This window comes from Oryctolagus cuniculus, chromosome 20 (genome assembly GCF_051225735.1).
Source record: "Oryctolagus cuniculus isolate XC-2025 breed Fujian yellow rabbit chromosome 20, ASM5122573v1, whole genome shotgun sequence".
In the NCBI taxonomy this organism is placed as follows: Eukaryota; Metazoa; Chordata; class Mammalia; order Lagomorpha; family Leporidae; genus Oryctolagus; species Oryctolagus cuniculus.
The window spans coordinates 19,270,540-19,490,339 of record NC_142886.1 but is presented as its reverse complement, the minus strand read 5'-3'; the positions used below and the strand labels follow the sequence as shown (position 1 = coordinate 19,490,339).

The 219,800-nt window shown below is 47.7% G+C and overlaps 3 protein-coding genes across 17 annotated transcripts; 1 reads left to right on the top strand and 2 right to left on the bottom strand.

Annotated features, from left to right (window-relative positions):
- Positions 1 to 16,540: 16,540 nt before the first annotated feature.
- On the bottom strand, positions 16,541 to 67,339 carry EXD2 (exonuclease 3'-5' domain containing 2). 5 transcript variants are annotated; one of them, XM_008271822.5, is made up of 10 exons: positions 67,193 to 67,331; positions 50,744 to 50,869; positions 48,584 to 49,032; positions 36,465 to 36,721; positions 30,188 to 30,314; positions 26,436 to 26,767; positions 25,036 to 25,142; positions 24,708 to 24,843; positions 23,158 to 23,514; positions 16,541 to 18,000 (listed from the first exon to the last, which is right to left on the bottom strand). In XM_008271822.5, exons 3-10 carry the CDS (start codon positions 48,986 to 48,988, stop codon positions 17,784 to 17,786), a joined length of 1,938 nt encoding a protein of 645 aa, XP_008270044.4. In that variant the 5' UTR covers positions 48,989 to 49,032; positions 50,744 to 50,869; positions 67,193 to 67,331; the 3' UTR covers positions 16,541 to 17,783. The 5 variants fall into 5 exon arrangements, with proteins under 5 accessions (XP_008270044.4, XP_051682290.3, XP_002719587.4 ...); XM_051826330.3 differs by lacking the exon at positions 67,193 to 67,331 and adding an exon at positions 66,826 to 66,951; XM_002719541.6 differs by lacking the exon at positions 50,744 to 50,869 and having other exon boundaries at positions 67,193 to 67,304.
- Positions 67,340 to 70,575: 3,236 nt separating this feature from the next.
- Positions 70,576 to 92,614, bottom strand: LOC149120080 (uncharacterized). Of its 4 annotated transcripts, none has more exons than XR_016226520.1 (4): positions 91,998 to 92,614; positions 89,735 to 89,834; positions 78,946 to 79,033; positions 70,576 to 70,680 (listed from the first exon to the last, which is right to left on the bottom strand). XR_016226520.1 is itself a non-coding variant. In XM_089322175.1 (3 exons), the coding sequence occupies exons 1-2, from the start codon at positions 92,612 to 92,614 to the stop codon at positions 89,768 to 89,770; spliced, it is 684 nt and encodes a 227-aa protein (XP_089178301.1). In that variant the 3' UTR covers positions 76,057 to 76,836; positions 89,735 to 89,767. The 4 variants fall into 4 exon arrangements, 2 of the variants coding, with proteins under 2 accessions (XP_089178301.1, XP_089178300.1); XR_016226519.1 differs by lacking the exon at positions 70,576 to 70,680 and adding an exon at positions 77,850 to 78,095; XM_089322175.1 differs by lacking the exons at positions 70,576 to 70,680; positions 78,946 to 79,033 and adding an exon at positions 76,057 to 76,836.
- Positions 92,485 to 199,231, top strand: DCAF5 (DDB1 and CUL4 associated factor 5). 8 transcript variants are annotated; one of them, XM_070065145.2, is made up of 9 exons: positions 92,485 to 92,617; positions 125,595 to 125,738; positions 128,227 to 128,263; positions 129,187 to 129,323; positions 130,332 to 130,461; positions 153,498 to 153,711; positions 172,364 to 172,430; positions 187,283 to 187,410; positions 195,509 to 199,231. In XM_070065145.2, exons 2-9 carry the CDS (start codon positions 125,627 to 125,629, stop codon positions 197,273 to 197,275), a joined length of 2,592 nt encoding a protein of 863 aa, XP_069921246.1. In that variant the 5' UTR covers positions 92,485 to 92,617; positions 125,595 to 125,626; the 3' UTR covers positions 197,276 to 199,231. The 8 variants fall into 8 exon arrangements, with proteins under 8 accessions (XP_069921246.1, XP_051682282.1, XP_089178297.1 ...); XM_051826322.3 differs by having other exon boundaries at positions 129,184 to 129,323; XM_008271824.5 differs by having other exon boundaries at positions 92,583 to 92,796.
- The last annotated feature ends 20,569 nt before the right edge of the window (positions 199,232 to 219,800 follow it).

The following is a 219,800-nucleotide window of genomic DNA, read 5'->3' as shown; positions in this document are numbered from 1 at the left end:
GAGCAACAGATGTGAAATAAGCAGGAAGTCGGCGGGGTGGGGGGAGAATATTGCAAGGTGGTCTTTTGGGAGGCTTCTCAGAGAAAGTGGATAAATCCTTTGACTAGATCCCCAAGGGGCAGGGAAGGGGGAGGGGAGGGGTTAGGGTGCGGGCTGCAGCAGTCATGGGAGCAGAGGTCCAGGACTTGGAACTGCTGGATGAGCTCTGAGGGAGGGCTGTCCGGCACTGCACGGGAGCCAGGATGCTGGAAGGGTTTGGTGGGAGTTGGCATTGGCTGTTGGGGGCCCCTCTGGACTCAGGAGGGCCTTGAATGCCAGGGGCAGAGGTGGCAGCAGAGTTGCTTCCTGCTCGGACTGGTGGACACTGCGTCTGAAGACACAGATAGGGTCCCGTCTCCACATGAAGCCACTTTGGGCACTGATTCCCTCTCCCTCCCCCGCCCCCATCCTTACACTAGGGGCACACAAGTGAAATCAGACAGTGTTTTCCGTTTTTTTCAGCACCAGGACTGAGCATGCCTGTAATGGATGTTCCCTGTACATTTCAGGTGAAGGGAAGAAAACTCTACTTGGCATTTTGATGCCAGAAGCCCGGGTCACAGCTGCAACTATGATTCCCCTCTCATCACAAGGGTGCCTAAGTGCATCCGAAGTGGCCCAGCCAGCAATGTGAACCTCCAAAGAGAGGATGTGGAATAGGGGGTCCTGCAGAGGGTCTAGCAAGGCAGCTGAGGGCCAGCATCGTGACAACATATCCTGTGACCATGTAGCGTCCCCTTTCCACAGATGGTGAGACCGATGCCTGTGGGGGTCCCCGGCCATCCAGGAGAGCATCTGCACCAGAGGTTCGTTTGGCTCATGGTTCTGGAGGCCGGGACACCTCAGAGCATGGCGCCTACATGGCACCTACATCTTCATGCCTTCTGGTGAGGGTGGTTTTTTTTTTTTTTTCTTTTTTTTAAAGATTTGTTATTTGAAAGACTTCCACAGAGAGATCTTCTATCCACTGGTTCACTCCCCAGATGGCCGTAATGGCTGGGGCTGGGCCAGGCCGAAGCCAAGAGCTTCATCCAGGACTCCCACATGGGTGTCAGGGGCCATCCTCCCCTGCTTTCCCAGGCCATAGCAGGGAGCTGGATGGGAAGTAGGGCAGCTGGAACTTGAACCAGCACCCATATGGGATGCCACCATCGCAGGCAGTGGCTTTATCCGCTACACCACAGCGCCGGCCCCAAGGGCCCTCTTGCTGCATTGTAGCCTGGCAGAGGCAGGGCAGGTGCACTAGCTCAGGTCTCTTCCTCTTCGTATAAAGTCACTGATGCCATCATGCCCCCCACCCTCCCTGTCCTCATCTAATCCCAACCACCTCCACATACCATTAACTTAGGACTTTGAGGGACAGGAACAAAATTCTAATGCATGAACTTTGGGGACACATTCAGAGCCTCGCGTCGGGGCTGCCCATGGAGAGAGGACGAGAAAGGAGGGAAGGAATGACCCCGATTCTGGTGAGCAACTGCAGGAGCCACCGTGTTACACGGATTGTGCAACAGGCCAGCTGCTGCACTTGGGGAAGGGAGGACCGCAGGGGCTGTGAGCTACTGAGCGAGGTGTCCGATACTTGCACTAGGAACAAGGAATTCATGCATAGGAGAAAGGCAGAAAGCTGCGGACCAGCAAGAGCAGTCCCAGAGGCAGAGCTCTAAGGCCTCCCCATTCCCACAGCCTCTGCAGAGGTCGTCAGAGCAGACCAGATGGCCCACCAAGACGCCAGGCCCGGGCCTGCCACGTGCCTGTCAGAGGGAATGAATGAATGGATGGCTGTGCAGGGTGGCAGGCTGCTGCCGCTCCCCATTCTGTCCCATGAAAATGCCACGCGGCAAGTCCAGTGCCTGTTTGCCCATTGGCTGGGTATTTCCGGGCCCTTCTTTGTCCTTCCTTCTTGGACACTTACCACACCAGGCGCTCCTAGGTCCTAGGGGTACAAAATGAACAGGATCTGGCCCCAGCTTCTGAGGAGCCCAGTAGTTGACAACAGGGAAATAAACATAAAAACAGGATGATGTGATAGGGGTCTACAGAGAGAGCACCTTCACAGACCAGAAGTCACTTGAGAGCTGATCCTTAAGGTGTTAAAGAGTGGGCTCCCTGGGAAGAGGGGCAAACAAAACCTGCTCCGACGTGTACCTGGACACCCTAACATAGGTGTGAGAGGGGCAGGCACTGTGGCCAAGCAGGTTAAGCCACTGCTGCATCCCGGATCAGAGATGGCTGGAGCCCCAGCTGCTCCACTTCTGATCTGGTTCTCTGCTAATTCACGTGGGAAGCAGGAGATGATGGCTCAAGAACTTGAGTCCCTACAATCCTCTTGCAAGATGTGGATGGGCTCCTGGCTCCAGGCTTCAACCTGGCCCAGCCCTGGCTGTTGCAGGCATTTGGGGAATGAACAAGTGAATGGAAGATCTCTTGCTTTCTCCTCCTGGCTTTCAAATATTTTTAGAAGTGTGTATGGGAGCATAGGCCATGGTGAGTGGTTTGGTGTCCATGCTGTAGGGGATGGAGATGGTAATAAGGCTACAGGGGTAGACACGGGCCAGTTAACAGATACCTTGTATGCCTTTCTAAGGAATCTGGACTTGTTCTGGTAAGCCAGGGAGAACCATCCACAATTATAAAACAGAGAGTGAGTGCCATGGTCAGTTATGAATCAGTGAGAAGGCTCAAGTCTAGCAGTGGGGCATCCCAGTGATACGGCAAATGTCCAAGCAGCCAATCTTGTGGCCTGATTGGAGCAGTAACGTGGGAGCAGGAGAGAAAAGGTGGACTCAAAGGATTTGCTGATCAGTGGGAGGTGGACATGAGAGGGGGGGCTTGAGAAGAACATGAATACCTCTTGTTTAGGAGACAAGTGCTTGGTGTATGGGAACCACTCACTGAAACAGGATGCAGGAGATTTGGGAGGTGTGTTCAACTGAACTTGGGCTCTAGGGGGTCAGCCCGAGAGGGCAGCAACGGATCCAGGACAGGACTCAGGAAGAGGAGTGCATGGGGCTGCTCGGGCAAAAATGAGAAATCAGAACCACAGTGGGACAACCAGGTTGCTGGAAGGCTCCCGTGTGCCCTGCACTGAGGTATCGGGGAGAGGCCATGTGCACCTGTAGAGAGGGCTTCTGGGTCCCTGTGTGAAGTCGGAGAGACAGAGAGCTGGCATTGCTTTATCTGCCTCCGTCAGCTGCCCAGACTCAAGCCCCTGGAGCCAGGCCCTTAGGAACTTTTTTTTTTTTTTTTTTTAATCGAGGACCTCATCATCTGCTCCCTATCAGAATGGGCTCCTAGGCCTAGGCCTGAACAAACTCTGGCTCAGTCTCAAGGCGGTCAGGCAACAAGACCAGAGAGAACTCGAATGGAAGAGACCCGTGACCCTGGTCCCGCGTTTCTTTCAGACCAACAGCATCTATCATTGATGCCTCCGTTTTCCTTGTGAAACCGGGCCGCAGAAATGGAGGGAATGCTTCCAGGACTGGTATGTATTTTGAAACTCTCAGCCGGACTGAAAGTGCCCATCGATATATTTTGGAGTGCAATGTCTACTCCCTTACCAGTCAAAATAATTGAACAGTAAGAAGCAGCTGTTAATGCAGGAGGCGTATAACGGGAGACCCACAGCGCTTGGGAATTTACAATTTCATAGCAATTGAGGGTTTTTACAGCCAGCGTTGACAGTCAACCGTGCCCCCACAGCCCCCAACCACCCTCTGGAGCCATCAAGAGGCCCATCAACCCAGTGTGGGACACTGTGAATGTCCACTGTGTCTGGAGCTGGTGTCACAGCAATTTTAAAAAATCATCCTGCCATGTTATCAGCACAGCAATATTGCAGTTTCCTCTTGGTGGGTGGTGGTAATGGGCAAGGGGGGAGGGGCTGTCTGCCAGGGAGCCAGAGCTGCAGGGTGGCATGGGGCTGGCACCCCTCCCCCTGGGCACCCCCACCCCGCGTCCATGCACTTGTCCTCTTAGTCTGGTCTGACACTTCTCCCTCCTGCCCAACAACAAAAATGCCTGCCCCTGTCTCCTGCCCAGGGACAGCAGGTCCTGAGCAGAGGTGGTGCTGTGCTGCCTCTCACAGTCCCTGAATCTCAGCCTGGACTCCAGCAGCACAGTAGATTCTGTCAACTATCAGCTTCTGTCATCGGCCAGTGCCTGTGTGCACAGGTGTGCGTGTGGCGGGGAGGGGAGTGTGCATGCACTCTCATATTTTTCTTAAGACGTATTTTGTTTATTTGAAAGGCAGAGTTACAGCGAGAGAGAGGGAGAGAGAGAAAGAGATCTTCCATCTGTTGGTTCACTCCTTGAATGGTTGCAACAGCTGGGGCTGGGCAAGGTTGAAGTCAGAAGCTTCTTCCGGGTCTCCCATGTGGCTGCAGGGGGCCCCAAGACCAGGATCACCCTTCGCTGCTTTCCCAGGTGCATTTGCAGATCAGAAGTGGAGCAGCCGGGACTTGAACCAGCGCCCATATGGGATGCCGGCATCACAGCTAGCCTCACCCACTACCTCGCAATGTCGGCCCCTCCACTTTTCAGTTGGAATTTGATTTTAAGGTTTTCCTGGAATAACTGATGTCCTTCCCAACATTTGTGTCCACTGGAAGAAATTTCTGAACCCATGCCTAATCATTTGTCTTCCTCCCTGTGCTAAATCGAGTATCTTTACAAAGACCTCTACCCAAAAACAGAACACGTGGTGTGTTTATGGGAAAGTGGGCTGATTGAGAGGTGGGAATCCTAGCCTGGGTTGTTTTTTTTTTTTTTTAATTTTATTTTAAAGTTTTTTCTTTTATTTTTATTATTTTTTTTTGAAAGGCAGAGTGGACAGTGAGAGAGAGAGAGACAGAGAGAAAGGTCTTCCTTTTGCTGTTGGTTCACCCTCCAATGGCCGGCGCGCTGCGGCTGGCGCACCGTGCTGATCCGAAGGCAGGAGCCAGGTGCTTCTCCTGATCTCCCATGGGGTGCAGGGCCCAAGCACTTGGGCCATCCTCCACTGCACTGCAGAAAGCTGGCCTGGAAGAGGGGCAACCAGGACAGAACCCGGTGTGCCGGCACCGCAAGGCGGAGGATTAGCCTAGTGAGCCACGGCGCCGGCCCGAGCCTGGGTTTTAATACCACAGGTGCCATCACCCAGCCTGGTGACCCTGGAAAAGTCATCTACCTGGGCCTCTTTTGCATGTTTACAATCAGGGCCCCTGGAGGGGCCTTTCTGATGGTAGCATTTTAGGGCTCTGTTTACTCAAGTTTATATGATAAACCCTTATCTGCCCTCATGAAAATTAGTGGCAAAAAACCTGAGGTGTCATTTAACCCCCCCACACGTACACGAACACATTACATACACACATATACACCCACACAGTGTAAAAGACTCCCTTTGACCAAGAGTCTGAAAACCTGTGGACTGCCGGAGACGTACAAAGGAGCACTGGGAGGGACGTACCGGGAACAGGTGCACCCGGGAGAAGAGCGTGGGGAAAGCCTGCATTTACTGCGCACCCTGCTGCACCTTCTCAATTTGTTGCCTTGACTTCCTCTTCACCCCAACACTGCTTTAAGTAAGAGCAAAGTTCTCCTTTCTCCTTCTCCTCCCGTGGGCCTCTGTGCGGCTCGCTCCCTAGGGAAGCTGAGCCCAGTGATGGCACTGGAAGCCGCCCTTCAGGCCTGGGCCTGCTCTCCGGCTGCCCCACGAGCCAGCAGGCATCCTGTGGGGCACAGCCCTTGCTGGCTATCTGGGCCCCGGCACTCTTCTGGGCCATCAGGCAGTGCAGGGACTCCACTCAGGGTGTTCCAGGAAGGACCGGGCTCTCCCAGCTCCAGCAACCAGAGGAGCAAAGAGGCTTGTTACCAGCAAGAGGGACACACGGCCAGCCTAAAGTCCCTTTCAAGGACAGACTGCCACCTTGTTTGCTGCTGTGACCGTAACAAGAGCACAGGGACGCTGAAGAAGAAAAGGACTTGAATGAATGGGGGGAGGCTCTCCCAGGATGCCTTTTTTCCTGGCCTCACCCCACACTGCTCGCCCCACTCGGCACAGCTGGGCTGCCTCGCTTCCTCCGCCCTGGCTTTCTCCCCTCTGCTGGCTCCTCATCAGCCTTCCCTTACAACATCTCAACTCCACCTGCCTTCCTTTTCTGGCTCTCTGAAACCTTGGATGGGTGCAGGCCCATCGCTCCCCTCCACCCTCCTCTGGTTCCACTCATCCCCCAACCTGTGGCTGACCTGCTGCTGGGCCACACTGCCAAGACACAGCCACCATCCGTGAGGTCTGCTGCCCAGTCTGGAGCCGTCACCTGCCCGCAGCTGAGGCTGCTCAAGGCAGGCTCCCCCCATCCCCTCTCCACACCCTACTTCTTTCCTGGATCAACACAGCCAATTTCCCGTTAGCAAATGAAAAATAGCAGCTCATTCCCTTTGCATCATCTCTTGCTAGGAACTAAAGATCCTAGTAACCATATGCTTATGATTACTTTTTTTTTTTTTTTTTTTTTGACAGGCAGAGTGGACAGTGAGAGAGAGAGACAGACAGAAAGGTCTTCCTTTGCCGTTGGTTCACCCTCCAATGGCCGCCGCGGCTGGTGCGCTGCGGCTGGCGCACCGTGCTGATCCGATGGCAGGAGCCAGGTGCTTCTCCTGGTCTCCCATGGGGTGCAGGGCCCAAGCACTTGGGCCATCCTCCACTGCACTCCCTGGCCACAGCAGAGAGCTGGCCTGGAAGAGGGGCAACCGGGACAGAATCCGGCGCCCCGACCGGGACTAGAACCCAGTGTGCCAGTGCCGCAAGGCGGAGGATTAGCCTAGTGAGCCGCGGCGCCGGCTTTATGATTACTCTTAAGTCTCATAGATGGTCTCCATGGCTGGGGTGGAGAGAGGCCATGCTGGGTCTCTGCACTTCTGAGGTCTTCTCTGTGAACACGCCCGTGCTCAGCCCGGGGCAGTCCGACGAGGCCCGGCACCGACTGCCACCTCAGATTGCTGGCCCCAGGGTCCAGCTTCTCCTGCCCCCCCAAGCTGCACACCCAGCAGAGTCTGGTGGGAAGCAGAGTGGACACTCACAGACCTCAGGAGATAAAGAGATACAGAGCACAAAAAAAAGTCGGCTTTGGAAAAAGAAAACGCAGAGAGTGAAAAACCAATAAAAGTGTTGAGTAAATGCTAAAACCAGAAAGGCCTAAAGAGAACCCATCCAGAGAGCAGCGGTTTGGGGTCAGAGAGGAGGCGGCAGGGGGCTGGGTGGTCAACAGCCAAACGGCTGGAGGCTGGAGGCAAGAGGACTGGCGCGACATTAATCTCCCAGGAAGGGTCACTCACCTTCCAAGCTGTCGGGCTCACTGGCTGCAGCAGGCAGAATCTATTTAAAACACACCAGGCATTTCGCCTCGTGTTTCCCTGCCCAGAAAAGGCTGGAGCCAGAGGCTGAAGAAACCAATTCCAGCAGGAGGACCCGACACAGACCACAGGCTGGGACCCTGAAGATCCCTGACCCGTCTGGAGTGAGCCCCCCTTCCATCCTCCCCTCCACCAGCAGCCAGGCCTCCGGGCAAAACTGAACGGAGTCCCAAACCTGCCTGTGGTATCCACCTGTACAGGGACAGACTCTGTGGCTTTCTTCATCTTGTCTTCAAGCATGTCAGAGAGCAGATGCTGCTCCAATGTGACAGCTGCTCCCAGGCCGTGCTCCAAGGGAGCTCCCTGGCCCGTGATAACTCGGTAATGATGGCCGAGAGGTACTGGGTGATGCAGTCGGAGCAAGACAGAGAGAGCAAGAAAGGGCATCAGAGATGACACAGCCCCAGGGAAACCACAGGGGACCTGAACCGGAAACACCAAGAGCTGCACTCCGTTCTCTGTACTGCATATCTCTGGGAAGCACCACCCTGAAGCTGACTGCTGTCCACCTGCCAGAGAGAGTACAAAGTGAGGCTGGGAGCTTGAAGTCACCAAGGAAAGCCATCCACGAAGCTTTGCTTCCTCTCCTACTCAAAGGGTTGGGAATGAGCAGTCTCTCCTTCCCTAGCTCTGAAGCCAATGAGCAAAATACTGTCCAGTAAGACTGATTATATTAAGGATCTTCAAAAAATTCATGGAGGGGCCAGTGCTGTGGCATAGCAGGTAAAGCTGCTGCCTGCAGTGCTGGCATCCCATATGGGCATAGGCTCGAGTCCCAGCTGCTCTACTTCCAATCCAGCTCTCTGCTATGGCCTGGGAAATCAGTAGAAGATGGCCCAAGTCTTGGGCCCCTGCACCTGCATGGGAGAATACATATTCTAGAAAGACTACCCACAGATTTCAAAAATACTTTTGCACAAAAATAAACATCTTTTAATTCTTTTCACTAACTTTTTGAAGTACCCTCTTACTCTTAATTAAAACTGTATCAGTGCTGCATTACTTTAACTAAAATACTTTTTTAAAAAGATTATTTTATTTGGAAGTCAGAGTTAGAGAGACAGAGAGGGGGGAGAGAGGGAGGAGTGGCCAGGGATGGGCCAGGCCAAAACCAGGAGCCAGGAGTTTCTGCTGGGTCTCCGAGGTGGGTGCAGGAGCCCAAATATTTGGATCATCTTCTACTGCTTTTCCCAGGCCATTAGCAGGGAGCTGAATCGAAAGTGGAGTAGCCGGGATTCGAACCGGCTCCTGTATGGGATGCTGGTGCTGCAAGCAATGGTTTTATACCTTCTATGCCACAACGCTGGCCCCTAACTCAGACACTTGAGAGGAGCCACTTAGACTGGAAGAAGGTTACTCTGGCTTAGAGTTCGGAGGCTCACAGTCCAAGATCAGGTGGCCCCACTAGTCTGGAACCCAGTGGGGGCTGGCAATGGTGGAGCCAGTGCAGAGGAACAGTCACAAGGCAGAGACAGATACAAGACATGCTTTTCCTTTACTTTCTCTGTGGTCTCCCCTGACAAAGCTATCACGATTTGATCATGTGGCCTACTACAGCAATCTAATCCAATCAAATCACTTCCCAAAGGCCCCGCCTTCAGATGTCATAAATGGATCAAGCCTCCACCCTAATCCATCAACCATCAGCGTGACTCCATTAATTATTTTTTATTTTATTTATTTTTTTATTTATTTTTTGACAGGCAGAGTCGACAGTGAGAGAGAGAGAGAAAGGTCTTCCTTTGTCGTTGGTTCACCCTCCAATGGCCGCCGCAGCCGGCGCGCTGCGGCCGGCACACCACACTGATCCGATGGCAGGAGCCAGGAGCCAGGTGCTTTTCCTGGTCTCCCATGGGGTGCAGGGCCCAAGCACCTGGGCCATCCTCCACTGCACTCCCTGGCCACAGCAGAGAGCTGGCCTGGGAGAGGGGCAACCGGGACAGAATCCGGCGCCCCAACCGGGACTAGAACCCGGTGTGCCGGCGCCGCTAGGCGGAGGATTAGCCTAGTGAGCCGCGGCGCCGGCCATCCATTAATTGTTAATACAGGATTGGGGTGTTCAAGTGTCTGCATGAGTTTGGGGAGCCAAGTCCTGTCCAATCTATAAGAACAACCAAATAAGAAATGTGGGCTTTAAAAACAAAGCCACACACATACAATCTCTCTAAAGGATGTACAATACACAAGTAGTAACCTGGGGCCAGTGTGTGGCACAGAGGGGTAAGCCACCATTTGGGACACCAGCATCCTATATCAGAGTGCCAGTTCAAGTCCAGGCTACTCTGCTTCCAATCCAGCCCTGTTAATGTGCCTAGAAATGTAACAGAAGGTGGCCCCAAGTACTTGCATCCCTACCACCCATGTGGGAGACCAGGAGTTCCTGGATCCTGGCTTCATCTTGGCTCAACTCTGCCTGTTGTGGCCATGTGGGGCATGAAGTGCGTATCGATCTCTCTCTCTCTCTGTCACTCTGCCTTTTTTTTTTTTTTTAAGATTTATTTATTTATTTGAAAGTCAGAGTTACACAGAGAGAGGAGAGGCAGAGGGGGCGGGGGGGAAGGAGGGAGGTCTTCCATCTGATGGTTCACTCCCCAGATGGCCGCAACAGCCGGAACTGCACCGATCTGAAGCCAGGAGCCAGGAGCTTCTTCCAGGTCTCCCACACGGGTGCAGGGGCCCAAGGACTTGGGCCTTCTTCTACTGCTTTCCCAGGCCATAGCAGAGAGCTGGATAGGAAGTGGAGCAGCTGGGACTTGAACTGGCGCCCATGTGGGATGCCAGTGCTCAGGCCAGGGTGTTAACCCGCTGTACCACTGCACCAGCCCCATTCTCTGCCTTTCGAATAAGTAAATCTTTAAATAAAACCCAACCAAAAACAAGTAATAGCAATACCAGTTACCTTCCAGGAGGGAAAGGAGTGGGGAGATCTCCTTTTCATTGTATATTTTAAAACATTTTTGTACTATGTGCCCATATTACATATTTTAAAAGTTAACATATTAAAAATAAACATCATGTAGCTTTACAGTAACCAAGTCCGCCAGATGTGACACAAGGGCAAACTGCCTAGACCCAAGACGACTGAATCTTTAATCATATCTGTGCCCTGGATTTATTATTTTAGAGTCATTTGCTCAGCTAGATGGATGGCCAACCTTTCAATCCCAGGCTGTCCATCATCAGAATAGGTGTTTCCTGCAATGTTAAAAACCTTGGGCCGGCGCCACAGCTCAATAGGCTAATCCTCTGCCTTGCGACACTGGCACACCAGGTTCTAGTCCCGGTCGGGGCACCAGATTCTGTCCCGGTTGCCCCTCTTCCAGGCCAGCTCTCTGCTGTGGCCTGGGAAGGCAGTGGAGGATGGCCCAAGTGCTTGGGCCCTGCACCCGCATGGGAGACCAGGAGAAGCACCTGGCTCCTGCCTTCGGATCAGTGCGGTGCGCCAGCCGCAGCGCGCCAGCTGCGGTGGCCATTGGAGGGTGAACCAATGGCAAAGGAAGACCTTTCTCTCTGTCTCTCTCTCTCACTGTCCACTCTGCCTGTCAAAAAACAAACAAACAAACAAACAAACAAAAAAAACAAAAAACACTTTGGCCCTTGACAGTGATATGTGTGTACGTATTTGTCAGAACTCATCAAGCTGCACTCTCAAGATCTGTGCACTCTGCTGGAGAATCACTGTGCTGCTGCTAGATAAAGTATTGTTAACAACAAAATCCCAGCCCTTGTGGAAAAAATAAGCCGCAAAGTCACTACATAGAGGCTTTTGGGGTTGGTGGTTCAGAGAAAGCTGTTGTTTTGAGAAAACAACTCCGTGTGGACTTTTTCCCAAAACTTGCTGTTTGGAAGCCACCAGCACAAGCATGTGCTTTTGGTTAAGCATTCCTCGGCTGAGACGCAACTCAGTGCTGAAATGCCGAGAAGATGAGGCAAAAGCTTGGCCAAGGTCAACTCTGCTGATGGTTTGAGAGGAGGACAGCGGCCAACTGCTCTGTACTTGTATAGCACTTAAAAAGAAAAACTAGCCCAAGTCATCTTATGCTTCTTGTCGGAGCCAACTTTAGCCCTGTTTGTTGCATCCAAGAGCTTGGAAGAAGCCATGTGTGCTGTAACTCATGCCTACCAAGCCTACAGGGCCAAACATGCAGATCTTGATTAAAAATAAACCAAATCAGCTGACTGGGGCTTTAGCTGGCTCTGTGGGATAATAGCAAAGAACGTCAGAATTTTAGATAAATTAGGGTTCACCTAGGGGAAGTCAGAGAAATGTACTTGAGCTTCTTCTTCTTCTTCTTTTTTTTTTTTTTTTTTGGTTATCTGGTTACTATTTCTCAAATACCACCAAAAAATGACCCCAAGTTGGCAGAAAGTGGGGGTTCACGTGTACATCTAGGTGATGGCTATAACAGCGATCCAAGTGGAGCATACTTTGTACAAACTGGTATTAAAGAAAAGCCAACACACTTTCTCTGGGACTGAGAGCAAGCACAAAGATGGACTAGAAAAGGTATTTTCTGCCAGTTCACAGGAAACGGATATACACACAGCTGTCTTATGAAATACAAACTGCATATTTCTCACACATCCAGCAGGCTGATGCTCAGGCCAAGGCAAAGGTAATGAGGGCAAAGTCCACGGAAGCCAGGGTTACAGACACAGCGTCCACAGGCCGCCTCCTATGGCCCTTTGATTCGGCCATGTCTCAGGACTCACAGCTGGATGACACTGTGCTAAGATATTCTCAGGCAGTCACGACAGCATTAAAGAAAAGAGAGATTTTTACACATCGGTTTAATGTTTTCCTTTGAAGTGCCCAACTTTATTCAGTTCTCTATCAATGATATATTCTTAATTTCTCTTAACCTGAAAAACCTTAAAATTTCTTTCCCATGACTGTCCTCCTAACCACAGCACTCGACACACTTGTTTCATTTCCACTCCACACGCATCTCTTATGAAACCTACAGCACCGGCAGTGTGGTAGAAGATACAGATGTCCCTTCCCTCCTGATGGAGTGGAACTGGAAGCCCCCGGGAGCCACCACAGTGCTCTGGTGAGAAGGGTATTTTGTTCCCAGGCGGTGCCCCAGATGGAGGGAGCAGGCTTCTCCTTAGTCAGTGAGGCCAGGGGGACGTGGCGTTGGCATCCCGTTTCCCTCATTACCCTCCAGAGTTTCCATCTGCAGGGCTGGGGGCAGGATGAGAGAGTGCAGCCAAGCAAAGGTACACGGCACACAAGGGAAGTGCCACACACGGGCTAGCAAGATCCATCGCAGGAGGCAACGGCTCAGAGGGCCCTTCAGCACTTCTAATTCAAGCCTCGGATTTTATAGGTACGAAAGCAGCCAGGACAAGTTAAGTGATGAGTCCAAAGACACACAGTGGGTGGCCGGAACCAGAGCCAATGCCACCAGCCTACTCCTCTCTGATCCTCCGACACATGACAGAACTGGTACAGGAACAAGCAAAACACAAAGCTGAGTCCAGAAACAAGCCCCCTTTCCCGGCCCCCTCCATCGACCAAAGCAACATACTTCTTTTAAAACTACCCAAGCTTCAGTCTCCTATTTCTGGCAGCGCCTTTAGCTTCCTGAGCTCAGATTTCTCTCTCTCTCTTTTTTTTCATTTGAAAGTCAGAGTTACACAGAGAGAGGAGAGGCAGAGAGAGAGAGAGGCCTTCCATCTGATGGTTCACTCCCCAGATGGCCGCAACGGTTGGAGCTGCGCCGATCTGAAACCAGGAGCCAGGAGCTTCTTCCGGGTCTCCCACGCGGGTGCAGGGGCCCAAGGGCTTGGGCCATCTTCTCCTGCTTTCCCAGGCCATAGCAGAGAGCTGGATCGGAAGTGGAGCAGCCGGGTCTCGAGTGCGAGCACCCATATGGGATGCCGGTGCTTCAGGCCAGGGCGTTAACCCTCTATGCCACAGCCCCGGCCCCAGATTTCTCATTCTTATACAAGACTTCAGAGAGACCCTGGTGACCTGAGTGGTCAGAATCCCAACTGTAGACTTTGCTACAGTCTGAGAAAGAGACCTTTGGGGGCAGCAGTAGTCGACCAGTAGCCACCTCCAACTTGGGAACATTCTGGACCACACATTGTGCTTATAATAATGCTGACTCTGAACTCAGCAGCTTTGGAAGGTTATGCTGACGGAAAGGCTACAACTACCCATGCAGTGATTACTTCAAGAGTTCAGAACAAGGAAGAAGGCTGGGAGGAGAGCGAGTATTTTGGGTTCCGTCCAGAGGATGTAAGATTCACTACGTCACATCCACCCAGAGCAGAGAACGACTCTGACCTTAACGGCAGCGTGCACAGTATTAGAAGAGGGCCAAACCAGGCTGTATGAACGAGGCTCTCTGACATCCCCTATTCCTACGCCAAGGGAATCAGTTCTCGATTAGCTCCAAAGTGACCACCCCTTTGGTCCAGTCACCTGCACTGTGACTTCAACAGAGCTGACCACAAATCTGAGTAGACGGAACCAACAGTCTACCTTCTCAAATAAACAACGCTCAGGCATTAAAGCAAAGGGCGTGACTGACGCAGCTCCCAGCAGGCTGCTGGAACAGGACCTCTCATCACATGCAACACCTGCCTGTCAGCCCTGCTCCTCCACCTGAAGAAAAACTGCTCCAGGACTGGGACAGGCAGAAAGCACCGAGCTCGGGGCCGGCACTGCAGGAGATGGCCCAAGTCCTCGGGCCCCTGCACCCACATGGGAGACCCAGAAGCAGCTCCTGGCTCCTGGCTTCAGATCAGCTCAGTTCTGGCCATTGCCGCCATTGGGAAGTAAACCAAAAAAGAGCAGAAGGAAGACTTTTCTCTCTGTCTCTCCCTCTCTCTGTCTGTAACTCTACCTCTCAAATAAATTTTAGAAATCTTAAAAAAAAAAAAAAAAAAAGAGATAGAGGAAGGAAAGTACTGCGCTCCAGCACAAGTACGCAGCACAGTGAATGCCCGAAAGGTACAGCTGAATCCAAAATCAAGGCATCTGGAGGACATGGAATTATTATTCCTCAAGAAAAGGCTGATTTATTTATTTGAAAGGCAGGGTTACAGAGAGAGAGAGAGAGAGAGGTCGTCCATCCTCTGCTGGTTCACTTCCCAGATGGCTGTAATGGCCGGAGCTGTGCCAATCGGAAGCCAGGAGCTTCTTCTGGGTCTCCCCGACGGGTGCAGGGGCCCAAGCACTTGGGCCACCTTCCACTGCTTTCCCAGGCCATAGCAGAGAGCTGGATTGGAGTAGAGCAGCCAGGTCTCAAACAGGCGCCATATGGGATGCCAGCGCTTCAGCCCGGGCTGCCACCACAGCCCTGGCCACAATGTTTCTACTTCCCTGACTCCACAGGGAGATAAAGCAATGAAGGCTGAGGGGCAGAGAAGCCACAGAGAAGAGCCTCAGGGAGCCCCAGAGAGGCCTTGGCCACGCACGACCCTGAGCTCTCCCCGCTACTCACGCGTGAGCTTGCTGAGTGCACTGGGACATGGGGAGCCGAAGGGTCAGAGACGCCTTTCCTTGCTGACCACTCCCAACGCTGGTATCAGTTTGTACCCACTCCAGCAACCTGAGCCCCCTCTTCACATTCCAATTTCTAGGGTTCAGCCCTAAGGAAATTGCCAAAGATGGAGTCAAAGAGGAATACCCTAGAAAGCTCACCAGAGCAGTCACTGATAAGAACAAAGGACCTGAAACAACCAAAATTCTCAACTCTGTAGGGTGAGAAAGCTCGAGTAAGCAGAACCACTAGAACTGTGTTCCCGAAGTCCTAAGGATGCAGGAAATTCCTAGACACCAGGTTTAGCCAGTGGGGGAATGAGGACACCGGCCTGTACCAATGCAGATCCCTGGTTTGGCTTAAATGTTACACATTACATGTTTAAATGCTGACGGGAAATTCACAATCCCGGCAGGCTTGGGGCTGTTCTACGTGGAAGGGAGATGGATGAGTTGGATTCTTTCTTCAGACTCGTGAGAGCACGTGCTACTTTTATATCAGAGGAAAAAAACACAATAAATATTTGTTTTACAATACGTCTACCCTAAAATCTCTCATTTCACACGGCAATCGGCGGTCCCAGGGAGGGGCTGCTGAAGCTGGCGGCAAACTCAGAGAGTTGGGAAGAGCCCGGGGGCACAGCAAACCTCTTCTGGGTGGGACGAGAAACCCGGCGCGCCACGGCCTGGCTGCTGCTCTGCCCTGCTGCCGGCCCTGTGTCCCCTGGGCCTGGCCAGAAGCTCTCCTGGAGAACCCATGAGCTCGCCACAGCAGCCACCGCACCCCGCAGGAGCTCTCACCTCTCAGCATGAGGATCCCTGGAGCAGAGCAAGTAAAGGCCCTACTTGCCTCTCCCAGAGGAGGAAGGTTTCCTTGTAAAGTTTACAGAAGTGACTCAAAACCAGCTACGCAGATTGCGAAACACGAGTTACATTCCATGACTGTATAGAAGTCGAATGCATTTAAAAGCAAATCTCTGAGTGCCATCTTGTGGCAAGCCTGGCTCCAAACACAACCAAGTACGGGCTGTTTTCCCCATTCTTCTCCATCCTCCCCCACCCCCACCCCCCCCCACCCCCCGCAGCCCCACACAACTTGGCCAGGAGGCACTGCCCCGTAAGAACCCACCACACTGGACAAACACTCCTCAAAGTGCCTGGCACTATCCACTTTTAGGCATTTCTAGTTTAGACCCCAGGAGTGCCTGTTTGAGGGTGCATGAGAACAAAGAGGTGTACCGCAGGAGTGGGGACCTCTGTTCTGCCCAGGGCCGTTTACATATTTATAACACCACCTAGGGGCCACACACAACTGTCAACTTAAATCAGCCCACCAGAGACTTACTGGATTCCAAGTCCCGCCTGGGGAAGCCTAGGCAGGGCCAGACCAAGTGATACTGTAGGCAGGCCGGTCCCCACCCTGAGGCCATGCATGTGGGTTTGTGGGCTGCTCTGCGGTGCACCGTGTGTGTGTGTGTGTGTGTGTGTGTGTGTGTGAGGGCCGGCTGCCACGCGGCAGGCACCGCTAGGATAAGTGTCTCCTCCACTAAGGACAGTCACCATTTTAGAAAGTTATACAGAAAAGGGTAACATTGACAGCTCAGTGAGTCTTGTGCTTAGAGGTTTTATTGATCAAGGTTAGAACAATCATCACCAACTTGGGCACAATTCCAAAATAGAGCTCTTGTTGAATTCAGATCTTAAAAGTCCTTTTTAAGCTTGTTAAGAACTTGTGAAATACGAAAGTTTCCCTAGTAGTTTAGAAAAGGTACAATCACTAATAAGTTAATTTCACACTCAATGAGGAGACAGATGTTTTGAGAGACGAAACATCACCCTTGCAAACATCTACTCTATTCACTGATCTCGGGGCCCCAGGCTTCAGGGGGGACCAGGACGTCCTCCATGAACTGCGACCTGACTGAAAGCCTCTGGAGTGAGTATGGGTTTAAAAGAAGTCAGTGTTGCAAAGCTGAGGGAGGCCGGAGCGTGGAGGAGCTGACATGGATCCTGGTTAAATACAATCTTCCCCACAGGAAGGGACTGAGCTAAAATCCTGGCAGTTTTGGGCAGGAAGCGTGCAAGAAGCAGGCAACACACGGCACAAAGGGAGGAGCTGAGCCAAGAACCACGCTCTGCTGGGCAGCGGCCTGCAGGCCCGTCCACCTCGCGGGGAGGGGGGAGGCTTATCCCAGAAGGGGGCTTCCTCAAGGGGAGGGCGGAGCTCACAGCAGGAAGCTGCCCTGTGGTCCCCACGTGGGAAGGGAGCACAGTCACCATGGGAAATCAACAGAAGCACCGTACTCCGGGCGGGTCCCAGCCAGGTGAGTCGCTGGCGAGCACTCAGCCAGAGATGATCCTCAGGAGGCTGAGCTGGGAGCACGGGTCAGACCCTTGGTCCCCTCTCCAGCCTCCGGAAGCACAGTCTCCCTTCCCGCCTGACGGGACTGACACGCTGGGCAGCTCCTGTCCGAGGTCAATCAACGCACTGGACAGGGAAGCAAGGAGCTAAAAACATTTTCTGAGAGTCCCAGCAAGTCGCTTCGGGGAGAATTTGTCGGTTTCCCTCTGCGCAGGAAAGGCAGAGGGAGCAGAGAGCAAATAAAGGTCAAGGTCTCCTTTCTCGTTCACAAAAACAAACCAAGAGAGGAGACGGACCTTGCTCAGTTACAGATGAAAACCACGGCTTTCCTTAAAACGGCAGCCTGCTGCCTCAGAAGCACCTGAGTCCAGCACGGGTTCATATACTGACTGCGCGGCTCCGGCTTTGACAATTAACGACCACGACTCCGTTGCCTTCACTGCAGCACCCCCCCACCCCCGCCCCACCCTGCCCTGGAGGGAGCCGCGCTCACGACAGCTTGACCGCGAGGTCTTCTCCGTACTTCCGGAGCAGCTTCTGATGGTTGTGATCCACGGACCACTGCTGCGGCAGGTGTGTGGGCTGCATGGAGTCCAGGAAGTGCTGGCGCCAGCGGCTCTCGAGCTGCATGAGGGAGCGCAGGCCACCCTGGGTGTGGCACTGCACCACCTTCAGCCCGTGAGGGACGTAGTTTTCATTAGAAATCCTGCGGAGACACAAGAGAAAAGGGCGTGAGGGGAGCAGGCATGGGACGGTGGCACAAACAGCTTCAACGGCTGCTGGCCTGGGGTCTACGGGAGGCGGTCAGACAGGATAAAGGGTTGCAAGTAAGGCCTTTTGATGGGTTTTGTCCCTGTCATAACTGAATGTCAAATGATTGTCAAGTTTTTTTTTTTAATTGTGCTTAAAAACCCCAATGCCACAGGCTTCTGCAGGTTTTTCCTCCATTGGAGCCCCCCTCCATGCTGCTCTGGCTGGAATTCTTTGACTCTAATAAAACCTCAAAAAAATAAAGAAATGTTCTGGGGCCAGCGCTGTGGCGCAGTAGGTTAAAGCCCTGCCATGCCGTGCCAGCATCCCATATTGGCGCCAATTTGCGGCCCGGCTACTCCACTGCTGATCTAGCTCCCTGCTAATGCGGCTGGGAGAGCAGTGGAGGATGGCCTAAGTGCTTGGGCCCCCGCACCCATGTGGGAGACTCATGTGGGAAGAAGTTCCTGGCTCCTGGCTTCAGATTGGCTCAGCTCTGGCTGTTGTAGCCGTCTAGGGAGTGAACCAGAAGATGGAAGCCCCCCCCTCTGTAACTGTGTCTTTCAAGTAAATAAAATAAATCTTTAAGAAAAAAAAGAAATGTTCTGTTACCAGCATCTGCTGGTAGAAATATAAAGGCTAGGGGCTGGCACTGTGGCATAGCAGGTTAAGTTGCTGCCTGTGATCCTGTATGGGAGCTGGTTGGGATCCCAGCTGCTCCACTTCCAATCCTGCTCCCTGCTAATGGCCTGGGAAAAGCAGCAGAAGGTGGCCCAAGTGTTTAGGCCCCTGCCACCCACGTGAGAGACTCAGAAGAAGCTGTTGGCTCCTGGCTTCAGCCTGGCCCAGCCCTGGCCTTTGCAGCCATCTTGGGAATGAACCATGGAATGGAAGATCTGTCTCTCCCTCTCTTTCTCTAACTCAGTCTTTCAGATAAATATATAAATCTTAAAAAAAAAAAAAAAAAATATAAAGGGTACGTTAAATTAGTTCAGTTATTTCTTCTTCCTATTTTGGTACTTCTCACACCAGATCCTTATGTTACCAAGTAGAAGGCAAAATATCATTGAAATAAAGGTTTTTCTATAAAAAAAAAAAAAAAAAAAGACACAGCTGCCTCCCTACTCCTCCTATGAATGCTGTCAGTTCTGCTATTACTAGGCAGCTGGCGACCCCTAGCAGTAACCACAAAATAGATGTCACATTTACTGAAATCTCAAGTAGCATGCTAGGAAAACGGGGGACCAATACAAAATGACGTAAAGGAAGCCACAACTCAGCAAGAAGCATTAACAGGATGATCAACACTCCTCAGGGACTAGGAAGCCCTTAGCCAGGAAGCATACCTGTGCCTTTGGAGAAAAGAAAAGTTGGGCTATACTTGAATTAAAATTCTGTTGTTCAATCCTGTTTTCCTTAGAACACAATAAATTTGGATAACATCAGTTACTCCTCTTGTTTTAGTCATCAAGGAAGAAAACAACTTTCCCTTTTTTTTTTTTTTGACAGGCAGAGTGGACAGTGAGAGAGAGAGAGACAGAGAGAAAGGTCTTCCTTTTGCCGTTGGTTCACCCTCCAATGGCCGCCACGGCCGGCGTGCTGCGGCCGGCACACCGCACTGATCCGAAGCCAGGAGCCAGGTGCTTCTCCTGGTCTCCCATGGGGTGCAGGGCCCAAGCACTTGGGCCATCCTCCACTGCACTCCCTGGCCACAGCAGAGAGCTGGCCTGGAAGAGGGGCAACCGGGACAGAATCCGGCGCCCCGACCAGGACTAGAACCCGGTGTGCCGGCGCCGCTAGGCGGAGGATTAGCCTAGTGAGCCACAGCGCCGGCCACAACTTTCCTTTCTCTTTTACTTTAACCCACTTTCTAGGTAGTCTTTATCTTTACAGACCTATTTGTAGCTTTACTTAGTTCTTTGGTTTTATGCTAATATGCATTTGCTTCAGGAACGCTTTTAGCATTCCTTTCTTTTCAGATGTGACTTTTATATTGGAAACTTTATGTTTCTGAGTTTGTAGCTAACTAGAGGCCCTGCCTATCTATCATCTCCCTCCTACCCATACATACATACACACATACATAACTACATAATAATTTTATAACTGTTTATGTCTCCTTGATAATTAAAAAAATTGTCCTTTTATTTGAAGGGCAGAGAGACAGAGATATCTTCCATCCTGCCACAGCCAGGGCTGGGCCAGGCCAAAGCCAGGATCCTGAAATCCAATCCAGGTCTCTCACATGGGTGACACTGACCCAACCACTTAAGCCATCATTTGTTCCTCCCAAGGTACACACCAGCAGGAACCTGGATTGGAAGTCAAAAGTCAGGACTCAAACCAGGCACTCAGATCTGGGATGTGGGTATCCCAAGTGGCAATGAACTCTGCACAAAATGCATAATTTTTAGTTCTCTGAAAATATCAGCAAGTTTCATATTTCTTGAATATTTTTAAATTAAATCTTCTTTAAGGAGTTGACTGTTCTCAGTCTTAAGCCCAGCATCCACTTATCCAATTCAGTAAGATCTATGTGAAGTGTGAGAGGGGGAGGTAGTTTGATACTGTTTTAGGAAATACATTTGGGAATTAATCAAAGGAGTCAGTCTCACTAATGTGTCATACGATGTCAATAACCTCAAAGAAACTTAGAAAATAATATATATTCAACTTCACACAATAGCTGTAGGGATAAAGATCAATAATAGTTTTTTTAAAAAAACTTCGAAAGATTTTTAAAATGCAAGATGGAATATTAGCAGTTACCAGTAAGAAATCTAAACCCCATCTTAGGGGCCAGCACTGTGGCATAGTGGGTGGGGCCGCAGCCTGCAGTGCTGGCATGCCATATGGGCGTCAGTTTGAGTCCAAGCTGCTCCACTTCTGATCCAGCTCTCTGCTATGGCCTGGGAAAGCAGTAGAAGATGGCCCAAGTCCTTGGGCCCCTGCACCCACGTGGGAGACCCGGAAGAAGCTCCTGGCTCCTCACTTCAGATCAGTGCAGCTCCGGCAGTTGTAGCCAACTGGGGAGTGAACCATTAGATGGGAGACCTCTCTCTCTCTCTCTGCCTCTCCTTCTCTCTGTGTAACTCTGACTTTCAAATAAATAAATAAATCTTTAAAAAAAATAAGTAAAACCCATCTTAGCAGGTTGCACTAAGAAATAATAATGGTAGTGAAGTAGGTAAAGCCGCTGCCTGTAATGCCAGCATTCCATATGGTTCCGGTTTGTGTTCCAGCTGCTCCACTTCCAACCCAGCTCCCTGCTAATGGCCTGGGAAAAGCAGCGAAAGACAACCCAAGTGCTTGGGCGCCTGTTACCCATGCAGGAGACCTACAGTAGCTCCTGGCTCCTGGCTTCAGCCTGGCTCAGCTTTGGCTGTTGCAACCATCTGGGGAGTGAACCAGTGTATGAAAGACCTCTGTCTCTCCCTCTCCCTCTGTAAGTCTGACTTTCAAATAATCTTTTAAAAAAAGAAATAACCATGGCCACTTAATGAAAGTTTATTATCTTGGTTCTACAAGATACAAGGTATCTCTATATGTCTGTTCAATGGATATTTGCAGTATCTGTGATGGATCAGCAGCCTGGGTGAAATAACCATTTCTAAAAAATAAATAAATCCCCTAAATAAAGGCCTCATTCTCCTGCGCATTTCTCTCAATGAATAAAAAGCTTCAAAACTTAAAATAAATAAATATTGTGATTATGATCATAGTTTTAATCAATTCCTTTTTAAGGAAAGTCTTTTCAGCTTTTCTTTATTTTCATGTTATTGGAAGGCAGGCAGTCAGACAGCAAGAGATCTTCCATCTGCTAGTTTATTCCCCAAATACCTGGAAAAGCCAGGGATAGGCAAGGCCAAAGCCAGGAGCCCTGAACCCCATTCAGGTGTCTCCCATGGAAGTCAGGGATTCAAGCACCTATGGCCTCCCAGGGTACACATTAGTAGGGAGATGGATGATCGGAAACACAGAAAGTCAGGACTTGAACCAGGCACTCCAATACGGGATACAGGCATCCAATTGCCTGCCCCTTATTTATTTATTATTTGATAATGGAAACACTAAGCACTTGCTATCAGGATTTTGTGAACTTACTGGCTCAATTATTTCATCCCCTAGTACTGTGGAAAAAAGTGAGAGTTTGGAAGCAGAACTACACCCAGCAGCCCAAAGGTCTTGTCGTCTGAGCCATGTAGCTATTCATTTTTCAGGACCATAAACATCTCGCTTAGGGACACTGAGTTATATCCTATGAATTCGCCTATGCACACACAGGGAAGGTGGGAGAGAGCAAGGGAGGAGGGAAACAAGAGGAAAGTCACTTAAACAGGGACAGCAATTCTGCGCAATATTCCACTCAGTAGGCCGGAACCCGGCAGAGCAGGTGAGACGGGAAATGTGAACCCATGGTTCTCACACCCCTGGGTGAAGGCAGGGATGTAAAATCACCTAGACGGTCCTTCATGCGCAACTTCAGAGATTTCGGGGTATCACTGGACTATCATTTCGTCCTGCGTGCTGACTTCAGGATTTAGCTTTGCACAGAATGTGTAAGACAACTCCCTTGCATCTACACTCTCACACTAACCATGAAAATGACTGGACATTATATGGCATTAAAGAGTCAAGGACAGGGGCTGGCGCTGTGGCGCAGCGGGTTGACGCCCTGGCCTGAAGCGCCAGCATCCCATATGTGCACCAGTTCTAGTCCTGGCTGCTCCACTTCTGAACCAGCTCTCTGCTGTGGCCTGGGAAAGCAGAAGATGGCCCAAGTCCTTGGGCCCCTGCACCCACGTGGGAGACCCGGAGGAAGCTCCTGGTTCCTGGCTCTGGATCGGTGCAGCTCCGGCCATTGCAGCCAACTGGGGAGTGAACCAGTGGATGGAAGACCTCTCTGTGTAACTCTGCCTTTCAAATAAATAAATAAATCTTAAAAAAAAAAAAAAAAAAAGAGTCGGAGATTGTCCTAAGCCCATTCCCACGGTGTCTTAAACCACTAGAGTCAGCTGGATGCCTGGCACTGCACGCAGGCCGTCGAGGCCCCCTCCCCAGCAAACAGGTTCACGGAGCAGGGAGGCCGACGTCCCTGGTTCTTAGGTCGTACCTTGTCTCCAGGTTGGCGGCCTCCTGCAGCATCTCCTCTGTGATGGTGTCTGTGTTATAAAACTCCCTCAGCGCTCGCAGCAGCTCCTCCTTGCGATGGGCAGGCAGGCTCTCCGCGTTGAGCAGGGCCCTGGCCCCGGAACGCACCTGCCGGCGCTCGGGGTCTTCCAGCAGGCGCAAGCCCTCCTCGGAGCCGATGGGCGCCTGGAACTCCCTGGCCAGCTGCTGCTTCAGGTGGTTGTCGTAGTAGTTGGAGATGGCGTGGCAGGAGGTGCAGAGCAGCAGCACGTCGTGGGAGTTGTGGTCCTTCATCTCAATGGGGAAGTGCTTGCGGTACTCGTGCGGAATCACGTTCTTCCTGGAACGGGGCCACGAGAGAGCAGGGCTCATCAGCGTAGGACACCGAGCACACGCAAAGCGAGCAGCTGGCCACCGGGATTCCAGCCTGAGCCTGAACACGACGAGAGGCCTTGAGCACCACACCCAACAGCCTACCTCAAGGCAACTCGCCTACTCCACTCTACCCTACAGGGGTCTTAGGTTCCTGGTTGCCTGCCTCACCCACCCACCTGTTCCTCAGGTCTCTCTCTCCTCGAAGCCAATACCGATCACTTACCATGAGGCTACAGGGGCAGGCAGAGGTTAACAGCCCACCTTTGAGCAGGCCATGCTTCTCGAAGGAGGGGTCTTGGGGAAATGAAAAGATATTCTTGGGGCTGGTGCTGTGGTGCAGTAGGTAAAGCTGTCGCCTGCAGCACCAACATCCCATATGGACACCAGTTCAAGTCCCGGCTGCTCCACTTCTGATCCAGGCTCTCTACTGTGGCCTGGGAAAGCAGTGGAAGATGGTCCAAGTGCTTGGGCCCCTGCACCGGTGTGGCAGACCCGAAAGAAGCTCCTGGCAAGCCCAGCTCTGGCCATTACGGCCATTTGGGGAGTGAATCAGTGGATGAAGACCCCTCTCTCTGTCTGTAGCTCTGCTTCTCAAGTAAATAAATAAATCTTTTTTTTTTTTTTTTTTTTAAGTTTCTTCTCATGGCCCCTGATATCCAGAAAACAACTCTCTATGAAGCCCGGTGACATGAGAAGGCCAGCGTCCTTCATCTGAGGAATCCCCGGCTCTGACATGGCTTCCCGGGTTCAGCAGGGCCCACCTCGGCTTTTGGCAGCAGCAACAGTACAGGGGGAAGAGAAGAGAAGGGAGTCAGCGCACCAAGGCCGCGGAGACAGCCAAGTGTCCAGACACGTGGGCCTTGACACAAAAAGAATCACAGGCCAGAGCAGCCTTCGGGTCTGGACATTGTGTGAACAGCACCAGGGCTCAGGGAGTCCATGAGCCACTCAGGGAGGACGCAGGGACCCAGCCCCTGAAGGAGGCGGTCCGGGGTCCGCCCTGCACAAAGGCAGCGCACTGCTATGGGGTTACCGCGAAGCGGCTCAGAGCCCGGCTGCGCGTGCGCGCTGGGACAGCCAGCCCTCGGCCAGGCTCCGGCAGGCTGCACAGCCCCATCCCCGTGGCGCGGACGTCAGGGCGCCCACGACCGCACTCACCGGATGTAGGAGTCCCGCTTGCCGCACACCACACACAGGTTCTCTTTGACCATCAGGTAGTAGTCTCCCGGGGATTCAGGTCTGCCCGCAGGCTCAAACCGGAGCTTCACCACAAAGGGCTCTTCGCTCACCAGCTCTTGGAGGGGAGAAGGAGGTCAGCGCTGCCTGCGCGCGCCCGCCCGGGGAAGGTGCCCGGCCGTGTCTCTGTGTTGTGGCTACCCAGTCCACGTGTGTCTCCAGGTCTCTCCCTCACATCCCACTGCCCACTCCCGCCACCACCCCCCACCCCCGCCCTAAACAGAGAAGCGAGGACGGCTGAGTGTCCCACCTCCAATGCCCTTGTGCAGGTACCACTGGGCTTTCCTCCGGTCACAGGTGCAGAGGGGCTGTCCATCAGGAGCGTGGAGAAAGCAGTTATCATACAGAGGCGACTTTCTGCGGGGAAGGGAGAGAAACCTCAGACTCAGTGTTTGTCAAGCACTCGGTCGGCTTCCCACGCTCTTCTGAGTCAAACTACTCTCAACACTAGGATCACAATACAAATTATGGAAGAAACAAATAGGGCAAGAAACCACAGTGAACCCCCCATCTGCACTGGGCAAGGAAACAAATTCGTTTATGCCTCTTGATTTTTACTTAATTGACTAGGAGGTTAGGGGGTGAACTGGGTGGTGTTTACATTGCTCTGCTATGAACACAAACAGCACCAGAGCTACAAGAAAACTGTCAAATCACTGCAAATTACATATTTTAAAGTTCAAGCTAAAATAATGAGGACCATGTCAACTTATTTCTAGCTCACATGTAAAATTTCCTCCTATTTAATCATACATTTCCTAAAGGCACGTTGCTACAGGGACCAAACTTCTGTTCCAAAGTACTTAGGAGTCATCGTCCGACAACAAAGGGGTCAGTTGTACTGGAAAGTTCTAGCTGGTGGGAGAACAACACTGGTTCAGAGCTGGGTCCCAGCTAAGTAATCAACCACCAGACGGGTAAGAAATCAGCTGATGTGTTTCTCCTGACGAGATGAAGCCCTTCACGTTACTCATTTTCACAGCCATCCTGAAGCAAACAAGAGCTAATAACTAATCCCCCTTTTAAGGTTGGACAGGCACTGTGGCGTCATTGCAGGTAAAGCCAACGTCTGAAGTGCCGGCATCCCATATGGGCGCCAGTTCAAGTCCCGGCTGCTCCACTTCCGATCCAGCTCTCCGCTATGGCCTGGGAAAGCAGTAGAAGATGACCCAAGTCCTTGGGGCCCTGCACCCACGTGGGAGACCCAGAAAAAGCTCCTGGCTCCTGGATTCAGATCAGCCCAGCTCCAGCTGTTGTGGCTATTTGGGGAGTGAACCAGTGTAGATAGAAGACCTCTCTCTCTGCCTCTCCTCTGTGCAACTCTTCCAAATAAATAAATAAGTAAATCTTAAAAAAAAAAAGTTGGAGAAGTTACAGGCCTAATGTCACATCGGGGCTCAGTGACAAAGTCAGGCTGAAGCCTCATTTCTACTCCAATTGTCCAAAGGTTGAAAAATATAAACGAGGAAAAAAATACACAAACAAAACAAAGGACAGTCCAAATGTCTCTGAAAACAAGGGAAAAGGAAAACACACCCTGGACAGCCTCCTCTGCCTCACCACAGGCCTCGCCCCAGGCCCCTGGCACGGCGTCACATCCCCTGCTGGAGGCTGGGCCCTCGCTCCAGGAGCCAGAGAACTGTCAGTTACCTGGCAGAGTAGCCCACCCCCAGGGGCTTTCTCTTGTGTCTCCTGGGGTCCCGGCCTTGCTGGCTGCCGGGCACCGCTCCATCGCTCTCAGACTTCTTCTTTCTCGGCTTCTGCTGAGACTCAGAGGCTTCCCCAGCAACCTCCTCTCCCAGTCTGCTAACTGCTTTGCTTCGGAATGGGATGTCCACCATATCCCGGCATTTCTCCAAGACTTTCCTCCAGCCAGCGCGGTCATCGCTCTCTGGCACAGCTGACTGCCTAGAGAAAGGGTATCCAAGGAGATGGAGAAAGAGAGCCACTGAAACCTGCGCATCCCTGGCGGCGTAAGTTACCTGGAGAGAAAAGTCAGCCATCAGTGCAATCTCAAAGGCACACCAGACAAAGCAACCTCGCGGGCACCGCAGAGATACGGACAAACCTGAGGATCCTAATTCAAAATGGCCAGTAACCTAGGCACCATGGACTTCCTGAAAACCTTCAAACTGTACAACAGTGAGTTGAACAGCATAAGAATTCTCATGTTCTCTATTTCTTCACTATAATCGCTAAAATAATGACTTTCTCTAACTCCTGGAAAATCCTGATCTACATGAACCAGTGAGGTTTCTTCCTGTCTGCTACCATTCCACTGCACAGCTGTTTCTCAAGTTTAGGGGCCAGTGCCGCGGCTCAATAGGCTAATCCTCCGCCTGCGGCACCGGCACACTGGGTTCTAGTCCCAGTCAGGGCACTGGATTCTGTCCTGGTTGCCCCTCTTCCAGGCCAGCTCTCTGCTGTGGCCCAGGAGTGCAGTGGAGGATGGCCCAAGTGCTTGGGCCCTGCACCCCATGGGAGACCAGGAGGAAGCACCTGGCTTCTGGCTTCGGATCAGCGCGGTGCGCCGGCCGCAGCGGACATTGAGGGGTGAACCAACAGAAAAGGAAGACCTTTCTCTCTGTCTCTCTCTCTCACTGTCCACTCTGCCTGTCAAAAAAAAAAAAAAAAAAAAAAGTTTAGGGAGAGGCCTGACAATCAGCACACGAAATCCACTTTGGGGCAGTCACCCTTCAGAATGGCTGAAATTATTACTAAGAGGGCTGTGTGAATATCAATCAGAAAAGGCCCACCATCTTATTAATAACATGTTGAAAACAAGGGAAACAAATGGGTTTCATGGCCAGCGCTGTGGCTCACTTGGTTAATCCTCTGCCTGCGGTGCCGGCACCCCGGGTTCTAGTCCTGGTTGCTCCTCTTCCAGTCCAGCTCTCTGCTGTGGCCCAGGAGGGCAGTGGAGGATGGCCCAAGTACTTGGGTCCCTGCACCCACAAGGCAGACCAGGAGGAAGTACCCGGCTCCTGGCTTTGAACTGGCACAGTGCTGGCCATAGCGGCCATTAGGGGAGTGAACCAATGGAAGGAAGACCTTTCTCTCTGTCTCTCTCTCACTGTCTATAAATTCTCTCTCTGTCTCTCTCTCTCTCTCTCACTGTCTAACTCTGCCTGTCCAAAAAAAAAAAAAAAAATTGGTTTCATACATGGGCCTCAAGTCAAAATTTTGCCCTGGCATGTTTTTGTTTAATTGTGCTAAGTCATCCTTGTGGGGCCGGCACTGTGCTACAACCAGCGAAGCCACCGTCTGCAGTGCTGCCATCCCACATGGGCAGCAGATCAGGTCCCAGCTACTCCACCTCCCATCCACATTCCTGCTCATTTGCCTGGGCAAGCAGTAGAAGATGGCCCAAGTGCCTGGGCCCTGCACCCACATGGGTGACCCAGAGGAAGCTCCTGGCTCCTGGTCCCTGTTCAACCTAGTCCAGCTCTGGCTACTGTGGCCATTTGGGGAGTGAACCAGAAGATGGAAGATGGAAGATCTTTTTATATGTCTCTTTCTCATTCTGTAATTCTGCTTTTCAAATAAATAAATTAATAAATCTTAAAAAAAACTTATTCTCCCAAGCAACTAGTGAAAGAAAGGCAAGCTAGTCACTCACAAAAGTAGTCAAAATGAAAACTGATAGGTTTTCCCAACAAAGGGTATAAGAATCTCAAAAGCCTTCTAACAACCAAGCCAGATAAATTATTCTATTAGTAAGGATTTTTTTGACACCTTTAGAATAAAACAAGTTCAGTGGAATTTTCCACCCAGATATAACAATCTACATATTTATCAGCAAATTTTTCTCCCAGAGAAAAGAGGTGTGCTTGAATGTGGGAAGAGTGCTTTTTAACATATGGTTTCCAAATAAGCAGAAACAAAGGCTTTTTTTGTTTTTTTTTTTTTTTTTGACAGGCAGAGTGGACAGTGAGAGAGAGAGACAGGGAGAAAGGTCTTCCTTTTGCTATTGGTTCACCCTCCAATGGCTGCCGCGGCTGGCACGCTGCGGCCGGCACACCGTGCTGATCCGATGGCCCGAGCCAGGTACTTATCCTGGTCTCCCATGGGGTGCAGGGCCCAAGCACTTGGGCCATCCTCCACTGCACTCCCTGGCCACAGCAGAGAGCTGGCCTGGAAGAGGGGCAACCAGGACAGAATCAGGCGCCCCGACCGGGACTAGAACCTGGTGTGCCGGCACCGCAAGGCGGAGGATTAGCCTAGTGAGCCGCGGCGCCGGCCAAACAAAGGCATTTTTAACAAATGGTGCTGAGACAAGGGGATACCCCATGTGAAAGATGAATTTGAAACCTTCTCTCAAACATATACAAAAATCAACTCAAAATGGATCACAGACCGAAGTGCAAAAGCTAAACTTAAAAGAAAATGTAGGAGTAACCCTTCAGGACTTTGCATTAGGGGACACTTTATTGGATATGATAGCAAAAGAATAAGCAGTAAAAGAAAACATAGACAACTGAGCACATCAAACTTAAACTTTTGTGTTTGATCCCATCAAGAAGGTGAAAAGATAATTTGTACAATGGGAAAACATATTTTAAAATAACGTATCTGGGGACTGGCACTGTAGCGTAGTGGGTGAAACTGCTGCCTGCAGTGTTGGCATCCCATATGGGTGCCGGTTCGAGTCCCGGCTGCTCCACTTCCGATCTGAAAGCAGAAGGCCCAAGTCCTTGGGCCCTTGCATCCATGTGGGAGATCTGGAAGAGCTCCAGGTTCCTGGCTTCAGATTGGCCCAGCTCCAGCCATTGTGGCCATTTGGGGAGTGAACCAGCGGATGGAAGACCCCTCTCTCTCGCTCTCTGCCTCTCTGTAACTCTGCCTTCAAATAAATAAACAAATCTAAAAAATTTATACATTTGTACTCATGGAAAAAATTACATTTTCTGAACGGCCTGGCATACAGTGAGTGTCCAGGGTGTAACTGGGATTCTTACTCTATTATTTAGGTGGCATATACATTGTAGTCCAGTCTATCCAGTACTTTTATGGTATTATGAGGATTAGAATATTTAAAAAATTACTCTTTGGAGGCAACAACTGCTATGCTCTCCAGCTGCTGTGATAAGAACACTTGGTCCTGGGGCAGGTGTTTGGTCGAGTGGTTAGGAAGCCCATGTCCCACCCTGGAGTGCTGGGGCTCAGTACTCAGCTCCAGCCCCTGACCGCAGGTTTCTGCTGATGCAGATCCCCGGAGACGGTGAGGCCAGCTCAGGTAGCTGGTTTTCTGCGGCCCACACGGGAGACCTGGATTGAGTTCCTAGCTCCTGGCTTCAGCCTGACCCAGTCCTGGCTGTTGTGGGCATTTGGGGAATGAGCCAGTCGATGGGATCACTCTCTCTAAAGTAAATAAACAATAACAAATTGTTTTAAAAGAATACCTGGTCCTCTGTAAGATTCTCAGCATCCCAGTTGCTGCAACGAAGTTGAAGGGACTTGTCAAGGGGGAAGTTCAACACAGTCTCAGCGAGCGATTTCAGGCTAAGACCATTACGGAGCAAATTGTTTCTAAAAGAAATAAATAAAATCATGTATCAAAAGTGGGTAACGGATATGAACAGGAACATAAAAAAGATGAATAAATGGCAATGAGCATCTAGATAACTGATACCCTCCCTAATCATAAAAAAAAAAAAAAAGACAAATTGGAGCCCGCGCTGTGGAATAACATAGCAGATAAAGCCACCACCTGCATTGCAGGCATGCCATATGGATGCCGGTTCAAGTCCTGGCTGCTCCTCTTCCAATCCAGGCTTATGGCCTGGGAATGCAGTGGAGGATGGCTAAAGTACTTGCGCCCCTGAACCCACATGGGAGACCAGGAAGAAGTTCCTGGCTCCTGGTTTTAGATCGGCCCAGCTCTAGCTGTTGCGGCCATTGGGGAGTAAACCAGCAGATGGAAGATCTCAGATCTCTCTCTCTTTGAGTTTGACTCTGCCACTCTAACTCTGCCTTTCAAATAAATAAATAAATCTTTAATAAATAAATGAAAAATGGACATAATTTTTTCTATCAGATTGCAAAGATTTTTTATTTTTATTTTAAAAAAAGATTGTATTTATTTATTTGAGAGGCAGAGTTACAAAGAGAGGGTGAGACAGAGAGAAAGATCTTCCATCCGCTGGTTCATTCCCCAAAAGGCTGCAATGGCAGGAACTGGGCTGATCCGAAGCCACAGCCAGGAACTTGTTCTGGGTCTCCCACATGGGTGTGGGAACCCAAGCACTTGGGCCATCTTCCACTGCCTTCCAGGCCATAAGCAGAGAGCTAGATTGGAAGAGGAGCAGCCAGGGCAGAGGCTTAGCCTACTACATCACAGTGCTGGTTCCAGCAAAGATTTTTAAAATTAACTATACCTAGTATCTATCAACAGAACATGAAGAAACAGGAAATTTCATCTAAAATTCTTAAACATTTTTACATCTTTATTAGAACAGTTTAATAAATAAATATCAAACTTTTGAATATGATGTCCCACATTGGAGGTCCTGGCTTCAATTCCTGGCTCTGACTCCTGACTCCAGCTTCTTAGCAACGCAGATCCTGGAAGGCATCAGTTAGATGGCTAAAGTAACTGGATTCCTGCCACCTACATGGGAGACCAGGACTGGATTCAGCTTCAGTTCTAGTCATTGCAGTCATTTGGGGAGTGGGCTGGCTGGTGGAGGCTCGCTCATTCTCTCTGTCTCAGTGTCTGTATCTCTCTCTCTGCTTCTCAAATAATATTCTGAAATTTGAAATTTATTCTAAGCATAAATATACTTAGTAGGATTCTCATTGTAGCATTAGTGATAGTAGGAAAGAACTGTAGACAACCTAGTCGTCCATTAATAATGTTCGTGTATTACTTCTCACATTTGAAAAAGAAATAAGGCTGTTTTTAGTGAGGAGGTGACAATACAATAAAACCATTAATAATAACCTGCTCTCTCTGCTCTTCAAACAACTTCTGTTTAAAATCATGATCAGGGGAGAGGCAACAAGTGTTGTGGCATGGCGGATTAAGCTGTTAGTTGGAATGCCCTCAAACCATATTCAAGTGTTGGTTCCAGCTACCCTCTGCTTCCAATCCCGCTTCCTGCTAATGCATCTGCAGGGCAGCAGATGATGGCTAAAGTGGTGCAGACCCTGCCATCCACATGGGAGACCTGGATGGAGTTCCTGGCTCCTGCAGTCACTTGGGAAATAAACCAGCAGATGGAAGACCTCTCCCGGACCCCTTGTCATTTTGCCTCTCAAATAAAATAAATCAATCTTAAGACTAAAAACAAGCCAGCGCTGCGGCTCACTAGGCTAATCCTCCGCCCTGCGGCGCCAGCACACCGGGTTCTAGTCCCGGTTGGAGTGCTGGATTCTGTCCCAGTTGCCCCTCTTCCAGGCCAGCTCTCTGCTGTGGCCCGGGAGTGCAGTGGAGGATGGCCCAAGTGCTTGGGCCCTGCACCCCATGGGAGACCAGGAGAAGTACCTGGCTCCTGTCATTGGATCAGCGCGGTGCGCTGGCCGCAGTGCGCTGGCCGCAGCGGCCATTGGAGGGTGAACCAACGGTAAAGGAAGACCTTTCTCTCTGTCTCTCTCTCTCACTGTCCACTCTGCCTGTCAAAAAAAAAAAAAAAAAAGACTAAAAACAAGGAGTGGGCTTTGTGGCTCAGCAAGTTAAGTTGCTTGGGACACCAATATCTCATACTGGAGGGCCAGTGCGATCCATAGCCGGCCACTCTGCACTTCTGATCCAGCTTCCTGCTAACGCACCTGGAAGGCAGCAGATAATGACTCAAGTACTTGGGCCCTGCCAGCCAATGTGGGAAACCAGATGACGTTCCAGACTCCTGGCTTCTGCCTGGCCTAGCCCTGGCTGTTCGGTCATTCGGGGAGTCAATCACAGGATGGAAGATCTTTCTCTGTCTCTCCTTCTCTGTTTTTCTCTCTTTCTTTCTTTCTTTCTTTCTTTCTTTCTTTCTTTCTTTCTTTCTTTCTTTCTTTCTTTCTTTCTTTCTTTCTCTTTCTCTCTTTCTCTCTTTCTCTTTCTCTCTCTCTCTCTCTCTCTCTCCCCTTCCTTCCTTCCTTCCTTTCTTTTTCTTTCTCTTTCTCTCTCTCCTTCCTTCCTTCCTTCCTTCCTTCCTTCCTTCCTTCCTTCCTTCCTTCCTTCCTTCCTTCCTTCCTTCCTTCCTTCCTTCCTTTCTTTCTTTCTTTCTAGATTTATTTTATTTATTAAGAGTTACAGAGAGAGGTAGAGACAGAGAGAGAGGTCTTCCATCCACTGGTTCACTCCCCAGATGGTCACAACGGCTGGAACTGAGCTGATCCGAAGCCAGGAGCCAGGAGTTTCTTCTGGGTCTCCCACGTGGAAGCAGGGGCCTAAGGACTTGGGCCATCTTTCACTGCTTTCCCAGGCTATTGCAGAGTGCTGGATTGGAAGAAGAGCAGCCGGGACTAGAACCAGGGCCCATATAGGATGCCGGCACTTCAGGCCAGGGCTTTAACCTGCTGCACCATAGCGCTGGCCCCTACTATGCCTTTCAAATAAAATAAATAAATCTTTTTTAAAAATATGGGGCCAGCGGCTGGCGCCGCGGCTCAATAGGCTAATCCTCCACCTTGCAGCGCTGGCACACCGGGTTCTAGTCCCAGTTGCCCCTCTTCCAGGCCAGCCCTCTGCTGTGGCCCAGGAGTGCAGTGGAGGATGGCCCAAGTGCTTGGGCCCTGCACCCATGGGAGACCAGGATAAGTACCTGGCTCCTGCCTTTGGATCAGTGCAGCGCGCCGGCCACAATGGCCATTGGAGGGTGAACCAATGGCAAAAGGAAGACCTTTCTCTCTGTCTCTCTCTCTGTCCACTCTGCCTCTCAAAAAAAAAAAAAAAAAAAAAAAAAAAAAAAAAAAATATATATATATATATATATATATATATATATATATATATGGGGCAAGCACTGTGGTGTAGCGAGTGGGGCCACCATCTATGATGGGAAGGCAGCTCAGGAGGATGGCCCAAGTGTTTGTGCCCCTGCACATACATGGGAGACCTGGAAGAGGTTCCTGGCTCCTGGCTTCAGCTAGGTACAGCCCCAGCTGTTGTGGCCATCTGGAGAGTGAACCCGTGGTTGGAGGACTTCTCTCTTTATCTCTTCCTCTCTGTAACTCTGCCTTTCAAAAAATAAACAAATAGGCAGGCGCCGTGGCTCAATAGGCTAATCCTCCACCTAGCAGCGCTGGCACACTGGGTTCTACTCCCGGTCGGGGTGCCAGATTCTGTCCCGGTTCCCCTCTTCCAAGCCAGCTCTCTGCTGTGGCCCGGGAAGGCAGTGGAGGATGGCCCAAGTGCTTGGGCCCTGCACCCCATGGGAGACCAGGAGAAGCACCTGGCTCCTGCCTTTGGATCAGCACGGTGCGCTGGCCGCAGCGCGCCAGCCGTGGTGGCCATTGGAGAGTGAACCAATGGCAAAGGGAAGACCTTTCTCTCTGTCTCTCTCTCTCTCACTATCCACTCTGCCTGTCAATAAATAAATAAATAAATAAATAAATAAATAAAACTACTGCAGAGAAGTATCTGATACAGGATGTAGGCATCCCAAATGTGTCTAAACCGTTAGATCTACCTCTGCTTTTGTAGACTGAGGGGTTCTTGATTTCACATTTATCTGTTAGTTGGAGTCTCCGGTCCTTGGACAAATTTTTTTTCTTTTTTACTTCTCTGCAGTAAGTGCATAAAAAAAGATCTGGAAGGACAAAGCAATCAGATGATGGCACTGAAGGTGGCAGAGAGGCTATGATGATGATGATGACATTAATAGTCAAGTTGAAAAAACACTGGCTATATGTCAATACAGCTCAATATGCCTGGACTCATTTAATCTTCACACTAACCCTGTGAGGTCGGAACATCATCTCTACTGTACAAAGAAACTGAGAGACAGAAAGGCTTTGTGCCTTGCAAAGGTCACACGGCTGGCCAGTGGCTGCGCAGGGACTGCCACCCACACAGCCTGCTCCCATCAGCTTTCAGCCTCTGCACACGCAGCCATAACAGCACAGAGTGACGGTGGGCATCAGGGAAGGCAGTGCTGTGGGAAGGAGGGGTGCTAGTCCAATGCTTCTATAGTGTTCATTTTTTAAAGCAGTGTATGTTTTAAAGACTTATTCATTTATTTATTTGAAAAGAAGAGTGACAAAGAGAGAGGGAGAGATAGAAATCTTCCATCCTCTGGTTGAGTCCCCAGATGCCTGCAACAACAGACAGGGCTGGACCAGGCCACAGCCAGGAGCCAGGAACTCCATCCAGGTCTCCAACACTGGTGGCAGGAGCCCAAGTATTTAGGCCATCATCTGCTGCCTCCCAGGTACGCCAGCAGGAAGCCCTACTGGAAGCAGAGGCCAGACTCCATCCCACACACTCCAATATCAGATGTGTGCATCTGAGGCAGTAGTGCAACCTGTGCTGTGCCACAATGCCCACCCCGTAAAGCGATATTTTAAGTATCATTTAAAATATTTTTTATGTATAAGTGAGATTAACTTCAACTTTTTTTTTCCTGAGAGCAAGACAGAGAGATTTCCTATCTACTGGTTCATTCCTCAAACGCCCACAACAGCTAGGGCTAGGATAGACTGAAACCGGGAGCCTGGAACTCCAGCAGGGTCTCCCGTGTCGTCGGCAGGAACCCAACCTGAGCCGCCACCTGCTGCCTCCCAGGGTGCACATTAGCAGGAAGCTGGAACTGGGACTTGAAACCAGGAGCTCTGATTTGGGTTACAAGCGTCTCAGACAGAATCTTAATCAGCAAACAAAATGCCTGTCTCCAAAAAGTCTATACTTCACTTATAAGAGCCTTATTTATATTGGTGAAACTAACAAACTAAATTTCATTTTCTACTAAAATATTGTGATAGGCACAGATGTCATTCAGGCCTCCTCTTAGCTTATCAGATTCTAGGGTCTGTCATCTGATGCAGGTGACAGGCTGTGTTAGTCTATACTGCTAGCAATGAGGAGCTGCACATATACATGAAGATGTAATCGAGACTCTCTTTTTAAAAGTTGAAGTAGAATTTCCATAGGGATGGGATTCTAAAGAAAAGAGAAATCTCTTTTCCCCCCAGACAAGGCCTAGGTCTACAATCACTTCTGGCCGAAAGCAAGGTTGGCAAACTTAAATGCTTATCAGGATGAGTCAGGGTTACAAGAGGGGGCGGTGAGGACTCTGGCAAACTGAATAGAGTATGTTCATCTAAAAGGGATAGCCACTACCCAGCCATCTGGAACTATGGACCTGGTATAATTAGATCCTCTACATTTTCAACAGAAGCCAGAAATACAGATTTTTTTTACATTAAATATTCTGAACTTAAAAATTTAAAAAACAAGTCACCATGTGAGGGAAATAAAACTAAAGGACATCTGTAGCCCTAATTTAGCTAGTGGGGCCATCTGTTTACAACCTGTAGCTTACAGAGATAACTTATTAATGATTCATCTAAAAAGACTGTAGGTAACTAAAGTTTTCTCAGCAGTTGCAACATGTCCTCATAAATTAAACGGTCATCTCAGAAGCCTCCAGTTGGTGAAGACCCAAATGTTCCATTACAGATCCCCAGTAATCTACAGATCTTGCTCGGAGAGTTGCCCGCCACGACAGGGTCCAGCACACATACAAACCGCACCTCTGGCGCACAGCCAGGTACCGGAGGTCCAGACAGCCCCTGACAGCGAGGCCATAGTCCTGCAGAAGCTTGCTGGCATCTTCCGAACAGCCCACGCCAACTTTTAAAATGGTGCCATCTGCCAAGATGTCCAGTAACGTTCTTGGTAGCACTCTCCCTCCGTAGGTCAGCTTGGGCAAGCGAATCAAGACACAAAAGCCACTTGTAGAGGCCATTTGTAGGAGTGACAGAGGGCTGGCTTTGCCTTCACAATTCACCTGCAACACAAGAAGAAGAACCAGGTGTACATCCCAGGGCCACTGTAAGCATACCCTGAAACTGTCACAGAAAGGCCTACGAGGCACAACTAACTTCCCAAAGGCAGCACCTGGCCGATTTGGGGCTAAATCTAATGAAATTCCCCTACTAACAAGTGCAATCGACTTTGTAAGGAGAAGCCTAGGCCAAGGTTCCAGAGGGCACAGACTCCAGCGCCTGAAATAGGAGCACTGCACAAATAGTGACCAGCTGACACAGAGGAGCATAGAGACACACCGGCAGTTACACAAAACATACTGGATTTAAAAGACTAAGAAAAAAAAAAAGGGTAAGTAGTGTGCCCAATGATAATGATACATGACTCTTCATTACGCAGACTGTGATGCACATGCCTCCAGAGCCAATTTTGAAAAACAGGTAGGAGAGGCTGGTGCTGTTGTGTAGCAGGTAAAGTAGCTGCCTACAGTGCTGGCATTCCAAAGGGGCACCAGTTTGACTCCTGGTTGCTCCACTTCCGATCCAGCTCCCTGCTAATGTGCCTGGGAAAGCAGAGGAGGATGGCTCGAGTACTTGGGCTCCTGAAGCTACGTGGGAGGCCCAGAAGAAGCTCCTGTCTCTTGGCTTTGGCCTGGCCCAGCCCAAGCCATTGTGGCCACTTGGGGAGTGAACCAGCAGATGGAAGATCTCTCTCTCTCTAACTCTGCCTTTCAAAAATATAAATAAATCTAAAAAAAAAAAAAAAAAAGGGAAAAGAAAAACAGATAGGAAATACAATATTGTAAATAAGTGGAATCTGACAATATAATAAATCTTGGTACAATAAAGTGCTTTCTTAACATTTTCTAGCTCCAAATGGTTCTTATGAAAACAATGTATATTAAGCCTACATTAGGACCTTTATATCTTATGAGACAAAAACAGCTTTATATATTAACCATTCATTTAGACCAAGGTTCGATCTTTTGGGGGTCGTAGGTAAGTCTGAGAAAATGCTGAAAGCTAAAGAGGTTATCACTAGAAAAATTTACATACCAAATTCACACACACACGTTCAAGGGATTAAAGAGCCCACAAAGATATCCACAGAACCTAGGTTAAGCAACCAATAAACTCCAATCCTTCTCTGTTTTCAGGAGAGGAAACTTGAGGTCTGTAGGTGAAGCAGTTTGACCAAACAAAGTGAGAAACCCAGGACTTACATTCAGGTCCCAGTGTCTAAAATACATTAAATAAATACCTAGATGTATGCATACATGGATGGATGGATGGAGGGAGGGATGACAGACAGGCAGAGTTGTCTTTTTTTTTTTTTAATAGTTAAGCCACTTAGAAGGGCTTTTTCTTTTTTTTTTTTTTTTTTAAGATTTATTTATTTATTTGAAAATCAGAGTTACAAAGAGAGAGGAGAGGCAGAGACAAAGAGAGGTCTTCCATCCGATGGTTCACTCCCCAATAGGCCGCAACAGCCGGAGCTGTGCCGATCCGAAGCCAGGAGCCAAGAGCTTCTTCCAGGTCTCCCAAGTGGGTGCAGGGGCCCAAGGACTTGGGCCATCTTCTACTGCTTTCCCAGGCCTCAGCAGAGAGCTGGGTGGGAAGTGGAGCAGCTAGGACTCGAACTGGCGCCTATGTGGGATGCCGGCACTGCAAGCAAGGGCATTAACCCGCTGCACCACAGCGCTGGCCAGAGTTGTCTTTTTAATAGTGTTTTTGGACCGTGCTTAAGATCTACCATATTCGGGCCGGTGTTTGGCGCAGCAATTAATCACAGCTTGGGGAGCCCACATCCCACACGGGAGTACCTGGCTTGAGTCTCGGCTTTTCCATTTCTGATCCAGCTTCCTGACAATGTGTACCTTTGGAGACAGCAGATGATGGCTCAAGCACTTGGGTCTCTGCCACCCATATGGGAGACCCAGCTTCAGTCCTGGGACTTAGCCTAGTCCAGCCCTAGCTTTTGCAGGCATCTGGGGAGTGACAGTGGATGAAAGATTGCTGTCTCTGTTTCTCCTTCTCTCTCTGTCTCTACCTTTCTAATAAAATGAAAATAAAAATAAAAAAATAAGTAAAATAACAAGTAAAATTTTAAAAAAGGTCCAGAATATTATAATCACGGTTTTTTCACTAGGAATCCATTGGAAGAATAATATTCCAACCACACTGAATGTGTGCTATGCAACCATTTCAGAATGTTATAGAAGCTCTAAGGTAAAAATTAACCTGCAACTTGCATATTTGAGGTTTCACTGGAATTAGAAATTAGCCTTCATTTACAAATTTTATTGTATTAGTTCAAATGAACTGGATTAGAAATATGCACAGAACAGCATTAAACCTAAAATTTTCAATACATGCTAGTGAGTGGAGAACTGTGTATTAGGATAACCTGGGACCTCATTTTCAAAGTTTGACTTAGGGGCTGCCACTGTGGCATACTAGGTTAACTTCTGCCTGCAACACCAGCATCCCCTATGGGCACTGGTTTGAGTCCCAGCTGCTCCAATTCTGTTCCAGCTCCATGCTGACAGCCTGGGGAAGAAGTGGAAGATGACCCAAGTGGTTGGGCCCCTGCACCCACTTGGGAGACCCAGAAGAAACTCCTGGATCCTGGCTTCAGATTGGCTCAGCTCTGTTCACTGCAGCCATTTGGGGAGTGAGCCAGCAGATGAAAAACCTCTCTCTCTCTCTGTAAATCTGCCTGTCAAATAAATAAATCTTTAAAAAAAAAATAACATGCCTAGGAGAGTCAATTTGGCTTAAAAAATTAGATGTCATCTTATTTCTCATCATTTCGTTTTCTTACATCTTTTGCCTTGACATCATTTAATATTCATAGAAAACAATGGAACCTCTCACTGTTTTATTTACTAGGATAAAATGACACATTTTAATTTCATTAGCATTATTTAATACTGGTATCTAATTTTTTTAAGGCAAGTGTTCTTAAAAATTTTTAAATATAATTATTTTCCTTTTAAATACAAGGTTTTTTTACATTTTATTTATTTTTTTAAGATTTATTTACTTATTTGAAAGAGTTACAGCAAGAGAGGGAGAGACAGAGCGAGAGATCTTCCATCTGCTGCTTTACTCCCCTTCGGCTACAACAGCCAGGACTGGGCAAGGCCACAGTCAGGAGCTAGGAGTTTCATCCAGCTCTTTACACGGGTAGCAGAGGCCCAATCACTTGGGCCATCCTCTGCTGTCCATCCAGCCCATTAGCAGGGAGCTGGATCAAAAGTGTAGCAGTCAGAACACGAACTGGTGCCCTTTTGGGAAGCCAGCATCACAGACAGCAGCTCGACCTGCTACACCACAATGCCAGCCCCTTTTTTCCCATTTTACTTGAGAGAACAGAGACAAAGATCTTCAATTCGATGGTTCACTCCTCAAATGCCTACAACAGCGAGGGTTGGGTCAGATCAGCCAGAATTCAATCCGTGTCTCCCGTGTGGGTGGCAGGAAACCAAGTATTTAAGCCACCTGCCGCCTCCCAGAGTGCACATGAGCAGAAGCTGGGCTTCGCCAGGGCCAGGACTTGACCCCAAGCCTTCAACACACGACACAGGACTCTAAGCTGCATCTTAACTACTGCGTCCCTTTCTGGTTGGTTGTGTTTTTTTGTTTTTATTAATTAACCCATATAAAAATGTTTGAGACATATACAATATATAGTCATGTGTAAACATTTCAGTCATTGGTGGTCCCAAAAGACTATAGTGGAGCTGAAAACTTCCTGTTGCCTGCTGATATCATAGGATTGTGCTACCACAGCACAGTTGTAGAGTACACACAACACAAGAAAGACAACTGAGGTGATGGATATGCCACTTATGTTGACCTAATCATTACAAACTGTCCTCTAGTACTAAAATACCACACTGCATCCCATAAATAAGTACAATTATGTGGAATTTTAAAATAAACATAGAGGGGCCAACACTATGCCACAGCAAGTCAAGCCACTGCCTGTGATGCCAGCATTCTGCATCACAGCACCTTTGTAAGTCCTGGCTGCTCCTCTTCTGGCCCAGCTCCCTACTAATGTGTCTGGAAAAGCAGTGGGAGATGGCCCAGGTATCTGGGCCCCTGCCGCTCATGCAGTAGACCTGTATAGAGTTCTAGGCTCCTGGCTTTGTTCTGGACCACCCTGGCTATTGCAGCCATTTGGGGACTGAACCAAGATAGAAGAGATTTTCCTCTCTCTCTTCTCTGCTTGTCAAATAAACAAATAAATCTTTAAAAAAAATTTAAAGTATAACAATACAATTACATACGGTACATAATGACAGTAAATTACTACATTACTGGCTTACGTATTTACTAGACTTTTATCACTATTTAGAGTGTAATCCTTCTCCTTATAGAAAGTGTTTGCTGTGGATCAGTGTGTCGTGTTTTGCCAGCGGCAGCCTCACACAGCTCTTGTTTACCTCATCTCTTGACTGATCGAGAAGCCATGTCACGTGACTGAGCGATACCATCGAGGTGTATGTAAATATACCTTAGGACATGTGCACAATGCCAAAACTCCCTGTGCATGTCTCAGATCGTAACCCTGTTAAGTGATGCATAACTGCACGCGTATGTTCATTTAGAAATTCCATGTGTGCCGTGCTGTACCAACATGTTTACATTATTAAGTATTTAAGAAAGTACGGTTTTAAATGAATGATACCATAAATCATTCTAGATAAATTTCCCAACACTCTCTTCCATGTTCACTTAAGGAACATTTTGGTAAGAGACCCTCCTTCCTGCAGGCCAGTGGTATTTTTTGTTTTTGTTTTTTTATTTGAAAGGCACAGGCAGAAAGAGGTATTTTCAATCCATTGGTTCACTCCCCAGCTGACCACAACAGCTAGGGATGGGCCAAGCCGAAGACAGGGGCCAGGAGCTTTTTCTAGGTCTCCCATGCTGGTGCAAGGACCCAAGCACTTGGGCCGTCCTGCCCAGGCCGGCCCTTTGGTATTCTTAAAATTCAGAGCTGCTAAGTTTCTGGGAAGGCCTATGGTTTTCCAAATGACCCCACGATGGCAGCAGAGAGTAAAGAATGATGTGGGAGCATCTTCTGGGCTGGAACAGGTTAATTAATGAGCAACCCTAGTTTGGGGAGTTTATGTATCAGTTAAATTTAAACCATAGTTTTGAGACAAGAATGAGTTTGCCCTGTATAAGTGACAGAATGAAGGCCCAGTGCGACTGTTGAGTGAAAAAAGCAGGACAGGAAGAGAGTAGGAGTCAAAATCATAGATGCAGAGAAAGGCCAGAGCATCTAACTAGGGGCTGGCCTTGTGGCACAGTGGGTTAAGCCATCTGTGAAGTGGGCATCTCATATGGGTGCCAGTTCAAGTCCAGGCAGCTCTACCTCTGGTCCAGTTCCCTAATGCACCTGGGAAAGCAATGAAAGATGGCCCAAGTGCTTGGGCTCTTCCACCCATGTGAGAAACCCAGATGCAGTTCCAGGCTCCTGGCTTCAGCCTGGCCCAGTCCCAGCCATTGTGGCCATTTTGGGAGTGAATCAACAAATGGAAGATCTCTCTCTGGGTCTCCCTCTCTCTGTGAACTCTGTCTTTCAAATAAAGACCTCTTTAAAAGAGAGCATGTAATTAAAACATCTGCATTTTTTTCTAAGCAATGGAAGGGTGTTAAGCAAAGGACTGATATGATCTGATTTGCATTTTTTTTTTTTATTTGAGAGGTAGAGTTACAGTGAAAGGGAGAGAGAGAAAGGTCTCCCATCTTCTGGTTCACTCTGGCTGTAATGGCCGGAGCTAAGCCAATCCGAAGCCAGGAGCCAGGAGCTTCTTCTGGGTCTCCCACGTGAGTGCAGGGGCCCAAGGACTTGGGTCATCTTCTACTGCCTTCCCAGGCCATAGCAGAGGGCTGGATCGGAAGAAGAGCAGCCAGGACTAGAACTGGCACCCATATGGGATGCCGGTGCTGCAGGCAGAGGATTAACCTGCTGTGCCACAGTGCTAGCCCCCTGATTTGCATTTTTAAGAGATCACTTTTTTCACAGCATGGAAAAGTCAAAGCAGGGAGGCCATCCAGAGGCAATTACAGCAGTACAGGTAAGAGACACTGTGAAGCTTGAGCTAAGGAGAAAGCAGAGGAGACACACAGAAGTAGCTTAATTCAAATCTACTTTGGAGCTAGCACCAGTAATAATTCCTAATGGGAAGGGTTACGGCACTGCTTGGGACGCCCACATCCATACTGGACTGCCTGGTTCACGTTCTGGCTGCTCCACTCTGATCCAACTGGGGGCAGCAGATGACGGTCCAAGTACTCGGGCCCCTGGCATCCATCTTTGAGACGTGGATGGAGCTCCTCACTCCTGGCTCACCCCAGGCTGTTGCGGACATGAACCAGAAGATGGAAGATCTCACTCTTGCCTGTCTCTCCCTCTCCCTCTGTCATTCTGTCTTTCAAATAAATGAATAAATCTTTCTTTAAAAATGGGAAGGGAAGGGATAACAATGGAGACAAAAGAGTGCACGTCAGGCAGGCCTGAAGCCCGAGCCTGCAGAATGCCCCTGGAGAACGCAGCGTGACCCTGCTCAGTCTTCACTGTACCAGTCCCTTGCACCTGTGAGGCAGGGACATGTGCAGCCACTCTCCAGAAAAGATCAGGCAGGAGGTAGGGGGCCTGAAAGCTACTGAACCTCTCCACCCAACCTCCTCAGGAGGAAGCAGTACCATCTCTGAAACACGGCCGAGCCCTCATCTTACCAGGCGGCTTGCCCTCAGAGGTACATCACCTTGGGAAACTCAGGAAGACATGGAACCTGCACCTCCATCAGGAGCATGCGGAGTTACCTCCTGCTCTATGTAATCACTTCTTGGAATTTCCTACAGTATGGCACTGAAGAAACGACCTTCAATCATATCACTGTGGGGCCAGACAGCCTTTAGGGAAGAGGCTAGATCCCTGATTTCAATCTTAAAGGTGGGGAAGCTAAGGCTAACACAGGTTTGGGAAGAAGAATCGAGAGTTCTCTTAGGAACAATGTTAAGTCTGAGATGAATGTCAGGCATTCCAGGGGAGATGTCAAGTAAGCAGGTGGATAGAAAAGGCTGGCATTCTAATTTTGAAAGTTGTCAGCACAGCAATGATATTTAAAGCTATACAAGTAGATGAGCTCACAGGGAAAGAATGGAGATTAGAAGACATAAATTAGTGGCCCACGGGCCCATCTGTTGACCCATAGATATGTTTTTGTTATATTTAAAAACTTGTGCCAGAATTTTTAATTAGTAGAATTCACATTTTTTAAAAGCTATATTCCAAGTTCCTCTTTAAAGAGCTAGATAATTTGGCAACACTTGGCTTTAACTGTATAGCAGCTTCCTCATTTGTATGAGGCATGAATTCTGATTCACCCTAATGCCTTTTCAACACCAAGGCCAACTGTCATCTTCCACTTATCGCCTATTTGTACACTGGTATTTTTTCCAATACAAAGAAATATTTCTGAGGATCCACAAAACAAGGGAAATGAAAGACAAATCCTGGGTACTTCGTTTGTTCAAAGAAAAAATGAGATGGAACATATTTCTTTATGAATTATAGAATATTTTTATGCATCCAAAAATACACTCCCTTTACATCATTTACATTACCCGTCTGGAGTTTGCAGTTCCAGGGATGGCTACAGCAGAGACCACACCTAAGCAACGTCCATATTTAGATGTCAGTTAGAAAGGGGCTCAGAAATGGAAGAAGAGAAAAAGACAGTAACACAGGAGATGGGAGAGGGTGAGGACATGAAAGAGAAGAGACTGCTCCGTGCAGGAACTGTGCAAATGCTTTCGAGAGCTGGAATAATAAGCTGAAATGAGTGTCCATGGGGTTAGAAAACAAGAAAACTCTTGGGGGCCAGCGCTGTGGCATAGCAGGTAGGGCCTGCAGTGCCGGCATCCCATATGGGTGCTGGTTCAAGTCCCGGCTGCTCCACTTCCCATCCAGCTCTCTGCTATGGCCTGGGAAGGCAGCAGAAGATGGCCCGAGTCCTTGGGCCCCTGCATAGTGTGGGGGACCTGGAGGAAACTCCAGGCTCCTGGCTTCGGATTGGCGCAGCTCTGGCCATTGCCTCCAATTGTGGAGTGAACCACCGGATGGAAGACCTCTCTCTTTCTGCCTCTCCTTCCCTCTCTGTGTAACTCTGCCTTTCAAATAAATAAATATATCTTTTTTTTTTTTTTTGACAGGCAGAGTACACAGTGAGAGAGAGAGAGACAGAGAGAAAGGTCTTCCTTTTGCCATTGGTTCACCCTCCAATGGACACCGTGGCTGGCGCACTGCGGCCGGCGCACCGCACCGATCCGATGGCAGGAGCCAGGTACTTATCCTGGTCTCCCATGGGGTGCAGGGCCCAAGGACTTGGGCCATCCTCCACTGCACTCCCTGGCCACAGCAGAGAGCTGGCCTGGAAGAGGGGCAACCGGGACAGAATCCGGCACCCCGACCAGGACTAGAACCCGGTGTGCCTGCGCCGCAAGGCGGAGGATTAGCCTAGTGAGCCACGGCGCCGGCCTTAAATAAATATATCTTTAAAAAAAAAAAAAAGAAAAGGAAAGGAAAGAAAACCCTTGGGCAGGCATTTGGTACAGTGTTGTTTTTATTTATTTATTTACTTATTTATTTATTTTTTGACAGGCAGAGTGGATAGTGAGAGAGAGAGACAGAGGGAAAGGTCTTCCTTTTGCCATTGGTTCACCCTCCAATGGCCACCGCGGCTGGTGTGCTGCAGCCTGTGCACCCCGCTGATCCGATGGCAGGAGCCAGGTACTTATCCTGGTCTACCATGGGGTGCAGGGCCCAAGCACTTGGGCCATCCTCCACTGCACTCCTGGGCCATAGCAGAGAGCTGGCCTGGAAGAGGGGCAACCTGGATAGAATCTGGCGCCCCGACCGGGACTAGAACCCAGTGTGCCGGCGCCATAAGGCGGAGGATTAACCTATTGAGCTGCGGCACCGGCTTCTGGTGCAGTGTTTAGACTGCTGCTGAGAACACTCACACCCCGTATCAGAGTGCCTGGGTCTGAGTCTCAGCTCTGCTGCAGATTCCAAATTCGTCCAATGCACTCTCCTGCCGCCCATGTGGGAGCCCCGGACTGAATTCTGGGCTTCTGGCTTCGACCGAGCCCAACCCTAGCTGTTATGGGCATTGGGAGTGAAGCAACAGATGGATGATCTCTGTCTCTCTCTCACGGTAGGATAATCAAGAAAGAGAAAAACACAAGTAAGCCAAGTCAGGAATGAAACAGGAATCATCCCTATACACCTATCAAATAAGAAAAAAAAATGACACAGGAGATCATAAATACATTTATGTCAATAATTTTAAAATCTGGATGAAGGTTTGGGTAAAAAATATAATTTATCAAAATAGAAACACAGGGGCTGGTATTGTGGCACAAAAGGTTAACTGTGGTGCAACAGGTTAAGCCACCACTTGTGATACCAATACTCCACACTGAAGGGCCAGTTTGGGTCCTGAATGCTCTACTTCCAATCCAGCCCCCTGCTAATGCATCTGGGAAGATAGCAGAAGATGGCCCAAGAGTTGGGCCCCTGCCACCCATGTGGGAGCTCCTGGATGGAGTTCCAGGTTCCTGGCTTTGGCCTGACCTGGAGGACGGAAGAACTCTCTCTATGTCTACGTCTATGTCTATATCTGCCCCCCTCTCTCTGTTGCTTTGTCTTTCAAAAATTAAGAAAAAAAAATTGAGACATGAAGAAATAGAGAATATGAACAGTCCCATAACTATTAAAGAAATCATATTCATAATTCAAAACTTCCCTTAAAAGAAAACTCCAGATGGTTTCACCTGTAGATTCTAACCAAACATTTAAAGGAAAAGGAATGACAATGCTTTCACAAATTCTTCCAGAGAACATAAAAATGGAGAACACTTTGAACTTCTTATCTGAAGCTAGCATAACTTTTTAATCAAAATCTGACAAGGCCATTTCAAAAAAGGAAAATTACAAATACAGATTTTTTTTTTTTAAATCCTCTAGAGAAATGATCAAGATGAATTTAGCGGGGCCAGCTGTGCCACAGCATGCAAGGCTGCCTCCTGTGATGCTGGCATCCCATATGGGTACCAGTAGAGTCCTGGCTGCTCCACCCCTGATCTAGCTCCCTACCAATGTGCCTGGGAAAGTAGCAGAGGATGCCCAAGTCCCTGGGCCCCATGCCACCCACACGGGAGACCCAGGAGAAACCCCTAGCTCCTGGGTTCAGACCAGCAGAGCTCTGGCCATTGCGGCCATCTGGGGAGTGAACCAGCAGATAGAAGACCTCTCTTTCTCTCTCTCTGCAACTCTGCCTTTCAAAGAAATAAATATTTTTTAAAAGTATGTCGTATAAATAATTCTAAAATATATACATATTCCTATAATAACTTCTTATATAGAATGGGCTACAGCACCCAATCCTTTCTCGATGGTCCAAGGTCATTTAAGCAACTACTACTATTGCTGATAGAAAAGACACCCTCAGTAGCTGGGGTGTCTTCTTGGTCACCATGTGTCGGCATCTGGAGACTTCTCTACTAACCTGTGAATTGGCCTTGTGGCACCCGTTCTGGATTACGCTTCCTGGATCCTGGCTATATTTAGATAGCTAGGAGACACATGCTCAGAGCCTTGGCAAGGTGCTATGCTGAATTAATAAGAGCAGATAACTGAGAATTACTTATATTTTTGTAATAGTATTATATTTCAAAGAGATTAAAGTTCATTCTGTGAATCAGAATAATGGAAGAGTAGGTTTACTAGGCTATCACTCCTCACAGCAACAGCTATTAGAAAAACTAACTGGATAGTTTAGAAAGACCTGGGTTCAAACGCGGGTTCATAGCCTGGGAAAATAACTAAACCTTTTAGAACCTTGATTTCCTAAAGCAATAGTCTCTTCCTACCTAGGATTATTATGAAAATTAAATGAAATAATACAAGCAAAACAGCATAGTATATGTTTTAGGGTAGACAGTGTTTCAATGTTAACTGTTCTCTCTTTAAATCCTAATTTAAGCAATAATTCTCATTTAAACAGACCTCTTTAACTACCTTCTCTATTTTCCTATGAAAATGCTATTAAAAATATTAACAGTAGCTAACATTTAATGAGCACTTACTATATGTTAAACCTGTGCTGAAGCTTTTATGGGGATTCTCTACTTGAATCCTAAGAAAAGCCATTGGATGGGGCTGGCGCTGTGGCGCAGCATGTGAAAGCCCCAGCCTGCAGCACCAGCAACCCATATGTGCACTGGTTCGAGTCTCGGCTGCTCTGTTTTGAGCCTGGAAGGCTGTGGGATATGGCCCAAGTGCTTGGGTCCCTGCACCCACATGGGAAACCCAAAAGAAGTTCCTGGCTCCTGGCTTAGGATTGGCTCAACTCCAGCCATTGCAGCCATTTGGGGAGTGAACCAGCAGATGGAACACCTCTCTCTCTCTCTCTCTCTCTGTCTACCTCTCTGTAACTCTGTCAAATAAATCTTTAAAATAAAAAAATAAATCTTAAAAAAAAAAAAAAGAAAGAGAAGCCATTGGAGTAAGTACCATTACATACCCACCATAAACTGAAAAGCTAAGTAGTTTTCCATGTTCACAGACTTTGAAGCGGGGAAAATGGAACCCGTATGGCCTATCGGAGTCCAGAACCCACGACGGTAAGCACCTCCTAACCTGAGTACAGCAGCTTCCCCTCGGCCAAAATCCGCGGTGAGCAAGCTGAGAACAAGCGAATTCTCCTTCACCTGATCCTCTACTGGGCCTTCCAAGGCCCCAGTCAGAAACGCACAACAGATTTCTTTTTTCGTTTTTTTTCTTTTGCTTTTTAACTTACCCACTCACAGTCGATTCCAAGAACTGGAAAATCTTCTAACTCACTCCTAAGCAAAGGCTCGATTTGGTCCCACTCTGCCTCCTGCGACACCATCACCACCTTTCCGTGGAGGATTCTTTCCTCCCATGAGGCGCTGGGGGAGCTGGAGTGCAGCTGGTCCTCCGGCGGAGCGGGCGGCTCTGGACGGCCGGGCACTTGCTGCTGCGGCTGCGGCTGCGGCTGCGGCTGCTGCTGCTGCTCCTCCTCCTCCTCCTCTTGCTGCTGCTGCTGCCGCCGCGGTGTCGGCGGCCTCACAGGGCTTGCCTTACTCCTTCGGTGCTGGATACCTTTCCACAGGACAAATCCCCCCACAGCCACACCCAGAAGGGTGGTGACTGTCAAAGCCACTAAGTTCTGCCTAGACATCTTCAGCTCCGCTGTTCATGAAAGCATATCACTAATCCCACACTCTGCAAAACAAAGCGCAAAACGTATTCACATTTCTTTTTTTTTTTTTTTTTTTTTTTTTTTGACAGGCAGAGTGGACAGTGAGAGAGAGAGACAGAGAGAGAAAGGTCTTCCTTTGCCGCTGGTTCACCCTCCAATGGCCGCCGCTGCAGCCGGCGCACCGCGCTGATCCTGGCAGGAGCCAGGAGCCAGGTGCTTTTCCTGGTCTCCCATGGGGTGCAGGGCCCAAGCACCTGGGCCATCCTCCACTGCACTCCCTGGCCATAGCAGAGAGCTGGCCTGGAAGAGGGGCAACCGGGACAGAATCCGGCGCCCCAACCGGGACTAGAACCCGGTGTGCCGGCGCCGCAAGGTGGAGGATTAGCCTATTGAGCCACGGCGCCGGCCCCGTATTCACATTTCTATGCAGAATATAAACAAGATTTCCCCGAGAGGTGTCCCACTTATAATTCCTGTGCCATAAGCCAAACAACTGCTCTAAACTCTTATGTGAACAATGTGCTAATCATTTCATTTGTTAATATCTGTACTCCATCTCTGTCTCCATCCTCACCCAAGAAATACCTACCCTCTGCCCTCCACAATCTGATAGCTGCCCAGAACTCTTTAAAAAAAAAAGACTTATTTATTTATTTAAAAGTCAGAGTTACACAGAGAAAGGAGAGGCAGAGAGAGAGAGAGAGAGAGAGAGAGAGAGAGAGAGAGGTGTCTTCCTTCTGCCAGTTCACTCCCCAATTGACCTCAATGGCCGGAGCGTGCACACTGATCCAAAGCCAGGAGCTTCTTCTGGGTCTCCCACATGGGTGCAGGGGCCCAAGGGCTTGGGCCATCCTCTACTGCTTTCCCAGGCCACAGCAGAGAGCTGGATTGGAAGTGGAGCTGCCGGGACTAGAACCAGCACCCATATGGGATGCTGGCACTGCAGGTGGCAGCTCCACCTGCTATAGCAGAGTGCCTGGTTCAAGTCTTGGGTACTCTGCTTTCAATCCAACTTCCTGCTAATGGGCAACCTAGGAGGTAGCAAATGGTGGCTTAAGTAACTTGGTCCCTGCTACCCCTGTGGAAGACCTGAACTGAACTGTGGGTTCCTGGGTTTAGCTTGCTCCATCCCTGGCTAGCGTAGGCAACTGCAGATGATGAAAGCTCTCCGTCTGTCTCTCTGTCTCTCTGTTTCTCTACCTTTCAAATAAAAATGAAACAAATTTAAATTTTTTTTGACAGGCAGAGTGGACAGTGAGAGAGAGAGAGAGAGAGAGAGAGAAAGGTCTTCCTTCCATTGGTTCACCCCCCCAGTGGCCGCTGCAGCCGGCGCACCGCGCTGATCCGAAGGCAGGAGCCAGGTGCTTCTCCTGGTCTCCCATGCGGGTGCAGGGCCCAAGGACTTGGGCCATCCTCCACTGCACTCCCGGGCCACAGCAGAGAGTTGGACTGGGTGAGGAGCAACCAGGACAGAATCCGGTGCCCCGACCGGGACTAGAACCTGGTGTGCCAGCGCCGCAGGTGGAGGATTAGCCTATTGAGCCGCGGTGCCAGCCATAAATTTAAATTAAGCAAAATCATATCAAAACAGAATAATCTAGATCCTCACTTCCAAATGCCAATTTATTAGTAACTGATTTTTTAGTAAATGGATCTTCTTCAAAAAGTTTTCATTTTATCTATTTTAATTTTTTTGTTCAAGAGAGATAGACAGAGTTCCCTCCCCTGGCTTACTTTCCAAATGCCTCCAAGGTCTAGGGCTGGGGTAGGTTGAAGCTGGGAACAAGGAACTCAATCCAGGTCTCTCTCATAGACAGCAGGAACCCAATTACTGGAGTCATCACCACGGCTTTCCAGGATCTGCATTCATAAGAAGATGTAGTTAGCTGGGACCCAAACCCACTACTCCAATTAGGGACACAGGTGTCTTTCTTTAAGATTTATTTATTTATTTGAAAGTCAGAGTTACATAGAGAGAAAAGGAGAAGCAGAGAGAGAGAGGTCTTCCATCTGCTGGTTCACTCCCCAGTTAGCCACAATGGCCAAAGCTGTGCTGATCCAAAGCCAGGAGCCAGGAGCTTTCTCAGGGTCTCCCACATGGGTGCAAGGGCCAAAGCATTTGAGCCATCTTCCACCACTTTCCCAGGTACATTAGCAGGGAGCTGGACTGAAAGTAGAGCAGCCAGGTATCGAATCAGCGCCCACATGGGCTGCTGCCATTGCAGGTGGAGTCTTAACCTGCTACACCACAATGCTGGTCCCTGGTCTTTACACTTTAAACCTTTAATTTCCTAACAGTTAAATGAAAGCTTTTGCTTCTCATTTAAAAAAAAAAAAGTCTTAGTCATCAGCAAGTTGGCAGATTTATTTATTTATTTTGCTTTTCTGGCAGGTGTGGGAGTGCAGCGACGGGCTTGGGTAAACCTTTCTTGTTGCTCCAGATGTCGTGTAGTTCTCTACAGAAACTGACACGGCAGCACAAAAGGGAGGAAGGGGCCAGGAAAGAAAAAGAAGCTGGAACTGAGAGAGACAGCCAAGAGGCGCCGAAGGTTTGTCCCTTTTCCGTTGTGCGTAGAACATGGCTTCCTCCCTGTGTCTTCTGCTTTCCCATTCTTGAGAGAGATGAGTGTTCACAGTAGTAATCCTCTGAACTGAAACCCACAGTGGAGAAGGAGTGACAAGGAACGCGCGGTGGCTCCTGGGGCCTGGATGGGAATCTGGAATGTTGAACGTCCACCACAAGCCCACGTGCTGAAGGCCTGCTCCCCAGCGGGGCACTCCTGGAACCTTTAGGAAGCGGGGCCTAGGGCAGGTCCTTAGGTCACCGGGTGTGGGCATGCAGATGGGAATTCTCACCAGAGGGTTGTTACAAGAGCCTGGATTTGGGGCCAACCTCTCTCTTCCTAACTCACCACATGACCATTCCTTTGCATGTTCCACCCCCTTCACCAGATGCCAAACCAACGGGGGCCAATGTTGGACTTGAACCTCCAAAACTGTGAGCTACATAAATACTGTTCCTTTATAGAGTTAGTTGTCTCGGGGCTTTTGTCGTAGTAACCAAAAGCTGACTGATAGGGTGACAGGGAGGAAACGCTGGGCAGCGTGACTGTGCCGGGCTCATGTTCCCATGCAGGAAGAAGGCCTGGGGTGGCCGGACACCAGGCTTATCCAAGAGAAGTCAGGGATCTGGATTCTTCAAAAAGTGTCTCACTTTTCAATGTTAACAATAATCTCACAGTTTTCAAAAATATTGTGCCAGCCAAACAAAAACACTCTGGGTGCTGGGATACCCATCTGTGGGCTCTCTCCTAACATGCAAAGCACCCAAAGATAGAACAATCTGCTGCACCCACCTACGCTTCTCTATAGCTGAGGGTGGCCCATTGAATGTGTATTGTTGTTTATCACTTTTCAAAGTTTCCACAAAGTTTTAAAAATAATTTCATATATACAATAACCCTGGATTATAATCATGCCTGTACTCATAAAGATATTTGCCTACTAGAGGAAAAGTGGAATGATAACAATTATTTTTAAAATTTTATTTAAGTCACACAAGTTTCATGTATTTCAAACATACAAATTTAGGAACATAGGGCACCCCCCTACCCTCCTGATAATGATTATTACAGTAACAATGAAAAATGATAGTAGCTATGCTATTTTAAAATATCTACTTTATTCCAGAAACTGTGCCTAGTGCTTTATAGGTACTTCCCCCAGGACTTTCACTGAAGAGAAAACTGAGGCTTATTGAGACTGAATAATTTATACAGACAGACTTCTGTTCAAACCAGCTGAGAAGACACAAAAATCCTTTCCTTTCCCACTCGAAGTAAATGCTGGAAAAAATAACAAAAAGATTTGTTGGGGTCCATGCTGTGGCATAGCGAGTAAGCCACCACCTGCAGTGCCAACATCCCATATGGACGCTGGTTCATGTCCTGGAGGCTCCACTTCCGATCCAGCTCTCTGCTGTGGCCTGGGAAAGCAGTAGAAGATGGCCCAAGTCCTTGGGTCCCTGCACCTGTGTGGGAGACAGGAAGAAGCTCCTGGCTCCTGGCTTCAGATCTATGCAGCTCTGGTAGTTGCGGCCATTTGGGGAGTGAACCAGCAATTGAAAGACTTCTCTCTCTCTCTCTGCCTCTGCCTCTCTGTAACTCTGCCTTTCAAATAAATCCATCAATCTTAAAAAAAAAAAACAAAGTTTGTTAAAAAGTGGGGTGGGTACTATGGTGCAATGGGTTAAGTCACAGCTAGGGATGCTTGCAACCCCTAACAGAGTACTGGATCAAGTCCCAAAACATCCACTTCCAAAACAGCTTCCTATTGAGGCCTCCTGGGAGTAGTAGAGGATGCTTGGGACTTGCCACCCACATGGGAGACCTGGATGGAGTTCCTGGTTCCTGGCTTTGTCCTGGCCTGGCCCTGGTGACTGTAAGCATTTGGGAAGGGAACTTGCTTTTCTCTAACTCTCTGGCTCTCTCTCCCCGCTTCTCCTCTCCCCCGCCCCGTCATTCTGCCATACATGTTGTCTATGCCACTTCATTTAAAAATTAATACAGAGTCAGGTTTGAAAAGAAGAAAGGGAAATCATCAGGTGCCAGAACTGGAAGAGGGAACCCACAATGGGTAGAGATGAAGTTGGGCAGAACCCAGAGCCCACAGCTGCTCCAGCACGGGGCTACCTCACTAGCCCAGGGTCAGAAGTGTAGGCTAACCAGCCAAGGGCAGACCTAGGACCTGGGAGCAAACTGCCTTATCCACCGACAGGGACCTGAAAGCACCCACTCACCGCGGCCCAGGCTGAGAGCATGAACAGAGTCCCTCATGAGATGAGACTCCCAAGCCTGCACTTTTAACAGGTACAGGGCCCAGGTTCAGTTATCTTCACAAAAAGGAACCCCGGGCCAAGAAAGTAAATTAAAATTGGTTCAGAATCGGTAAACTCCGTTGGAACGAGGCAGAGTCAATCATAAAAATGCTATGTGTATTTCTCAATTACATAGTAAATAGGGAAGACAGACCTAGAGGAAGGCTCACAAATGAATCAAAATAAAACAAGGAGCAGGCCTTTGTCCTGTCAGGACCCCAGTTGAGACAACCACATCCCATACTGGAACGCCTCTGTTCAAGACCCAGCTCCACTCCCAATTCCAGCTTCCACCGATGCACACGCCGGGAGGCAGCAGGAGAGGGTTCCACAGACATGGGAGACCCGAGTCAGGTTCCCGGCCTCAGATTCAGCTGAGCCCTAGTCCAGCAGTTGCAGGCATTTGGGAAATGAACCAGCAGAGGGGAGATCTCTCCCTCTCTCTCGCTCATCCCTATCTTTCACATAAATAAAATCAATTTAAAAAAATTTAGAGAGTATCTTATACAGAATTTTTTGAAATGTTACACTGTACCCCACAAATATATACAACTACTATATCTCAACTAAAAGTAAAAATATGCTAAATTTTTTAACTCAATATCTAATAGGAAAGTTAAACAGTAAATCAGACACACACAGGGAGAATTAATAAATTGAAGATAAATCCAAGGAAATACCCAGAATGGGGCTCAGAGAGGCGAAGAGGTGGAAGACACAGCTGAGCCAACACGACGAGAACATACTGAGAAATTCCATTTTCTTTTTTTTTCCCAAGATTCATTTACTTATTTGAAAGGCAGAGTTACAGAGAGGCAGAGGCAGAGAGACACAGAGAGAGATGTCTTCCATTCACTGGTTCACTCCCCAAGTGGCAACAACGGCCAGAGCTGGGCCTATCTGAAGCCAGGAGCCAGGAGCTTCCTCTGGGTCTCCCACGCAGGTGCAGGGGCCCAAGTATTTGGGCCATCCTCTACTGTTTTCCCAGGCCATAGCAGAGAGCTGGATTGGAAGAGGAGCATCCAGGACTCAAATTGACACCCATATGGGATGCCAGCACTGCAGGCGGTGACTTTGCCCACTATGCCACAGTGCTGGCCCCTGAAAAATTCCATTTTCTACACAATGAAGATCTGGTTCAGTTCTCTGAGTCTCAAGCTGGGCAAATTAGATCTTTTTTTTAAAAAAGATTTATTTATTTATTTGAAAGTTAGAGTTACTGAGAGAGAAGAGAGGCAGAGAGAAAGAAGTCTTCCATCCGATGGTTCACTCCCTAGCTGGCCACAACGGCCAGAACTGTAAGAAGCCAGATACAAAAGAGATACCATATGCTTCTATTTTTATAAAGTTCTAGACAGCTAAAACTTTCCTGTGGTAGAAAACAATTATCCCCAGTAGTTGCTGGGGCCAGTGCTGTGGCGCAGTGGGTTAAAGCCCTGGCCTGAAGTGCCAGTGTCCCATATGGGCGCCAGTTCGAGTCCTGGCTGCTCCTCTTCTGATCCAGCTCTCTGCTATGGCCTGGGGTAGCAGTAGAAGACGGCCCAAGTCCTTGGGCACCTGCACCCACATGGGAGACCTGAAGGAAGATCCTGACTCCTGGCTTCGGATCAGCGCAGCTCTGTCCATTGCAGCCATCTGGGGAGTGAACTAGCAGATGGAAGACCTCTCTCTCTCTCTCTACCTCTCTCTGTAACTCTGTCTTTCAAATAAATAAAATAAATCTTTAAAAAAAAAAAACAGTAGTTGCTGCTGGAGAGGGAAGGTGAGGGAAGAGACATTTAAACTGAGTTCTGGGGGTCAGCACTGTGGTGTAGCGAATAAAGCTGCTGCTTGCAGCGTCAGCATCCCATAAGGGCGCCAGTTCGAGCCTCAGCTGCTCCGCTTCTGATCCCCTCTGCTGGCCGGCGCTGTGGCTCACTTGATTAATCCTCCACCTACGGCATACCATATGGGTACTGGGTTCTGGTCCTAGTTGCTCCTCTTCCAGTCCAGCTCTCTGCTGTGGCCCGGGAGTGCAGTGGAGGATGGCCCAAGTGCTTGGGCCCTGCACCCGCATGGGAGACCAGGAGAAGCACCTGGCTCCTGGCTTCGGATCAGTGCAGTGCGCCAGCTGTAGCAGCCATTTGGGGAGTGAACCAACGGAAGGAAGATCTTTCTTTCTGTCTCTCTCTCTCACTGTCTATAACTCTACCTGTTAAAAAAAAAAAAAAAAAAGACTCTCCTCTGCTATGGACTGGGAAGGCAGTAGAAGATGGCCCAAGTCTTTGGGCCCCTGCACCTGCGTGGGAGACCCAGAAGAAGCTCCTGCCTCCTGGCTTTGGATCAGCCCTGCTCCAGTCATTGCAGCCATTGAACCAGCAGATGGACTACCTTCCTCTCTGTTACTCTGCCTTTCAAATAAATAAATAAATATCTTAAAAAAATAAATTAAAATAAAAAAATAAACTGAGTTCTGAACAACAAAAATGACCCAATCATGCCAAATCTTAGCAAAGAACATTTCAAGGAGGAGGGAATTTTCTGGAATGGTGGTAAAGTTCCACATCTTGATAGGGTCCTGGATTATACAACTGTATGTATTTATCAAAACTCAGGGGTATTTCCAAGTTTTCTCCTGCTGGCCTGCTCGTCTGTCTTCCCCACTAGAATGTAAACCCCATGAGAACCCCAGACACCTAAACGGACTTCTTCCCCACCATATCCCAGGGACTAGTACAGAGCTTATAACACTCAGTAAGTATTTATTAAATGAATGAAACTCAATTCAAGGTGTCACATGCTAACTTTTAGGATAAATGTCTCTAATCCAGTCTCATATTGAAACATTCTGTTAGTCCCATGAAAAAAATTATTTCCTCTTATTGAACCTTAATGCTATAAAGATGCAATATGATTCAATACTGGGCTTGGAGTGAGAAAACTGAAACCTTGCTAACGGATCACTTTGGGATCCAAACTTTCCAATGCCCCGCCATCTCCCCTGACTGAAATGATCTACCATTCTCTTTATTGTTTTTTAAAGATTTATTTTATTTATTTGAAAGACAGAGGTACAGAGACAGGTAGAGACATCCACTGGTTCACTCCCCAAATGGCCGCAACGGACAGAGCTGTGCTGATCCAAAGCCAGGAGCTTCTTCCGGGTCTCCCACGTGGGTGCAGGGGTCCAAGGACTTGGGCCATCTTCTACTGCTACCCCAGGCCATAGCAGAGAGCTAGATTGGAAGAGGAGCAGCCGGGACTCGAACTGGCGCCCATATGGGACACTGGCACTTCAGGCCAGGGCATTAACCTGCTGCCCCACAGCGCCGACCCCGTTCTGCCGTTCTTATTAAATATTTTGCATGAAATAATTCAACATCCAACTATTAGCAGTGGTTATGTAAGGTTAGTAGGATTACGAACAATTTTTGCTATGCAAGCACCACACCGGTATATATACCTTCATAATTAGAAAAATACAAGATTTTTTTAAAACAGCACTCTCTAAAGATAGACCAAGTAAATGCTTCACTTGACAAGACAAATAATCACATTTTTCATGAATTAAATGATTATGTTTAAAGTGTTCAGAGAGGAGTATAAGGCACACAATAACGACATGGGCCCTCGATGCAAATGGCCTGGGTTTATACAGAGCCCTGCCACTAGCTCGTTACACAAAGTTAAGCTGTTTACTGGATTTCTCTGTGCCTCAATAGAAAAAGGGAAAGTTGGTACTTATCATGTAAGATTATTGTGAGGCTCTAGTAAGAGTAATATCATTCACTTGGCATATTGGCTAGCATATCAGGGCTCAATAAATGTTAGCTGTTACTACTACTGTGATTCTAAAAACCACTGAACTCTTTATTAAAGGAAATCAGAGAATCAAGGTTACAACTTAGGACCCAAATGCAACCCTCACCTAATTCAGAAATCCTTTCCATGGCAATCCTGACAGATCATAACTTGGTCAGAGTTCATCACCTTAAGGGGCAGTTTTGTTGGAAAGCCCTTATATTTTGTAAAAGTGGCCTACAAAGAAACTGCTCTTGCTAATACTCAATCGGCCTCTGAAATGACAGAAGTGCTTATTCCCTCCTGCGAGTGTGTCAGATGTGTGAAGACAGATCTCGCCACTCCACTAACAGTCCTCCAGCAACCTAACCCACATTGTCCTCACCTCCCTGGCCAGGGCCGTGCACAGCTTCCCATCTGTCAATGCATCTGTCAAACCTGTGGCACTGGGTCTGTGTTCAATACTCCAGACATGCTCTAACTGACACCAACTACAGTGACACTATCACTCGCCATGATCCACACCCTGTATTTATTAATGCTGTGTGAAATAACACATTTTTTAGTAATAGAATTGCATTACTGGGGCCGGCGCCTCGGCTCAATAGGCTAATCCTCCACCTAGTGGTGCCGGCACACTGCGTTCTAGTCCCTGTTGGGGCACCGGATTCTTGCCCGGTTGCCCCTCTTCCAGGCCAGCTCTCTGCTGTGGTCCAGGAGTGCAGTGGAGGATGGCCCAAGTGCTTGGGCCCTGCACCCGCATGGGAGACCAGGGGAAGCACCTGGCTCCTGCCTTCGGATCAGCGCAGTATGCCGGCCATTGGAGGGTGAACCAATGGCAAAAAGGAAGACCTTTCTCTCTGTCTCTCTCTCTCACTATCCACTCTGCCTGTCAAAAAAAAAAAAAAAAAAAAAAAAAAAGAATTGCATTGCTGGATCACAAAAAGCTTGTGGTCAATTAAAATTCATATAAACCAAATAGAGCTCTGCATGTGATACATCTGTCGTGTACATGTTTTACTTAAATGCGAAGCTTTGCTTCTTGCTTATAAATTTCATGCTGTTTCAGCCAAATATTTCAAACAGTAAGACCAATTTGCATCTTGATAGTGACCTTAAACATAAGTTAATATACAAAATGGAATCCTTCGTTTCAAAGAAAACACTGTCTCCTTTCAAGTGCTTTTATTCACTCATTTCTATACAGAGAGGTTTCATGACATTCTTTCCAGCCAAAGGAGTCTTTCAGCAAACATGTATACTGCACCTTTAGGAAGCATTGTGTCAGGCTTTCAGTAAAAACAGTGAAAAGGCACAAACCGCCTCAAAAAATTCAGGTTTTAGCAAAAGAAAAATACAAGAAAAGTTCATGGAAAATGGCATTAAAAGGTAAGTTTATTTTGGTGCAAAACATTTTTGAAATCCACAGTTTTTTCCTAGTGGGCATTTCCCACAAACGTTTTTGAAGACCTCTCATGCATGGATTTTGAACTTTTTTTTGTATCAAAATAAGATATTCCATGAACTTTATGAAGCACCCTTGTACAAGCAGTGCACAAGCTGCAATATAGGGAGGCGACCCCAGCAACTGAGGCATGGCCAAGTGTGGGACAGGCAAAGAGGAGAGTGCTGAGTGAGACGCTGTCAGATCCATACTAGAAAATGAGCACAAGTCCTTCAAGTGTACAAGGCAGACAGGAGCAGGGAACCGCGTGTGTGTGCAGGGCTGTGAAGGGCAGAAAGCAGCACATGTGGGAACAGCGCTGTGGCCTACTGGGTAAAGCCACCACCTTCAATGCTGGCACCCAATATGGGCCCAGTTTGAATATTGGCTGCTCCACTTCCAATCCGGCTCCCTGCTAATGCGCCTGGAAAAGCAGTAGAAGATGGCCCAAGTGCTCAGGCCCCTACACCTGCGTGGGAGACCCAGAAGAAGCTCCTGGCTCCTGGCTTCAGATCAGCCCAGTTCTGTCCATTGCAGCCATTTGGAGAGTGAACCAGTGGATGGAAGACCTCTCTCTCTCTCTCTCTCTGTGCATCTGTAACTCTGCCTTTCAAATATATAAATAAATCTTTTTTTTAAAAAAAAGGCAGCACATAAAAGACACAAAATTTAGATGCACTGCAACTATAACACATACAGCAAATGCTGAAGACTTACTGTAAAAAGATGGTAAAAATATTGATAATTTACATATTGATTTTAAGATGACTTTGTTTTGCTATGGTAAAATATGTTAAATAACATTTACCATTTTAGCTATTTTTAAGTGTCCAATTCAATGGCTTTAGCACATTCACAATGTTTTGCACCATCACCATCACCATCACCCACAACCAGAACCTCTTCATCATCTCATACAGAAACTCTGTAATTCAGCCGAAACTCCCCAAACCCCCCTCCTTCTAGGAACTCCAGGTCACCTCTATCACACTTTCTGTCTCTATGAACCCCAAACCAACTTTTTATATTTATGTTGAAGTAATGTTCTGAATATACTGGGTTAAATATAGCATATTATTAAAGTTAAGTTCACCTTGTTTCTTTACCTATTTTTTTAAGTGTCTACTAGAATATTTTAATTTGGGACTTCCATGACATGGGGATACTTCAAAAAGTTCATGTAAAAATAGAATCAAAGGATGAAATTTATTCTGAGGCAGAGGCATTTAAAATCCATGTTCAGTTTTCTCATAACCTGCATTTCTTATGAGCTTTTTGAAGTCCCCTCATCTTTCTAATGGTCAGTGTGATGCAAGAGCATCATGTGCAAGTGGGGAACGGGAGAGCGCTGGGGCTGGAATGAGCACACCTGGGACACGTCATGAGGTGTACATTTCCCCAACAGGATAAAGCCTTTTCGGTCACGGGCAGCCAGTGCAGACCTGTGAGGGCAGTGGCAGGATCAGACCAGTGTGTCTAGGAAGACCATGGTGGCAGATGGGTGCTAGGCTGCAGGAGAGCAAGGCTGCAGGCAGAAAAGGCCCATTAGAAGAGTCACAATGGTAGAGCCAGGTGGGGAACAAGACCCGAACTGGGACAGAATGGAAAGGAAACACAGCACCTACACACAATGCTTGTCTCCTAGCACCAGGATAAATAATAAACACAAGTCATCAACCAATCTTTGGAATTTTATTTATAAAGTTTGATGAATATAAAATCAAAAATTTCTGAAGAAAGAAACCCCACTCATAACAGCAATATACACTATTTTAAAACTACCCAAAACAGCAACCATATGCACACATACATTAGCCTAGGTATGAAATCAACCAGAAATGCACAAGATTGGCTGTCAAGAAACAGAAAACTTCACTGCAGATCTAGAAGACCAGAAGAGGAGAGACGTGTCACAGCAGCTGTCACTTACGGAACACACATCACACGCCAAGCACTTGCACATACAAGCTCAGGCATGCAGTTCTCATTAAATGCTTCAACAACCTCTCTGTGAGAGGTATTGTAACTATTCTGTTTTTTAAGAAGGAAATCAGCTATCTTACAGAAATACTCAAGATAATATATAAATCCAATGCAAAGCTATTTTTAAAATCTTTTTTTTTAAAAGATTTACTTATTTATCTGAAAGGCAGAGTTACAGAGAGAGAGAGAGAGACAGAGAGAGAGAGAGAGAGAGAGAGAGACAGAGATAGAGATATCTTCCATCCATTTGTTCACTCCCCAAATGGCTGCATTGGCAGGGGCTGGGCCAGGCCAAAGTCAAGAGCCAGGAGCTTCTTCCAGGGTTCCTACAAGGGTGCTGGGGTCCAAGCACTTGGGCCATCTTCTGCTGTTTTCTCAGGCACATTAGCTGGGAGCTGGATCAGAAGTGGAGCATCCAGGAGTCGAACCAGCACTCATACGGGATGCTGGCATTGCAGGCAGCAACTTTACCTGCTATGCCACAATGCCAACCCCTTTAAAAAGAACTTTTTTAAAAGTGAGACAACCCAAAGAATGAGAGAAAATATCCCCAAGTCATAAATCTGATAAGGGCATGTATCTAGTACTCTTACGACTCAATAATAAAAAGATAAATAAACCCACTTAAAACTAGGCAAAGGCTCTGAATAAACCTTTCTTGAAAAAAGATATACAAATTGGGGCACAGCAGGCTAAGCTATGGCTTGGGACACCTGCATCCCATATTGGAGTGCTGGCTTGAGTTCTGGCTACTCTGTTTCCAATTCAGCTTCTTGTAAATGCATCCTGGGCGGCAGCAGATGATGGTTCAAGTGATAGTGCCCCTGCCATCCATGTAGGAGACCCAGATGGAATTCCAGGACCATGGCTTTGGCTTGGACTAGCCCTGGCTGTTGAACCTGCAGATGGAATATTTGGAAGATCCTTCCTTCGATCCTTCCTTCCTTCCTTCCTTCCTTCCTTCCTTCCTTCCTTCCTTCCTTCCTTCCTTCCTCCTCCTCTTCCCTCCTTCCCTCCTTCCCTCCTTCCTTCCTCCCCTCCTTCCCTCCTTCCCTCCTTCCTTCCTCCCCTCCTTCCCTCCTTCCCTCCTTCTCTCTCTCTCTCTCTCCTCTGCCTTTTAAGTAGACAAAAATAAATAAGCATAAAAAGAAAAAAATATATGCCAATGGTCAAGAAGCAAATGAAACCATGTTCGACACCACTGGCTATCAGGGAAATGCACATCAAAACCATGAGACTCCACTTAACACCCACTAGGATAATAAGTGTTGGCAATAGTGTAGAGAAATTAGAACTCTCATTGGTGGATATGCCAAATGGCACACCTGCTTTGGAAAACAGTCTAGCAGTTCCTCAAACAGTTAAACACTAAGTTACTGTATGACTCCCTGATTCCATACCGAGGTATATATTCAGGAATCTGAAGGAAGTAAGAACATGCCCACACAAAAGTTCATAGCAGCATTATTCATAACAGCTAGCCAGAAAAATGAAACCATCCAAATGTGCATTAGCTGATAAGCAGATAAATAAAAGGGAGAATGTCCATGTGTGATGGGCTGAACTTTGTCCCCAGGTAAGAGACACTAAAGTTCTAATTCCCAGTAGCTGTGACCGTGTCCTTGTTTGGAAAGAAGGTCTTAGAAGACATAATCAAGTTAAAATGAAGTCACACTGGAATAGGGAAAGCCCGTATTCCAGTATGACTGGGGTCCCTATAGGAAGAGACACAGAGGCAGACTTTCACCGAGAAAGCCCAATGTGAAGACAGATGCCCGAGGAAGGTGGCCATGTGGAGACAAAGTCAGAGCCTGGAGTTCTGCAACTGCCAACCAAGGAATGCCAAGGACTGCTGCCAACTGCCAGCGGCTAGGACAAGGCAGCCTTCAGAGAGCGTACAGCCTGCCGACACCTTGACTTTGGACTTCCAGCCTCTGGAACTCTGAGAGAAGAAATTTATGTTGTTGTAAACCACTCAGTTTGCATTACTTTGTAACTGCAGCCACAGGAAACAAATATACCATAGGTTGAAATTCTACTCAACAATGAAAAAGGGATGGAAGGGCCGGTGCTGTGGCATAGCTGGTGAAGCCACTGCCTGCAGTGCCAGTATCCCATATGGGCGCCAGTTCAAGTCCCGGCTACTCCACTTCCAATCCAGCTCTCTGCCATGGCCTGGGAAAGCATGAGAAGATGGCTCAAGTGCTTGGGCCCCTGCACCTGCGTGAGACCTGGAGGAAGCTCCTGGCTCCTGGCTTTGGATCGGCACAGCTCAGGCCATTGCAGCCAACTGGGGAGAACTAGCAGATGGAAGACCTCTCTGCCTCTCCTCTCTCTGTGTAACTCTTTCAAATAAATAAATAAATCTTAAAAGGGGGGGGGGTATGTGGAATACTGACACATTCTACAGCATTACATTAAGTCAAAGAAGCCCATCACAAGAGACCAAATAGTTTACGTCGAAATCCCCAAATCTATAAAGACAGATTAGTGGCTGCCCTTGGCTGAGGCATTATGGGAGTTGGGGATGGGAAGTGAATGCAAATGGGTATGGGAATCTTTGGAAGGTGATGAAAATGTCCTAAAATTGGACTGTGGTGATGCTGCCCAACTCTATGAATAAAAATCATCGAATAATACACTTTAAATAATGAATTATATGGTGTGTGAATTACATACTAATAAAGCCATTAAAGCCATTTTGACAAGTTGATTCTAAAATTAATCTGGAAGAGAAACTAAGAATAGTCCAAAATATTTTTTATAATAAAGTATATGACTTCAAATAAAATGATTGTGAGAGAGTACTGAAACTATTAGATATCAAAGTCCAACAGTTCATTTTTTTTTTCTTTTGACAGGCAGAGTTAGACAGTGAGAGAGAGAAAGACAGAGAGGAAGGTCTTCCTTCCATTGGTTCACCCCCCCAAATGGTCGCTACGGCCGGCGTGCTGTGCCGATCCGAAGCCAGGAGCCAGGTGCTTCTCCTGGTCTCCCATGCGGGTGCAGGGGCCCAAGGACCTGGGCCATCCTCCACTGCCCTCCCGGGCCACAGCAGAGAGCTGGCCTGGAAGAGGAGCAACCGGGACAGAATCCGGCTCCCCAATTGGGACTAGAACCCGGGGTGCTGGCGCCGCAGGTGGAGGATTAGCCTAGTGAGCCGCGGCGCCGGCCAACAGTTCATTTTTCAAGTTTTTTTTATTTGAAAGGCAGAGAACAAAGAGGAATCTTCCATTTGTTGGTTCACTTCCCAAACGCCCCAACAGACAGTGCCAGGCCAGGTTAGAGACAGAAACCAAGAACTCAATCCAAGTCCCTGTGTGGGTGGCAGGGACCCAGCTACTTGAGTTACTACCTACGACCTCCCAGGTTCCACATGAGCTGGAAGCCGGAATCAACAGCAGAGCCAGGCTCAAACCCAGGTACTGTGATAGCGGATGCAAGCATCTCAGGTGGTGTTTTAACCATTTTACCAAACATCTGCCCCAACATAGAGTTTAATATAGGATGTTGTGACATTTGTTGGGGCGGGAGGGGTTGGAATAGGTCACAGAATAGAAGAGAATCCAGAGATAGACTCTGCGTGTGAGACATTACTGCATGATAGATTTGGTATTTCAGATTAACGGCTCAAGAATGACTGAATTACCAAAATGATGTTGTTTGGAGAAAAATAATTACACAGTTGCAGAGGAATGAAAAACTCTAACATGTGAGAATTTATAGGAGAAAAATCTAGGTATAGGATAAACTCCACCCCAGTAGAGGGATTTTTCCAGCCTTTGCATAACGGACATTTTAGGCTGTAAAATTTTGGGGGTGAAGGGGAGACCTTCCTATGCAAAGAGGGACATTCAGCAGCATTGCTGGCTGCTGCTAGCACTTCAGAGTGAACCAGTAGATGGAATCTCTCTCTCTCTCTCCCTTTCTCTTTCTCCCCACCTCTCTCTCTGTCATTCTGCCTTTCAAGTAAATACATAAACCTTTTTTAAAAAAATTTTCAAATTTTGTTTCAACAAGAATGCCATCTGGTTAAAAGACAAGCAACAAAATTTTACAAGCACTAAGTTGGAATTAAATATTTAAAACATATATTCACAACAAAATATTAAAACCAGAACATGTAAAACAAGACTCTACATGAGTAATGAAAAGAGAATCCAATAAGAGACATTTCTCAGAAGAGGAAATACAAAATAACCACCAATCATGAAAAGATGCTCAACCAGAGCCGGCAGTTAAGCCTCCACCTGTGACGCCAACATCCCACATGGGCTCCAGTTTGAGATCCAGCTGTTCCACTTCCGATCCAGTTCCTTGCTAATGCACCTGGAAAGCAGTGGAGGATGGCCCAAGTGCTTGGGCCCCTGCAACCCACGTGGGAGACCCAGAGGAAACTCCAGGCTCCTAGCTTCAGCCTGACCCAGTCCTGCCATTGTGGCCATTTGGGGAGTGAACCATCAGATGTCTCTCTGTGTCTCTCCCTCTAACTCTGTCTTCCAAATGAATAAATATTTAAAAAAAGAAAGGAAGAAAAGATGTTCAACTACACTAGGCGGATATAAATTAAAACACCAAGGATAAATTATTTTCTGGCCAACAGATTAGCAAAAATAAAAGACTGATGCTATCAAATGTTTAAAGAGCCTGGGAAAAATGGATATTATTACACACTGGCATGTAGAGGTAACTGCTACACTGTATCTGACAATGAAAAACTGGAAACAATCTATGGCTTCTCACACACTGTACAATGGTGACATGTTATGCAACTTATCCCAGGAGTCTAAAATCATGAAAATGCACATGACAAAAAACTACCCATGGATTCCAAATTTTTTGTACCAAGAGAAACTTATCTTTTAATTAAAATTTTCCATGAACCTTTTGAAATACCTTCATAGAGCAAGCAAAAAAGAGAAGTATGTGTTGACAGAGAAAGAATGGCAAGACCCATTTTTAAGCATAAAATCACAAGTTGCAGAGTATGTATAATATGCCATATTTGCAAAAATGGGCATTTGTACAAGCTTAACACAAAATCTTATCAACATGTACCTTATATGTGCACACCTGTCCATAAATGTAAAGAAAGAGAAATAGAAAAATACACTCCAATGGATAACAGTTCTCGCTTTGAGGGACGGAATTGGTAAAGAAGATGGAGACGGAAGAAAAAATAGATTAAAAGGGATCTGTCTTGTTCCAAAATTGTATACGAATTTTTTATAAGACTGAATCATGGACCATACTTAAACAAATACAAAAAGTGAATGCATTTTTCAAACAAGCACAGCTTAACCATATATATTTTTTCTTTTTTCTTTCACTTAACCATACTTAATCATCCTTTTCCCCTACTAAACTCTCGTCTCCCGCAATTCCTTATCCGGATAATTAATAAAAATCTGTCGGTGCAATTCTTGCCATCCTTGTAATACAACTAAGAAAGTACAAATTCCCATAATTTCGTGTTTTCAAGGGGGAGTTTATAAGGGAGTTTGAGCCTTGCGGTCTTAAAAAAAGCTTAGAAAGGCTGGGGTTGCCTGTATTTTAATGAACAGGTGTCAGTCTCATAATAATGATTAAGGTCCTCGTTGGTGACCTAGGTCGGGGATGTGAAAGGAGAGACAGGTGGCTCCCATCAAGGCCCAGCGCAGCAGGTGTGGGCTGAGCGCAACGAGGTCCCAGGAACCCAGGGAGGTCTCGGAGGCTGCGCGGCCCGGCACTCACCTGCCGCTGCGAGCGGGGCCTCCCTCCCGGCTGAGGGGTCAGGACGCCCCGACAGTTTGCTAGATGCTCCTGAGGCGGCACGGAGGGGCGACCGAGAAGGGCGTGGGGGTGGGGCGGGAGGCGGGCGCGGACCGCAGTGACAGCCCTTTTCGCGCACCTGGGTACCGATCCGCCCCTGCCGCGGGTGAGGGGGCCGACGAGCGAGGAGAGGGACGAGACCCCCAGGCTCAGGGCTCGGCGGGGTCTCCGCAGCCAGGCGCCCCCGCACGCGCGGACATCCCTTGCTCCACGACCCCTCTCGACCCGCCCCCTCCTCCGCGCGTACAGTCCCGGTGAGAGGACCCGCCGGCCTCTGGGCTACACTTACCTGCGGCCTCGCACCCGGCCCGAACACCTGCGGCACCTCACCCTGCGGAGATGGAACCTCCGTGGCCGCCTGCGCGCTCCCACCCGGATCCACTAGGCTCGCAACCACTTCCGGCCCGGTGGCCGGCCGGGCGGATGGGCCCCCAGCGGCGTGTGCGGAAGGGCGATGCCATCTTGTACGGATGCTGCGGGGGCAGCGCTGGGTTCTCGGGTGCGGAACAAAGGGTTTGTTTAGCTTGCAGAGGCTTTATGAATCTTCCGAAGAGTGGTTCTTAGGTTTCTGGGGGTGATACTTTGGACTTGCGGTTTAGGTTTTGAAAAGAGACTCGTCTAGAACACTGAACAAATGCAGTTCGGGACATCTGATTTTCATTATCCTGGGTAGTGTTTCTGCCCTACATTAATTTTCTCAACTGTTAGATGACGGTAAGTAGGAGGAGACACACTGTTTAAGTGATGTAGGTCTTGTTAGCTGTAGCCACTGTGATCATTTATGCCGTCTTCATAACAATAACCACAGGGCCTTCTGTCTGTATATTAAGTCCGCAAATTCCCAATAGCCTCTATTAGCAACTGTTATACGTGAGGCAACTAATGTATGCCTACAGTGTTCCGTTGTCGTGGAGTGTGGAAAACAGGAGAAATGGGATGTGCGTAAATAACCAGTATAAAGTATACCAGCTGACATTTGCTAACTGTGCTCACAGGATGCTAGAAAGTTCGTAACGCGTTTTATCTCATTTAATAAGAAACATACTGCCCTCATATAATTTTGTCTCTAATGCAAAGAAAAAGGATCTAAGTTCTGTTAGGTAAGTACCGATAAGCGGAGAATTTCCAGCAAATACAGAGAGTTAACCTACCCCCCCCCCGGCATTTTTGGTTATACCTTCTTGAAAAACCAACAAACAATACAGAGGAATGCAAATTATAACCACAGTGAGATTTGTAACCACCAGAATGGCTAAATGAAAGACAGAAAATACCAAGATCGTGGTGTTACGTTGTGAAGGGCATGAAATGGGAAGAGCGTTAACACCAGTGCTGGGGATGGGGATGTTGGGCTGACTCAAAGTTAAGATCTGACAATGCCCAGATCTCTAAACCTCCAGTGTCACCGGAAGCTGCCCTCCTACCCTCCCTAAAGGCCCAGCAGTAGCATCATTTGAAGGATGCCTTTTCCTCGGTTCTCTCCAACAAGCATTGTTACTTGTAGAACAGGGTTTCTCAACATGCTAGGCTGGGTAATTCATTTTTTAAAAAATATTTTATTTACTTATTTTTGAGAGGTAGAGTTATAGACAGTGAAAGGGAGAGAGAGAGAAAGGTCTTCCATCTGCTGGTTCACTCCTCAGTGGCCAAAGCTGAGCTGATCCGAAGCCAGGAGCCAGGAGCTTCTTCCGGGTCTCTCACGTGGGTGCAGGGGCCTAAGTGCTTGGGCCATCTTCTACTGCTTTCCCAGGCCACAGCAGAGAGCTGGATAGTGCCCATATGGGATACTGGCACCACAGGCAGAGGATTAACCTACCGCGTCACAGTGCCAGCCCCGGGTAATTCTGGTTAAGGAGATGTCCTGTGTGTTGTAGGATCCTTAGCAGCCTTCCTGACCTCTACACACTAGATCCAGCAGCACGTTTCCCTAAAAGCTATGACGGATCACAAATGTCTCCAGGCATTTCAAGTGTCCATTCAAGAAATCCCCCCAGTTGAGAACCACTGCTCTAGATCCATAACCAGGATTACATTTCAGCATGTTCCTAAGTCTGGGGAGAAATAACTTAAACTTTTTTTTTTTTTTTTGAAATATTTATTTAGGGGCCGGCATTGTGGAGCCATTGGTTAAGCTGCCACCCAGAATGCCAGCATTCCATATGAGAGCTGGTTTGAGTGCCAGCTGCTCCACTTCCAGCTCCCTGCTGATGCACCTGTGAAGGCAGTGGAAGTTGGCCCGAATGCTTGGTCTCCTGCCACCCGTGGGAGACCTGGACCAGCAGATGGGAATTCATTCTCTCTCTAACCCTTCCTCCCCGCCCCACCCCTCTGCCTCATTCTCTCCATCTTGCAGACAAATGGTTCACTCCCCGAATGGCCTCAACAGCTGGAACTTTGCGAGCCTGAAGTCAGGATCCAGGAACTCCATCCAGGTTTCCCACGTCGGGGCCAGGAACTCAAGTACTTAATCCATCATCCTCTGCTTCCCAGGCACATTAGCAGGTAGCTGGATTGGAAGCAGAGCAGCCAGGACTCAAACTGACACTCTGGTGTGGGACAGACAGCAGCTTAAACCACTGCACTACAGCACCAGCTCTCTACACTTACTATTTGTAATATTTTACTAATTTATCTGCAAAGTGTGAAGAAAATGTGAAAGACTGGGTTGTTTTCTTCTCACAGAGGAAATAAGACTAGGAAGATAGAACACTCTGCTTCCAATCCTGCTTCCTGCTAATGTGCACCATGGGAGGCTCAGGTGATGACTCAAGTACTTGGGTCCCTGCCATCCACGTGCCTCAGGACATGTGCACTTACAGTTTCCTCTGCTTAGACTGCTCCTCCCCAGATACACACAAGGACTTCACTTCTTTCAGATCTTCATTCACATGTGATCTGTCTCAGCGACACATCCTTGACCACCCTATTTAAACTCCATGGTATTTATCATCATCTAACATGTATTTTACTTGTTTACCTTAGTTATCTTCTGTGCCTCCCAGCTCCTTTAGAACAGAAGCTCCTTGAGGGCAAGGAGTGTGACCTGTTTTGCTCACTGCTGGATCTCCAGTACATTGAATAGTCTGGACACTCAAGGAATACTTGCTGAGAGTGGACATTTATCCAAGTGAGTTAGATGAGCATGCTTGCCAGCTCGGGGGAAAGAGCTGGTAGGTGGTGGAGTGGATTAACACCCAGGAGTGGGGCTGGTGCTGTGCAACAGTGGGCCAAACCACCGCCTGTGACTCTGGCATCTCGTATGAGCACTGGTTGGAGTCCAAACTGTTCCCCTTCCAATCTAGCTCGCTGCTAATGCACCTGGGAAAGCAGTGGAAGGTGGCCTGAGTGCTAGGGACACCCAGATGGAGTTCCAGGCTCCTGGCTTTGGTCTGGCCCAGACCTGGCCACTGTGGCCCTTTGTGGGGTAAACCAGTGAATAGAAGATAGATCTGTCTCTCCCTGTCTTTCTGTAACTCTGCCTTTCAAATGGATAACTGTGCAGGAAGGAGAGCAGGTAACTGACAGAATGTGGCCCCTGGGGAGACAAAATCAGATGATGCTGGAATCAGTCTTCTGGTGGGGAGACCCGGATGCCTCTGCGATCCCTGTGAAGTGGCTAGGAGGGCGAGCTGAAGTCAAATGCCTAGGGCGTATGCTTGTTGGTGGGAGTTTAGGAAAGGTGTTAGGGCCTTACCAACAAAACGCTTTTATCTGCTCCGCACTCGTCCCCTGAGGTGTTGTTATCTCCACTTCCCCATGTGATGCCACTTTACAGATCTGGAAACCAAACCACAGTGATTCCATGATTTGCACAGCTGATGAATGATGGAGCCGTTTTAGGAAATTCTAACCCGGGCCTCTCTGGCTTCAGTGCACTGGCTCTGTCTAGGCCTCCTGTTCCTCTGCATTGACAGGGAAGTTGCCCGAGCTACCCCCATCTAACACATTGGGCCTGTGGAGGCATCCAGGTGTGCACAGTGATCCACTGGGGGGTTAGAAGATGATGTTGGATTCCTGTTTACAGTTGTTAAGCCTAAAAAGAAACTCAGCTTTGCTAATAAACAGATAGATGTTGGCATCCTTATTTGGTCCACATGCCAGCTGGTTGTGAGTCATTCTGATATCTTTTTTTTCTTAACTTATATATTTATTTGAAAGGCAGAGAGAGAGAGAGATAGAGAGAGACAGAGAGAGACCTTCCATCTACTGGTTCACTCCCCATATGCCTGCAATAGCCAAGGCTGGGCCAGGCAGAAGCCAGAAGCCAGGAACTCCTTCTGGGTCTTTCACATGGGTAGCAAGGACTCAAGTATTTGAGCTATCATCTGTGGCTTCCCAGGTGCATAAGTGGGGAGCTGGATCTGAAGCAGAGTAGCCAGGACTTGAACTGGCACAGAGATACGGGGTGTAGGGGTCCCGTGTGGTGGCTTAGCCCTCTGCCAATGCTACAGCCCCCGTTCTGATATCAGGAGAGACATTGGGGTCCTGCAGTGTCGATGGAATGATAATGATGCTCTCCTATATGGCGTTTTTTTGTGCATAAGGGCTGATATCAATGTGTTAGTTTTTGTAGAAATGAGACTTTTCCACAGCAGAGTCTTTCTAATACAGTAATTTGTGAGAAATGGTGATTGATGATGAAAATATTTGGCTTGACTCAGAGTTTTGCTAAGTCTTTCTGCTAGAGTATTAAAATAGTTGTCAGAATCTATAAATAACTCGTACTTTTCTTTTGCAAAAAGACAAGCATTTGAACTTTGCTGGCTTTTTTTGATGATAATAAGGCAGCTGTCAGCATTCTGCTATTTTACGAGTACCAAGAAACAATATTTTAAAGCTTCCTTCAAGGTAGAGTTTACATTTTGATAAGTGATAAAACAACTGCTTTTTGAGAGCCATTGTGAAGGAATATTTTAAAAAATGATATTTGGAAGTGTTTCCATCTCAGCATAATTTTTTACCAAAAATATCTGTCACATAAAAACACTGGCAACAGTTTGCTACTGCATTTAAGAATCTTCAAACAAAAAAGAGATCATTGGATTTTAAGTATTTGCATTTGTTTAAAACATAAAAATATATTATTTTCTCATCAGCTGCTAACACAGCTGATTGATCTCATAGAATATAAAAAAATAGCTAAATTTCCATAAAAACCTTCACAAAATTGATGAGACTGAAAATTAATTTCATTATTAAGTAAGCCCAGTCAATGGTTCTCCATTTGGATCCTTTATATTTTTGTCAGGTTTATTCCCATTAACACCAAGTCATGTATGTGTGTGGGGGGACAGCACTGCAGTGCAGAGGGTTAAGTTGCAGGTTGGAGTCCTGGCTGCGCTGCATCTAATCTGGCTCCTTGCCAATGTGCCTGGGAAAGCAATGGAAGATGACCCAGTACTTGGGACCCTGCCACCCCTGTGCAAGACCACAGTGGAGCTCTTGGCTCCTGGCATTGGTGTGGCCCAGATCTGACTATTTCAGCCACTTGGGAGCTCACCAGCAGACAGAAGAAGATCGACTTCTCTCTCTCTCTTTTTCTCTCTCCTTCTTTCTCTTTCTCTCATTCTGCCTTTCAAATAAATAAATAAACCTTAAAAAAAAAAAAGATGAATAATGTAGATGGGCATTTGGCACAGAAGTTAGAATGCCACTTGGGGCATCCACATCCCAAACTGGAATACCTGGGTTGCCACTTCAATTCCAGCTTCTGGCTAAGGGGCACCCTGTGAGGCAGCAGGTGATGGTACACGTGTTTGGATCCCTGCCACCATGTGAGAGATCTGGATTGGTTTCTGGGCTCCCAGCTACAGGCTGGTACAGTCCCAGCTATTGCATGTATTTTGGGGGGGGTGAACTAGAAGATAGAAGAGCTCTCTCTGTCTCTCTATAAATTAATTAATTTTTAAAAAAGTAATGAAGGGGTTTGGCATTGTTGTAAGGCAGGTAAAGCTGCTGCCTATGACACTGGTATCCCAAATAGGTCCCTGCTCATGTCCTGGCTGCTCCACTTGCAATCCAGTTCCCTGCTAATGGTCTGGGAAAATAGCCGAAGATGACCCAAATGCTTGTGCCCCTATACCCACATGGGAGACCTGGATGGGGTTGCTGGCTCCTGGCTTCAGCCTGTCCCAGCCCTGGCCGTTGTGGCCACTTGGAGAGTGAACCAGCAGATGGAAGATCTCTTTCTGTCTTTCCTTCCCTCTCTGTAACTCTGACTTTCCAATAAAAAAAAAAATTAATGAGGTAAGGAGATCTTGGGAACAAGTCTTTGAAATCATAATATTATAGTGTTTTTTTTTTCTTTTTTAAGATGTATTTATTTATTTGAAAGGCAGTGTTACACACAGACAGAGAGGGAGAGACCAAGAGAGAGGTCTTCCATCTGCTGGTTTACTCCTCAAATGGCCACAATTGCTGGAGCTGGGCTGATCCGAAGCCAGGAGCCAGGAGCTTCTTCCAGATCTCCCCCATGGGTGCAGGGGCCTAAGCACTTGGGCCATCTTCCGATGTTTTTCCAGGCACATTAGCAGGGAACTAGACTGGAAGTGGAACAGGCGGGACTTGAACTGGTGCCTGTATATTTCTCCAATTTCAAAAACAAAACATTAATTGCTGTTTTAAAAAAGTGGGAGCAAGGGGCCAGTGCTGTGGCGCAGTGGGTTAATGCCCTGGTCTGAAGCGCTGGCATCCCATATGGGTGCTGGTTCGAGACAGGGCTGCTCCACTTCCAATCCAGCTCTCTGCTATGGCCTGGGAAAGCAGTAGAAGATGGCCCAAGTCCTTGGGCCCCTGCACCTGTGTGGGAGAACCGGAAGAAGCTCCTGGTTCCTGGCTTTGGTTCGGCGCAGCTCCAGCCATTGCGGCCATCTGAGGAGTGAACCAACGGAACTAAGACCTTTCTTTCTGTTTCCCCCTCTCACTATCTGTAACTCTACCTTTCTTTTTTTTTTTTTTTTTTTTTTTTTTTTTTTTTAGGGTGCAGGGCCCAAGCACTTGGGCCATCCTCCACTGCACTCCCTGGCCACAGCAGAGAGCTGGCCTGGAAGAGGGGCAACCAGGACAGAATCCGGTGCCCTGACCGGGACAAGAACCCGGTGTGCCGGCGCCGCTAGGCGGAGGATTAGCCTAGTGAGCCGTGGCGCCGGCCCTGTAACTCTACCTTTCAAATAAATAAAAAATCTTAAGGAAGGAGGGAGGGAGGAAGGGAGGAAAAGAGAGAGAGAAATAGAGTAGACACAGTAGGTTAATCCTCTGCCTGCGGCACCGTCATCCCATATGGGTGCTGGGCTGGACCAGTCCCACCTGCTTCTCTTCTGATGCAGCTCTCTGCCACGTGGGAGACCTGGAAGAAGCTCCTGGCTCCTGGCTTTGGATTGACCCAGCTCCAGCCGTTGTGGCTATTTGGGGAGTGAACCAGTGGATGGAAGACCTCTCACCTTTCCCTCTCACTTTACCTCTCAAATAAATAAATACAATTAAAAAATAAAAGAGCAGCTAGGTCTTGAACTGACACCTACAAGCGATGCCGGTGTTGCAGGCGCAGGCTTAACATACTACAGCACAGTGCCAGCCCCCATTCTTTAATTTTAAAACATTTTTGTGATTTTAAAAGTGTACATAATAAAGTAGGACTTATATGAACATAATGTACAAATAATATGGGATGTATGTTTAAAAATGTTTCAAGAAGGGCTTCTGATAAAATGACCTAAAGAGTATTGACCAAACAGAAGTTCTTCAACTTGAACACCATTTACGCGTTGGGAGGCACAGGGCTTTGTTGCAGAGCTGTTGGGCAGCATCCCAGGCCTCAGCCGCTAGATGCCAAAGCAGGGCCCTGCCCTTCCACACAGTGTGACAATCAAAAAACCTCCACGGGCGGGCATTTGGCCCAACTGCATCCCGTATCAGAGTGCCTGGGTTTGTGTACTGGCTCTGCTTATGTTTCCAGCTTCCTCCAAATGTGCACCCTGGGAGGCAGCAGGTAAGGATTAAATTTCTGGACCTGTACCACCCACATGGGAGACCTGGATTGAGTTCCTGGCTCCTGGCTTTGGCCTGGTCCAACTCTGGCTGTTGCAGGTATTTGGGGAGTGAACCAGCAGATGGGAGTTATCTGTTTTTTAAAATTAAAAAAAAAAAAAAAAGAAAATAAAGGCTTTGGTAGAAAAATCCTTTTCAGTTTATAGTTCATTCTATATGTGAATGATTCGTGAATTTACCTTTAAGACTCTTTCCTTTAAGAGTAGAGTTTGTTACTTCACCTTCCACTGCTGTTTCGGACTGTTTTCTTTGACTTGTACTAAAAAGAGGGGAGGTTGAGCCTACAGCTAAGCTGCTGATTAAGATGCCCGCCTCCCACATCGGAGCGCCTGGTGAGTCCCAACTCCAGCTCCTGACTCCAGACCCTTAGGAGGCAGCAGGTGATGGCAAAAGTGATTGGGCCTCTGTCACGCCTGTGGAGGACCTGGACTGCCTTCCCAAGCCCCCAGCTTTGGCCCAGCTCCATCTGTTGTGGGCATTTAGGGAGTGAGCCAGTTGATGGGATCTCTTCCTCTCTTCCTCAAGTAAATAATGATAGAAAAGACAGAGAAGGGAAAGAGTAAGAAAAAGCCATGTTCTTTGTGATCCATGCCACTTACTCACCCTGCTCTTTTGCTCATCTCATCTGTATCTGTCACGTCATGTATATCACTTCTGTCACCCGCCCTGTTCAGTCCATTACTCCTCTCCACGAAAGTCCTGCCATCATCCTGGGTAAGAGTGACAGTGAAAAGATGACCCATGCATGAGTGGCCTCAGGGCTCATTTCCCTGACCCCCTAGACCCCTCTCCCTAACTCAATCTAAGGAGTCCACCCCTAGGCACCCCCTCTCCCTAAGCCCATCTAAGCAGTCCACCCCTAGGCACCCCCTCTCCCTAACCCCATCTAAGCAGTCCACCCCAGCACTCCTTGGGCCCTGGCATCACCTGTAACTACCACCTCTAGAACCTCTCATCCATTTTTTTTTTTGGGGGGGGGGGCTGCAAACTTCTCTCCTTCCAACTTGCTTGTGATGGCGTCTGGGAGGCTCTACCCCAAAATGTAGCACCTCTGGGTGTTGAATATAGTCAACGGAAGGAATTTGAGAGGATGACAAATCAGGGAGGTCACTTTAAAAAAAAGATTTATTTATTTGAAAGGCATAGTTGTTACAGAGAGGCAGGCAGAGAGAGAGAGAAAAGAGATGTCTTCTATCTGCTGGTTCGCTCCCCAGATGGCTACAATGGCTGGAGCCGCACTGATCTGAAGCCGGAAGCCAGGAGCTTCTTCCGGGTCTCCCATGTGGGTGCAGGGGCCCAAGGATGTGGGCCATCTTCTGCTGCTTTCCCAGGCCATAGCAGAGAGCTGGATCAGAAGTGGAGCAGCCAGGACTTGAACGGGCACCCATATTGGATGGTGTGCCGGCACTGCAGGTGGTGGCTTTTACCCACTACGCCACAGCACCAGCCCGCAGGAGGTCACTCTTAACTTTCTCCTGCTCTCTCCCCCAAGGCAAGTCCTTAAACCTAGAAAAGATTTCCTAACCTTCCCCTGAAGCAGGTCACCAGACCCTTATTAGAGAGGTGCCCTCCCCAATCCCAAGGAAATAAGCACCCTCAACTCTGAAGACCAAGGACACAGAGAGGAACCTGGATACACAGGTCTGGCTAAGCACCCTCTGGCCTTTTTTTATTTTAAAGATTTATTTTATTTTACTTTATTTGAAAGACAGAATTACAGAGAGAGAGGTCTTCCATCCACTGGTTCACTCCCCAGATGGCCGCAACAACCGGAGCTGAGCTGATCAGAAGCCAGGAGCCAGGAGCTTCTTCTGGGTCTCCCACATGGGTGCAGGGGCCCAAGGATTTGGGCCATCCTCCACTGCTTTCCCAAGCCATAGCAGAGAGCTGGATCAGAAGAGGAGCAGCCGGGACTAGAACCAGCGCCCATATGGGATGCTGGCACTGCAGGCCAGGGCTTTAACCCACTGCGCCACAGTGCCACCATACCACTCCTCCCCCCGCCCCCCAGGCCTTGTGACTGTAAGATCACACTGCTTTTCCCGTTCGATGTGTCCACTACTATCCACTATTCACCAAACACAAAAGTAATCCAGTTTTATTGTGTCTTTGGGTCTTCATTTCCCTGTGTGTGCTTTTCTCTAATTAACCTGTTTTTTGTTGTGGGCTTCAGCTTTGAACCAGGTAGTGGTGAGGAAAAGACATTTTTCCTCCCCTACATCCGTGACTTCCCTGGCCTCATCAGGACTGTCCTGCACTGACGCTCAGCAGCTTTCTCTCACTTCCTTTCTGATTTTCCTTCCGGATCTACTGAGACTGCATGGGCTAGGAGTTCACTATTTTGCCCACACCCTAAACTTCATTGTTGCTCAGAAGTTTTTTTTTTCCAACTTTATTCACCTAGAAACCTTCCAAACTAATGAACCTAATTATCTGTGTGACCCTGGTTATGGGTAGCTTGTGTACTGTTCTAGAAAGCCACACAATAGGGCAGATTGGTTTCAAAGAAATTCCAAATGAACCCTGGCATCACCCACGTCAGATTATCCCGCATTCCTGGTTTTCACTGTTACTCAAATCTTCCTGCTTTCGTCAGCTCCCCCGCCCCAATCCCCACCTCCCATTTGCATCACACCCTAAGTTGGATGAACTTGCTCTCAGTCTTAACAGAGGAAATAGGAGCAACCACAGCATGTGCCCCATGCTCTCATCACCAGACATGCCACCTCCTCTCCTCCTGCACCCGCCCGTCCTCCTTCACTCCTGCTTCAGTAGAGGGGCCATGCTCCCTCCAAAGCAGTGCCGTTGGATCCCGTCAGCCTGGCTTCTCAGAACTCCTCCCTGCAGATGCTAAGGTCTGCTCTCCTCTCCACTGTTTCAACTCTCTCCGCTGAATGCGGTTCCTTCTCACAGATTTTTGTTTATTTATTTCTTTATTTGGCGTAAATACAGAGAGAGAGATAGAGAGAGAGGAATAGACAAAGAGGTCTTCCACCCACAGATTTACTCCCCAGATGACCATAACAACCAGGGCTGGGCCAGCTGAAGCCAGGAGCCAGGACCTTCTTCCAAGTTTCCCAAGTAGGTGCAGGGGCTCATGCACTTGGTCCGTCCTCCACTGCTTTCCCAGGTGCATGAGCAGGGAGCTGAATCGGAAGAGGAGCAGCGGGGACTCAAACTGGTGCCCACAGGGGATGCCAGTGCTGCGGTCAGCTGCTTGACCCACTGCACCACAGCACCGGCTCCTTTCAGTTTTTTCCTTTCACCCCCCCCCCCCCCCAGGCATCCTGTGCCTCTCCTCATTTGACTATCTGCGTTTCCTTCCATTCACTGTGCAATGGATTCCTCTCTGGGGTCCTTTGAGGAGCCTTGATTGAGCTCACCGATGCCTCATGGTGAGATTTTGGTGTCAACAAACACTTTGTTTGCTTATCTATTGGCGGAGGGGGGGGGCATCCTACCCACTGTCCCACTCCCTAAGTGTCCACAGTGACCGGGGCTAGACCAGGCTGAAACCAGGAGCCAGGTAGAGCCAGGAGCTGGGAACTCAATCGGGGTCTCCCATGGGAGTGGCAGGACCCACATCCTTGGGCCATCATTTTTCTCCAGGGTTGCATTAGCAGGAAGCTGGAGTCAGAGAGCCAGAGCTGGGAATCTAACTCATGCACTCCCCATGTGAGACGAGGGCATCCCAACCATCACCTGAATAGGTGGGCTAACTGCCCCTAAATCCAACACGTTTCAGTCATCATATTGACACTTCAGTCACAGTGGACACAACTGACCACTTCCTCGTGGAAGTACCCGTTTGCCTCAGCTTCCAGGACACAGCACTCTCTTGATTTTTTTCTTGAACTTTTGGCCACTCCTGATGTCTTAGTGAGTGTATCCTCTTCTACAGACACTAGCCCTAGAGTACCCCCCAGAGCTCAGTCCTGGGCTTTCTGCTCACTTGGTCCTTGCCCTGAATAGCCACATTCACGCCTGAGACCTCACCGACCACCTCCACATCCAAGACTCCAGCCTTGATCACGCATCTGCACTCAGGCTCCCTGGTAACTCTTCCCGGGCACAGCAGAGGCACCTGAAATTCAGCAGTATGTACAAAATGAGGCTTTTCCAAGAGTCCCAGTTTAGTGCAAATCAAAAACAGGCATTGCCCTGACGTCTTGTTGTCTTGTCCCTCATCATCCACCCTCTCTAATCGATCACAAAATCTTCTTTTTTTTTTTTCCCCCATCTTAATTCCATCTGCTCTCCTACTCAACTGCTAGTCTTATCTAAGCTACTTCTCCCTGTGTTGCCACGAAAGCTTCCTGGTCACCTGCTCAAATCCACTCTTAGCGCTCTCCAATTCTGTCTTCTCAGTAGCCAAAATCATCCCATAAAATGTTTATCTGATCAAATAAGCTCCCCGTTAGAAACCTTTCACCGAATCCTAAGACTAAAATCCTTAACACAGCCAGACCCCTGCAGAATCGAGCAGTTCTCTGTGTTCTCATCTGATGTCATGCGCCTGGTGGCTTTCTGTTAGCTTTCTTCCCCCAACAGGGCCTTTGCATGTGCTACTCCCTTTGAGAGCTGCATACCCTCCCCCTCCTCTCTCCATGCACTTTTCCTTGTTCATGCCTACTACTCTTTCAGATCACAACACCTTAATGTATCTAACAGGATTCTGTCTCTTTAATTTCTCATCATCACAGCTAATACTCAAGTCTAAGAGATAACTTTAAAAAGGACATGAAAAAATGGAATTAAAAATATTAGCTTGGGGATGGTGCTGTGGCAAAGCAGCTAAATCTGCCTCCTGCAGTGCCGGCATCTCATATGGGTGCCAGTTTGAGTCCTGGCTGCTCCACTTCTAATCTAGCTCTCTGTTATGGCCTGGGAAAGCAGTAGAAGATGGCCAAAGTCCTTGGGCCCCTGCACCCACGTGGGAGACCCAGAAGAAGCTCCTGGCTCCTGGCTTTGGATTGGCCCAGCTCTGGCCATTACAGCCATTTGGGAAGTGAACCGTAGATAGAAGACCTCTCTCTCTCTACCTCAGCCTCTCTGTAACTCTGCCTTTCAAATAAATTAATAAATCTTTAAAAAATATTAGCTTGACTTTATGCAAAATTGTTTTTCATAATACATGGAAATTATGCATTATGAAAAAACAGAACATTTAAAATTTTTAAAAAGATTTATTTGTTATTTATTTGAAAGGCAAAGTGACAGAGAGAAAAGGAGAGGTCTTCTATCCACTGATTCACTCCCGAAATGCCTACAACAGTCAGGGCTGGGCCAGGCAGAAACCGGGAGCCAGGAACTCCAACCAGGACTCCCCTGGGGGTGGCAGGTACACAAGTTCTTGGGCTGTCTTCTGCTGTGCATAGCCAGGATACAAATCAGCACTTTATGGGTTGTGAGCATCCCAAGTGGCAGCTTTGCACACTGTGCCACGGTGCTTGCCCCTCAAAATTTTTTTGCACCAAAATAAACTCACAATTTAACTCCATTTTCTATGAACTTTTTAAAGGACACTCATACAAGCCAGGCATGGATCTAAGGGTTCTACCAAAAAGAATCACCTATTGGGCTGGTGCTGAGGGTTAAGCTGTAACACTGGCATCCCCTATCAGAGTGCAGGTTCAAGTCCTAGGTGTTCCACTTCCAAACCAGCTCCCTGCTAATGGCCTGGACAAAGCAGTGGAAGGTGGCCCAAGTGTTTGGATCCCTGCCACCTGCGTGAGAGACCTGGATAAAGCTCCTGGCTCCTGGCTTTGGCCTAGCTCAGCCCTGGGCATTGCTGCCACTTGGGGAGTACATCAGAGAGTGGAAGATTCTCTCTCTCTCTCTCTCTCTCTCTCTCTCTCTTTGTGTGTGTGTTGGTGTGTGTGTCTCCCTCTCTTTCTGTAACTCTGCCTTTTAAATAAATAAATAAATCTTTAAAAAATTTCATTTATTTGTGTCTGGCCTTTGTTCCAGTAGTTAAGATGCTGCCTGGGGTATCCGCATCTTCTGTCAGAGTGTCTAGTTCGAGTCCTGGTTCTGTGCCCGATTCCAGCTTCCTGCCAAAGTGCACTCAGGGAGGCTCAAGTGCTTGGGTCCCCGGCATCCACCTGGGAGATCCAGATGGAATTCCCAATTCCCAGCTCCACTGGCTACTGCGGGCATTTGGGGAGCTTCCAGCATTTGAAAACTTTCTGTCTACCTCTCATAATAAATAAATAAGCGTGTAAGTACATTTTTAGAAAAGCATTCATCTTGGCAATCTTATTTAATGCAAAAACTGAAGCATCATGTATTTTTCTGTACCGCAACTGTTATTTTCCTTATCTGCAAAGTGGGATAATAACACTTTTTAGTTTTTTCATAGACAATACCTGTAAAGGACTTGGAATAGTGCCAGCCACATAATAAGTGTTCCATGAATGTGAGCCATTGTATTATTGTGATCTGATATTTACTTATCTGACTCCTTTGATTAAAATCTGTCTCTGTCACTGTCCTATAATACCAAGAACACTGAGTAAAGTCTTTTTTTGCTCACTATTATGGCCTGTTGTCTCTCTTGCATAATTGCACATAGTATGTGTTTAGTAAACATTTCTTGTGGCCAGCGTTATTGTATAGTGGGTTAAGCACCATATGGGCACTAGTTCGAGTCCTGGCTGCTCCACTTCTGATTCAGCTCCCTGCTAATACACCTAGGAAAGCAGCAGAAGATGGCCTAAGTACTTGGACCCCTGGTTTTGCTGGCTGCTGGCTTTGCCTCGCCCAGGCCTGGTCATTATGGTCATTTGGGGAGTGAACCAGTGGATGGAAGAGCTCTCTCTCTCTCTCTCTCTCTCGCTCTCTCTCTCTCTCTCTCTCTAACTCTTTTTTTCAAATAAATTTAAAACAATCAACACTTATTGAATGAATAAATGATAATTCATGTCTGCAGTATAATATGACATCTATTTGGTCTTTGTCTCTGGTTGCTAGCACTGAGCTCCTAAAGCCTTTACAAATTCTTTTTTTTTTTTTAATATTTCTTTATTTGAACAGCAGAGTTACAGAGAGAGGGAGAGAGAAAAGAGAGGGATCTTCCATCTGCCAATTCACTCCACCAATGGTCAAAATGGCTGGAGCCGGGCTAGCAGAAGCCAAGAACCTGGAGCTCCATTCTGGTCTCCCAAGTGGGTGCAGAGGCCCAAGAACTTGAGCCATTTTCAGCTGCTTTCCCAGGCCATTACTAGGGAGCTGGTTCAGAAGTGGAGCAGGGGTTGGCATTGCGGTGTAATGGGTAAAGCTGCTGCCTGCGGTGCTGGAACCCATATGGGTGCTGGTTTGAGTCCAGCTGCTTTTTTTAAAGATTTATTTATTTGAGAGGCAAAGTTGCAGACAGAGAGAGGGAGAGACAGAGAGAGAGGTCCTCAATTCACTGGTTCACTCCTCAAAAGGCCACAAGGGCTATAGCTGGGCCTATCTGGAGCCAGGAGCCAGGAGCCAGGAACTTCTTCCAGGTCTCCCACACAGGTGCAGAGGCCTAAACATTTGGGCCATCTTCCACTGCTTTCCCAGGCCATTAGCAGGGGGCTGGATCAGAAGTAGAGCAGCAGGGACTTGAACCGGTACCCATATGAGATGCCAGCACCACAGGCGGAGGCTTAATCTACTGTGCCACAGCACTGGCCCGAAAAAATAAGTCTTTAAACAAAAAAAGTGGTGCTTATGACCTGGAACAGCACCCTATATGGAGTGCCAGTGTCATAGGCAATGCTTAACCTACTGTGGCACAATGCTAGCCCCAACATTTACAAATTACTGATTACTAAGTGTGTCCTCTGGCAGGGGCTGGGCCAGGCCAAAGCCAGAAGCGGGGAAGTCGGTTCAGGTCTCCCAGGTGGGTGGAAGGAACTCAATTATTTGACTCCATAACCTGTTGCCTCCCATAGGGTCTGCATTAGCAGGAAGTTGGATTCAGGAGCTGGAGCTGGGACTCGCACCCAGCAGTGCAGAATGGGACACAGGCATCCTAACCAGCACCTTAACTGTTAGGCCAAACCCCTGCCCAGGAACATTAGCATTTTTAGTGATCAAGTATGGTGCTAGCTGTAAGCACAGCAGGGTTTTCAGGAAAGGAAAGCTAATATGGCCTAGGTTTACTGGAGAAGGGGTTCACAAAGAGGAGGTCCTCAAAGGACGTGTAGGATTTGGATAGGTGAAGAGAAGGTGAAGACGGTGACGAGCAGGGTAAGCACAGAAGTACAGGGGGAAGACTGGGCCACCACCCCTCTTGGTGGGTGCATGGTGAAGAGTCAGGGGAAAGTTAATTCTAGGCAGACTTGAGCAAGGGTATTTCAGGAAGACTCATTCGCTCGGCAGCTAGAACCCAGTCACCTAACAACTGGAGCCACATAACGTGTGCCAGGAACTCTGCTTGATGCCCCAGGTTCAGTTGAGATCAAAACAGGTCATGAATGGTGAGCGGATATGACCAGCTGGTTTCTGAGATCCCGTGGGCTTTCCCACTTTGTGATTTAAATAATGATTAGCTCCTAGCAAGCTCACAGAGAGCCAGGTACACCCACTTAAGGGGCATCTGTAGTCAAGCATGCTGCTTCTATTTCCATTGGGAGCTCAGCACTGCACTCACAACCACATTTACAAATATATGCTGTGGTCAGTTCATACTTCAGGAGCTTCTCTTTGGTCATCACTGACCTATAAAAATAGTAGAAATTTACCTGTGTATTATAGAATATTTTTTATTTTCCTGGTGTGGCATCACCCATTTTTATTTTTTGAATGGTGTGTAGGATACTGAAGAGGGTCTATAAACGTTGTATATCTGGGGATTATCACTGGAAAGGAAATCTGCTTAAAGGACCTCATAACTGGTGCACTAAGTGCCCCTTCCTTCCTCCCTTCCTCCCTCCCTCCCTCTGTCCTCTTTCTCTCCTTTTATTTCTTCCTTTCCTTTCTCTTTTCCTTCCTTCCTTTTTTTCTTTTTAAAGATTTATTTATTTGAAAGTCCGAGTTACACAGAGAGAAGGAGAGGCAGAGAGAGAGAGAGAGAGAGAGTCTTCCATCCACCTGTTCACTCCCCAGTTGGCCACAATGGCCAGAGCTGCGAAGGCAAAAGCCCGCTGTGCCACAGTGCCGGCCCCCTTCCTTTTTTTCTTTCTCTCTCTCTCTCTCGTCTTCCCTCCCTCCTCCCTCTTTCTTTTTCCCTCACTCACTCTTTCTCTTTCTTTCTTCCTTTCTCTTTCTTTTCTTTATCTCTCGCTTCCTCCCTCCCTCCCTCTCTTCCTTCCTCCCTCCCTTCCTTTTCTATGGCAGAAAACCAGAGAGAGACACGGAGATACCTCCCATCTGTTGATTCACTCCCCAAAGGTCTGCAAGAGCCAGGACTGGGCCAGGCCAAAGTGGGCGTTGCGAATTCAATCAGATCTCCCACATGAGTGGTAGGGACCCAACTGCTTGAGGCATTACCTGCTGTATATTAGTAAGAAGCTGGAATAGGGAGCCACTCTGGGACTCAAATCCAGGAACACTGATAAGGGATGCAGGTATTCCAAGTGGTGTCTTAACTACTGTGCCAAATGCATGCCCCACTAACTCTTTTCAGTAGTTCCTTGTGGGGCTGGTGTTGTGGCCTAGTGGTAAGGCAGCCACGTTTGAGGCCAGCATCCCATGTGGGAACTGGTTGGGGTCCCTGCTGCTCCACTTCTGATGTAGCTCCCTGTTAATGTGCCTGGGAAAGAGGATGCCCCAAGTATTTGGGCCCCTGCACCCACATGGGAGACCCAGAAGATCCTGGCTCCTGACTTCAGATCGGCTCAGCTCCAACTGTTGTGGCCATTTGGGGAGGGAACAAGCAGATGGAAGGTATCTATCCCTGTCCCTCTCACTCTACAACTCTGCTTTCAAACAAATAATTTTAAAAAAAGATTTATTTATTTATTTGAAAGGCAGATTTACAGAGAGGCAGAGGCAGAGGTAGAGAGAGAGGGAGATCTTCTATCTGTTGGTTCACTTCCCAGATGGCTGCAATGGCTGGAGCTGCATCAATCCGAAGCCAGGAGCCAGGAGCTTCTTCCTGGTCTCCCATGCAGGTGCAGGGGCCCAAGGATCTGGGCCACATTCTACTGCTTTCCCAGGCCATAGTACAGAGCTGGATCGGAGGTGGAGCAGCTGGGACTCAAACTGGCACCCATATAGAATGCCGGCACTGCAGACGGTGGCTTTGTCCAATACGCCATGGCACCGGTCCCACAAATAAGTAAATCTTAAAAAAAAAAAATAGCAATGACTAAATATCTAAAAGCTTTCCCTCTGATATTAGGAATAAGGCAAAATGCCTACTCTTACCACTTCCACTTGACCTTGTACTAGAGGTTCTAGCCAAGGCTTTAGGCAGAAAAAGAAATAGAAGGCATCCAGATTGAAAAAGGTAGAAGCAAAATTATTCCTATTAGTATGTGACATGATCTTGTTGGAGTATACAGAACATTTCAGGAATCCATAAAAAAAGATTAAGACTCGGCTCACTAGGCAAATCCTCCACCTGCGGCACTGGCACCCCGGGTTCTAATCCCAGTTGGGGCGCCGGATTCTGTCCTGGTTGCCCCTCTTCCAGGCCAGCTCTCTGCTGTGGCCAGGGAGTGCAGTGGAGGATGGCCCAGGTGCTTGGGCCCTGCACCCCATGGGAGACCAGGAGAAGCACCTGGCTCCTGCCATCAGATTGGCTCAGTGCACCGGCCTCAACACGCTGGCCGTAGCAGCCACTTGAGGAGTGAACCAACGGAAAAAGGAAGACCTTTCTCTCTGTCTCTCTCTCTCTCACTAACTCTGCCTGTCCAAAAAAAAAAAAAAAAAAAAAAACAACAAACAAACAAAAAAAACTAATAAATGGGTTAAGCAGTTTTGTATGACGCAAGGTTAATATACAAAAAATATTGTATTTCTGGGGCTGACACTGTGGCGTAGGGGCTAAAGCCGCCATCTGCAGTGCTGGCATCCCACATGGGTGCTGGTTTGAGTCCCAGCTGCTCCACTTCTGATCCAGCTCTCTGCTATGGCCTGGGAAAGCAGCAGAAGATGGCCCAGGTCCTTGGACCCTTGCACCTGCATGGGAGACCCAAAGAGGCTCCTTGGCTCCTAGCTTTGGATCAGCACAGCACTAGCGATTGTAGTCATTTGAGGAGTAAACCAGTGGATGGAAGCCCTCTCTCTCTCTGCCTCTCTGTAACTCTGACTTTTAAATCTATCTATCTATCTATCTATCTATCTATCTATCTATCTATCTATCTATCTATCTATTGTATTTCTAAACTAGCAATTCAGTGGAGGAAAGAATCAGACTTTAAACAAATACTGTTGGGACAACTGGATGTCTGTGTACAAGAGTGAAACTGGACTTCCTACCTCACACTGTATGCAAAGATTAGCTCAAAATGGATCACAGACCTAAATGTAAGAGCTAAAATTAGGAATTGCTTAGGAATAAATCTTTGTGACCTTGGATTAGGCAGTGGTTTCTTAGATATGACCCCAAAAGCACAAGTGACAAAAGCAAAAAAATAGATAACTGGAGCTCATAAAAAATTAACAATACTTGGCCGGCGCCGCGGCTCACTAGGCTAATCCTCCGCCTTGCAGCGCCGGCACACCGGGTTCTAGTCCCGGTTGGGGCGCCGGATTCTGTCCCTGTTGCCCCTCTTCCAGGCCAGCTCTCTGCTATGGCCAGGGAGTGCAGTGGAGGATGGCCCAAGTACCTGGGCCCTGCACCCCATGGGAGACCAGGATAAGTACCTGGCTCCTGCCATCAGATCAGCGTGGTGCGCTGGCCGCAGCGCGCCGGCCGTGGCGGCCATTGGAGGGTGAACCAACGGAAAAGGAAGACCTTTCTCTCTGTCTCTCTCTCTCTCTCTCTCACTGTCCACTCTGCCTATCAAAAAATAATAAAAAAAAATTAACAATACTTGTGCTTCAAAGACTGTAAACAAGAAAGTAAAAAGACAACCTACAGAATGAAGAAAAATATTTACGAATCATACTTCTGGTAATGAACTTGTATCTAGAATATGTCAAGAACTCTTACAACTCAGCAACAGAAAGACAAACAGCTCAATTCAAAATAGGCAAAGCATCTGGATAGACATTTTTCCAAATAAGAGATACAAATGGCTGGCAAGTGCAGGTAAAGATACTCAATACCACCAGCCACCAGGGAATTGCAAATCAAAACCATGATGAGAAACCACTTCCCCTACTAGTATGGCTATAATCAAAAGATGGAAAATAATAAGCATCAGTGTAGAAAAACTGGAACTCTCTTACATTGTCCATGGGAAAATAAAATGGCTAACTCCTATAAGAAACAGTTTGGCACTTTCTGGCAAAGTCAAACATGGAGTTACCATCTTACCCAGAAATCACCGTACTAAGAATATACCCAAGAGAAATAAAAACTTATGTCAGCACCAACACTTGTATACAAACGTCAACAGTGGGATTATTCACAGTAGCCAAAAAGTACAGACATCCCCAATGTTCATTGACTAATGAACAGATATACAAAATGTGATACATTCATAAAATGGTATATTACTTGTCTTAAAAAATGGAGTGCAGAGACATGTTGCATCATAGATGAACCTCAAAAACATTATGCTAAATGAAAGAAGCCATATACAAAGGACAGGTATTATATGATTCCATTCACATGAAATATCCAAATAAACAAGACTTTGGGCAAATTAATATTCACATGGAGCTCTTAATATACTAAAATTTAGTAAATGTTTGAGAAGGGGTTTCAGATTTTGAAAAAAATGACATTTCTAATGTTTGTGTATTTCCTCCGCATCTGGTCAGCTTTCAGAGACTTTTTACCCTGGAGCCAGCAGGGCACAGCAGGTTAAGTCGCTATTTGCAATGCCAGCATCCCATAGTAGGGCATGGGTCCTGCTCTGCTTCCCAAACAGCTCCCTGCTAATGCACCTGGGAAGCAGTGGAAGATGGCTTAAGTACTTGGGCCCCTGCTACCCAGGTGGGAGACCAGGTTGGAGTTCCTGGCTCCTGGCTTCATCCTGGTCCAGGCCTGGTTGTTGCAGCCATTAGGGAAGGTGAACCAACAGATAGAGGATCTCTCTTGTCTCTCCCTCCGACTTTCAAATAAATAAATAAATCTGTAAAAAATGCAAAGCTCATATTATCATTGAAGTTGATTAAATATTTGTGTTACACAGGCCTGCACAATATTAGCTTTTTGTTTCTATCATAAAATACCCAAGTCAGGCTAACTTTATTTAAAAAAAAAAAGTGGTTTATTTTGGCTTCTGGTTCTGGATTGCAATGTGCAAGGTCTAGAGGCCACACTGGACCGCGGTCTTCATGCTGGCAGGGTCCCAAGGCAGTGCAGAGCACCACACGGCAGGAGACAGAGTTCGTGTTAGCCTGCACCTCTGCAGTCTCCCCTCCCCTCCCTATACAGCCGCCAGGATTCAGTCATGGGGGGCTCCACCCTAATGACCCAATCTAACCATTCTCCAAAGGCCCCACTTCTGACACCATAGTCAGCTCATACCACTCACATAAGGCTGTGAGGTTTCAACTCCTGCCTGAGTTCAAGGGAACAAATCCTATTGCAACCACTGCAAATGTTCGTTCGCAAAAAACCACACATGGAAACTGCACTAAATTCTTAATAAAGGCAAATAGACTCCACAGGACCTGATCTTCTCAAGTAAGTTACCTTGTAGGCAGGGCTGCCAGACTCAGCAAGCAAAAATACAGAATGCTCAGTTCAATCTGAATTTCAGATAAACAACGGATATTTTAGTATAAGTATATCCCAAATACTACATAGAAACACTATACTAAAACACAGTTCATTGTTTATCTACGATTCACACGGAACTGGTGTGCTGTCTTTTTATCTGACAACTCTAATTACAAGAAAAGGTAGAGGCCGGCACCATGGCTCACTAGGCTAATCCTCAGCCTGCGGCGCCGGCACCCCAGGTTCTAGTCCCAGTTGGGGCGCCGGATTCTGTCCCAGTTGCTCCTCTTCCAGTCCAGCTCTCTGCTGTGGCCTGGGAGTGCAGTGGAGGATGGCCCAAGTGCTTGGGCCCTGCACACACATGGGAGACCAGGAGAAGCACCTGGCTCCTGGTTTCATATCGGCGCAGTGCGCCAGCCATAACGGCCATTTGGGAGGTGAACCAACGGAAAAGGAAGATCTCTCTGTCTCTCTCTCTAACTCTGTCAAAAAAAAAAAAAAAAAAAAAAAAAAAAAAAAAGAATAGGTAGAGAGAGATTTTATTAATATCCCCCTACCCATTTAGGAAAAGCTGTCCAGACTAGGCGTAGGATACAAACAGGCCTGGTGGTCCCTATTTCTGCCCTGGTTGGTCACTGAACAGTTAAGGAAGTTCCCAGCAAAGCTGGCACATGACCAGATGTTGTCTATTTTTAGGCTGAGGTAAATGGGACAGTTTTTCCAGGGACTGGGGAAAAAAAGAGTCATATCTGAGGTTGTGGAGAGGTGTGCGTTTAAAAGGGGTGAAAAAGGCGTGTCCTGTATTTCGCGTGGTAACGGCCACTTCCAACATGTCATTACTGTGCTCATCTTCAACATCACAAGCAAATAAAGGTGGCTCTTCACTGGAAGGAGGCAGAGGGTCCCCTGTTCTTGAGTGTGTGGGTTGTGTATGCCAAGCGAAGGGACAGTGAGATGGGAGGCTGGGCGCACTGGAAGGAAGCAGAGATACTTCAATCTCAACACATCCAAAACTCAAATCCTTACCTTTGCCTCCAAATTCCTCCTCATTTCCCAAGGTCACTCCTGTATGCAGCAAGCAGTAAAGACACCACTAAGTGCCAGCACGCGCCATCTCTGGATACACCTGTGAGCAGAAGTGACATGGTCTCTGATCTCAGCAGAGTGGGGTCATCAAAATGATTATGTATTACGATATTGATGTTTGGTGCTATACATCTCTAATTAAACTGGCATACTACTGATTGTTATGGGGAGATTGCAATGAAAAAACATGACAAATTATTATTATTATAAAGTATCTATAGAATAAAAGTTTTTTTAAGAAAACAGTACACTTTTCTCTTACTTAGGAGAACAATATTCTGCTAAAACTCAATTTCTGGAGTTTGGTGAATTTTAAAGTTTAGCAATAGTTGTTACAACTCACATTTTCAAATTAAACATTTGAATACTTGTTAAGATTCATCTTATTAGGCCGGCGCCGCGGCTCACTAGGCTAATCCTCCGCCTAGCGGCGCCGGCACACCGGGTTCTAGTCCCGGTCGGGGCGCCGGATTCTGTCCCGGTTGCCCCTCTTCCAGGCCAGCCCTCTGCTGTGGCCCGGGAGTGCAGTGGAGGATGGCCCAGGTGCTTGGGCCCTGCATCCCATGGGAGACCAGGAAAAGCACCTGGCTCCTGGCTCCTGCCATCGGATCAGCGCGGTGCGCCGGCCGCAGCGCGCCGGCCGCGGCGGCCATTGGAGGGTGAACCAACGGCAAAGGAAGACCTTTCTCTCTGTCTCTCTCTCTCTCACTGTCCACTCTGCCTGTCAAAAAAAAAAAAAAAAAAAAAAAAAAAAAAAAAAAAGATTATTTAAAAAAAAAAAAAAGATTCATCTTATTGCTGGCGCTGTGGTATAGCCTGCAGTGCCAGCATCCCATATGGGCGCCGGTTCGAGTCCCAGTTGCTCCACTTCTGATCCAGCTCTCTGCCATGGCCTGAGAAAGCAGTAGATGGCCCAAGTCCTTGGGCCCCTGCACCCACGTGGGAGACCCAGAAGCTCCTGGCTGCTGGCTTCAGATTGGCCCAGCTCTGGCTGTTGTGGCCATCTGAGGAGTGAACCAGCAGATGGAAGACCTCTTTGTCTCTGACTCTCCTTCTCTCTCTGTGTAACTTTTTCAAATAAATAAATAATTTTTTAAAAAGTTTATATAAAAAAAATCATCTTATTACTGTTGTTTTACAAAAAAAAAAAAAAAAAAAAACCACAGCTGATCATTCTGCTTGACAGGTGACCCTCTTCCACGTGCAGCCCATCTCTCAGTGGTGGTTGTGCCCAGCTTGCTCCTGTGCGGCTCTGATCCATAGGGGACAGACTTCCTGCCACCCTGAATGGGCCAGACTGACCACCTGCCTGTTTCAGCAGCTTACTGCTATTTAATGACAGGCGACAGCGTCTCGAAAAAGTACTACCACGTATTAGGGCGCTTTCAACTGTGTCTGGTAGAATTCCAAAGCACCCGACACCCAGCTTCCTCAGCGGCATCAACTCTGTGACCCCCATCCTATGGGGGTGCAGCCACCTTGGGCCCCGGAAGCACTCATTGCTCCAACAGCCGGCGGCGCATTCAAGCCCTCTAGGCGCCTCCCGCCCTCGGGTTCACTCCACACATGCCCACAACAGCCCGCCATTTGGACCAGGCCAAAGCCAGCAGTTGAACCCCGACTAGGAGTCTCCCACGTGGCTGGCGGGGAGCCAACGACGGGAGCCGCCCCACTGCCGCCTCAGCTGTGAAGCCCTGGACGAAGCCCAGTCGGACCTCGCACCCAAGCCCAGGCCCTCGCTGCGGGGTGCGGCTGCACGAGTCTCTAGGCCGGAGCCTGCTTCATCGTTATCTCCCAGTGACGCGTCTTGGGTTACAAACGCGTCTGGAAGTACTTTCCGCTTCTCAGCACTTTCCTAACTCGGTTTTGGCACTTTTTTTGGTCACCTACGAATCCTCTCTTTCCCTCTTGTACTGCTCTGTTGTCACCCTAATAGTTTAGCCGCCCCCACCCCTATTTTTTTTTTTTTTTTTTTACGTGAAGGGACAATTAGAGAACTGAATTGGGGGGAAGAGGCGGGTGGCGCTAACAAGATTCCCAGGCCACGTCCCTCCGAGTGTCCAGTCCGAGGTCCGGGTTCTCGTTCCAGGGTGGCCTCCGGGGTGGGGGGCTTGGCTGAAGGAGGCGGCCCGGGCGCCCAGTGCCCGCAGCCCTGCCTCCACCCCCGTCCGCCCGGGCGCCGGGCCCGCAGGCAGCTCCTCACCCGCCGGCCGCGTGAGGGAGGGGAGCGGGCCCCGCAGCCCGGCGGCCACTCTGATTGTTACGCGCGAGCAACTTCCCGGAGCGCGGGGGCTGCGGGTGCCGCGGGGCCTCCGCCCAGCGCCACTCAGGTCCCGGCGCGGGAAGCAGCTGCGAAGGGACAGGCACAGCCGCCGCCCGCGGTCTCCAAGCAGCCGCCCGCGTTCTTCCGGCCGGCCCTCCGCCGCGGGGGCGGGGCCGCCGCCCGCCGCCCGCCGCCCGCCGCCCGCGTTCTCCGGGTCCCCGCCGCCGGCGCCAGGGCCGCGCAGCGCACAAGCGCGACCGCAGCTGAGGATCAGCTGCTGGAGGAGGCGGGGAAGCGGAGGGAGGAGCTTCGGCGGGAAGGGGAGGGAGGCAGGCCGGCGGCTGTGAGGAAGCCGCGAACGCCACCGAGTGTCTGCACACCTCGCTCGGGCTGCCATGGCTGGTTAAAGAACCATCCGGATCGCAGCGCGGGGGGAGGGCCGGGCGGGGGGAGAGCGGCGGCCGCGCGGGAGGCCGAGGGAGGGGCGGCGGCGCGAGCGGCGGCGGCGGCGGCGGCGGTTCCAGCATGAAGAGGAGAGCTGGCCTGGGGGGCAGCATGAGGTCAGTGGTGGGCTTCTTGTCCCAGCGGGGCTTGCATGGGGACCCCCTGCTCACTCAGGACTTTCAGAGGAGACGCCTGCGGGGCTGCAGAAACCTCTACAAGAAGGACCTCCTGGGCCACTTCGGCTGTGTCAATGCCATTGAATTCTCCAACAATGGAGGCCAGTGGCTGGTCTCAGGTAAATCAACCCCCTTCCCCTCCCCGCGCCTCCCGGCCCCCTCCCAACCTTCCCCCCTCCGCCCTCCCTCGCCACCCCCCTCCTGCCCTCCGCCCCCAGCCCCTCCCTTGTCAACCCCCACCCCTTCTGCGGTGGGGAGGTTTGGTGTCAAATTAAGACCATTGCAGGGGGAGGGCGGGCGGGCGGGAGGGGAAGGAGAGGATGTCTTCTATAAAAAAAGACCTAAAATGGTTGACAGGTCCCTAATTCGCTGCATCCCAAGTGCAAAGTGCTCTCTCCCGAGCCCTGCCCCCGAAAGTGTGGGTCGGGGAGGGGGCGAGGTTACCGCTCCACAAAGTTTGATGGCAAACTCTTCCTCCGCGTACTCGGAAAGGTGTGGAGGACACATTTTTGGGATCCGGAGCGGGAGGAGGCCGAGGCACGCCTGAGGCAAGCGCGGAGCTGGAGTCTCCGCCGCCGGTGTCAGGGAGAAGGGGGCTGCGGGGCCGGGCGGTGACAGGGCCGGACGCCGAGCGGCCGGGGGGCTGCGACCCCGGGGCTGGCGGGGTCGGCGGAGGGGAGGGAGGGGGCCGGCCGGCGGGTCGCTGGCTAGCCGCCCCCCTCGGCGCTGTTAGGGGCCCAGCTCCTTCCGTACTGGTGTGGCCTCTTCCGCGTCTTGTTTTTATTTTGGGTTCGGGAGTGGCGAGGGCTTGGAGGCTGGCGTCTGCCAGCGTGAACTTGAATGCGCAACTTGCGAGGCAGGGGGTAGGTGGGCGACCCCCGGGGGACTTCGTGGCTGGAGCTCGGCGCCCGCACCCGTTTCCCCTGCGGCTGCCGTTGCAGGTGGTCTCCGCGTCTCCCCCCTCCCGCCCAGCCGGGTCTGCTTGCCCCCGGGCTTCCCCTCCGGTGTGGGGAAAGTGGCGAAATCGAGGCCGGGGCTCCGGCCGGGCGGTGTAGGCCTCGCTCTCCCGGGGCTCCTAGCGACAGGCCGCTGAATCGATAGCCTATTGCTCCCGGGGAGGCCCCGGCCGGGCGGCGGCGACAGCTGCCCCGGGGGAGGTGCTCCTGCTGCGGGGGGGAGCGCTCGGCGCCGGCCCCCTGCTCCCTGGGGTCGCGGACCTGAGGCAAAGGGCAGGGGCGGCGGCTCCCCGAAACCCGGCCCGGGGGCGGAGGGCGAAGGCGGGTGGTCTGGCGTTCCCGCTCGCGGTGTGGCCTCCTCGGTCCCTCCCCCCAAATTGGGAGGGCTGGAGCGGGGGAGCCCGGGGCTGGACGTGGCGCCTGGCTTCACCCAGGTCGGCCCTCGGATGGCTTTCTAATTTGCGTCAGTGGGCAGCTGGCCAGAAACTTCTGGGATCATGGCATAGCATCCGTCTTCTTGGCGAGTTACAGTCGGAAGTGACACGGGGTGTACGGTCCAGTTTGGGGGTAGCAGAGACAGGCTCTGTGTGATCATTTCGTGATAAAGCTCCCGGGGTTTCTTCAGAACTGACCTGAGGGATTCCACCCTGGGCCGTTTTCTCTTCGGTTAGGTAGATTTTGGCCCTAGAAGGTCATCATTCCCTGGAGGGAATACCCGGCTTCAAGGCGGATCCCAAACAAAAGCTTCCTCCCCCGCGGTGCCACCGCAGGAAGTTTTTTATCCAATGAATTTCAAGGGCAGAAGTGGGAGAAGACCTCTTTAAAGAGTTCGCAGTTTTTCCCCTTAATACTTCTTGTGTACTCAGAATACTCCTGACTTCCTCCCGGAAGGATGGATTCCAAGAGAGGTGTTCCCAGACACAGGTAAAACCCACTGTTGGGAGGCAGGGAATGTGAGGGCCCCTACAGACAGCGGAACATCGTAAATAACCTACACATCGCCCAGTTTCACACACTTTAAAAACAGCTTTATTGAGATAAGATTTCCGTACCATAGGACTCGCCTCCTTAAAGTGAATACATGTTTGGAAAGCACTTAAAAAGCTCCCTCCACTCTCTACCAGTTACTGCTTCCTTGTGCAGGACCTACCCCATACCTTCAGTCAACTCCATTTTCCCTTGGTCTGGGTCGGTGGTCGGTTTCCTTGTGGAGAGGAGGGTCCTTCCCACAGGGCCGGTTCTGGCCAGCCTCCTCCCCTCCCAGGCCTGAGTTGCCCATCTCCATCAGTACTTCCTGGGTTTCAGCCTTTTTTGCCCCTTGCTCCTCCTCCCTGCCCCCACACTCCCAGTTCAGTTCTTCCTGTTTCCTTTTTATCTACTCCTGGCCTTGTTCTGAGCTCTCCAGGTTGGCTCACACAGACCTACTTGTTCTGGTTCCCTTCGCACTGAGTTTTGGGTAGAAGCCTTCCATTGTGAGTACAGCCTGCGTTAAGGGAAAGTTCCTCCTGTTTGCTTCAGATAAGGAAGCCTGCTTTGGGAGTCATAATACACCTTAACTTGTTAAGGTTAATTAATTTTTTTCTGGGAAATACTTCAATAATCTTATCTGTCATTGTCCCTCATTAGCATTACATCTGAGGGAGGGGCACATTCGTGTTTTGAGGCTAATGCTGTCTGTCCTTAATAATTCACAGTAATCTCCTCAGACTCTGGCATGGTGGTGAGATTCCTTCCAGGCATTTGGTGTTGTTTTTGTGTCTTGTCTGGATTGGTTAAAGCCCTCAGAGAGCGGTGATTTAAATGATAGATTGTTCATAGTTTATTCATTACTTTCATTTCATAATTGTTCGGGCAGGCTCACATTTCTTGTAACTGACACATACCATTTGATAAAATTAACTTAGACCCAGGGTGCAAGTAATATTTCCATAACTCCTATGGCTGTATTACTTTAACCTTTTTCCAGAGCGCAGCGAGCCAGTCCATGTTAAGGGTAAACCAGAGAAAATCAGGCAGGAGAAAAGGCACTCTGCTGAGATTATGACAGCAACAAGTGGGACAAAGGTTGCTTGCCATTTTAAACCACTGAAATATTTTTACCTGAAAGGCGCTTTCCTTAGGCCTCACTGTGTTGTACAAGTGTGACCTTAGTCAAGTTAGGAAGCCTCGTGGGTTCTTGAGGAGCGCGTTGGGAATCTCACTGCCCACCTGAAGGGCTGTTGTGAGAAGTGCTTTAGGGAAAGTATAGGTTGGGTGCTGAACAGAGTAGGAGGCCTCTCTGAGAAAATGCTGACTTTGTGGTTTTCTTTCCCTTTTGTACATCCGACACCTGGTGTCATTAATAGCTGACATTTGTTCCTGCAGTTTGGGGAATGGGCTGTGCCAGTTGGGAAGAGGAGGCTCACTGGGTGTGGAAGGCCCGGGTACAGGGCCTTGACTTCACTGGAGCTGGAGGCTGCACCAGTCACAGGCTGTAGAATTTGGGTAAATCTCATCATTCATCTGTGAAATGAGCAGAACAGATTGCCCGACTTGCCTAACAGGGTGGCTGATGAGATGGTGTATGTGAGAGTGCTTTATAAACCACGTGGCTCTGAGTGGTCATTACATACAAGGAGCAGCCCAGGCTTAGTGATGATGGACTTATTGAAGGATATTCCAGTGTGTGACTCCTCCGGGGTAAAGAGAAGCGGCACTGGCTGTTGAAGTGCTGTTTGTGAGAGACCCTAACAGCAGCAAGAAGCCTATGTTACTGCACGCGTTTCTGGATTGTCTGGGTTTACCGTGGAGGTCTTTGGTTGCATCTAGTACTTTATATTATCTTCACCACCTCCTCTTCTACTTTCCCTTTTCCCTTGAATGGGGTCCTTTCTGTGTGTGCTATTTTCTTTGGGAAGAAGGTGAACATCTCTATGGGATCTGACTGGAAGACCAATCACAGCATGGTTCTCTGTGTATCTGCCTTGGATTATAACTCTGCCTTTAGCTTGTAAAGGGTTTGTGCAACCAGAATCTTAGCAGTAAACAACAGGAAAGATTCAGCTCTTTGGAGATGAGAGTTGCTATAATATTATTTGTCCTGAATTGAGATTTAAAGTATTGGACCCTTCGAACTGGCCGACTGGCAGCTTATAAGTATGAAGTTTTGAATTACAGAAAGATTATCATCTCTTTTTTGTGCCTATGACTAAATATAGGGAAAAAAACCCTGATTATATTTTCAAAGAGTTAATTAAGTAGGTGCTGTACAATGGGGAGAGGCATTTAAATGCTTGGTCATGATATTTGTATTTGGGGGATTAACTGTTCAGCTTATTTCTGTTCCACTTGGACTTCTGACCTTATTGATCATTAGGAGGGTCCATAGTTACAGAGAGGGAGATTATGGGTATGAACCCTGGAGTCAGACAGCCAGAGCTTGTCCCATCAGCTACTCAATAACTGACTTACCTTTGACAAATCACTTACCCTTTCTCTCTGTCTCTTTTTTTTAAAGACTTATTTGTTTATTTTAAAGAGTTACAGAGAGGGAGTGGCAGAGGCAGAGAAAGTCTTCCATCCAGTGGTTCATTCCCCAAATGGTCACATGGCCAGGGCTGGGACAGGCCAAAGCCTGGAGCCAGGAGCTTCTTCTGTGTCTCCTACGTGGTTGCAGGGTCCCAAGGACTGCAGCTGGGACTCCAGCTGGTGCCATATGGGAAACCGGCTTGCTGAAGGCTGTGGCTCTACCCACTATACCACCGTGTTGGCTGACTCTCAGCCTCTTTTTTTTTTTTTTTTTTTTTTTAATTAATTTATATGAAAGGCAGAGTTACAGAGAGGCAGAGATAGAGAGCGCGAGAGATCTTCCATATGTTGATTCACTCCCCAGTTGGCCACAGTGGCTGGAGTGGTTCCGATCCGAAGCCAGGAGCCAGGAGCTTCCTTCAGGTCTCCCATGCAGGTGCAAGGGCCCAAGGACCTGAGCCGTCCTCCACTGCTTTCCCCAGCCATAGCAGAGAGCTGGATCGGAAGTGGAGCAGCTGGGACTGGTGCCCATATGGAATGCTGGCACTGCAGGTGGTGGTCCCACTCACCATGCCACAGGGCCGGCCCAGCGTTTCTGTCTGAGGACAGTAATACCTCACCGAGTTGTATTGAGGACTAAGTGAAATAGCACTTGGAAGGGTCTTAGCACAGGGCCTGGCTCAGCCTGTAGCTCTGGTTGCTGCTGCTGCTATAACCGTAATTGTTGTGTCACCGAACGTCAGGATAAACTTTTGGAGCTTGAGACCTTCAACATACAACATTTATTGTCTGTGGCACAGTACAATGGTGACAATCAAGAAGGTGAGCTGTAACATCAACCACAGTATTGTCATCATAGCATATTTTTAAGCATCAAGTAATAGCAATGATTATAACTATGCTTAATTTGTTAGTGGTCAGTTCCTGTTGCCTGGTCATTACTTACACCACATTTTACAGATTCAGTTTTTTGTAAATGAAATTAGTCTATAAGCACATTATCTACAGGTAAGGTGTTTGGCTTTAGCCAGTTAAAGTTTGACTTTATTAAAACTATTTAGATGGATTTCTTGGTGCAGTGGTTATCACATGAAATGTGGCCAGTGGTAAGGCAGATTTCTGTGACAAATTTTCTCAAAATACACATTTTGTCAAGGTGATCAGGGAATTGACTCCTGAATTTTTTTCCGGGATTTAAAAATAAGAAAGTACTGATAATCTGTTGCTGGGAAGGCACTAACGTTTATTCTTTGGTTTGTTAGTTCAACTAATAGTTGGGTGTATACTATTTATAAGTCAACAGCTATGAGAAGAATAGGGGTGATGAATCAGACATAAGTTATACTCCCAAGAAACTGACATTTTGGGAGTATTTGGTCTCACATGTAACAATGCCTGGTCCTTTAAAATTTTTTCTTTATGCTTTATGACACTTTAATAGACATTTGATTTTTTTCTGGTTTGCAGTATTTATTTATTTATTTAAAAGATTTATTTATTTATTGGAAAGGCAGAGTTACAGAGAGGCACAGGCAGAGAAAGGTCTTCCATCCACTGGTTCACTCCCCAGATGGTCACAACGGCCTGAGCTGCGCCGATCTGAAGCCAGGAGCCAGGAGTATAAGAGGTCTGTGGGTAAAGAAAGGAGGCCCATAGAGATGGTTTTGGGGGATTATGATAAATTATGGGGATTATGCCAGAAGGATAAAGTAGTGTGGATATTTATAGGTGTACATTATTTGTCCCACTTGTTCTTTAGTTAGCTAATTGATACCCATCAAAGTTTGGCAGATTTAGAATTATGCTGAAGTTTGTCACTTCTGCTTTAAAATAATCTAGTGAGGTTTAACTGATGGCCATCAGTCGCATCAGATATTGTTAACCCATCAAAAAGTTGTCTTGTGTTCATCAGTGGATTTGATTATAAAGTATGATTGGAATGATTTAGATCAGGGAGACTTTATTGACCAGTAAAACTTGGCTCAAATGGATACTGCCCTTGATATTCTAAGTTAAGAAGTGGGTACATTTGTCTTCCCATGTTGTGAATGAGGCAAAGAGAGCATGTTTATAAGAGTAGTAGTTGGGGCTGGGCTGTGGCATAGCAGGTAAAGCTGCTGTCTGCAGTGCCAGCATCCTATATGGGTGCTGGTTCGAGTCTTGGCTGTTCCTCTTCTGACCTAGCTCTCTGCAATGGCCTGAGAAAGTAGTGGAAGGTTGCCCAAGTCCTTGGGCCCCTGCTCTCATGTGTGAGACCCAGAAGAAGCTCCTGGCTCCTGGCTTCAACTCAGGCTATTACAGCCAATTGGGGAGTGAACCAGTGGATGGAAGACTCTCTCTCTCTGCCTCTCCTCTCTTTGTGTAACTCTTTCAAATACATAAATAAATAAACCTTTTTTAAAAAATTAAGAGCAACACTTTTTTTAAAAAAGATTTATTTATTTGAAATAATTAGAGAGAGGGAGAGAGATTGATCTTCAATCTGCTGGTTCACTTACCAGATGGCTGCAAGCTAGGAGTTAAGAGCTTCATCTGTGTCTCCTTTGTGAGTGGCAGGGATCCAAGCACTTGGGTCTTCTTCCACTGCTTTTCCTAGGCCATGAGCAGGGAGCTGGATCAGAAGTGGAGCAGCTGAGATATGAACTGGTGCCCATATGGTATGGTAGTGCTGTAGGCCACAGCTTTACCTACTGTGTCACCGTGCCAGCCCCTATAAGAGGACTTTCATTGCTAATAAAACATGGTGCTTAATTTTAGTGTTTTTATTTTTTTGGTGATTTTTAAGAAAGGAGAAAATAATTGATTTTCTTATTATTTTAGTCTGAATTTAGTTACTCAAGGGTGGAATTAAAGTCTTTTACAGTTAAAGGAACTAAAACCCTAATGCAGATGAGGGTTATGTAGGTTAAGAAGGAATCAATTGTTTTAAATTTTTGCTGCCTCACATAATTTTAAAAGTATTGGTTTTTTCTTTCTAATATAATAACTGAATATTAACCTTTTAGGATTAACCCTTAGATTATTGTGAGAAGATGAAATTCCATTTCTTTTCCACACAGTACTCTGACCTTTAAAATTTTTTAAGTTTTAATAATGAGGTTGCTGTTTGCTAAAGTTTGTGTATATATGCTGAATCTTTGTATTTAAATTTGATCTTTGAAAGAGAATTTAAATTTTTAAAGTTAATATTATTTTTATACATATTAGAAAAACTAACTAATGTGAATAAAAGTTTTGATGTATTTACTATATAAGGTGAGATTAAATTTAAAAAGGTAATTTGAAGATTTTTTTATTTTTTTTGAAAGAGAGAGAGGTATCCATTTGCAGTTTCACTCTCCAGATAGGCGCAACTGCCAGGGCTGGCCAGGCGTCGGGAACTCCATCCAGGTCTCAGATGGTTGGCAGGGGCTGAAGTACTTGGGCCATCTTCCACTGCTTCCCCAGGCACATTAACAGGAAGCTGGGTTGGAAGTAAGGCATCTGGGACTCGAACCAGTGCTCATATGGGGTGCTGGCGTCCCCCTAAAAAGGCAATTTAAAGAAAAATAATGGTAACGGTATTGTGCGGATGTGGCAGGAAATCAGGACTGATGGAAGCTGGGGGGCTATTGCATTAGGTAGCCCTTTGATATCTTCTTTCTTCCTCATGGAATCTGAGGGTGGAAGGATCTTCATTTTATGGAAAAGAGAACAGAGACCTTAAAAGGTGGCTTGCCCAGAGCTGCCTGCTTAGCCTGTGGCAGTCAAGGGTACTAAGTAGGGCTCGTTGCTCCCAGTCCAGTGCTGTTTAAAATTGCCTCTTTGTGTTTCTCTTTCTTTTTCTTTCTTAATGGGCAGGCCACCTTTTCTGGACTGCTTTTAAAGAATTGAAAGCTGAATATTAGCAATTTTTCAAAGACACGTATACCTCTAGTTGCTCCTCTTAAGTGATAAGTCGTATCTGTTTTTTGCTGTAAATAAAGTTAATGTGTTCTACTTAAGTATGTTTATTCAGTAAAAATATTTGTTGAATACACTTTATCTTTATGTGTCTCTCTTTACTCTTAATAATAACCATGAGAATTGCGCTTTCACATTTATTCAGCTTGTAGTGCATGCCAGGCCTTCTGCTGAGTGCTATGTCTGTCTGACTGTCACTTGGAACACAGTCCGTGTTCCCTGTAGTCTAGAAAGGCAAGGGGACTTGAAGACTGCTGGTTGTCATAACTGAGTGCTGAAGAATCGAGACAGGACATTGATAAATGATCATTGAGGGATCTGTGGCACAGAGACTGGCAAGGCATTTGTGGTAAATAGACGTTAGAATTCATTTTTGGTGGTGAGAAGGAAGTGAAATAGAATTCTAGGAATGAAAAAAAGATTTATATTAGCTTAGTCTTTTACCTTAGTCTTTGTAGAAAATTTGGTTCCAGTAAATGCTTCCCAAGTATTTGTTCTTTTCAGCTTTAATAATTGTTAGTCACCACTGCCACTATGATATAAGCTTCTCAAGACTTAACTCTAATTATCTCACATCCTCTGCCAATCCCTCAAAAATCTACAGTATTCTCCAGTGCCGATTGAATTGAGTAGTAGTTTCTCCCAGTGGCTCACCCATGTTTAGCTGAGGTATTGCTGTTTATAAGAATAACTGTAACAACATAAATAGCTCATATCTGAGCATGACATTCACTTATTGGTTAATATCTGTGGTGTTTGATGGGCCAGACACGTGTACGTATATGATCACATCAAATGCTTACAAGAATATTTTCCAAGGTAGGAATAGAACTATTACCATTTATGCTTTAATACTGTTGTCTTTATATCGCATATGAGGAAACAGGCTCAGAGACAGGTGACTTGGGGAGACCTCCCGTGGTTTGTGGTGGAGCTGGGCTTCCAGGCTGAGTCTGCATTGCTCAGAGAATCTCAGCTAACTGCTCCACTGTATTTGCTTACAACATCTTCTCCTTTCATTCTCATCACTTGCTGCTATCATTCTGATACTTTGCTAATGACTTTCTCCCCCCTTTATGTGGGAATGGAGAGGGGATGGGGTTGAGGAGATGGAGCCAAGGGCTGGGTGCCGGTAAGCAGGGTCATGGTCACCACACTCACCCTCCGCACGACCTCCTTGGGTGCTAGAGATGGCCTCTCCTGGGTTTGGTCTTTGTAGTCTTCCAAAATCTTCTTCCTCACACTTTGTGTGTTCTCTCACTGCTTACATAAACCACGTTCCTCTCGTTCAACTCACATACCACAGTGTAGTTAGGAGCAGGCACACTCTGCCTACCAAGTTGATTCTGCTTATCTATTAGCCCAACTAAATGTACAGGCAAGGTATTAAGTATTTACCAGCCTGTAATTTGAGTTTGATATTTGCTGAAAGCATGCTGATTGAGTATAATTTGGCTGAAATTTGGTCAACAGAAATAGGTATCCTTCCTCATATAAATATACACGTGGAGGAAATACCTGTGCTTGGGGCATGGAGGAATAAAGCGCTTTGTGGAAGGAGGTGTGGACGTATAACTCAGGCTGAGTGCGCAGAGAGCACGGATAGAGTCATTTGGAAGCACTTTTCCCGAGACACGGTATCATAAAGGGCAGGGAGTGGGGAGGGCTCCTAGAACGGATGATAAACCCACCTAATCCTTGATATCTTGAATCACAGTGTTCTTGCAAGAAAAATTACTTCTGCACCAGCAACTTCACTTTGTTTCTGTGGAACAAAAGGGCATTTCATTTCCAGGATTGTTCACTGAGTGGATGAACAATTTGGGTGATATGTGGGTTTTGGTCCTGGACTTAGATAGATTGTTCTTCATCAGTTTTTTTTTTAATTTAATATTTATTTTTCTTTATTTGAGAAGCAGAGAAAGAGAGGAAGGGAGGGAGGGAGGGAGAGTGAGGGAGAATGGGCGATTGAGCTCCTGTTCATTGATTCACTCCCAAAATATCCTCAATGACCAGGGCTGGGCCTAGCTGGAGCTAGGAGCTGGAAATGCAATGCAGGTCTCCCCCATGGGTGGCAAGAACCCAGTTACTTGAGCCATCACCCCCGTCCCAAGGGTCTGCATTAGCAGGAAGCTGGAGTCAGGAGCCAGAGCTGGGTGTAGAAACCATGCTCTTCATTTTGAGAAAACTGGTCTCTTAATGGCTAGACTAGATGCCCATTTCTTGGGCCGGCACTGTGGCATCAGCATCCCATAAGGGTATAGATTTGCATCTTGGCTGCTCCACTTTCAATTCATCTGGGAAAGCAGTGGAGGATGTACCAAGTCGCTGGGCCCCTGTTCCACTGGGAGACCCAGAGGAAGCTACTGGGTCCTGGCTTCGGGTTGGCCCAGGTCTGGCTGTTGTGGATTTTGGGGAGTGAACCAGTGGATGGAAGATCTCTTGCTCTCTCTCACTCTCTCTCTGTCTCCCTCTTTTTGTCTCCCTTTCTTTCTCTCGCTTGCTCGCTTGCTCTCTCTCTGTCTCTGTCTCTAACTCTGCCTTTCAAATAAATAAAAATAAATAACTAAATGAATGCCCATTCCTGCATCAGTTTTCTTTTTTGAGAGAGAGACAGAGAGAGACAGAGAGAAAGGTCTTCCTTCCGTTGGTTCACTCCCCAAATGGCTGCTATGGCCGGCACGCTGCGCTGATCTGAAGCCAGGAGCCAGGTGCTTCCTCCTGGTCTCCCATGCGGGTGCAGGGACCAAGGACTTGGGCCATCCTCCACTGCACTCCCGGGCCACAGCAGAGAGCTGTACTGGAAGAGGAGCAACCAGGACAGAACTGGCGCCCAAACTGGGACTAGAACCCGATGTGCTGGCGCCGCAGACGGAGGATTAGCCTAGAGAGCTGTGGTGCCGGCCAACATCAGTTTTCCTAAGTCAAGAATTTAGGGAAAGATTTGAGAGTAGTAGTTTGTCACTTTGGTTATCTTCATGTTCATAATTTCCTTGCCTTTGTAGTGTTTGTCAGTAACTCCTTTACTCTTTGCAGTGTTGCGTATCAGATTCTATCCTGTGCCTGTCAGGTGCAGAGCTGGTATTTGTTGGAGATCAAGTCCGTGTAGTACTGTTTTACCTCTCAGGGCCAATTTCAAGCTGGAAGTTATATTTCTTCGGACTGAGGTGTGTAGGAAGCAATAAGAGAATGGCATCTCAGGAAATGGACAGGGTTGTGATAGGTCCAGGTAGTGGAGAGGATGTAGGCAGAAAGGCTGATACCCATCCTCCCTTCTGCCTCTGCTGGGGTTCCTGCTGACTGATGATGTGAGATAAGATTTCTTTATAAGGTTCACAAGGTAACTTGAGGTTCTCTGCCTGCTGGAGTTTTTTATATATGTAGGTGATGGTATATTCTGGTATACTTGAGACTATCTAAAATTGCCCATTGATGAAATTGGAAAGTATTCCTTTCCTTCTTAAAAGAGTTTGTGGGGCCAGCATTGTGGCACTGTGGCTTATAGCCACCATTTGGGATACTGGCATCCCATATCAGATTGCCTCTTCAAATCCCTTATGCAGCTTCCTGCTAATGCCTCTGGAAAGACAGTGGAAGATGGCCCAAGTGCCTGGGTCATCCATGTGGGAGACCAAATAGAGTTAACTCCTAGTTTTGGCCTGGCCCAGCCCCAGTGGTTGTGGGCATTTGGGGAGTGAACCAGCCAATGAAAGCTCACTTTATCTCTTTTGCTCTTCCTTTCAAGTAAATAAATAAATAAATCTTTTTTTAAAAAAAAGTTTGGATGATATATAGATTTATTTATTTATTTGAAAGGTAGAGTTACAGAGATTTTCCATCTGCTGGTTCACTTGCCAAATGGCTGCAATGGCCGGAGCTGGGCCAATATGAAGTCAGGAGCCAGGAGTTCCATCTGGGTCTCCCACGTTGGCAGGGGCCCAAACACTTGGGCTACCTTCTGCTGCTTTCCCAGGCACATTAGCAGGGAGCTGGATCGCAGCTGGGGCTTGAACCGGTGCTCATATGGGATGCCTGCGCTGCATGTAGTGGCTTTGCCCGCTATGCCATAGCGCCGTCCCCTTGATAATATATTTTGTGGTCATGTACCTGTAATCATCTGATTTGTCTGGTACTCAAGTAAAACCAAAATCTTAATCTCTTAACTCCTCATAGTAACATCAAATGCCTCTGATGGAAAAGCCTTCATGCTTCCCTTCTCTCAACTTCGATATCAAAGCTGCCACCTCTGAGGTACCAGATAGAGCCAGAGAGGCAGAGTGGTTGACCGTTGTCCTCTTCTTGTCTTTTCATTAGGAAGGGGGGAGGGGGGAGGCTAAGACCGTTAAGAAAATGCCAGGTCCAGAAGTGATTAAATTACCCCTTTTCTGTATACATTCTTTTATAGTTTTGTTCTATTGTTCACTTGTTGTACTGTGTTATTTATTCACTTATTTATTTATTTGAAAGCAGAGCTGGGGCCAGTGATGTAGCCTAGCTGGTAAAGCTGCTGCCTGCAGTGCCGGCATCCCATATGGGCAACAGTTCAAGTCCCGGCTGCTCCACTTCCAATCCAGCTCTCTGCTACGGCCTGGAAAAGCAGTAGAAGATGGCCCAAGTGCTTGGGCCCCTGCACCCAGGTGGGAGACCTGGAAGAAGCCTCTGGGCCCTGGCCTTGGATTGGCGCAGCTCCAGCCGTTGCGGCTATCTGGGGAGTGAACCAGCGGATAGAAGACCTCTCTCTCTGCCTCTCCTCTCTCTGTGTAACTCTGACTTTCAAATAAATAATAAAATAAATCTAAAAAAAAAAAAGAGAGAGAGAGAGAGAGGGAGAGAGAGAGATTTTCCACCTGCTGGTTCACTACCCAAATGTCCACAATGGCCAGGGCTGGGTCAGGTCGAAGCCAGGAACCAGGAGCATCATCAGGTCTCCCACATGAATGCAGGGCCCAAGTATTTGGGCCATCTTCCACTGCTTTCCCAGGTGCACTAGCAGAGAGCTGGATCAGAAGTGGAGCAGCTGGAACCAGTGCCCTTGAGGGATGCCTGGCACTGCAGACGGCAGCAGACTCTGGGCCACGCCCCCATTGTTAATTTATAAGTTTTCCTGTGAGGGTCTAGCACTGAGGCACAGCGCGTTAATTCCATATGGGTGCCAGTTCAAATCCTGACTGCTCCACTTCCGATCCAGCTACCTGCTAATGTGCCTGGGAAAACAGTGGAGGATGGCCCTTGCTCCCATGTGGGAGACCTGGAAGAAGCTCCTGGCTTTTGGCTTCGACCTGGCCCCAGCCCTGGCCTTTGCCACATTTTGGGGATAAACCAGTAGAGGGAAGATCTTTCTGGCTCTCCTTTCTCTCTGTAATTCTGCCTTTGAAATGAATAAACAAATCTTAACAAGTCTTCCTGTGAATTGTTGCTCTAAGAGTTGGTTTTGAGGGAAGGCATTTTGAGGAATGATTCTCTATTCATTGACATTTTTCCCGCCTGAGGAGTTTTTAACCCAAAATAATAGGATAATTATGTATTACTACAGGCTTACTTTTGTGGTATGCCCATCCAACACCAGTAAATCTTGGTTCTCAAGTGTATACATGAGCACTGAGATTTCAGGAATTGTAGTTTTTTAGGTGGGTGACCTATTTCCTGTAGAATATCTTTCATGTTGTGGGATATCGTGCTTAAAGAAGTTTAAGAGATCTTGGTGTAGTTCTGATTTTACCATTCTTATGATTTTATGCTTCTGAAATTCTGCCTCTTTAGAATTACAGAATGTTATTTCTGGAAAGAGCTAATAATCATCTATTTGAAGTCTTTCATTTTTTTTTTTTTTAATTTGACAGGTAGAGTTATAGACAGTGAGAGAGAGACACACACAGAGAGAAAGGTCTTCCTTCCGTTGGTTCACTCCCCAAATGGCCACCATGGCCGGCGCTGTGCCGGAGGATTAGCCAAGTTAGCCATGGCACCGGCCCTGAAGTCTTTCATTTTATATACAGGTTGAGCATCCCTTATCCCTAGATCCAAAATCCGTGACGCTTTAAAATCAGAAACTTTTTTGAGTGCTGACATGATGCCACAAATGGAAAATTCCATGCCCGACTTCCACAATGGATCACACTGAAAGTATTTTATAAATTACCTTGAGGGTTGAGTGTTACGGTGCAGTGGCATGTAAGAGTGCCTGGTTTGAATCTCAGCTGCTCTGATTCTGATTAACTTCTGGGTAGTGTACATCCTGGGTGTTGGCTCAAGTCCCTGCCACCCACATGGGAGACCTGGATGGAGCTGCAGGCTCCTGGCTTTGGCCTGGCCCAGCCCTGGCTATTGCAGGCATTTGGAGAGTGAAATAGCAGATGGAAGATCTTTCTCTCTTTCTATATATATATCTCTATCTCTTGCTCTGCCTTTCAATAAATACATCTATTTTTTTTTTTTTTTGTAAAGATGTATTTATTTGAAAGGCGGAGTTACAGAGAGGCAGAGGTAGAGATTGAGAGAGGTCTTCCATTCCTTGGTTCACTCCCCAGATGGATACAGTGGCCGGAGCTGTACAGATCAGGAGCCAGGAGCTTCTTCCCTGTCTCCCACATGGGTGCAGGGGCCCAAGGACTTGAGCCATCTTCCACAGCTTTCCTAGGCAATAGCAGAGAGCTGAATCGGAAGTGGAGCAGTGGGGATTCAAACTGGCGCCCATGTGGGATGCCAGCACTGCAGGTGGTGCTCTACTCTCCACGCCACAGCGCCACCCCCTCAAATAAATACATCTTAAACAACAACAACAACAAAAAACAACAACCAAATATTCCAGAATCCAAAAATTTTAAAAAATGGAGTCCTAAACACTTTGGGTCCCAGGGATTTTGGATAAAAGCTACTCAACTTGTATAAGGAAACAAAGGAACAAAGAGGGATTTGCCCAGGGACTCACTGGTAAGTAGTCTAACCAGGATTAAAATCTCTGTCTTTTGAACTGTTCCTTTAACAGGGAGTCATAATAGGTTCTGCGTTTTAAAGGACTTTACTCAAATAAAAGTGTTCAACTATTTAAATGACTTGCTTTGCCCAGAACATTCTGTCTGTAGTTTCATTGTCCCTGAATCTGATTGTTTTGGTTAAATTCGTGGCGCCCATTATTTTACAGAAGAGCAAGTAGGAGGCAGACTGTCGCTCTGTCTCCAGTTTTGATCGTTAGCCTCTGAGCTACATATACTTCCTTACTTGGAAAGCCTTTGTTTTTTTCTAAGAACATTACTCAGGGTTTCTTTGTAAATCCTGACGCCTGTCAAAATCTTGGTGTATAACTTCCCCCATTCCAAATTTTCCTTCAAGTCTTCTAGTACGTAAATTCTAGTTGTGTCTCTTGTGATGTTACTTGGGGTCACGTGACTGATTAGCACTCAGAGGATTGTGGTATATCTTTTTGTATAACTGGCTTGGCCGTGTTTGATGGCCTGGTGCAGATCAGCTGCTGTAGGTTGCTGCAGCCTGTACTCTGCCTTAGACACGCTGGCAAGAAACCACTGAATTGTCGGTGTTTAAGCAGTGTTTAATTTAGTGTCAGTAAACATCTCTGTTTATACCTGCTTATGGGTAGGTGGTATAGAAGACCTGCCTAAAAGGACTGTGGAAGTACTGGGGCCTGCATTGACTTAGTCTTTTCAGAATTGCCCAAGAAGAGAAAACAAAGCAGTGTTGTAGTTGGTTGTTAATTATGCCTTTTTTTTTTTTTTAAAGATTTATTTTTTGAAAGACTAAGTTACAGAAAGGCAGAGGCAGAGGGAGAGAGAGGTCTTCCATTCGATGGTTCACTCCCCAGATGGCCGCAACGGCTGGAGCTGCGCCGATCCGGAGCTAGGAGCCAGGAGCTTCTTCTGGGTCTGCCATGTGGGTGCAGTGGCCCAAGGACTTGGGCCATCTTCCACTGCTTTCCCAGGCCACAGCAGAGAGCTGGATCGGAAGTGGAGCAGCCAGGATTCAAACTAGCACCCATAGGGGATGTTAAATTGCTGCTTGTGATGCTTGCATCCCATATGGGAATGCCGCTTTGAGTCCTGGCTGCTCCACTTCAATCCAGCTTCCTGGTAATGTTCTTGGAATGGTAGCAGAAGATTGTCCAAGTGTCTGGACCCCTGCCACCCATGTGGGAGACCCAGATGGAGTTCCTGACTCCTGACTTTGACCTGGCCCAGTTCTGGTAGTTATGACCATTTAGTGAGTGTATCAGTGGATGGAAGACTTCTCTTTTTCTCTCTCTCTGTCACTCTGCCTTTCAAATGCATAAATAAATAAATATTTATTTATTTGAAAGGCAGAGTGATAGATATCTTCCATCTACTGGTTCACTTCCCAGATAGCCACAATGGTCAGTGCTGGGCCAGGCTGAAGTCAGGAGCCAGAAGCTTCATCTGGGTCTCCCACATGGGTGGCAGGGGTCCAAACGCTTGGGCCATATTCTGTTGCTTTTCCCAGGCCATTAGCTGGTAGCTAAATTGGAAGTGAGGCAGCCAGGACACAAACTGGCGCCAGTATTGCACCAATATGGGATGCCAGTGTTGCAATCTCTTGCTTTACCTGCTACTCCACAATGCCAGGCTCTAAATCTTAACAACAATGATAGTCACAGGGATGGGTGTTGTGGTGCAGCAGGTTGATTAAACGCTTGTGACTCTCGCAGTGAAGGTTTGAGTCCTGGCTGCTCTGCTTTCCTTCTAGCTCCCTGCTGATCACCCGGGAAGGCAGGAGACGGCTCAGGTACTTGGGCCCCTGCCACCCACGTGGGAGATCTGGATGGAGTTCCAGGCTCCTGGCTTCGGCCTGGTCCTGGCCATTGTGACCATTTGGGGAGTGAATCAGCGCAAGGAAGATCTGTCTCTCTCTCTCTGTTTCTCCCTTCCTTTGTTAACCTGCCTTTCTAATAAATAAATACATCTTTTTTAAAAAGACTACATCATGACTATTGCCAAGCATTATTTTTTCAGTTCAGTCAGTATGTGATAATGGTATTACTGTAGAAGTTTCTTATCCTCGTAGCTGATTCATGGTGGCTTTACCGTGAGGCTGAATGTTTTCTGCTGTGTATGGCCATTTGGTAGTTTTCCTTTCAGCTGATTGCCGTGGGCTGATTAGGTTGCAGCTTTCTTTGTTAAAATGGTCACATTCTCCTAATACCTTCTGAGATTATTACCTAGTAACGCTGTTTGCCTTTGAGTGTGCGTCAAATCTTGGCCCCAGATTAGAGACCTTCTCTCTTAAGGAGGTAGTAAAGATGCCTGGTCACCTGTTCTCCAAAATTTTAGCAATTTCAGCCCATTGTTTTGACCTCTGTTGTATATAAGGGCTTTCACTTAACTGTCACTTAACACTTGTTTCTAAGTTGACTCCCCTGAAAACAGTATTTGGAAGGAAGCTATATTACTAAAACATATATGTCATGGTTTTTTTATGCTGCATTTTTCCCCCTAATACACTTTATTTATTTTTTAAGATTTATTTATTTGAAAAACAGTTACAGAGAGAGGTAGAGACAGAGAGGAGGTCTTCCATCTGCTGGTTCACTCCCCAATTGGCCTCAACAGGTGGAGCTGCACCGATCCAAAGCCAGGAAACTGGAGCTTCTTTGGGGTCTCCCATGCGAGTGCATGGGCCCAAGCAATTGGGCCGTCTTCTACTGCTTTCCCAGGCTGCAGTAGAGAGCTGAATCGGAATTGGAGCATCCGGGACTCAAACTGGCACCCATATGGGATGCTGACACTGCAGGTGGTGGTAGCTTTACCTGCTATGCCACAGTGCCAGTTCTGTTGCTTTTCTTTTTTTTAATGTTTCACATATTTATTATTGAACCAACCTGTTAGTGTAGGGCATAGAAATAAAGAGACAGTCACATCCCCAATTAAAATTGTCCAGCTATCCAGACAACTGTGAGGTTTTCAGCTTGATACAGTTAAGATGGTAGTGGCCTTGATACACAATAAGTATGTGTGCCGTCTCAAGCGCATTTCCTCATAGACCCAGCTTGGTTTTTCTTCAGTGTCTCGTCTTGGAGTTGGGCCTGTTTTTACCACCAGTTTTCTTTGAAATCCATTGGGAAATTAGGCAATTTTGTTTTTGATCTGGAATCTCTTGATTCTTACAGTATTGTGAAAAGACATGGTGAAGAAGAGAGGCAGGCACGGTCACCACGGGGCTTTGGTGTTCTCTGTTTCAGTTGTGGAGAACATCTGACCCTGGGCCGCTGCAGAAGGCCTGCAAAATCATTTGGTCTGGTCCTGCTGAGGCATCCGCAGCTGGGACTCAAAATTCAACAGACCTATAGCTGGTGAATTTTTAAGTTGATAATTGTGTGTGGCCTGAAATGATGTTAATAATATCCAAATGGTCCTTGGCAGAAAAAAGGTTCCCCACCACTATTCATGTAATGTATCCAAGCTAGGAGCCCAGGCAAGTCAGTAACTTCTGGCATCTTTAAAATGGCGATAATGTTTCTGGCCTAGTTACCTAATGGGAAATACGAAAGAATGATAAGAAGGGTGGTGGGTAAAGACAGGGTGTCAGCAGAAGTGAATGCTTGGGATCCCTCTCACCTCTCCTCATCTCTCCACCTCCCTGCACATGCATCCCCCCTCCTGTGGCTTAGGAAGTGCCATTAGACAGCAGCCTTACTTACCCATGGGCCAAATGCAGCCTGCCTTAAGCCTGCAAAAATCAGGTTGCTGGCTTCTCTTGAAAGATTCAGTCCTGGCAACGTTGAAACTGCATGCCTCAATGGCAGTGACGACTAGAGCTGAGTAGTGGCTTGTTCTTTTAAAAAAGGCTGCTTATTCTCCAGTCTGCCCTTAATCTGGCTTCATTGCCTGGCCCCTGTTATATTTAAGACGCTGGATTGCATTGTGGTAGAGCATGGTCTCTGCAACCAGATCACTTGAATTTGGATCCAAACTCCCACTTAGAGTAGCTATGCGTCTTCATATTCTGTAGCTTTTTTGTGGTTTCATCTGGATAATAAGGGTAACAATACCTACTTCATGGGGTTGTTAAGAGGATTAGAAGGGCCACTGCATGTAAAACCCTCAGGATAGTCCTTGGCTCAGAGTAAGTTTAGCTGGCGTTAACTATTGTTGTTTGAGTTCAAATAGTGTAATAATTAGCTAACATTTATCTAGCTCTTAATGTGTCTCAGGCAGTGGGCCAGGTTTTTTAGATCTGTCTCATTAATTCCAACAATAATACAATGAAATAGGTAGATTTTCTCAGTTTTACAAATGGGAAGACTGCAATTTAGAGAGGTTAAGTAACATGCCCAAAGGTAGTTATTTCAAGTGCTAGCAACACTGAGTGTTGAACTGTGTGCCTGTGTGCTAAGCTGGTTGAATTCTGTGCTGTGCTGCCCCATATCCACTAAGGTGGATCAAATTGCAGAGATGGCAGGCCTGGGTAGATAGATTAGTGTCTGTAAGTGATTTGAGGAGAGAAGGCGTATAAGAAAGAGCTCCCCAGGTTATATATGCTGTTAGTTCTTCAGGTGGTCACATGCCCAGTTAGTGGGGATGATCTGCAGATCATTTTGAGTGGAGTGACAGCAGAACAGCAATAATTGAGTTCCAGAGTAGGTAAATATAAAGTAACACATGAAGAAAAATAACTCGATTTGCTTCTAGAATTAGGAGAGCCCTTATTGAATATAGTTCTTACTTAGTTGATGGTTAAGAAGGCCAGCAAACAGTTGGCACCTATTAGGATGACTATATCAAAAAACCAGAAAGCAACAATGAGAATATGGAGAGATTGGAACTCTTGTGCTTTGCTGATGGGAATATAAAACAGTACAACCACTGTGGAAAACGACAGTATGGCAGTTTCTCAAAAAACTAAATAGAATTACCAATAATTTCACTGATCCAATAATTTCACTTCTGTATATGTACTCATAGTAATTGAAAGAAAGAGGCCAGCGCCATGGCTCACTAGGCTAATCTTCCGCCTTGCGGCGCCAGCACACCGGGTTCTAGTCCCGGTCGGGGTGCCGGATTCTGTCCCGGTTGCCCCTCTTCCAGGCCAGCTCTCTGCTTCCAGGCCTGGGAGTGCAGTGGAGGATGGCCCAAGTGCTTGGGCCCTGCACCCCACGGGAGACCAGGATAAGTACCTGGCTTCTGCCTTCGGATCAGCGCGGTGCGCCGGCCGCAGCGCGCTGGCCGCGGCGTCCATTGGAGGGTGAACCAATGGCAAAGGAAGACCTTTCTCTCTGTCTCTCTCTCTCTCACTGTCCACTCTGCCTGTCAAAAAAAAAATTAAAAAAAAAAAAAAAAACTTACACAGATATTTGTACTCATGTTCCAAACAGTGTTATTCACAGTAGCCAAAAGGTGGAAGCAAATCAAGTATCCATCAGTGGATGAATGCAAAAACAAAATGTCATCCTGTATATACAGTAGAATATTATTCAGCTTCTAAGAGGAGTGCAATTCTGACACATGCTATGACATAGATGAACCTTGAAGATACTGTGCTACGTGTAATAAGCCAGTCACAAGAAGACAAATATTGCATATGATTTCACTTACTTGGAGCCTATGAGGTACCTTGAGTAGTGAAATGTGGAGAAACAGATGGTGTTTATAAAGGAAGAATGGTGATTGTCAGGGTTATGGGGAATGAATACTGGGTATAGAATTTGTGTTTGGAGAGATGAAAACATGCACAACAATGTGGAAATGTTTTTAAGATTTTATTTGAGAGTTAGAGTTACAGACAGTGAGAGGGAGAGACAGAAAGGTCTTCTGTCTGCTGCTTCACTCCCCAAATGGCCATATTGGCCAGAGCTGCACAGATTTGAAGCCAGGAGCCAAGAGCTTCTTCCGGGCCTCCCACGTGGGTGCAGGGGTCCAAGGACTTGGGCCATCTTCTACTGCTACCCCAGGCCATAGCAGAGAGCTAGATTGGAAGAGGGGCAGCCAGGACTACATATGGGAATGCCAGCGCCGCAGGTAGAAGATTAACCTACTGTGCCATGGGGCCGGCTCCTTGAAAATTTTTTTAAAAATATTTTTTTAAAGCCAGTCATTAAATGGGGACAAAAATGCAAAATACTTTTCTTCCCAGTATACAAATATAAAAATCCTTAGGAATTGTGGGTGGTGTTCTGGCCTCTGGGTGTTGGTAGAATGGGTACAGCTTATTTTTAGTCTCTGGGCCCAGCCCCTTGGACCGTCAGCAAGTCAGTTTGTCTTTGTGATCCTTTTCTAGAAAAGCAGTCTGCATAATTCTTAACTCACAAATGAGGATTAAATGAGATGTGTGTGTATGAAATGAACTTCAATACAAATGTCAATGATTTCTAGACTCAGCCTGCATGTCTCAGAAGATATGTCTCACATATCTTGTTTTTATTTTTATTGATTTATTTTTAAAAGATTTATTTATTTATTTGAAAGTCAGTTATACAGAGAGAGGCAGAGAGAAAGGTCTTCCATCCACTGGTTCACTCCCCAATTGGCCACAACAGCCGGAGCTGCACTGATCCAAAGCCAGGAGCCAGGAGCATCTTCTAGGTCTCCCACGTGGGTGCAGTGGCCCAAGGACTTGGGCCATCTTCCACTGCTTTACCAGGCCAAAGCAGAGAGCTGGATCGGAAGAGGGATTAGAACTGGTACCCATATGGGATGCTGGCACTTCAGGCCAGGACATTAACCCGCTGTGCCACAGCTTCAGCCCTTATTTATTTATTTATTTATTAAGATTTTATTTGTTTACTTGAGAGTCAGAGTTGCAGAGGCAGAGAGAGAGGTCTTCTATCTGCTGTTTCACTCCCTAGATGGCTGCACCAGCAGAAGCTGTGCCAATCTGAAGCCAGGAGCCAGGAGCTTCTTGGGCCATCCTCTACTGCCTTCCCAGGTCATAGTAGAGAACTGGATTAGAAGTGGAGTAGCCAGGACATGAATTGGCGTCCATATGGGATGCTGGCACTGCAGGTGGCGTCTTTACCCTCTACGCCACAGTGCTGGCCAATTTTTTTTTTTTTTTTTTTTTTAAGATTTATTTATTTGAAAGGTAGGGAAAAAAAAAAAAAAAAAAGAAAGGTAGAGTTACAAAGAGAGAGAGATCTTCCATCTGCTGGTTCACTCCCCAGATGGCCACGACGTCCAGAGCTGGGCCTATCAGGATCCAGGAGCTTCTTCTGGGTCTCCCATGTGGGTGCTTGGGCCATCTTCAGCCGCTTTCCCAGTGCATTAGCAGGGAGCTGGATTGGAAGTGGAGCAGCCGGGACTCAAAAACTGATACCCATATGGGATGCTGGTGCTGCAGACGGCGCTTTACGTGCTACACCACAGCACCTGTCCCTGATCATATTATTTTTAATTTGACAAATTAGTGATATTTAAAAAAAAAAAACTATTTATTTGAAAGGCAAAGTTAGAGAAAGGCACAGAGAGAGAGAGAGGGAGAGAGAGAGTGATCTGCTATCTTCTGGTTCACTCCCCAAATGACTCCAGTTGGGCACCATGCCAAACCTAGGACCCTGGGAATCCATCCAAGTCTCTCACATGGGTGCAGGGCTCAAGGACTTCAGCTGTCCTCTGCTACTTTCCCAGGCATAATAGCAGGTACCTGGCTCGAAGTGGAGCATCTGGGACTCGAACCCACAGTCATGTGGGATGCTGACATTACAGGCGGCGGGCTTAACTCACTGCTCCACAATGCCAGACCTGAATTAGTGATTTTAGTGCAAAATGAAATTATCCCTTCATAATCAGAATTGCAGTAGCTATATTCTCTTGGATTCTCAGATGAGTTGAATTTAAGCAATAATTTGTGAGGAAACTAGGTACAGAAGGCTTGGTCTCTGCTTGTGCCTTGGGTGGCACTGGCACCAAGCAGAAAGGCCACCTTCCTGAGAGCTCTCTGTGCTCTTCTTCAAATGCCCTCAGAGGCCAGAGCTGGTCTCCTCTTCTGAGGCTGACCCTGGATGCACTTAACTGCCAGCCTCACAGAACTGGGACTGTTTGCAAGTCAGCAGTCTCTCTGTGTGCAAATACACAATTGACCTCTGCCTTGTTTTAATTGACGAGGTGATTCAAAGAGACAGGAGAACCGTGGAACTTTCACCCACCCCTTGCTTCCCCAGCCTGCCTTTGCTTTGTGGGATCAGAGGTCTGGGCTCAGCTGTTCTGCTCCCTCTGCTGGCTTTAGAGCAGCCCAGCAGTTCAGATTACACTTCAGTTTGTGCCCATTGAGATTTTTACCAACACCGGATCTTTGCACAGGCCTCTCAGTACCTTCCCTAAGGAAATGGGAGGGAGAGCATGAGGGAAAGGGAGAACCCTGCCACAGTAGTAATTATTGCCTCAGCGATTCTTGGGCTCTTACATTGTGATAGGTACCAAGCACACATCATTTGAATGATCTGGAGGCACTCAACAACATAGCCATGCATTTTGAATTCCTAAGCATTTGACAAAGTTAAATCAACCTATAAATGCCTAGAATGATAATGCTGTCTGAGTAACTGGGGAAGACCTTAGACCAAGAATGGTTATAACATTGAGTACAAAGGTACAGATACCCTGTTTTTAATAGAACTTTTCCCCCTCCTTGCTCCTCTAATTTAAGTGAGATTGTGCTGCCTGGCATGGGTCTGTGAATAAACATAGAGGTGCCCTCAGTTATATTTCTTTGCCATGACTATCCCAGTCCTTCATAAAGTCTTTTTTTTTTTTTTTTTTTTTTGACAGGAAGAGTGGACAGTGAGAGAGAGAGACAGAGAGAAAGGTCTTCCTTTGCCGTTGGTTCACCCTCCAATGGCCACCGCGGCCGGCGCACCGCGCTGATCCGATGGCAGGAGCCAGGTACTTCTCCTGGTCTCCCGTGGGGTGCAGGGCCCAAGCACTTGGGCCATCCTCCACTGCACTCCCAGGCCTGGAAGCAGAGAGCTGGCCTGGAAGAGGGGCAACCGGGACAGAATCCGGCACCCCGACCGGGACTAGAACCCGGTGTGCCGGTGCCGCAAGGCGGAGGATTAGCCTAGTGAGCCGCGGCGCCGGCTTCTTCATAAAGTCTTATTTTCTTAAATTTTTTTTCCTATCATGAACAGTTTTTACAAGTCCAAAATTTTTATTATGGAAATGTTCATGCATAGAACAGTAAGGTATACACAGGAACGGCAATTGTCCAATCTTAAAAATCAACTATTCCCCTACCATCTTTTTCTCCCAGGAATTTTTAAAGGAAATTCTAACATAGACCATTTCACCTACCTCAGTATGCATCCCTTCCTGTTAAAGACTTTCTTCTTTTTTGACAAAACCACAGTGTGACTATTTATACCTGAGACATAAAATGAAATATTTGAACATAAAGTAGAGAGATACCAATTGGATTTGACAGAATGTTGATAATTTGGTAAATTTACATCCCATTTATTACTTTTTTAGTTTTTGTCTTTAGAGCAGGTTTAGTTTGTCAACATAATTTAGAGGAAGTACAGAGATGTCCCCACACCTACGTAGTCCCCACACCTACGTAGCCTTCCCCACTATCAGCATCCTCCACCTGGATGATATTTTTGTCACAATGATGAGAATATATTGACACACCATAATCACCTAGAGTCCATGGTTTACATGAGGGCCTATTCATGGTCTTGTATAATCCATCGAATTTGGACAAATGTATAATGATATGTATATATCATTTATGTTGTTTGGAGGATTTTTACTGCTCTAAAAACCCATTGTGCTGTGCCTCTTCAATCTCCCAAAACCTTGACAACAACTGAACTTTCTATGGTCTCTGAAGTTTTCCTCAAAAATAATGTTATATTGTTAGAATCATATAAAATGTATGAAAGCCTTTTTTTTTTTTTTTTTTTTGACAGGCAGAGTGGACAGTGAGAGAGAAAGACATAGAGAAAGGTCTTCCTTTGCAGTTGGTTCACCCTCCAATGGCCACCGCAGCCGGTGCGCTGCGGCCTGCGCACTGCGCTGATTCGATGGCAGGAGCCAGATACTTATCCTGGTCTCCCATGGGGTGCAGGGCCCAAGCACTTGGGCCATCCTCCACTGCACTCCCTGGCCACAGCAGAGAGCTGGCCTGGAAGAGGGGCAACTGGGACAGAATCCGGCGCCCCGACCGGGACTAGAACCCGGTGTGCCGGTGCCGCAAGGCGGAGGATTAGCCTAGTGAGCCGTGGCACCGGAGAAAGCCTTTTTGAATTGACTTTTTTTTTTCACTTAGTAATATACATTTAAAGTTCGCCATGTCTCATGCCTTGAGAGTTGCTTTTTTTTTTTTTAAAGCACTGAGCAATACTATTTCTGAAGGACATCCTGATGTTTCCAAGTTTTGGCAATTATGAATAAAGCTACTATAAACATCCACCTGCAAATCTTTATATGGAAATGAGTTTTCAACTATTTTGGGTAAATACTAAGGAGCATGATTGGTGGATCAAATAGTAAGAGTATGTTTAGTTTTGTAAGAAACTGCCAAACTTTCAGATTGGCTGTACTGTCTTGCACTCTCATGGGAGTGCTTGTTGTTCTACATCTTTGTCATCATCTGATGTCTTTGTTCCAGATTTTGGCCATCTTAATACATGTGTGGTGATTGTGTGTGTGTGTGTGTGTGTGTGTGTGTTTTAAGATTTTATTAATTTATTTGAGAGGCAGAGTTACAGACAGAGAGAGGGAGAGACAGAGAGGAAGTTACAGACAGAGAGGGAGAGACAGAGAGGAAGGTCTTCTATCCGCTGGTTCACTCCCCAAGGGGCTGCAGCGGCCAGAGCTGAACCCATCAGGAGCCAGGAGCTTCTTCTGGATCTCCTACGTGGGTGCAGAGGCCCAAACACTTGGGCCATCTTCTGCTGCTTTCCCAGGCTGTAAGCAGAAAGCTGGATCAGAAGAGGAGAGCCAGGGATTGAACTGGCACCCACATGGGTTGCCGGCACCACAGGCGAAGGCTTAGCCTACTATGTATGCCACAGCACCAGCCCCAATATCTTGTTTTAATTTGTGTATTCCTGATGACATATGATGTGGTACATCTTTACATATCCTTGTTTGCCATCTTTATATCTTCTTTGGTATAAGGTATTTAAAAGTTGTTTTTGTTTCTCTCTCTCTCACTCTGTTCTTCCCTCCCTCTATGCCTTTTTTCCTTTGCCTCCATCCATCCCTTTCTTTCTTCCCTTTTTTTTTTTTTTTTTTTTTTTTTTTTTTTTTGACAGGCAGAGTGGACAGTGAGAGAGAGAGACAGAGAGAAAGGTCTTCCTTTGCCGTTGGTTCACCCTCCAATGGCCGCCGCGGCCGGCGCGCTGCGGCCGGCGCACCGCACCGATCCGATGGCAGGAGCCAGGTGCTTCTCCTGGTCTCCCATGCAGGTGCAGGGACCAAGTACTTGGGCCATCCTCCACTGCACTCCCTGGCCTGGAAGCAGAGAGCTGGCCTGGAAGAGGGGCAACCGGGACAGAATCCGGCGCCCCGACCGGGACTAGAACCCGGTGTGCCGGCGCCGCAAGGTGGAGGATTAGCCTAGTGAGCCGCGGCGCTGGCCCTCTTTTATAAATGTGTATTCATAAATAATATAGATAATATATAGTAATGTTTTATATATTTTAAAATGTAATTAGGTGTTATGTAAATTTTATCCCTTTCATTTACTTCTGAAACTTACTTTTATTACTTACCACTAGATTTTCAAGATTTTTTTCGTGTTGGAACATATCTCTGATTTAACTACCTTGTGATGTTCTATTATGTTTAGATTTTGTTTGTATTTGTATGACAAAGGGATTTACCTATTCCTAAATTGATAGATATTTATGTTGCTTACAGTTTTCTTTTGACATTTTTTGTTTTTAAAAGATTCATTTATTTATTTGAAAGGCAGAGTTACAGAGAGGGAAAGGCAGAGAGAAAGAGAAGTCTTCCAACTGCTGATTCACTCCCCAGGTGCCTGCAATGGCTGGGGCTGGGCCAGACCAAAGCAAGGAGGCAGGAGCTTCTGGGTCTCCCACCTTGGTGCAGGGGCCCAAGCACTTGGGCCCTCTTCCACTGCTTTCCCAAGAGCATTAGCAAGGAGCTGGATTGGAAGTGGAGCAACCGGGACATGAACCGGCACCCATATAGGATGCTAGCACTGCAGGTAGTGGCCAACCCATTACACCACAGTGCCAGCCCCTCTTTTGATGCTGTGAACATTCTTATGTGTTTCCTCGTGCCACTTTGTGAAAATGTGTCTAAATTATAATTTGCATTTTCCTGATTACTGTAGTTTCAGATCTTCTATAATATCTGTTTGCTGTGAGCTGTCACATCCTTTGCCTCTTTTCCCTTTGGAGTTTTAAAAATTGTTGGTGGAAATTCTTTGTATATTGTAGATAGTAAGCCAGAACCAGTTCTGTGCTTTGCTAAGAATGCTTGTAATTCCAGACAACCCTATCCTGGTTTCAGTTGACTCCAGTTTAATCTACTAATAATTTTACTCATGTGCTTCCTTATGTTGTTCTTCCATAAACATTTTTTGAGTTATGTTACTGATGCAGAGAATTAGTTCTTCACCTATGAATTGCTTCGTCAGTTATGGTTCGTTTTTTGTTCTGTATGGTTGGCAATAGAGTAATGGTTATGAGTGGGAGCTGTAGAGTTTTAACTACTTGCTTTTGAATCTAAGCTCATCTGTACTTGCTGTATCATCTTCGTAACTTATTAACTCTTGTACTTGGCTTTATAAAACCTTTGGGGATGAAAGAGCCATTATGATCTTCATTTTTTATTTGACGAATCTGAGGCTCAGGGAGGTTAGATTAGAAACATGAGCTAGTAGAAGAAAGATATGGACCTCTTTAAAAAATGTTTTTCTTTTATTTGAGAGACAGAGGGAGAAAGAGAGCGCATGCAGGAGGGAGCGCTCTCATCTACTGGTTCACTCCTCGAATGTCCAGGATGGCTGGGCTGGGCCATGCCCAAACCAGATGGTGGGAACTCAGTAGAGGTCGTCCACGTGAGTGGTGGAAACCTAGTTAGCTGAGGCATCACCACTGCTGCCGGGTTCCGACTGCATGCAGCTGTAATCGGGAGCTGGGACTGTGCATCAGGCCCAGGTACTGCGGTGATGTGGGTCCTGGGCACATGAACTGTGCCTTAACCATAGGCCAAATGCACACCCATGTGGGCCTTCTTAATTTCCACTTAAAAAACGTTTATTCTTATTTATTTGAAAGAGTAAAAGAGAAACACCTTCCATTCACTGTTTATTCCGCAAATGGCTACAATAGCCGGGACTGGGTCAGGTTAAAGCCAGGAGCATGGAGATCCATCCAGGTCTCCCACATGGGTGGTAGGAACTCAAGTACTTGAGCTGTCGTTTGCTGCCTCCTGGGATGGACGTTAGCTGGAAACTGGATCAGATACAGAGTAGTCAGGACTTAAGCCAGGTAGTCTGATGTGGGTGTCCCGAGTGGTGGCTTAACTTGCTGCACCACAGTGCCTGCCCCTATTTTCCCACTTTTGATAGAGACCTGGGTATAGAGAAATAGTTTTCTAATGTAAAAAAAAAAATACAGTAGGGGCTGGTATTGTGGAGCAGTGGGTAAAGCCACTGCCTGTGACACCGGCATCCCAGATGGCTTCTGTTCATGTCCTGGGTGCTCCACTTCTGATCCAGTTCCCTGCTAATGACATGGGGAAATCAGTGGAAGATGACCCAAGTGTTTGGGCCCCTGCCACCCGTGTGTGAGACCTGGATGAAGCTCTTGACTCTTGGCTTCCATCTGGCCCAGTACCAACTGTTGTGGCCATCTGGGTAATGAACCAGTGGATCAAAGATTTTCTCTGTCTTATCTCTCTCCCTCTCTATCTATCCCTCTCTCTGTGTAACTGTGACTTTTCAAAATAAATAAATAAATCCTTAAAAAATACAGTTGCGAAAACATTGTTAAGTCCTGACTCGTTGCCTCCAAGTGGAGACTAGAGAACTGAAACGCCATGCCATGTCTAAATCTATCAGCAGGACGAAAAGCCCTTTGTGTCGTTTTCATTAATAAAACAGAAACCTAAATCACTATTTTCATTTCCTTAACTTGATGTTTTATAAAGTGGTGAGTTTTTATGAGATACAGAATTTAGAGACCCTCCAAGGCCAGAGAACTCAGTTGGAATCATAAACACAGAACACTGTGGGCTGCACTTCAGGGATTGTTCTAGTAGATAATGAAATATTTTGGAGGACACAGAGCTTGGTTTTGAGCAATGATGGAAGAACGGAGGAACTCATGAAATAAAGGAACTCAAGGTGCAAAGATCAGTTTTTCAGGATAGGGTTCTGGGTAAAATAAGTATGATTTGGCTACTGTATCTTTTAATTTTTATTATAAAGAAATATGTTTATGGCAGAAAATCTAGCAGTACAGAAGTGAGTAAAAATTAAAAGTTTTTCAACAACATATACCCAAAATAATTGAAGTAGGGGCTCAGACAGATATTTTGCACTCATGTTTTTAACAGTGTTATTTAAAATAGCCAAAAGATGATCCAAATGCCGATTGCTTGATGAATGAGTAAATAAAACATAGATTAAAAATATATCTATACAACAGAGTATTGTTTGGCCTTACAAAGAAATGAAATTTTTACATGCGCTACAACACTGATGAACCTTGAAGACATTATGCGAAGTCAGACCCAAAAGGAGAAATATTGTATGAGGCCAGCGCTGTGGCATAGTGGATAAAGCCACCACCTGCAGTGCTGGCATCCCATATGGGCGCCGGTTCGAGTCCCAGCTGCTTCACTTCCGATCCAGCTCTCTGCTATGGCCTGGGAAAGCAGTAGAAGATGGCCCAAGTGCTTGGGCCCCTGCACCTGAATGGGAACCCAGAAGAAGCTCCTGGCTCCTGACTTTGGATCAGTGCAACTGTAGCCATTGTAGCCGACTGGGGAGTGAACCAGTGGATGGAAGACCTCTTTCTCTCTTTCTGTCTCTCCTCTCTCTGTGTAACTCTTTCAAATAAATAAATAAATCTTTTTAATAAAAAACAGGAGGACCAAAATTAAAAAAAGAAGAAATGCTGTATGATTCCACTTACACGAGGCACCTGGAGAGTTAAATTCATAAAGACAGAAGGCAGAACAGTGATTTTTACCATGGGCTTGCAGGAATTGTTGGTTATAGGGTTTCAGCTTGGGGTGACAAAAATGTTTTGGAGATGGGTAGTAGTTATGTATGGCAACATAAATATAGACTTAATGCCATTGAATTGTACACTTAAAATGGTTAAAGTGGTGAAGTTCATGTTATATATATTTTACCACAATAAGACAAGTCTTCTAGTGCCAGCCTTACAATTATGATAGGTTTTATAAACACCTTCTGTTAAAGCCATCTAGGTATGACTGCAGATACGAGCATAAATATGCAAACATAAACATTCATTCAGTACCTACTCTTTGGGACATCCGTTTAGGTACTGGGATTCCACAGTAAGCAAAACCAGTAAGAGTCCTGCTGTCAATGGAGTGTTTTGTTTTTTGAATTTTATTTTTTTATTTGAAAGGTAGAGTTACAGACTGTGAGAGGGAGAGACAGAAAGAAAGGTCTTCTGACCGCTGGTTCACTCCCCAAATGGCTGCAACTGCTGGAGCTGCACCGATCCGAAGCCAGGAGCCAGGAGCTTCTTCCTGCTCTCTCATGCTGGTGCAGGGGCTCAAGGACTTGGGCCATCTTCCACTGCTTTCCCAGGCCATAGCAGAGAGCTGGGTGGGAGAACAAGCAGCCGGGACTAGAACCGGCACCCATATGGGATGCTGGCGCCACAGGCAGAGGATTAACCTACTGCACCACAGTGTCGGCCCCAATGGAGCGTTTTAAAATTTGTTTTACATAGGGTCCAGGTCTGTGCAACGGCAGGGTAAGCTGCCTCCTGCAGTGCTGGTGTTCCATATTGGAGTGCTAGCTTAAGTCTTGGCTGCTCTGCTTCCAGTCCAGTTCCCTGCTAATGGCTGGAAAAAAAAGCAGAAGATGGCCCAAGTGTTTGGGTACCTGCTACCCATGTGGGAGACCTGGATGAAGCTTCTGGTTCCTGGCTTCAGCCTGACTTGGTCTTGGCCACTGGGGCTATCTGGGGAGTGGACCAGTGGATTGAAGATCTCTATCTCTCTGTAACTCTGACTTTCAAATAAATTAATAAATTAAAAAAAAAAAAGGGAGCCAGAGAGAAAGCCAAATGGGCCCACTTCGTGATGTGGCTGGTAACGCTGCTACATGCAGCACTGGCATCTGATATTGAAGTGCCGTTCTGAATCCTACCACTTGCTTCCAGTCTCAGCCCTGGCTGTGTGGGCTGTCAATCAGTGGGTGGAGGATCTTTGTCTCTCTCTCTCTGTCTCTTCTTCATTGTCACTTTGACTTTCATGTAAATAAATCTTAAAAAAAAATATATATATATATATATAAAGTAAAACAAAAAACTCATCTACCCTCTACTTCTTTTTCTTTCTTTAAAAATTTATTTATTTTATTTCAAAGAGTTACAGAGAGAGAGGGAGAGACAGAGATCGATCTTCTGTCCCACTGGTTCACTCTCCAGTTGACCGTAATGGCCAGGCCTGAGTCAGGCCAAAGCCAGAAGCCAGGAACTTAATCTGGGTCTCCCACATGGGTGACAGGGTCCCAAACACTTGGGCCATTTTCTGCTTTTTTTTGGGTCAGAAGTGGAGCAGCTGGGACATGAAGTGGTGCCTATATGGGATGCTGGTGTTGCAGACAGTGGCTTTCCCCACAACACCACAGCGCCGGCCCCCCTTCTGCCTCTCTTCTAATCATATTCCCTGTAGGTAGTAACCGTTGTTAGTGGTCGGCTTGTCCTTCCAGACTCTTTAAAGGCATCTGCAAATATAAAGAATTTATGAAGAATTTTTCACTACTGGGAACTGATTCTCACGGTGTAATATTGCTCGTTTAATTCAGACTGTTGAGAGCAGCAGAGGTAGGAGCTGGGCTGAGCTTCTTGTCTAGCGCCTGCTACTGTGAAAGGCAGGCAGTTCCCTGGTTGTCATTTATCAGTGTTCTGTAGATGATGATCGCACGGAGGAGGTTGCTTTGAAAACTCGTATCTAAAAATATTTTACTTTAGAATTCTTTGGTTGTGAGCAGTAGAAATCAACTCAAGTTCTGTTAGACGAAACAGGACTTCAGTGACAGATTCTAGATAGGAAAGGAAGAGATGTAAACAACAAGGTCTCTGAGAAGATAGGAAGAGGATGGATTTGGGAGTCTGTCCGTGCTCATCCCTTCTAATCTCTGTGTATCTCTTTAAGCTTCAGTTCCTGGGAGAGAGTGAGTAACCTACAGAGGGATCTTGGGCCTGCTTAGGCACAAGTGAGGAGGGATTGGGTTTATGTGCCTGTTAGTCTTAGGGAGTTGAGGAAGTACGGTTTTAGAAAGGAAGGGATTGGTGGCTGGTAAAATCAAGTGTCAGCCTTGTGCTGTCGCCTGTTTTAACCGAGATTCTTACCCCTCTCCAGGAGGAGACGACCGCCGGGTCCTGCTATGGCATATGGAACAAGCCATCCACTCCAGGGTCAAGCCCATCCAGCTCAAAGGAGAGCACCACTCCAACATTTTTTGCCTGGCTTTCAACAGTGGGAACACCAAAGTGTTCTCTGGAGGTGAGAAGAGGGGGAATTCTGCCTTGGGAAGTTCACTGTGGTTGGGATTCTAAAGAACGGAATGCTAAAAGGACTCCTAATTTTACTTCCAGTATCTCATTGAGGTGAATTGTAGAATTACTGGGTCCCAGGAGTTGTCTGCTTTGTGTTATAGCAATTCAGACACGTGCATTAGGTTCCTGTTCCTGCTGCTGCTGCTCCTATTCCTCCTCCTCCTCTCCCTCTGTGTCAGAAAACTTTTCACATAGCAACCTAGTACTCAGAAATACATCAGCACACATATTTAAAATGATACTTAACTTTATGTGGTATACTCTGATGTTATTTTAAAATTCTGTTCTATTTCCCTGTGACTGAAATTGCTGACATGACCTCTGGCTGGCTTCTGTTTGTAATACAATGTGTTAGGAATAATTAGAACGCCTGGTGTCCAAGCCAACCTCTTGGTGACGGCTTGAGCTATAGATTTCCCACTGGGTATCTCCCTGTTTTCCAAAAGCAATTTAAATAATGGATCCACAGCCGAGATTATTAGTCCTTCCCTGCCCCAAAATTTCTTGTTACCCTTTGGATTCCCTTCCTCACTTACTACCACTCACTCAATTCTAGCAAATGTCTTCGGAAAGTTCATAGAGAATGCATATTATGGAAAAACTATGCACAAATTTCAAAGTTTTTGTTAACAAAAGAAGCTCATCTTATTAACATTTTCCACAAACTTTTTGAGGTACCCTTTAGAAGCTGATAGGTTTCACTTCAGAAACTGCTGACAGTTTATTGTTTCCAGTTTACAGAGATGGCCTTCCGTGCGTCCTCCCTGTGGTGATGTGGACGTCGTCCTCTCTCCTGCCTCCTTTCATTCACACACCAGCCAGTCACCCAGCCCTGTCACCTATCCTGAAAGCATCCCTGTTGAACCTTCAGTTTCTGTTTTCTTGCTGTGCTGATTGTTCTGATTCAGGTTCTCATCCTTGGCCTTGAGAGCCGCAGTGATTTCTGCTGTTAGATTGTAACCCTCCTTCCATGGAAGTTTTCCTTTAAAAATAAAGACTCCAGCCCACTAAACCCCCTGCCCTCTGACGGGTATGGGCTGCACTATTTTGCTCTCGTGCTTTTTTGCTCATGCTATTCTGTCTTAACTCTCTAGTCCCCACTAGTTTGCTGAAACCTCCTGTTGGCAAACGTTTTCAGTTGTTTCTCATGTAGTTACTTTCTGCCGTGAAGGAAACAAGTGTCCCTATAACTGGGTCATGTCACTGCAGCAAGTGAAAGGTCATGTCACTTGTTATTACTTATTTGAGCAGTTGGACTGTGAATACTTCAAAGACCTGGCAGAATCTTATTCTTCTCATATCCTAGCCATCAACACTGTACGTGATACCTAGGAGGCATTAGTATGGGTTTCTTGATTTAGTTGGTATATACCCACAATAGAATTTATAGCCAGAGTTTGGTTTAAGGTGACTTGGGGCCGGCGCCGCGGCTCACTAGGCCAATCCTCCGCCTTGCGGCACCGGCACACCGGGTTCTAGTCCCAGTGGGGATGCCGGTTCTGTCCCGGTTGCCCCTCTTGCAAGCCAGCTCTCTGCTGTGGCCAGGGAGTGCAGTGGAGGATGGCCCAAGTGCTTGGGCCCTGCACCCCATGGGAGACCAGGATAAGTACCTGGCTCCTGCCATTGGATCAGCGCGGTGCGCCGGCCGCAGCGCACTGGCCATTGGAGGGTGAACCAACGGCAAAGGAAGACCTTTCTCTCTGTCTCTGTCTCTCTCTCTCACTGTCCACTCTACCTGTCAAAAAAAAAAAAAAAAAAAAAAGATGACTTGGTCGATATTTTTGCTGCTTCTTTTGCGTTGTATTTAAATGACTGTAGGTTGTATGTTTAAGCATAGAATACGTTTTTGTTTTTCATGTTCAGGTTTCAATTGTTTTGCTATATAAATCATTTGAAGACAGGACTATACATAGCATGAATGTAATATGTGTAGGTCCGTTGGCGGAATAGTAGAAATGCAAGAGAACAAGTTGTAGATTAAAACCTTTTCCATTATTTGGAATCACACAGTCATCAAATATTAATACTATAATAGACAAGGGGAATGACAACAGTAGCAAACATTTACTCATATTTGGGGCTTATTAACTGCCCTGCCCTATTCTGAATGCCTTCGCACATGTGCTCTTAAAGTCACAATCTCCCTGAGAGGTAGGTGTAGTTTCTGTCCCTATTTTAAAGATAAACACAACTGATCTGACAATTAATAAATGTTTGTGGGGAAGGGAGGGAAATTGGCTTGGATGAGTGAATTAATTTGCCCATGATCATGTGGTACTGTTTCTTAATAGCCAAAGCTTTTTTGTCTTGCCCTGGATACTACATCTTAAGAACTGTTATTATACCTAGTTGCTATTATTTTTTTTAAATTCTCTATCAATGTGGACAGGGATCATCTTGCAGAATCATTAAATGTCTGCTTTTTCCATTTATAGGAAATGACGAACAAGTTATCCTCCATGATGTTGAAAGGTAAATAGATTGTTTTGTGTAGGTGAATGACTCAGTTTTTCATATGAAAAAAAGGCAGATATCTCTTTAGACTAAAATAGTTTTCACTTTTAAGGAAAATGACGTGAAATCAGATGCTTTTTTCTGAAAAAAAAAAAAAAGTTTTCTGTGATAGTTGTGAAATTTTTGATTTAACAGATAAAAGTGGAGAGGAAGCAGTGTTATGGTGTAGCTGGTTAGGCCACTGCTTACAACACTGGCATCCAGAGTGCTGGTTTGAGTCCTGGCCGTTCTGCTTCCAATCCAGCTCCTTTTAATGTGCCTGGGAAAGCAATGGAAGATGGCCCAAGTGTGTGCTTGGGCCCCTGCCACCTATGTGGCAAACCTGGACGGAGGTCTGGGCCCCTGGCTTCACCCTGGACCAGCCCAGCAGTTGTTCCCATTTGGGAAGTGAACCAGTGGATAGAAGATCTCTCTTTCTCTGTTACTCTGCCTTTCAAATTAATTCATTAATTTATTTTTTAAAATAAAGTTGTTATGAGATTACCTCTTAGTTAGGAGAGCCTTTCTCACACCTGCCATCATGCTTTAAAGCTTTTCCTTGCTTTTTGGAAATCAACCAGCATCCCCACATCTGTATTCAAGCAGATATATTCTGCAATAAGTAAAAATACAGAACTTACCTATTGAGTCACTTTTAAATATGCTATTTAATATGGAAATTATCATGAAATCTATAAACAATCTCTTTAGTAGTGCCCTTTTGTTTTTTTTCTACTTCCAAGTTAAACACCTAATTTTTAGAAAATGTGACGTCCTTTGGGTTGAGAGACATTGACTTTCTGCCTGAAATGAGAGCGACTGTACCCTTGGTGGTGGAGGGTATGGGCTCTGTACTGTGTGTGTGTGTGCCTGTGTTTCTCTCTCACTCTGTCTCTCAGCAGTGAGACCTTGGACGTGTTTGCTCATGAAGATGCAGTGTATGGCTTGTCGGTGAGCCCAGTAAATGACAACATTTTTGCCAGCTCCTCAGACGATGGCCGAGTTCTCATTTGGGACATCCGGGAATCTCCCCATGGAGGTAGGTCATTGTGTAAAAGCCTGTTGGATTGTGTTGGATAGTTTGATGTCAAGGTCATTGCAGTTCCCTTTATAGCATGAGTATCTGAGTGTGAACGATTTCAAGGGAGGGGAGGACATGAGACGCCTGTGTGGGGGCACAGGTGTGTGTCTTTGAAGCCATCCATTTCTCAGTGGTCAGAGGTCTCCAGTCTCCCATGAATCCCCACAAACACTTGCACCCTGGTGTTTACCAGCCCTGAGGAGAGAATGTGGAGGGCCACCGAGGGCGAGCTCTGTGTGTGGTGCTGAGTGGCACTGTGCATTCTAGTTCTAGGCTTGGTATTTTGTTTAAAGAGCCACGGACCTCACTTTACCTGTTTGGAGGATCTTCACATGATGGCAGGAACACTCTGTTTAAGGGGAACTCCCTGTGTGTCTCCTCCAAATGTGCTCTCTGTGCCTCTGATGTATAAAACGAAGAGCTTGGTTTTTAGTGTTTCTCCAGAGTTCTTCAGGAAATGAATCTTCAGCCCATTTCCTGCGGAGACATTTCTCTCTGGAACTCTTGTCTTCAAAGGCCCCTTCCTCCAGGGGCCCCTACATGTAGTCTTGTAATGGTGCCTGTGTACATAGAGTTACTGTTCAGCCTGCTTTGTCTGGCAGCATCTGGATCTTTTTATTTTTCTATATTTTAAGTACTTAACATGTTGGGCTGTGCTCCTAGGCTTATTAGAAGCTGGTTCTGAGGGCCAGCCAGGTAAGCTAGCAGCAGGCCTGTGAATGCTGTACTGTGTGTGAAATCATGAGCTGAGAAGTGCTGTTACTCCAGTAGCTTCCACAGAAACATGTCCTCCTAGGTAGCAAAGGGATTCGTCCCCGACCTGGCACCTGCTGATTGACACAAAGGCAGGCAGACATTCTAGGTGAAATCGATTAGAAGCTAGCTAGATGAAAGAGAAGTTCAAGTATTAGGCACCCGCCCAAAGGTGCCTGGAACTAACGGATCATCCATAATTTCTCTTCACAGAGCCCTTCTGCCTGGCAAACTATCCATCAGCCTTTCACAGTGTCATGTTCAACCCTGTAGAGCCCAGGTTATTGGCGACAGCCAATTCGAAAGAAGGAGTGGGACTCTGGGATATTCGAAAACCTCAGAGGTGAGCCCCCTTTTGATGCACGAGGTGTTGCAGCTTCCCCGCCTCTGCTGTCAGGTGTGTGGCCAGCCAGCACGTGTGGTGAGAACCTGTTTGGCAGTGGGTCTCCTCTCATGCGCTGGTGTCTCTGAAGCTGGGAGAGGCTGTTCCGAAGCAGCAGGCAGCGTGAGAATCAGCACTCTTTGCTGGGCAGGTCCGGACTGTAGCCAGGGCCAGTCCTGGGCAGGCGGTGAAGGAGTGAGAGCCTCCCTTCGGTCCTGCCCATGTTCCCCAGGTGCACAGGAACTGTGGCCTGCGGTGAAGAGGGATGGGCCAGATGCATTGCTGCTGAGCCAGGGCTGCTGAACTCAGGCTGGAGGGCGTCTCTGCGCGAGCTTGAGGACTGTGAAGCCCCCAGACTATATGAAAATTACCTAGTGTGTGTTTGTGTAAATGCATTTTCCTGAGACAGAGTTTATTTGCTTTTCCCAGTTTCTCTAAAGGATCAGTGATGACAGTAACAAAAGGTTAAGCCCCAGTGCACTGTGGTGTTAAGGTCCTAACACGTTTTTCCTTCTGTTTGCATTCCTGAAAGGGAACACTCAGGACAGTCCTGAGCTGATGGCACCAATCGGGATTTCAGGCGTCACTGAAGGGGATGGGGATGAGGTGGAGGAGCATGGGAAGCACTGTTGTGTTCTTTGACGCCCGTGGGACAGATGACCTTTCTACACTGCCTGCACTGTTGCAGCCAGCTCCTGGAAATTGTACCTGCAAGTGACTCCCCACTTTGTAAAGCCATCTTGCAGGAGGAATATTATGGGAAGTTAGTGAGTTTATCACTTATTTCATGGTCCTCAGATGAAAGGAATGGTTGAACAAAGAAGATTTTTGTTTTTAGTCCTAGCTGATCCTCTCTGCAGAAGTCAGTGGGTCGGAACTGTTGCGGTAGGTCTGTGCAGCCCAGAGGGATGTCCCTCCTGAGGCCTGAGACATTTGTCCCTGAGGATTGCTGCTGGCCTCCTGGTTCTGTACGCACTGGCCGTTGCTCCTCCGTACTGTTGCAGTACCTGCAGCTGCAGGGCCCCTAAGGCGCCTCCGCACGGTGCTGTGGAGGCTGCTGTCTGCCGGGAGGATGGTGGCCTGCGTGCAGCCACAGTGTCCTCTGTCCTTTCGGGCTCTTCAGAGACAACTGTGCTGCCTCATCCATGTCATACAATGCAGAGTTTGGAGTACACCAGCCTTCTGCCACCATATTCTGCCCCCTACTTACAACCGTGGTGAATAGTTGGCAACGGAAGTGAGACACCAAGCTATTTCTCCTCAGGCAAAAGCCTGAGTAATTCATGCTGTCAGCAGAGAGAGAGACAGACAGACAGAGAGAGAGATCTTCCATCTGCTGGTTCCCTCCCTAAATGCCTGCGATAGCTGGGACTGGGGCCAGGTCAAGACCAGGAGCTGAAAACTCCATCCAGGTCTCCCAGAGTTCCCACAGGGGGCGGCAGAGTCCCAAGCACTTGGGCCATCAAGTGGTGCCTCTCAGACACATTAGAGGGAGACGGATTGGAAGCAGTGGCGGGACTCGAGCCCTGGCAGTCTGATATGGAATGTGGTTTCTCAAGTGGCTACTTAGCCTGTTAGGCTGCTTGCCTTCCCCTTGACTTTTTTCAGTTAATCGTGTCTTAGCGCTCTTTGAATGTTAGCATTTACAGGTCTAGCTCATTCTTTTAGTGGCTATGTGATATTCCAACAACCAGGACTGCTTGTGTTTGACCATAATAAATAATGCTGCTTCCTGGTTACACATCTGTCTTGGCCCAATTTTGCAAAAATGTCTTTAGAGAATTGCTTGCATCCAGAGGTGTGTGTTGGGGCCAGTGTTCTGGCACAGTGGGTACGCTGCCACTGGGGACACCTGTATTTCATATTGGTCTGCCTGTTCGAGTCCTGATTACTCCACTTCCAGTCCAGCCCCTGATAATACTAGGGTGCAGCAGGGTGATGCTCAGGCACTTGAATCCCTCCCTGCCTCCCATATGAGAGACTTGGATGGGGTTCTTGGCTTCTGGCTTTGGCCTGGCCCAGCCCTAACTTTTGTGGCTTTTTGGAAAGTGAACCAGTAGAGGAAAGACCTTCTCTCTCTCTCTTTCACTACATTTCAAATGAATGAATGAATAGATCTTTTTAAAACAATGAAGTGCATGTTTTTAGGTTTCAATTAAAAAAGTGTTTGGGCATCCACACCAAAGGCTGTGCTGACTTTCAAACCCCTGCACTGGGTTTGAGACTACATGCTTCTCCAGACCCCACAACATGGAAACTGTTGCTCATCTTGTCTTGTTTTGATTTCTTCTGCAGTTATATGGTTTCTTTGGCAACCTATAGTTTTCAAAGCCCATATGGGATAAAAATCATCTAATAAGACTAATTGGCAGTCTTGACTGATTTTTTTTTTTTTTTTGAAATGAAAGGAGCACAGTGCCATGGGGTCTAGGACGCTTGTGCCTGTTTATTTAAACTCTTCTAAGATTCTTTGAGGTGTTTTGGGTGTGTGGCAGAGAAAGGACATGAAATATTCTTGAAATACATCTTAACTTTGCATCCACTAGAGTTTGGGGATGGCTTACAGATCTTTTCTGCTTGAATTTCCTCAGTATGACTTGGTGTGGGGGAGGGAGAGAGGGCCTTTTGTCTTTTCCATGTAGGCTTAATTATGCTGAATCGCAACAGATAATTCGTCTCTTGAGCACAGCTGCCTAGAAACCCTGACCCAGATCCTAGGGCAATTCTGAGTCCCTTGGGAGGACAAGCCTGGAACAAGGTTGGGAGTTATTTAAAGTCTTCTAGGGGATTTGTGCACCCCTTATAATTGCAGGTACAATTGTGTGTGCTGTGCTGTCTCAGTGGGCACATGTGTAGCATTTTCTAGGGATGAGAGAGCTTTACCAGGTTCTTGTAAAGACCCTTGACCTCAAAGGAGAAGAATTGCTCAGTGTTCTGAAGATTCTAGGTTCAGAGCCTGTCGTGGCTCCTTTCCAGGTCCCAAAGCATGGGCATGTGGGAAAATGCCGAGCCCACTCAGAAGGGCCACTGACCGGCCTGCTGGAAACAGATGCTGGCTCCTGGGAGCAATGAGGGGGCCTCAGACTGAACACCTTTTCATTCCTGGGCGTCACTGAATGCTGCAGTGGTTCTCTGGCCCACCCCCAGCCTGAGCTGTACCTCTACTTCAGCTTGGTAGCCTGTGGATGGGTGAGCAGAGTCGCTGCTCAGGATAAACTGTCATCTCTGGAAAGGATTTTAGTTATCGTCTTACCTGACTTCCTCATTATACAAGATAAACAAAGAGCCTGGGCTGGTGCTGTGGCATGGCGGGTTAAGCCGCTGCCTGTGATGCCGGCATCCCATCTGGGCAATGGTTCAAGTCCCAGCTGTTCCAATTCCCATCCAGCTTCTTGCTAAATGTGCCTGGGAAAGCAGCAGAAGATGACCCTAGAGTGCTTGGGCACCTGCACCTACATGGGATGCAGCTCCTGGATCCTGGCTTCAGTCTGGACCAGCCCTGGCCTTTTGTGGCCATTTAGGGAATGAACCCACAGATGGAAGATCTCTCTGTCTCTGTCTGTTGCTCGTTCTTCCTGTAACTCTGCTTTTCAAATAAAATAAATAAATCTTAATATAATAATAATAATAATAATAAATGTGCTCAGCAGGGTCAGGGGAGGCTGAAAAGAGCTTGAGCATTTGGAGTGTAGCATCTGCAGCCACACTTCTGGGCACAGTAGCCATGTGGCTTTTTTTTTTTTTTTTTTTTTTTGACAGGCAGAGTGGACAGTGAGATAGACAGAGAGAAAGGTCTTCCTTTGCCGTTGGTTCATCCTCCAGTGGCTGCTGCGGCCGGCGCACAGTGCTGATCAGAAGGCAAGAGCCAGGTGCTTCTCCTGGTCTCCCATGGGGTGCAGGGCCCAAGGACTTGGGCCATCCTCCACTGCACTCCCTGGCCACAGCAGAGAGCTGGCCTGGAAGAGGGGTAACCGGGACAGAATCTGGTGCCCCGACCGGGACTAGAACCCGGTGTGCCGGGACCACAGGCGGAGGATTAGCCTATTGAGCCATGGCGCCGGCCCATGTGGTCTTTTTTAAAAAAACATTTTTTATTTATTTGAAAGACAGAATCACAGGGAGAGAGAGAGAGGTATTCCATCTACCAGTTCACTCTCCAAATGGCTGCAACAGCTGGAGCTGAGCTGACTCGAAGCCAAGAGCCAGGAGCTTCTTCTGGGTTTCCCATCTGAGTGCAGGGGCCCAATGAACTTGGCCATCGTCTGCTGCTTTCCCGGGTGAGCAAGTAGGGAGCTGGATCTGAAGTGGAGCAGCCAGGACTCAAACCTGCATCCACACAGGATGCTGACACTGCAAGCTGAGGCTTTAACCCTCTGCATCACAGCGCAGGCCCTGCCATGTGGTCTTTTTTTTTTTTTTTTTTTTTTTTTAAGATTTATTTATTTATTTGAAAGGCAGAGTTACAGAGAAGCAGAGGCAGAGAGAGAGAAGTCTTCCATGCACTGATTCACTCCCCAGATGACAGCAGTGGCCAAAAGCTGGGCCGATCTGAAGCCAGGAGCCGATTCCAGGTCTCCCATGTGGGTGCAGGGGTCCAAGGACTTGGGCCATCTTCTACTGCTTTCTCAGGCCATAGGAGAGAGTTGGATCGGAAGTGGAGCAGCCGGGACTCGAACTGGCACCCATATGGGATGCCGGCACTGCAGGTGGTGGCTTTATCTGTTAGGTCACAGCACCGGCCCTGCCACGTGGTCCTGAGCAGATTGTTTCACCTCTCAGTGCCTCGTGATAGCTAACATTAAACATTACACACCAGGGGCAATGACAAGTATATGAGTAATTACTGTGGTTAATCCTAAGACAACCTTAGGAAATGGGTTCTATTGCTCTTATTTTAAGGAAGTCAAAGTACAGAGAAGCAAGATAAAGTGTGTGTGTGTGTGTGTGTGTGTGTGTGTTCCCTTTTGTCTGAATTGAATAGGCTTCCTATTTCATCTTTGTCTTCTTGCAGTAGAAGTCACAATTCCTGTCAAAGCTTTCAATACAGGCTTGTCCAGCTCCACAGTCTGAGTACTTTCCTCTGTGTAGCCCTAGAAGTTAATCCTCTCTTAACTGTCAAAGACTCAGCTTCTGTTTACATGCTGACTTGCCAAGTTTCTTGCTTTTCTAACCCTGAAACCTGCATGCGCTCTTTATTTTGCTGCAAAGCTTTAGAACAGAGACTGTAAACTAACTATCCAAATTCAACCACAAAGTAGGCCAAATTCAACCACAAAGGTATTTTGTTTGGTCTATATGATGTGTTTTTGGAAAATTACACAGAAGCAAATTGCAATTTCTAACGTCTCTTGAAAAAGTCAGAAGATCTGATACCACTGGATCTTTCTTAAGCGGCAACAGTCAAGCAAAATGAGCCATGGGTTCCTCTTTAAACCTGTGTGATACATGAAGGGGCCCACCATCACTCTGCTTGATTTTTTTTTTTTTTTAAGATTTATTTATTTGAAAGGCAGAGTTACAGAGACAGAGGGAAAGACAAAGTGAGAGATCGTCCATCTACTGGTTCACTCCCAAGTGACTGCACTGACTGGGCTGGGCCAGGCCAAAGCCAGGAGCAGGGAATTCCATCTAGGTCTCCCACATTGGTGGCAGGGGCCCAAGTACTTGGTCTGTCTTCCACTGCCTTCGCAGGCGTATTAGCAGGGAGCTGGATTGGAAGTGGCACAAGCAGGACTAGAACCGGCACTCATATGGGATGTGGTGTCACAGGCTCTGGCCCAACCCATTGTACTACAGGGCAGGCACTTCACCTTGACATTTTTTAATACATTGCTTGTCTGGCCCTGGGAACACTGGGGTTGGAAAGGTGTGCTTTAGAGATGTGGTGCTGAGTCAGCCATCAGGAAGGGACACTTGGCCACAGGAGTGGTTAGGAGAGAAAACTCACACATGCAGCAATACATTGCATATTGAAAGTTTCGTTTCTTTCACTTAGATTATTTCTGCTGATGTCTTTCACAACCAGCCTCCTTTGTCACTGTCAACATCCTATGTAGCCTTGCTTGGACTGTGGTAGTGGCCCCAGGAGCAGTGTTCAAAACCGAGCTCCCCTGATGAGCGTCCAGGGAATTTCGGAACAGCCAGGTTTCCCCTGCTGTCACTGCCCGTCTCCCTCACCCTTTTCATTGCCTGTGTTAGCTGTCTGCTGATTCACCACCTCTCTTGTAATCTCTTTAGTTTCTGTCAGGAACCGTTAGCTCTGTGACAGCTGGTGGTGTCTTGCTTTGACAAGGATAATAAAGAGAAGAGTTCTTTGCTGTTCAGTAATAAAATCTGGCAAGCCAGGAATCTCAATAAACACTTCCCTTTCAGATGGTGCTTTCACAGGGGTGTAGTTGGGTAGTGGATGGGAATTCCTACCACGAGAGGAAATAGTTCCTGGGACCTCGTCTGGCCTTGGGGACCTCTAGGTCAAATGTCTGTTCTTTGAGGCCTTGAAAGCCCTGCTTCTGTGGACGCTGCGTTAAATGTAACTCCTTGTCCCTGACCGAGGCAGACCACCTCTGCCATACTGCGTCTGCGGGCTCCTCGAACCGTGAAGGAAGAAGAGAGCTCGGGGCTTCAGCACCGCGGCTGGAAAAGGCCCTGGTGCTCCCGCGCGTGCTGAAACAGCGAGGCTCCCTGCCCTTGGCCTGCTTCCTTCCAGAACGCAAGGCCATCGGGCTAAAGGGTTCCTGAATTCTTTTTTTTCCTTAAGATTTATTTATTTATTTGAAAGTCAGAGAAAAGGAGAAGCAGAGAGCGAGAGAGAAATTTTCCATCTGCTGGTTCGCTCTCCAGTTGGCTGCAACGACCAGAGCTGCGCCGATCTGAGGCAGGGGCCAGGAGCTTCTTCTAGGTCTCCCACGCAGGTGCAGGGGCCCAAGCACATGGGCCATCTTCCACCGCTTTTCCAGGTCATAGCAGAGAGCTGGATCAGAAGTGGAGCGGCCGGGATTCGAACTGGCACCCATATGGGATACTGGCACTGCAGGCAGCGGCTTAACCCGCAATACCACAGCGCTGGCCCCATCCTGAAGTTCTTAAGCAGTGCTCAACATCAGTATATATGAAAGAAAGAAATGGTAAATTGGATTTCATTAAAATGAAGAATTTCTGGCATGGGGATTGTGGCGCAGCAAGTTTGAGCCCCTGCTTGGGACACTCACCTCCCATATCAGAGTGCTGGTTCTAGTCTCAGCTTCTTTGCCTCTGATTCAGCTTCCTATCAGTGTACTTGGGTCCTTGCCACCCATGGGGGGGACCCAGGTGGAGTTCCTGGCTCTTGACTTCATCCTGGCCCAGCATGGCTGTTGCAGACATTTGGGGAGTGAACCAGTAGATGGAAGCTCATTCCATCTCTGCCTCTCTTTCCTCTCTCCCTCCCTCCCTTCCTGAATAGGTGGCACATAATTTTAGACCTCACTTTTGCCCTTCCCCTCCCCAGGAGTTTGAGTGGCTTCTTGTTATCTGTGTCCATCTCCGTATCTCCAGAGTCTACAGTGTGGGACGCTGCTCTTACCTTCCTCCCCCGCACACGGAGAGGAGGACTCCTCTCTCCGTGACCTTCCTTACCTAGTTAAAATCAAATGGCAGCACAAGAAGAGCTTCCCTGCCGCATACTGAAGGCCTCCTTGGCTCGTGTCTGCAGCACCAGCAGTTGGGCGCAGAGCAGGCGTGGAGTGGATGAGAGGACCAGGCCTCTCCATTCAGCATCTCTGGAAAGTGCTTATGCAGCACTCACGTTGAGTGTCTCAGTTGCTGCTTTTGCCGTCACCAGATCACCAGTTATCGTTTTAATATGACTGTTTTCTCTCTGGCTAAGCCTTGTTGGGTCTTCCCAACAGTGATGCCTTCCTCATGTCCAGGACCTACTTCTCAGACAGAAGGCTCCTGTGCTGATCTGCACTACTAACTGTGGAATTTTAAGGGCAGGGCCGTGTTTCACTTGTCTTCCCTGTGTAGTGCCCAGCACAGTGCGTGGATTGTTACAGAAACAGTGAATATTGGAATGAATGTGTAGTGTTATATGCATCTCAAAATAGTGTGTTTTCTTTTCTTTTTTTTTTTTTTTGACAGGCAGAGTGGACAGTGAGAGAGACAGAGAGAAAGGTCTTCCTTTGCCGTTGGTTCACCCTCCAATGGCCACCGTGGCCGGCGCACTGCGACCGGCACACCGTGCTGATCCGATGGCAGTAGCCAGGTGCTTCTCCTGGTCTCCCATGGGGTGCAGGGCCCAAGTACTTGGGCCATCCTCCACTGCACTCCCTGGCCACAGCAGAGAGCTGGCCTGGAAGAGGGGCATCCAGGACAGAATCCGGCGCCCTGACCGGTACTAGAACCCGGTGTGCCGGCGCCACAAGGCAATAGTGTGTTTTCAAAACTAAATTTCTATAGTATTTATAGGCCTGCTGATCTATGAGTTTAATGGCATGGATCAAAATGTTCTGTCTAAGGAATAAAAGGAAACATAAGGGTTCTTGCTGGGCTTTGAAAGCCTCTTGTCAGTTAGGTACCTGGGAGAGAGCCAGGGATTCTGTGGGGTTGCTTTCTGGCTTTAGGCCACAAGGTGGCGCTGTAGAGTCAGTTTTGCCCTCTGGACCCAAGGTCCCTGGTGTCTCGTGGAGCTGATGTTTGCAGACCCTGGGAGAGAGCCGCTTCCTGGAGCCCATACCCGGAGGCTGAACTGTTGGTCTGGGGTGGGACCTTTGAACCTGCCCGTTCTTGTGTATTTTTTTCCACTTAAAAAATACTTATTTTTGTGCTTAGTATGTGTCTCTAAATGGTCCTAGCTGTGTCCCTCCCTCACAGCACCTCGTCTTAGCTCAGACTTCTCACTGTTGGGATTGCTTGAGGGACAGTTCAAACATTGAAGTGTTCCGCAGTTGTCTGCTATTCCATTTAGGCATTCTGGTCGCTGTTGTTGGCTGACACATGCCTGGAACACACGGCTGTTATTGTTCTCTCCCAGGACCCTGAGCTGCCGATTCTGCCCGCAATGTGCTCGGCTTTCTCCCTTCTTAATTTTGACATACCGAATGCCTTCTCTGTGCTAAAGCACACACATCCCTGAACTTCTGGAAAATCACTCACACTAATTTTCCCTCCGGTTTCATTTCATTTTTGAGATCTTTCTCTTTTTCGAGATCAGCTCAGTTCTGACTTCAGTCTTTTAGCCCTCCATACCATCTCCTGGGTGAGCTCAGCACAGCCCCGCGCTGGTGATCTCGCGTTGAATGGCCAGATTTGATTCCCCACTGAGTTACCCTCTCACTCAGTTCCGGACCTGCTGCCAACAGTGGGGCCTCCGTGCTAGCTGTGCCTGCCCGGTGGTTTCTCTCTTCACTCAAGGTCATCTCCTCGCAGGGCCCTCCCCTTTCTGTCTTAGCTGAAACGGCACGCGCATCGGCCATTTTTAAATGAATACCCCAGGCGATTTGGCAGATTGGCTTGTTTTCAAGGTGGAGACTGTGGGTATTCAGAGAGGGCTGTACTAAATTTGCTACCAAGTTCTCTTGGACCAGGATCTTTGGGCTTTAGGCCAGAGCTTCCCCATGTCACTCATTTTCCCCAAATGCGCATGTCCTCGGTTACACCAAAGGTCTGGGGCCGCGTGGGGAACGGGTGGGGCTCTGGCGCTTTGTGCCGTCCCATGCCCTTCCTCTGATACTCCCCAGCTCCAGGTTTCGAGAGCGGGTGATGTGAAACCCTAACTCAGCTGGGCTTTCTTATCTTAAAGCCAAATGTTGACTTTTAAAAGCAATTTATGGTAAAAAAATTTCCAAATATATATAAAAGTAGAATATTAAAATGAACTCCACTTTACCATCACCCAGCTTCAGTAACAGTCAACCCAGGGGCAATCTTGTTTGATTTATTCATTTGTAACCCTCCTTCCTAATTAACTTAAGTCAATTTTCATATTAGCATTAAACCATTTCTTTTGTAAATAATCTGTGTCTAAAAGATCATTCTTTTTTAAAAGTTGTAGTAGAATTCACATAACATAAAAGTAAGCATTTAAAATTATTTTATTATTTGAAAGGCAGAGAGAGACAGACTTCTCATCCACTGGCTCGCTCCTCAGATGCCTGCAACAGCCGGGACTGGGCCAGGCTGAAGCTGGGAGCTGGGAGCCCATAGGGTTCTCCCGTGTGGGTGGCAGGACCACGTAGGGCACCACCTGATCCCCCAGGGTACGCATTGGCAGGACGCCAGCATCAAGAACAGAGCTAGGACTGGAACACAGGCATTCTGGTAGGGGATGCAGGCGTCCCAAATGGTATCTTCATCACTGTACACATGTGCGCCCTAGCAGTTTAAAGTGAGCAGTTCAGTGGCCTGCCATGGGTTCAGAGTGTTACACACCACCATTCTGTCTCGTTCCAGAACTTGTCACATCTGCAGATAAAACCCATGCCCATTCAACAGTCCTCCTCAGAGTGCTTCTCCCCACGCTCCAACCCCTCACTACCACTGACTGGGGTTTTGTTTCTGTGGGTTTACCTATTTTGGTTATTTCGTACAACGTGTGACAGTTTGTCTGGCTTCAATCACTTTGCATAAAGGGCATGATCCATCCATGTTGTAGCATGTATATGAGTACATCGTTCCCTTTTATGGCTGAGTAATAGCCTCTTGTATGTGTGCACACGTGTTTATCTGTTCGTTCACTGATGGGCATTAATTTGTTAATAAGTGTTGAAGGGCCTGTATTTGTAAGTAGGAGTGAAATTGCTGCTTCCTGTGATTAACTCTACGTGTTTAGTTGCTACAGTTGGTTTTTATGAATCAATATCCAAATAAGAGTCATAGAGAACAGTTGGTTGAGATGGTGTCCATGTCTCTTTTGGTGTGCAGGTTCTCCTGCCTGTCATTCTTTTCCTCACAATTTATTGAAGAAAATAGATTATTTGTCCTATGGAATGTCTTACATTTTAGCTTATGCTGATTGTATGCACTGTCATTTAGCTGTCCCTCTGACCGTGGTTTCTCCTGTAAATTGGTATTTGATCCAGAGGCTTTTTTTAATGATTACAGCAATACTTCATAGATGATATTGGGTACATTGTCATGTGTGTTGTGCTACATAGATGATGTTCTGTGCGTAACAAAGCTAGAGTTTCTAGTTATCCCTCCTTCGGTTCTAGAGTACTTCGACAAACTCCTTTGTTTACTTTTTTAAAATACAAATCATGCTGGTGAAGATGTGGAGCAGTTGATGGCTCGCATGTTGCTGGTGGATCATGTATAAGGGCACAGCCACTCTGGAAAAGTTTGGTAGTTCCTTTATAAGTGAAAGATGAATTTGCCGTGTGACCCTGCAGTTGCATTTTGGGCATTTGTCTAAGAGAGGTGAACATTTTGTCTTCTTACACAGACTTGTTCATAGCAGCCCCCAAACCAGAAACTACCATGGGCCCCTCAGTGACAACTAGTCAGACTTTGGAGCATTCATACCATAGAATGCTATTCAGTGTTTTAAAAAAAGGGCGTGAACTATTGATGTTGCAATAACTTGGATGAACTTCAGAGAAATTTTGCTGAGTGATAAAAGACGCTCTCGAAAGGATACGTGCTGTTGTGATTGTTTCATTTTCGTGAAATAATGTAATTATAGAGATGAGGACAGATTAGTGGTTTCCAGGAGTTAGAGCAGAGGAAGGGAGCTGAGGGAGGCTTGTGGTGACTGGTGGTGCTCCAAAGAAGTATCTTACTCAGGATGGTAGTTCCACGAAGCTGCAGATGTGGTGTGACTACAGAGAGCCGTATACCCACAGGCCGATGGGCGCCTCTGTGAGTATAAAATCTGATTCAGCTATTTGGGTTGTACCCATGTAAAGTTCCTGGTTTTGATCATTTCTCATTGTTGTACAATTTGGTAGCCTTGGAAGATGCTGGGTGAAGGTGCATTTTTTTTTTTATCTTCCTCTCAGTCTAAAATTACGAAGGAAAAAACTTCATGGAAATGCATGTTATCTTTTAATTCCATTTTTCCATGAGTGTTTTGAAATTCTCTTGTATTTCTTTCTTTCTCTTTTTTTGACAGATAGAGTTAGACAGTGAGAGAGAGAGACAGAAAGGTCTTCCTTCCGTTGGTTCACCCCCCAAATGGCTGCCAGGGCCGGAGCTATGCCGATCCGAAGCCAGAAGCCAGGTACTTCTTCCTGGTCTCTAATGCAGGTGTAGGTGCCCAAGCACTTGGGTCATCCTCCACTGCCTTCCCGGGCCACAGCACAGAGCTGGACTGGAAGAGGGGCAACTGGGGCTAGACTCAGCGCCCATATAAGATGCCGGCGCCGCAGGTGGAGGATTAACCAAGTGAGCCATGGCGCCGGCCCGAAATTCTCTTGTATTTCAAAATAAAAAGTTAAATACATGCAAGTACATAATAATATTCTTTTTTTTTAAAAAAAAAAGATTTATTTATTTATTTGAAAGGCAGAGAGAGAGGTCTTCCATCCGATGGTTCACTCCCCAGTTGGCTGTATCAGCTGGAGCTGCGTCGATCCGAAGCCAGGAGCCAGCAGCTTCTTCTGAGTCTCCCAAGTGGCTGCAGGGACCCAAGGACTTGGGCCATCTTCTATGGTTTTCCCAGCCATAGCAGAGAGCTGGATCAGAAGTGGAGCAGCCGGGACTCAACCAGTTCCTGTATGGGATGCCTGCACTGCAGGCGGCAGCTTTACCAGCTGTGCCACAGCGCTGGCCTCATAATGCTCTTTAAAAAAAAAAAATAACTGTCAAGTCTAGTACCCGAACACCCCTCTGGCTGTCTCTTCCTTTGCCCCCTTCTATGGAGGTAATGATTGTTAGGAGTTTATTGTATGTAAACTTTTTCTTGGCTTTTATACACTTACACACATCTCATAGAAAATAGATGATGCTTCTATATGTAAGTTTTTCACACAAATGCTACACTACTAATAATTGTCCCACAACTTGACTTTTTGCTCGTTGGTGTGTGTTGGAAATTTATCTGTATTTTTTTTTTTTTTTTTTTTTTTTACAGGCAGAGTGGACAGGGAGAGAGACAGAGAGAAAGGTCTTCCTTTGCCGTTGGTTCACCCTCCAATGGCTGCTGCGGCCGGCGCGCTGCGGCCGGCGCACCGCGCTAATCCGATGGCAGGAGCCAGGAGCCAGGTGCTTTTCCTGGTCTCCCATGGGGTGCAGGGCCCAAGCACCTGGGCCATCCTCCACTGCACTCCCTGGCCACAGCAGAGGGCTGGCCTGGAAGAGGGGCAACTGGGACAGAATCCGGCGCCCCAACCGGGACTAGAACCCGGTGTGCCGGCGCCGCAAGGCGGAGGATTAGCCTAGTGAGCTGCGGCGCCGGCAATTTATCTGTATGTTAACCTAAGCAGACTTAATTTGTCTCTTGTCAGCTAAGAATTTGAGTCAACTCTGACTTTCCGTTAAGAGTCAGCTGAGGTTTTTCTTTTTTTTTTTTAAGGTTTTTTTGTTTTTTTGTTTGTTTGTTTTTGAGAGGTAGCATTACAGACAGTGAGACAAGAGACAGAAAGGTCTTCTGTCCATTGGTTCACTCCCCTCAACAGCCAGAGCTGCGCTGATGTGAAGCCAGGAGCCAGGTGCTTCTTCCTGGTCACCCATGTGCATGCAGGGGCCCAAGGACTTGGGCCATCCTCCACTGCTTTCCCAGGCCACAGCAGAGAGCTGGATCAGAAGAGGAGCAGCCAGGACTTGAACTTGTGCTCATGGGATGCTGGTGCCGCAGGCAGAGGACCAACCTACTGCGCCACGGCGCCGGCCCCGAGGTTGTTCTTGCTGGAAGTCTGTTGTGACCTCTCCCACTCCTGTCTCCCCAGTGGGGGGGTTCTCCTACAGCGTCACAGCACATCCTCCCTACTGCAGCAGCTGCACTTTCCAGAGGGAAACTCGCCTGTCTTGTCCCTAATTAGTCATTATGCGTATTCATCTTTTATTTTTTTTTTTCCCAAAGTGAATTTTTATTCAAAAGACGGGGACACAGAGCGGCAGAGACAGAAACAGAATGAGCTCCCACTTGCTGGTTCACTCCCCAGATGCGGCAATGGCCAAGGCGGAGTCTGGGCAAACCTGAGAGCTGGGCACTCAGCCCAGGTCTCCCGTGTGGATGGCCAGCACCCAACCACCTGAGCCATCACTGCTGCCTCCCAGGCATCAGCAGGAGCTGGAATGGGGGCTGGGGCTGGGGTGAGAGCCCAGGCACCCTGATGTGGGATGCAGACATCTTAACCACTAGGCCGAACACCTGGCTCCCACACGTCTGGCTGATGAGAGCCGGCCCTGAGCCAGACGCACTGGGTCCTCGTACAGGAGGGCTGTGGCTGCCCCGTCTTGTCTCATCTTTGAATCATGTGTCTGGCACAGCACCTGGGGTAGTGAGCAGGGATATGCACGTGTGAATAAGTGACCAATGGCTCAGATGAATCTTTTGGACCTTGATGCTTGCAATCCGATGCTGTTCTCTTTGTTGGGTGGAATAATCCATTTCCACCATGTAGTCTGTGAAATCTGATCAAACTAAGAAGCAGAAAAAACTTGCCCTGTTTCCACTGTTTAATGTGTGTGGTTGGTGCCAAGTAACAATCCCTCAGGACCCTGGTCTCCTCCAGTGTGAAACTGGAATGTGACTCCCTCTTCTACTCTGTAGGATTACATTGAAGATTATATAATACAGAATATGTTAAAGCATACTGGAAATGAATAAATTGCTTAACTTCTTTAAGGGTATCTATTTTGATATAATTACTCAGTGAATTCTTTATAGTTTGAACTTTTTATTTTGTGATCACAGGTTTGACCACTTAAATTTTATCTGTTGCAAGTCACAAAGCTTAGAATGGGATTTCTTTTTCTTTTTTTTTTTTTTTAAGATTTATTTATTTATTTGAAATCAGAGTTACACAGAGAGGAGAGGCAGAGAGACAGAGAGGTCTTCCATCTACTGGTTCACTCCCCAATTGGCCTCAACGGCCAGAGTTATTCCGATCTGAAGCCAGGATCCAGGAGCTTCTTCCGGGTCTCCCACGCAGGTGCAGGAACCCAAGGGCTTGGGCCATCTTCCACTGCTTTCCCAGGCTGTAGCAGAGAGCTGGATCAGAAGCAGAGCAGCCCAGACTTGAACCGTCACCCATATGGGATGCCGGCACTGCAGGTGGCAGCTTTACCCACTACACCACAGCACCAGCGATTGTTTTAAACTATGATTGGAAAGGGCAGGTATTTGGTACCTACAGATTTATTACACTGGTCACTTTCTGAAATCACATGAATCTATTTTCTTTTTAACTTGTAATTGTAAAACAATTATTAATTTTCCTTTTGAACTTCTTTTCTGCGAGTAACAGAAACTTGCTTTGAGAGACAGGATATAATTAAAATATGTGAATACCTGTTAAATTCATCCTTCTTGTTGGCCACTTACAAGATTAGCAGATGGCGGATGAATTTAACTCTAAAAGGATGGTGGTGTCACGTAAAGAGGAGGAGACCCAAGTGATCATTGCTAAAGCATTTTACTTTCTGGGCCGTAGTTCTGTGTGATGAAAGAGGATTTTGAATCATGATCTACAAGCCTCCTGCTTCCCGTTTCTGATTTTATGTTGCTGTGCTACTTGCCTCTCAGGATTAGGTTTCCAGGGGCTGGCATTGTGGTGAAACACGTTAAACCGCCTCCTGCATTGTGGCATCCCATAGGGCACCTTTTCAAGTCCTGGCTACACCACTTCTGATCCAGCTCCCTGCTAATCTCTTGGGAAAGCAGTGGAGGATGGCCCAAGTGCTTGGGCCTCTGCCAACCATGTGGGAGAGTCAAAGGAAGTACCTGGCTTCTACTGTCCCAGCCCTGGCTGTTGTGGCTTTTTCAGGGGGTGAACCAGGAGATGGAAGATCTCTCTCTCTCTCTCTCTCTCTCTCTGTCTCTCTGTCTCTCCTTCTCTGTCAGTAACTCTGCCTTTCATATAACTAAACAAATCTTTTTTTTTTTTTTTTTTTAAGATTTATTTGTTTATTTTAAAGTCAGAGTTACACAGAGGAGAGGCAGAGAGAGAAAGGTCTTCCGTCCGATGGTTCACTCCCCAGACGGCTGCAATGGCCAGAGCTGTGCCGATTCGAAGCCAGGAGCCAGGAGCTTCCTCCGGGTCTCCCACAAGGGTGCAGAGGCCCAAGGACTTGGGCCCTCCTCCACTGCTTTCCCAGGCCATAGCAGAGAGCTGGATTGGAATGGCTCATATGGGATGCTGGCGCTTCGGGCCAGGGTGTTAACCCACTGCACCACAGCGCCGGCCCCTAAACAAATCTTTAAATAAAAAAAAATCAGGGTTGTCAGGGGCCTCGTTGGTATTACAAGGATTGGGTGTTGACTCTGGTTGAAATGGGGAGCCACTGGAGGGTTTCAGCAAAGGAGCAGGGTGGTCAGATTCCTGCTTCCGCACCCGTCTGGCTGCTTCGTCCAGCATGAACTGAAACATCGGCCATGATGGAAACAAGGAGACAGGCAGAAAGCTCTTTCAATAATCGAGTGTATCATGAAGTCCTTTTAGGTATTTATTAAATTCTAAAAATACAGAATAGAAAAGCAGAGCAATGCGTTTAGCAAGTGGTAGGTATAGTAATGGATTTATGCTGGATATTGGGATGGAATATAAAACACTGTTACTGTTGTAATGTTGAACGGGCGAGTGTGAAGGCACATGAGTCAAGGGGCAAGTATTGGGGCACATTAGTTAAGCTGCTATTGGAGACACCCACATCCCGTATGGGAATGCCTGCATTCCAATTCTGGAAGAGACAGAGAGAGACAATCTTTCAGTTGCTGGTTCACTACCCAAATGAGGACGTTCGTGTTGGTGGGCTCTAGAGGACCTTGTGGGCACCGTCAGGTAGCATCAGATACACTACTTAACTTAAATGGCTGGCCGGATGGAGATCTAGGTTCAGAGTCTGATTTGGGAAGCTTTTTCAGTTTCATTTATTGTGCCCTACATGATATTCCCAGTCACTCCTCGAGAACAGCCCTGGCTTGTTCTCTTCTGTTCCAAGGCCTTAACCTTAGCCAACTACTGTAAAAATGTATTCTTTTTACTCCACCAAAGCAATGAAGGAGTCCAACTGAGGTTTGCTTTTTGTTTGCTTTGTTTTGTTTTATTTTTGAGATAAGGGTGTGAGGGAGGAGATTGTTCCTTTAAAAAAAGCAAAACACAGGAGACTATACAGTGAAGAATGTTTTCTTGATGTTCTGAGATGCCCTTGCTTTTCACACTCGGTCTTTTCCATGCTAAACCTTGGAGCACCCCAACTCCGTTCTTGCGGCACGTCTTCGGTTGAAGTTAGACTGGGAATAGATGTGTTCCTTTTATTTTTCTTACAGGAATGATTTTATTCAAATGTACTCTAACTTATTTTGGTAGTCCTTTCACGATACTTGGAGGAGTCTGGATGGTGGTGATTGTGTTAGCAAGGTTAGCATCTGAGGGTGAGTGAGCATTTGGCCTAGTTGGAGTGTGGGGTAAGATGCCTGTGCCCCACATTCAAGTACTGGTTCAGTTCCCAGCTCTGCTCCTGACTCCAGCTTCCTGCTAATGCAGACCCTAGGAGACCGCGTTGATGGCTCAAATAATTGGGTCCTTACCACCACGTGGGAGACTGGATTGAGTTTCTGGGCCTCCTGCTTTGTCCCTGTCCAGCCCCCGCTGACTCAGGCATCGGAGAGTGAACTGACAAATGGGAGCTCTCTCTTTCACACTCTCTCTCTGCTTCTCAAATAAATAAATAGCTTTTGTTAAAAAAAAAAAAGTTGGCACTCAGAAAGCAAGTTAAGATTGAGGCATTTTTGCATATAAGCACTCTCAGCTCTTCCCAAGGAGGTGAGAGGTTTCTTCTCCTTCAGAGACTACGTTATGGATAGGGAAAAATACCAGGCGTTGTTGGTGGAGTGGAACTCTGATCCCGAGTCCTTCCTGCTGACAGCTGTGCGGCTGCAAAGGGCACTGCATGCTGTGGCTGACTCTTCTTGAGCTTCTGTTAATCTCTTTTCCACTTTCCTTTAAAAAAAAAAATAAAGATGTACTTATTTATTTTAAAGTCAGAGTTATGGAGAGAAGGATCTTCTGTCTGATGGTTCACTCCCCAGATGGCCGCCACAGCCAGTGCTGGGCCCAGGAGCTTCCTCCAGGTCTCCCATGAGGGAGCACTTGGGCCATCTTCCGACACTTTTCCCAGGCCATTAGCGGGGAGCTGGATCAGAAGTGGAGCAGCTGGGATGCAAACCAGTGTCCATATGGGTTGCTGGCATTGCAAGCAGCAGCTTTACCCACTATACCACAGCACCGGCCCTATCTCTTCCACTTTATTTCTTCCCTCCTCCCAAATTCCAGAATAAAATCATGTTTCTCAAAGTGAGGTTTGAAAATCACCTGCACCAGAATTAACTGGGGTTGCTTGTTAAATTCAGATACCTTGGGCCTACTTCCCAGATTGAATTAGAATATCTGGGGGTGGATCCTGAGAATCTACATTTTTAAAAAGTCCTAGATGATATCTCATGCACATTACACTTCAAACCACAAAGTACAGAATCTTTGATATTATCTTTGTATCTTGACTGTGAGGACAAACTGCTTCTGTCCCTGGCAAACTAGATCATTATTACCAGAAGGGGCCCTGCAGGACCCTGGCTAAAAGAAAATCAGTTAATGTTGTGCACTGCCTGTATTTCAGGTGTCATTCCACCCCTCTGGACAGAATTGAGTCTTACACCTAAACATGAAATCTTTGGTGCTAGTAGCTGCTGTTATTTTGCCAGCACCCCTGGCATCCTGGGAGCAAGATTTCCATGCACCTTCTTTGTGTGAGAGGTCGAATTTCCTTGTCCAGAAACATAGGCAAAAGAAAAGTGACCATCCTGGAGCCTACAAACAGACCCATGTCAGTGGACCTGAGTCGGGATGGAATGAGCCCTTGGGTCTGTTAGGAGTGGACTCCTCTGCAGGTGTGACTAGAATGGGCAGAGGAGGTTCTGCCGACAGATGGAAAGGTGTTTGCCACTCGAGGTGCCAGCTTTTCTGTCAGGGATGCCTGAGTTGCCGCAAGCCCCTGCTGCTGTGGCTGGGCTGGCCAAGTTTCTCTCTGTTGAGTCTGGTTCCCATTTCCCACCAGTCAGTCCTACGGATGCTGGTTTATTTGCATACTTCACGCTGACCTTAGATTGAAAGCCTCTCATTCATTGTTTTTGAGCTCAGTGTTTAGATAGCACCACCTGCCTCTGCCAGCCAGGTCACCTGGTAAAGGAAGCGTCTGGGCTCTGACAGCCCTGTCATCCATTCTGTGTATGTGAAGAAGTGCGGCCCGTGTTTAGGGCCATTCTAAGAACATTTCTCTATAGGAATGCCCGACTTCTTGATGTCTAGAGTTCCAGGATGGTTTTCTAAATCTTTTTCTTTCTTCTCATTGTAATCATAAGACAGTTAAAGGCTGTTTTGTGCAAGGCTTGTTTTTACACATTGCTGCAGGACCAGAACTTTCTTCCCCTTCCTGGGAAGGCTGCATGTGGTGGGAGTCACACAGGACTGACTGTGGCTGGTGCCCGGTTTTGATGACCAAGCTAGGTTGGTGCTGCTCTGCACTGGGGCTCGGGGCTGTTTCTTCCTTGGGATATCTCCTTTCTTGTCCCTTTAGTCTTCCCCCATCACTCCCTTGCCAAAAGAAGAAAGAAAGAAAATGTTGCTGTTCAGTATTAAATCTCTTTTGGTAACCTCTGGCTCTTTAATTTTTCACTTGGATAAAATGCTATTAAAACTGCTTCCTTAAAAACATCTCAGATAAATGTGCCAGATTCTGATGCAGGTATCTTGAAGCCATTTCCAGCCCATTGATTTTCTTGAGTCTATAAACTTTTTTTCTCCGATACTGCTGGAGTCATGTCCATTCCATGACACAGCGTCTGTGTGAGGCTGCGTGTAATTGGGTTCTGATGAGGCACCAGTTTCTGTGGAATCATCTCACGTTAAACCCCAGACACGAAACAGAACTTGCTTATGACTTAGGGTAGGCAATGAACAGTCATCTCTCTGTGATATGATAGAGAGTAAACCAGCAGATTTCTGCCTTTTAAATAAAATAGTAAAATTAACAGTTATTTAGAATCATACTGTGTGACTTTTTAAAACATATTAGGAACATTATGAAACTACAGAAGTGGATTAGGTGAACTAGAAAAGACCACTCCTTAGTGAGGCTAGATGAAATTAAATGTATTATCTCAATGAAATTAAAAATCTAACAAAATAAATGGCATCATTTCTTAAAAAAAAAAAAGGTTTATTTATTTATTTGAAAGTCAGAGTTACACAGAGGAGAGGCAGAAAGAGAGAGAAGTCCTGCATCTGATAGTTCACTTCCCAAATGGCTGCAATGGCCAGAGCTATGCTGATCCAAAGCCAGGAGCTAGGAGTTTTTTCTGGGTCTCCCACATGGGTGCAGGGGCCCAAGGACTAGGGCCATCTTCCACCACTTTCCCAGGCCATAGCAGAGAGCTGGATCAGAAGTGGAGCAGCCGGGATAAGAACCGGTGTCCATATGGGATACCAGCACTTCAGGCCTGGGCGTTAACCTGCTGTACCACAGCACTGGCCCCCATGTCTTATTTTTTTTAAAGATGTATTTATTTGTTTGAAAAGCAAAGTTACAGAGACAGAGGGAGTGGCAGAGAGAGAGGATTTCAATCTGCTCATTCATTCCCCAGTTGGGTGCAGTGGTCGGAACTGGGTTGATCCGAAACCAGGATCCAGGAGCTTCTTCCAGGTCTCCCATGTGGGTACAGAGACCCAAGGACTTGGACCATCCTCCACTGCTTTCCCAGGCCATAGCAGAGAGCTGGATTTTTTTTTTTTTTTTTTTTTTTTTTTTTTGCCACAGAGTCTTGGCTTTCCATGCCTGAAATGCTCTCACAGGCCTTTCAGCAGACCAGGAAGCCTCAAGGGTTGATTCTGAGGTCAGAGTGTTACTTACTGCGGAAGTCATTCTAGGAGTCTGCTGTGAGGACTGCTTCTCTCCTTTTTAATTCTATTATTATTACCAGGCACTTGATGTTATTTATATGATCACTTTTACACCTAGACCTATCTATGTGTTGACTTTAACATCTAATACTATCATTTTAACAGTTAAGATGGCATTTATACCACCAATTTTAATGGGTTTGGAGTCCTATGACAAGTTTTTAGGCTGTACCCTTAGAACTAAGAATCAACTGCAAATCTTGTTCTCAAACTACGCTCTATATGTTGTATGTATGTGGGTGCAAACTGTTGAAATCTGTGCTTAGCATGGAATTGGTCCTCTGTATATAAAATCAAACTAAAAATAAACCATAATGAAGAAGGAGATGGGAGAGGGAGAGGGAGATGGGATGGAATCGGGGTGGGAGAGTTTATTGGGGGAAGAACCACTATATTCTTAAAGTTGTATCTATGAAAAAATGCATTCATTAAATAAAAACTTAAAGAAATTAAATGTATTAACCAAAGTATATTTCAAAGTTAAATACAAACTTGAGTTAAGGTCAATTTTAACTTGAGTTAAAATTGTTAAATGGAAATAAGTCATCTCCCTTTTTCAAATGTAACACTGCTATGCATTTAAATTTAAAAATTAGCTTTAATATCTACTGTCTACTTAAACCATGTGGAATATAAAAATTGTGAATATGCTTGTGGGGGCTGGCATCATGGGACAGCAGGCTAAGCCACTGCCTGCGATGCTGCTATCCAATGTGGGTACCTGTTTAAATCCCAGCTGCTCTACTTCCGATCCAGCTCCCTGCTAACGGCCTGGGAAAGCAACGGAGGATGACCCAAGTGATTGGGCCCCTGCCACCCATGTGGGAGACCTGGAGTAAGCTCCTGGCTCCTGGTTTAGCCCAGCCTAGCCCTGGCCATTGTAGCCATTTGGGGAGCAAACCATTGGGTGGAAGGTCTTTCTCTCCCTCTCTGTAACTCTGCCTTTCAAATTAAAAAAAAAAAAAAAAAAAAAAAAAAAACACAAACTATTGCAGTGAATATGGAAGGCAGGAAGGAAACTGGCCTAATTAGAGTCATAGTGCATACTAGGAAACAATGAAAATAAAGATATGGAGGGACAGGCATTTAACAAATAAACATTTGTTATGCTTAAGTACTAAAATGACTGTTACTGCAAAAATATCCAGAATAAACAAAGTGTTATTTTGCTGATGGTTATTGTATCTCTAATACAAAGGATAAACAAACTGCCTGAATACTATCCATGGTTTGCCTGTCAGAGTGGACTCTGAGGCCAGTGCTGTGGCCCAGTGGGTTAAAACCCTGGCCTGCGGCACTGGCATCCCATATGGGCACTGGTTTAAGTCCTGGTTGCTCCACTTCCAATCCAGCTCCCTGCTAATGTGCCTGAGATAGCAGCAGAGATCAACCCAAATCCTTGGGCCCCAGCACCCACGTGGAAGACCTAGAAGAAGCTCCTGGTTTTGTGGGCATTTAGAAAGTGAACCAGCGGATGGAAGATTTTTTCTCTCTCTGTATCTACACCTCTATGTAACTTTGTCTTTCAAATAAATAAAATAAATCTTTAAATAAGAAAGAGTGGACAGGACTCAGATCCCAGGGTCTTGATGAGCTGTGCCATCTACTTGAGTAAACAAAGTAACAAATAATATGTCTTTTTTTTTTTTTTTTCAAGATATTTTTGTTATTTTCTTGTAAATTTAAATGTAGTTCACTTTTTAGAGATTGAAAAGGGGGGCTGACAATTTAAGGAACTTACTTAATGTGGCCAGGAGGCATTCCTACCCACGTCATTACCCCTTTGCTACAACTGAGGTATGTAAGCCTGAAAGGTCCAGGACACTGGAAGAAACAAATCCATGTGTTTTCTGCTGTGGTCTGGCAGCCCCAAGCCTGATCCCTGTGCTTTCTGCCCCTCAGTTCTCTCCTGCGCTATGGTGGCAACCTGTCCCTCCAGAGTGCCATGAGTGTGCGATTCAACAGCAATGGGACCCAGCTCCTGGCCCTGAGGCGTCGGCTGCCCCCTGTGCTCTATGACATCCACTCCCGCCTGCCCGTGTTCCAGTTTGACAATCAGGGTTACTTTAACTCGTGCACCATGAAGAGCTGCTGCTTTGCAGGAGACCGTGACCAGGTGAGTGCTCTGCCTGCTGTATCCTGCATCCTTCACGTGCTCTCCTCTCTGACTGTTTCCATACTGGCCTGCCTTCTCAGTGGGTATCTGGGGACCTTTTGGCTTAAAAGTGAGTTTGTTCTTCGAAGCTGACACCGGGTGAATGTGAGGCACACGTGATAACCAGAGGCTGGCCAGTGTGGTTTTAAGGAACCTGACTCTGCCACGTTTATGAACAGATTTTGATTCCGAGAGCGTGTCATTTCAAAAGAGAGGAGGAAGTCCATGGAAAATTAGCATGCCAGCAAGACATTTTTGGGTGTGTCAGTAAAACCCAAAGTTGAATAAATGCCCTAGGTACCATCCAGGAGACATGCATCTTAATCCTAAGGGGCATCTTGGAATGGCAACTTTTTCTTGACTGAAATGGGTTGAGCAGTTATATTGAGAGAGAACCAGATGCTAACTCTGGCCAGCATCACAACTGGGATTGGAGAGCCCAGAGGTAAGTTTGCAGCCTTTTCTCTGATGTACACTCAGAACTGCCCATTTTAAAACATACTTGGCATTCTTGCACCTATCTTCTTAGCGAAGGAATTTCTGAAGTGGATGTTGGTGACCGGTCTGAGTAATTGAGCTGACTAAAGGCAAATATAAAGATTGACCAAATCAACAAATAGAATTTTTTTCTTCTTGAGCATAACAAGTCTTAATTAAAAAAAAAAAAATGTTATCAGGGCTGGTGCTGTGGCTTAGCCCATAAAGCTCCTGCCTCTGACCTGACATCCCATGTGGGTGCCGGTTCAAGCCCCAGCTGTTCCACAAATGATCCAGCTACCTGCTAATGGCCTGGGAAAAGCAGTGGGAGATGGCCCAAATATTTGGGGCCCTGCTACCCACATGGGAGACCTGGAAGAAGTTCCTGGCTTCAGCCTGGCCCAGTGCTGGCTGTTGTGACCATCTGGGGAGTGAACCACCAGATAGAAGGTCTCTCCCTCTTTCTCTGTAACTGTTTCAAAATATATAAGTAAAATCATCTTTTCTAAAAAAAGTTATTTCAAAGGCAGAGAGCGAGCGAGAGAGCACACTCCCATCTGCTGTCTCACTTCCCAATGGCCAGGATGGGGCCAGACTAAAGCTGGGAGCTGGGACCTTAACCCAAGTCTACCCCATGGATGGCAGAGACCCAGCTACTTGAACCATCTCCTTTGCCTCCCAGGGTCTGTGTTAGCAGGAAGCTGGAGTCAGGAGTAGAGCTGGGCGTCAGACCTCCCCTCTCTGATGAGAGACTTAGGCATTCTAACTGGTGTCGGGACCACTAGCTCCCTGTGCACTCCCAGCACAACAGACCTTTACATCTACATCGGAAAAGAGAAAACCTTAGTCTCTTACTAATGCTTAAGTTTTCTTATATCTTTGGACCTATCAAATGTGTCAAGTTGTGACATATAATTTTTACAGGCTGTACTCCACCTCTTTAGAGTTATTTTGGGGCCTAATACATAAAAGGAACAATTCTTTGGGAATCTGCCAACACCATATTTTTGAAGGAAGCTAGGATTTCTTTCTTTCTTTCTGTCTGTCTGTCTTTCTTTCTGTCTTTCTTTCTTTCTGTCTTTCTTTCTGTCTTTCTTTCTTTCTGCCTGTAGACTGAGGTTGCTAGAGGCTCCCTAAATGTTGTAGTTTAAGCATTGGCATATGTAGTAGGAACAGGATAAATACTAGTTAGAACTTAGCTGCATATACAAAGGTAAGAATATCCCTTTAAGTTTTCCAAGCTAGGAATTTCCCCTTTTATAAATAGAGACTGTATCTAAATTCAGAACTTATACTGAAGTTAAAATCCTAGGGCTTACTGAGCTGAGATTCACACTGCCGACCACTAGGTGGCCTCAGTTACATATTCATGAGCCATGTCTAAGAGACCACATAGTACCTGAGTGACTTTTTAAAAACATTTTTATTTATTTGTTTTCAATTTATTCGAAAGAGAGACACACAGAGAGACGGACACAGAGAGATCTTCCATCTGCTTGTTCACTTCCCAAATGCCTGCAATAGCCAGGGCTGGTCTAGGCCAAAGCCAGGAGCCTGGTGCTTTTTCTTGGTCTCCCACACGGGTGTCAGTGATACAAGTACTTGAGCCATCAGCTGCTGCCTCCCAGGGTGCACATTAGCAGGAAACTGGAATGGAAGCAGAGCAGCCAGGACTCAAATCTGACATTCCCAAATGAGGTGTGGGTACTCCAAGCAGCATGTTAACCACTGCACCAAGCGCCTTTCCAATGACTTGGTTTTAATTTTCATGTATGCTGCTTCAGGCCCTTTGTTTCTTGAGTGGGAAGAAGTAGTTTCTGGAGAATATCAGATTTACAAGAGAGCAGATAACTGCCTGTTACATGGAATGATTGGTTTAGCTTCATTTGGCTGTGGAAATGGGAACCAAGGCCCTCCTCACCACCCCTCTTTCTTATTTTTTCCTTTCCTCTTTCTATTGATTTGCTACCCTCTTTCAACCTCTTATGCATGTGATTCATAGTTCATGAGTAATAAGGAACATACAGTAAATGTAGTGGTCTTTTTGGCTTTATTGCCAGAAACACAGGGGTTGAGGGACAAGTGAAAGAAGTCAGGGAAATGGGTGTTCCTTCAGGTTGTGGATGGGAGCCTGAGCTTCATTGCACAGAGTGCCTGGAAGACGCCAAACAAAGGTCTCTAGCCAAAATGCCTGCACCTAGACCACGTTCCTTAGCCTTAGCACCACTCACATTTTGGCTGGATGACCCCGTGTCGTGTGGGACTTTCCTGTGCATTGTTGGTTGGTCAGCAGCTTCCCTGGCGCCACTAGATGCCAGGAATATCCTCAGTTGTCCTGTGGACAACCAAAAAAGTCTCCAGAAATGGCCGAATGTCCCCTGAGGGGAAACGTGTCCCAGGTAGAAGGTGTCTGATCTCAGTTGTCGTTACCCATTTTGCCCAGAAGCACCGGGGCAAGTATTGCCACAGGCAGGACCACACAAGGTGTTTTGTATTGGTCCTGTGTATGAACATTGAAGATGAAGTGATTTTTGTCTTTAATGTTATACATAATGATAAAAATATTGAGTGGCTTGATTTTCTCTATTCATATTTGACCAACTTATTATTTGTGGTTTTTGTCCTATGGGAGGAGTTTATGGGCATTATATTCTCTCTGACATACCACACTGCATTTTTCTTGGAATAAGTGGTTTTGGATGAAGGAGGATCAGTTATTAAGTCTTTTTTTTTGGGGGGGGGGGGGACAGGCAGCGTGTACAGTGAGAGAGAGACAGAGAGAAGGTCTTCTTTTTGCCGTTGGTTCACCCTCCAATGGCCGCCGCGGCCAGCGCGCTGTGGCCGGCGTATCGTGCTGATCCGAAGCCAGGAGCCAGGTGCTTCTCCTGGTCTCCCATGTGGGTGCAGGGCCCAAGCACTTGGGCCATCCTCCACTGCACTCCTGGGCTATAGCAGAGGGCTGGCCTGGAAGAGGGGCAACCAGGACAGAGTCCGGCGCCCCAACCGGGACTAGAACCCTGTGTGCTAGTGCCGCAAGGCGGAGGATTAGCCTATTGAGCCGCGGCGCCGGCCAGTTATTAAGTCTTAAAAGTCTGTTCTTAGTCCCCAGATGGATTATCATAGGCATATAATGTAGGGAATAGGAATTCAGAGATTTCTGTATATTTGTTTGTATGTTTTTCATTCCTTGGGGACTAAGAAATGTAGCTAAACTCATCATTGTCTTGTATCCAAATGCTGGCATGCAGTGAGAACACAATATTTATTGAAGTGAATCTTGAATACTTCAGTCAATGTATGGTATTAAGCTCCCTGGGCTTAAGGCATCTCTAACTGTAAATTAGGGTAGATACATATCATTTTTCCTACAGAAATTCCAGGGGGCTTTAGTGAGATGAATTAAATAATGGATTTACAGTGAAAGTAATCTAGTGGGCTTATGGCTTTTAAGTGTTAATACAAGAGGCCAGCCCTGTACATGTCCCAGCCCTGGAACATGTCTCTTAAAGGTGATTTACAGGCTGTGACTGCACACACAGGGCTAGAGCAGCAGCTACCACAGTCACAGTATGATCTGCAGAACTGGCATGTTGTATTCTCCGGTCTAGACAAGATCTTTTTGCCTGTTTCAAATTCCAGAGCCTACCCTTTCCTTATATTGATCATTATGTTTGACCTTGTTCCTGGGTGCCCTGAGAACTCCCCCAGCCTGAGACTGTGCTCTGGAACTCTTCATTTAGTCATAGCTTGGGTAACCATCCCAGAGAGGAATCTGAGAATTTCCATAATAGGAATGAACAAGGACAAGAAAAGCAGTCAGGGATCCTATCTATGCGAGACAAGTCTTCTGGCTTTTAATTACGATGAGATTAGTCAGTCCACACAAATGGACCTCGATACTGTGCCAGAGAGCCTGTACTTTTTTAAGATTATTCTAGGCTCAATAGGTAATTCATTAGCCTCAAAATGAAATTAACATTTCAAGGAATTGGATTCAGGGAATGAAGTGTGAAATATGCTAAGCCCAATTTGTGTCTTCCCCATGCTCATTGCCACCTTTGTAGATGAGTTCTAATTACAAGAGTATTAAAGATCATTTTGTACAAAGCTGACAAAAACCAGACAAAACTGAAACTAAGAAAGGCTAGTTTAGGCAAGTCACAAAATATACAACCTGCGCCAGAATGGAACCCAAATTTCTAGGCTCTCAGTATAAATATTTCATTTCACTCTATAAATGTTCATAACTTGATGCTAATAGGAACAAGACAGGCAGTGACAGTCAATGAATTGGGCTGAGAGTAACAATAGGAAGTGATGGGAACTGTGGTTAATTGGAAAAACCGATGTCCCATCTAAAAGGGCGGCTTCTGTTGAGTTCCAGCCCATTGTTGCCATGTGGGCCTTAGGTGGCCGGGGCCTTTGGTTTTTTTCAAGGCAACGTAGATTTTTTATGTGATGTCTCATGATTTTTAGTTATGCAACAAACCATACTTCACTGTATGAATGAAATAAATCTGCGCACCATACCTATTCTCAACAGCCACTAGTTTGAAACCTCTTTGTTTCTTTCAGCAGGATATTTTTTCTCCTGTTTGGTTCCATGGTCTGTGGGCCACTAAGTTGTGGATGAGTGGAGACAGATCCCTTCCTCCTGGCCCCTGCTGAGCTCCTTCTAACCTTGTGCCCATCCCCTCGATGCAGATGCTTTGCTGAGCACCTGCTGCGCCCCGGATGCTGTGGGAGACACTTTCTCATGATCTTGCCAGACAGTCCCCTCTCTGAGACTTTTATTCATTTTGTATGTACCATATGGCTTGTTTATTTCTAGTGTAATATTTTAATTGTTTGATTTTAATAACTCCTTCCATGAGATCAGATGATAGAATGACATCACTTTGGCTGGGTACCAATGGAAACAATTAGCTCCACTAAAGACTTCCGTGTTTTTTTTTTTTTTTAAGCCGGCCCACCTTCTGTTCTTACCTTATACTGAGGAATGTTACAGTAGAACCACATTCCTCTGGAGGCTGCCGGAAGCCCAGGCTCTCCCCCTTGCTTCTGCATTGTACTTGGAGTTTGGCTTTGTTCTCTCCTTGAAGCCTGCCTGCCTACATCGTGCCTTCTTACTTCTACACACTCCTCTGTGCCTTCAGTGAGCCAGGCTCTTAGCAGGGTTAAAAAAGAATGCCAGTGTTTCACCTGCTAGCTCTTCTGGGACACACTTGGAGGACAGCACTGGCTCTTGTCCCCACTCTTTTACAATTCCTTAAATGGCTCTTGTCCTAGGTTGTGAGTCCAGCAGAGTGTGTCAGCCTTCTGGGAAAAAAGTCTTTCAAGCTAACAGGCATGTGTGCCTGGAAATGGATAGCCTGGTCATTTGCAGATCTTCTCTGTGCCTGGCCTGCATAGCTCCTACATCTTCCTGAAAGAGAGATGGGGTGGGCAGAAAGTGTAATCAAGTTTCCCTAAGAAGCCTGAGCACTGGTGGTCCTGAGCAATGCAGTCTTACACAGGTTCTTCTTTTGAACTTGATAAATGGCAAGAACCGCCCCCTCCCCAAATTGTGATAATAAAAGCATCCTATCCCATTCCCTGGAGAAAAGAGCTGACTTGTACCTTGTGAATCCAATAAAATGGCTTGAATGCATGGCCTGGCCCCAGACATTACATCAGCACTCAGCCTCTCTGTGTTGATGTTATGTGGGTATAGCAGAGGTACAGGAATGCACCAGTAAGTGCTCTCCAGACGCGAACAACACCCAGTAAAGGTGTAGCTTTGCTCATCAAAGAACTCCGTGCCACCCTGATTAAGACCACCGGGGGTCTAGCACTCCATGTGTTCTTCCTGGTCTGAAATACAGATAGATACACCCACGCACACACATACTTTTTTTAAAGGAATAGATTTCTTTATTATTTTTTATTTTCATTTTATTTGAAAGAAAAACAGAAAAGAACAGAAAGAGAGAGAGAAAGAGAGCTCTATCCACTAATTCACTCCCTCCAAATACCTGCAACAGCCAGGGCCCAGCCAGGCTGACGTCGGGAGCACAGTATTCAGTTTGGGTCTCCCGCAGGTAAGGGAGCCATCACCTGCTGCCTCCCAGGATGCGTATTAGTAGGAAGCTGGATAAGAAACAAAGTAGCCAGGACTCGAACAGGTACTCTCATATGGGAATGGGGCAACTTGAAACCACTGTGCCACACACACCAACTCCAGATACACTTTTTTTTTTATGGTGAAAAAACATATCTAGAATTAGCCAGACTCAGTTTAGGTGATGCCAGTTTTGTTGGCAACATCCAAAGCATCATAGTCAGGAGCCCGTCAAACATGCCTCCTTCTCTTGGTCAGGTCTGACCAGAGTATTGACCTTGCTGGGACATCGCCCTTGGCCACGTCAGTGTGTAGAGTTCCTTCACAGGCTGTTTGATCTGGTGCTCGCTGGCCTTGACATCCACTTGGAACTCAAGTGTGATGTTGTCTTCTGTGTTCTTCACAGCAGACAGTGGTCAGGGGGAGCTTGTTGATGGCACAGTGGTCAAGCTTGTTTTGCCTGGGGGCACTGTTCCCAGGAGGCCTAGTGTCTGGGCCGACAGAAAGTAGATGTGCGGATCCTTGTTTCAATTGTGGCTGTGGACACCTTTCAGCATGAGGCCTTTGCGTTCTCTTTGGCTTTAGGAAGGGCAGGAGCTTTCTGCTTTGCCTTTGGTGCCATCTTGGTGAAAATTCCAGGTACACTTTTTTTTTTTTTTTTTTGACAGGCAGAGTGGACAGTGAGAGAGAGAGACAGAGAGAAAGGTCTTCCTTTGCCGTTGGTTCACCCTCCAATGGCCGCCGCGGCCGGCGCACCGCGCTGATCCGATGGCAGGAGCCAGGAGCCAGGTGCTTTTCCTGGTCTCCCATGGGGTGCAGGGCCCAAGCACCTGGGCCATCCTCCACTGCACTCCCTGGCCACAGCAGAGGGCTGGCCTGGAAGAGGGGCAACCGGTACAGAATCCGGCGCCCCGACCGGGACTAGAACCCGGTGTGCCGGCGCCGCTAGGCAGAGGATTAGCCTAGTGAGCCGCGGCGCCGGCCAGGTACACTTTTAATGGGAGGAATATTCAGCTCTCTTGGATTCTTGGATTCCATACTTTGTTGTTACTGGTTTTTGTTGTTGTTGTTGTGGTTATTGTTTTTTTTTGGTTGGGCAGAGGGAGTTGTCTCCTTGCCTTTCTTTTATATCTTAAAACTTTGGTCCTTTAAAAACTTTTTTTTTTTAATTCTCTGATGTATTTTCTTTTCTTTTCTTTTTTTTTTTTTATTTGACAGAGACAGAGGGACAGAGAGAAAGGTCTTCCTTCTGTTGGTTCACCCCCCAAATGGCTGCCACGGCCCGAGCTACACTGATCCAAGCCAGGAGCCAGGTGCTTCTCCTGGTCTCCCATGCGGGTGCAGGCACCCAAGCACTTGGGCCATCCTCCACTGCCTTCCTGGGCCACAGCAGAGAGCTGGACTGGAAGAGGAGTAACCGGGACTAGAACCCGGTGGCCATATGGGATGCTGGCACCGCAGGCAGAGGATTAACCAAGTGAACCACAGCGCCAGCCCCTCTCTGATGTATTTTCTTTTCTTTTCTTTTCTTTTTTTTTTTTTTTTAAGATATATTTATTTATTTGAAAGTCAGAGTTATAAAGAGAAGCCAAGAGATTCCTCTGGGTCTGCCACACGGGTGCAGGGGCCAAGGGTTTGGGCCATCATCTACTGCTTTCCCAGGCTGTAGCAGAGAGCTGGATTGGAAGTGGAGCAGCTGGGTCTCAAATCAGCACCCATATGGGATGCCAGCACTGCAGGCAGTGGCTTTATCCGCTATGCCACAGCGCCAGCCCTGGTCCTTTAACTTCAGAAGCATTTTGCTATCCACTGTCATACCTGAATGCTCCCAGTGACTTTGGTTGTATGTAGTTGAGCAGATTTCATCACCGTGTGAAACTGAAGCCCACAGTAGTTTGAAATTACAGATTGAGTTGTTAGCTGAACCAAGACAGGACTTAGTCTCTTTCTTCCAATGGCACCCTCTTCCTCATAGTCACACTGCCACCTGTGGTACAGGAACTGAGTCATGATGCTATGGTCTTCCACAGACTGATGAGGAAGAGCTAAATGTAGATGTGTGGTGGAGGAATTCCTTGTATGCAAAATTTTAGGAGATTTTTATTTTATAAAGAGAAGGTAGACTAAAAATACCTCATTAAATCAGCCATTTTAAACTCTTTGTGAATCCTAGACCTCCGAAAATCTAAAAGCTATGCATACTCATCTCAGAAAAATGCATTTGGGACTGGCATTGTGACACAGTGGATTTAAACAACCATTTGCAAAGCCAGCATCCCACATCAGATGCAGTGAATCTCCGCTGCTCCACTTCTGATCCAGCTCCTTTCTGATACCTAGGAAGCAGCAAAAGATGGCCCAAGTACTTGGACCCCTGCTATCCACATGGGGGAGCTGAATGAAGTTCCAGGCTACTGGCTTCCACCTGGATAGTCCTGGCCATTTTGGCCTTTGGGGAGTGAACCAACAGGTGGAAGATCTCTCTGTCTGTCATCCTTTCAAATATATAAATAAATCTTTAAAAAATGCACATAGCCACATAATTTTGTATAAAATGATAAGGGATTTATGGGACTCCTGAAACCTAGAAATTCAGGTATTACCAATCCAGGGTTAAGATCATCTTTGAGTCCATTTACTGATGCTGTTTAGAACTTAGAAAAATTAACAGGTTTTGCAGTGTCTGCGAGTAGGACTTCTATATTTGGTCTGGTTGATAATTGTGGAGCTGTAAAAGAACACTAGACAACCTAGATTTCTTCTTAGGAACAAGTGGGATTGATGTGATCTGTTGACATGATATGACAGTTATCCTTGAATGCATAGTTCCTGCCTGGGAATCTGGGCCCCATTAGGGAATCCCAGGTAGATAGCAATGAAAAGGACCAGAATATAACCTTTCCTACCTTACCTGCCCTATTGGCCTCCTTAGACATTTAACTTTCAGTAACTCTGGCTTTTTTTTTTTTTTTTTTTTTTTTTTTAAGATTTATTTATTTAAAAAGCAGAGAGAAAGATCAGATGCTGGCACAGCAAGTGGAGGCTTACACATATTGCTCCTCAGTGCCGGCCCCAACTGTTCCCCTGTGCGGGTGTCTTCCAATTTTAGAGAAAAAGGAAGCTCGTGTTCACCCCTCAGACTGTTTGGAGCTTTGCTTGACTGAAAGCTTACAAACATACTCACCTGTGGACTGCAGGGAGCAATGCCTTCTGCCCTCTTCCCAATTCTCACATACAATGAGCAAGGCTCAGAAAGGGGAGATTGAATGATGGACGCCTTTTGGTTGGTGGCCACCTATTTTGCATAGGCTTCCAAAAGGTTTTGCCAAATAAAGATTCATCTTTAAGTAATACAGGTACTTTGTTACAGGCAGCTGCTGGACAAAATTTCTTTGCTACTGGTTATTTGACTTATTAGCTGCTTTTATGAATATTTTTATTAATAGAATTTTCCTACTTAAACACTAAAGATTGGTTATTAAAGGATTCTCAGATCCTAATGGAGCTGAAATGGTAAATGGGCAAAAGAAACAAGAATATTGTGACCTCACATGCACAAATAGGAATAATTTAATCTAGGGCCATGCATATTTGTATGCTTGTATTGGAAGCCAATGGAATTCTATTTCTCCTACCATAAATAAGTCCTTTTGCAAAGAACATGTGCTGTAACTGCTTTGAATGGTATTCGTGGCAGGCAGAGTGTAAATGAGATGATCAAAAGTGTATTATATGCCGATTAGCAAGCGTCTTTCTGGAGAGCAGACCACAAGGTGGTTCAGTCGTGTTGTCTTCCCTTCTGACATGAGATGGGGAGCGGAGAATGAGAGCGGTGTTTGACTTGAGTGTTAAAATGGCAGTCTCTCTGCTGTTGCTGATGGCTAGAGAGCCTTCTGGTTTCTCTGTCCTAGTCAATACAGTTAATTAGACAGGCATCGCCATTTACTGGAGAATAAAATTAATCAATTACCATGGAAGCAGCCTTTGGAAAGAGCTGTGTAAGTTGATCAGTACTCAGTGAATAGCCACTGATTGATGTGTTTCCTTCTCCATCAGCAGATGTTGGGGAATCAAATGCTGTGCGGGACCTGCACACACACACTCTGTTGAGAAAGCCGTGAGAGGTTTTTCTGTTAGCAAAGGGCCCAGGCAGATGCTGGGTTATTCTTGGATTATTTCATGTGGATGGCTTGTCTTTCTGCTTTCCAGAACTTTTTCTTCTTTTTAACTTGGCTTTTTGGGGATGGGACATTTTTTGTTTATATTTATATTTGAAACCCTATTAGATCTTAGAAGATAAATGGCTGCGAGTTATCTGATTCCAAATCAGTCCTTTCTTTAATTTGTTTAACCATTAAGATTTAAGTAAAGGTATTAAATGATTTTTTCCATGAAAGTTTCTATTTTTTTCCATGAAGTTTCTATTTCCATGAAAGTTTTGCTGCGGCCAGCCATGTTTAGATCCTTTTTTTGAAACTTCAAGTCACTAAAAATTTCTTAAGACTTGGGTGACTCTACAAGGGAGGACTATTTAAAGGCATGGCCATCTCTGGGTATTCGGCTAGCAAAACATCTTATAAATAGAAAAAGATTTTTTTAGAGAATATGTGTAATTTAAGAGATGGAAAAGAGGGCAGAATTTCTTGGCGGGGTTGCTGGGCATTGTAGTAGTACCAGAGAATATGGAGTATAATGTAAGTGGCTTGTTTTCTGTAAAGGTTAATGAAGGGACACAGGAAATGTTGGCAAATGAGACCATGGCAGAGCACTATTGTGCTCTTTTCTTCAGTGTTAGAGGTGGCAGTCACGGTGGGATTCCTTCTGTGTTGAGAAAGAGCAGTTGCTGATCTGTCCTCATCCTCGAGCAAGTTAATGCCTCCATACTTTGAGCAGGTTAGATACAGTCCTGCCATGCACTGTGTCTGGGCTGCGTTCAGGTCATATACGGGTTGCCCTTTTACCCCAGTATGAATAAACAGAGGCATGGGTCTGACTGTGGCCAGCTGTTAACCCTTGTGGACAGTTGAGAAGAATTATGGAACAACTCATGCTCATTTTTGCAATGCTATCATCTCTCTTAAAAAACAAACAAATTAAGTTCCACTCTCTGATCTGCAGTAGTCTATGTGTCTTATTCTACTTCCCCTTCAACTCAGCATTTTGGGAAATGGGGCCTTGTTGCTTAGATAACAGAGTACTTAAAACATTCTTTTCCCTCCTTTGGAGTCCTGAGTCCTTCCCGACTCTCCTTAGAAGGATACAAGGTAAAGACTCACATGAAGTGAGTTTTTAGTTTGTGGTTTACTCTGCTGACTATTTAGAACGAGGCAAAATAAAAACTTATAAAAGGCAATGAATTCTTCATATTCATGTCCTTTCTTGGCCACAAAATAACCTCTACCTTATCTTGTTTCTGCCTTTCTAAAACTGAGGAGTAAGCTTAAGTTTTTTTCAAAGTGGTGCTTTTTTTTTTCTTATTTATTTACTTATTTGAGAGAAAGAGAACACACACTTCCATCCACTAGTTTACTCCCCAAATGCCCACAGTGGCTCGGGCTGGGCATTTGTCTCCCACAGTAGTGGCAGGGACCCAAGTACTTGAGCCATCACCTGCTGCCTCCCAGGGTGCACATTCACAGGAAGCTGGACTCAGAACAGAGCTGGAACTAAAACCCAGGCACGCTAATAAGGGACCCAGGTGCCCAACCTTGTCTTCATAGCTAGGCCAAATGCCCAACCACCAGTGGAGTTTTAAATGTGAATGCTGGTCCTGAAGTCCTACCTCACAAAAGGAAATGAGACATGTTAAGCAGAGGTATTTGTGGTAACCATTTTTTCTGTTGTTTCTGTAGCTTGCCTATTCATAGCCAGAGGCCCCCAGTCAGCTCCATTCCCAAAACACCAGAATCGCTGGGCAGGAATGCACAGATGCTATTTGAAACTAGATATATCGAGGTAGAAAGGAAAAGAGAGAGAGAGAGAGAAACCTACGCTTCTAGTTTCACTACTTGAGTTAAAGTTCAATTTTATGGTAAATTCAAATAATTGTGTTTCATAAATTATTATACATTTTGGGTCTATTTGGTTTTATTGGCATTGGCCTTTTGGTCTCTGGTGTTTTTTGTTGATTTTTCCTTGGATCCTGCAGCAAATATTTGTGATTGGCCCACCAAGACTTGCAGTGTCCTGCTGGTCCTCTTGATAACTCACCATCCTGCCCAAGTCCAGGAGGCAGTGACTCTGGCAATACAGCTTTATTTATTTATAAGATTTATTTATTTTTTATTTTATTTTATTTGAAAGGGTGACAGAGATCTCCCATACAGAGGCCCACTCTCCAATGGCTGCAACAGCTGGAACTGGGCTAGGCTGAAGCTGGGAGCTTAGAACTCCATCAGAGCCTTCTGTACCCGGTGGCAGAGGCCCAAGTACATGGGCCATCTTTTGCTGCTTTCCCAGGTGTATTAGCAGGGAGTTGGCTGGGAAGTGGAGCAGCTGGGACCCAAACTAGTGCTCTGATAAATGATACAGGCATCACAGGCAGCAGCTTAACTCACTGTGCCAGAAAACCAGCCCCTGCAACAGAGGTTTAGAAGAATCTTTCCAACTGCTCTGATAATCTCAAGTGTATCCTTGGACCCAACCCACTTGAACTAGTCTCTGTTTCCACATAGCCTTAAAAGGGGGCAGCAGGTTAAGCCACCTCCTGCGGTGCTGGCATTCCATTTGGGTGATGGTCTGCAGTCCTGACTGCTACACTTCTGATCCAGCTCTCTGCTAATGGCCTGGGAAGGGCAGTGGAGGATGGCACAAGAGCTTGGACCCCTACCACCTATGTAGGAGATGCAGAGGAAGCCCCTGGCTCCTGGCAAAGGCCTGGCCCAGCCCTGGCCACTGGGGCCATTTGGGGAGTGAACCAGCAGATGGAAGACCTCTCTCTCTCTCTCCCTCTCCCTCTCCTCTCTCTATGTAACTCTGACTTTCAAATAAATAAATAAATCTTAAAAAGAGGAAGAAGACAAAGGAAGTTAATAGCTACCTTGTATTTTCAAATAGCACAGCACTCTGTTCTCCCTTCTGGAACACCTTTTTCCCGGACATCCGCATAACCTGCTCCTTCATTTCCTCCTGGACTTTGCTCAAAATGCCATTTCATCAGAGGGGCCTTCTCTGACCACCGTATCAAAAGCAGAAACCAACCATTGGCCCTCCCTCACCAGTACTCTGTGTATGCCCTAACCTACTGTTTCATTATTTTCTTTAGCACTTACCATCACTAGGTACATACACACACACACACACACACACACACAAACTTTCTTTTTTAAACTTTTTGACCCTCAGGAACTTCAGAACATTGGAATAAGTAGAATTAAAGGATTATTTTGGTACAAAGAAAATTTTAAATCTATGCATATGTGACATTTTTTAAAAGTCATAGAAAGTATGCATTATTGAAAAAACTATGGATTTCAAAAAATTTTTTACACCAAAATAAACTTAACCTTCGATTCTATTTATCCACAAACTTTATTTTATTTTATTTTAAGATTCATTTACTTGAAAGGCAGAATGACAGAAAGATCTTTCATCTGCTGGTTTCACTCCCCAGATGGCCACAATAGCTGGGACTGGGCCAGGCTGAAACCAGGAACCAGGAGCTTCATCTGGGTCTCCCACGTGGGTAACAGGAACCCAAACATTTGGGCCATCTTCTGCTGCTTTCCCCATGCCACTGACAGGGAGCTGGACCCAGAAGTGGAGCAGCCGGAACTCAAGCTGGCGCCCATATGGGAAGCCAGCATCATAGCAGCGGCTCTACCTGCTGCACCATAACTCCGGTCCCATTTTTTTTAAAGTACCTCATATGCATCTAATTTCTTTTCCCACCATGTGGAATGTAAGCTTCGTGAGGACAAGGACAGTTTCTTGGTCAGCTCTGCATTCCCTTCCCTGGAACACTGCCCGCCTCTTAGCAGACATTCAGTAAATATTTGTTTAATGAATAAAGAATGAACTCCTTTTTATTTCAGTCTCAAAGTCAGCAGTGTCCCAGGCAGCCAGATTTTAATGTTGGACGAGGTCCAGCAGACAAGCATGAAATGAAATGCCATAAATGAATTCCTTAGAGGTGCTCTGTGGTTCCGGTGTGTGTGAATACTTAAAAACAGCTGGCTAGACGTCAGTGGGTCAGGACCCCTCTCCTTGGCAATCCCCCGGGGCTGCTCCCTTGTCAGGGCGTGGAAGAGCAGTTCTAAGAGAAAGAGAGCAGGAGTGGCCCTTAGGCCTGCCCTAGAGGAAGGCTTGCATTCTACGCATGTTCTGCATAGTTACCAGCTGTCCCATCCATTCCAGTGGGCTGGACTCCGGAGTTTTCTTCCTTCTAAGGCAGGCTCTGAGTCAGCATTCTGCGCGGAGTCTCCTTTTCCTTTTTCATGTCTTCGCCCCAGCGCACAGCTGAGCAAGTTGGGAAGCACTGATCCTTCACAATGAGTGAAACCTCTGAGAAGCTCGGCTGCGGGAGTGCTCTTTTTTAATATGTATTTTTGTTTGTTGAGCTTGTAGAGGTGGGAGGGGAGCAGGCATGTCTCGGGCATTCTCCATGAAGTCGATAGCCTCTTGTAAATGCAAAGCGTGATGAGCCATTGAGGAAGAAACAAATTGTAGATTGTACATTTGATCTGTCCCCCTCCCTCTTTGTCTTACTTTGCATTCAAGTAGTTGATTCAGAAATGCAGAAAACAATAGCAGAGGAGGAGAGAAGTGAGGGGGAGAGAGGAGAGTGATGGAGGAGCTGGCTTCGGCCTCAGGTGATAGAGTTTGATCCTGTAGGGTGGGGAAAGGATATGGAGGATACACATCTGAGTTACTGTTCTGGGGAGGAGGAAACATGGATACTGATGTAGCAATCCCTCCAGTCCTTGGTTGAGGGCTGCTCCTGTGGTGGGTTCACTCCCAGAGCAGCCTGCAGGCAAACATGTGGACACTGGCAGCTGGAGATCAGGCAAAGCATCCCCAAAGCAGTGAGGCCTGAGGAACACGGGCAGAACACCAAAGAGAAAGCTGCGCCGTGCTTCCTGTTTCTGCTGTGTTGTAGACTCCGTGAATGCCACTGTTTGGCTTTTGTGCCTTCCATCCCTTCACCTTTTAAACCACATCTTTCCTTAAGGTTGGCTCAGTGCTCAAATCTTGATGTGTCTGTGAATCACTAGCCGCCTTATTTCTCATGAAGACACCTAGCAATTTCGACTTCACAGACTGGTACCTGTGTTGTATTTTCTAATAGATGTATGCTTCTTGGGAAACCCAGGTTTTACCTTCCACATCTCTGTAAGCACCGAGTGCCTGACATGTAAGTTCTCCATCAGTGTGTAATGAATAAGCCTTTCCCCATAACCCTGTGGGTTATTTTGTGAAACAGGCTTGGGCTCCTGAATACGAGCTGCGTAACTTTAGCCAGAGTATCTTTCGTGGGCTCCAGGAAGTGACAGGGGGGCCTCTAAAGTCAGGACAAAGAGGGAGAATTTTTAAGAAACATTCCTGAAGTGTAAAGACGAACAGTGGTCTATGTTCACTTTGTTGTGCAGCCATTATTGCCAGCATCCATTTCCAGCACCTTCTCAACATTTCAGACTCAAATTCTGTATCACTACATAATAACTCCTTGTTGCTTCGCCTTGCAAGCCCTGACAACCAGGTTCTAGATTATTTCTGTGCTCTGACTACTCTAGGTACTGCTAGGTTGGTTTCTGTCGCTACTGTTAAGGAAAGTTTATATTTGAATTGTAACAGGAATGAGATGAATAAATGTCCTTGTCTTGAGCATTCTGTGTAGTCATTTTTCAGGTCACTTAGGCTGGCAGCATAGGGACGCTCAGGTCTGATTTGGCTCCCACCCGTTCCTTCATGGAGTAGTTGAATAATATTAAATAAGCCTCCTGGAAGAACCAGTCTAGTTCTCATTCTGCAGATGAGAAACTGAGCCTGCTGCTTTTTCCACTGTGCCCTGGGCAGTCACCTCGCCCTTAGGGAGAGCATTTGCTTTACTTCTATATCTGCCTGCCTTTGCCTCTTTCCTCCTGTTCCAAGTGATTTGAACTAAGCTGATTTTTGAAAGACTTGCAAAGTATTTAGTAAAATATAAGGGCACTCACAATCCTTAGAAAAATCGAACTAAAAGACAAGTTTAGGGGCTGGTGCTGTGGTGTATGGTTGAAGCTGCCATTCCATATGGAATCCCATATGGGCACAGATTCAAGTCCCGACTGCCCCCACTTCCAGTCCATCTCCCTGCTGCTGTGCCTAAGAAGGCAGCGGAGGATGGCCTAAATCCTTGGGCCTCTGCACATATGTTGGAGACCCAGATGAAGCTTCTGGCTCCTGGCTTTGGATTGGCCCATTTCTAACCATCACGGCCATTTAGGGAGTGAACCAAGAGAAGATTTCTCTCTGTCTCTCTATTCCCCCACCCCCACCCCGTAACTCTGCCTTTCAAATAAATAAATAGATTTTTTTAAAAGATAAGTTGATTTTGGTACAAAAATGTTTTGAAATCCATTTGTATTTTTTTTCATAATACACATTTTCCACGAACCTTTTGGATGTTAGGCATGAGATTGTAGGTATGCTGGACTTAACACTTTTTTAGAATTGTTCATAGTATCATTTTCAAGTTAAATTTTTTGGAAGTGTAGGCTTTTCTTTTTGTAGGAAAATAAGCAGATGGAACAAAAAGGGAGTAATCCTGACCTCAATTTAAAGTAAAACACTTTTGTTAATCTTCAGAAATCAATGAGCTCTTAGTGTGTTCACTTGTTGCTGTTAGATGGTGTTAGACAGTGCTTTTATGAGTCCAAATTAAGAGTAGATCTGGCTTCGTGTCCTCCCTTTAGAGATCAAGCAATTTGAAGTCGCCACATAAAGGAAGATTGCTTATGTCCTTGGCACTAGCTCGTGGCTGGGTTGGCAGTGGTTTCCTGCTCAAAGATGAGAGTTGGCAGCAGGAAGTTGAGGATGCTTAGCCTTGTGTGAAGGTGTCTGAGAAGCCCCTAGTTCTTACTTTCCACTCTAAATTAAAAAAAAAAAAATTACAACTGAGTGGCATTAAGGACATTCACAACCACCATCTATCTCTAGTACTTTTTCATCAAATTTGAACTCAATGAATAATAACTCCATCCTCCTTTCTCCCGAGCCTCCCACAGCCACTGTTCTACTTTCTGCCTCTATGAATTTCACTACTCTTACGTAGTGTAGGAGTACGTATACTCTTACGTATACTCTGTATAATGTCCTTAGGTTCTTCCATGTTGTAACAAACATATGGCAGGGTTTCTTTCCTTTAAAGACTGAATAATATTCCAGTGTATGTGTTATCACATTTTGTGTTGATGGACATTTGTATTTGTGGTCCTTACGAACAATACTGTAGTAAACGTGGGTGTATTGCTGAGTTTTAGAGTCTGTGCTTTCAGTTCTTGGATGTATACCCTAGGATCGGAATTGCTGGATCAGAGGGCGTCAGACGAGTTTTCCACGGGGACTACACAGGGCTGGTACATTCCTACCAGCAGTGCACAGAGCTCCGTTTTCTCCACATCCTCACCAATGCTTGTTTGTGTTCTTTGGCAGTAGCCATCCTGATACGTGTGAAGTGACATTTCATTGTGGTTTTAATTTACACTTCTCTAATTATTAGTGATATCGAATTGTTTTCCCTGTACTTTTTGACTATTTATATGTCTTCTTTTGGGAAACGTCTGTTCAAGTCTTTTGCTCATTTTTCAATTTGGTTATTTTTTTTTGAGTTTTATCCAACTCAACAAATTTTGGTTGTATTTTTAGCAGATATTTGCTCTGTGGTGTCCCTTATATGTATATGCCCATCTGTCTTGTTTATCTGTTTCTTTGTATGTCTCTCTGCATGGCTACATATGTAAGTCTGTATATGTTTGTGTTATATACAGTTATCATATATAATTGGATAATTATGTCCTCAGTATAAAAGTAATAATAAGAGTATATTTGTCCCAACAGTATATCCTCTCAGGCTCTGATGACTTCAACCTGTACATGTGGAGAATCCCTGCAGATCCAGAAGCAGGTGAGTGTCGCCACAGAGTGAACCCTTCTGTTGTGGCTCTATTGACTTTTGGTGTGTGCTGTGCCCTGAGATCACACATCTGTAACAACACAGGAAGATATTTCTCTCTCTCTTTTTTTTTAAGATGTATTTATCTATTTGAAAGTTAGAGTTATGCAGAGAGAGAGAGAGAGAGAGAGAGAGAGGTCTTCCATCCGCTGGCCCACTCCCCAACTGGCTGCAAAGGCCAGAACTGTGCTGATCAGTTTGTCAGAAAGTGACCAAAGGAAATTTTAAAATAAAAATTAGGGTCAAGTATTTGATTGTGAATACCCACACCCCATATCAGACTGACTCTGTTAAAATCCTGAGGCTCTGCTCATTTGCAGCTTCCTGCAAATGTGCACCCTGGGAGGCAACAGTTAATGGCTCAAGTACTTGGGTCCCTGCCACTCATGTAAGAGGCCCAGAATGAGTTCCCAGTTCCTAAATTGGGTCTGGTCTACCCCTGGCTGTTGCAGGCATTTGGGGAGTGAACCAATGGATAGGAGTTTCTCTCTCTCTCTCTCTCTGCCCGTCTTTTAAATAAAATAAATACATAAATAAAAATTTTAAAATTAGAAGCCAGATTTTAACTGTCTCTCAAAGATACCCTATTCTGATATAAACAGTGCTTAAATTTTTTTCCTCCTGAAACTTTTGGTAGGCCTCATGGATCTTTGTGTTTTTTTTATTTCCTCTCTCTTCCTGTTTCACACCTGAAATATTTCTGTCTTCTTTTATGTGCTTTTCTTTCATTATCCATCTCTATGTTCCTGCTCATTACTCTACAAACAGTTGTTAGGGCCTCCTCTTGTCCTCTGGCCTCCCTGGTGATGTTAACCTCCCTGGTGATGGCGTTCTTTGTTGATGGATAGGTATGTTCCCTGGAGCTTTGCCGAGCCCAGATGTCAAAAAAAATGAGAGGTGTTTCTGCATTTACTCTAGATATATTCTGAGAAGAGCCTGTACTTCCCATAAATTTGGATCTAAGCCATCTGAACTTCCAAACAGCATGGACCGTTCTTCATTCTTGATAACAGTGTCTTCACGGGCTCAGTGAGCATTACCTGCTGGGGAGAAAAATGGCTGTCCTTTATGTTTAGAGACGGCTCAGTGCAGCCAGCTGCTCCAGGTGATTCGTGACTTCAAACTGGAAAATGGCCATTAGGAAAATAATAGAGCACTGTGCCAAGTGTATTACACAAATCTGCCTATTGCTCAGAGTTTAGGGGAAGCTTTCAACTTTGCCTGTTGCTGAATTAACAGTATTGTTAAACATCTGCCTTTCAAAACCTGGTGAAGTCCATTTTCAGCTTAACTATCCAGTTGCTGTGGTCTGGTTGCCAACAAGTTGGGAAAAGGCTTTTCCTGTTCTAGTATTTGAAAGCGTAAGTGAAGCAGTTACCTCTGAAGCACAGCCTATGGGATGGCAGCGGTCTACGGAATGAAAGAGATGTTCTAGCTGGAGGTCATTCTGGATTAACTCTCCAGCCCCTGTGCGTCCTAGATTGATTAGCTGAGAAATGATCTTTGGCCTTAACTGTATCATTTACCTGATCTTGGAAAGCTTTTAATTAAGTCAGTGTGACTTTCAAAAAGAAAGTGATTAATCCCCTCCCATCCCCTCCCATCCCCTTTCCCCCTAGACGAAGACCATTCTCTCAAACCTTTTTCATGTGTGTATACAGAAAGAATGGAAAAGAGTTGGCAGTAATGTTTTAGGGTTTTCTTTTTTCCCTCTCCTTGCTAATTTTGGTACTGACTTAGAGTATGGACCACCTAGTTTACCAGGGCTACTTACTATAATAAAATACTACAGGGTGAGCAGCTTAAACAAGAGAAGTGCGCTTTCCCACGGCTCTGGAAGCTAGAAGTCCGATTAAATCTCCAGCAGCTTTCTTTCCTCCGGAGCCTCTCCTTGCCTTGCAGATGTCTGCCTCCTCGCTGTGTCCTCACTGTTCTCTGTAAGCGTGCATCCCCAGTATCCCTTCCTCTTCTTAACACTCATGGCCACTCCTGCATGCTCTCTGGAGATAGTGCCCGCAAGTCTGTGTAGTAGTTCCTCAGAGAAATGATGTCAGTTTCTTTGCTGTACTGACTTCCCTCTGAATTTGTTTGATCTCCTATTTAAGGATTAACTGAATAAATTCAGCCAAAGTAGTCTGACGAGGCCAGTGGAAAATCCTGGGCTTCTTGATTCCATCACATAAGCTGTTCTGGAGGCCACAGAACCCATGATCTGCTTATGCCCAGGCTTGGCTAGAAGCCCCATCGTTTCCACAGGGGCTGTGGTCTAACCTGGGTCCCTCGCCTTTACTTTACACTTGGGTTTCTTTGCACACAAGGAGAGTTGTGTTGGGTTCCTTAACTGGTAGTCGAGGAGTCTGTTTTCTCTGAATCACTCTTCAGCGTTACATCATCAGTCACAGCAAGTCTGTTTGATCAGCATCTTGCTCTGCATATAACTAAAGCAATTTATTTTCTTGAAATGTTTGTTTATTTTCATCTACTTGAAAGACAGGACTAGAGATAGAGAAAAAGAGATTGTCCATTCATTGGTTCATTCCCCCAATAGCCAGGGTTGGGCCAGCTGAAGTTAGGAGCCAGGAGCTACAACTATGTCTCCTATTTGGGTAGAAGGAACCTAAACACATAAGCCATCATCTGCTGCCTCCCGGGTTTATTAGCGGGAAGCTGGATCAGGAGAGGAGGAGCTGATGTTTGCACCAGCACTCCAGCACAGGACGCAGCGACCCTAGCTGCAGCTTCACTTGCTGCACTGCAGCGCCTGCCTGAGCCTCGCCTGTCTGGGGACAGCTTTCCCGCCTCTGTTCTGCCAGAACCACCCACTTTCTTTTTTCCCCCTTTGTTGATGAATCTTTCCATTTCCTTTCTATTCTTCCTTCTTGTTCTTTTTTCTCTACTTCTACTATTTTTTATAGTTAAATACTTCTCATAATTTTATGAAATTTCTTTTTTCCTCCTTTCCTATTCTATAATTAAATACTTCTTTTTTTCAAAGTTATACATGTATACAATTTTAAATCAATATAGATCTTGTTTTTTTTTTTTAAAGAAAAAACACATGATTGTATCATATCTCTCCCTATAATGTGCTAATAATATTACTGAATTCTCAACTTTGTATGTTTTGATTGACTTTCTACTATTAAAATCAGTCAATTTCCAAAAAGAGGCATCTTCAATCTCCTAGTTAGAGGGCATTTTGCCTGCACTTAAGCTGAGGCTCTAAGAATTAAATAAAGGAATCTGATGTACATATTTTTATTAAACCTCTCCACCAGCTGTTCTCATGTCCCCAGTCTGAGACTTCTTTTTTATTTATTTTTATATTTATTTATTTAAAAAGATTTCATTTTATTGTTTGACCCAATCTGAAACTTTTTTAAGTCAACTGCACTTGGCAACTCCCAGGCCTCTACTTGTGTCGGGAAAGGGCACTCAGGGGAGTGTGATGGTTCATTGTTCTTTCACCGTGTTTTGGATACACTGCTTTTAGCCCACTTTTCAACTGGCTTCAGGAATACTTAGCACCTCTCATTTTTATATGGGATATCTGTATTTTTAAATATTGGCAGTTAATTCACAGATAAAAAAAAAAAAGACCAAAAAGGTTCTGCCATCCAAAGATGTATCCCTTGGGTTCCAGGTGTGAATGCTTGGATGCAGAAATCCTGTTAGGAGGCCTCTCATCCAGTCTCTTGCCTTGCTGGCTTACACAGGGCCCTTACATGCTCTCTCACTGTGCAGACTTTTTGAATACAAGACACTAAGGCAAGCTACACAGGGAAGCCGACTTGCTGTTCTATACCTTCATGTCATAGTCAAAACTTGACTTTCGATGACAAGCAGTCAGCACTTATTGAATGCCTGCTGTGTGCTTTTCCGTATGTGCCAAATGCTGAGAGAACCGGATGGAGATCCGTGCTGAGTGTGGGCCAAAGGCAAGGGCATGTTGCTCTCCATTGTCCTGCTTGGAAACTGCCAGTTCCTCTTAATGCTGTACAAACTCCGCACAGATGAAAGTTATTTACTGTGTGAAAGTATACTGACTTAATGAATTGGCTGCACAAGTCACAGACTTCCTAGTGAACTGAGATTGTTTTAAGATGTAAGACCTGTGTTTGCCAGAAAACTTGCTACGTGGCAAGATCAGGTCCACTTTTTTTAGTTGATGTCAAATAATAACTTGTTTCTGGAAATCACTTTAAAAATCAGAAGAAGGAATGAACTATGAATTTTGCTGTGTTAGAAAAAAACCCATCAGAATATTTTACACTGCTGAAGTAGGTAGGAAGGGTATCTGTTTTAATGTGCTGATGCTAAAGATAAAATAAGTAGACCAATAGTTACATTAGAAAGCCCAACTGGAATAGTGGAAGGAACGTCAGGCTTAGAATCATACCTGGGTTCAAGGCCAGTGCTGCCATCAGATGACTTGTAGGCAAATAGTGTAACACTAGTTGTCGAAGCCTAAGTTCTTCTGCAAAATACTTCCACCCTGCCTTATATCGTGTGATTATTTAATAGTCTCAGAAGCTTTCTGAAAGCTGTGTGCCTACAAACGTAAAACAGTGTTTTTGCTGTATATAAGGGTACTTCAAAAAAATGTGACAAATGGAGTTGAAAGATAAGTTTATCTTGGCAGAAAAATTTTAAGATCCATGAGTAGTTTTTTTTCATAATGCATATTTTCTGTGAACTTTTTGAAGACCCCATTGTGTATGTATTTAAAAAATAACTTTTTCTTTCAATTTATTTGAGACACTATGTGAGAGAGAAAGAGAGAGAGAACGTGTGCTGTCTCATCTGTTGGTTCACTCTCCAAGTGCCCTTGATGGCCAAGGGCTGTACCAGGCTGAAACTGGAAACTGGGAACTCAATCCAGATCTCCCATGTAGGTGATAGGAACCCAATAACTTGAGCCATCACCACTGCCTCCCAAGGAGTCCATTAGCAGGAAGCTGGAGTCTGGAGCCAGAGCCGAAATTTGAAGATACTCCAGTGTGGGATGCAGGAGTGACTGCTAGAGGCCAAACGCCTACCCCTCAAAAATATTTTTATGCCAAAACAAACTATAAATTCACCTTTTAATCCCTTTCCCATAAAGTTTTTTTATATCTTCTTGTACAGTAAGATCAGTATATATGGGGCTGGCACTGTGGCGTAGAGGGTAAAGCCACTGCCTGTATCGCCAGCATCCCATATGGGCACTAGTTCAAGTCCCGGTTGCTCCACTTCCAATTCAGCTCTCTGCTAATGCACCAGGAAAGCAGCAGAGGATAGTTAAGTACTTGGCCCCTGCTCCCTTTTGGGTGACTCAGAAGAAACTCCTTGTACCTAGCTCCTAGCTCTGGGCTCCTGGCTTCAGCCTGGCCAAGCCCTGGCTGTTGGTGGCCATTTGGGGAGTGAACCAGTGGATGGAAGATCGATCTCTCTGTCTCTGCGTCTGTCTCTCTCTGCCTCTGTCTCTCTCTGCCTCTGTCTCTCTCTCTGTAACCTTTTCAAATAAAAAAGTAAATCTTAAAAAAAAAAAAAAAAAGGAAGAAGTACTTAGAATAACTGGCTTCTTTGTACAAACACTGCTGCCTATGGATCTGAGTTTTACTGACAGTATCTGGCTTTTCTCATCTCTCAGGTTGTTTTGTGGCCCCCAGAAGGTAACCACTCTCTCCCTGTATTGTCAGTGTCCTTGATTGTACTTCTCTTTATGCATTGAAACTTGAAGACTGTCTGGTCACTAGACCATTTGTAAATCCTAAGTGATTGCTTGGGTACCTCTTTTAAATGTGCCAGAAAGAGGAATAGCTCCTTGCCCTCATAGTAGCAGTAAACTTTTTTTTTTTTTTTTTTTTTTAAGATTTCTGTTATTTATTTGAAAGGCAGAGTGACAGAGAGAGGGAGACACAGAGGGATGAAAGAGATCTTCCATCTGCTGGTTCACTCCCCAAATGGCTGTGATGGCTAGGGCTGGGCCAAGCTGAAGCCAGTAACCTGGAACTCCATCTGGGTCTTCAACATCAGCAGGGGCCCAAGAACTTGGGCCATTTTCCACTGCTTTCTCAGGCACATTAGCAGGGAACTGGATTAGAAGCAGAGCTGGAAAAACGTGCCATGGGACTCCAAATCCCATTAAGTTGGCAGGTACCAATGCCACCTTACTAGCTAAAGTGATCAGTTTAAGTTCATAACTGATCATAAAGATAGGAATAAGTGTCAAAGGGATCACATAAATAAGACCAAGTGTCTGCTAATAATAATTGATAGAATTAAAAAGGAGAAAACGATCCAACATGGGAAGCAGGCCACACAGCAGACTCATAGAATGGCAAATGCCCTAAAAAGCACTCTGACCTCAGAATCAGCCCTTAAGGCATTTGGATCTGGCTAAAAAGCCCGTGAGAGCATTTCAGGCATGGAAAGCCAAGGCACTGTGGCAAAAAATGACCTACATGAAAGATCTCTGAGTAAGATCCCAGTGGAAAGAAGGAACCATCAAAGAAGGAGGTACCTTTCTCTGACGGGAGGAAAGAACTTCCACTTTGATTATGGCCCTAACTAAATACTGACGGAATATGTGGACTCAAGAGGCTTCCATAACCTTGGCAGCTCATGACAAGAGCCTTGAGTGATCACTGATGTCATAAATAAGAGTGTCAAAATCTTTATTTAGTATAGAGTTGATCTTCTGTATATAAAAATAATTGAAAGTGAATCTTAATGAAGAATGGGATGGGAGAGGGAGTAAGAGATGGCATGGTGTGGGGGTGGGAGGGCAGGTATGGGGGAAAGAAATGCTGTAATTCAAAAGTTGTACCTATGAAATTTATATTTATTAAATGAAAGCTTTCTGTTAAAAAAAAGCAGCAGCAGCAGAGCTGGGGCTCCAGTGGCACTTCAGTATAGGATGCTTGCATCACAGGCGGTGTTAACCCACTGCAGCACAACACGGGCCCCAGTAGTAAGCTCTTAATTCAGCGAGGCATGAGGAATGAAATAGATTGTCTTAACAGCTACTTATTAAACCTCATTTTAGCAGATTATTGTCTTCTCCTTCAGTCTGTTGCAAGCTTGTTACTTCAGCTTGTTCACTTGTGTTGTCTTTAGGTAAGACATTTGGCAAAACTCAGAACCATCAAAAGATGAACATTTTCTTGTCTTCAAAGAACCTGAAATATAACAGAGATGAGAAAAGGGACTTGCATGTGCAATATAACACACACACACACTCTCAGTTTTAAAGTGGATTCCAGGCTGATGTAAGAGATAATTAAGGAGAGCTTGAAGAGATTTCAGGAGATTGGTAAAGTTTTCATAGAATTAACATTTCAAAGACCCTGAAAGATAGGATTTCAGCCCCCTTATTTCTGTGTTGCCACTACACTAAAAATGATATAAAAGAGATGTCTGAAACTGGTGCCAGGAAGCCGGAGAAAGAGAAACACTTGGATAATATATGGGTTGGGAGATGGAGCCCACAACTGGAGAGTTCTTTTTCCTGTGTATTTTTATTCCAGCTATACATTCACATCTTTTTATTCATTTATCAAATATCTATTGAAAAGTGTGTTCTAGGCACTGCTGTAGAGACTTAGTATAGCAGAGACCGGCCCAGCCACTATGGAGCTTCTACGCTAGCAGGGGAGAGACGTGGAGCAATAGACACGTCTTATTGTACGTGTAAAGGTAGAAGCGGGTCTAGCAGAGCCAAGTAAGGAGGATAGGAGGTGGTGGGGGTGAGGGTCAGGGAATGCAACTTAAATAGGATGCTCAGTATAAGCCTCACTGAAAAACCGTTGGTATTGACAGAGCCTTGTAGAAACCTGGGATAAGAACATTTTAGGGAGAGCCAGTATGAACTTCCTGAAGTAAGAGTTTACCTGCTGTGTTTGATAAGTAGCAGGGAAGCCAACACGTTGAGACAGAGTGAAGGAGTGGGGAAAACAGCAGAAGGGAAATCTAAGTTATATGGGGCAGGAGCATTCAGTCCTGAAGCTCCTACTGTAAAGTGCGCAGTCATTAGAGACTATTGGTCAGAGGAGTGACATGATCTGACCTGTTTTAAAAGGATCTGTCTGTCTGCCAAGCTGAGGATGGCTGATGGGAGTGGGGCTGCCAAGGATAGTGATGGGAATAACCAGTAGAAGTGTTTCATAATACAGGGGAGTGGTGGTGACATGAACCAAGGGAGTAGGAGTTGGATTCCAGATATATTTTGAAGGTAAACCATTGGGATTTCCTGAAGATGGCCAAAGAGCTGGGTGGGATGGTAGTTAGTTTCAGATGTCTCTTAAATGTCTAGTAGAGATGCTGAATAAATAGTTCACATTTCTTGGTTCTAGAGAAGGGTAGACTGGGCATAACATTCCAAGCTTTGATAGCATGTAGATAGTAATTAAAGCATAAGATCACCCGGCAAGAATAGCTAGTCAGGGGCAGGGTGCTCAGGACTGAGCCCTACGGCATTCCGATGTTTAGAAGTCAAGGTGAAGTACCAAAAGGGAGAGAGGGAGTACAGTGTAATGGGAGGAACACCAAGAGAGGTGTTGGTTTTTTTTTTAAGGTTTATTTATTTATTTGAAAGTCAGAGTTACACAGAGAGAAGAGAGGCAGAGAGAGAGAGAGGTCTTACATCCACTGGTTCACTCCACAATTTGCCACAATGGCTGGAGCTGTGCCAATCCAAAGCCAGGAGCTTCTTCCGGGTCTCCCACGTGGGTGCAGGGGCCCAAAGACTTGGACCATCTTTTACTGCTTTCCCAGGCCATAGCAGGGAGCTGGATTGGAAGTGGAGCAGCCGGGGCTCAAACAAGCACCCACATGGGATGCCAGCACTTCAGGCCAGGGTGTTAACCCACTGTGCCACAGTGCCGGCCCCGAAAGTTGTTTCTGCAAGAAAGCAAATGAAGGAAGGTGTCAGAGAGGAGACAACTGTGTCAAATCTTAAAGACTGAATCAACCACTGGCTTCTTTGGTGAATATCATGTTATCCATGCTAAATTTTTCCAAGCCCAATTCTTAATGTTTTATGAAAGGACTAAGTAATTATAGACATTTGCTATCTATTATATAATTTCAATAACTATTGTTACTTGATTTTTCAACTTTTTCTCTCTTTTTAAAGATTTATTTATTTGGAAGGCAGAATTACAGAGGGCCAGAGGCAGAGAGGGAGAGAGAAGTCTTCCATCCGCTGGTTCACTCCCCAAATGGCCGTAACATCCGGACCTGGGCTGATCCAAAGCCAGGAGCCAGGAGCTTCTTCCAGGTCTCCCACACAGGTGCAGGGGCCCAAGCACTTGGGCCATCCTCTACTGCTTTCCCAGGCCATAACAGAGAGCTGGATCAGAAGTGGAGCAGCCAGGACTAGAACCAGCACCTATATGGGATGCTGGCACTGTAGGCAGTGGCTTTTACCTGCTATGCCACAGCACCGTCTACATCAACTCTTTCTCTTTAAAGTAGTACTGCCTCTTCTAAGTATTTGCTCACAGTCTTGCCAGTATATTTTGTGGGATGTTTTTATATGAAAGGCAGAGTTACAGAGAAAGTGGGAGGAGGAGACAGAGAGATATCTTCCATCCACCGGTTTATACCCCAGTTGGCCACAACAGCTGGGGTTGGGCCAGGCTGAAGCGAGGAGCCTGGAACTCCATCTAGGCCTCCCACATAGGCATATGGATTCCAGGGATCCAAGAACTTAGGCCATCCTCCACTGCTTCCCCGGGTGCATTAGCAGGGAGCAAGATCCAAAGTGGAACAACTGGGACTTGAACCGGCTCTTAAATGGGATACTGGTGCCCCATGTGGTGATTTAACCTACTGCACCACAATACTGGGCCCTGCAGAATTTTTTTGATACCCTAGTCTAGAGCTGCCAGATGAGGTTTTTCCATGAAGTGCTGAATACCAAAAATCTATCCCTTGGGGCCAGCACTATGGCATAGAAGATTAAGCCATCACTTGCAGTGCCTGCATCCCATATGGTGTTGGTTTGAGTCCCTGCTGTTTCACTTCCAATATAGCTCCCTGATAATGCACCTGGGAAAGCAGCAGAAGATGATCCAAGTCCTTGGGCCCCTGCCAACCAGATGGGAGACCTGGAAGAAGCTCCTGACTCCTGGCTTCAGCCTGGCTCATCCAGGGCTATTGTGGCCAATTCGGGGAGTGAACTAGCAGATGGAAGATTACTCTTTCTCTCTCTGCTTTTCAAATAAATCTTTTAAAACAAAACAAAAACTTGTCCCTTAACCTGAATATAGAGACTTTGAATACTGCTCTTAACAGTGTTCTTCAGTGATTTCCGTTTAACAGTTGTTTGTCAGGACCTTCGTGTATGTGTGGCTGTGTTCTTATCATCTTGGATGTCAACATTTGAATCTTGGAGGGTCACGGTTGTTGCTGTCTTCTTGAGAGCCAGTGCTTTATTGCTTGGTAATGCAAATGTTGTCTCCTGTTTTCTTGGTTTCCTGTCTGTGTCATTGCCTTCCAGTCAGCTGGTCTCTTGTCCTTGTCCTGGTTCCTCACTGCTGCTTTCGCCCTTTGCTTTGCCTAATCTCAGCATTTTCCAGGACTTCTTCCTGGTCTCACAGAGGTGTTTGTCCCACAGGTAAGTTAATGGGTTACCGAGAGAGGAGAAAAATCCCAAGACTCTGGCTCTGTGTTTGGGGTTGATTTCAGTGCAGTCCACTGAGATGTCCTGTTGTATAGTCCCAAGTGCCATTGAGAACCACTTCCTGGCATGATTGATAGGTTGCTGCTGGCCTGAGGCATCCGGAAATCCTGAGCAGACTGCATTTAGCTTTTTGAGCCAAAAGCATAGTCATTCTTGGAGGGCTTTGTGTAGTGAATGAAATTGGCAAGTAAGAAGTGACTGAAGTTGACTAGAAATGTGAGTTGTGTTCTGACCTTTAGGAGATTAAACCCCTGGCTGCATGTCATGAAAAGAAGAACCTAAGTGGAGAAGGAGAGGGAGAGGGAAAATTAGGACCTTCAGGCTCAGCTCCTTGTCTTCCCTGGAGCTCATACTGGGCCTTGGTCTCTTAGGAAGGTCTTTAGCTAAGTGCTTTCTGAGTTTCCTGGGATCCTGGGGTCATCTGAGGAGTGAGTCACTGATGCTGGAATTCTAGGAGATGAACTGCTCTAGTTTTCTGAGGTCTTACAATAGAACAGGTAAGGGGATTTACATAGCCTTCTGTATCTCCCTAGCACCTCTTCTAAAACAAAGATAGATGAGAAATTTTGACTTCCAAGTGAAGCCTACAAAGAAGTGTCAGCATTTTCGGGGCAGACGGCCCAGAGACACGACTGTTGGCTTGCACAGAGCTGTATAGACAGTAGTAGCTCAAGGATGAGTCATAGCCTTTTTCCTGGGAATGTGCTGTTTTATTCATTGGTACCATTGCTAATGAGTATGTGGTGACTCAGCTCAACACACAAGGAGTAAGAGGTCCTCACCCACAGCCCTAGAGAGAGCCCTGAAAGGAGATTATGTAAATCAGATATTTCTTGGGAAAAAAATATCCCCTGCCTAATCCTTTCCAGTTGGTCCTGCTGTTGACCAGCAGCCTGTGTGGTGGAGGACAGGATACTGATACCAGCATCTTAATTTTAGCCATTTCAGATTAAAGCAGAAGCTATCTGGTTTACACAGATCTTCATGGCTAATAAAAATGTGTTCTCAAAAAGTCACTGTAGCGAAGCTCTGTAGCAACAGCTGTGTCCAATCATCTGAACCTGGAAACCAGGAAAGAGCTGATAGAGAACTTCCCTGAAGCCCATTCACTGCCATGCTTCTGTGTACACAGCCTTGTTACCTCAACAGATGGCACAATATTTCTTTCTATACCTGTCTGCACCATCAATCTCTTGTCTCTATTGCCTTAGTCCTCTTTTTCTGACTTCCTAGGTACCAGTTTGGGTGGGAAGAAGGAGAAAAAACCTTATATTAAAATTGCTGCCAAGAAGAGGAGTCAGATGAGGTCACAGTTCAGTGGAGGAGTAATGGAAACAGTCTTCCGTGGTCTGAATTTGTAGGCATTGATACCCTTCAATTATTCTTTGGATCTGAAAGTTATTATAATTGTATTCCAAGTAACATTTGACAGAAAGATTGGTTTGCTTGATAATACTAGTGATGTGGTAGCTGATTGTTTTTAAGATATGAAACCTTCTATTGGTTCTCCTGATGTTACTTATTGTTACTCCTGGAACACTAGTCATTCAGTATGTACTTACTGTATACCTGCTATATTTTATGCATTGCCACTACCCACCCCACCGCCACTCCAGGTATGCCAGTGTAAATAAAGCAAATCAAGTTCTATAAAGTTTGTGCTCAGCACACCATTGGAAGGAGTTAACCCCATCCATAGCCCCTTTAACTGAGGAATTCAAAAGTAAACCAACCAACCTATTTGGTAGAAGCCAGAAAGATTTAGAGATCGGTTTTAGGCTTTGGACTCCATTCCTATTCAAATCCTGATACAACTTGAAGCTTATTAGGCATTGTAGCCAGACTGGTTCAAAACCTGATTCTGATGTTCACTGGCTGCATGACCAGGGATAAAGCACGTAAATTCTCTGAGTCACTTAAAAAAAACTTTTTTTTGGAAGCACTGGGATTAAGAGAGATTGGTACTAGGTTTAGCTCAGCTTCTTTGCTAGTGACTACATTGAGAGAGAAGGAGTAGGAATAGGATGTTAGAAAAGCATAATTCAGAGGAGACTATGCACAGGAATGCTGCTTGTCAAATCAACTTCATCTGGAAAAGAAATAAACCCTAAAGAACACCTTGAGTGTGGTTGAGATCCCTCCATGGGTCAACTATTTTAGGTTCCTTAGATTCTCTCCTCCTAATTCTCTCAAGTTTATTTTTTTATTTTGGCTAGGCCCAGGTCACCTGCCCTCACCCCACTGCACCCTGGGAACACAGTGCACTCAGATTAAGGTTCCCACTGAAGCCATTCACCTCAGTGCTTTCCTGATCCTGGTCTCCATTAAAAACCTGCCAGTCCTATACCCTAGTCACTCTCTGATGTGTTTTAAATAGTTTTAAATATGCTGTCCGTCCTGGACAATTTAAATATTAATAAAGACAAGTATGGGAAAAAATTTAGGCAAGGGACGTTTTGTTACCCACCAGATAGAGTAAGTACCTGGGATCTGGCTAAATTGGTACCACCAAGGAGCAGGTCAGTGCAGTTCCGAAACCTTTAGTGATGATAGAGATGTATGTGGGGCCGGTGCTGTGGCACAGTGTTAAAGCCCAGCTGCAGCGCCAGCATCCCATGTGGGTGCTGGTTCAAGTCCCAGCTCCTCTACTTCTGGTCCAGCTCTCTGCTAATGTGCCTGGGAAAGCGGCAGAGGACGGCCAGGTCCTTGGGCCCCTGCACCCACATGAGAGACCCAGAAGAAGCTCCTTGTTCCTGGCTTCAGATTGGCTCAGCCCCCAGCCACTGCAGCCATTTGGAGAGTGAACTAGCAGATGGAAGGCCTCTCTATATATCTCTGTCTTTCAAATAAATAAAATAAATCGTTATTTAAAAAGAGAGATGTATGCAGGGTTCGTAGACAATGTGATTAGGAGAAAAATATACATGGATTTCAAAAATTTCTTGCACCAAACTAACCATCTTTGAATTCCATTTTCTCGTGAAGGTTTTGGAGTATACTTATTTACTTGACGATATATATACATATACCCTTATATGTGGCAATAAAGAGGGATATCTTCTTGCTGTGCCAGGGACCCAAGTGATTCTGGGGAAAGTAGGCTGTAGTCATTGTCCCACATGGAGACACGAACACTGTTGAGAATGAAAGTTTGAGCAGGGTGGGTTGGGAGTCGGATGGGGGCATGTGGAGCAGGAACTGTGCTGCATGACGCCGTGTGCCCCAGGGTGCCGTGATTCCCTGATTAAGTAGCCGAGCCTCATCTGTGTCGGGGGGCAGCACCCTCTGCCTGTTGGCCAGGGCCCAAGTTGTTGATGAAGTGGCTACAGGTGACCATTCCCAGTAGAGAAGAATCTCGAGTTTACCCCAGACTTATAAATGACAGCATCTTTGTCTGTGTTGTTCTAAGTTCCAGGCCTCTGGTACTCTTGTCACTCACCGAAGAGGACAGCCTACAGGATGGTCCTTTCCCGCAGTGGCCACTTTAATCCGTATTTGATGTTTTTAAAGCCCATCCCCAAAGTCAGGTTCTTAATACTTGGGCCCTGCTTATTATGAAGGCGATCCAAGTCTTGACCATTAGTTTTGCCTGCCATAGAGGGCAAGAGGTGGATTCCCTCCATTCTTTTCCCAGAGGGGTTTGTTTTGTTTTTCTGCTATCTTCATCATAAAACTTGAGGACAAGTGGTTCAAAGACTTTTTGTGAATGCTTTTCAGTCATGATGTGCCTCTGGCTCTGCATGTCCCTGGCTCAGCCGCCTACCTACTCCCAAGCAATTCTGTCGCATTTTGCTTGTGATTGGCCTTTTCCAAGGGAGCACTTTGCTTCTAACTTGGAGATCAAAAATCTAAGAAATGTTTTAAGTGCCCGTGGTTTCACTGACAATGGACTTGTAGCAGGTGGGTGAGGGCAGTGCTCACAGGCTACGCAGAGGCTCTTGGGATGAGCACGTGTGCTGACAGGTGTCCCGTCCCTCTTTCCATGACAACTTTATCTGTAAGATGCCGCGTTCTGCTGCTGGTGTAGTTAATGAGAAACCTCGGCTCCCATGCCAGCTGTTCATCTGCCATAACTGGAACCTGTTTACTTTCATCCATTTCATTGTTTGATTTTTGTTTCCTTCTGTCTTCCCAGGTGGCATTGGTAGGGTGGTCAACGGAGCCTTCATGGTGCTGAAAGGGCATCGGTCTATTGTTAACCAGGTTCGCTTTAATCCCCACACCTACATGATCTGCTCTTCCGGTGTAGAAAAGATTATCAAGGTGAGGCATCTTCCCTTTCTGTCCTTTTAGAGAAATTACTATAATTCCTGTTAGAGGAAACCAGAATGATGTATATAGGGCCCAATAGTTAAACATGCTTAAAGGCCTTCAAAACTCAATAATTTTGACATATTGCAAAATATTGGAAAGTTTACACTAAAAAGTGATTTAAAACTTTATTTTTAGAACCTTTTTTAATGTTTATTTATTTTCATGTATTTGGAAGGCAGATCAAAAGGGAGTGGGAGAGAGAAAAACAAAGAGTAAGAGATGTCTTCCATCCACTGGTTTATTCTCCAAGGTGCCTGCAACAGGCTAGGCCAAAGCCAGGAGCCAGGAACTCTACCGGTCTCCCACATAGGTGGCAAGGGCCCAGCTGCCTCCCAGGGTACACTCGCAGGAAGCTGGATTGGAAGCAGTGACAGGACTCAAACCAGAACCCTGCTATGGGATGAGCACATCCCAAACAGTGGTTTAACCCACTGTACCATAATACCTGCCCAGAAGCATTTTAAAGCTAGTCACTAGGCTTTGACAGTATCTTGTAGACACTCACAGGCCATTACATTTTCGGTGACCTTTTTATTTTTTTTAATTTCCTTATTTATTTATTTATTTGAAAGGCAGAGTGGCAAAGAGAGCTAGTTCAGTCCCCAATTGCCTGCAATAGCCAGGACTGAGCCAGTAAGAAGCCAGGAGCTAGAAATTCCAGCCAGGTCTCCCTCATGGATAGCAGAACCCAGGTACTTGGGCCATCACTGCTGCCTTGCAGGCACATCAGCAGGAAGCTGAAAGAGGAGCAGCCAGGACTTGAACTATGCACTCTGATATGGGATGTGGGTATCTCAGCATTTCAAGTGGTAGCTTAACCTGCTGTGCCATGACACCTGTCCCCAGCCTTTGATTTTGTGTATGATCAGTTCTTCATTCCTAACTCTCTGAAAGTTAGGAAAGCCACCATCTTCTCACTCATTCAGCATGCGTTTTTTGCATTCATTGCTGTCCTAATATGGCCCAGGTATAATTAAGTGTTTGTCAGAACTATAACCCTAAATTATCTGAGGGTCTATCAAACAGCTTGTGGTTCTGATTGAGGCTACTCGGGTGTGAATACTAAATACTTAAGTCAGTTGCTTTTTGGGTGAATGAACTCATTTCTGCTGAGCAGTATTGTTATAGCTGCAATGGATAGACCCAGACAGGCCCATGTTTACAAAAGGATAGCTCACTGCCCACCATTCCCATTCCCATTGCAAGAAACCCTTTCTTCACATGTGAGGAAGTGAGGGTTAAGGGCCAATGATGAATTCTTAAGGATAGATGATATTCTCCCCAAACATTAAAATTCCCCAATTTTTTTCCTTTTCATTTATTAAAATATTTGAAAGGCAGAGCAAGAGAGAGAGGGAGAGACAGACATCTTCCATCCTCTGGTTCACTCGCCAAATGGCTGCAATGGCCAGGGGTGGGCCAGGCCAAAGCCAGAAACCAAAAGCTTCTTACAGGTCTCCCACATGACTGACAGGGACCCAAGCACTTGGGGCCATCTTTTTGCTGCCTTTCCAGGCACATTGACTGGAAGTTGGATTGGAAGCGGAGCAGCCAGGCCTCAAAAGGCACTCTGATACGTATGCCAGAGTCGCCAGCAGCAGCTTAACTCACTGTACCACAACTCTTAAATGTCTTAAAATGACATATTGAGGGGCCAGCGCTGTAACACAGCAGGTTTATGCCCTGGCCTGAAGCGCCGGCATCCCATATGGACGCCAGTTTGAGACCCGGCTGCTCCACTTCCCATCCAGCTCTCTGCTATGGCCTGGGAAAGCAATAAAAGATGGCCCAAGTCCTTGGATCCCTGCACCCATGTGGGAGATGCAGAGGAAGCTCCTGGCTCCTGGCTTTGGATCGGTGCAGCTCCGGCCATTGCGGCCAATTGGGAAGTGAACCAGCGGATGGAAGACACACCCCCACCCCCCACCCCCACCGCCTCTCCTCTCTCTGTGTAACTCTGACTTTCGAATAAATAAATCTTTTTTAAAAATAAAAGATAAGGACAATTTAAAATTAAATGACATATTGGGGCCGGTGCTGTGGCTCACTAGGTTAATCCTCTGCCTGTGGTACCAGGTTCTAGTCCCAGTTGCTCCTCTTCCAGTCCAGCTCTCTGCTGTGGCTTGGAAAGGCAGTGGAGGATGACCCAAGTGCTTGGGCCTTGTACCCGCATGGGAGACCAGGAGGAAACACCTGGCTTTGGATCGGCGTAGAACGCCAGCCATAGCGGCCATTTGGGAGGTGAACCAGCAGAAAAAAGAAAGACCTTTCTCTCTGTCTCTCTCACTGTCTAAGTCTGCCTGTCAAATAAAAAAAAAAAAAAAAAAATGACATATTGAAAACCTGAGAAAGGTTTCAAAGAAAAAGTAAAAATTGATTTTGTGACGAATTAGTAATTTTTTCTTTTGTTCTTTTTCACTATTCAGAATTAAATGAAGTTGTATTTGATGGCAGAGGGAAGCTATCAGAAATGTACTGTTGGTGTGTGGGTCGATATTTTCATTTGACTTTAGCCTAGCTTCCATTGTTTGGGCTTTTTCTGTTGTTCCTGTGGGTCAAGGCTGAATTTCATGGCTGCACATGTTTCCCCAGAGGGCTAGAATGAGAATTGCAGACCATTTTTTGCCAACATTTTCTTTTTACAGATTATATTTATTTATTTTTTAAAAGATTTATTTATTTATTTGAAAGAGTTACATAGAGGCAGAGGCAGAGAGAGAGAGAGATCTTCCATCTGCTGGTTCACTCCCCACATGGCGGCAACAGCCAGAGCTGGGCCGATCCAAAGCCGGGAGCTGGGAGCTTCCTCTGGGTCTCCCACTTGGGTGCAGGGGCCCAAGCACTTGGGCCATCTTCTACTGCTTTCCCAAGCCATAGCAGAGAGCTGGATGGGAAGTGGAGCAGCCGGGTCTCGAACCGGCATCCATATGGGATGCCGGCACTGCAGGCAGTGGCTTTACCCACTATGCCATCGCGCCGGCCCCTACAGAGGATATTTAAATGATAAATTAACTAAGGTCTCACAGTTAACTAGTGGTAAAGCTAAGCTAGAGCCCTGACCTTGGTCTTCCCAGTGTCCCACCATGTCTGCCATGCCAGTGCCCCTGCTGGACATGAGCGTCTCAGGTCCATCACTTGGGCAGTCACTGAAATGGCCCTTTGCCTTGCGTTGCTTTTCCTTCTCCCTTGGCCTCTGACTCATGGGTTGGCACTGTAACGTGTCCTCTCGGGGCCTGCTGACGTCATCCTCTCTGTGGGAGCTGTCTGCTTAGGCATCTCCTTTAGAAGAGAAAGCCCTGCTTGGCCATGCACTCAGGGATGCTTCTGGGCTAAATCTCCCCAATTATTGTTTAGGCAACTGAAGTCTTTACCCTAAAGGTCATAAGTTGGAAACTAGCCAGGTTCTCAGAGGAGAAAGAGAAGAAAATGTTTTCCCTGTGAGGTTATCCAGACTGAACTATGAGCTCACTGCTTGCAGGTTCCCATGGGATCTGAATCCTGCCCCACCAGGAGGCATATTTAGCCACTTGAAACCTGGAGTCTATACAAATGACCATAGTGACAGGCAAGGCGAAAAGCTCTGGCATGCTTCGCTTTGCTCTCAGTGCCATCCTCCAAGAATGTGCTCTCCTGGGAATGGTGTGGGGGTAAAGCATTTCAGGAAGGGAGGTGGGAAATGGATGAGACCGAGCGCGATGCTGGCCTCTTCTGTCTGCTGTGTGCCAGGCTTTGTGTCCAGAAGCAGCAAAGCCCAGGACGTGTTTAGAAAATCCACATGTTTGGCCAAAGTGAAAAGAACCAGAAGGGAAGACAAAGATACACGCTGGAAAGGGGAGCTGGAGATAGGCCCAGAGGGTCTTGGAAGCTGGACTAGGAAGTAGGGAAGCCCTTGGGTAGCAATCTAGTACCTTATCTGTGCAGTTTTTCTCAGTCGATGGACAATTTTCTAACTTCCTTATAACGAGGGCTGGCTTTGTGGCATAGAGGGTTAAGCTGCCACCTGCAGTGTCAGCATTCTCCGCCCAAGGTGCCAGCATCACATATGGGTGCAGGTGCAAGTCCTGGCTGCTCCACTTCCCATCCAGCTCCCTGCTGATGCATCTGGGATAGCAGTAGAAGATGCCCCAAGTCCTTGGGCCTCTGCACCCAGGTAGGAGACCCAGAAGAAGCTCCTGGCTCCTGGCTTTGGCCTGGCCCCAGCCCTGGCTGTTGTGGCCATTAGGAGGAGAGAATCAGCAGATAAAAGATTCTCTCTCTCTCTCTCTGGCTCTCTCACTCTCGTTCTACCTCTCCTCTCTCTCTGTTACTCTGCCTTTCAAATAAATATTTAAATAACAACCAGCAGGAAGAGGGTTGGGAGCCACAGGTATGCTGTGGTCACCTGTGTGGCTCAAACACCTATCACTTAATTGCTCCCCATTTTGCTAACTTTTGAACAAGAATTGAACTGCATCCTTTTTCTCACACCCCCTGGGGCTAAACGTTCTGCTGGGCTTGGAGAGAAAGCTGTCCTTCCTTCCTTTTGCTTTTCTTATGAACCTTGTTGCCCACGAGGAGGCATGTCTAGTCACGCTCAGCACGTAACAGGAAGTTGTTTTCATTGCTTCACTTCTGAGTTGCTGATTTTCAGAATAAAGGAATGAATAATTTCCCAAGTGCAATTGCTGTTTTAAGGATGAGGACCAAGGTAATAGGAACAGTCAGTACTTCTGGTGTCAGGGTCTCTGTGAGCGTAGGTCTAAAACTTTCTGGTTGGAACCAGCACTGTGGTGTAGCAGATAAAGCCAGCACCTACAGCACTGGCATCCATATGGGCACTGGTTTAAGTCCTGGCTGCTCCACTTCTAGTCCAGCTCCCTGCTAATGCACCTGGGAAAGCAGCAGAGAATGGCCCAAGTTCTTAAGCTCTAGCACCCATGTGGGAAACCTGGGTGAAGCTCCTGGCTCCTGGCTTCAGCCTGGCACAGCTTTGGACCCATTGCAGCTGTTTAAGGAGTGAACCTATAGATGGAAGTTGCCTCTCCGTGTGTCACTGCCTTTCAAATAAATCTTTAAAAAAAAAAAAAGCCTCTGGTTGAGTTATTGAGAAAGCACCACATGTGTTAGTGCTTTGGGCGGGGTGGTATATAGGCTGTCATTTCATCATTCTCATTCTGCAAGTGACAGACAGGGACTTGTTTTTTTTTTAAGATTTATTTATTTGAGAGGCAAAGTTACAGATAGAGAAATGGAGAGACAGAGAGGCCTGCCACCTACTGATTTTCCCCCCAAATGGCTGCAATGGCAAAAGCTGGGCCGATGTGAAACCAGGAGCCAGGAGCTTCTCCTGGGTCTCCCATGTGAGTGCAGGGGCCCAGGTACTTGAGCCACCTTCTACTGCTTTCCCAGGCCATAGCAGAGAGCTGGATCAGAAGTGAAGCAGCCCATATGTGATGCTGGCACCGCAGGTGGAGGCTTAACCTACTTTTCCATAGTACCAGCCCTAGACAGGGACTTTGAAGGGTGCAGTGATTTGCACAGGGCTGTGACGGGTGATGGACCTGGGGCTGCCACCTGCTCTGTCTGCTCCTGCAGCTTTGTACTTCCAGTCATTGAAGAGCGCAGATTTTGCCTGGGATCCAGTGTCGGATGAGACTCATCTAATTAGCTCTTTCGCCGAGGGAGCTGAGCTTCACCCCAGGTCACCAGCCAGCTAGGAATTGAGTGGGAACCACACTCAGCCCTGCCTCTCCACCGTCTGTTCCATTACTCCAGTCTTCAGGAATGAGCACCCTACCTCAGCCCAGTGCATTCCAGAGCCCGATGAAAGCTGACTTTCCCTGTTGCGATCCTCATTCCTCAAGTGGCAGTGTGGGAGGCTGGGTGGAGAGCGATCGAGCAGTCTTCAAAGTAGCTCTGAGCAGTTAGCAGCGTCTCACCACAAAGTCTGAGTCTCTGTGAAATACAAGTAGATCTGTCTTCATATTAAAGAGTGCAGTTAATAACATTTTACTAGTTTTAAACGTGGAGATGAAAGATTTGTTCAGAATTAAGAATAAAGTCCGAAAATGCCCAAGGGCTTTGCCTTTTTGGATCCCTCAACTTCTCTGAGCCACCGAACTCTTATTCCTTCAGACATCTATTTGCAGAGAGAGTCATTTGTAGTTTGAGTCTTGTGTTGGAGACCATGTCTCAGTGTTTCCCAAACACTGAGTCTCACAAAGAATTTGAGAATCCCTTTAGACAAACCTTTTATTTGCTGCTAACTATATTCCAGTGTTTCTGAAAAGGTGGCCCACCTACTTACTCACATCTCGAGTGCTTGTCAAAAATGCATAGTCAAGACAGGCATTTGGCACAGTGGTTAAGATGCCACTTGGAATGCCTGCATCCCTAGTGGTCCTGCCTGAATTTAGTCCTGGCTCCACTTGGAATTCCAGCTTCCTGCTAATACACACCCTGGGAGGCAGCAGGTGATGACTCAAGTACTTGGGTCCCTGCCACCTATGTGGGAAACCCAGATGGAGTTTGGGCTTCTGGTTTTGGTGGATTGGCCCACACTCACTTGTTGTGGGCATTTGGGGAGCAAAGCAGCGACTGGCAGATCTCTGACTCTTTCTGCCTTTCAAATAAGTTAAAAATAGATTTTTTGAAATGTTTTTAATGCACAGTCCTGGTACCTATCTAAGACTTACTAAGTCAGCTCTTGGCAGTCAGTCAGCACTGTAATTAGCCATTGTTCACCACCAGAATGTGGGAACCATTGTCTCCAACTCTGCAGGGTGAGACTAGGACACTGGAGAGGGAAGAGATCCGAGCAGTTGTGGGCGGGGAGTAACCTGAAGGAGTGACTCTGAGCTGGGAATAGTGGGGAGAAGCTGACTAGAAGGTCTCTTCAGCCCCTTTGACCTGGGGTACTTGAAAGAGCCACCTCCTCCAGGCATCACCTGGTAAAGCATGGCAGGCATGAGCCTCAGGGAAGTTCTCACAAGGAGGTGAATCTGCCCTCAGATACCTTTGGGAAAACAATGTCTCTGTCTTGGAGGAAGAAGAGGAGTGAAGGCCATTGTTTTCTGTTGGGTGCCATCTAAAGATAGACACCAGCCTGTCAGGCAGGCAGATCGCCTGGAAGTGCATGGAGTTGCCATGGCTACAGGCTGATGTAACTGAGACTCTCTGCTGCTCAGGACCAGCCTGGCACTCAGGTGGAGCTGATCGGTCTCATCTGCCATGACAGCTTAATTACCCTGAGCTTGGTTTTTGCATAACTTATCCAACTTATAAAGTTACGCCTTTGAATCAGGCCTGTGTTGAAGCGTTAGTTCTGCTGCTTTTTAGCTATGACCAAGGAGTAGAGGATGTCAAGGGCTGCAGTCACCACTCCAGGGACCATGTGTCTTACCTGTTCCCTCAGCTAACAGAGGAGCTGTGGAGCCAGCCAGGTACTCCCTGGTTAAGAGAAAGCAGTTCCCTGGGTAGCTGATGCTTGTATCCGCAGTATAGGCCCTTGGCTATTCTTATCACACTCCAGCAAGCAACTCCCATAAGTTAAAAATAGCAGTGTTGCAGTTGGGGGAAGTGGAGCTATAGGCTCAATATTAACTGTCACAGAGCACTGACTGCGGGTCTGTTTCCACCTCTCAGTGCACAGCCTCAGTCTGGTGGAAGTTTCTGACACTGTGGCCGATACCTTAAAGTCTTCCCCATCCCCTGAGGTTATGATCAATGGTGTCTGAACTGCTAAGAGAGGAGCTGGAGGGGAGGGAGCGTGTGGGGAGCCAGCCTGTGACCATCCTGGGCCTGGGGACAGGACTCTGGGATTCTGGCAGGAGGCTAAGACCATGTCCTAGACCACACTTTGTCCCTGCATCCGCCTCTGGAAGCCTCGGTTCTCCTGTGCAGCTCACATGATCCAGTCTTGGAAAGAATGTATTTTTAACAGCTGGTTGCCATCCTGGCTCAGCAGCAGGCAGGGTCTGGGAAGCTCGGCCTGGGCGCTCTACGTCACCATTAGCTGTAGGCTGCTTTCCCACCGTCCTCACTGCTGCTCTCTTCACCTTCCCTGCAGATCTGGAGCCCGTACAAGCAGCCGGGATGTACTGGAGACCTCGACGGTCGGATTGAGGATGACTCCCGCTGCCTCTACACCCACGAAGAGTACATCAGCCTCGTGCTGAACAGCGGGAGCGGCCTGTCGCATGACTATGCCAACCAGTCGGTCCAGGAGGACCCCCGCATGATGGCCTTCTTTGACTCCCTGGTGCGCCGAGAGATTGAGGGCTGGAGCTCCGACTCTGACAGCGACCTCAGCGAGAGCACCATCCTCCAGCTGCACGCCGGCGTCAGCGAGCGCTCAGGCTATACTGACTCCGAGTCCTCAGCCTCACTGCCCCGCTCCCCGCCCCCCACCGTGGACGAGTCTGCCGACAGCGCCTTCCACCTGGGGCCCCTGCGGGTCACCACCACAAACACGGTGGCATCCACTCCGCCGACGCCCACATGTGAGGATGCAGCCTCTCGCCAGCAGCGCCTGTCAGCCCTGCGGCGCTACCAGGACAAGCGCCTGCTGGCCCTCTCCAATGAGTCTGACTCTGAAGAGAACGCCTGTGAGGTGGAACTGGACACGGATCTCTTTCCCCGGCCCCGGTCACCCAGCCCCGAAGACGAGTCCAGCAGCTCCAGTAGCTCCAGCAGCTCGGAGGACGAGGAGGAGCTGAATGAGCGCCGCACCTCCACCCGGCAGCGGAATGCCATGCGGCGCCGGCAGAAGACGCCCAGGGAGGAGAGGCCCGGGGCCCCCGGCAAGCCTGCCAACACCTACATTGGAGAAGATAACTACGACTACCCCCAGATCAAGGTGGACGACCTGTCGTCCTCCCCTGCCTCTTCCCCCGAGCGGGATGCCAGCACCCTAGAGATCCAGCAGAGCCGCACCTCCCCAACTTCCGATGTGGAGTCGGTCGAGCGAAAGATTTACAAAGCTTACAAGTGGCTCCGCTACTCCTACATCTCCTACTCCAATAACAAAGACGGAGAGTCGTCCCTCGGGATGGGGGAGGCCGAAGAAGGGCGAGCAGGAACCAGCCACAAAGACAACCCAGCCCCCTCCTCGAGTAAGGACGCCTGTCTGCCCTCAGCCCTGGCCCCGAGGAACCAGGACCTGCCCCCTGAAGGCTGCAGCAGGGACGCCTATAAAGAAGGGACTTCGAGAAATCCCAGCAGTGGCCCAGGCCAGGAGCATGGCAACCGCCCGTGTGCAGATGCGCAGGAGGGCGCCTCGCAGGACGCTAGCAGCGCTGGTTCTCTAGAACATTCTTTTGAAACCAAGAAGCTCAACGGAAAGGCCCTTAGCAAGGCCCTAAGCAGCCGGGCCGAGGAGCCGCCCTCTCCTCCTGTCCCCAAGGCATCTGGCTCCACTCTCAACAGTGGGTCTGGCGGCTGTCCCAGGACCCAGTCTGATGACAGTGAGGAGAGGGGTCTCGACACCATCTGTGCCAACCACAACAATGGACGCTTGCACCCCCGCCCCCCTCACCCCCACAACAATGGGCAGAACTCTGGGGAGCTGGAGGCGGTGACCTGCTCTTCCCCAGGACATTCAGACGCTGACCATGATAACTCGTCCCTGGCAGGGACACTCGTACACAAAGATTGTTGCGGGTCTGAAATGGCCTGCGAGACCCCCAGTGCTGGAACGAGAGAGGACCCCACTGACCCCGCAGCCACAGACAGCGGCAGGGCTGTTCACGGCCACAGTGGCCTGAAAAGGCACCGAGTGGAGTTGGAAGATGCAGATTCAGAGAATTCCTCCTCAGAGAAGAAATTAAAAACATGATAAATACAAAGGGAAAACAAAAAGCTACAAAAAGTAGCCTTATTAAAAAAAAATTCTTGTTTAGTGAACACAGAGGAAAGGAAAAAAGTATTAAAGGCACATAAAACCAGGGCCTGAAATTTTGTGTCTGATGCTGCTCCCTTCTCTTCAACATTCTACACTGGGTCTGAGTGTCTAGCTGGCCACTGGCTTGTGCTTTGTTAAAAAAGGCAGAGGGGGGCGGGAAACCCAGGTGACTCCTTCCTAGTGAGATTTGCACATAGTGTACCTGTGCAGGTGGATGGACCTGTTCCTGTGCGTGTGCGCGCTGGCACGTGTGAGCTCAGTGCCCCGTGAGACCTTCCTTTAGGCGTCCTCCGAGAGGGACCTGCGGGTCTGCAGTTTTTGCCATTCCACGCTGTTGACGTGCCGCAGGTGTTCTGTCTTAGCACAGTGAGTGCCTGTGAAGGCCAGCTGTGCTGCCAGGGAGTTGTGGAAGGATGTGCAAAGGATGGAGAGGAGAGGCGAGGAGACCTGGCCCGCAGCCCATGGGCTGTGTTGGAGAGAAAGGCATGGCTCCTTTGTTAAGGAAGACTTCCGTGTTTTCTCTAAGTAACACATCTCCATTGAGCATTTAATGCGGACACACTACAAACAGCATGTTTAATGCTGATGAGAGGTTAGCGCTTAAGGTCAGATTCAAGAAAGTAAAGATCCCTGGTCAGGTTCGCTGCACAAAATTGAGCCATGCTGCAGCATGTACTGTATGGAGGGCATCAAATAGGACTAGTTGTGGATAACACGCTTTAACCAGTTAGGTGCTAGTTGCTAAGAGGCTCTCAGGAGGCCAGCAGGTGCTTCCTTGGCTCCGTGTGATGGAGTCTAGGCTTATTGGAAGAGGGGGAAAGACAGCTCTCAAGAGCTTTTGTGCTGAGACACTGCAGTGGGTGTTATGAAGAGTGTAGTGAAGACAGCATGTGCTACTGTATCCATTTCATTCAACCCAGCACCATTGGTCAGAGCTGTTGGGACTGGCGTCTTCCCTCGGGCTAGCGGGGACGAGAGGCGGCGGTATCCTGGCTGGATGTTGCTGGGCAGTCAGCATCGCTAAGTAACAAGAGGCTCTTACCGAGCTGGTCTGTTAGGAGGCAGAGGGGATGAGGAGAGGAGTCTCTGGCTTGAGACTCCTGGCTTCCAGAAGAGACCATTTGATGGAGGCAGATAAAGGTGAAGAGGGGGAGAAGCCAAGAGACGCAGCATTGCGGTGGTGGTTGTAGTCAGTTGCCAGTGAAGGGTTGTGCAAGATAAGAAGACCTAGGAATGACCAGATAGCTTGTCAGCATAGATGTCTGAAAGGGTGAAACCCTGGTGCAAAATGACGGAGAGGGAAAGAAGAACAGGGCAACTTCTTGAGCACAAAGATGCCAGATATCCATGAGTGTAGCTGGGATTGGCATAGGGAGATCCTGGTGCGAGGCTGTGGTGTCCCCAGTGGCCCAGCCTGCCTTTTAGGTAAGGCTCAGCCCTGGCGGGACTGGGACCTAGGCGGGCAGCCTGTCGAGGCTGGAGATTTGGAGGAAATCAGGCGCTGGGCGAGGGGTTACTTACACAACGAAGGTGGTCTGTGGAAGCCACAAGGAGACAGGAGACATCTTGCTCAGCTTTACAGAAGGGAAGATGTGCCTGGTATGTGTGCTGCGGCTGGGGTGTGACAATGCTGTTTGAGGAGAAGGCGGCAGAGTGTGATAGCAGTGAGGGTGTGGACAACTAACAGTGAACTCCTCCCAGGGAACGGGAAAGTGATTCTGTAACCAACGGTAGAATTACTTTTGGATTTGTAATGAAGATGGTTCTATGATTTGTCTTTGACTATTCACAGATAATTGTAAATTCTGGTTTTATAAGCCCAAGTCATTTTACATTTGCTTTTCCAAGATGTATTAAATTGGAATTTTTAACCCTTTATACACAAGAAAAGTTATAATCACTCACTGTGTGTTTCTCTTCCCCTCCGCAGTCAGTACACCTAGCCCCTGTTTTATTTCCTTTAAATCCCATCAGGTAGCCTCTTCTGACTGTGCTAAGGACCATCCTTACCTCCTCCTGGAGCAAAGGAGTAAAGCTCCCTGGAGAAGGAGCTGTCCGGTTACAGTTCCCAAGTGCAGAACTCGAGTTCAGTGGCTAGCTTCAGAAGCCAAGAGAGGTCCCTTTCAGCGAGAACACCTTCCATGGTTAGGAGAGACTCCCTTAGCAGCCCGGGGTCAGCTCACCAGGAGGGAGGCCCCGCAGGACCCCCAGGGACCGGCTGAGGAATGCGTGTTTCTGTCACCAGCCACCTGTGATTCCAGAGACCTTGTGCCTGCGGCTGTGGTCCTCGGAGCCTGGCAGGCTCCACCCCCAGGCTCCTTCTAGTAGGCTGGGTGTAGTTCATCTCCAGACTCTACCACGTTGAGTGTTTTCACCCACAGTGCAGATGGCACCGCGCAGAGTAAGAGCTCCCAGGATGTGGGAGCACCTCTGTTTCGCCCTGCATCCTGTGCATAAATGTTCTGTGGCAAGCCCGGATCCGGGGAACCGTTCCTCTCCGCTTTGTCTTCCACACGGTTTTGTGAGTGATTCTCAAGGACGGCAGATACAGGAGTTCCCTGAGTCATCAGCTCGGGGCAGCTGAAGTTTGCCGCTGAGCTCAGCTAAACAAGCCGGGCATCTCTTGTCCGTCTGCAAGGTGCCTTCCTCTGCCGAGGCCTTACTCCTCACCAGCCCCGCCCTGCCAGCCGGCAGAACTCCTTCTTCCCTGTGTATATGCAAATAAACCTGTTACTCGCTTCTCACGCCTTCCTCTTCTCTTCCAGGGAAGACTTGGTTGCCTAGACACCCCTCCTCCTTGCATTGTTTCCCGTTTTAATTCTTGCCTTGAGGAACCTTGGTTCAAAGCCATGCTGAAGACAGAAGACACAGGCTGCTACGCCACATCCCCGACAGCGCTTGCTGTCACTTCTGGGGGTTGGACAAAGGCCATCCTGGACAGCGGAGTGTAGGGTAGGAGCCATGTCTGCTTGGTCTCCTGCCCAGGCTTACCCATCACAAACACCACCACCCCCAACACACACACACACACACACAAACACACACGATGTTTTCCGATGATTCCAAATATGCAGTTGTTTTTCCTGCCCCATCTCAGGTATGAATTAAATACTTTTTTCTTCAAAAAAGCAAAACTCATATTCTGCCTCCTCCACTGAGATTTCTTGCCAAGCAAAAACTCCCATCAGGCAAGTGGGCGCTTCCACAGGGAGGCTGTCCCCTCAGCGGGGTGACACGTCAGGGTCGAAGCCCCAGGTGGGAAGCAGGGCTCCGGGGGCAGCAGCAGCAGGGTGGCTGGTGGCGGTTCACACGGCTGTGTGCCAGCCCCTGCTCAGCTGACCTTGAGCTCATGCTAGGATGAAATCAAGAGACTTCAAAATCACTTGAATTTCTTATAAAAAGAGTGCTTCTCACGTGCACTAGAAGAGAGCACGCAGGAAGGTCCCATCCATTGCATCCTGGCTGGTTTCATGGTCCGTGCACGGGTGGGAAGGTGCTTCCCAGGACGGACACTCAGAGGCCAAGCTCTGACTTGCCAGGGACAGGCAGGGGTTCCCAGATCCCGTTCACAACAGCGTCTGCTTGTGGCTGTGCACAAGGCTCTTGCCAGTGCTCATCCATGAGACGGTCACATCGTTGGGAAATGGGGCATTACTGAAGTTGGGAGATAACTCCTTTCTGGGGTCCAAAGTTACAAGCTCGTGGGCTGTTCCAGCTGAGGTGCAGAATGCTACCTTAGACAAGGGCTGCCTCTGCGTCTGCTACGCCTGCGAAAACCAGGGAGAGAAGGCTAGCCAGATGCTGACCCAGAATCCCTAGGCATTAAAGAAGTTCTTGTGGGCTAGGGAAGCTGGGAGGGAAGGGTTCAAGCAGACTCCCAGTGGCAAGAATGACACGGGAGGTGGGCTCATCGGCTTCCTGGGCCCACAGAAGCAGCGTTCAACACGCCACTGCACCGGTCTCCAAGACACTCGGTCACTAGGACTCAAAAAAATCCTCAAGTATGAGCCTTAGTAATAATGGAGGTTGGTTTGGGAATGTTCTTGGCAGACGCCGTTGTTAGAAGGTATAAACACCACGGGTGGGCTGGGGGCTGTTGTCTGATGAACACCAGCAGGCTTACACACGCACCTGAGACAGGTGAGTGAGGGTGGGGGTTGCTGACCACCGCAGGCCTTCATGGGCCAGCAATCTCCCTGCTGGACTGCCCACACACACTGGCTAGTGACAATACTTGGGGCCTCTGCCACCTCTTTTTTTCCTTATTTTGTTCCACAGTAGTGTTTTCTTTGTTGTTGTGTTTTTTGTTTTTGTTTTTGTTTTTGTTTGTTTGTTTGTTTGTTTTAAGATTTATTTATTTGAAAGAGTTACAACAGAGAGAGAAGGAGAGGCAAAGAGGTCTTCCATCCGCTAGTCCACTCTCCAGTTGGCTGCAACAGCTGGAGCTGTGCCGATCTGAAGCCAGGAGCTTCTTCCGGGTCTCCCACATGGGTGCAGGAGCCCAAGGACTTGGGCCATCTTCTACTGCTTTCCCAGGCCATAGCAGAGAGCTGGATCGGAAGTGGAGCAGCCGGGACTTGAACCGGCACCCATATGGGATGTGGACACTGCAGGCAGCAACTTTACCTGCTATGCCACAGCACCGGCCCCTCAGTGTTTTCTAACCTCTCTAGCCTTACCAAGACCCCACCTTAAAAGTTAAGGCTAACTGCTCTTATCTCTCCATGACATTGATCTAGCAAAGACAAGCGCATTCTGTCCTGGTTCTTCAATGGAACACCTGCGTTAGCCTCGGGGAAAACACCCAGGCCCCTGGGGACCATGAAATGGAAGTCCCTCTTCAGTTTAAAATCTCGTTCCTTCCATTCCAGCTCCTGGGGGGTCATCCCACTCACGAGTTCTTATTCCTGCAGTAACTGTTCTGCCCTCCAGAACCAGTTGGGGGCCAAAGTCCTTGGCAAGTGCACAGCTGCTCGGAGCCTCGTCGTCCTCTGTGACATGTGGACGTGCCCTCCGCAGCACCTCTGCGTTGGAGGGTTTGAGCACACCAGGGCCAGGCGTTTTGGCAAAGCAGGCAGAGCCGCCACTTGGAACATCTGCATCCAATGTTGGAGTGCCTGACTTGTCTCAGCCACTCTGATTCTGAGTCAGCTTCCCGTTAGTGTACCCGGGAGGCAGTGGGTGATGGCCCAAGTACTTGGGTTCTTGCCAACCACATGGGAGACCCCCTGATGGGGTTCCTGGCTCCCAGCTTCAGTCTCGCATAGTCCTGGATGTTGTGGCCATTTGAGGAGTGATACAGTGGATAGAAGATAACCCTCTCCCTCTTCATCACTCTACTTTTCAAATAAATATGTTTTAAAATATCAAGCATATATAGGCATAGATGCTTATTTATTGATACAATAGAAATAGAAGATATCTGTATATAATAATTATACAATAAACTATGTTTTCACAGCTTAGCACATTGGTACTTAGCACAGAAGTGTTTGCCACCATTAGCATATCTTCTCTTTTTTGCTCTCTGTTGCTGGGTGATAGCGATGTGCACACCCCACTGAAGGTGGTTTTGGATGAAACATAAGGATGCATAAGGAATATAAGAAAGCAAATTCTGCAGGGAAAGAGTTTACTGTTTATCAGCAAGTCGTAATCCGAAAACAGGAGAATAAATTATTCTGATTGTAGGAAACCAGACTACAGCTGTGTTGGGGGACTTTAGCACCAACTGTATTTTAGGAAGCCAAGGGTCCGGGAGCTGGGAACTTAAAGGAGCCAGGCGTGGCCGACAGAGGCATGGTACCCTCGCTTTGTGACAGCAGATCTGCAGGCGGTGGCCAGTTCTGTTCAACTGCTGTGTGAATATGGTGGTGCTGGAGGTGACCCGGGCCCCAGAAGCTGGGGCAGCACGCTGCTCTCCGGCCTCTGGAGCTGAAATTCTGCCATCCGGCAGGGGGCCAGCCCTAAGAGAATCCGGAAAGTGAGAGGCTGTGGGTGAGCTCTGTGTCTATGCCAAAGACAGTTTTGACTGGATGGTGCCATGCAGCCCTCTGTGTGCGTGTGTGTGTGTAATATTCTATAACATCTAATTCAAGAGGAAACTAAGCCGCACAAAACCCTCTGGGAAGTCCGACTAGGCCGAGGAGAAGGCTCTGGGCTGAGCTCCAGCCCCCTGGGCCCTGGGGACAGATCTGGACCAGGGAGCCCAACGCACCAGTGTGGCACTCAGAGTGGGCAGGCAGAGAAACACAAGGGAGAATTCGAATGGCAATGAAACTAGACTTGGGGCGGGAAGCGTCTTTCAAATAAGACACATCTGCCACAGGAGGCGCCTGCACGCAGCCCGGGAGGTGTGGAGGAAGCAAGGCCTGCACAAGCATCCTGGAGCCTGTCACGCAGGATTGGGCATGGCCGGCTGCAGGGACCCAGCGCCTCGCTGCAGGGAGGCAGGGGCCTGGCGGGGCTCTGTGCTCGCCTCGTGTCTTGCTGCGGTTCCAGACTGGGAGAAACACCCTAACCTCCCCGGGGACACCAGCTGGGACGTGCACCAGTGGCGAGGGCCTGGAAATGTGTATCAGGAGGCTGGGAGAGGGGTGTCGCACCTTTGGCAAAGCAAGGACTGGGTCCCGCCGAGCTTGGCCGCGGGCCACCCTCCCCCTCACCTCTCCCGGGCACTGATGCCTCTAGGGTGTGTGTGCTGATGTTTCAGCCTCTGGGTGACAAAGCTAGCACTTGAATGACTTCCAGAGAAGAGCAATAGACATTTCGGAGAGAAGAGACAGAAGGGGTCAGAGGGTGAGACGGGTGTTCTCTGGGTTGCAGGCATGTAGCGGCTAAGAGGGGAGGAAAGGGACCCTTCAAGCTGTCAGCACCCTGGGGCTGGAAGGCGAAAGGACACGTTTCTAATGGGTTCTGCCCCTTTGGCAGGGCCCAAGAAGGCTGGCTCAGATCCTCCGGGTTCCTGGAAGATCTTTTTTTCCCTAAATGAGCTGTGCTAAGGCGGCTTGCAGCTCGCAGCTCTTAGCTTTATCCCAGTTTTCAATGAACCTGCTCCGAAAGCTTTGCTCCTTGAGCAGCCCCCTAGGGGCAGGGGCAGCCAAGTTTAGCTTTCGTGGGGAGGGTGAGTGGGCAGCTGGCCCTGCCTCTGCCTCCCTCCAGGTCCGGGGACTGTGGGGGTGAGAATTGGCACAAAGCCAATCGTGTCCAAATCCTCCAGCTCCTCCAGCTTGCTCTTCAGTGGAGAGACCCCGGAGGTGGCACAGGCTTGGGCCCCAGTGAAGCTGGGTGCTCGGCATGGCTCTCAGGAGGCTGATGGAGCCTGGAGGGACCCACTCCCTGATCTGGGGTCCAGGAGACAACCTCACACCCCCCGAAGCCCAGCAGGTACACTTGAGGTGGCCCTGAGGAGTGGGGTTTGCACCTCCTGCCTGCTAAACTCAGTGCTGTTTATCCACTTTTTCTCCCAGGTCAATGTGCAGGAAGTGCAGACTTCAGGAGCTGGTAAGTCCATGGGGGCCACTGGGAAGGGCAGGCGGGAGGGGCTCAGGGTTGGCCGGGCTGGTCCTGATGCCCGTGCACTGGACCACAAGGCCAGCTGGCCTCCAGGACCGCCCACAAAAAAGGTCAAGCTTCGAGGATAAGCTGGAGTTGTCTGGGCTGCTGCCTAAGAGGTCAAGCTATAGGCACATTCAGGATTCAAGACTATCAGCCCACTTGTGTCACACGGGGTCATTTGGACTTTGGGTTCTAGTTGGCATTGGCTCCGTGGTTGCTAATCCAGTGATGGGCAAGGCTTTGGCTCTTCAGCCCTGGGTGCCTCTGCGGCCGGGGGCAAGGCCTTGCCAGGCAGGAAGGCGCTGTCTCCGGCCAGGCCCTTACCGAGACCACCCGGCTGCACAACAGGTGACGACCTGCGTGAGTCCTGGAATTCCTGGTGCCCGGGCTCCACCTTCCTCACACTCCGGGATTGCCACCTTCAAAATCCAGAGCAACAGGGAGCTTCCGAGCTCCTGTGTAGGCCCTGAGGGTGGGCCTGCCCTGTGGGCTTCTGCACTCATCCCCACTGGGGTCCACGGGTGGGGGAGGGGCAGGGGACCTCTGAGAGTTGGGGGAGGCACGAGCTTCTCAGCCAGCAGGTCCCCTTCCTCTCCCTCGTCCCCTCCCTGTGCCCGTGCTGAGCACACGGCAGGCTCTCTGCCTGGAGCTCACCCATTCCCCACCCAGTCTCCCTTTCTCATGACGCACCCCCTCTCCCCAGCAGCCTCGCTCAGGAACCCAGGCTGCGTGCACAGGGAAAGCCCGGACCCCTGCCGTGCCCGCGGTCGCCAGGCCTTTCTTGCTGCCGGTCTTCGGTGTGGCTCCAGGGCTCAGGAGGCATCAGCTGCCCTGGCTCCCCCAGGGCCTCTGCTATTCAAACCTCCTCCCGGGCGATCGCGGTGGGCCCCTCTGGAGGGCAGCTCTGAGAGCGGCTTCTGCGCCACAGCTGCCCCCGGCTCTCTGTGCCCCTTCTTGCCCGTCTGTGGGCACGGATCCCCGGCGCCTGCTCCCCCTCAGTGCCGGCGGAGAGGGAACTAACCAGCGCGTCCCGGCTCTGCGTCACTTCCCGATCTCTGCGGCCCCTTCTGGTGCCCGCGAAGCCCCTGCCCCAACGATGGGGTGGAGATGGGGAGTCAGGGAGGGTGCTGGGTGGAAAGTGGGGGTCCTGCTTGGCAGGGGTAGTAGAAAGGTGTGGCCTCTAAGGCCAGAAAGACAGGCAGTCTCTGCACTGGGACGGGAGCCCAGGCACCCCAGTCTGTCACACACGAGTGCAGGTGAGCGTCCCTTGCAGTGTGGTTGTGGGCAGTCGTGAGAATAAATATGAGGCGTCTTCCCAAAGGTCATGGGAAATGCACTATGCATGGATTTCCAATTTCTTGCACCAAAATAAATGCAGCTTTTAAAAAAATGTTTATTTTTCATCTACTTGAAAGGCAGAGCAACAGAGAGAGGAAAAGAGACCGATCTTCCATCATCTAGTTCATTCTCTAAATGCCTGCAACAGCCAGGACAGAGCCAGGAGCTGCATCTGGGTCCCCCATGTGGGTTCCAGGGACCCAAGTGCTTGAGCCATCACTGCCGCCTCTCAGGCTGTGCATTAGCAGGAAGCTGGATGGAGAGCCGAGCAACTGGGACTCAAAGCAGCACCCCGAGGATGCATACAGGCCTCCCGCGTGCGGCTTAGCCTGCTGCACCGCAGCCCGCCCCAGAATGCATTTTTCTATTCCATTTCCCACGGACGTTTTGGAGCACCCTTGTGTCAAGCACCTAGCGTGACGCCCGGCATGTGGGAGGCACCGGACATAAAGAGCTTACAGCGATTGCCGTTATAACCATGTCTTCCTTCAGGTCCGGGAACCTGTTCGCCTATGGCTCCAGCAGCCATAACGATCCTGGGAAGCCAAGTGCTGGAGGTAGGGGAAGGCAGTCCTCCTGATCCATTCCTGCTCAGCAGTTACGGGGACATAAATGCAAATGAAGCAGTGTTGTGAAATGCAGGCTTCCCTTTCTGTCCCAAGTACTTCCCAGTAAAGCCAGCCACAGAAGCTGCTCCCCAGAGCCAGGCTCTGAAAACCAGAAGCTGCTGAGGGGAACCAAGTAGCAGCAGCTGGAGGCCACCCCAGGCACTCACAGCCGTGGCTTTCCCTGCCAGTGGCTGCCTGAGACTGTGCAGGCACCGCCTGCTCGCTCCCAGCCTCGGTCTGCCAGCAGGTGTAAGAAGAGCTGGTTGAGGCTGGTGCTATGGCTCAGCAGGTTAAAGCCCTGGCCTGCAGCACCAGCATCCCACATGGGCAGCAGATCAAGTCCCGGCCGCTCCACTTCCAATCCAGCTCTCTGTTGTGGCCTGGGAAGTCAGCGGAAGATGGCTCGACTACTTGGGCCCCTGCCCCCGCGTGGGAGACCTGGAAGAAGCTCCTGGCTCCTGGCTTCAGGTTGGCTCAGCTCCAGCCATTGCAGCCAATTGAGGAGTGAAAGAGCTGCTGGAAGACCTCTCTCTCTCTCTCTCTCTCTCTGTCTCTACCTCTCCTGTAACTCTGTCTTTCAAATAAATAAAATAAATCTTAAAAAAAAGGAGAAGCTGGTTATGAGAAAGCCAAACTTAGGAAACCAAAACGAGGACAAAGGGACTCACATGGCACACACATGGGTTCAGTGCCACCGCCCATCTGCTGCATAAAAAGAGGTCCCAGTGGGTGTAGGGATATAGGCTAAGCTCTGAGTGAGTCCTTTAGGGGCTGGCATTGTGGCACTGAGGGTTTAAGCCACCTGCAACCATCAGGATCCCATAGGGGTGCACTGGTTCGAGTCCCAGTGCTCTGCTTCCAATCCAGCGCCCTGCTAATGCACCTGGGAAGGCAGTGGCCCCTGCCACCCACATGGGAGACCCACATGAGGTTCCTGGCTCCTAGCTTCACTCTGGCCCAGCCCTGGCTGTTGTGGCCAGCTGGGGAGTGAAGCAGCAGCAGATGGAAGCTTTCTCTCTCTCTCTCTCTCTCTCTCTCTCTCTCTCTCTCCCTCTCCCTCCCTCCCTCCCTCCCTCCCTCTCTGTCTCTCCCTCCCTCTCTCTATGACTCTGCCTTTAAAATAAATACAGAGGAGCCACCCGTCTGCAGTGGAGCCACAGTGTGCTGATGTCACCGTGACCCCGAGCTTTGCTGAGGTGGCCGACAGCCCCCAGAACTGGAACTTTCTTCAGGGAGGAGCTGTCTCAGGCTCCTTTCTCCGTAAGGCTTTTCCTGTGTGTCAGAAGTCCGAGCCCCCAGGGAATCCCTGGAGTTCTCCCTTCCTGATGATGCTGGTGCCAGGGAGGGAGTCAGGGACTGCAGCACCTCCTCCCCAGCTCAACACACAGAGGTGGGCGTTAGAGGTCAGAGGTCCTTGCTCCCCAAAAACAAAGGCAACTCCTTGGGGTTGTCTCCCTTTCGAAACTTTAATCCACGGGGGATAAAGAACCCCCTCGCTGGGTGAGAGCGGAATGCGCAGAGGGAAGCCACGTCCCGGAAACAGAGTGACGTGAGACCGCCAAGGACGGGGAGTGTGCCTCTGCCCCCACTGTGCCCTGGCGCTCTGCCGCCTGGGTGTCGAGCGTGCGTCAGCGACTGCTTCTGCGTGGGAGAGGGAGAGAAGCCATCCCATCTCCTCCTGTGCCCCCAGTCCTGCTGCCCACCAGCCAGGGGAAGCCTGGTCACAAACCAGCCCTCCTCCGAGCCAGTCCATTCCTGGCCTAGACCCTCTCGTCCAGGTCCCAAAGGGTGGCCACTGGGGGTGTCTGTGTGGTGGCAGGAGTCCATCCTGGTGTGAGAGTGGGATTGTAAACTGTTGTGGCTGCCACCTCTCCGCCCCAGGCGCCACACTGCAGGTGCGAGAATAATCAGGTGTCCTCAAGGCACCATGAGGGTCCCGACGATGACGGTGCTGCGTGAGGAGCGTAAAACAAAAACTAAAACACACTGTGCACGTATGCATACGCCCCAAAGAGGAATGCCCATTCCTGTTAAAAATTATTTTATTTTTAAGGGTGTATTTGTTTATTTGAAAGGCAAGCTTACAGAGAGAGACAGAGAGACAGAAAGAGAGCTTCTATCTGCTGGTTTGCTCCCCAATGCCTGCGACAGTCAGAGCTGGGCCAGAACAAAGCCAGGAGCCGGGGGCTTTCATCAAGTCTCCAACATGGGTGCAAGGACCCAAAGACCTGGACCAGCTTCTGCTGCCTTGCCAGGCACACTAGCAGGGAGCTGGATTGGAAGCGGAGCAGCTGGGACTATAACAGACACTCTGATGTGGGATGCTGATCCTGCAAGAGGGCCCTTAACCCTCCTCCTCACTGCACCACAATGCCAGCCCTGGAATACACATGTTTCATCAACACATAAAACAGGACTCACATTCTGGACACTGGCGATGTCACTCATTCACTCGTGTGTGAAGAGGATGGGGAGGAACACACAACAGAGCAAGAGGAAGAGGATCAGCTAGGATACTGCAAACGGTTGTGATTCAAGAGACCCAGGCAGTGGAAAGGACTGATGAACGGATGAATGACACGGGATGTCCCATGGGATGTCTTTCGGCCGTGGGAAGGAATGAAGTACTGATTCATGCTGCAATGTTGTGGACCTGGAAAGCATTATGCCCAGTGAAAGAAGCCAGGCACACAAGCCTGCATATTGTGTGATTCCCTTTATATGAAATGTCCAAGCCGGCGCTGCGGCTCACTAGACTAATCCTCCACCTGCAGTGCCGGCACACCGGGTTCTAGTCCCGGTCGGGGCGCCGGATTCTGTCCCGGTTGCCCCTCTTCCAGGCCAGCTCTCTGCTGTGACCAGGGAGTGCAGTGGAGGATGGCCCAAGTGCTTGGGCCCTGCACCCCATGGGAGACCAGGAGAAGCACCTGGCTCCTGCCATCAGATCAGCATGGTGCGCCGGCTGCAGCGCGCCGGCCGTGGCGGCCATTGGAGGGTGAACCAACAGCAAAAGGAAGACCTTTCTCTCTGTCTCTCTCTCTCTCACTGTCCACTCTGCCTGTCACAAAGAAAAAAAAAAAAAAAGAAAAGAAATGTCCAGAACAGGCAAATCTACAGAGATAGGAAGTAGATTAGGTTTGTCCCGGATAGGGAGAAGTATTGGGAGTGAGGGGAATGGGGGTGACTGCTAATGGATTTGGGGTTCCTTTTTGGGGAGATGAAAATCTATTAAACATATAGCCATGGTTGTAAACTCAGTAAATGTACTAAAAACCATTGAACTGTACGTTGTATATGGGTGAATTTTATGGTATACAAATTGTATTTCAATAAAGACTTTTAAAAGAAAAACTTAAGGGCAGGCGTTTGGTGGAGCTTACATTCCACACTGAATTGCCTGGGTTTCAGTCCCAAATCTGCTTCCGATTCCAGGTTCCTGCCCCCACTGGGAGGCAGCGGTGATGGCTCCAGCACTTGGGTTCCTGGATTCAGTTCCGGTTCCCAGCTTCTGCCCCGGCCCAGTCCCAGCCATTGTGGGCATTTGGGGGGTCAACCAGCAAATGAGATTCTCCCTCTCTCTTTCTCTGCCTCTCAAATTAATTAATTAATATTTTTTAAAAAACTGAGCAAGGGAGGGTGCTCATGTGGGTGGCCTCTGGGTGCTTCCTCTTTGTGCTTCTGGTTTCATATGGGAACTGAGTGAGGTTCACCTACCTTAACCCTGCCCCCGGCCATTGCCCTCACAGGAGGTGCCCTTGCTTCTGCCCCGTCGGGCATGGAAACCCAGCACTGGCCAAGGGCTCCCGGGAGCTGCCTCAAAGCTGACTCCAAAGAAGGGTGGACAGGCTACCTCCCCTCCTGGCTCCCAGACCACCTCCTCCACTTCCTAAAAATGCTGGCCACCAGGCTGCCTTGACAGGGACACCCAGGGCCCGGGGTGTTCTGTTACCTCTCCGTGTGCGTTTCCTGCCTCGGTTTTTCTCTCCGGAAGGTGGGCATAAAATAAAGCAGAACAGTTTCCATAGTAAATGCTGTAACTCATGTGGGAACACCCATCAGTGTACTGTATACAGACAGTGCCTGGGGAGTGTGGTTCCCCAAAACACAGCACGCTCCCCCAAACAGCAAACCAAAATACAGACGCAGGCTTGAACGTGGAGAAACTGCCAGAAGGGTCCAGGGAAGTCATGATCCTCCCCCCCCTCCACCCCGCAATTCTTTATTTTCAGGCTGAGACAGGAAAAGAGCGCCTATCTGCTTGCGCACTCTCCAAACGCTTGCAACAGCCTGGGCTGGGCCAGGCGGAAGCTGGGAGCTGGAAACTCAAGTCAGGTCTTCCGGGTGGGTGTCAGGAACCCAGTTACTGGACCCCATCTCTGTTGCCTCCCTGGAAGCTGGAGTCGGAGCCGGAGCCGGGTACCGAGCCCAAATTTTCCAATGTGGGACGCAGGCATTTTACCTGCTAGGTTAAATCCCCACCCCCCACCCGAGTCATAATCTTAATTGAGATCCCATGTGCCTGACACGTTGGCTGCCGGGAAGCCAAGATGAAGAAAATGGTCTTGTGAGTCAGCTGTCTGGGCTGCAAGTGATGGAGACCCAGTTTCAACTGCGCAGCTGCACGGGGAAGCTGGTGTCTCCCCAGCCGGGCAGATTTGCAGGAACTTGCTCTGCCCTCCCCGGCACCCTCCTCTGGGGCCTGGGAAAATTCCTGCCACTCTCAGTGGGACGTGAGAGGGGGCATCGTCTCCCAGAGCCCCCGGCTCCGTTCCTGTGGGAACGGGAGTGGGCGTGGCCAGTGGAACTGCCCATCACCATCACGCATCTCAGCTTTAAGGAGCCTGGACGAAGTGAGCGGTCACCTGCGGCTGCCGCGGCCGCTCGGAGCTCCGTGGCTGCGCGGCCTCGTCTTCCCCTCTGCTGCCCTCAGGGCTCTGCTCTGTCCCGGGCTGGCATGGAGGCAGCCACCACCCCTAGTCAGGGCCTCAGGCTGCCTCGTTCTACGCCCCCTACACACATTGGCGGGGGGTGGCACGGCAGGAAGAGGGTCCACTCTGTCTGGACCACCGTGGGCAGCACTTCGCCTTCCGGGCCTCTCGCGGCTGTGAGTGGAGAGGCGAGGCCTCGGCCGGCAGTGCTTCGGTCAGCCGGAGCCAGCCGGGAAGACCAGAGCTGGCCTTGCAATGGCAGAGGGCGGGTGCACTTTGAGGACAGGGACCCAGCAGCTGCCTTGGGGTCAGAAATCTGGGCTGAAGACTTCCTGAGGTTCAACATCTAGTGTAAGGCAAGTCCCAGCCGAGCCCTCAGAAGCCTTGGCTACCGTCCAGTTGGCTGCTGCGGCGGCGGCTGGGGCGCGCTAGAAGGCTCGCATGGGAAGGTGCAAACGGGGGCTGCTGCCATCGTGGCGGGAGTGGGAATGGGAATGGGAATGGCCCCACTGACCAAGGGCCGGCCCAGCCTCTGCAGGGACCGCCTGGGGATGGGCCCCTGGCCGGGCAGGGCTGGGCTGGCCCTGTCCACGCTCCGGGGTTTGTCATTTCCTGTGAGAGGCTCTGGCTTCCCGTCTGCTCTCTCCTCCTCCCTGCCCATGCCCAGGCTGCACCACGGCACAAGCCAGAGCTGCTAATTGTGTTAGCTCACTTTCCTCCCTGGCCCTGCCCTCCCTGTAATCGGATTTCCAAGGGGTGGGGGGCAGGCAAGGCCCAGGCTCAGGAAGAAGCCCGGCCCCCTCCCTTGCGTCCGCTGGGCCTGCTAATTCGATAGAGCTCCTCGCTGAGCTTGCCCAGAAGCCCATTAGGCACAGATCTCATCTGCGTCCCGCGGCCCTGGCCAGGGAGCGCTCTGCGGTCTCAGCCCAGAGGAAATTCAGCCTCCAATTCAGTTTCTGCCAAAGGAAGTCAAGTGTCCCGTATACTAAGCAGCCGGTGACTGAGCACCTACCACGTGCCACACCTGGTGCCGGCGCTTCATAGCCGATCTTATCACCCTGGGGAGCCCAGGTGCAGGGCCTGGGGCTGATCACCCAGGGCTGTGGCACAAGGCGCTCCTGGCATTTGAACGGATTTGCCCTTGGACATGAGGGCTGTGATCCAGGTGACTTCCTGGGGGAGCACCAGGGGGCCACTGCAGAGCTCAGCCCAGCCACCCCACCCTGCGCGCCAACAGCTGCCTGCGGGTCCCCCACGCGGAAGCTCAGCGAGCAAGGCTCAGGCAGTGCGTGTGGCAGGGCAGAGAGGGGCAGCTCTGCTCATCTGTCAGCTCTGACCTTGGACGAGGAAACTGAACTCTGAGCCAGGCTTCCTCCTCTGGAAGTCGGGGCTGATGCGATCCGTGCTGCAGGGCTCTGGTGAGAACTCTGCAGGATCTGTACCCAAGTCTCTGCTCCACTGTGGGAGGCCAGACTCACGAACCGACCCCCTGCTCTTTCATTTTTCCCAGAGCCTGAGCCACCTCTGTGTCTGGCTGTCACCCACCCTCACTCTTGACTTCCTTCCCAGGAATCCCAAAGAGCTCCAGGCCTGGCTTCCCCAGGCCTGCTGCCCTGCCTTGCTCAAGTCTGTCTGAAGGTCACCTCTTCCGGGAGGGCTTCCCTGCCCACTTGGTCTGAATTAGCCAGCCCCACCCTGACTGCCCACCCGCTCCGCCGGTGTCACACACGCCACTGCATGACGGTTGTTTTGTTTTTGAGAACGTGCGCTCACTCCATGGGGAATGAACCAGGCACCATTCTGTGCTGAGAACAGAACCAGGCCTGGTGTGTACTCAACACCTGCTGCTTAAACCAAGGAGCCTGTCCTCTTTATTAGTTTCTAGATAATGTTTAATTTCAGTTGTAATTTCCTTTCCTCCCTGTGGGTTAGGTGTGTTTAGTGTGTTTGTTAATTTCTATATGATTACAGCTTGGGGGATTATTTTCTTGTCTGACTTTATTGGATCAGGATCGGAGAGTGTAGCCCATAGAACCTGCACAGCTGGCCCTCTGAGTCCACTAGGCCTGCACCATCAGCCAATCAACTGCAGGGGGAAATGTTTTTCAATGTTTATTTATCTATTTCTTCTGAAGGGCGGAGTGGGGGAGAGAGAGCGGGTGGGGGGCATCTTTCATGTGCTGGTTCATTCTCCAAAGGCCTGCAACAGCCAAGGGCTGGGCAGGCCAAAGCCAGGAGCCTGGCCAGCGCCGCGGCTCAATAGACTAATCCTCCGCCTGTGGCGCCAGCACACTGGGTTCTAGTCCCGGTCGGGGTGCCAGATTCTGTCCCGGTTGCTTCTCTTCCAGGCCAGCTCTCTGCTGTGGCCCGGGAGTGCAGTGGAGGATGGCCCCAGTGCTTGGGCCCTGCACCTGCATCGGAGACCAGGAGAAGCACCTGGCTCCTGGCTTCAGATCAGCACGGTGCGCCGGCCACAGCGGCCATTGGAGGGTGAACCAACGGCAAAGGAAGACCTTTCTCTCTGTCTCTCTCTCACTGTCCACTCTGCCTGTCAAAAAAAAAAAAAAAAAAAAAAAAAAAAAAAGAAGAAGAAGCAGCAGCAGCAGCAGCAGCCAGGAGCCAAGTCTCTCACATGGGTGGTAGGGACCTGAGCGCTCGGGTCATCATCTGCTGCCTCCCAGGATCGCAGTAGCAGAAAGTCAGATCAGAAGTGGAGTAGCTGGGACTCAGATCCACGCTCGGATATTGGATTGTGGGATCCCAACCAGTGGCTTAACCTGCTGAACCACAATGCCTGCCCCTGAAAATATATTTTTTAAGATTTTATTTATTTATTGGAGAGGTAGAGTCACAGACAGAGAAAGGGAGAGACAGAGAAGAAGGTCTTCCATCTGCTGGTTCACTCCCCAGATGGCCGCAATGGCCAGAGCTGTGCTGATCCGAAGCCAGGAGCCAGGAGCTTCTTCCAGGTCTCCCACAAAGGTGCAGGGACCCAAGCACTTGGGCCATCTTCCACTGCTTTCCCAGGCCAGAGCAGAGAGCTGGATTGGAAGTGGAGCAGCTGGGACTCGAGCAGTGGCTGAACTCGCTGTGCCACAACACCAGCCCCATCTTCTTTCTTATTTTTTAATGACTAGTTCTGGCTAATCAAAGAGACACACGAAAACGTCCCACTTTAATTTTTACAGACTTCCCCTTGCATCTCTAATGGTTTTTGCTGTCTATAATTAGCTGCTATTTGTCTGGCGATACAGGTTTACGGCTGTAGGCGAGGTATTTATTGAGCACTTAGTTTAAAAATGGGTCCGGAGGGAGACCCATGGGGCTCTCAGATCTGCTGAGGAGAGCGGGCCTCCCGTTCACATGTAGAGTGAGAACGGCTGTGGTCTCAGGACACGCGGTGGGAGGGCAAGGCGGCCCCCGCAGCCCACACTGGAAAGGATGAGACAAAGCCGAAGCATCCCTGGGGTTCACGCTGGGCGGCACCGCCGCGGTGTCGGGGAGGCCAAGGCGCCTGTGCAGGCTCCCCACAGCTTTCGGGGCCCTCAGAGCCCCCGGCCACCCGCACCTCTCAGGGCAGCAGTGAGGGGAGGCTCTCGAGCCCCCTCGGCCTGCGTGGCCCTCTCTTCACGCTCACACGCAGAGCTCCAGTGTTCTCTTCCTTAGGGGGAAGGGCTGCGCAGATTCCTTGTGGAGGAGCAGGTCTCTGATGTTTTTTCTTTTCTTTCTTTTCTTTTTTTAAAGAATATTTGAAAATATATATAGAAACCTTTGAGTTTTGTCCCCAGAGCTTGCTGGGAGGACCTGGCTTTGACCTTCCTGTGTCTGTATAGCAGGTGACCCGGGTAGACAGGCTGTGAAGATGCTGGCTTGAGGAGGATGCCACCCAGGGACCCCAGACCCGTGCCCACTCGCCTGCTCTTGGTCAGGACAAGGGGCGGGTGTCTGCCTCAGCCTGGCCTGCCACGCCTCTCTCCTGTGTTTGCTGCGCCCTGAGCACCATCGGGAGAGAGTGTGAGGTCTCCGCTCTTCACGTACCTGCCCCAGCCCCGCTCTGTTTCTTCCTCTGTAAAACCAGCATCGTAATAATGCCTTCCTTGGGGATGGCTCCGTGATGCTGCGGGTTAAAGCCCTGGTCTGCAGTGCCGGCGTCCCTTATGGGCGCTGGTTTGAGTTCTGGCTGCTCCACTTCCAGTCCAGCTCTCTGCTCTGGCCTGGGAAAGCAGCAGAAGATGGCCCAAGTCCTTGGGCCCCTGCACCCGCGTGGGAGACCTGGAAGAAGCTCCTGGCTCCTGGCTTCAGATCCACTCACCTCCACCCATTGCAGCCATCTGGGGAGTGAGCCAGCGGATGGAAAAATCTCTCTGTTTCCACCTGTCTATAATTCTTTCAAATAAATGAAATACAAATCTTTAAAACATAATAATACCTTCCTCACAAGACAGTGTATATGAAAGTGCTTTATACGGGCCGGCTCCTATGATGCTGTTCCCAGCTGCTCCACTTCCCATCCAGCTCCCTGCTAATGCACCTGGGAAAGCAGAGGAAGATGGCCCAAATGCCTGGGTCCCTGCCACCCACATGGGAGAACCAGATGGAGTTCTGGGCTCCTAGCTTTGGTCTGGCCCAGCTCCTGCAGGTATTTAGAGAGTGAACCACTATATGGAAGCTTGTTCTCTGTCGCTCTCTGTCTCTCCCTCTCTCTGTAACTCTGCCTTTCGAATAAGTAAGTATTTTTTTTAAAGTGCTTTTTAGGGGCCGGCCCTGTGGCATAGAAGGTTAAGCCTCCACGTGCAGTGCCATCATCCCATACGGGCGCCATTCCAGTCCTGGCTGCTCCACTTCCCATCCCCTGGGAAAGCATCAGAGGATGGCCCAGGGGCTTGAGCCCCTGCCCCTACATGGGCGAGGTCAGATAGGAGCCCTGGAAAGGCTTGGCACAGCCTGTTCACCAGTTTAACCACAAGTGTTGTTTCTTGAGGGATTGTGACGTAATTATGGGAAAGTGCTAAGAACTGTGTGCAGGTGCTCTCATGGACTTCGCAGAACTTTGAGTAGATAACTTACCGTTCAGTGGTACGGGCAAAGAAACCGTGGCTCCAGAAGTTTAAGGAATAGGCCCGAGGTCACACAGCAAGAGATAGAGCTGGGATTTGAAGCAGGAATTATGATTGCAGAACCCGCACACTTACCCTGCCTCTGAACGTCCCTGAACCTCTGCAATCCTCGGATTGCTGGTCATGCAAGAGAATAAATGTGCCTCACGGTATGACTGAAATGCTACACTGTGTGTGAGAAAGGCCTGCATAGCCCATGGTGCATGGCCCATGGTGTTAGCTTCCCGTCACGTCACCTGTGCACTGGGGAAATTTGCAGAGGTAGGTATTTCCTGATATCTACCTACGATAGATTCTTTTTTTTTTTTTTACCTTTTTAAAAAAAATTATTTGACAGGTAGAGTTATAGACAGTGAGAGAGAGACAGAGAGAAAGGTCTTCCTTCTGTTGGTTACTCCCCAAATGGCTGCCACGGCCTGCGCTGCGCTGATCCAAAGCCAGGAGCCAGGTGCTTCTTCCTGGTCTCCCATGCGGGTGCAGAGCCCAAGCACTTGGGCCATCCTCCACTGCCTTCCCGGGCCACAGCAGAGACCTCGACTGGAAGAGGAGCAGCCGGGACCAGAACCCGGTGCCCATATGGGATGCTGGCACTACAGGCGGAGGATTAACCAAGTGAGCCATGGCGCCGGGCCCCCTAGGATAGATTCTACAATGTCCATTACATTTGCTGATGATAGGGAACAACGCAGCTTTATCAACGATTTGCTGGGAAAAGTAAATGAGAATATGTATGTAAAATGCTTAGTATTGGGCCCAGTGCTCTGGCATAGTGGATACAATGGGTGCCACCTCCAGTCCTGGCTGCTCCAATTCAGCTCCTGGCTAATAGTGTGGGAAAGCAGTGGAAGATGGCCCAAGTTCTTGGGCCCCTGCCACCTGCATGGGGGACCTGGAAGAAGTACCTGCTCCTGGCTACAGCCTGGCCCAGCCCTGGTCATTGTGGCCACCTGGGGAGTAGACTAGCAGATGGAAGATCTCTATCTCTCCTTCTCTTGCTGTAACTCTGACTTTCAAATTCATAAATAAATCTTTTAAAAAAGAAAAAGCTTAACACTTGCCTAGGCACACACCTGGGAGCCCTCAGTAATTAGTGGCTGTATTTAAACTTCTGTAGAATTATGTCATAATACCAAAGGCATTTGGGAAGGGCCCATGAGATGCCTTTTTCTTTCTTCTTTCTATAATTTCTAAATTCTCCACAGTAATAATATATTTCATTTCAGGAGGGTGCAATACAATTTTATTCTAATTTGTTGTGCCAATTCTAAGTGTACAATTATAAATGTATATATCTTTTTTAAAAGATTTATTTATTTATTTGAATGGCAGAGTTATAGAGAGAAAGGGAGAGACAGAAACAGAGGTCTTCCATCTGCTGGTTCACTCCCCAAATGGCCACAAATGGTGGGGGCTGGGCCAGGCCAAGCCAGGAACCAGGAGCTTCATCCGGGTCTCCCACATGGGTGGCAGGGGCCCAGTCTTGGACCATCTTCTGCTGCTTTCATAGGTGCATTAGCAGGGAGCTGGATCAGAAGTGGAGCAGCCAGGACTGGCACTGGCACTCATATGGAATGGCCACAACACTGGCCACTACGGATCCGCTTTCCATCACTATAGATCTGTTTTCTGTCTTTTCTGGAGAGTCAAAGAAACGGGATGGCACAGCGTGCACTCTGTGTGCCCATGCTCTTGCTCTCAGCACGGTGTGTTTCAGATGCACCGTGTGGTCACGTATCAGTGATGTATTCCTTTTCCTCTCTGAGTAGTATTCCATTGTATGGACATACCCAATTCTTGTATCAGTTCATCTTTTGATGGGCATTTGGGCTGTTCACACATTGGGTTACTATGACCAAAGGCACATGTCTGTGTACAAATCTGTGTGGGCATATGTTTTCATTTCTCTTAAACAAACACATACGGGTGGAATTGTGGAATCACGTAAGTGTTTAACTTTGTAAGAAACTACCAAGTTGTTTTCCAAAGTGGTTGTACTATTTTTTTTTTTTGAGAGGCCGAGAGACAAAAAGATAAAAAGAGAGAGTCCATCTTCTGATTCTCTCCCCAAATACCTACAATGGCCACGACTGGGCTAGGGTGCCACAGGGAGACTGGAACTCAAGCCGGGTCTTCCACATGCATGGCAGAAACTCGGCTGCCTAGCTGTCATCGCTGCCTCCCACACTGTGCATTAGCAGGAAGGTAGAATGGATAGTGTGGCCAGGACCCCCGCCCAGGCACTCCAGCACGGATATGGATATCCCAAGCCAAGGCCCAACCACTGCTCCAAACACCCACCCCCACAGGTTTTCAATTTACTTATTTGTTCATTCAAGTGGTAGACAGAGAGAGAGAGAGATAACAAGATGTTCCATAGCTGTCCTTTATCAAGTTCAGAAATGTTGTTTCTATTTCTATTTTGCTGAACACCTTTTAAATTTTCACAAAATTTTTGAATAACTCTGATGAGACGATCATACAGTTTTGTTTCGTTTTTAAAAAATGATGTTAGTATGCTGAATTCTGTTGATTGATTTTCTAAATAGTAAACAAATTTCTCATTCCTGTGGTAAACCTGATTTGGTCATGCCTCATTTCCCTGTCTCTCTATTGCTAGATTTGATTTGCTAAAATTTTGTTAAGCATCTATGTGTCCACACTCATTAGAGATTCATTTCTTTTCTTGTAATGCTATAATCAAATCTTTGGCCTGATTTGGGGATCTGTGCAGCGCTGGCCTCAGAAGATGAGCTGAGCTGTGTCCTTTTTCTTTCATCCTCTGAAGGAGTTTTGTAAAATTGATCCTATTCCTTTCTTAACTGTTAGGTAGAATTTACCATGGAAACCATCTAAACCTGGAGGATTCTTTGTGGGAAGATTTCTTTTTAAGTTCAACTTACTTAAACTTTTT

Bases quoted from the DNA above. Each gene is read 5' to 3' on its own strand.
- EXD2 (XM_008271822.5), bottom strand. From the start codon at position 48,988: ATGTCTAGGCAGAACTTAGTGGCTTTGACAGTCACCACCCTTCTGGGT. The intron at 36,722-48,583 runs GTAAGTTAAAAA...CTTGTGTTGCAG, and splicing joins TTGGAATCGACTGTGAGTGG to GTGAATTGTGAAGGCAAAGC. The intron at 24,844-25,035 runs GTGGGACACTCA...CTCCCCTCCAAG, and splicing joins CCTGCACAAGGGCATTGGAG to AGCTGGTGAGCGAAGAGCCC.
- LOC149120080 (XM_089322175.1), bottom strand. From the start codon at position 92,614: ATGCTGCCCCCCAGGCCAGCTCTCCTCTTCATGCTGGAACCGCCGCCG. The intron at 89,835-91,997 runs GTGAGGAGCTGC...TTCTGCTCACAG, and splicing joins CTCCCTCACGCGGCCGGCGG to GTGTATCCAGAGATGGCGCG.
- DCAF5 (XM_008271825.5), top strand. From the start codon at position 92,583: ATGAAGAGGAGAGCTGGCCTGGGGGGCAGCATGAGGTCAGTGGTGGGC. The intron at 130,462-153,497 runs GTGAGCCCCCTT...TCTGCCCCTCAG, and splicing joins GATATTCGAAAACCTCAGAG to TTCTCTCCTGCGCTATGGTG. The intron at 153,712-172,363 runs GTGAGTGCTCTG...TTGTCCCAACAG, and splicing joins TTGCAGGAGACCGTGACCAG to TATATCCTCTCAGGCTCTGA.